The sequence below is a fragment of the Anabas testudineus genome, chromosome 5 (genome assembly GCF_900324465.2).
Source record: "Anabas testudineus chromosome 5, fAnaTes1.2, whole genome shotgun sequence".
Taxonomy (NCBI): domain Eukaryota; kingdom Metazoa; phylum Chordata; class Actinopteri; order Anabantiformes; family Anabantidae; genus Anabas; species Anabas testudineus.
In genome coordinates this window covers 8247939-8536296 of record NC_046614.1, presented here as the reverse complement: position 1 = coordinate 8536296, position 288358 = coordinate 8247939, and the positions used below count along the sequence as shown (strand labels likewise).

Below are 288358 nucleotides of genomic sequence, written 5' to 3'. Positions count from 1 at the left end.
AACCAACTGGCGAGCTTCAGCTGGTGAGGATGCTTGTGATTCACGCTTCTGGGGACATGCTCTCTACCCTCACACGCTCCTCCGTCTCCAGACACCAGGTGGTGTCACGGCAGTCTGCTGGAATGCAAATGTGTCCCCAGCAATGCTTCAACTGTTACAGTTTCCCAGTTTGTCACAGGATATGTTCATTACCCACAGCTTTGCGCCCAAAATTAGTGTCGGTACAAGATATCCCGGCTGTGTGATGAATCCATCCGCTTCCTGACTTGTCATTCGCTGTTCCAGATCGAAGGGTCTCCTTCCTTCCCTTTCCTCCCTCCTTTTATCCCCCATGTCCTTCACATCTCTATGCCTCTGGTCTTTATTTTTCATTACAAGAAATATTAGTCAACAAGGCTGTGCGCAGCAAGGGCCCAAACCACGACTCCAGAGGACGTCATATTACCCTTCCAGATGGTGCGCTAATGTTGCAGCGGATATCAAGGTGTTCCAACTCATCATAATAAGAGGGATCCATTGGCGTCAAGTGTCATTGAGTTATAACCTTGCACCAATACGTGGCATCTTAGCGGAGGAGAATCGGTGTAATGCTGTGGTAACCTTGTCATGAGGACAACTAAGTGACACATGTTGATAGATGGAACACGCTACATTTTTATCATTGCATGTTGTGCGTAGTCAGTAACTCCTAGGAGAGGTCAGGCACAATAATTACAGAGGAAGAGCTCTTATTATTCCTATGCTAGAGTTTCGCATTTGCATGTCAGGATTGAGGTCAATTCGCGTCTCAGTTGAGGAAAATTAAAGCAAATTTACAGCGTTTTTTTTTTTTAAGCAGACCCTCATGAGAGTGGAGCAGGGATTGTACTCTGTGTATGTGATCGTCTTACATATTTCTGATATTGGGCTGTGCTTAATGTTTGCACCCTCTGTGGATTAATGCCGACATGCCTCAGGTTTTCCGGAGGACTTCACCTTTGATGGCTGACAGACACCAAAGAAGACAAAGGACAAAGAGACAAAACGAACAAAACCTCTCCACAAAATAACAAAGTGCCCATCTCCTTTGCCTCCCGAACAGACACAGTAACATTTTATGCCATGCCACCCCTGTCATGTATTTATGATGAGTGTCGGGACAGTCTAGCGCCGTTATGAATGCAAAGCCAGTGCACAGACGTTTAGTCATGACAGAAGGACAGCCGCCCCGCCCTACAGTTGGAGAAGACAACAGCGTACTTCCCACTTTCACTTCCCCTTCTCCTACTCCCCCACAGTGGTAATGGTTTCTCTGACCTCTGTCTCCCCATTACTGTACGCTTCACCCAACATCAGCCGTCAGATGGCATCACTCATCAACACACATCAGACATCATGAACGCACCAGTGCCGCCTCCGTCGCCTGATGCCTGCCTCATCCGCTGGTGACAGCCAGTGTTTGTAGGATGATAGAGATGATGGGGACTGTGCTTGGGATGGCAATGATGACCCTGGTGATGACCTAATTAGCGGAGTGTTTGTCAAAACTGCACAAGAAAAGAGTTATGCAGTAGAAGAAGTGAAGACAGGGGAGAGGAGGTGAGGAGGAGAGGCAAATTCTTCTTAAACTCTTATTCACGATTAAGATGCTTTTTTTTTTTTTTTTTTGATAATTAGGAATGTGACTTTGAATTTTGGCCACAAGTCAAGGATCCCTTGCTTTCTCTGCTTGGCGTTACTTCTCCTTCTATTTGTTGTTTTTTCTCTGATGACCTAATAAGCTACAGTACTTACCCTGGCAAACCTATTGTTTGCTTTTTGTTCGGAAGCGGCACTGGTAAGGTTGTCTGTTGTCTGTAACGCTGCCAGCTTCATAGCACATGTTGACTCCATGGGACATTTGATTCATAGCCCAGCAGCCTTTCACACTGTGTCCATAAAGAATGCTTACATAGATATGACAAATCTCTGTTAAACAAGAACACAAGCTGTACAATCCCATGGTGCAACAGGAAAGTTGCGACTGGAAAGAACAGAAAGTCAGCAACAGTGTAAAGGGATTAATCTCAATATTAAAGTTTCCACTAATGTTAGAAATTCTTCTTCGATCTCCACTCCTGAGGCTCCTAAATGTTGACTATACAGAAATCAAATGTATTCATGATTTGTAAAACATCATTTTGTCGAACTTAAGTGAATCACACTACAATCTGGTTGCTATGCGCAGCTTGAGGGCTGACTGGTCGCAATGTATTGTTTGAATGGATGTTATACCAGCGATGGAAGCATGATAAAGGTTTATACAGTAGTTTGGAGAGATATGACTCCTATCCACTGCCATCCTATCAGAAAGATTCATGAACTACCATAAAGTCATTAGTCAGTCTCCTCACTTTGACTGTGTGTGGCAGTTCACGGGTGAAAACCAAGTGCAGAAAGAAAAAACTTTCCTTCTGTTCTTTTCTTCTTAATCAATATTACTTTCCCTCAGGTGAGGATTAATAAAAAGGTTTTCGTGATAGTCGTACAAATTCAATTTCAAATTGAATTGTTCTTCTCGCGGGCAGGTGCATTTTGTCACATGTTAACATTTTATCACTGATGCCATCTTGACAGTTTCCCTTGGCAATGCTCAGATGGTAGGTTATTAACACACGCTGAGAGGGAAGAAAATCCATATTCCACAACTTGTTGTTTGTCAGTTTGACAGTCGTCAGCATTAACAACATAGTCAGCCTGCAGGAAACGCAGCAATTACCTCTAGAGTCTCAATTAATAAGCTTTATGGAAACGTTATTATTACTGTTACAGAGCCTTATCAGACCTCGCCAGGCTTCTCGCTTCCCTCCCTCTTCAACAGACACTGAGAGTCGAGTGCACAATATATTTGTTTAAGGTTTTAAATGTAGTGTTTTGCATGGACTTTCTCCACGAAATGTGTGTTTGTGTGGCTGGTGGTGGGTGGGGTGTTTTCAGTGTAAAAGTGCTCATTAAAAATAAGTTTGGAAAGCAGAGAGTGAAGTAAAGAATGTAAGAAATGTTTCACTTACTTACTGCAAATGATAAGTCTAATGATATTCTGTATTTATATTATTGTCATCAAATCAGTGAACAAGATCAAAATCCACATTACAAATGCGAACGGGCGTTGTCCACTTACCTGATTCATCTGTGCTTTATGTAATTTACCTGTTAAATACAATCTGCTACAGAGTTCAGGTATGTAAGGAACCCATTACCTGTTTTAGTAAGAAGGTAACAAGTGAGATAAGTACCTTCAACCCCGGCTTTATCCAATCCCTCAAGATTAAAAGGTTTATTCTAGTGTCCATGAAAAAGCAGCGCGGTGTAAGCAAAGAAATTACACTATGACAACACAACTTAATGCTGGTGTTCTTAGGCCAAAAAATTATAACAATGATAGATAACAAATGACTAGTCAGCCAGTTGGCTCGGGCACCACCAGATTTATCTCCAAGGTCCTGAATTTCATGACATTACATCACAGCGTAGCATTCACCTCATGATTACATTGCGCTAAGCAAACAGACGAACAGTTGCTCAAAGGCAATTCTAGCCTGTCATGAAACCCCATTTTTCAAGCTATTTTTATAGTTATCAACATTTAAAAAGTCAAATCAAATGTTCCCCTCTGACCTGTACGAGGTGTAACAGATGATACAATCGACAGTGGTTATGTAACATCTTCTTAGAGCTTCAAGCACAAATACATGTATGTGTTAATCTGCCCCCCGGCACCTGGTGCACAAGCTTTTTCCTGTCTTTTATCAGCCGTCTTCTATCAGGTTGCCAGTCTGGCATAGTTCAGACCAGGCAAAATACCAGGTCTATAAAATGGTTTCCCCACATCTGCTGCTTCATATTTCTGGCTCACATTTGTGGGTCTGGAGCCAATGTCAGTGTCGACATCTGAAGACCGCAGGTCCCCCATCACCGTCCTCCAACCACAAGCTATCCTCCTCGCTGAAACAGGCCCCAGATGAAAATGGTGTAAGACTGTGAAAGAATCATGTTGACAGAATTCGGGACCCAGTTAAAGGTCTCACTTTTGACAAGACGAATCCTAGCCTCGGGCCTTCTTCTGCCTCTACATCCAATTCTGTCTCTCCTTCCCCTCCTTTCTTTCCACCCCTTCCCTCTCTTTTTCCTCCCTCTGTCTATCTCTGTCTCTCCCCTCTGTCTTTTGGAGCATAGGTACTGGCGAAATTTCAAGCTTCTTATTTATTTATCAACTCATTATGATTCCCCGTTGCAACTCAGCCCTGCAGAGGATTTTCCAGAGGAAGAGATGCCTAAAACAGCCCTTATCTGAAGGCTCCTTTATCCCCAAGTTCTTAGGAATTGTTTAACAGGATTATTACTGAGGTTACACAATCCATTATACATTCAGTTGGAAGAGGGAGAGTGATTTACATTGAGAATATTTTTTCTCCTGTCTACTTCATTTCTGACGTAATTGAGTGCAGAAATGACCTCCACTCAAAGCATTGCAGGATAAGCTTTGGTGAAACATTATAGAATTAATTTGACTTTTCTTTCAGCAGAAAAAAAAAAAAAAAAAAGAAGAAGAACAAGCGATGCGGACATAGTGTGCAAAGAGTGTGTCTGTTAGGATCTGCCTGTACATCTTAAGCTAGAAACAATATAGTATTAGCAGGTGAATTAATAACACTATCATATGTCTGTATTTATGTTGATTAATATGAAAATACAGTATATGACATGATCAGGTACCTAAATATAGAACAACATGGAAAACAGCATTAAAGAGATCCAGTGGTTCTATGATGCACAAGAGCGGTACTATCTTCAGGAATTAGTTCACTGTTAAACAAGTCAGGGAATAAGGCACGAGACAGGAAATAAACCAAACTGCTGACGAGCTGAAAAGGAGTGTGGGTTTGCAAGGTTTGTTGCCTAGTGATGCCCATGTAATTGCAACTAAAACTGACATAACTTAATGTGTTCTGGTATGAAATTAAATTTTCATATGTTACAGATATGAGCTTTCCAACTGTAGCCCAATTAACTAAGTTGATTGATGCTGAAGCACTTTTCAGCACAACTGATAACAAGAGAGAAGTAAGAAGAAGAAGACACACACAGGCATTATGCACAAAATAGCACGCAGGCCTTTCCAGCAGTTTGTACTGAGGCATGCGATGATATTTGAGACCGTGTGAGGGGACTCTCTGCAGTGGAAGAAGCTTCCCCCACCATGTGGTAAATGGTTTGTGACTGGTATTGAGTGATGCGCCCACTCTAGGATACCCAACGCTAATGTGCTCTGCACAGTGTTTCATGCTGCATAGCGACAGAGCACCTTTCAGAAAATGTCTTGTGTGTGCACAAGACTTTGCTCAGACACACATATATACACACACACACACACACACACCAACAAAAACAGTTTGAGAGAGTTTGTGTGATCTGGCTTCACACCGTGAGTTCTTAATAAAATAGCCACAGACTAAAGATGAGCTGCCTGTGTAATACATACAACATGCTTCCAGACTGGTGAATGGATAGAAAAAAGGGTATTTTAACCACAAACTAAAACAGCTTGGAAGGTTACTGAAGACGTTATGGCTTTCAAAAGCATAAACAACAGTAAGTAAGAGCACTGCTTTAATCTCGCCGTGCTGGATGACATATTTATAACTTGCTCTGAAGATGACACACTCAGGTGTTATTTTTACGAAGGATTTTGACTTTAGTGTGTCTATCAAAGGTTCCCAGTAGTCTGTGCTCTCACTTTCTTGTGTCTTTAGCTGCTGTTTGACTCCCATGACCTCACTTACATACAATAGAGCGGCATTATGCGATCAGTTATTTCTGGCAGGCCTCTGACAACTGTTTTCATCTTCATGCCCTCATATTGATGAGTTAATGTGCTCTTTTAGCTTTTCATTTGAGCCAGCTGCCTGGCAAGGTGAATCTCCCCCAGGCTTTAATGGCCTGCTGTACAGAAGAGAGTCAATCCTACCACAGACTCACAGATAAATCACGCAGAGAGAGAGGGAGAGATAGCGTGAGGGATGAGGGCGCATGTAGAGCAACTGACTGTGGGGCTGAGGGATGCAGATTGTTGTTCTGATCCACATTCGCTGCTTGTGTATTAATTGAGTAAAGTCATGAAGCCCACTCCTCAACTTTTGTTTTTTTTGTCATTTCATTAGCTAAAAGGAGAGAATGACAGATGTATGTGGAGAGAAACAAGATTGAAACTTGAGATGATGGCCACTTCATTTGGTAGAAAAATTGACTCTGACATCTTCATTTCCACTTTCAATGGCATGAAGACCCCCATCATATTTTTGACAAAATTAATCTACCTCTTTGAAACTGTCACTCAGCCCTGAAATGTTAGCAATGCCGTGTAATCTGACTGTCCTCTACTGCTGATTAATTTGATGGAGGTGTTGTGAGGGAATGGAAATACACAGGACTACTCAGTCCATCTAACTGTGTTTTTAAAGATGTCATCCCTGTCTTCTTATTTTCTCTCTCTCGCTCTCTCGTCTGTGTTTGACCAGAATGAAGTAAATTCCCACATAGACGCACTTGACAATTTTATCCTTGGAAAAAATGTAGTCCTCTGTTTCGAATGACCCTCCTTGATAGTGACACTCTGCTGTGTCTCATCAAATTAATTAACTGTCTGATGGATCATAAATCAGCCAACACATTAATGGGCTTCGTGTTTTCTGCTGATTCAAGCCTTTCTGCATAACATTGTAGAAAGTATATGGTACAAACGCTGCTTTGATCAGTTTGTCAGATCTGCAGTACTTCAGAATCGTGTTCATTTAAAATCTCCACAATCTGCATACTTTGGGATTTGGCAACGGTAAAGAGGGTGTGTGTGTGTGTGTGGGAGGGGGGGTTAAAGTTAGCATTAATAAACAGTCATATATGTAATAGGTAACAGTCATGTACTTTACGTAATAAGGTACACCTGTACAATCTAATGCAATCCGGTTCTGTGGCTGAACCATTTTACGAGGTTATCATTTCTCAGTTTGTTGTTAAAATTGTCATAAAGGTGATAATTCTACTACATGTTTATTATTGAGGTTTTAGTGGGTGGTACAGTCGTACAGGAGTGCATTATATTAAGAGGTGCTTCTATTGCACTTCAGCTCAACCCTCTTATACTACACATAGGAGTGTCTATTGAAACAGCACCTCTATTGTGAAATACAGCAGCAACCCTTTAGTAGCAGGTGAAATTGAAAGTGGCCGATGTACTGGACCTTTGTTGTCATTCAAACTACTTAAAAAGATGCATTTACGATTATGGAACCATCACGGTTTGGTTACAATAAGCCACATAAAGGATTAGTAAAAAAAAAAAGTACCTGGTTAGGTTTAGTACAAAAAGATTTCAGTTAAACTTACTAAATTTTTCTTAGTGTTACAGCCCTCATGGTAACAGACAGTGATAGATAATAAAATAAAAATACAAACTGCAGTATTTTATAGTAGAATTGAACCTTGGTCTCCCATGGGATAGTCTTATGTTTTTGTGACCCGATCATGCACCCCAACATCCTGCTAATGGAGCTGACTAGCAAGTGCATGCAATCCATGTGCACTGCATGTTCCCACTAACAGCTGTTAACAGCCATGAAGTTGTGTTATAAAATTTAAAAGCAGGGACATTTTTTTTAGGATTATTATTGTAAATAAGTGAAAATTAGCCAGTGTCTACTAATATCAGTGTATTTTATGATAAGGCTAAATAAACCTATCAGGCTGTTGTTTAAAACCCACATGGTGTTCTGTTCATGCAGTGTGTTAGAGACTACGTGATGTGGGAGACACTAACCTCTTGACAGCTTCTCTGGGAACACAGCTGTGAACCAAGCGCTTCATTGGTTTTTTAAGTGCTTCCATAACCAAATCCGTGGATTCTTAGCTAGTTCCATGAAAACCCAGGTTTGAAGGGAATCACTTGGTGCTCAGAGAGGTTTAAAGGTTTAAGTGTGCGTATGACATGTCATAATAAGTCAACATATCATTTCTAGACCATCATATTTATGGGAGAGCATAAAATGTGGGTGTTTATGCTCGACGTTTGCGCACATGCCACATACACGTGTAAGATTCAATCCCTTCACACACAGCAACAAGGAATTGCTGAAAGTGATGTCTTTTATTTTACAAATCTGTGAGTATAATCAGTGTTTATTGGCAATATTAATCATGGGTAAAAAAAACAGGCTGAATTCAATCATGTCACAAAAAATATTCATTAAAAGGTATCTGTGAAAACATCCTTCTTCATCAGCATGCTGTAATTTGAAGCAACTTTTCATGGTACCTGGACAAGAAATTCAGTAAAACCATTTTAAACCCATTGGACTTCTTTTGAAATATCTGGCTATGTTTTTTTGCTTCTGTTGAACCTGGTTAGAAAAGATTTTTCTATGCCTGTCCAAGACCATCCCAACTCACGGTCAATCAGATTTTCATGTAAAACATATTTTAAGCTCTTAAACTCGTGATTGTTCAGTTTTCCTTCTTCTTTTGTCTAAGATACTGGATACAGAATAATATTCTCATTGACTGTTTTGGCATGTTTTTATGCCTTTATTGCTACATCCAAGTATTCAAGGTGACTGTATAATTTCACCCAGCGACTAAGCATACTTTATTTTGTATCTTTATTAAAGTTGAAAAACAAAACACACTGCAAATAAAGTTCTTTAGATTAACAACACAGCAAAAAATAGAGCCAGCTGAATTTACATTACATAAAATTTAACACGCAAAACTGCATTTCAAATGACTTCTGCTAGCTGGTTACATGATCAACAACCACCTTGAAATCACAAGCTCCCAAACTTAGCTGTTCTTTTCCTCTGTAGACTCCCTCTAAATGCAATGCAAATTAATGGTGTGAGCACAACTGTACATTTGCTCTGTTCATTGAGTCCTTCAGTGCTTGCCTCGGGGGTTAGTATCTCAGTTGCTGATTCAACATCTTAATTCAGACTAAACAAACCCTTCAGCTGTAATGTAGCCATATTAAACTGAGCAATAGAGGCAATGCAGATGAGGAGGAGTGATTTGTGTGTTATGCTCGAACACTTGTGTGTGTGAATTGAACAAAGTCATAAATATGCCCCATGTGTTACTGCTGTGCTACTAATACAAACAGAAAAGTGATCATTAAAACATACTGAATCTCCTAATAGTTATTTTTCTCCAAAGAGAATCTAAAGGTCAGAATATGTATGAATATTCATCAGAAATTTGGAAGTGAGTCAGTCAGTGATCAGCCAAACCAGTGTCACGATGTGGTGATGTGATCTTGTAGTTTAATTTTAATGCTGCTTTGATCGACAGGTGTCTGAACAACAATAAACACAGTGTATCATAGCTGCTGAGCACAATGTTGTGTAGCTTCAAACATGTGAAACTGTCTGTGTCCACACCAGCACACCCTAACATTAAAAGCGACATTAAAAGGTAGTGTTCATGTCGTGGATGACTGGTGTATGTGTTAAACTAAAGTTAGCATGGGCATAGGCTATAGACAGGAGTCATGGGAGAAAAGTGTTGGTCTGGTACCAAGCTTTGTTGTTGCAGGTTTGCAAAACTGGACCCATGTGACAGATGAGAAAAATGCACAGACGTGGATGTGTACATTAAATTAATACTTGTAAATAACTCATTAGACATGCAAAACAAACTTTAGTGCTTTCAGATGGGGACTGTGATCGAGACTGTCTAACACTGCACTAGCCATCATTTTCTGTGTCATTGTAAGAGATACCAGGTGTCATTTTGGTGCCTGGGTTGGTCATCATGTATTAGGATGTTCGGCCATGAGGAATGTTTAAAGAACACATTTGATATCAGGGGTTTGATTTCCTGTATACAGAATCATTTCTGACGGATGAAAGAAAATCAAAAGCAAGGGCACATGCACACTGTCTTCAAATGTCAACACGTCTCCTTTAGTAGCTGAGCTACTAGAGGAGGCTACTGATCTCAAACAGATCAAAAAGTTTATCTGATGTGGAGTGCTGAAGAGAGTGATGAGCTGTTCAATATGCCACTTCTATTTTCACATGCAGAACCAGGTGAGGGAGGATCACTTATGACAAAGACACCCGGTTCTTGTATTTTCCAGCTATTTGGGGAAATGGCTGCAGTTGTATCTGTGTTATTGTATGTATTTTCTTTGTCCAATAAAAGAACTATGCCAAGTCTGAGACAAGGTATTAGTGGCTTCAAAGAAGTGCAGAAAGCATCAGAGAATTCATGAGAGACTAACAGGATCATGCCAACTCCACCTCCAGTGGGATGTTGTCTTAATCCTGGAGTGTTTTGGGAGCTAAGCCCAAAGTGTTGGCTCACAGAGACAATTCTTTCAGGCTCGATCTCATCAATTTCTCAGTGAAGGGTCCCCATCCAATGTTCTCCCCTTTTGTTGTGCTGTGACTTGTGTCATCTCCCAATTTATCGCACTGTGAGCGGGCAGTTTTTATCATGAAAGGTTTCTCTCCACCTCTTTCACTCTCCCTCTCCTGCTTCTCTCTGTTCTGCTCTGTTTGCTGCTGCTGAAGTCTTATGGCAAGATCACAGCATTGACACAATGTGGTCACAATTCACAAGACTGATTATCTTCCCCCCATTTATAATGTACTGAAACCTATTTCTGTCAACTCCCTCAACTAAACTTTGAGCTTGACAGATTTCTGTTAGAGCGCTCAGGTCCTGTTTGATAAAAAGTTAATAATATATGTAAACATGGAGTCAGTGGGAAATTTCTGCTGTATGAGTTTGTTTCAAAAATGTTTTTTTATTACACTTTACAAGAGAAAGTTGTTGTGTCTCATTGTTTTGCAACGGCAAATATTGAATGCACGAATCTAATTTACATGAAAGTATTTTAATGTAATACTGAACCATATTAAAGACTCAGGACCTCAAACAGAATCAGCAAACGATATAAAAAAATGTGCAACTTAACAACAAACAGACAACAACAAAATGCTTATTAACAGCGCTTTGAAGCTGCAGTCATGGATTACATTCTCCCCAACTGTGTGGTAATCAGTCACAGCCAAACAGCACCCCCATTCTGCAACCCCCACTTCATCCCCTCTTCCATACCCCATTTCCACCCACCCTAAAAGATAAAATAACTACCATCTTAAGACCACTCACGACTGATGAATATTCATAGCTTCCCGTTAATGGCCGTTTATATAATCAGCAGAGATGCGGCTGGAGATGGATCTGGGTTAATTATCAAGAGCAGTTTTAATTGCATTCTTCTTCACTACAATGATGTTAGCGAATTAGCAAGACTCGCTCTCTCTTTGTGTATATGTATGTGTATGTCTGAGCGAGACGGGGGAAGAGAGAAATGTGGGCGGCATACACTTGGGGACATCAGGCATCCCTGCCTGTTAACCCAGCTGATTTGGAGACTGGAACTCTGATTGTGTTTTTTTTTTTTTTTGCTGCTTCCAGAACTTCAGCGGATAAGAAGACAGAGCCAAGCTCAAGCGGGCCTAAAAGAGGTCTGCAGAGATGCCTGCTGAAGTGAAGATAGTGGAAAACATGCTCCTAATCCTTCCCAGGGTCTCACCCTCTTAACCCCTCCATTGTTCTGGAGGCTTCAGCATTTCCTTGTGAGCGCTGAAGTCCCTATTCTGGGATGCCAGGTCCACTTGTAATTGTTTGCAGTGATGAGGAGGGTTAGCCTGTGTGTCAAGAAATGTTTCTGCAATATTGGGATCCTCAGTTTTAGCGAGCATTTGATATTTTAGATATTCTAAATTGTACAGTACAGTTACACAAAAGACTGCAGACCTTTTTTACAGAGGTTGTGTGTTTGCTAATGTCCTTCCTCCAGTCATTGCTTAGCAATCACGTTTAGGAATGGCTGCTCTGTCAAGATTTAAATATTCCCACATACAAAAGAGGTATACAGTAAATACTGCTGGGGTTATAATACTATGTAGTTAGTTTGTAAGACAGTGTCTTAGAAGAAGAGAAGTCTGGATTAAACTGTTCTAGCATAAATGGCAAACATTAGTATGTTTGTACAGTATAGCTTAATACCTTCATTAATTATTATTTTAAGACATTAGAAATTAAAATTGTGTTCATTTTATCTTAAAGCCACGTCTTTGTTTGTACAGTAAACAAAAGATTTTGCTGTGCCATTCCAATACTTTTAGAAGGGACTGGATGTTAATCAAGCACAATGTCTAGTTTTCATCTTAAAACTCTTAATTGTGAAACATACTGTACTTTATCTCTATAATGAGGCCAATTATGTTTTCTACAACATGCAGCTTTAGCGTTTTAATGCAATATAACGTGTGTAGCAGTTGCTGTACAGCTTCGGGAGCAGTGTTGTGCATGAATGTGCTAAAAGAAATGCGATCATTGAACATGCTCATTTTATTTGTGAACGATGAACTGAAAGGATTATTTTGCCACTTAAACATGTGAGCGTGTTCATAGGCAGGGTGAACTCGAGTGGGAAAGGGCACTCGATGTGCATCCCTGCTCTCCCTCATCCTACATCGCTGTCAATGCTCACTAGATGTATATGTGGCCTTCAGGGACCACACGGAGCATAGGCCAGCTTCATTTCGGACTCCAGTGTTCTATAACAGTTACAGTAGCCACTATCCCTCCCCACCCTACTACTGTATATGAAACAAGTATCTCACAGAATTGACAGGGTGTGACAGAGAAATGAACGTGAATCAGTTCATTTTAATCTGTGCTAGCTGAACTTCGAGCTCTTGTTAAGCGTGAACTTCCACAACACTGCTCATGAGTCTTTTTTCGTGGTTTTGCTTTTAAACCTGTCGGCTGAAACGCCGATGGACCCCATGTTGGCTTGATTGGTGGCAACAGAAACAGCTACAGCTAAAAAAAAAATCAGGGAGCCACAGTCTAAGAAATGACCAAGCGTTTTGAGCGGTAAGCCTGTTGTCATTATCACGGTAAACTGTGCGTGCCGTGCAAAAAAAACAAAGCCTGACAGGTGTAGCGGCAAAAGCTAAGCAGACACATGCAACTATGAACGAAACTGTAATTTAAAGTGCATTTTACTTCAGCAGACTGACAAAAGAGGCTGCGTCTTCCATTGCAGCTCTCTGGACTATTACTCAAGTGTCTCATCCAGAAACATTGTCGGCCTCTGATGACAGAAATGTCAGGCTGTGATAAATAGGACCATTTTAGTTGGATGTGGAGAAGTATAAGCTCCTTCAAACAGGGATCAGGTGGTAAAGAGGATAAGGAGTGGCTAGGTTCAGGAAAAGTACCACAAACCATGGATTCTCCAGGCGCTCACATTTATGACAAGGGTGGTTTTCCCTCGTCTTTCTACGAAGATTTGCTGGCTCTTCCTCATGGGGCATCAATCACTGAGCCCCTTGTCGCCACAAACCATTCATGTAGCCTGCCCCGTGCCCTAAAAAAGAATGGCCTGTCATTTCTATGGTTAAATTCAATCCCATCCACTTGAACATGCACCGACAGGGACCCGTCGGGACGAGAGCGTCATTCATCACGCCTCAGCTGCTGTTGTTGCAGTGCATAGTGGTTTGCGTGTGTGCATGGCAGAAGCCCAGATTTGTCTTGGAGACGCCAGGGAAAGATGATGGGAGCACAACGTGATCGGCAAAGCAATAGAGCATTTAAGCTTGCATCAGACAGCGTGAGATTATGATTTTTCCCCTCTTCTTCTGTCTCCGTGAGGCAACAGCAAAGCACAGCTGTGGCTGTCTCGTCTTTTAGTCCCCCCCTCTGCCCCCACCACCAATTCTTATTCACCCCACTGAGCTTCAATATTGGCAATTTTAGGGTCACAATGGGTCCCAGTGGTAGGTAAAATGGATGAGAGGTCAGGCCTTACACCTGTAAATCCCTATGCATGTTCTCATTTCGCTGTAATTGTTTAAGACATCGATTGAGACTCAGATTCAAAGATGAGGTAACCAGTGGGTCTGTTTATGCAATTTTACTTTTCGGCCTCAGCCCAGTTTGAAGGAATGTGGGTAAAGGCTATAAGGTCTAAGCTACACCTACTGTACATCACATCTACAGTATGCTAACCCTTCTTTTCAATGTACTGTGCTGCAGCTCTCAGTATTCTGCAAACGCCAATAGGTTTTTTAGGTTTTCTTCAAGTAACATCTTTGTATTCAATTTTTTGTCAAAACTTCAGACACATATCTTTTGCAGGATTATATGTAAAGTTCAAGATCATTTCCCAAGTTTACACAAGTGTATTATAAAAGAACATCTCCGAATGTAACTGGGAGCCAATTATGGGAACAAAATGTGTCAGCAATGCAAATGTAGCTTACTGTCACACTCTTTCCTTCCAATCAACTGTGGTTTGATTTATGCCTAACGATTCTCAAAACAGTTGAGAAAATTCATAATTCGTCGTCCATGTCATGTTTTCAAAACAAAACAAAGTGAATGACATTGATAATGATGCTAATCGGCCCTCTCAGCTTAGGCCCATTGTTTTGTCTGCTGTTGTGTTTCCACCACAAGTCCATCTGAATACTCCTCTCCATCATCATCTTACTGACGAGTGTCTTGGTTGCTGCTGGCATTTAAAGTAATGCCAAGAGATGGAATCCATTCTGATTGTTGCTATTCGTTCAAAGGGTTTTTTTTTTCTTCTCCTGAGAGATTGCATAGTTGCAATGCTGCCCACAGTATGCAGCAATTCACTTGTCTGTTCTGGACCTTATTGGTCATGAGCTGGTGTGAGTGATAAACCACCATACACAGGAAGCATTTACCGATAAAGAGTTCAATAAACTAATTTCCTTCTCTTTTTGTTTACAAGTGTGAGTCTGCATGTATATTTATATATCCCAGCTAGAGCAATTGGATCCCAGTATGCAAGAAATACTTTGCCACTACCTTAAAAAACATGAAAGAATTTCTATCATATTATTATAACCTGTCTAAATTTCAGAGGAAAATAAATGAACACTTAAATTTCCTGTTAAGCACTTTGAACTTCTGAGATACTTCGTGATACTTCTCAAGAAGACGGTCAAGGCACTACAGGCTATGTGTAATGCTGACAGTCTCCAAGGCCCATCAGGTGCCTGCCATTCATCAGGGTAGCCTTAGTGTCCCCTCTGTCAGCTGAGTGGGGAATATTCCCTTTTGCTAAAGTGTTTGGCCCCTCAGGGGAAGCCAGGCACAAACAGTTATGCAGCTTTATTGGACTTATATATCTGTTTTATGTATTAGCGGGCACATAGCTGTGAAATATTTACATTATTCTAGACACAGGCGAGGAGAGTTCGCAAAGTGCCCGCAATCTAAAAACAATAAAGAGCAGTCTATCTCTTTATCGCTGCCATTTTATGAAATGACTTGAGGCAGGAGATGATTTTATTGCTGGAATGTGGAGAGTCCAGATCTTTTCTGCCTCTTCTCAGAGTCCTTGGCTGCTTTTATGAAGTGCATTTTAATACTGCAGCACTATAGAGGAACTGACTTTTTTAGGATGAGCAGGAGTGTCACATACTGTTCTGTTAATAAATCATTCACTGCTATAAGACCTTTTAAAATTTCTATTATATGGAATAGCCAGATTCCTCTTAGTAAGTTGAAATGATACCACCACAACTAAGTGACTCTTCCATACTCAGCGTTTAGTTTCTTCTTGTTTTAACGTGCTTTATGTGCTCATTTTAAAGTTAACAGGATAACTGCTTACTGTTACTTTTTGGCATTTCCAGTACCAGAACATGACAATACATTCAACTTAATTTCTTTCTTTATTGCTGTACTGTCATTCTACCGACTATAATTTCTTAAGGTATGTAAATAAATCACAGAAGCATTCTACTTTCAATAAATTGTTATTTTCTTGACAAGAGAAAAGAGAATTGAAAAATGAGCAGCAGCTAAAACTAATTTCTAATTAACACCTCATTCTTAAGACATGGTATACATCCTGCACCATAATGCACTTCCTGTTTGTGTGTGACCTTAAGAAGGGTTCATTCTGGTGTGACCCCTGAACAGCTTGGCCAGTCAGACGTACACATGCCTTCCTCTGAAGCAGCAGACAGACCTTCAAACAGCTGCGGCAACATGTTGCAGGGGCAGCTGGACAACACTAAGGTCATTTTGCACATGAGTGTCCCACATACATAACACACAAACTCATACACATACACACACCAAGCCAGGACACATGCAAATTGCTGTTCAGGAAAAAAACACACAAGAGCATTACAAGCGCCCTTTCTAATTCATTGTACTGAGTTTAACTGGATGACCAGATGAATGAAAGTTTACAGGCGGAAATACAAATTGCGAGGAGAGTAGACAGTCACACATTTGGATAGACAAGACAACTGCAAACCATTTACACATTCCACATTTTTCTCTTTGCTGTGTGCAATCATGTCAACTGAACCATGAGGAAACAGTTCAGTGTGTGAGCAAATCAAGAATCAATGTAATGATATGGCCCATTAAGTTATGAAATGAGGTTCTTCACAAATTGTTTTGCTTCTAGTAGATTTCTCCAAACAGGTCTTTCTGTAATGGGCTGTAAAGACAAACACCTCTATCAGCGAATCAACTTCGGGCTCAATGCTAGTTTCTACTTTTGCGTGTGTTGGACAAGGTATGTGATTAATCTTTCCTACAGCTCATGCACTTTGGTAGCTCTACAACCACATACTGTACAAGCTAGTGTGATTTAACATTCAATTCCAATGCCAGGTATTGACAAGTAATGACTTCACTGAAGTCATTAACCTACAAAATGCCATAAGGTCAGAATACTGTACATTCAATGACATATAAACCCCACATTGCATTTTAAAATGGCCATATTCACTTGCTGATATTAATTTCATCAACAGCGACTAAGGTAATGTGCTGTGACGGTTGTAATTATAAACATAAAATGGAATGCAACCACCCTATTATGACTGAAGACACTTGGAAATCAGTAAGCAATCATGTGTGCTTCTTGATGTATTTAAAACATTGTGTGGAAAGACCTTTTCAGGAAGGTGACAAGCACCTTATCACCACTCATCAAATTAAAACTTTGAACCTGAACAATATGATCAACATCGTTTAATACCAAATGAGAAAGAAGAAAAATCGCTCTAAACTAGTGAAACTGTAAGGTCAGTGATGTCATAATATCTACAGTACAGTAGGTGTGATAGGTTATGTGCATTACGGAAGCAACGTCTGGCTTTAAAATACGATATATTGTATTTGGGTTTTAAAACATTCACATGAGAATGAAATGCATGATACTATACAGTACATGAACATCTGTTTCTTGGTGAACTACAGGCTGTTTTGGAACCTGTTACAAGAAGAAGCCATGCGATACTTACGAAAAATTCTTGCATCTTTGCATTTCAAATCCTCGTGTTGAGAATAAGCCATAATTAAAGTTTTGCATCAGGATTCACTGAATGAGGTCAAACATGTTTTTTGTGTCGTTGTTGGCTTCCTGAGAGTCATAGGAGGGACTGACTGTACATAATTGCCACACACTTTGAGTTGTGCAAGAATCACGAGTATGCACTTTCTTTAAATGTGCAGATTGATTGTGACTGCGACATTCTAATAACCTATATTGTGGCAAATTACTATGGGTCAGTATGTAATTCATTTATTCTGAGGAACAGCTTCCATTTTTCCAACTTAGGAGTATGGAGCAAGTATGGAGATGACTGGCCTTTAGGTTAGTCCTTATAAGATTTGTAAAAATTATTCCATGCATTAAAGAAAGGAAAAGGTATGTGTAGCCATTCTCCAAACTCTCCATGACAAACATCAGTGAAACACACAAAACCCTCATTTACACATAGCCACCATTATTTAGTAAATCAGGACCATACTGTACTGTACAGCATTAGAATAGATGTTATTAGTAAAGATTAAATTAGTAACATTATATAACTACCACTATAACTATATTATATAACTGTGGAATCAGCGAAAAAGCAGTAGCCATTAATAAATGTGAATGTAAATAAGAAAACACTGGTGAACAACCTTTGTGAAAAGTGCATACACTTAGTGGGTTTTAAAAAGAAATTTCATCTTACGAATGGTCAGTGAATGAGGCCCAGTGTTTTTAGTCCTGGAGGTTAGTGGATATTTCCATTAAGTCCCAACGATTGCATGCTGAACTCAGTCCAGATACAAAAATACTGCCAGTGTTCACGACACCTCCCTTTACATTGATTGGAAATTAAGACCCACTGTCTAGAACATAAGTCTACATTACTAGGAGAATGAAAAAAGTACATGTCCATTAAGGGTTCACTTTAAGCCGCAATTCTCTCCCAGAGCTGTTACAGGGGGCTTAATAATAAGGTTAGCGGCTGTCATAATGCACCCCATGTGAATCACAGTTCATTAACACAGCTACGGCCTTACAAGAGTATAGGGGCTGGGAGGTGGTGCTGTATTGATTATAAATCCACCACGCTAATACACACGGAGACATGCACGATCACACACAGCTGCACACACACACACACACCAGCACACCCCAGAGCTGACCCATGTCAGCCTTGTATATTGTGGCCAGCGGTGATGATTCAGCACTTTCAGTGCAGCAGCAGAGTTGAGTTAAATGCAGGACAAGATGAAGGGAGGAGGAGAAGGGGGGTGGTGGTGAGGCAGGTGGGTGGTGGCACCCTGCCAACCCATCAGAGTGGTGTATGAGGGGTAGGTGGAAGGGTAAGAGTTGCAGAATGGGGGTCTGTGGTGATGTCATCTGATGCTCATGGTGATGGATAACCTTAGCGAGAGCAGAGGGTGCACGCACAAACACGTAAACACAGTCACGGGCGTTTCTACACAAACGTTTACAGTTGCAAAGGAAGGTGTTCACTCAGACAGACGTAGAGTGATATAATGCACGCACCAACCTGAATATTCAACACTTACGGTAACTCGTGCATGCTCACACACGCGCATGCTCAACAATGCAGCCCCACATACACACACACACACACACACATAGATGGAGGTATCCACCCACGTACAGGCACCGAGTTTTCTCTTGGCATTAAAGCGCTTCTTTGGCTCTGATGTCTTGTCACTTATCTTAAGCACTGGGAAGATGTGTGCCGCTGGGGGGAGGGTGAGGAAAGACAGCGAGATGACACACAAGCCAGCTCTATTCTGCTGACTGCTCAACTTTAGGCGTTTGCGAGTGGAGATTAACAATGACGGAATGTACTAACATCCATACAGAGTGAAACGTGATTCATTTTCATTTTGTTTTCACCATCCAGATTCAAAGCCATCTCAAGTTAAGTCTCATCTGACGAAGAGTCATCAGGCCTTTGATGTCAACATATACGTGTATAATATGATTATTCACGTTTTGTGCTTGTTTTACTCTGCACATCCAGTTTGTTTTACATATAGACTTTGAAATAAGGCCAATGATGATCACAGTCAGAACATAACTAAATGTTTTATCTAGTTTTACATCTCACATACAGTGCATAACAAATTGAGGGTAATTTGCAAGTTGACAGTGTTCAAAAGACTTTGCAGAAATCTGGTCTAATATGTTAATTTTAGTCTTTCTAAGCTGATTGATAAGCTTACATTAATCTGAAGATAGTGTACAGTATAGTATGATGGTTTGTGGCTTTGCGTCTGTCATCTGTGCTACTTGCATCTCTGCTGCCTGCACCTGTGCCCATTTACTTCCCTGCAAAACTGCCTCATTCCCCCCCATCTCAAATATTCATTTTCTCTCATTGGCTCCATTTCAAACCTGCGCACATGCGTGTGTTTGTTTTTTCCTTGAGTACTAGTTTGGTGCAGAGGTAGATGCTGTGTCTTCCTCTCTGCCTGTCTTTCTATCTCCCACCCTTTTCCTGTGTTTGTCACACTCTCTCACTCCCTCATGCACATTCATTTCCTCTCACTCCTTTGTCAACCGCCTCTTGCAAAGAGAGCAAATGTCTATTTTAAGTGATGTGCCATGCACCAGCCACCCCCACACAGACGGAGTAGTGAGGAGAAGACTGGCAGAACTCAAGCATGTTGCATGTAAGTATTTGTGTGTGTGGTGTGTGTAGTTTGCTGGGAAGAGCATGCTCCTTTATCCATACCACTACAAGACACAATCTGAGACAAAACCTTCAGCAATCAATCAAAAATATAAGTCATGTTGCCGCAATTTGCAATACTGCATTATATATTTAAAACCTGAATACTGAGGTTGTGAAATATACTTTAAAGCTACCAAGCACAGCCTCAACAGCTAATGGCGCCTCTTCTCTTTTTTTAATATATTTTTTTGTTTTGTTTATTGACATGTAACGGTTAGATATGTAATAATTCATAAAAAGTACATTTGTATAAATTTGATAATTGCAGATCAGAGATCTAAGTATGGCGTTACTTAAGATAACAATAATACAATACATCATATAGTGACGTTGGAGGCAAAATTATTAGTAAAGCTAGACAATAGCACTGTGTTAAAATAAAAAGGACAACCTCCTCATTGATTTCAATGTGGCAAAAAAATACTTGCACAAAAAAAACGAACCTGGCATGAATTCTAAATAAAACACAATGGACAGTAAATGCAACAATACAATATACTTTTTTATAATGTAAATGCACATTCCTCACAGATTGCTTTGTAATGTGTAAACGCTACTGAAACATATTTGCATACTCTGTGAAAACAACAGCGTCATAGTGACACTTTTTTTCATACGTATGGCAGACTGGTTAGCACTGCCGCCTCACAGGGTTAAATCAGCTAGCTGCCTTTCTGCGTGGAGCTTGCAATTTCTGCCTGCGCCTGAAGTCTGGTTTCTTCCCACAATTCAAATATGCGGTTCCATTAGGCCACGGATATACCCGCTGTTAACTTTGTGTTGCTTGATTGGGCGTGTCAGCCGTGTACATAATCAGATATTTATACTACACATACGTGAGATGCAATCCCATGCATAACTGGTGGGGCAGTACTGTTATAAACAATATATAAATGAATGCAGAACAGGACAGAACCATACAGTATCATCCTTTATTGTCAAAGCCAGCTGCCTACACTGCTTACAAAGTAACTTAGTCACTGATTCAGGTTATGTTGCTAGTAGCTGATGTAGAGATGACCTCATCATCTGTGGCTTTCTTTTGGAACATGGGCTTTCTACAGTCACAAATGGAGTTATGGAACGGTTTCCCATCTGCAGTACTGCAGCCTTTTCAATCTGGAACATTCATTATCAGTTCTCAAAACTTCTCAAATGCAATCTCTACCTTGTTGAATACATAGGAGACATTGATTGACCATTGATTTTAACATATTAATATCATCAGCGCATCGACACCCAGGCACCTGTGCAGATTATAATGGACGGTTTTACTCTGGACTCTTATCTGTAATGACCAAGTAAGACAACGAGGCGTTTAAGGTAACCTGTCTCCTTTGCAGTGAGACATTTCAGCAGTGTTACACATGCATATGTAATATTCAGACTTTTATCTGCAGCTGGTTGATGTGCATATGAGGAAAGCTACAGTATGTAAAATACCTGTGGATAGAATCCGTTTTCTACACTAATTTAAATGTGTGAACATCCAGTTTCTAGCCTGTACAAATGTGTGCTTTCAGCCTTTTTGTCCCTCGTCTCCCAAACATTTCACCTCATTCTGCTCCTTTCTCTGCCTCTCTCTCTCTCTCTCTCTCTCTCTCTCTCCCTCTCTCTGATAACTGAGTGTGAGATGACTCACGGGACAAGGCAAAGCGCCGGGCACACACAGCTCTCAGGTAATGAGAAATGATGTTGGTGTCAACGGCGGAATCGTCCAAATCATCCCTGAGCTGAGTTACATAATTCAAATATCATTCTTTTACTCCCTCTCCTCTTTTATCCGTTATCACTGCCTTGTCCTCTGGCACACTCTCCCTCGCTCACTCGCAGTTCAAACAGATTTGATTTTTATTCCTCTATGTTCCAGTGACATCGCTGCTCCTTAGAGAGGCGTGTGCTGGGATTGGAACGAGGATCACAGCAAGGCATGCTGGGAAAGGCCAGGAGGTAGAGAATCAAATATATATACATTAGGTCTATACCTATGTGTGTGTTGGTGTGTACCAGCTTTTATCTTTTCATTTCATCTTTTCTATCTTATCTGTTTGATGTTTGTGTTTTGTGTCTGGACTTGGACTAACATTAGGTGACATGATGACAGCATTCGAATTACAGGAGAGCCAGTGGGAGTTCAGCTAGCCCAAAGGAGATCTGAGCTAAAATACAAGTTTGGTTCATCTCCAAAGCGCATCCTTTAACCTTTCAAAAGCTAGGATGGGAGTGTTGCTTCTAACTTGACAGATACCTTGCTCAAAATATATAACAAGAAAACAATTCAGCATTGATCAGTGGCTAACGGTAGATAAGAAAAGTTATTTTATGTAAGTATTGCAACTAATACCACTTTGTACTTAGATGTGTTCTTTAGGGACTCATGGAGAGCCAGTTTCTGAACTAGTTTTTTGAACTTCCTGTAGCAAACTACAACAAAGTGTGTGGAGTAAAAAGGGACAATAACTACAACTGTCGTATATTTTTGGGCAATAGCACACAGTCTCTCTCTATTAGGGACAGCAAAGTTCCAATGAATGAGAGAAGAAAGAAATAAAATGCAATTTAGACCGAATATCCCACCATCGGTTATTTGAAATATGTGTTTTCTGGCATGTTTAGTGCCTTTTGCTTTAGTTGCTTTCGGTGATGCATGTAACACGATTGATTGGGACGTGCGTTTTGTTTTGTTTTTCATTCATTTTATCACACAGGCTTCTTTCATGTGTTTTTGTTTTGTGCACTTATGTTAATGCTGTGAGTGGAGTTGGTGTCAGAACAGCTGGAGCACTCCTCCGACAGTCCGTCAGCCTGTCTAATCTCAGCACTTACCTTAGCAGTGTTTTGTTGTAACAGATGTGTTTCCTTTAAAGCTCTAATACATTCAGTAGGCTACAATGCTATTGTATGCTATAGTGTGCTGATCATTATTATTTAAATGTAAAAAAATGTAAGTTTGTTGACTGTGCCATATTTGGATTTTTTTAATATATCATAGCTCACAACCTGCTTCCTTGTTTAATTTTTGTGCACCTGCACTTTGGGAAATGTTTGCATGTAGATTTGTTGTTAGATCAGCTCTTATGAAACAGGTGGCGGGCACATGACTGAGCATTCAGTTCAGTAGTGTCTTTCACCTTGTCAACACCTGTCATAGTAATTTTTCTGCATAATGAAGAATTAATTCTAAAATAAATTGATGAGGAAGTCAGGGGTGGGTCAAAGTTTTTAGAAGCTTTGTAATTCTCCTCGCAGCCTTATATAAAAATTCAAACTCTGCATGCTGAGCTCTCTCGTCCTATTTAAAGTTTGCAGGAGCAGTATGTACATAATTAAAAATAAGCACAAGAACACGAGTATTGTCCTTATGAAACAACATGGATTCATCTTTGTATATTTGTCAAAGTTGGAAAAAAGCTCCTGGTATATCTCTGGTAGATTAAATGCATAACGACATATTGAAATAATCCATAAAAGGGTCGTGTGTAAAAAAACTGCTGTTAGTAGTACAGCAAATACTAATAACATCTCTTCATGCAACAGTACCTCTGGTCTTGAGACTATAAAGGCTAGTTTGAGCTCCTGTGTCTTTAAGGCCTCCTTCCTCCCCATCCCACTTTCTTCTGATTGGCCAGCTTGTAGAACTTCTCCTATGGGTCGCACTAAGCCCAAAACAGTGGCCGTCAGCATCGCCACTATGTTTCTCTGGCCCTGGATGCTGTCTCAACAAACTTAACAGAAAGCTGCCTGATCTACATGAAAAAATTGGCTTAACAATAGCGTTATAACACTTTTTGGCAAGCCCAAAACTAGTGCCCCAAAATAACATGCAGTCAGCTAACAGTATTTCAGTTACTGTGTAACACAGAACAATTTCTAAAAATGCACTAGTTATCCAGCTAATTTATTATGAGGTGAAACAACAGTGCCTTGGCAGTAAATCTTACACATGCAACGATCTCTTTGATAGAAATAGGGTGTTGTGAAGTCAGTCCTAAAAAAAATCTAACAAACTTGAACTAAACTGCCTGTGAGCACTATTTGTGGTCAGCTGCGGGGAACAGAAATGGACTTCACCAGATTGTTTTTTTCGGAATGTGAATGGGAAAACTTTCCAGGCCTGAGCTGAGTCTGTATTGGCCAGATTGAGGTGAGATAGGGTGGAGAATATGAGAGGAGAGATGAAGTTGACCCCAACCTTTTCATTTCTATACCTGACTCCATTCCCCCGCCCGCCATTCTGTGCTCAGCCTAGCAGGCAGGCGCTTGCTTAGCTTGGAAAATATACCGTTAACTGGGAACATGGAGTCACTTCAGCTTCTATCTCTCTTTTTCACCCGCTTGTCTTCACTGTAATTTATTCTTTCCTCGTACTCACTGTCTGGAATACACTGTTTGCACTTCCTGTCTCTTTCCGCACATACAAGCTTACACACTTGTATTCATACACATGCATTCTCAGACATTTTTCATTTCTCTTCTCCTACTTTTCCACCTCACTCCCTCATTTTCTTTCCAGCAGGGGTTAAAATGTGGGATGTATTGGCACGTTTCCTTTCTTTACCCCACTATTTGTGAGGGGGATCGAGCAGAGTGTACAGACCTGCGAGAGTGTGTGTTGAGGCGCAAAGGACCCTCTGAGCTCGAAGCCTAGCCCTGTCCATCCAATGGAGAGCCCGGACAGTGTGATTTAGCCCTCCTGAAGCCTGGACAACTCTTGCTCACACACACCGACACTTTCCACAAGGCACAAAAAGTCCCACACATCCTCTCTCCTCTCTCAAGTCACCACAGTAGGCCACACTGAGGATGTGTCAGGGAGAAAAGGTGTGAAGGGGCAATTCTGTGGTTTGAAATCCTCAGGGCAAGGTCACCTTTGCCTGCAGAATAGATTCAAAGACTGAAGACGGTACAGGTTAAGACTGACTTCTGACAAACTGACTTCAAAACAGATTCAACTCCCTCCAGGGCAAACACATAAATTGATGCATGTATATGGGGCAACTGGCATGATTTTACACTTGCATGCATGATTTAGTGTGGTCGAGGGCTGAGTGATGGAGAGTGTCATAAGCATGAATCTATAAGCCACAGAGAGTTTGACTTGGATATTTCTGCATTTGTATGATTGCACTAACCTGAAGCCTAATATAATTCCAGGGGTGCTGTACAAATGTGTAGTTGAAAATTCAAGCTTATTTCATTCATTCAGAAATAATCTGTTTTGGATTGCAAATGAGTGTTGTTTTGCACTAGTTTTCTGTCATAAATGATTATCAGTGTTTGAGTAAACCTTAAGGCGAAACTAATTTTAATGAGCTTTTCTAAACTATCAAACTAAAATTAAACATTCAACACTTACAAACAGGAATTGCTAAAAGCAGGGTCAGTGGCGAGAGACAACAATCCATAACCCCCATGTTGAGGTCGATTCCAAAGGTAATCTTTCCATCAAATGTGCCTATCATCTAAATAATTAGTGGTGTTCATCAGATGTGGTACAATTTTCCGGCCTGTATTTCACATGACATCAACACACTAGTCACAAAGTATCTTCAAATTAAACGAACAGGATGTCCACAGTATGAGCAACCTTATTGTGTCCGGGGGGGGTTGGCATTGTGACACTACTGAGGCTCTAAACTCTTTGAATGACCAGGAGACTGGTCATTCAATCCACTCTATGTCCAATCTGCCTCTGAGGCATTAAGCAGGCAGAAACAATAAGGCTGACCTAACATACAGTTTACACTGGCTAATCTACATCTAGGCCTAGAGGTACACGGAGGGGCTTGATGCACCCTTACTGGTAATTTTGAGTTAACTGCCTCATAGACACGTCTCAGACAGTAATATAAGATTATTAAATTTGATAACAGGGCATAATAAAAGTGTGTGTTTGCAAGTAAGGCATTGTGAATAATAGCATTGATACTTGTTCCAAAGGTAAACAAGATGTACTGTATTTGAAGCCGTGCACGGACCAAAGAAGACTAGTGAGAGTGAAGGTAAAGAAGAGAAGGGTGGAAATAGAGAAAGGGGGAGGGGGAGTGTGACAAGCACCATAACGTCCTCTGAGATGCATTTGGACAGAGTGAGCATCTGTCAAAACAAGGCAGCCTCGACGGCCGCCTCACTAATGGCTATGGACGTGAGCGACAGGGGGGAGTAGAGAGATAGGGGGGTGGCACTTGCACATTCAAAGAGACACACAAGATTGCTGCTGTACACAAGCACACACACACATACACAAATAACACAGGCACACACACACACACACACATAACAGCCACAACTCTTTTTTTTTTCTTTGCTTGCAGCAGATCCCACCAATCATTTGATACGAAATTTCTACAAAGCCACACTGTAATAGCTATTGAACAACTTTTATGTTTGTGTGTGTGTGTGTGTGTGTGTGTGTGTGTTTGTGTGCATGTGTGCTTTTGCACTTGAGTATGTCAGTGTCTGCGTGCAAGCACAGTGTGTTTACCTTCCACCAGTGTTTTTGGTTGTCATAAACCTTCTACCATTTCTCAATGTGATGAACTGGGTGCTGTGTCAATCACTCATGTGAATTGTGTTTTTTCTTCTTTTTTTCAAGGCAATTTGGGAAGAGTTCTCTCTCTCTCTCTCTCTCTCTCTCTACAAGAAATAACCATGAGTAGTAATCCTTGGGTTTAAATCATGGTGCTGGAAAGAAATGTGACACTGCCTGGCAGTTATAACAATTACATTGCCCACACTAACAATATCATAACAACACCCTAAATTGCCTTAAATCAAATACACTCCCTCGTTTTACAATTAACAACTGCCCTGAATGTTTGATGCAAAATTAAGAAAATTAAATACCAGAAAATATAAAGTAATATTAGCCTTGTGTTTCCTATTTTCCCTCAGGTCTGTAGAGAAAGTATAAAGAAAAAAAAAAAAAACACTATAGTGTTACAGATCTTAACAGCCTTAGGCAACTACAACTGTGTACACAGTAGGAATCTGTGCAAAATGACAGAATACCATTACAGATGCAAACCGACTACGCTGAAAACTATTAATTAAATCTCTTGATCGTTATTGTTTATTTTTAAAAAAAAGCCAGTTTTGTTTGTTTGTTGCTTTGTTATCATAATATTCTCTAGTTTTTTTTAATGAGCCTTTCAGCCCAAAATTGCAGTTTCCTTTGTTGCTTAATTATGAGAGAATCCTTGAGACAAGCATGGAAATAAATGCATGATAGGCTGGAGAGTTGCTACCAAACAACTACAAATGACTACAAATATTAGTTACAGTGTGCAGAAAGGTAATGGTTCTTCAAAGTTCAAAGGGCACAATTTGATAAACACACATAAATATGTGTTTGAATAGACTGTATTCATGACATATTGTGCTAGACTTGTACAGTTTGATTGATTAGACCTTTGCTCTTTACCCAAAAACAGTCCGTCTTGGAAGTTAAAACATTAAAAATGCTTGAGGTTTATAGCAGTGTTTGAAGAACACACACAACAAACAGCGTGCAGAGTTGAATCCACACACGCCCCAAAAGAGTGAGAACTCATATTAAAATGTGTTGTGCAAATTTTTAAATCTTAAAAAGTAAAACAATCCAAAGTACAACAATGAAATGAAACTATTCATGCCTCCCTGCAGATGACAGTCACCCGATTATTGTGAACATGATATCTCGGAAAAGCCTTTAAGGAATTTCTTCAAATTTGGCACAAATGTCAACTTAGACTCCAACTCATGGATGAACTGATTAGATTTTGTGGTCAACAGTCATGATCACTGTGACCTTAAGTACGTGAAGTCGTATGCAACATTTAAAAAAAAAAAAAAATCATAATCATGGTCAAAAAAGGGACCTGCCTTAGGGAAGGGTCCTGAACTTTTGTTCCTGGGAAAGAAAAGTGCCAGGATCCTTCTGGTGGAACAGGCTTCTGCAGCCGAGCTCTTTAAATCATTCAGTGACACAGAGTGGCAAGTACAGGATGGTTCAGAGACAAAACGTGGAATATTTGCTGCTGCCAATGACTAAAATATAAAACGTTATTGAAAGTATGGTGCTTAGTTAGTTATAGTAATTTCATGTAGTCATAGTAATAGCCATAGTAATTGCTGCATTTTCATACTGATATTTCAGCAATCAAATAGACTGTATTGATCTGGTGTCAACATGAAGGTAGTTTGAAGAAACAGAAGTAGTTTGATTGGGATTGGCCGTGCCCAGAGTGAGGCGGTATGTGCAAAAACAGCTTTGCTGGGATAATGTGAAAAAGCCTTTAAAGCCAGAGCCTGAGTTGTTTGTTTTGAAATGCACATTTTTATCATTTAAGATGATCTTCCACCTAGTTCTGTGAGAGTTGTGTGCTAGATTTCATTGATTTGAAACAATGAGCAACAAAGGAATGAGCCAGTGAACAAACAAGCAAGTGCACCTGCTGTTCACACGCATACACTGTCCTGGTTAAGTCAAGAAAAAATGGATTTGATGTGACTGACAACCCTTGTTTTAAGCCCCTATAAGTTAAACACACAAGTTTTACCTCCTTTTCTGTCAGCGTGTGTGTCTCACACACACACACACACACATGCACATGCGTGCACACAAAGAGCATTGCATAGTGTGTTTTTGTTGGGATTTTGACAAACAACAACGGTGACCTTTAAGGGAGGCGAAGCAGCATGGCTGTGATCACAGGGAATGGAAACGGAGCCAGAGTGAAATGTCAACCGTCCCTGTGGTCTTAGCACTGACGCAAAACTGCCAGAAAAGGGAGAGAGAGAATATGTGTGTGTATGTGTGAGTATGTGTGAGTATGTGTGCGAGCGAGCGAGAGAGAGATGATGTGTGGCAACTTTGCAGGGGATTGTTTTGTGCATGTGTGTGGACATTTTTATGAAAGTGCATCCCTGTGCATGCGTGTGGCTGGAGAGAGTATTACCTGCGTTGTTATCTCACATTGTTTAGTGTGACTGATCACAGGAGACCATGTTTTACTATTAACATGCACCAGACCTTGGGTAAACATGGCTGGACCTCTCTGAATTCAATATCAGTGAGAGAACGTGGAAAACAAAATCAAATTCCTGCTTTACGTTCCCTGGCATTCAGCCTCTTTGCATGATTCACAATGTGAGAGTCACGGATGTCATGTGAGAGTCATGAAAATCCCACGATTGACATGGTGAAATGGTTCAAAACATCATAGGTAAGATGCATGTAAACACAAACTACTGATCAACTGCAAAACAAAAACTTTTAGTGATGTTAGACTTGAGCTGTGTAGAATTGTGACTCACTTCAGCAGGTGGATACAACAAAACAACACTTGGTCTTGCTGCTAGTACAGAATATTAATCCAAATAAATCATTTTCATGTTACAGAGTTGTGTTCGCTGTGTTATTCTACTCCGTGATACAAAGTCTGGACCTTGCTCTTGTGTACAGAAACCAGCTATAAAAGAAATTTTGGATTTTGAGATATCAAAGGAAGGTAGAGTTTTTCCCTCAAGTAATGGTTTCAAAAGCAGAAAGATACATTTTTAAATCCTTCCATTCAAGCTTCACTGACTGCTAAAAAAAAAACAGCCCAAAAATCAATATGTAGGCCTCTTGTGTTTTACAAGGAGGAAGCTCAGGGGAGAGCCCAATTTCTGACTTTTTCATGTAATGCCCATGGAACTGAGACATGAAATTGCAACAAGCAATATTGCAGTGGTCCATCGTGCGTTTGTATTTTTTAAAAGCTTTCAGCAGATGTTACAACCAGCCTGCTCCTTTGGTTTCTCATACTGTGTTCGTCAGGGGCCACACTGATCTTGACATTTAGGCTAAGTCTGGTTAGTGCCCTCTCACCCGCCAGGTGGAAAGGCATAGCTTGAGATAACCCTAATTATAATGCAAATAAAATGCAGGAGGTGCTCCGCAGAGGGGCTTTCAGGGCTACCTGGAAACCCCCGAAGGTGCTCTTAACCCAGGTTCCACTTAATGCACACCAGGGGATACCAGGTTCTCTGCAGTTTGGTAGGGCAGAGGGAGGCACAGCGTGTGTGGATCTGGCTCAGTTTGAAGTCAGGAGCCCATCTGTTGTAGCAGTATGGATACTGTAGAAAGCTGCCAGTGGATAGAAAGACAAGTGGGAGGGTGTTGCCTTGGGGACAATACTGTACACCCAGTGAAACATCAAGAGCTGTAACTAACCGACACAGAGAGAGAGAGAGCGAGAGAGAGAGAGAAACAAAGCGTGCTCTGCTTCCCACTGTGGGAGGCATACATTTAATCAAAGGAAATTAGATTGCAGACTTTGCTTGTGTATGCAGGGCCTATGGACCAGTAATCAGATTGTATCATACAGTATCACACATAGTACTGCATCATATTGCATTGTGGTGCATCATATTGAATCACATCATGTTATATCATGTTACTATATCACATTGCATTGCATTTAATTGCATCATTTATTTGTTTAGCCTTTTTTCATGCTATCCTATTGTTTCTACAGCAGTCTATCAGGACATGTGATATTACTGTACTGTGCTGCGGGTAGTCGCTGAGGCAGACTACAGAACAAACACATTTGCTGTTGAGATGTGTGTATTATATTATGTAAAAATGTGTTGTAAAGGACAGGAAGCAATATTTTTACCACAGTGGTAATGCCTGCCCGTGAGTCCTGCTGACTGCATAAATGCAAGTACAAGCAGTGTGCACTTCAAAGACAGGTGACCCGCAAGCAAAAGGTAAATGAAGATAGTTGAAATTGAGAAAAGAAAAACAGTGTGAACATGTGCTCGCATGGTGTTTAGTGTGTACGCTTACAAGAGTATTCGTCTGTGTGTGTGTGTGTGTGTCTGTGGGTGAATGAGTGAGTGAACTGCTGGGCCGTATTGGTATTTTGAAGCGTGATTGACAAGGAAGAAGTCTTTTAGGTGAGATTGTTAACAGAGTTGAGCCTGTTATCTGCTCCAGGCAGCCGTGAAAGGGGGACAGCTGATTCACAAGGAAGCTATTGAAAATTTCAAAGGTGTTGTCTGTCTGATTTGGGCCCAGGCCCACGTCACACTGAGCCAGCAAGCCGGGCTTCTCGCTGATCAATGTGCTTTCACGTTCTCCTTCCTTCGCTCTTTCTGTTCCTCTGCTGCTTATTTTCTGAATAAGTTCCTCTGTTCTCACATTTCTTCATGCGTTTTAAGCCTCTTTTTGTTTCTACTTTGCTAGCATCGCATTTTCTGTGATTTCTGTAATACAAATTGTGTCTCCTTCTCTGTACTGCGTTTCTCGCCGCGCTTACACCAAACATAAGTTAATCCACACAATTAAGCATATAGAGGCAACTAATCAAGCAAAACTTTTGCACAGGCGAGCCCAAAAGCAAATAAAGTTAGTTGATTTGCTTACACTGTACTTCCCATCCTTGTTTTAGCTGCATGAATATTTTATATCCTTTGTGTTTATGTTGCTTGTGAGCATTAGTTGAAAAGCCATCTCCACCCCATGAATTTCTTTGAATACTAAATACAGTTAACAGAGTGAAAACTCCATTCTCAGTGGCTGAATAGGATCTAAGAAATTTGACTGGAGGGGGCTGCAAACTCACACACCATGTAGAAATATGAAAATAATAGGCAAAAAAAAAAAACGCGTGTGTCTGTATAGCCTTGTCTGAGTCCGTCGGGTGAATGTGTGCGCAGTGAACTCTGTTTGACCTTGGTTTTGATTCACCAAACATTGCCAAGGGGATGCAATAAATTCAAGTGCATGAGTTTGTGTGTAAACGCTTGTGAGAATGCTTGTGTGGCAGCGTGTAAGGTTATCCATTGGCCAAGGCAAACGAAATATGACATCCAGACCAACATTCTGTCCACAGCAGTTCAACACATACGCCCCAAAAAAACACAGATGCTCACAGGCACACACACACACACACACACACACACATCTCACTACACACTCATAGATGTAATACTTTATAACACACAAACCGGTGTATAAGCTTTGAGCTGCGGGAAAGACCCCAAAGCCTGTGTGCTGGGCTCGTTGGGCCCTGCTTTAAGAGATGTGATTAACCAGTTCAGAGAGAGGTGAGGGTGGGGGGAGCAAAAGGGGGGGCTGCAGGGAATTGGTCCAATAGGAACATCACCCAAAAGAGTTTCTAGTTTTGTGATTCAGGTGGATTTTTTTTAACAGCAGCAGTTCTGGTTCAGGTAAAATGTAAACAACACAATTTATAAAACAAAAGGCAGCGGCATTAGTGGGACAAACCTGCAGTAGGTGGTTTTGGAGGCAAATTGTTGCACTTGAGTACATAACTCTAAATGAATCAGCTAAGTAAACACAGAGCAGCAGTGTGAGAAGGCCTACAGGTGCAGTGATTTGTTGAAGTGTCATCTCTCTTTTTCCCCTCTGAGTTCTTGCCTCCTTTCATTTCTCTCTTCATGTCAACTCACTTTGTGTCTCGCTTCCCACCTTCTTATTCGGTTCAAGCAGTACGAAACTCTCAAATACAATTTTCAATTGGCATGTAAAACATTATCAGACATCATGTAAATCATATACAGCACATGCTAATCACCTCTGTCAGTCTCTCTTCAAAGCTCAATCAATGACTGGGAGCTGTGAATAACTGAGGGAATCTTGCATATATTCATAGCATTGTAAGTGAAGGGTTTCAGGTCTGAAGGGACTGTATGAAAGTAAGTGGTGAAAGAGCTTATTCGGAGACCTTTATTCAAGAGCATGAAGGAAAACAAGCATAACTGTAAAACCTCTGGGTTCCATTAAAAGTACAGTATGTCTGCATCTTGGGAGCACACATTTCACCTTCTGTAAAGAACAAATGATTCACAATAGTGAAAGGACTAAACAAGGTCCTGCAGCTGAGAAGTAATGAAAGGATGGAAGTGAAAATAAAGACAGCGTTGTTGTTTTTTATCTACTTAAACTACAAGGTGAACTAATTATTAAAGTCTTTGATTGTGACCCCAGTGAGCCCAACATGTAAATACAGAGGAGCACCAGGACGTTTGGGTCTGTTTCAGCCTCTAAAATCACCAGTTTTCAATACTGGGTATTACACACCTTTGAAGCAACAAGGGTGCGGGAATTACAAATAGGAAACGCCTGTATGAAATGGAAATTAAACACTTTGTATCATTACTCTCCTTAATAGTTAAGCTGTCACGTACAGAAAGCGAATCATTTATTAATCAGTAAATAAATGTATAACAACCTGTATGTATGTTGTAGTGACAGCAGCAAATATATGAAATAACCTGTATATAAATGTTGTGAAACAACCTTAACCAAAGGTAGGCAGTGAGATACATACATAAAGGCGTTATTTATGTAAGCTAACACACTAAGAGGATAAAAAGCACTAGTCTAGTCTCTTTTCAGTCTCTTTGATATCAAAATATCTCCTTACCTAATGTGTAGCAAGGTCTGCCCAACACTGCTTCACAGCTTAGCCTTCACAACCATGACTGGTTCATTCAGCTTACAAGGCTATTGACTGTGAGAGGCTGGAGAAAAAGCAGGGTTAATCAAGGTTAGGATAATGCTAATAACATTTTGTAATATGTTGACTTTTAATTTATTGTAACAAATGAAATACGAGTGAAAAACCTGCACACAATAATGAAATGTACCATCCATCTTTTTGATTAGGTTGTTCTACGTTCAGTCACAGAGGCAACGTGTTGAGCAAAAAAAAAATACAAGCATCAATTTCCACAACTATTTCCTCCAGCTCTAAGTGCTACGATGTAACAGCCATTTGAAAATCCTTGTCTGGCCCTCGGTTGCAGTGCAATATTAACATGTGATCAGTGCCTGGATAATGCTATCTGGATAACGGATGTCATTATACAGATAACATAGCCACATACAGATCACAAATTAATACCCGGTGTACTGTAAATGGAGTTTTAATGTACTTTTCCTCTGCTCTGCTCAGCTTGTAGGCAACAAACCATGAAGGTACTAGAGGTGTTAGTCCAGGCTAACACACAGTGTCTGTATGGCCATCTGTAAAAGTCAGCAGCACACCACAACATTTCTTTAAAAAAATTAAAAAAAAAACAGCTCACACACTCACACAAAAAGAAATAATCCATACAACATAATGCATATTGTTTTTTCATTCAATGTAATTTTTCATCTGCGTTGGCCCAGATGTGACTGATTAAATAATGTGCAACATTACAACTATATCAAAATATCCCTCTGCTTCTTGCTGAAAAAGTCATGATTCAAAATCATCTGAGGGAGTTTTTCAGTTCATGACCATCTGGTCAGAGGTTGTGGTGCTGTTTGACCTGCTACTGCAGACAACATTTGAAATACTAAACAAATTTTTCATCTTATTTTTATATTATAACATATAATTATATGTAAATATAGGTAAAACAGAGGAGAATTTATCATCATTATCATTCATACGATTGTATTCCCCAAACTAGAACCATAGGGAGCAAGTTGAACATTTGTGAAACTGCCCTTTAAGTTCCACACACTATTGATTGGCGTGCACTCCTAACAAGTTAACATTAAATGGACTGCACTTACATAGTGCCTGAGAGCAGTGCAAAGCACTTTCCAGAGCACTCTATAATGCCTCGAATTCACCTGCACTCACTCACACCATTGGCACCGTAGGTGAACTGAGCTGAGAAAAGTTTTCCAGTTGGTTTGGAGTGAGCTGCCAGAGTCTCACTGTATTTCTGACTAAAGATTAAAAGGTGGCAACAGTGGCCGGACTTGTCCTTGGCTAGCAAGTGCATGCTGCTTCCTTTTCCTCTTTTACATCTATATAGAGAAACTAGAGTTGCAGAGAGAGAGAGTACATACAAATGTGGTGGATTGGTGTTTAACTTATTTATTTCTCACTGACTCGTAGAGATTAAAAATGGAACATAATGACTAATGACAATAAAGTGGCATGATTTTTGTGTTCTGCATCACGTTCTCAACGCTGCCTGGAAGCAGCATAATTATATATAAAAACAAGAAACATGATTGATTAGACATTGTTTCTCAGTGTCTTAACACATACAGCTACGACTATGTCTTTCCTCCCTCTCACTGGCAACTCATACAGTGGCACAATCGCTGCAATAAGCAATTTTCTCACTTTAGTGAAAATTCATCTGTTCTTTGATTGCTCCCCTACTACTTCACTCAGTGGCTGTCCAGGTGATTTGTTTTTTTATGTGATTCACAAACAAGCATAAAGTAATTGTTGGCAGAGGAACACTTCACTTTGCTTTTACTGGAGGGAAACTACAAAAATCTCTCTCAACAACCTTAAAGGAAATATTTTTCAGTTGAGCTAAACGTTTTTAGTAAACACTGGTCCACCTTTTCTAGCTCTATCATTCCTGATGTCAGGGCTGAGTCAGGTCAGTATATTATGATGACCTTTGCGAAACACTGTCGAAATTGCAAAAATATTAGCATCTCTCAATATTTAAAGTCAAGAATGGCTATGACTGCACTGAACTGTCTTTTGTTCCTCACACCACGTACTGTATACTTATTTTAAGAACCAGTCTTTTAGTTCCTTATTTAACCTCTCTGAAGAAAGTTGAACACTTTGTTGAGTGACTTTAAAGTCCTGTGTTGATTCTCGCTTTATGAGCGCTGATTTCCTCTGAGGCTTGGGATAGATGAAAACATCAAGGTGTGAAATAAATAACACATGATGGGAAGTGTGTAAATACAGCATTCTCTCGACCTCCCCACCCACATGCGCTCCCTGCACACACGAGCACGGCATGTCCCAGGGATGAAAGCGGTAACTGGCATCTGAGATAAGCAAATGCCTTTGAGCGGCATCCCTCATATCCAAGCCAATGCATTATTGATCATGACTTCTCATGGTATGGGGATTTTACCTTCGCTAGCAGATGCCCATGGGTGAGCATCATCAGATGAGCTACTGGTTGCATTTCATTTCTGTAAGTCGCTCCCTGCTTCCCCTCCGCTTTGACTTTTTTTTGTAATTGATCAAAGAATTACTGAATAGAGGAAGGTAATAGATGAGAGCATGTAGAGGCTTTACACATAAACTAATCCAGCTGCCTATAGATCCGTGATAAATATAGTATAGAGTGGGCGTTTTGGCTGGTAATCCATTGGCCAGATGCGTCGTAACATTGGTGGTGTAGGATTAAAGACCCACACATATTTTTGAGGTGAAAACAGTCCCAGTGGGCAAGCATAGCACTCATCATAAGTTAGACTCTAAGATTGTCTACAACTAAGATTTCTTTGCAAGTTACCTTTTCTTGTTTTGTTTGTTTTTACTTTTTACGAATCCTAAAAATCAACAGATAGTTTGGAAAATGTGCTGATTTGCTTTTTTTGCTCGTGTTTGTGAGATGGTTCACCCAGATTAACAGCACATAAAGGGTGGAGACAGCTGCGAGACAACCTCACGGTGACAACACGCATTTATACGTCTTCCTTTAATTTAAAAACGTAATGTTTAAAAGTCATTAATAAATCTGGCGGATCTTCACTGGTTAGTTTTTTCTGTTAACTGGCTCGTCCTTTTGCCTTTTAATTGCTGGCTTTGGATTGTGGTTAATTATCTTCAGTTCGCTTTCTCTTTCTCTCTCACTCTCTCACATACACACACACACACACAGCATACACAAATGTACTCCTGCTCTCTCCATTTCAGTGTGCACAGTTGAAAGTACTTCATTGCCATGGTCGTGCTAGGAAGGCTGAATTTGCCTATTCTCGTTAGCTTGGTTAAATAGTCCTGGCTATGCTTTAATTAGTGTGAAAAGATCAATGATGTATAAAGGAGAGAGAAGGTTTCAGGTTAACTCCTTACTGTCCATCCTGGCTCAGTATCTTTTTTAAATTAAAACTGAATGAACAACATGGGCTTTTTTTTTCGGCAACAATCATTTAAATTAGAGTCAGTAAGGTGTAAAATTATGGAAAACTACATGGACTCCGGTACTTGCTCGAATTTTAACTGAACTACAATACTGATCAATTTTTTTTCCCCAAACTTGAACATTTAAGGCTCAATCTTTTGAACGCCTGAAGGTAGCATTAGCGATAACTAGACAATGAATCATAGCTTTATGAATAGAGTCTAAATGCTGCTTTTCTGGGGTCTGGAGTTTAAGAGACACTAAAAGAAATGTAGCTGTGGTAAAGAATAGCTCATGATGCCTTTCACAGGACTAATGGTACCATTATAAAGAACTGACTAATTATAAGGAAAGAGCAGGGAAGTGAAAAAAAGAAAAATGAGACATTGAAGAAATGTGTCTGTGTGTGTGAGTGAGTTTGGGGCGAATGTATAATCAATGAAAATGGCATAAAAGTGATACAAATGATGTTAGTAATATCAGTACCTACCTGTCAAATACAGATGCCATTTAAAGGCCAATTCTTTGCATCACTAATGCAAGCGAAATCAATGAGTTGCATTGTAGCAATTTCCCCAGAACTGAGATGATCGATATTTGGATTGATGTAAAATGCTTTAAAGAATATTACCTAACCCCACAGGTGACGTAAACAATTAGATATTTACAAAAATAATGGGGTAAATGACGGATATTTGGTTCCGCTGACCTGAAGGCCTACTGTGTTACTACTACTACTAGTAGTAGTATTGTTGTTGCCCATAGAGGCACTATTTTTAAATGTTAGTAGAAATAGTTTTTAGTAGGGATCGTCATTGCTGTTCAACGAGTCTGGATCCCAGAAGCCTCTGTCAACACCAAGTTTTAGACAGGAACAAGTTGTATACTGTGTCTTTAAGCTTTAAAATCTTTAAGAATTATTACCTTTTAATGACATTACAGCAAAGTGACTCCTGATATGATAACTCCATTCAGACCTACCAAACAATGTCAGTGTTAGAAACAGATATAAGGAATGCTGCACAGAAAAAAGTCATATCCTCTCACTAGAAGGTGTGTACACACATACAGTCTCACTAAACCCATTCTTCCTCCTCAGAGTCTAATCACCACATCCTCATCTCCCACTTTCTGCTTACTCCCTCAATAACAGACTCCTCCTCTCCCCCTGTCTTATCCCCTCCTGTAGCCCTGCTCTCACTTCTGCGCTCTTATCTGGGCCAGAGTCCCCCCATCCCTCTAGCTTGTTGCTATATCTCCCTTCCAGTTGGGGTAATCCACTCCTCCCCATGTGTCTGACGCCTGCTCCACTCAGTGGGGCCCAGGATTATCCCCCCACAGCCCCCACGGACCAGTGCCACAGCTAAAGGGGAATCCAGCACACTCAGTGCTAAGGCTGGTTAGCTAGACCCCCACCCATCCATCGCAAAAGCAGTCGAAGTTGACGAACATGGTTGTTTGTGTGGGTTTTTCACTCTCTGGGTTTTTTGTGGGCGAGGGAAAAGGAGGGAAAAAGAGCGAGTGCACAAGTACACGCGCATCGATATGTCAGAGTATCTTCTATATGAGGTCTTGATTGATGAGAAGTGACACAGCTGTTTCAGATCAAATCCATCAACACTGTGGCTGCACATGGGGACTCCTGGAAATCAGCGAGTCAACCTCAGTGTAATAGGACCAAGGTCTCCAACCTGAATGAGCTGATCTGAAAACTTCCTCATTTGTTGTATCGTTTCAGAAAACTCTAGTTGCACCATTCAGTCACTCACAAAATAATTAATTACATTAATACTGACAGTGGGCAAAAAAAGGCCACTGTGTTATGATAATGTGCAATATTTCACATGATACATTATTCCTATGTTTATATATATATAAATGCTTCTGTACAATATAATCAGTAATTAAGTTCTAATTCAAACACATGGTAAGGATTTGTATATGGGGAATTACGCAGTTAGTGATTCAAATACATCATATAAGTTGTGTAAATATAACAAAATATACTGTATAATATACAGTGATCAGTACCGAATCATCAACACTGGACACTTCATGATTTGTTCCTGCTTGAGTATGATATCATCTCCTTTACTTCCAGTTTATCTACTGGGCTTGTGTCGTGGAGAAGCATTGTTTGTCACCAAGCTAATGTGGCTCTCGCATTGCAAAATGGCCCCTCCACCGCACAATTGCATTTTTATACAATGTCATTTTATGTAACCGCAAATGATGGTGCCATAAATTCAGCCTGAATGGTTGAGCTTGTGAATTATAGTAGTAATTATTATGTGAGTGTATAATGTTATGTGCATAACCATAGGTTCTGAAGTGAAAAGAGATGAAATAGTCCTTTGCTGGTGTAGTTTTAGCCTACAGGCTGTAGTAGATTCACAGTCCATTCTGGGCTATATCTGATTTCTAATCCATATATTCCACTTGCTGCCTTCTTATTCAACTCCGTCTCCCCAAGACACTTTCCCATCCAATTTTCTCTCTTTCTCTCCCATCCGCTCCTTCCTCCCACCTCTCGCTGTTCAGTTTAGATTCGGGGATGGAAAGCTTCATAAACAATTTTCTCCCCTTGCCGTAGAGCCACTTTTACCCAGGCACTGTGTGAATGCCATGCCAATTTCCTGAATCCATACTTCACCCCCCCCCCCCCACCGCCCCTCCTTCTTCCTTTCTCACTCCTCACTCCCTCTGTCCATCGAAACAATGTCCATGTCAAGACAATTTTACCAACTCTCTGCCACACACTCTAACTCGCTGTGTTTACCACTGAAGGGCTGGTGGCAGCAAAGCAATTTCCTCCTGATGCGGATGCTGTATCTCTCTTTTTCTCTCCCTCCCTCTCTCTCTCTCTCTCTCATTCACAGTCTCTCATGGCTCCTCTAGCCCCACAGACATCTGATCTCATAAGCGATATATCTGCTGTTATAGCCACTGGCACCTCCTTGCATCCGGCCACCAGTTCTGCCAGCACTAGTTATTTCTGCTGGGAGGTGGTGGAATCGTGACAGGCTCAGCAGCAAGGCAAACCCAGGGCCGCCAGCTCCGCGTTTTGGGCTCGATGTGTGTCGAGATTATCACCAAACCCGAGGGCTCTACCAGCGCCACTCTGCTTCTGCTCTCAATCGCGCTCAACATGTGGCCATCCCAGTTTCATAAGTCACATACATCTTCCTCGCCCCCACAACTCTAGTCCTAGTTACAGAAAAGAACAGCCTCAGTCACAACTTTATGACACTGTCCATCATGCCTGTGTGCTGTGTATATCCTCCCCAGGCAGACTCTGCCTTGTAGCTGCTATGTGCGCTTGGAATAGGTGGATGCAGGACATGATTTAACCCAGTAGAGATCAGAGAATATTAAAAAATAAAGACATTAGAAGCTACAGGCTCCCTGCGGTGCATGAAGGACTATAGCAGTACCATGAAAACACGTCAACATCAACTGTGGGGGAAGCACATATGTAAATTCACACAGTTTGTGCGGACACATATTTCTGCGTGTGGCTCTTAGGCCACTGAGGAAGGTTGCAGAGAGAGGAATAAAGACTTCATATATAATACTATACTCTCCAGGAGGGCATAGAGGAAAACACAACTATTAAAGAGGAAACAAAACAGTTAACTGTAAGTAACTAAGATTCAAATTCTTCATTATTAATGTGTGTGGTTGCTTTTACGGATGTAAACACGAGGAGGAAACAATCCCATCTCAGATTCAGTGTCCATGTTAGCGGCGTGTTTGCACAGCGAAGCTTGTGGTCTGCAAATGAGTTTCATCTCGCCTGACAGCTCCTGAGAATTCCTCACGCTTGGGTCACATGCATTTTCCTCAGGGCTATCCCGGGCGGCGGTGGGAAGTATTTGTGATTCATGCTCTAATCTCCCCCTTCACAGATGTCATATTGAAAACCGAATTGGACTCAAGCATATGTTGGTGCAGCTTTCTACCATGCATTCATCGTGGTAACTATTCATCTCACACAAACCCAGGTTTCATCACAGGGGGTATGGGGAATGTCAAACCTTCACAATAAATCATTAGCGATTGCAAAAACATTTAAAATGTCTTCCCCTTATTTATACCCCAGTATACTAATATTAAAATTAATTCAATGGGTGCTTAATGTGCCATAAATAATCCAGGAAGTCGAACAATCAACAGAATCGTATTGATCTTACTCAGGAAATAAGCTGAATTAAATAATGAATGCATTTATCTTTTAAAAGTGTGAGGTCAGTTTAAACCCGTGTTCTATTGATTTCAATGCCTATGGGATATTGCAGTGAAATACAGCATCACTTGATGGACTTAAGTGAAAGTTCAATCAGGAAGACTTCGTCCTTAAATCTTTCACACATACTCTTTCATTCTCTAATCAGTTAAGCTCCACTTGTCTTCATAAATTTCTCCGCTCTGCCCTTTGTCAGTCGGTTTAAAAATCATGCTGCAACTGCCTCTTGGTTTGTATCATCCAGTCAGCTTGAAACTGTCCACTCAGTCCTTTTTTACCTACACAGGAACCAATGCAAAGCAATTTCAGTGCACAATTTATTTTTCCACATCGGTTGCTTGTGTGCCCCGCTGTCTCTCTGAGGTGAACGTTCACCATTTGTATGTAAAAGTATCCACCGTAGTATATAAATCTGCTGCCAAGGCTCTTAGTTGGCTGCAAAGGTCTGCTAATGTTTCTTTAAGAAGGTGCTGTAAAGGAAATAAACACGCTCCATGCGTTCTGCTTCTGCTCCCAGCTACAGCAGGATGCCATTATTTGATTATTTCTCGCTGTCCATCTTCACTGGCTGTCACCAATTAGACCTGTAGCAACCCATTCGTCTTCGCAGGGCCATTCAGTTTTTGTTGCTTTACTCATTTCATATTTTCACTTAACAGCAATTTGTATAAAAACACAAACATCAATCATTATGAACCAATTCAAAGCCGGAGCACTTCTAGCATCCCTCCAAATCACTGGTGCTCTTTGAGTGGAAAATATCCAACTTGGAAAGGAAAAATAAAAGTGTGCCCCACATCCATGGGAGTCATGTAGTCATGGGGAGAGAGAGGTAGAGTGACATGTAACAAAGGTAACCCTAACCCAGCCACACTTGAACCAGAGGTGTTGTGGTTATATACCCACTAACCATTAGGCACCAGTGAGCTCTGCATTGGTGTATCTTTTAATGTGTTAGCTCATATTTAAGAAAGGCCTTTTTTTTTTTTTAACCACCCACTTGATTGTCTGGAATTAGATATTCAGTGCCACGCACCATCCATATATGTGGGCACATGCTTCACCTTTCTACGTTTGATAAATTATCGTCATTCGGTTTCATAGAAAACATAGAGGAGTACTACAGCTGATCAGCTTCCACCTCTGGCCTAAAATGAATGTATATCTTAAAGAGAAAAAAATATATTCATTTCAGTCATTCTAATATTTTACATCAGTCAACAAAAAAGAGCTAAATCCCTTTATGAATCACTCTGGCATCCTGCAGCAGTCAGTCATCAAACCTTTCTGATTTTTTTTTTTTTTTTTTTTTTGCTACAGATATGTCAAGCAATTACACCTCAGACACTGAGGCCTGATTCTCTGACAATGACATCAGGAATCAAGCATCTTGAATCAGACTGGAAACCCTGATCACGTGCTGCTACCTTAATCATCTCGGTAACTCACACTTCTCACGCCGACTGTCGGTGGTGGCTTCACTTCCTTTATCGGCCAGTTGGCAACGTGAGACCTTTATGTGGCGGCATTTCGTGTGACCGTTCTCATCTGGGTACGTTTGTCTGACGTTTTGTGTGTCTCTCTTTAAAGGCTTTCGCCAAGAACTGACTTCTGCAAAGGATGTGTCACCAAACAGGGCTGAACTGAATGTAGATTGTAATGATGCAGGTGGCTTTGAGCTCCTCATAGAACTTGCACATTTCACGATGTCATAATGAAAACATCCTATACTGTTGTTTTTATACTTTTATACTACACTTCTCTTAAGTTCTTCTGCTACTCTCCTTTCTATCATGAAAACCAGGGTCTAAAATTCAAGAGGTATCACCCATTCGGTTAATGTTAGTAAGTAAACTTAAAACATTCTGCTCTGTCTGGCTTATCCACAAGGGAGACAATCACCAATCACAGTCCCATTATTTGCTCCTTTATCTCACTGTCTCTGGCTTCTGACAAATATCCACTCACCACCATCAGCATCAAGGCTCCTTTTAGAAGCCGGGGCTCTGGTGATAACGAAAACACTGCTATTTTGCTTACTGATTATGGGATTCTTACCATGATTGTACTTTAGCCCCAAACAGAGGATACAAAAGCTTTTAGATATATGTTTGAAACTTTGAATTTATAGATACCTTGTCTTCTAGGACTGTTAAAACAGTAGAAGAAGAGTAATGGGGTAGTTTTATGTTGACATGTTAATGTTGCTGTTTATACTATGTATGTTTCCCTGGACTGTGATGCACAGCTTCCAGTCTTTTATTACTCAGAAGTGAGGTTACGTGGCTCCTTTTTCAGTATTTCATATAGCTCAGTACAAAATGAACAGTCAACATAAAATAACTTTGATTCGAGTGCATAGATTTTCTCATCAAAGAATGGTACTGAAACCCTTCTTGATTAAAATACTGAGAAATATAAAAAGTGCAAGCGTAATTCTTTCTGAGACAAATTTTTACAGACACAACTGTCAAATATAATTCATCATCAACCTCCTTTCAAAGAAGGCCTGTGCTTTAAGTGCAGGGTTGCAGAACAAAGTGGCCTTTTTTCTGCCACTTGCTCCGTGGCCTCACTCACTCAATGAGAACTTTCAGAAACTAATTACAGAGAAACCATCTTCATCACATTGCCATTATGGGGGGAGAGGGGACAGGCCTGCTGACTCCCTGAGCTCCTGCAGAGAGCAAGGCTCTGATACACTTAGCCGTAGCCCTGCTTTAATTGTGCAGAAAATGTGATTTGTGCCCCAGCTTCACTTTCTAGGAAAAGTGGTGTTCACAGTCGGGGGTGTTTCAGTCGCATGAATAGCTCTGCTATTCAACCACCCAGGGACGCGTGCGTGTGTGTGTGTGTGTGTGTGTGTGTGTGTGTGTGTGTGTGTGTGTGTGTGTGTATGTGTGTGTGTGCGTTCGCGCGCTTCCCTGCTTCTAGTTTGTGTGTTAGTGTGTGCTTCAAGTCATTTGCACATATTCTGTTTGTCCTTCATCAGTAAACAAGATTCCCACAATGTGATTACCCATTAAATGCCAAATAACAGTTGTGGGAAGAAAAAATCTTATCATCCGTTCAACACACATTTATTAACACAATGGTTTGTCTGATTATTAACTACAAGTAAAATGTAGAATATCATAAGCTATAGATGACTAGCATATAATAAATGCTCAAACTGTACATGTTCACATGTCGCACTTTATTTGAATATTTTTTTTCCACATCAGCTGATTGGAAACCACGAGATTATGAACGAATGAAGACTTCAAATGTAAAGGAAGGAGCTCACACATATGCACACACCGTCTGGAATGAGAGAGTTTTGGGGGGAAAGATTGAAAAAAGTCAGATGGAGAGACTGAGACGAGTGATAGGGGCTTTCAAACATCTTGAGGGAGACAGAAAGAGAATTGTAAAGTGCATAGAGGAGATGGGGAGAGAAGGAGGGAGAGACATATTGGCAGAAGATGAGAGGAGAGGAGCGGTGGGGCCGGGGTGAGGAAGAGGAGTGTAAGAGTGAAAGAGACTGATAGAGGAAAGGAAGAAATCCTTAACATACACCCCTCACCTGGATATGGTGCTTGTGAGCTTCGCTAAAAAACTGCTGATGTGACACGAAGAGCGAGAGCTAGCTTTTCAGCGCGGAGAAAAGTGCTTACTGGCTCTTCTTGTAAGGGAAAAAGGCTTGAGGTACACGCCTCACATATCCTCTTTGTTTGGAGACTTTGCAGTGGCCAGCACTTTCTATCTCCCCCCTATCTGTTCTCCCTTTTTTTTTCCATTTTCTTATTCATTCTGTTTGTTCTTCTTCTCCTCAACACTTTCCTGGGACACAGCTGCACTGCCTGGCAGACTACTTTTGCATCGATTTGTTCCTGAATAATGTCTGGCAGTTTGGCTTTGGCTAAAGTTTACTGTTGCTCTTTGTATTAAAAATGTTTGTGAAAATGTGACTATGGATGGTAATTGGTGGAAAGTTGTGTTTCGCTTTGAAAGGAGTGTTACATGAGCAGTTTAAGGTCCTACCACCGTTTATCCACACCCATTACTGGTATATGCTGTAATAGTTTGGGTCCTGAAAACAGAATTACATTTTTTATGTGGATAATTTAATCTTTTGCAAATATTTATGTATATCATCACTTTACATATTAAGTTTTAAACCAAACAAAAAATATTTCTTCAACATTCTTAACTACAGCTGTAACATACACCCACCATTCACCCCAGCCACCACCTTGGGACTCGATTTCCTGTAATAACAGTATTGCTCTTCAATCATTTTATATAATATGATTAGATTTGCTACAAAAATGTAATCACTCTTGCAGTTTAGTTATAAGGTAAGGTCAATTTTAGGAGACAGGACTACAGCATGTCAACAAGTACTGATTCTAGTGATCTGCTATTTAACTGGTAATGTTCAGTGTTTTGCTATTACATGGACTGTACATGTAAGCCTAGCTATAGCTGAGGCTAATAAAATGGCATCAGTTTTAATAATATTTTATTTTAAACTGAAGTTTTGCACAAGTTAACATTTTAATCTGGCGGATGCTAGAGACTGTTAAATGTTTACACGGTTAATGGTTTAGTGAAATTAGACGAGCCGTCAGGGGACATAAAATTCATCCTAACCTTACTGTACCATTCATTAATAATGAATAGGATTATCATAAATGCAAATAAGTTTTGATTCCAACCATGGCCGAGTCATTTCTGTGCTTCTCTCTGCCTTTAAATCCGGAGACTTAAAACAATTCACAACGTTTCAGTGGATTGAATGTTTGTTTGGTCACGAGGCACATTAATAGCCAGTGTGTAAGATAAAATGCAGGGGATTTATCCCATCTCAAGGTTTGTCTTTCCATCCCTAAACCCCTATGGTTTTGTAATCAGTCTTTCTAAACCATCTTAATCTCTTAATTCACTTGTATCACTCAAATGTGCAGCTCTTTCTTTCCACCAGCGGCACTTTGTAGCTTCTAATCCTCTAAACTGCGGGAGATTTTCTGACCAGCGCCAACCCCAGCACACATTAAGAGACATAACAAAAATATATGTTCATGAGGAGAGGATAACAGCTTTCACTAGAGGGGACATTAAACTGGCTTTGGGTCTTGTGGTCAGCAAATCTCCTGCAGAGATTCAGAGAGTATGTAATCCCATTGTTGTTGAGATCACCCGCAATGTCTCTGTGGAGATAATGGGTGATATTTTGTCATTAGCACTGATATAGTTTGTTGGCGATTACAAGAAAACACATGTTTTTTCCACTCTTTGACCTTGGAAATGTGTGAGGCTCAGTACAAGAAGTCCAGGAGTGTCAGAGAGTTCAGATGAATAAAATCCTGACCTTCTATAACAAGGTTACTCTGCAGCCTTAAGGAAAATCAATTAGCTTTGTGTCAACTTTAGCTGTTACATGTGCAGAGTTTGTAATGTGTTATCTGAGCACACTTACAGCCAGTGTATGAAAGGAAACACATCAATTATTTAGTTGACCTTAGTTTTGCTTAATACCGATCTCACTGATGTCTGTATACACTGTAGATTCCTTGGAAGACTGAACACTGACCTCAGGCTTTTTAGCTTCACTAGAATCTCTCTGTCGAGTTGTTTGGACATTCAAGATCCCCAAAAGGGTGACTCTTAATTATGTTGGTGATCCACTGACCCTACCTCTAGCACCACAGTGAGGCTGGCATTTATGGTTTTGAGTGAAACATCTACTACTTTATGGGATCCTGTTAAAGTCGGCATAGATATTCATAGCCCCCTCAAGTTGCATTATAATAACTTTGCTGATCCTCTGACTTTTCATCTGGCACGACCAACAAGTCAGGATTTATTCGTGAATTATGTTTGTTCATGACCTAATGCTAATGGTGTTCGCATATGTAATGTTTTCAGAAGAAGAACAGAGGCAGAGCAGAATAGGCAGGCAAACCCTTACATGAAATGGTTACCAGGTTAGCAGACGATAGCAGGCAAAATCAGGCAGATGCAAACGCAATGATCAGGTCCAGGTGAGCAGTAACAGTCCAAAAATGTGTAAGCGGGTTGATAGTGCAGATGGGAAAAAGGAGAGTAAGAGAAATAGGGCAAGTAAGGTGACTGTAGTGGTGGGAGAGCAGCGTTAAAATAACGCAAGGGGGTCTGAAATGATAGAGACAGTGACTACAAGTGAATAACATGACACATGGTTAGTGCCAGAGAATGCTGAAAAACTATGTAGTCTGGGTGTAATGCTAATTAGCATGCATATACACTAAAATAAAATGGCAAGCATCGTACTTTCTATACATGAACATGTTCATCATGTCACGGGGAGCATGTCAGCACACTGATGAACTCAAAGTGCCTTTGTGTCTAAGGACCACGGCGGACTATCACAGATCGTCTAATCTAACTAGTATTAGGCTAAAAAATGTGACTCCATATCTGTTTAATAATAATAAAATCTGTGCAAATAGACCTTTTTTTTTTATCAAATCGTCTCACATTGAGCGGGTCTAGTGTTTATTTGCAATAGTGAGGCATTGCTTTGTTTCCCACTCTTTTCTCTCCAACAAAAAAATGGCCACTGATGTCTCACCTCTGTGGGATCTGCTCTCTCTCTCTCTCTCTCTCTCTCTACCAAATAGCATCCTCCTTTTATCTAATGGAGAGGGAGAAAAAAAGAGAAAATGTTTCAATGCCTCTGTCTGACGGGCAAAATAAATTGCACTTACAAGATCCAAATTACATTGTTTAACCTCAAAATGATTGGCCCGGGCCTCTCTCCCAGGGCCTGATCAGCTAGGTGATGTATGGCTTTCGTTTACTCCAGCACTGCAAATCCCACAGTACTCTGCAGGCCCTAAGGGCAGAGCTGTGAGGGGCGGGATGTGCACACCGCGATGGAGTCAGAGGATGTTTAATGTTTTATAAGCCCTTTTTCTTGCACTCCAGTGTAATTTGGAAATATGAAGCTGCAAGTGTCGAAAGAGGAGATTATTAGCTGGTGCTAATCTCTCTTTCTCTCTCCGCCCTTGTTTACTGCAGCCCTCCTCCTCAACCCTCATCCTCAATCCCAAAAAGAATGAAAGACGAAAGAAAATGACAGTGAGGGGGCAGAAGAGGGAGATTGAGAGAGAGAGAGAGAGAGAGAGAGAGAGAGAGAACTGAAATTGGTCTTCTTGTTTGTTGTGCTGTGTTGTGTTGTGAGCATGTAATAAGGCTCAAAATGTCACTGGTTCAAACAGTCACCCTCAGGCAGTGTGGGATTGTGGGGATTTGTGTGGTGGGGATTTGTGTAGGGGCACGTGTGTTCGTTGATGAGATGTGCACATAATGTTAGAGGATTAGGACAGAAAAATCATGGAATTTGTCATATAGACGTCTTCTGTTTCATTGTGATCCAGTCAGATAAATGCTACTTGAATGACTTAATTGTCACATGATGGCTTTATTTTAGGTGGGAACTGTGAGAATGAACAATAAACAAAGTAGCAGTAACCAACAGCTGTCACTGGCCATCCATCTTCAGAGAAAAAGATGTTTAATTTATTTTTCTTTTCATTTCGTCCTTCCCTCCGAACCAAGACCCCTCCCCTGTCTCCTGGCCCAGTGGTGGTATCTTTTTGCATTGTAGGAGGCACCATCTGGAAGAGGGAAATATTAATGACAAACCCAGATCCCAGCATGTCTTGCTGTTCTAATCAGCCAGCTTTCGGTTCCACACTGCTCTGTGTTTCTGGGGAGCTGGGAGGGGCGTGGTTGGTGGGGAGGAGTGTGCATGCTTTTGTGTGTGTGTGTGTGTGTGTGTGTGTGTGTGTGTGTGTGGGAGTGTGCATGTGTGAGGGAAAAAGGATGGGGGTTGGTGGGCAGCGTGTGTGCTAAAGCACGATTGATGCTTTGTGTGGAGACTGAATACAAATGAAGGATTTGTCAAACTGCAATATTTGGGTCCCAATAGATTACCATACAGCACCAGGGTAATTATGCACACAGTTGATTGAATGGAGTCAAAACAGGGGGAATGTGTAAACTTGCGGCTGCTGCTGCGTTTGATTTCCATAGAAATGGAGGAGGTAACATGTGCACAGACGAATATATATATGCACCGTCGTGCATGCGCACACACAGGCCTGCGCAAATTAACACCTGAACGCCGCACACTCACACTAACAGGCAAACAGAGGTTGTGTAAAGGCACAATGAGATGCAGAGGCACGCATTAACATATGTTGCCGAGAACATACACACAAACAAAGCCACATTTTTTTAAAAAACAGACAGGTGTGACACAAATTAAAGTTGTAATTAAGAAATTACAATAGCTATTAGCAGTCCCATTCTTGAGCATACTCACACTTAGTGGAAAAAACCTTTACCTGTCCACCTGCATTATGCAGATAAGACTCATTGTTTTCAGTTGTTTTCTTTTTCATGACGGTAAAAGAAAAATGTGGATTTTGTGTCCTGACACAGTCTGTGTTTCCTGCTGCAAGAAGGTGCTGACCACCATAATATACAGTAAACAGGACATAAAAATAACACCAGAACAATGCAAATAGGTTGACGATTATTACCTGTGTGTCTAAGTGTTTATATCCCTCAAAGTAAAGATAAAAAAGAAAGAAATGATGGATTTTCCTCAATTTCCATTTATTTGTTCTTATATATTTTTGGAAAAATAACACTAAATTCCTAGATTTCCTGTTTTTTGTTTGTCTGTTTGGTTGGTTGGTTGTTTTAAAAAAAACAAACTACAACAACAAGCCTTGTGTGTGTGCCAGCCTCTCACACACACAATTTGTTCTGTACAGAACAAAAACCGTGAGGTTGTTGTGAGGAAAAGCTGGTGGGTGCACTGGAGGTCATGAGGTACTGTAGATAGGAGTGTGATTTATTCAGCCACCCCCCAGTTAGGGCTCAATCATTCCCTGTGGGAGAGCAATAGCCCATTCCATCTCTCTGTTTATTGTGTTCACACACATTTTGATTGTTTCCTTTTATCATTATTCCTGCAGAATTAAACACAGCATGAACTAAATGCTGCTGGCAGTTCTATTATGTATTATTGTCACATTGCAGCACACACTCACTATTTCTACAATCATCATAAAGGCTTGTGTTGTATTTTAATTTGGTCATTATGTTTTTTCCTCTGTGTTTTTTTTTTTCTAAGATTGAATTCATCAATATACTGCAATTTATAGTTTCATTTCAAGTGAATATGTGTAATGTGGAAATAGAGAAGTTATAAAAGAAAATTGCATGATGAAAAAAAAAAAAATCCTCTGGCTCATTTTAAATTATGTAAATTTCACTGACATTTGTTCTCTTTCAAATGTTTGTACTTCCAAAAACCCTCTCGTTACATCTTGGCCTTTTGCGGCACGTGCAATAATTTCAGGCTTCAGTGAAGTATAATGTAAGTATTGATCATGTAAAGGTATGCAGTGTGTAGGGAGGTTTAGGTCATGTCACGTTTCCTTTATTCAAAGTTTGAGATAATTCAGAAGTTGTATAATGCATTCAATTCTTATTCAAATGTCATACCACAGGTGATATTTTCCTCCAGAATGGCATTCCCTTCTGCCCATTCTCATTCCTGCCTAACAGATTCCCATTATGCACTTTCGACAAACTCAATTTTCAGCCTCGGCCATTTAAATGTCTGAAATGTTGAAAATAGCCTTCTTACCCTTTACACAAGACAGCCTCAAGACCGCCTTGTTTAAGAGATGTGGGAGGAAGAGAGTTGCCGCCTGCTTGACTCTAACGTAGCATCAGTTTAAGCTGTATTTACAACCATGATGTATTTAATCATAGTGTTGTTGAAACCTCACACACCAATATGACTGATCCTTTCTAATATCAACCAACTGACAACCAACAAACAGGAGGACGAAATAAAAAAAAGTGATATTAAACACATGAACTGGACACAAAAGCAAAAAAAAAAGAAGAGTTTGTTTTGAGGAAGCAGCTCAGAGCTCAGGTGCAGTGAAAAACTCCCACATTCACCTCCGCCATCGAGGAGGAGTTGATGGTGTCAGACAGCATCTCTGTCTTTCTGTGTCCTTGCTCTACAGAGGTTATCCTGTAGAATCAGATAAGGTGGTGGCAGTAAAGAATCACTTCTGTGGTCGCTGCGTCACCCACGTATGGTCTGTGCCACCTGTCCTGAGGGGATTGTGTGTGCGTGTGTGTGCGTGTGTGTGTGTGTGTGTGTGTGTGCATGTATGTGTGTGTGTGTGTTAGTGTCTCTACAACATCACCATGTGTGCATGTCAGTGTCTAAACGTATCGGTGCACCCATGTGTGTGTGGGTGTGTTGGTAAATATATCGAAGTGTGTGTGTCTCTGTGTGTGTTTGTAAATGGAGCAGGTGGCGGTGCTTGTATAGGAAATGTCTACACCAATCAACAGACACCCCCTCAACCTTGGGATCCAAGGTCCCGCCCAAACCTCAGTCACATTGTTTACAAAGTGAAAGAGACATACAGACAGAAGCTGTTATCCAGCCTTATTTACTCCCCCACTCAGCAACACACTCACTCCTCACGCCTAAAAAAAGCACAAGGGCTTTAAGCCCATAGATAATAACGCTGATTACTTCATTAACTAAACAAGTTTATGAAGAACACATTTGAAAAAGCTGGTTCTATAATGTTGTTATTGGAGCTCAAGAACAGAAAAAACATCATACATGTAATTCTGTCCTTCACTCCTGATGTTTTAATAGAGACTCAGCACAGCCACAGTAGACATTACACTTATCGGCACTCAGTTTTGTTTGTCAGGCTGCCTGCAGTACACACAGCCTCAACCCTCTTTGTGCTTCTTGGAGACTCTAGCAGCCTGAGAGGAAAATGTTCAGGGCCCAGGGCTGACGTTGAGTACCGAGGACAGCTCCAGAATCAGCACTCTGGACAGCGGTGTCAGACACGAGCAGCGGTGTCACATAAATTTTATGACGTGGTAAAGAAATGTTTGTGTGCCCGGGTTACACATGAGAATTCAGCCTCATGCAAGGTTTTTGAAAAAAGTCCCACTCGTGATTGGTGTGCAGCACATTGGACGTGGACTGTGCACATATTTGTGTTGCATACCGTGGAGATGATTCACTGGCTGCAGATAGGGTTATAGTTAAGGTGGTGTTATTAACAAACTGTCTGCTCAGCTCAGGATTTGCTGTGATGATGTTATTCAGCCTGACATAAAGACTCAGGTACAGTATGAGACTTGTTCTTATTGACAATGATAAGAAAGTAATTATTAATTACAGAAATGTTTTTTTCACGACTCGTGACTCTCCCATCCTGATTTTAGATTTGTTCCAGTGACTCAGACACCCGCTGTTTTTCCTGTCAATTTGTTGCAAGCCAGAGAAACAACTGACCCAATCAACACCTTCGCAGACAGGAAGTCAGTGATGCTATCAAGCTGTGTGAGAGCCAGACAGATCGCCGCTCCTCTCACAGGTCTCAGTTTAATCACTACTCTTAAACTAAGAAACATATTAACTGCATTTCACCCGTAAAACAATACAACCCAGGCTTGATCACCAGCTATTTCAAAATCCAAATGAAATACTATTAAAACAAAATAATCTCTGATGCTTTCTTTCCTCCTCCTTCCTCTCAGAGCAGTGTCAGAGCTGGTGGGAGTAAGCAAGAATAGAGAGGCACCACTGCTGACAGCATTTGTCAAACGGGTGATGTCTACGGGATTATGTAAAATACCTGCCTTCAAAATGCAGCAGCTGACCCGAAATTCAAACTGCAACTGAACTAAACTGAAATCGGTACTTTTACGTGGCAAGATGCATGTCCTGTAGGTGCAGAGCCAGTTGTTGATTTCAGTGATAAAACAAAGCATAAAAGCATGAAGCTTATGGTAATAAAAACAACATCTTTGATGAGAATGCCTGATTTAATCGATACACTTAGATACACATCACCGTCACCATGTGTTTTACATTTCAGTAGTCATACATCAAAGTTAACTTTTTGTTCGAAGTCCCAGATGCTATTATATATTAGATTCTGTCCTTTGAAGTGAAATGGGCTCTAAGACAGCTTTCTAGGTTTATAGAAAAAATAACAGTAAATTAGAATATTAGACTCAAGGAAGGATAAGTCACATGGTAACATCATGTTACATAATTTCTGATTCACAGTGGCAAGAAAATGTATGTGAACCTTTTGAATTTTTTTTGAAGAGTTTTAACAGATTTAATGTGTCCACAGTGATAACTCAAAACAAATTGTGATGGTTCATGTCTTTATTAAGAACAACCATAAAATCCTCATAATACCAGTGGGAAAAGTATGTGAACCCTTATGATCATTATTTGAGAAAAGCTAACTGGAGTCAGGTGCTATCATATCTGAAGTCTTGTTAATGAAATAAAAAAAAACATAAATCTACCTCATGGAGTGGTCAAGTTAGAGCCCATACCTCAACCCAATAGAGACACTGTAGAGAGGTACTTTTTCCACTTGACTTAGAGCAGATCACATTTTATGACAAATTAATTCAGAAAATGTTGAATTTCTAAAAGGTTCACATACGTTTTCTTTCCACCGTATCAACTGCCCTGGTTGATAGGTCTATTCATGCATACTGAACATGTACTGTGTTGCACCTATTTAAGCACGAATATATAAGAAATGAAAAACTACAACAGTGGATGGAAAGAGAATCCAAGATAAAAAGAAAAAAGTGCATATACCGTCTGAACTGTGCATCGTTCTGAAGTTGTGGCAGATGTTCTTTCTTTGTAAGCATGCAGAGCTGCACCTGTTAAGTGTTGAACTAGATTCAGGACTTGAATCTTTGGAAAACGAGCTGAGTTTGGTATGGGGGAAAAAAACTGAAAAATTTTTTGTGGGTGGCGGCCACAAAAGTGTAAGGCTGCAGGCGGTTGCCTTGCAGCATTAGTTTTTGATTTTGATAAGTATGGATGCGCTTGTTTGTCATGGTTTCTAAAAAAAAAAAAAAAAATCAATTTAAGGGATTTTGTCTGTTTACTTTTCGGGTTGATTTTCCTTGCAGCTGCATATTCTATTTTGGCCTCTCTGGCTCAGCTCCCATTTGAGATGTTTATCAGATGCTTTGCAGATGAGCATCTGTCGTCTCCACTATGTGTCTTGTCAAATCATTCAGTTTGCTCAAAAAAAAAAAAAACTCTAAGGGGAGAAATGTACCTGTGTAATGTAGAGCTCCTCTTCAGGCTTGTCAGTGAGCACAACATCAAAAAGTTAGCGAAGAAAAGAAGTTCTGCCACAGCCTCAAAGAGAAGCCCTCTGTGTGGGATTTCAATTAGGATCTTTTTTTCCTCCACCTTTGTTTCTTTAATAGAGGTCCTCGATTAATTTCAGAAAGGTTTTCTCCCGTTTTTTTTTTCACCGTGCTTCCTCATTTTCATTAAATGTCCCTGCTGGAGCCTGGCACGCTGTGTATTGGATTAACCAGTTAGGCAAGAGAGCGCGGAAACGTTGGTCGAAGTTTTATTACAACCCGTGTCTTTGAGATGCGGCGTAAATCAGCAGGTCAGGGGGTCAGCAGAACACATTAATTCATCGCTGTGAATCAAACTACGAGAGGAGCCTTGCCTCCAAGGATGTGTTTCATTGCCCCGCTCTCCCCACATGAAATAATATCTGACGTTCAACAAGGACCTTTAGAAATAGTTTACATATAGTTAACATGAAATTAATCTCAGCTGTAGCTTGAGTGACGTTCTCCACATTTCACGAACAGTGAACAAGAACACACTGTGTACCACAATCATTTTATTCAATTATTACATTTTATATAAAGTAATTCCCCACTCTGGATTCAGTCATAAACTTGATGGAGCACCAGGCACAGTCAAATGAATAGAAATACTATTTCATACAGTACTTTGACATATGTATTTCAAAACGATGTGCACTGAATAAGAATTCAAACTGAACCTCAAGAATCTGAAAAATGATACGAATAAAATAAAGATATCCAAATAAAACCAGAATCTCCATGTACATACTTTGCATTTATCAAGATTTACGTGACACAGCAATGCTTCATAACACAGTGGTGCACAGCCCAGTTCTGTGAGGAGGGATGAGTTCACTGGTTCATCTGTCTTTAGGTAATGGAAGGTCATTCCACCGGAGAAGCTTCATAACGGCATGTTTCATGTGAAGGTGAGCAGAAACAAAGGGATTATAGATTGTAGAGGAATTATAAATGTCTGATGTGTTATCTCAGCATGAATTTCATCCACTCTTTTCTGCATCTTACAGTAGATCCAACAATAAATCTTATACGTGTATTTTGAGTTAATGTTATTATATACTCCTTTAAAGAATAACATAAGCATTCATTATTGAAATATAATTTGTTCCATCAACTACAGTGTCAGATCATTCTGATCAAATCAGCCATGTCCTCGTCATTACTGGACATGTCACACCAACACTTGGTTCCAGCTGTTCGTTTTGTGCTTGTGCATATTTAGGTAAGTGTTCTGGCGAGGAGCTTTCCTTTTTCATCTTTAATTTTCCTCCCCACAGCAATAGCCCTCCACCTCCTCTTTTTCTTCTTTTCCCATTCAGAATATGTTGCGATGGAGAGGCGTAGCCAGAGCAAAAGAACACGCTGGCAAATGAGCACAGATGCAGACTATACTGTATGTATAAAAGCGATGATGACTGTTTGCTTGCATGTACAACAGCACAACACAAATGTGAGCACAATAACAACATTTCAGCATGCGTTTGCTTGATTTGCACAATAAGAGTGATGAAGAGAAAGAGAAACCAGGGTGCACTCACTCTGGTGCACGTTCACTCATATAATGGGTGCATGTGCCTCCGTGCGAACGCACAGAACACGCACGCAGGTGTGTTGGCCATGCAGCCTAATCACTTACTGCTACAGTTAGTCCAGAGCCCTCTCAGCAGACACCCCCTTTAGGCCTCCTCCACCAGCACCAGCTCTCCTCTGAGTACACACTTTAATTAATAATCAAGCTAATTGGATTGAGGTCCCCCATTGTGCAGCCAATGTGTGTGGCGTGTGTGTATGTGTGTGTGCATACAGTATGTATAACATGAGAAAATTTGGCTACATTAGCTAGTATGTGTGTGTGTGTGTGTGTTTGTGACAGGGAGAGGCAGCCTCCGTTTAGGTTCTGCTCTCCTTGTGCAAGCTAAAGATGATAGTAAAAGTTGATGATGCTCAAGAGGCGACTCCCATTTTATAGAAATGTCTTCCTCATAGGTTGTAAAACATGTACCTTTTGCTACCCTCCGCACTCCAAAGGTACAATAAAATGATAAAGTAGCACATTTGTTGCATTTACTGCATTAACGCTCGAGGTAAAACTATGTTTCACCGGGAAAAGTGATTTGATTTTGAAGGCTGGATGTTTAATCTCTCTGATAAGGTTGGCACGGCTGTAAATAAGTTCGAGAAATTGAGAGGAACCAATTTATGAGCTTATATTAGTTATACATTTTAAAGTGTGAAATTTTATGCTGTTCCCCCTTATGTCAGATGATGCATTGTATTTTTTGTGAACAAATTGCCGCTGGTGACAAAAGCAAACATATGTCAACGCACCCTTGGGATATTCTCTCCTCTCGGTCTGTGAAGCCACACTGCAGGGTTTGTGTTTAGTTACTTTATGCCATCCTACTCAGAGAGGACTGCTGAGAATTTCACCTCACTCATTCTCATTCTCTCCCTCTCATTTCACATCTCTCGACTCCCTGTACTCTTACTTCTTCAGTTCTTCATCTCCCTCCCTTCCTCTCTCTTCTTGCCCCACCAGTTCGTCCCCGCCTGACCAGCCTCCCTCTCCCCATTGCACCTCGTCTCCATCCTCTATTCCTCCTCCCTCTCCCTCTCTCTCTCTCTCTCTCATTCTCGCCATGGACGTTTGGCAGAGGAGGCGGTTGGTGCTGCAGGCCAGTTCTTTATATTAGATGTCAGGCCTCAGATAGAGACTCAGGCCTGTGGGTAAACACTTTGACAGCTTCTACAGAGGATATTTTGTCTGTGAAATGGAGTCTGCATTACTCCAGGTAAAAAAAAAAAGACAGAAAAAGAGACAGAGAGGCAGAGGAGTCCCACTTTTTCACAATAGCTCTGTTCCTCCAGTGTAAGGGATTGTATTTGTTTAAAATTGGAGGACAAACTCATTTGTGTCATAATTTGTTCTGACAGCCTAGTGTTTCCACTCATTACACTAAATCATCATGCTAGTTTAGCAGGACTTGAAATCACTTGCAGATAATTAGTGGATTTACACAAATGCTAAGTTCTTCTATTCAGCAATTCAAATGAATCAATTTAAATAAAACAAGCAGTAGCAAAAAAAAAAAAAAGATAAAGATTTTTTGCACGTTACTGGATGTCATCAAATTCAAATTGCAGATTGCATGAGATAGTTTTGCACTATGGGTTAACAGCAGCAAACGCCTCTACACCAGAGAAAAAAATACGGTGGTCTTATACTACTACATCTTCTCTCCTTATGATGGCATGAAAAATTATGAGTACAAAATGTGTGTACAGGCACTGTATGTGTGTGCCTCGCTCTCTGTGGTTGTGTGTATGTGTGCGACACTAGGAGAGGACGCACAGCAAGATATCTCGGGTGCATGAATTTCAGCACGGCAAATTAAATTTGAATGCAAATGCAGCGGTATTTCTTGACAGTCGGTGATAAAAACCCTATTATGTTTAATGATATGCTTTGTGAATGTGGTTGAGCAGAGAGTGGTCTGCAACTCAGGGGGACATCTTCAAAAGTCTGTCTACCCTCTTGCCGGTGGCTTTGAACAACAGAGGTGCACATACTGTATGTGTGTGCACAATTTCGTATGTGATTGCCTTTGAGTCAGCAAGGTTTGCAGTATAGCAACTTTTCTCATAATGGAGCGACACCTAAAGGCTAAAGCTCATCCACAAGCATGAACTCCTTAAAAGACTTTTTGATAGCTCAGCTGGCATTGTGTCCTTCACATGCTTTCATGTCTTGTTTTGTTTTTTGTTGTTTGTTTTTTTTTTGCTTAGTTTTTTTTTAGGTTTCCATGGTGCTCTCTGTGCTTTCATAGAGAATGGTCATTCGCATCATTCACATATTTCATGCTTGCTAAAAAATGTTGCACTGAAACATTTCCTTGAATTCATGAATAGAGGTGTTTGTAAATCCCGGAAGATGTGATGGGGTATGAACAGCAGGGGTTATACTGTATGATGTAGCTTTCCAGCAAAGGCTGTTTAGTTTTTCTCTGCCTCCTTTGGCACTCTGGTGTATTTGCAGTGTGGGTGTGTTGCCTATGTGTGCATCTAAAATATGAGCTGGTCGTCTTAATGAAGGAGTGAGTGTTTAGTGACCTGTCCATTCACAGCCTATTGATTTGGCTTGATGTCTCTGTAAACGGCCGAGCACTTTGTGGAGATGCATAGCAGGCTGGATCATAAAAACAGACGCATCAGTCTTCGTACAAACAAACTCGTTATGTCGCCACATGGCTGCACACAGGCACCCAGTCCATTTCTTAAAACCACTCCAATGATTCCTAAAGTCCAACCGAAACTGTAGTTAAAAGCAGTGACAGTGTACAAAAGATTTATGTTGTGTCATGCTGAAAAACCTGAAGCTGCCTTGGTTCGTTCATTTAGTTTTTTAAGGCCTTCTTGAGTTCATTCTTCCTTTTAAATTTCACTTTGAGCCTCAGTTACAGCAAAAAGACTAATAGGGTATTTGCTGGCTAAAACTATTGGAAAGCGCTTAATGTAAAATATCTATGATACGTGTTTAGCTGCTAAACAGAAAGAAAAATAAAGTAGTAACTAGTGAGTATTTCTGTTTAAATACGAGTCTGCATTCTAACAGGTCGTGGCTACATGATTATAATGCTGTTGTAATGTTTAGCTGACTACTATATGTTAACTACCACTGGCTAATCAGAGAGGAAGAACACAGGAGAAATTAAGTGTTAACAGAAATCTACAAGCACAATGAATATCAGAATATCAGTTAAATGCTTATATGTATCCACTGGAAACCATGATGAGGATTGATTTAAAAAAAGTATGTGTGTGTATATACATAAAATAGAATCCAACTGGAAGTTTGTTGAAATATTACCATCTAGACCAAACACTGGACCCACTGGCCGTCCAACAGTCAGAAATTGTCCAGAGCCATTTTACAGGCTGGCTAAAATTACACTCAGCATCAAAGTCTGTAATGACCATTATAATGTACGTTATTTTACATTTATGACACCAAGAAGAAAGCAGTAAATTACAGGAAAGGTAAGAATGGTTTATTAAGATGTATGTTTTGCTGCTTCCATTGCAGCTTTGTCCTGTGGTGGGGCTCAGGGGTTGGCTGCAGCCAGGTGGAATAAGAACAAACAAGCTGTCAGAAGAAATCACATCTCTCAGACTGTGGACATGTGAATGCACCAACATATCTCTCCATCACTGCCCCAGAGCCAGTAGCCAGTGTCTGGGGGCCCCCCAGGGCCACATCAGAGACTGAGAGGAAGGTTTGGCACAGATGAAGGCTGTTGTCTTTTATGCTTCACGAGAGCAGAGCTTATCTTGGAATTAATCAACCAGCATGTGCACAGCTATGAGATATTTGTCTTCAAATGTATATAAAAAAAATAAACAAAGCCGACATCTGGACAGTAGCTTCATCCCAAAAATAGAAAATTCTTTAATGATCAGTGCCAGCGACCAGGGTCAGAGGCACTGGTTATTGGCTGTGAACAACTGTGTTCTCAAGTGAGAGTGCCAGTTAGACACACATTAAAAAAGTTAGCAACAATGAGAAGAACCTATGAATGGATCTCTTAAATACCTGTCTCTGGATCGTTTCAGTTCATTATTTAATTTTTTTTATTACAATTGAGTTTACTAACAAACAAGGAAAAAGTTTGGGGGAGGTCTGCAGGGAGGTTTAAAAAAAAAAACTGAATAGAATAAATCTGCTTTCCCGCTAAATCCATCTAGAAATGTTTGTCCCTCAAAACCTGTTTAACAGCACAAAAAAAAAAAGTCTTTTTAGTTTTAATCCTCTCCTTTTGAATGACAGGATTACTTTTTGTGGCGAGAAAACATTTGAGATAAGTATCACTATCTCTTCTTCCATCACTTCAACTGCAGGTTATTGAATATCCCAGTGGAGGGGAAAAACTAATTACGAAACGTGTCTGGCTAAGAGAGTTATCTGAGAGATAGCCCGCAGTGCAGCCATGTTTTAGCCCTTTTGTTTTTTTGTTGTGCAAACTAATTAGTTTTTCTCTTTTTTTAATGGAGAAATGCTCAGCTGCTCCCCAAACTAGTAATGACCTTCCATCGGAATTATGACACCGGCAGATGTAAAGCTTTTGATTAAGCCCATTTACATGGAGCCCGCACTAGTTGAGACGTTCAGCTCTGATGCTCAGGATTATAAGTCCCATTCTGTTTTGCCGTAGGTGGAGTGCCTTTCCAAATTGCTTTCATTATGAATTCTAAATCTTTCCCTAAACTTTGATGAAACCTTGAGATGGCAGATTTACTTAGGTTTACATTGTTTCAGAGCACTTTCTTGCAAACTTTGCCGAGAAGCTATCACTTGCACATGTGCGTTTGTTTGCTAGTTATTATTACAAACTACTTCAAACATAAGCTCTCTATTTAAAGGCTGAAATTGACTTGGCTGAAATTGTGCGAATGTACTGAATAAGTTCAGTATTTTGGTCCCTAACATTGGGATAAAACAATACAATTAGCCGCTCTAGCGGATGGCTGCCCAAATCCCTGAAATGTGTTCCACTAATAGACTCTGTTATTAATGCAAGTCTAAAACTCATGTTGGTCATTTTGTGTGTATATGTCAAATATACAGCTGTGGCCAACAGTATAGTAGCATGATGTCAGACGTTAAGAGTTAGAAGTGAAAAAAATTGTGGTTAATTGTGGGTATCCATCAGCGCCGATCTACGGAGTGAACGGACATTAATAAAAATTCATGGCTCTCATTTTCTGTGGTAGCTCAAAACCTCCTGCCCTATAAGCTACTGAGGAAAAAAAATGGAAAGGGAAGGTACAGGGGATGTCAGTGAAGAAAGCAGGAGGAGTAAAAAGAGCATTCTTTCTCTAAGAGCCACAGGACATCACCCCGGGGACTTATCTCCTGTGCCCGTGTTGCCGATCCATTAATGGCTGGCATCATAACTCTCTGTGCGGAGGCTGTTTGGTGCGGCTTCTGTCACAGGTTCATCATTACGCTGATAGCTTAACACTCAGCAAGGAAACAAAGTAGACTCTCGCTGGTGTAGATCAATCCTCTGACGCCAGGAGAAACCCTGAGAGTACATCCACAGCACTATTACAGTACATCCCACTTTAGGAATCCAAGAGGCTACATGTACTGTATATAAAGCTGTTCAGTGTGGTAAACTGTAGCACTAATAAAGTACCTTAATCAATACTGCTGAGTTCTCATGACTAATTGATGACACACAATGCAGTTTTCCAAAATTTAAACGATCCAGTTGAACAGCTGGTGTGATTTGACTAAATACTGATCTTTATTAGGATATGAACAGATAATCCACTCTACAGCATCCAATTTGTAGCAGCAGTGTTATTAGTTTCATTGGTTTTGTTCCTTTTTTAGTCAGCTGTGTGATAGATCCTCTGGACAAACCTTCACATGTTCACTGAGCATTGTCAAACACAAGTTTTCCCGACTTTTAAACGACTTCCCTTGGGCAGCACTGAAGAACGAGTATAAGACAGAGAAACTTGGCTTTAAAGTCAAATTTGAATATTCCATGCTGAAAAACGCATTTCGCACATACAAATTTGAAGATCCACAGTTCTGCTGTAGTTGGGGGGTGAGTTCAGAGTCGGTTAAAGCTGTACGCTCAATGCAGTGTGTCTAGGTCATGATTCCCCTGGTGAGCGTTGCTTTTATAAAAATAACTTGATGATGATTTGAGATGTGACTCGCTAGTGAAGGATTAGGGAAGGGGTGCCACTGCAGGTAGGCACATGTCAACATCTCATTTAACATGACTGTGAAAAGCTAAAGGGGTATGGGACTCCCCACTGCTCATTAACATAGATGAACCCAGTTTGATAGTGTAGTCACATTCCACTTACTACTTCGCTCTACTCTGCCTTGCAGTACATGTGCTCATGCACATACAGCTATATATGCACACAATACACTTTGGTTTGTTTGGTTTTTTTTTTTTTTTTTTTTGGCATCAGCATCATCTGGGGACACACTGGAGACAGCACAATGTGCAGGAGTTAGTTGCCTATGCACTTTGGGATGAGGCTTTTCAGTAGCTATCACATTTGGCTTAAAAGGTACTGCTATTAGTGCCCTGTTCTCAGCAGGGTCAGTACCCTTACAATGGTTTCCCTCTGTACTTATAAAGATTGCAATGGTTGTGTGATCTGTTGTGGGAGTATAGGAAGACCTGGACCCTCTCAGAGGACAAGACCCGCTATGAGATGGAGGTAACGAAATGCAATTAGACACGTGCTCTACCATCTGTAGGTCTGGGATAGAGCTCATATATGGTGACCAGAATGATGGCGTGCATACTGATTCTGTTTCAGGGCAGCAGGGAAGTAAAATAAGACTAGGCACATCTGTACTGTTCTGGTCTGTAAATCACTTGTTAGAGAGCCTAGAGACTATTCATGTTGTCAATGAAGCTTGTAGGGGAGAAAGGCAGCAGAGAGAGAGTTTCTGTCGCAAATCTCATCCTCTTCTGACACCTGTCATCATTCACTTTTTTACAGAAGAAGAGCAGTTTCATTCTGTGGAGCCAAGAAGAAAATAGTATTGAATAACCCCCTTGGTGAAATATTTTTTTGAAGAACTTCAGGTGGTGTGATAAATTAGGTAGCCCTGCAGATCAATAGCGCCTTCTCTCTTCATAGCTGGGATTTGTCAAATTCGGGGCAAGAGACAAGTCCATTAAGTTCATCACACTGACTGACTGGTAATTTGAAGATAAGGAAAAACAATATGAAGACTGGAGTGGGTGTGTGCACGCCTGGGCACACGTGTGCGTGTGTAACCCTGGCTATTATTTATATTCTATCAGTTCTAATGCTGCTTCAGAGTTAGCTCATCAAATGCAGTTCTTATTGAAGCAGTCTTCAGATTCTTGGCTATTTCCAGTCTTTTGGCTTTTCTCTTTTTAAAATCACTTACTGCAAAATTGAAAAGCAGGAAACTTAGGCTACAAAGGAATAAAAACCCTGTAAATTAACAGCAAGATAAATTATTGTTATGCAAAATAGACATAGAATAATTGCTGTGATGAAACTTACTGAAGTTATTTAATTTCCAGATAGATGAAAGATTAATGTTTATCTAAATATGTATATCTATGTATATGATATGCACCATTGCATCTGTTTGACGTCATGTTTTTGTGTCACCTGAATCCAGAATTTTCTTTTTAGCTCTGTTTTAGTCTCCACAGACTCATCTAGTGGATGCTTCACTATGTTCACCAGTTAATCACTAACATTGTCTGTGTGGTGTATAGTGTTGAGCAGGCAGTGTACAGTGCTGTACTGTACTGCCTGATGACAAACGTGCTCGTAAAATATCAAGTACGGGCGTTCATACATATGAAACACTCACACACATACGTTTATGTGAAACACTCACACACATACACATGAAATCTCAGTGTCTCTGAATTCAAAACCACTCCAAAGCCAAGAAAAATAATATCCTCTCTCTTCTTTAGGAAACGAAGAAGAGTTAGTTTCCATTAGTTGTTAGTTTAACATTTGCAGAAGGATTTTATTAAGGTTTTATTTATTTACTTTTTGAAATCAGGCATTTTATAATCAAATCAAGACGTTTGGTCACACAGCTCATAGAGCTAGAAAGAAGTAAAACTGGCCCAGTTCTGTTTATATTAAATAATATTTTTGTTGTTATTATTTTATCATTTAGGAGGTAATAAGTATAGGTGCAATTAAGAACCATTAGCTACAATACTTTACAGAGGTTGTTTTGAGAATATTTACAGTGTGCTGGAGACAAAAGAGAAAGATTCATCACGACTACTGCAAAATGGACAAATAAAAAAAGTCTGCTGAACTTTTCACGTTATCGTCATCATTGTTTTGCCTTTTATCAGACACTTCCGCACAGTAAATTCAGATCTCAGCAGGCAGGCAAAACTCAACATAACATTATTTGTTTCACTGGAGGGAAGAAATTCAGTCAGTGGATGCATTGATTCAATCAATCCATTTTCTCTTTTCTTCTCAAATTGATTGATCGACAGATGACAAAGTCCATTTATAGTAAAATTCCCCTGGGATATACTCAGATTTCACATATACGTATAGAAGCATTTCACAGTGTTTCGTACTGTATGTATGACGCTAATGTTTCATAATCAATTAAATAAATAATATTTTTCATAAATAATCATTCATAATGTTTCACATCAGTGAGTACAGGCATGTATGCTGCTTTTATATGTCGTAAAGAAAGCCCATAATATGCTTATTTTATATACATGTCATCATTTGATAACAGCCTGTTCTGCAACATATCCATTCAAACGTCTGTTTCAGCTGTTCAACCCATATACAATCATGATTTTCTTTATATTGAAGCTAGATTAACGCAATTTAGCTGACCATTTTAGCCAGTTGTTGAGCTGTGGCTACACACAAGGCTTAACGTCAGCAGCACAGGACAGTAGATTTAAATTGATTAAACTACTAGTATATTTGTTACATATTGGTGTGACATGAGCACATCAAAAATGTGGCAGACTGCTTTTTGATTTTAATAGTTGATAATATCTAGGTTCTTAGAACTATTGCTGTCAGTACAACATTGATAGAAGCTGGTATATTTGCTGCGTATTGTCTAATTTCCACTCAATAATGTGTCCTGCACTGCTGTGGCTTGAAAGGGGTGTAATATTAAATACTAAATAAACAGAAAAACTCCAAAATAAATACTATGGCACGATGCATAAGCTCATTTCCAAGTTCTGTTTAATAACAATACAAAGCTTTTCTGTTTTATTAAGCAAACACTGTACTTTTGGATTCTTCCTGAATCTTTCTGTTTGTATTTCTAACTTGGGGAAGGTCAATATGGCCACACAGTAATGTCAAGTGCAAGCTCCTTACAGGAATAATACTGAAACTTGTAACAAATTGTACCAGCTATACAGTACAGCAGTCCCGAGGAGCACTGTATTCTGAGCTGCATGTTTTAAACTGTGTGTTCTCATCAAGTATTCATGAACTCAGTTCAGTTTAATGCTGGAAAATTGAAGGAGAAACACCATAACAGTGATGCACAATTAAGGAGTGGAATCTTAGCCGTATTAAATCCTAATATAAATGCATGCCACTTGATTATGTAACATATACAAACATTAGCCTTGAATACACAATGTATACAGTAATGTTTTGATCATTATCTAAAGGAAACTGCAACCCCAATTCCAAAAAAGTTAAGACGCTGCTTAAAATCTACATAAAAACAGATTGCAATGATTTGCAGTTCTCATAAAGCCATATTTTATTCACAGTAGATTCACAGACATAGTTTTTTGCATGATAGAGTTTCAACATGCACTTGTGGATGGTACGACGACCTGTGCTCACAGAAAGTAAAGTATCCCTGAGCCCACGCAGTGATGTTCTTCACCGAGTCATGTCTGTTTTTAATGCAGCACCGTCTGATGGACCAAAGGTCACAGGAATCCAGAGCTGTGTTCCGGCGTTGTCCCTTGCACATAGAGATTTCTCCAGGATGATATTCATACTGTATTTATTTATTAACCTGATTATTAACCTTAAATGTTCTTCCAGCTCTTCCTTGCTGTCCGGTTATACCATTTGTGTCCTCTGCCCCCCTTTTTGATACCTGTTGCTGCCATCAGTTTCTTGAAATGGTACATTTTCTCATTTTAAACATTTAAAATGTTTCCTATGTTCTGTTATGAATAACACATCGGTTGCAATGTGGATATTCTGTTTTTATATACATTTTTCAGAGCAACCCAACTATTTTGTAACTGACCAAATCACCAAATTCCTAGGTTCGTATACCTCCATCATGTTGTCAAGTTGTCCTATAGAGTATATGTGACACACAAACTCACCTGAAACAATGGCTTCCTGTCAGTTGCTCTTACATAGGCTCCATTGTAACAGTCCAGCTCTTGGCATGCTAATGTCTTGGAGTCTTAATTAAAATGTCAAGGTGGCGTGATGTCCCATTAAGGCTCCCCTCCCCTCCTCGTGCCTTTTCTGCTTCTGATCCTCCCCAGGGACCTATTAAGCCCAGGCCAAAATGATTGAAGTTCAAAGAGGTGAGCCCGAAGGTTGGATGCTCACCGCTTTGCGCTTCTCTGTCGTCCCAGCATCCTCCAACCCTGACCTTTAGCAAGACAGCCGTCCCCGCTAATGTGCTCGCATATGTAATGAGAGAGGGCTTTAGACTCAGACCTCCCTGTCAGCCGTGTAGGCGATAATGCCACCCTCCTCCCCCAACCCGCCTTCATCCGCCTTCCCTCTGACTACACAAAAAAAGGCAAAGTAATTTGTTAAACCTTCCTGTCCCTCTTTGTTGAACGATCCTTTGGCACTTTGCATCATTTTGATTCACCTTTTCTGCTTCTTCTCTCTCCACTGCTCGAGCTGTCCTCTTTTCTTTACCTGTTTTGTCTCTCCCTATCTTCCTGCTTCCAAGGAAAGGTTATTGGAAAGGACAGGGTAGTGCCTGCTTTTCATAACAGCCTCCCGTGGCTGTCACAGAGTGGCAGCACCATTCTAATGAGCCTTTCTCACATACAAATGATATGGAGCTTCAACCACATAAATCAGATTGTGAGACAGCGTCAGTAATATTTATGTTGTTAAAATGAGCACACCAAAGAAGATGCCATCGAGCAATTTGGTCAGAAATGAGAAGCGCTCCGTTCACTGCCCAGGTGGAGCCATTCCACAACAGTCCAGAGTGAGATGTAATGTGGTTAAATATGTCTTCGCTGTCTTTTGTAATGCAAGTGATATAATTAATGCTCCAAATTCATAACAGCAGCGGGATGCAGCTACTGAACTTGTGTCTGTGTATGAGTAACCTTTTTCTCAAGAACTAGTAAAGCAGGCCAAAGTGGGTGTGTGAATGATTGCTGTTCTTGTGCACAAGACTGCAGAGACACACTTCATTCAACAGACTGTTGATCGCATGACTTCTCGTACCTCCAACCTAATCTCCACCACGGTGACCACACTCGCACAATCTTCACTTGTTACACATCTGAAACCTTTCGGTTCTCCCAGCGACCTTCCCTCTTGACCTCCCCGGAGACAATTATGCCCCACCCAACAGCTCCCTTCACCCCCACTTCTTAATGGCTGTGGGTGGGATGGGGTCAAGGTAATCACTGGGCCATGAATATTTGTATCCACTCACTTCATCAGTGTGAGATTACCAACAGGGAAATCAATGAGCAGTTCCCTAATGAAGGATCTACACTTGTGCCCAATGGGCCTGTTAGTTTTTATCTTGTCTCCTAATATGGTATCAATGAGGTCCCCAGATACTGTGGCTCATGTATCATACAGTATGTGGCACTGGTGTATAAATGTGCATAGTCATGAAGCAATGAAAGCGGGCGAGCTGCTCTCAAACTGCACAGAATGTGCCAACTTTCATCATGTTCAGGTTGTTTAAATCCTACATTAGACTACACATCAAGCAGCAGGGTTACTTTCATTAGCAGTCAAGCTGAACAAGCTTCCCCACTGAATGGGCTATCTTGCAATCATGTTGTAAAATAACTATGTAGCATGTCAATAAAAATAATATTTCTGACAATATTATGGAATAACATCAGTGTTTTGTGCTGGTACGAGTTACATTTGTTCAAATGAGCTCTGTGGAAATAACCCAATAAACAATGACACTTTGTTACTGAACTCTGTTGTAAACCCTAAAGAATTTGTGGGTTTTTCAGGGTTGTGCATAATAAATATCTCGTAAACAAAGGCTATACAAAAATAAAGCGACAGAAAGTTGCAGAGATTGGGCCCTCGAGCCAGCACTGTGTATAAATTAGGGTGGTTTTACATTTATAGAGTTTAAGCTGACCTCGATCTGTACAGCCTACAGTCACACAGCACAAGCGTACTGCATATCATGCACATATGTGCACATATACACTGTGGGAGCACAAAAAAAATACGGCTGGACAGAACTACACATTCATGTAGTCTCTCTCAGGTGCCCAACACACACACATTCAGATACATACGCAAACATTCAGAACTGCTTGGCCGTCGGTCTGCTGCGCTCCAGCGACCCTATCTTATTAAAGGCTGTCAGCATAGCTAGCACTATCATAAGCTTTTTATTATTGACTCGGAAAATATGATAATTTGAAAATCACAGGCCGCCTCCTAAAGACTCCACCGTCACTTTCAATTTTAACTGCTCTCCCTTCTTTTAATGGGAATGATGAGATAGCAGGAACTTCACAAGCTTCATGAGTTACACACCTTCTCCCCCAGTATATTAAATTATTTATTTATTTGTGTGTTTTTTTTAATTAGTACATTATAATTGAGGTCTGTCACCTATTGCACCTTCAAAGAAAGCTAAAACAAATTTAATTAAAAGTGGTATCTCCTTTCACAGGTAAAATTGAATTATGTTTGAAGTAGGAGAGATTGCCAGCTGACAATATGTTTTCTTTATTAAATCAGCTCCTTTACGTTCTGTGTTTCTTTCCATAGCAACAGGTAAAGTAAACCCAATGTATACTTGTCTCTCACACCCACTGCAGCACTGACTGTAATGATACGTTCATTTTGTGCCACTGAGCATCAGAAACTAGACATGCAGTGCATTGCATTTCGCAAATTAAAGCAGTTTCCAGAGAAGCAGTTAGTTTACAGACAGCAAGTTTAAAGTTAAAAGTACATCGACCGAGATCCTAACTCTCATCCGTCCACATTTTTTTTCACTTCTTCTCCTATCACCTCTTGTCTCCCTGTGCCTCTAAGGGTCCTCAGCATTATGGGATTACCTCCCTATCTATTCTTTGCATTCCCAGAGGCACGCCGTGTGATCCATAATTCAACAGTGTGCCTATTTCTGGCCAAACTAGAGTTTGAACTGTCCCATAATCTCCATCTGGCACTTGGTGGCTTAATCGGAGTAAACACTGTTCCTTCAATATTTTATTGACACTCCGTCTTGATAAGACATAATTGGCATTTCTAATCTGAAGTGAAGAAACGAGTGGTGTGCCACACAGGTGGTCAGTCCGAAGACCTGGAGAGCGAGTGGGTAGGGAGAGATGGACCAGTATGCAGTGGAGTAATCCTTCTTATAGAGAACCGTCTTGTGTTAATGGAGGCCCTGCTCCCTCCTGGAAGCAAGAAGAAGCCAGTTCTGAGCTGTGGTCTAAGAGAGCACTCTGGCTCCGTGATTGCGGCCATGTAATCCTCTCCATCTGAAGAGGCTCGGTCTGGAGAAGCTATTCCAAGAACAATGCTGAAGGACAAGAACGATTCAGGGAAAACTCCCAAAAGCAATAAGTGATCGCTTTTGTCAATCTTAAACAAAGTCTGGTTACTGCAGCTCATTAGCACTCTGGTAATGCTTAACGATATTCTGATTATTTCAATCATTAATGAAGTACGTCTTGTTATCATAGAACTTGTGTCACGTGGTCTGTGTTTAGTGTTTCTTCTGAACTGAGAGGAAAGACATCTTAATCAAAAAACAGCCATGAATTCATCTCTTTAATAAATTGAATTACTGAATTGTAGCTGCATTTGCTTCTATTTTCTATTATGTGGGCCGAGGGACAAAGATATTACAAATAGCACCTTAAATGCTGCCACGCTCGCTCAGCCAGTGATGCGATTTCGAAGGTGGCTCTCCAGCATTTCTCCCTCTTCCCCCGCCTCTTTCCCTTTGATCTTGCCTGTTATTGTAATTTTCGCAATCCTTGTTTCATGGGGGTGGCTTCATGGCCTCTCGCCCATTTTTCCAGGCTTTTCAAGGCGGACTCATTGCAGGAGCATTTCCTAAAACTTCTGAACTGTCAAAAACCTTTAAAGAATGAGTGGACTGATATTCTGTTAACAATCCACACACCTGCATACAATTTCACACCGACTTAAACAAGAGAATGGGTTACTGGGAGAGGAGAGCATCCGACAGATACATATCCATGCACATTTTGCATTGAAAACAGATTCCATTAGGGCAAAGGTATTTCTGTCTGGGGCAGATCTTGTGAAAGTGAGAAAGATGGAAAAATGGCCAAGGCGAGCAAGCAGAGAGCTAATGGATCAAAATTACCCTCGTCACAAAGTTTGGACGAGAGCTGACAAAATTGCATTTTTTTTTTCACTAAACCCCTTTCTCTCCAATCCCTCCCTTCCCCTCCTCTCATAGCCCGCATCTCAATATGAAACGTAGACAGAGAAATCCATCTGTAACGCAGGCATTGTCAGCGACTCGCAATTTACACCCATCCTTCTCTGCAGCTGTTCCTGTGCTTGATGGCGTGATAAATTAATCTTTTTCCGTGCCACTGCGTCAATTCTTTTAAAAGAATACATTAAGACACGTTAGAGACATTTCTTTTCCCGAAGTAAACATTTTTTTTCTATCTCCCCTCTCAGTCACCATGACAAATCATATTCTCAGATGAAGAGAGGGAAAGCAGGGAGAAAGCGGGGAGAAGTGAGAGAGGGACGGGGAATGGGGAGAAGAGAGAGATTTTTGGGGAGCTGAAGTGCAGAGCTGCAGACTCAGTCAAAGCGTGTGATTTAGAAATTCGTCAACATTTCCTGAGGGCGAATATAGTGGTCATAGCTGATCAAGCATAATGTCTGACATTCATTCTCATTGCCAGAGATGACAGAATGAGCAGCACTCAGGCTGATTCCCTCGGCAGTCCAACCTACAAAAATCAACAGGCAACTGTCATTTGTCTCTGTTTGTCTCCGGAGCGCCACAAATTGTCCATCAACTACAGCACGCATCTCACCGGAATTTATATTGTACCTCCCAACCTCATACATTTTTACTGTCATAAACATCTGAATTCCCCCAGCTGTTTCTTAAAGATACCACCAGCAAGCTAAGACTCTTGTCGCAGATTCTCAAATGACTATTAGCTGAAATGTCTTTTACAAAGACAGATACAGAACCGCAGAACGCATTTGATTTTTTCTATTATGATTAATTCTGATGTTATTGTCATACTCGCAGCATTTGCTGTCTTAATAAATTATACAATATTCTCACATGCATACTTTGCATTTTACAATGTGCATGGCATACACGTGTTTTGTTATTTATTTTACCAGTGCCTGTGTAAGTTGAATTCATTAGCACATAAATTAATTCTGAGGGTTTAACAGTGAACTACAGAGTGTTACCTTTCAAGAGACACCAGGCACCTATACTTAATCCTCAAAAGGAGGAACTACTGGCTATGTTTGGAACAGAAAACTAAGAAAAAAATGTCTGAAAGCAATGGCTAGACAGGCCATTAGTATTAGTATTTATTCTTATATTACATTATAGATACTTAAAAATTATTCAAAGCATAGTTTGGATCATTATGGCGCGACTACAGCATTAAAGTTCACTTTACAGTTCAAGAACTGTAGGTGAGTTATTCACCACATTTTGAAGGTATCTCAGAAGGATTCACTTCACTTATTATTTCAGTTAGGTAAACCCTTGAATTAACTTCCTTCAACACCATCAAATCTTCACCTAGCGAAGGCGCACCCCAGAGTTGGACTAACCAGGATCCACTTGGCTTTTAGCACAGCCAGAGAGAGGCTTTAAATGAGAGAGCACACAGATGCACCTGGAGATAGATGAGAGGAAAATCAAGGTCCTCCAGGGACACTGAGACCTCCAACTCCCCACAGAGCAACAGCCCCTGCTGGGCAAATGGATCACTCAGCCTCAGGTTCTCTCTAAACACCTTAGACCACTTAGAAGAGAAAAAAGGGCACCTGAGAGTATAATAAATCTGCCTTAGGGAAGATTTATATTTACACAGGGACAGGTTGTGAAAGTATGGCTTTCTCTTAAAGAGTGCAAAGAAAATGCATACGCCCACACAATGCCAGATGTATAAGAACACAACAGTACAAAATTCAAATGCATAATAGAAGTTAGAAGTAGTGTAGTGTTGAAATAATGTAGGTTAGTGTCTGTGGCCAGTCAGCATGAAGGAATGAACTGTTAGCGAATCATAACGAACAGGAAAAAACAGCTTATTGTCATGTGTTTATATACAGTTAGGTCGACAAACAATGGAATGAAGATACTTTTTTTATGAGATTGGTTCTCAAAAACCCATTAAGTGTTCCCTTTCAGTGAGCAGAGATTATAGCCCATACGCTTCAAAATTCATCCTGATATTTGTTATCACTAATCAGGTTATCAGTTAACACCAGTGGCACAGTTCCATTGGCAGCCAGACATGCTCATGTCATTACACTGCCTCCACCATGTTGGACAGATGATGCTCTGTGCTTTAGATCATGATCCGATCCTTTCCTTCTCCATCTTTTTCCCCCATCATTCTGGTACAAGTTCATCCTGGATTCAGACCACAGAATCTTGTTTTTGAGCATCACCAGTGTTTTGCTGTATTTCTGATTCAGGTTCATGTTGTTTTTTCAGCCTAATGATGTCTCACTTACATAAACACCTTTTTGGATATTGTTGATGTTGTGAGTTTCAGTGAACAGCTACAATATGCTAAGGTAACCCTAAGAACCACCTCCAGACCTTATATCTGCTTCATTAGTCATGGAGTAACAAAAAATCAGGGCAAACTTGACCATGAGTGTCAGCCAATTATTCCATTATTTATGAGCCAACAATGAAATGGCTGTAATTTCTAAATGGTTAAAGCCATACTTACTTAAAGTCTTAACTTGAGCAAATTCAGTGTGGTGGTGTACAGAGGACAAAACCCGTTTGTTCCATTACTTATGGACCTAGCTGTATTTACTTTAACTATGTATGTATCACGTATTTATCTAAGGCTCCAAAATTTAAATATATTTCAGCATATTTTCTACAAGAATTAAATCAGCTGTCAGTGTCGCCTCCCGCCTACTGAAACGTGTTGAAACTGTTTCACACGCTGAAGATACATTTATAACTCTTCATTTTAAAGGTGAACCGGGCACATCCACATCACGTTTTCCTATTGCATCACTGAGACTACACAGATTGTCAGTCCCTCCTGTATCACCCTGTACTATTTTCAGCTTTTTATCCCGAGATCTTAAGCCCCTCTCACCTTAGATGCTCCGGTTATGAGAAACAATTTCCTGTGTGCCGGTTCCCATGGAGACTTGTTGAAGACCACGATGCAGGTGTGAGACTAGCAGTGAGGAGAAGAGAACGAGTTGAAATCTGCAATATCTCAGATGGTTTGCTAAGCCAGGTGAAATACACAGCTCATCATAAACCACCGAAGAAATGCACAGTGTTTACCGTTTCTGTGTCAGATCATTAAAAGGTGACATTGTTATAAAAGACGTGTTGACTACAAGATATTCCTAGTCATGTTCATGAACTTTGCGAGGTCAGACAACTTGCCTGGGACATTAGGGGGAGCAGAATTTGCCAGAATTTCAGCGTGCAGAGTATAGTGGAAGGCTCCTGTTGTGACCAAATTAAAGGATCTTCTTTTGTTTGACAAACTCCACAGGGGAGATCAAGCGTAGGCAGAAATCCTTTTTGCCACTGTTTCTAAGATTTCTCTCATTTTTTTCCCGCGGAAGAAAGGATGTGAGGCACTGTCAAGATGAGCCCCCTGCAAAGAAGCAATTAAAAACTCGGCCTTGTGAAGGTCTCTCCACAGTACAACCAGAAAAAAAAAAAAAAAAAAAACAGCCTAGTGGTTGGGTGAAATGGAAAATGAAAAGCTTCTATCAGTTGTTTGATAACAGTAGTTTGTTACGAGTTTACCAAAACAGCAGGCATTTGCAAAAAAAAGACTCACACATGCTTGTCAGTGATAAAAATGCATAACACCAAGCTGAAATGCATTCCTCAGTGAAGAGACACGCAAAAAGGAGACTTCAAAAAAAAAAAAACATAAAAATAGCTTTGATACTTTAAGCATAAGACTTTTCTACAGACAGGAAGTATAAAGCAAACAGTGAGAAGCGACCTCAGATTATAATCCTTTTACACCTTCTAGCAACAATTTGGGTCAAAGTGTCCCTAAACGTACACATGCTACTACATCGAATGCTGATTGTGCTCTGCCAAATGTGGTTATAAGGCCTGTTGCAGTCGATTCTGTACTACTGATGCAATCCGGGGCAAGGTTTGCTTGCATTACATTTCGGTTTGTCAGCTTCTTTCTTTGTGTAATTGTGGTGCCAATCACGACGGGGTCTGTTTGGGAACATGTCGAACATTTTATGATAACGATGCTAAATTGTTGTCGTGGTGAATTAGCATTATGGAGCAGTCTGTGCATAGGGTGACATAAGAGAAACTTGTCTTCGCGTGCCGCTGCCAGTTGGCGTCAAGAAATGGGGTTTTGAGACACAGAGGAAGAGTGTGGGATGGAAAGAGGATGAGAGAGATTTTCAGGGGAGAGGGGGCATGATTATCGCAGCACTATGACTTCAGATGGATGAGGATTCATAAAGGCAGACACAAGAGAGAGAGAGAGCCAGAGAGAGAGAGAGAGAGAGAGAGACAGAGAATGAGACAAGGCTGCTGTATAAGCACTGTGAACACACAAAAAAGCTGAAGGAAAAATCGGAACAAGAAAAGATTCTGATGAAGAAATTAAAAATGCATCGCTGAGTTGAAAGAATGCAGACATTACACATACATAGTGTCTGTTCTGCAGTGTGTGTGTGTGTGTGTGTGTCTGTGTATGTGTATGTGTGTACCCACATTCAGGTTTAAACTGTTTTCATGTTAATGTAAGACTTGAGTTTGGATTTAAAGGTATGTTTAGGTTTAGTAAATGATTAAGATTATGCTTAAAAGAAACTACTTGCACTCTGCTTCGCGGCTGCCTTTTCGTATCCTACACACTCCCTGAGAAATGAAGGCATCTGGGAGTTGTGGGATGGAAACAGCAGTTTTGATTATTGAACTCCTACAATACCATCTTAAAAGAAACTCCTAATAGAGCTTGTCCTCCTCAGACTGTCTGTGATATTGCCGTTGCTATTTTCTCTGCCATGATCTCAAAATCAACAATATTGTCATTTTCTCGATTGTTGCCGTGACTTTCGGCCAGCGATGATTGGGCACTCGTCTGCCCTCTAGCTGAGATACTCCAATCCTCCAGAGGCAAACAAAATATGCATCGATTATGAAAACTGTGATGGTGGCATCGCAGCTACTGCACACGCATTAGAAAAAACAAGTAAAAAACTAGGCTATCAGAGACTTTGACCTCAGAGAACGAGCTGTGATAGAGAGGGGGGACATAGGATTGTTTAAATATGGGGATCACAGCGTGCACCGTCTTCAGAGGCAATCAGGACATTGCAAATGTGAAACATTATAGAGGTAATTGTATGAAGAATGAAGAAAAGGTGGCAGCTGTGGACCTACAGTAAATATCTGGTTCTTATTCTGATCCTACCATATGTTGTTCTATTCCTCAATTGTCACAGTTTGTCTTATTTTCAGTCAACTGCATATTATTAGTCTTTCGTAGTTCTTTTTAAAATGTTTTAATGATAATTTAATGACAGTATCTCCACTGTGTCTGTGCAGAGTTTCCTGGTGGCAGCCTGTGGATGCACTGGGGGCACGTTCTACTTTGGACATGAGTGGTGTGTTTTGGTTTTATAGTTGTAATATACCAGATCTAACTCGGTGTATCACACCGTGTTGCCTCATTTCCTCCCATCATTGCTGATTTTTTTCGGCAGGACCAGCAGATAAAATTATCCTGTTATTTATCAAATCATTATAACTGCATGGACAGTACCCGTTGCTTCAGTTCAGGCTGCTGTATTCATTTAAGAGTGACTGCAGCTGCACGCTGCTCTGAGACATCGGAGTAGAAGGCCCAGTAAAATAATCCCCATCTATAGCACCACGGCTAACATTAGCAAGCTGCAAATATTGCTATTATAAAACATTGCAATTTACACACGTGAGACCTTGTGACTGTCTGAAAAACTGAATTTGGTTCACTTTTCATTTTTTAATTTCTTATTGTAATTGACAGCGCGCACCGTGACAACCATGTGTGCATCTATTTCCATTCATTATAACAGAGTGAGTTTTATATGGGAACACTTACATGAAGCCATGCACACAGGCTCCTATTTCTCGACTTATTGCAGCATGCAGCCTATGCCTCTCCCTCTGCCTACTTTCTTGCCATTCTTCTCTGTTCTACACTATAATTTCCTATCAATTCTCAGCTCAGTCCAACACACTATATCATATGCCTCAAAGCAAATGCTACAGAAAGGGGAACAAAATTCACATTACTTTTTTGCGTTCCACATGTCAGGTCATTAATGGATGGTGAGTAGAAGTGAAAAGCAGGAGCATTTTCATCTTTGCTTTTTCTGTCTCTTTTACACTCGGCAAGGAAGCACATGTAAATTGGCTACGAAAGGAAAGGTAGAAAACAATTATGGGAGCGACGCGCCTGAGAGAAATGAGTCTATTGCTTGACCTGTAATGAAGTGGAAAGTTGACAAGGCAGCTTTGTGCGACTCACAGATTTGAATGCAAGGAAATGACTCTTCTGTACTGTCAACCAACAGGAAAAGATTGCCAATTATAAGTGCTGGCCTTCTACTGGTGCCTAGCCGGCATACTGATGGGCAAGAATGGACATGAATATTCAGTGGATATGAATATTAATGCTCAACGTTTTATAATAAAGTCGCAAACAAGACCTTAACAAACTATTAGTTAATGATTCATCATAGCACAAATATATGAAAATGTGCATCTTCAATATGACGGGAGGTAAAAGAAAGAAACAAAGAATTCATGTACGTGCTTTCACACACACACTGTTAATGCATTTCTTACACACGTGTAATGGTTGTACAAACATGTAACCAGTAACAACAACATTTATTATTAAGAATTATAACATTAAAGCACAAACACTTAAGGATCATGGTGGTTTATCACAGGGCTGTATTGCATATTAGTTTTACATGAACTTTTAGTTTATTGGCAGACACTTTTATCCAAAGTAAGGTACAAAACAAGCAAATATCTTAGGTAGGTGTACCCAATAAACTGAAAGCTGAGTGCATATGCTCGGCTTAAGAGGAATCGTACTGAAACAAGTCAGCTCAGCCCTTTTATTCATCACCATGAGAAGAATCAGTGACGCAGTGTCTATTACACGATTGTAGCAAATTGATTCCTGCATTTATCAAACGTAATATCTGGCAAGCGGATGACCATTCCTCCAGCGGTCACTAACTCAGAATGGTCTGATGAAATGATCCAGGTGGCTTTAAAACTCCGGTTCAAGTATACCTCGCACCGTATCCATCCTTGTTAACAGAGCTGCTGAATATCTCTGAGTCACGCACAGCTGGTGCTACTGCAGCTCTTGGGATCCAGTGCTTGCCAGATTCAACATGAGGTCCCTTTTATTTGCCAGACAATCTTCCCCGTGGAACTCAGATTAAATATCAATTAATAAAACCCAGGTAGGTTCCTAAAGATTGTGTTTATTTGCGTGGAAATATGTGCATCGCTTGAATGTTTTTTGTTTTTTTTTTTTGTCATGGGTTGTGCACAGCCTGAAACTGTGTGCTCAGCTGGTTCTGTGTTTCTGGAAGGAAGGGATGTATGTGTGACTGTATTTGTGTTTGTGTGAATGTGTAGGTGCGTATGTTGGGGGTGGGCAGCCTTTGTGCTGTGCCGCTGTGTGTATCCAATTCCGGTGTATTTAACGAGATATCTCACTTCCTCCTTTTTTTTTTTATCTTGATTCCATTTCTTGCCAGAACTCAGGGGAGTAAAATTCATTCACACTCATTTTTCCTTTTTCCCATTTCTCTTTACTCTGCTGTGCACAAATTGTTACTCAGCCTTTTCTGTGCAGCCGGGAACGTTCCTCAGCAAGTGATTGTCATTCAGTTTCAAATTAGCTTGGGCTGATCTACCATGCAATAAAATCTCAACATGCTGGACAGAATGACACGCTATTCAGCATGATTGTAATAGCCTGAAGTCGAGCAGGATGTGTTGTCACTGTCATGCTGGTTGTACAGCACATTATGTGTCATCAGAAAAGTTCCGGCATACCGCCTCGCACGCCGACAGCGTGGTTGTTCTTCGCACTACTATTTTTACATATTCACAAATATTTTGAATTCTTTTTGCGTTGGTTTCTGCTTCGACATACGTGCTCGCCCTTGTTGTACGTAGAGACCGTACAGTGTGTGTCTGGGTGTTTCTGTGCTGCTGTGCATGTGTCACAGTCTGTCTATATGAGTGACTGACTGACAAAAGGCCCCCAGAGGATGGAGGCATGACAATCGCTCACCCTTCCAGTGTCATTCAGCATAGTACAGGAGCCATTAACTTTTAAAGCCAGGCCTCTCTAACAGCAGGCCCCATGCCGTTTGGCCTCCCCTCTGGAACACTTTAAATGGTCATGACGGACAGGAGTCAGACCATTGTGTCTCTTCAGGGTTGGGAGGTGGAGCACTATGCCCCTGTCCCACACCGTGGCACTGTTGGCACTGTTGGCACCTGGCTCTCACTGTGTATGTGTGTGTGTGTAAAGTCTGTTGGACACTGAGGTCGAGAGAATGCATCTTGATTGACAAGTCTCATCAGGGATCACTTAATGGCACCACCACCTACCAATTAGAAGTCATCAAGGTCCCCAATTGAAAGTGGCTAATAAATAATGTATAGCCACAGTAATACCACATAATCTGGATATCAGAAAGTCAAAGGTGGATGCATTATTAATGGGGCCAAATTGGACTTTAATAACTGTTCCACTGAATCCCACACCGCAGCAGAATTCACTTATGTTAATATGCCTTTATTATTAATGGGCATCCATTTTGTAAAATGTTAACTGACTGGGGTGCTCCAGAGGCAGTTGCCAAGATTGACGAGCAACGCATCAGGGGAGGAAAAGGTGGGGGTGGCGGGGGCTTGCTTATTTATTTATTCACCTACCTGTAGCACGTCAGCCCACATCATTTTGTCAATAATTCCCTGGTAAAGCCATTAGGCACGATCACAGAGGCCCAATTAACTCTGCAATGTGTGAGATGACAATCGTACATCATTAGCCCTATAATGGCATGCAGTGCCACAGCCTCTTTAAAAACAAACATCAAGGCTATTACCGGGAATATATGCCGTCGTCAACGTTGCCGCTCCAACTATTCTGACTTGTGCTCAAATGCTCCGGTGGAGATGTGCACGTCAAGTGTTATGGGACATTACGCCAAATGTGTTTCAATGAACTACTGTGGCTTTTTCAGATTGAATGCATCTTCATCAAGGCATATGTATGATGGTCATGTATGTGGCATCTGCTTGTGATTGCAGCATGGAACAAATGAAGACATATACTGCTTTGGTGGTTATATATATATATATGTATATATATAAATATATCAAGTATGTTGTTTAAAACAAAAAACCTGCACATTTGGAAAGTAGCAAGAGCAATACAAAATGTCAGAAAAGCTGCTCTGTGACCCTGATTTAAATTCACCCATTCCTCGCCTCAGTGGGAGCTCACTGCGACTTCTGAGACAATTTGGTGGAGGCATCTCTGAGGGGAACCGATAGACTAGCTAATATGTTCTCTTATGGTATTTGCATAATGTCTATGGTGCATCGCCAGAGAGCTGTTCTGCTCCAGTTCCCCCTTGTAATATATCTGGCAGCACTTCTAAAATGCAGTTGTCGCTGGCACTGGCTTACAAATCAGACGGTGAAGCCCCATCCAGAATATCAAACGAAACACGGTTTCAAAATATTTGTTTACCATCTGCTTTTGGATTATGTCCTGCACAAATCAACTTGATGAGATTGACTCTTGTTTTTTTTGTTTTTTTTTCTGCTACACAAGTCCAGGATTTTTTCTTTAGCCTTGTCAAAGGTATTAAACTTGGAAGAAAGACGCTGCTGTTGACAGGAGAGCATACAGTCTTTCAGTTTTGTTGGCACAGCAAATCAGCATCCTCTTAAAAGCTTCTCTGCCCCAGAGTTATAGAAATGTCTGTCCTCTAAATTGGTGGCAGAGGTGGGATCCATCTGTATCACTTCTGCATGAATCATATTGTGAATGCTTGTCAGTCTGGAGCTTGTCCTAGTTAGCATTTTTGAAGTTCCATCACACAAATGTCATTGTGATAACTGACCTGACCCCCTCAGTGTCTGTATTTAATGCATTATAGTCCATCAATGAGGGCCACGGGATATATTTCAATGCATATGCAGTCCAGTCTGTTTACATCCCAAGTTTGGCTCTTCTCAACTCACCACTTTCATGCATATGTAAGAAAAGAAAACTCTTATGCATGATTCATATCCTCATGCTTGTATGAGAGTAAAAATCCAGGACACCCGGAAATGTCTGACCTAAACTCAATGCAAACAACCAAAAAGACTAAGTGCTTAGAAAAAGTTCCGAATAAGAAGAAACAGTTGAGGTGCGTCCTTATTAGTGCTTTCAGTGAAAGAAAATGACACGCGATGTTTCTTGTTTTGTTTCTTCTGTGTTTTTCAGTCATCAAAAAAACATAGCAATTCTCTAGACATAGAACTACAGTATACTCTTATCTGTATGAAGACACCAGCGGATGATTAGGATGAAATAGACATATTCAGTGTACTCTCCTAACAGCCTCAAAATATTGCATATATAGAGCGTGACATTCATCCGTGCTCGAAAAAGAAAGGTCACAAAGGATTGCAAGAAAAGTCAGAGACTGATTAGGGACACTGCTCTCCTATCACGGATAATTTGCTGTTTTTCCACAACCTGCTGCCCTGTTGCACTTCGAAACCCTAAAATCTTGTGTAGTAACAACTAATGTTTGTTCGGGTTGATGAACTGCCAGTATCGATGAAATAATTGACGTAACACTCAGTCTCCTCCTCTGTCACTCCCTCCTCATTAGTCATCTTGCCTCAGTGCTCAGTTGACTTTGCTTTCCCTGTCAGTGGAGGCATCTAATCGACTAAAGCGGGTGTTTTCTGCCTCAGTAACAGAAATTTGCAAGGGTGTGTGGAGACGGTGGGGAAGCACTGGAATTAAATGTACTGCAGGAGGATGGCGTGCAAAGGCTGGCTCGTATAAGAAGATCCTGTTTTCCAACTTCCTGACATTCAGTCAATATATTGACAGCATTTGTCACTACAGCACAGCTTTTGGCGTCAGTAGTGAGATGCCATCCAAACCCAGGCTGACCTGTCATGCTTCGATTCACTGTTGCACTTGCTCTTTGCAGGTGAAAATTGATGGGTGCTCGTGGATGTATAATGAGTCAGGGTGTCACTACAGTGACATTAATGAGAAAGATGAGGGCATAATGACTGCTTTTTAGTCCAATTAAAGGTAAAGTTTATTCACACTAGTCAGGAAACCTGTACTACAAAAAAACATCAACTTATAAACTGGGTAGATTTATGTTATGATAGCAGCTTGATTGACAACTAATTCTCACGTTAGCGCATCCAAAAAGGGTTCAGATAAATAAAACACCAATGTAAAGATTCAAAGATCTTAAATATCAAAAGTAACTAAAGTAGTTAAAATTTTGTAGAAGTCCTGTATGTGATATTGTTTCTACTTTTCACATAATGTATTTTCTGATCCCTGCAATAACCAGTCACAATGGCTGTTAAACACAACTCAGAACCACATTTAGTGATTGAAATGCCACTTAGAATAATGCATATCCGTCACAGCTAAACAACGCAGTTTGGAACAATTTCTTTCCTGCACCGGCTGACTTTGTTCAGATAGAGAGCAGCAAAAGAGCTGCATAACTGCAGTGAAATAATGGGGCTGTTAGGGTTTCATATGTGTGTGGTGGATAATGAGCCACTAAATAACTCCATCTATATCATCTGCTGTCAAACAGTAAAACACTGGTAATTGAATCACAGACAGCACAATGGAAATGCAGAGATTTTACAAAACGAAACTTGCAAAGTTATGCTTAAAAGAGGAGACGAAAGCTGTAAAATGGCCTCCGTGATGACTTTCACGTGAGCTCTTGAATTGCTTCTTTTGTTGTTGGTGCCTCTGCACGGCACCCTATGAAATCCTAACCAAAGCTCCTAAAAATGAACGCGGCGAGAGGTTAGAAATGTCAAACGCTCCCCCTTTCCTTACGTCCCTTGGTATTCCGTCGCTGTCTCACAACTCCGTTTTTCCTCGCCTCTTTTGTGCCTGTGCTCTTCCCCCCTTTCACTGGAGGGAGAGGGAGTGGTGCCAGCAATGTCACGGCTGGAGAAAGCTTATCCTGGGTAGAGGGGTCTGTGTATAGAGTCAATCAGAGCTGTACAAACCCTTGATTGCCATTGACATTTACCGGGGGCCCATTTCCAATTAATCTTCAAGGGCCTCCACCTCTTGAAGCCTGATTACGATTTCCCCCCCGACAAACTGGCTAATTTGTAATTGGCCATGTGTCTGGCAGAGGAGGCTCTGCTTTATCACTGCTAGATTGAGACGTGGGGAAAAAGGAGATGGATGGGGAAAGGATCCTTACCCTGTCCTTAAATTACATTACACACATACACAGCATAAAACATTACTAAACTATTTCATATTGACTCACACAAACAAATAATTTGATTCATGTTCTTTGTTTCTAGAACACGGTGAAGGTTTGTGCAGCCTGTGTGTTCCTTACAGCCCATCTATGTCACTGACCCCAGGACAGATCCATAGAGGGGGAGGACATGGTTGAGTGCATTTTTATCTGGCACAGAGTAAAAGCATGATATTTTCTACATACTGTACTATATGCTGGCCTCTACGCCCTGCACAAGAAGAGAAATAGAGAATAAAGGAGACAGTAGATAAAGTGTATCTTCACATCTTCAATATGTACACTGCTTGTAAGAGAACAACAAATAAAACAAAGATATAGTCAAAGTAAAGAGTTGCACTACAACAGAAGTTTCTAACTAAAAACACAATACAGCCAGACAAACAAGGCTGATACTACATATATAACCAATATCTGCAACCGACAAACAGATATTTTCCAACGTTACGTGTGTTAGAAGTGTTATTTTACTGATTTGTACATCGTGCACTATTTTAGTATTTGTTGGTTTTGGTCTATGAAGTATGTGTCTGCATTCTTTTCACACTGTCAACTGTGTGTCCTAACTTTATTTATAAATTCGCTCTATACTCTGTCATAAGCACGAAGATGTTTTCTGTGTCACGTACTGTCAAAACTTTAAAAGAATACATTTGCAACGTGGTGTGAGGAAACATGGTGGCACGGTGGCACAATCTGGAAAAACAGCTGATCAGTTTATCGTCGACATGTGACCCCAATTTGTCAAATTCAAATTTACCTGCTTGCCAACAATAAGCCCTACGAATGTAGCCAGAAATATATTTTCCAGAGATGAGAAAAGATGCCATGCGAGATTTAAATGTCGCATTTCGTTCGTGACACCCCTGTACTGTACGCCTAGATGCTCCAACTTTGTGCACAGTTGCGTCTGCGGCTTCAGGGGATGTGTCCTGTTTTGTAGCTGTGCGGCACGGCTAGTGAGGGGGGGGAATGCTGCATGTTATTTAGACCCTCACATATAGAGAGTAGATCATATCCCGCTGTGAACACAGACTCATACATACACATGCGCCACCTGCATGCTGAGAGATTCTTATTTAGACTGCAAAGACGCATGATTGTTCGCAGTGGCACACAAACAGTACAACTGAAGGAGACAGAGAGAGCGAGCGAGCAGAGTGTATATGGGTGTATGTGTACATTTGGTTTCACCAGGCTCTTTTTGGATTCCAATAGATCTGCCTCCGACTTCATGGATATTATTTTGTAAACATTCCCACACACAGAGCGCCATCATTATCAAAGATGCAGTGTGTTCGCACCCCGCGCCTCTCTCTGTGTAGTCGCTTGCTTTCCATCTTTCTGTGTGGCTGCTTTTCTCTCCTCTTTCTCTCTCTGCTTGTTAGACACACTCACAAAAGCATCTATTTTGAAATAAAAAAGCGATAAAGGAACATTGTGTCCCTCAGTCATCTGTAGACAGTATCACTCAGAGATACTGAGCTTGCACATAAACACCTTTTCTTTTTTTTTCAGGGCTTATTTTTTTATTCTGACTTTGATTCTTTCTTTTTTTTTTTTTTTTTTGCTGTCTTCCTTCTTTCGGTCTCACCACTGCTGCTGGATCACAGAGGGAGAGGGAGGACAGTAGTGGAAGTGGGATTCCCAGACTGCCCATTCACCCAGCCCAGCCCCTGCACCGGCTTGATAACGCTGTCCCCGTCTCCCCCTTTCCCCCACAGCCACCTCCCCCTGCTCCTCCCGCTGCCCCAGGCTGCTGTGCTCTGCAGACCGGTGCCCATGGCAAAGCCACCCAGGAATCTTATCTCCTGGCCAGGCTCATTCCTGGTCCTGCCTGTCTGCCTGCCTGCTACTGTGCATGCCCTCTGTGTGTGTCTGTGTGTGTGTGTGTATGTTTGTGCATGTGTGCTTTCCACCTCCCCACTTGCAACAATGCCTTTCTCGCTTTCTTTCTGCCTGTTTGTCTGCAAGTCTGTCCATCTGGAAGTTCACAGTCTGTCCTGAATTTCTGTCCATCTGTCCCGTCACGTGTCGACTGGGGGCCCGACCTGGTCATGTACAGCAGCCTCAGTGTGTCCTAATGTGTGCCTGTCCGACAGCCGGTTTTTCAACATGCCCGGCTGAAACACCGTGGCTGTCTGGATGTCTTTCTGTCTGTCTGTCTCTCTGTCTTTATTGTTGTGTGTCTGTCTCTATCGCTGTCTGTCTGCCCCTGTGTCTTTCTACATGTTTTTCTACCTGTCATCTTACTGTGCATGCTCGGTTGTCTCTCTATCTGCCAGTCTGTTTTCCTGTCCATATCTACCAGCTTGTGTATCAAGTGTTCTACCAGTCACATCACTGTCCGTCTGTCTGTCTTTTTTTCTGCACTGTCTGCCTGGAGTGTCTGTTTTCCTTTCTCTGCCTGTCAGCTTATGTTCTCTCAATATGCCTGTAGATTTCTTTGTCTCCCTTATTAGATTTATATTAATAAGCCACATTACCAGAAGACCTCTGCTTGACAGATACAGGGAGATAAATATATAATGCAACACCTACAGGTGTATAGAATTTCAAGTAAAGTTAAGTTTAAAGTTGCTATAGTCTGTATTTTTTAGATTAACAATGATTCAAATGACTACTGTAATTTGAAAAGTGACAAATACACAGAAACGAACCACTAGGCTCCGTAGCTCTGCTCTACCAAGCTTTATAGCATCTTTTATCATTGCTTTATGATCCAGACCATTTTCAGATGTATTTCTCAGCACTGCTGATGCAGTTTTTCGACTGAACAGATGTTTGACAAGGCCACTGTACATTACCTGTAGACAAAGTTAGCAGGTAACTAGTGATCATAATGTTGTGTAGCACTTACTATCTGAAGAGACAGATATTTGATTTGATTTGATTTGATTTGATTTGATTGGGACCAGAACAGAACAGAAGTGTGACTATTGATCTTATTCCTCAGATGAACCCAAACATGGATGAATGGATGGTGCTGTCACTCATGTCGGTGGGATCAACCCTGTCTCCTACAAATTGCCTTTCCATTCAACTAAACTGCAACCACAAATATGTTTTATGGTCAGTGGGGCGGCAGTGGATCAGTTGGTAAAGCACTCATCAATGAACCTCGGGGTCAGGGTTCCTTCTGGCCACATGTCAAGGTGTCCTTGATCAAGACACCCAAATCCCATAGTAGTGCCATCAACTATGTGCAGCTGTCCAACAACAATCTATAATAAAAATAAAGTATGTCATAATTATTTATTGTCATTATTATTATTTGATAGAGGGACAAAGTCATTACATCGTATCTGGGATTGTCCTGGTTCCACTGGTGTCAGCAACTCGGAGCAACCATTGAGGTTCTTTATCCTCAATGGTTGGTTTCTGTGGCTTTCTGTATATATTCTAAGACAAATATCCAACAACTACAGAACATGCTGTATTGTTTTAACCATAGTTTTAAATATGCACGTTGAACACCACAACAAACCTAAATATTGAACAAACAGTGATATTAAGTCATTTTTCAACAAAACAACCTTAACAGACCAAGTACTGCATTATACACCATGCAACATTAAAAGGGATGCATTCCATCATATAGGCTGTTTTGTTATTAGTGATGGGATTTTGAAAAACATTTTCTTCCTTCAGTTTCACATCTGGATTTTTGCTAGATTTAATTTCATAGATCATGAGCACTAGTTCTTAATTTTGGCAAATGCCAAGTTGCAAATACATTGAGACTAAACAAACAGTTTACTGAACCAAAAACCTTCCTTTATCTCTGCTCTTTGAGATACTATTGTTGTTGTGAGTTTTTTGTAGTTACATAGGAACAGATTTTGAGGATTTCAGTGGATGAAACATTTTGTTCACACACGTTTGCAATATAAAATGTATGAAGTAATAATACGTCAGTATCACTGCTTCAACAAATTAGTAATACAGACCTAAAAAATAAAAGATTATAGATATATAAGAATATATTTTCGCCATTCCTATGTCAAATCTACTGAGCCCCCTAAGGGTCATGGGGAACATTTAATGGCTGCAGGTGTATGTGCAGTGGCAGCGTATTAACTTAACCTGACTGGACATACTGCACCACTGTAGCTAGATGGATACAGTTCATTAACAGAGTCTATAACTGGCTCTGCCGGAGCTAAGAGACAGGCAGTAGCTGGGATTGCAACTGGGATGGTGCTGTACATTGTGACTGTAGCCATGCCTGTGCTTCAGTTATTATGATTCTTATTGTACACATTAGCTCATGATGGTTGAACACCATGAATCACTCAGTAGAGGTAGACAGAACGGCAGAGCACCTGCTGCTACAGTGAATGTATACTGTCAATTGCAGGGGGTGCTGGAGCCGATCTCAGCTGTGACTGGGTGGGTGCAGCCTGGATAGGTTACTGCAGATTGCAGAACTGTTATGCAGATACCTAAATAATGTCTATAGATCAAACTGATGAATCAATTCTGTCTAATGTAAACAGTATATCAAGTCAGGTTATGTATGAATTCATGCACTGCTACTGTGGATGTGCAGTGTCACACAGCTATATAATTCAGAGCAACACAAAACTAGTTCAGAAAATAAACACCACCATGACCCTCAGGGGGCTCCATACAAATCCCATGAAAAGACCAAAATCAACAATGTGCCCCTTTTTCATTGTGCCTTTTCCCAGCTGCCTTAATCCTGTCTGCAGCACCTGACCCCAAGTCCACTTGCTCTTAGTAAAAATAAACTGTAAAACAATAGCATGTAAATAAATGGTTAGATGAAAAGAGGCTATTTAACTTTAGAAAGTAGCTGGGCGCTGTAGGTTTTAGCAAATGTTGGCAGGTGTAAATAGCTTTGTTGTGGACTATTTTCAGCTGTGGATTGATACAGAGAGTATTAGGTCCTTCAGTGAGTTTTATGGCGCCATGATAGAATTAACTAACTAGAATAAACTCCAACAATAAACTAGCGCCTGTGATGAGGGTGATGTAGGAACATGTCAGTAAGTGGCTCCTTAATGTGTTTTAATATTTTTGCAACAATAGAAGCCAGTGTTTGTCACAAGCTTTATTGACTCTGGCTACAGACAGTAGGCAGGACTTAGTAGACTCAATTCATTGTTGGTTTAGGCTTTTCACTAAATTTGTTGGCAAGATCAACACCAGCCTTATTTTCAAAGTGCTAAAGTAGTTTCCTGGGACAAATCAGATCTTTTGTGCTTCTGCCTGCTTGGCTGTGTGCAACAAAGTAAACCAGCAGTGACGAGGGTGGATTTCTTTGTGTGACTTTCATGCTGCACAATATGTGTACATCAACCATTATTCAATTACATCAGACAACAGAACGGAAGGCGTTCATTACCTTGAAACTCCTGGATATGACAAGAAAAACAGCTAGAGAGAGAGATAAATGCCCCAGAGCAGTCATCGTCTCAACAATTGACATGAGTAATAATCAACGTCTCCACCGACACGCCATTCAAATCTCCTCCCATCGACATCTTTGATATTGCTCAAGGCATTGTTCATTTGTTGTTCCACGCGTCCGTCATGGTACAACTAGCCCCCGACACCTCACATCCACCCACCCCTACAGAGTAACACGCACGCATACACTTCTCATTCTTCCCTGTCTGTGGCTGAAATGACTATCGACGTTTGGGTTTGGATTTAAAATGTGTTGAAACAGAGGAAGGTGGCAGGAGCAGTGGTGGTGGTGGTGGTGGTGGTGGTGGTGGTGGGGATTAGTCTGGACATAAAACAGCTCTACCCTAGGAGGGCAGTGAGTAGGGCCATTTCACAGAGGGTAGTCTCGGATATTATGTTCATTCCCTTTCTTTGTAATTTTATTAATAGGGAGAACATTAATCCTCGCTCAGCCTGAGACCAGACGTCTGTAGTAGAGCAATTTTTTGTTGGTGGGTTACAAGGATTTGTTGTTCATACTGAGAGCCGGCTAGTTTTCTAGATTTTTTTTTTTCTCTGCCACGTTGACGTCACCTTCTTTGTCTTTGTGTTTGTGGTCCTGCTGGAGGACTGTGTGTTCCCCAAAAACACAAGAAATCAGGGGGAAGGATGGGGATCAAGTGTGTCCGTCTTTACTGGGTCTTTAGGTATGTTTACCTCCCTGCGATAGAGGTCAATCATATTATTTCTCAATCACAAACAGTGACCCACGCTGCCTGTGTTTTCTTGGTTTCACTTCATTTAGTAAGGATAATAGAGATTGATGTAAATATTCCATATGACATATCATCAGTCAGCTAATGATGTTCTGTTGATTGCCACATTAGTGCGACTAATTCTACCTTCACATGAAGAATTACAGCAAACATGATGTTAAAATTGGAAGTCTAATGAAAATGTGTAGCTTCTTTGTTTTGGTCATGCTCATTTGGGTCATTCTTGTTACAGTGAAAATGAGGCTGCTCATTCTAAAGTCAAATGAAATTTAACATCAATAAATCATTACCATGTTAATTTTGATCACCATAAATCACCATAAACAAGCAAGTCTATCTGTGAGGAAAGTGGCGACGCGATCATTAAAGCAGAGCAGCCGAACGCTTCAGCTTCAGCAACGTCACTGACGTTAAAGCTACAATATACGATGTTTCTAAAATATTTTTCCAGAGATTTTTCATGGTATCACTAGATTAAAGGTGCAAAATGCGACTTAAGTTAGTGCTACGACGCTTCAAATCAGTCCACTTTACTCCGTCCATCACTCCCTCCCCCTGCTCTGCTGTCCTCTGTTAAGACCTGTCACACCCTGTCTATTGCCTCAAGTAGTCACCATTATGAAATTAAAATAAATGAAAATGCTTCATAACTTATTAATCAATCAGAAATATTGACCTTTTCTGATTGGTTTATAGGGAAAGCCTCGCTCATAAATGTTTAGAAGCCAATAGCTTTCCTGCCAGTGCTGTTCAATGATCAAACCTTTGGCAGCTCCGCTCCACATTAATATTTAGGGTTTTGTAGCACATTTATATTAAAAATATTATATTATATATTATTATAAAATATGTTTTTAAAAAAGGTTATACACTTTCAGATTTCCTGTAGGTGTCATTTTACTCCCACATTGTGCAGAAATGCATGTTAAATTTTTACCAATATCAACATCCAGGATGTCCTACGCTGCTATATGGCAATTCTACACAAAGGCACACATTCAGTTATTAAACTGATGTTTGCAATGAGCTGTGTTCCACTGTTAAACTGTTTACCAGTCAAAACTCATCTAAACTCTTCTCTGTTGACTAAATTAAATGAAGCTTGCTTGCACTCATTAATTTAGTAAATTGATGCAGTGATACAATCACATAATCCTAGAACAGTTCCACTGGTTGACAAATGATATTATTGGGGTTGATTTTGTTCTTTCACCTCCTATGAAAACACAATACATTCATTTACACTATTTCCTATTTGAAGACAATGACACATTCAACATCAGCTTGTTTGATATGTCATTTTTTATACAGAAAGGCTTCTTCTTGGACAAAGCAAACATTCCCCGGAAACACTTCCACATCTGTATCCATTTGATTCAAGCTTCCTTTTTTTTGCTGGATAGAAATTAATGGTAGTGAAAGCATCAATTCCACAACATGCCTCAGAGACATCTGGTTCCCTGCAGGCTTTTTGTCAGAGCTGCACTTCCAGGCAGGTGCATTCCCTTTGTGTTTGAGACAAGGGAGCAGAGTAATGCCGTGTAGAGGAGATCGATCCGCACTGGGAAGTGTTGTCTCTGCCTGTGCATGACATGAGGTTCTAACATAAAGGGAGAGGTCACCCAGCTAGAGTGAGGCCACACCTGTGACCATTAAGCATGCGTGCGTGTTTGTTTTGGAGCACATATACATACAGACATTTATACAAACGTATGCCAACACTCAAATAGAACGATTTCAGATGCTGCTCAAATTTACCAAAGTTAGTTTTAAAAATAACAGTTCAGTTCAGTTTTTTAATAAAATCAACAATACGTGTCTCTGTGTGTGTGTGTCTGTGCATTTGTGTAGGATGAAGTTTCCTTGGAAACCTCTCCTTGCAACACTTAAGTAATGAGGTCTAGGTGGGTAATTAACAACAACAGCACATACAGTAGTATTTTTCTTTCTTTAAGCACTGGGGCATGTACGAACGGAATAACACAATATTTTCCTTTTGGCCTGTGACTATTTACAGTGTATCTATCATTCTTTACAGTTTTTGAAATGTTTTTTTGTTTTTTGTTTTTATTTTACTCCACTAGCAGCTCCCAAATCACGTCGTGTCTGATCATGTACAAAAATATGATTTCAGGAAGTGGAGTTAGTGTAGTCAATGCAACCAGTATAAAATGTATTAATACGTTTTTCTTGTCTGCCACATGAGTAAGTTGGAAAGGAAGATAGTGTGAAGACAACACTGAACCTAGCTCTTGTGATGTGTCTTTCCCTCTGGGCTTACTATATCCAGATTAAGGGAGAGTTCACAGATAGGCGACAGGCTCCAGCACCCATATCCAATCAGACGGTTCCCTCAGGGGAACCATGTGGTGCACACATATGTGGCCACAGCCTCACAGCATGGCACCACGGTGTCCTCCAGGAGTCCTCCAACGAGGATCACGGGAAGCTGTGAGCACGAGTGCAGCTCTTCGAGAGAACGCCTGGCTGATGTATTTGAAGATTAAGCAATGAATTTGTGAACACTGCCAAAATATGTCATGGTTTACATTATGTTCTCGCTGCAGCGTGAGCGCGGAGACAAGGGGAATGTACTTGTGCTGCCGTCTGCCTTTTTCGAAGTCTGCCCAGTCTTCAAGGCTCTTCTTCCTTCTTCTGCTGAAAAGCTTTTCTGAAAGTCTATTTGTAACACTGCTTACTTCTTTCCCGCTCCCTTTATCCGACAACACAATGTGGGTGCCGTATCCATGTCTGTGTGGATTGTAATGAATCCGTGCTTCTGTGTGTGTGTGTCTGTGTGAAAATGCTTTATGTGGACCACATGTGTGTAGCACTACCAGCTGAAGAATGAGTCATAGTTTCTCGATCAAAAGGAGACACAAGCTGTATAATGTGCATCCACCTTCTGACTAAGATATTTAGGAACTAAGCCACCTCTTTTTCTCTCTCTTTCGTTCTCTTGTCCATTGTTAAAATTTCTCCACTGTGCCTTCGTACATACTTACACATAGTTTTTCAAGATTTTCTTGACTGCATTACATTTTATGTAACAACCTCACACAATGACTTTGGGCCCTAGAAAACCAAATAACCCAGTAGCACTCCCAGATCCATCACGCTTGATCCGCGTATCAATGAATCACACTATGCTACCATTTTCCTCTCATCTTCCTTCCTGCCCCCTACAGAACCAGAGCAAAGCCGCAGCTTATATTTTCACTGACAAAGGAGGTGACAGTGAAAGGAAAGTGAAAAGGCTATAATAAATGCTAAGGGAGAGGTACAAGGAAGGGAGTGCAGCATTTGAAAACGGTAACCTTTTTCAGATGCTGATTTAGTATTCATTATTAATGACCTTTCCCTACCTGAGCGAAGCTGTTGCCAGGAAGCCCCTTTGTGTTTGTGTCTGCCAGACGCTGGAGGCAGATGCTGCGGCCTTGTTGGTGGATGCATTTATACACTTTGTGCATGTGTCTTTAGCGCAAATACCATTTAATTTATCGCATCCCGAGCTAAAAAAAAATGTATACAAACACAGTGGGAAAGATGTGACGCCTCAGAGCGGCGTGCTAGACACAAATTGGTGCTCAGACAGGTAAGGTAGCGTTCTGCTATTTACATTGTCTGTCTCTAACACGCAGGAGAGAAGACAGGCAGAGCAGGAAACAAGCCGAGAGAGGAAGACAGGCAGTCTTCCCTGCTCTCCTCTCAGTCATCTTGCATTTACCGCTTTCTATCTCATCAAAAAGCATTCTCATGCTAATTGAACTTAAAGAGCAACCATGCGTGCAGCGCGGTGTGGGTTTTTGCCACCGTGGATGTGCATGCCCGTCTGTGTGTGTGTGTGTGTGTGTGTGTGTGTGCGCGCGCGCGCCTGCGAGCGCGAACAATCACCTCAAATGTGCTCATTCAGGCTCGATATTCTATTCACTGTGCCTACACAGTGACAATCATTCCTACACTGTGAAAGACATAGTCCTAAGCACATTCAAACTTCACTGGCTGGCAGTACAGTAAAACTGGTCTATCTATCTATCGCTCCACCTGTCTGTTTATCTAGCAATCCCTTCCATCATTCTGTCATCCCTTTGTCTGTCTGCCTCCATTCATCTGTCATTATCAGACAAAAAATGTAACACATACTTCCTCTCCCTAGCCGATAAGACTCCACACATCACTCAGGAGCAAACCACAGGAGCCTTGGAAAGACACACATGCACCAAACTCTGCAAGGACTCACCTCAATTACACCATTATTTCTTTTGTTGTCGTCTTTCTGTCTAAGCCTTGAAACATATTTCTGTGCTGCCTCTTTTTGTCTATCCAAATGCCAAATTATTATATTGCAATCACAGGCTCTTCTCCGTGCCAGGGATTTAACTGCACCGTCAATATTCACTATCACTTCCCCTTAGCAGCTATAATTAGACTGCTTACTGGTATTGGGATGGTATTGTGAAGAACTTCAGCCAAACCGAAGTCTCGCAGCCAACTGTGCGGAACGAGGGTTTGTTTTGCCGCCATCGAGCAATTCATGTGTCCGTAGACTTGCCAGAACCTGTAGTTCATTAATCTAAAGTGGCTTTATTACAAAAAAGCATTCTTAAGGAGCTCTATGGAGTCAGAGAGGGCACCCCCTCATTGTGAATACTGTGTACTCTGAAACTCATACATACAGTTCTCATGTAGTCAGACATAGATGAAACAACTATCTATCACGCATGGACAATGCTACAGAGGTTTTTGTAAGAGTTTATTCACTGCTTCTCGTTCCTTACAACCTACAACTTCTGTCAAGATAATGGGAAGTCATTTTGTAGCTTTTGGCTGTTTTTTGCTCAGCAATCCACGCTCCTCATAAAAAACGCACCGTAACAAGTCACAGCGTCTAAACGTTCCCCTGAGTGGCAATTTCCACACCACACAAAATACGTTTTGAAATAAAGTAACTAAGCAGACAGTATCACATGCAACTGCAGTCCAGTCGGTGACTCATTCAGCACGACAGCCACAACAAAGTATGACGTGACTGGGTGAATGGGTGAAAAACCTCCTCAGAGGTTTCCTAGCAACTGATTTAGACGTTACCGGAGTGGATTTAGAAGGAGAGTGACAACATCTACATTGAGTGTGTAGAACAGGATTTTGTTTGTTTGTTTGTTTGTTTGTTGGTTAAAAAGCGTTGAACATGTAGACTTCAACTAGCTCCCAACACGGGGAACTAGTAGTAGTGGTGCTGTTGAACTAGGTATTTTAAACAATTTTTTCCAAAGGTAACAGGTTGAAATCAACTAGGATTATGACATCTGTTATATTCACTGTGAATGCTGTTGAGCATTCACAGTATTGTTTTCCTAATCTTTATCACTGTGAATGCTGTTGAGCATTCACAGTATTGTTATCGTAATCTTTATTATTATATATTATATATTATTCTTCCGTACGTTTTTCGGCGCGTAACTACTCCTTCATACTTTGAGCTACAGAAACCGTTCAGGTATCAAAATGTTCAGCTTTTTAAGGAGAAGTGTGCTTCCATTCAGAATTTTTATAACTTTTATACTTTTTAAAATATTTAACTTTTAATAACTATTTTTTATAATGGATTCCTATGGGAGAGTCTCTTCAGCAACTCTTCAACTTCTTCTTCTTTCAGCTTTAACTACTCCTTCATACTTTCAGCTACATAAATCATTCAGGTATCAAAATGTTCAGCTATTTCTGCTCTTTTAATCTTCCATTCAGTTTTTTAATATCTTTTATAGTTTTTCCATAATTACAGTTTTTGTGACTTGATGTTTTTGTCTGATTTTGGACTTTATAATGGGAGTGAATGATGGAACGTTGGTGCAGCTAGAGTGGGTGACGTCACAGCTTAGAGTGGAGAGGCCGATTTTTTAAAACCCAAATCTTTCTCAATAAACTGTCAGCACGGCCGCAATTTTCACTCTTTCTAAATAATTTCTTCACAGAAACGTAGTTAAACTTGTCCTGATTCTGATAAGATATTTATCTCAGCTCTGAGACAAATCGTTTTTTCTCTGTGAGCCTCAGAGTGACGGGAGTCCCCCTCCGCTCTCCCATTAGCGCCAATGTTAAATTCGGTCTGAGATTCTGTCCGACAAGCTGAAGAGTCCACTTGGATCTCTCGCTCCTGTCACCACAATTTTCAGTCCTCAAACATAAAATTCACACTAGTGGTTCATTAAAGTCTTGGCTCTCACGTAGTTAACTTTTTATGACGATACCTATCGTAGTTTTGCTGTAAAAAGCCTGTTTGTAAGGGCTCCAAATCAGTTTTCACCTTAGTAAAAATCTTGGCAGTTGAAGTTTCCCGCCTCTCCCCTACAGTCTCCGTGGCAACGGCTGTGTCGGGTCACGTGATCAGGGCTGTTTATAAATCAGCGTCAGACACTTGTACAGGCTCGTGTGTAGTTAGCCTGTTTATGCTAGCGTCTCTTTGCTAACCTGCTTCAGTTTCTTATACTTTCAGCTCTTTTTAACAAAAACTGTAACTATTCTTTTAACTTTTTAACTATTTTAGATAAATTCAGCTATGTTGTATCAACTTCAGCAAATCTATTTCAGCTTTTTTAACTAAACATTTAACTTTACCTTTAACTGTTTAGATAAATTCAGCTATGTTTTAATAACTTCAACAAATTTATTTCAGCTTTTTTAACTAAACATTTAACTTTAACTTTAACTGTTTAGATAAATTCAGCTATGTTTTAATAACTTCAACAAATCTATTTCAGCTATTTTTAACTAAACACTTTAACTATTATTTTAATTTTTATATTTTAGATAAATTCAGCTGTTTTATCAACTTTAATCTATTTCAGCTTTTTTAAGTTAACATTCAGCTGTTTTATCTTCTTCTTCATATGTTTATCTGTTAAAACACTTCCTGTTTCTCTTCATCAACTTTCAGCAGTTCTTCATGAATCGATTCAGCGTTTCAGCATTCACAGTGCATTTTCTTCAGGAAATGCTTTATCTAGTTATCACTGTGAATGCTGTTGAGCATTCACAGTATTGTTTTCCTAATCTTTATTATTATTATTATTATTATTATTATTCTTCCGTACGTTTTTCGGCGCGTAACTAGTCCTTCATACTTTGAGCTACAGAAACCGTTCAGGTATCAAAATGTTCAGCTTTTTAAGGAGAAGTGTGCTTCCATTCAGAATTTTTATAACTTTTATACTTTTTAAAATATTTAACTTTTAATAACTATTTTTTATAATGGATTCCTATGGGAGAGTCTCTTCAGCAACTCTTCAACTTCTTCTTCTTTCAGCTTTAACTACTTCAGCATACTTTCAGCTACAGAAATCATTCAGGTATCAAAATGTTCAGCTATTTCAGCTCTTTTAATCTTCCATTCAGTTTTTTAATATCTTTTATAGTTTTTTCATAATTACAGTTTTTGTGACTTGATGTTTTTGTCTGATTTTGGACTTTATAATGGGAGTGAATGATGGAACGTTGGTGCAGCTAGAGTGGATGACGTCACAGCTTAGAGTGGAGAGGCCGATTTTTGTGAACCGAAATCTTTCTCAATAAACTGTCAGCACGGCCGCAATTTTCACTCTTTCTAAATAATTTCTTCATAGAAACGTAGATAAACTTGTCCTGATTCTAATAAGCTATTTGTGAAAGCTGTGAGACAAATCGTTTTTTCTCTGTGAGCCTCAGAGTGACGGGAGTCCCCCTCTGCTCTCCCATTAGCGCCAATGTTAAATTCGGTCTGAGATTCTGTTTGACAAGCTGAACGGTGCACTTGGATCTCTCGCTCTTGTGACCACAATTTTCAGTCCTCAAACATAAAATTCACACTAGTGGTTCATTAAAGTCTTGGCTCTCACATCTTTCACTTTTTATGACGATACCTATCGTAGTTTTGCTGTAAAAAGCCTGTTTGTAAGGGCTCCAAATCAGTTTTCACGAGTGAAAATCTTGGCAGTTGAAGTTTCCCGCCTCTCCCCTACAGTCTCCGTGGCAACGGCTGTGTCGGGTCACGTGATCAGGGCTGTTTATAAATAAGCGTGTGTAGTTAGCCTGTTTATGCTAGCGTCTCTTTGCTAACTTGCTTCGGTTTCTTCTACTTTCAGCTCTTATTAACTAAACTGTTTAACTATTCTTTTAACTTTTATATTTTAGATAAATTCAGCTATGTTTTATCAACTTTAGCAAATTTATTTCAGCTTTTTTTAACTAAACATTTAACTTTACCTTTAACTGTTTACATAAATTCAGCTATGTTTTATTACCTTCAACAAATTAATTTCAGCTTTTTAAAGTTAACATTCAGCTGTTTTATCTTCTTCTTCATATGTTTATCTCTGTTAAAACACTTCCTGTTTCTCTTCATCAACTTTCAGCAGTTCTTCATGAATCGATTCAGCGTTTCAGCATTCACAGTGCATTTTCTTCAGGAAATGCTTTATCTAGTCACTGTGAATGCTGTTGAGCATTCACAGTATTGTTTTCCTAATCTTTATTATATATTATATATTATATATTATTCTTCCGTACGTTTTTTGGACTCTAACTACTCCTTCATACTTTGAGCTACAGAAACCGTTCAGGTATCAAAATGTTCAGCTTTTTAAGGAGAAGTGTGCTTCCATTCAGAATTTTTATAACTTTTATACTTTTTAAAATATTTAACTTTTAATAACTATTTTTTATAATGGATTCCTATGGGAGAGTCTCTTCAGCAACTCTTCAACTTCTTCTTCTTTCAGCTTTAACTACTTCAGCATACTTTCAGCTACAGAAATCATTCAGGTATCAAAATGTTCAGCTATTTCTGCTTTTTTAATCTTCCATTCAGTTTTTTAATATCTTTTATAGTTTTTTCATAATTTCAGTTTTTGTGACTTGATGTTTTTGGCTGATTTTGGACTTTATAATGGGAGTGAATGATGGAACGTTGGTGCAGCTAGAGTGGATGACGTCACAGCTTAGAGTGGAGAGGCCGATTTTTGTAAACCGAAATCTTTGTCAATAAACTGTCAGCACGGCCGCAATTTTCACTCTATCTGAATAATTTCTTCACAGAAACGTAGGTAAACTTGTCCTGATTCTGATAAGCTATTTGTGAAAGCTGAGAGACAAATCGTTTTTTCTCTGTGAGCCTCAGAGTGACGGGAGTCCCCCTCAGCTCTCTCATTAGCTCCAATGTTAAATTCGGTCTGAGATTCTGTCGGACAAGCTGAAGGGTGCACTTGGATCTCTCGCTCCTGTGACCACAATTTTCAGTCCTCAAACATAAAATTCACACTAGTGGTTCATTAAAGTCTTGGCTCTCACGTAGTTAACTTTTTATGACGATACCTATCGTAGTTTTGCTGAAAAAAGCCTGTTTGTAAGGGCTCCAAATCAGTTTTCACCAGTGAAAATCTTGGCAGTTGAAGTTTCCCGCCTCTCCCCTACAGTCTCCCTGGCAACGGCTGTGTCGGGTCACGTGATCAGGGCTGTTTATAAATCAGCGTCAGGCACTTGTACAGGCTCGTGTGTAGTTAGCATGTTTATGCTAGCGGCTCTTTGCTAACCTGCTTCAGTTTCTTCTACTTTCAGCTCTTTTTAACAAAAACTGTAACTATTCTTTTAACTTTTTAACTATTTTAGATACATTCAGCTATGTTTAATTAACTTTAGCAAATCGTTTTCAGCTGTTTTAAGTTAACATTCAGCTGTTTCAGCTTCTTCTTCATATGTTTAGCTTTGTTAAAACACTTCCTGTTTCTCTTCAGCTAATTTCAGCAGCGTTTTAAAACGTTTCAGCCTTTATCTAAATTACTGTTTAAATTAATTCAGCTATGTTTTATCAACTTTAGCAAATTTATTTCAGCTTTTTTAACTAAAAATTTAACTTTACCTTTAACTGTTTAGATAAATTCAACTATGTTTTATTATCTTCAGCAAATCTATTTCAGCTTTTTTAACTAAACATTTAACTTTACCTTTAACTGTTTAGATAAATTCAGCTATGTTTTATTAACTTCAACAAATCTATTTCAGCTTTTTAAAGTTAACAGTCAGCTGTTTTATCTTCTTCTTCATATGTTTATCTCTGTTAAAACACTTCCTGTTTCTCTTCATCAACTTTCAGCAGTTCTTCATGAATCGATTCAGCGTTTCAGCATTCACAGTGCATTTTCTTCAGGAAATGCTTTATCTAGTTATTATCACTGTGAATGCTGTTGAGCATTCACAGTATTGTTTTCCTAATCTTTATTATTATTATATATTATATATTATATATTATATATTATTCTTCCGTACGTTTTTCGACGCTTAACTACTTCAGCATACTTTGAGCTACAGAAACCGTTCAGGTATCAAAATGTTCAGCTTTTTAAGGAGAAGTGTGCTTCCATTCAGAATTTTTATAACTTTTATACTTTTTAAAATATTTAACTTTTAATAACTATTTTTTATAATGGATTCCTATGGGAGAGTCTCTTCAGCAACTCTTCAACTTCCTCTTCTTTCAGCTTTAACTACTTCAGCATACTTTCAGCTACAGGAATCATTCAGGTATCAAAATGTTCAGCTACTTCAGCTCTTTTAATCTTCCATTCAGTTTTTTAATATCTTTTATAGTTTTTCCATAATTTCAGTTTTTGTGACTTGATGTTTTTGGCTGATTTTGGACTTTATAATGGGAGTGAATGATGGAACGTTGGTGCAGCTAGAGTGGATGACGTCACAGCTTAGAGTGGAGAGGCCGATTTTTTAAAACCAAAATCTTTGTCAATAAACTGTCAGCACGGCCGCAATTTTCACTCTATCGGAATAATTTCTTCACAGAAACGTAGATAAACTTGTCCTGATTCTGATAAGATATTTATCTAAGCTCTGAGACAAATCGTTTTTTCTCTGTGAGCCTCAGAGTGACGGGAGTCCCCCTCCGCTCTCCCATTAGCGCCAATGTTAAATTCGGTCTGAGATTCTGTCCGACAAGCTGAAGGATCCACTTGGATCTCTCGCTCCTGTGACCACAATTTTCAGTCCTCAAACATAAAATTCACACTAGTGGTTCATTAAAGTCTTGGCTCTCACGTAGTTCACTTTCTATGACGATATCTGTCGTGGTTTTGCTGAAAAAAGCCTGTTTGTAAGGGCTCCAAATCAGTTTTCACGAGTGAAAATCTTGGCAGTTGAAGTTTCCCGCCTCTCCCCTACAGTCTCCGTGGCAACGGCTGTGTCGGGTCACGTGATCAGGGCTGTTTATAAATCAGCGTCAGGCTCGTGTGTAGTTAGCCTGTTTATGCTAGCGGCTCTTTGCTAACCTGCTTCAGTTTCTTCTACTTTCAGCTTTTTTTAACAAAAACTGTAACTATTCTTTTAACTTTTTAACTATTTTAGATAAATTCAGCTATGTTTTATCAACTTTAGCAAATCGTTTTCAGCTTTTTTTAAATTAACATTCAGCTGTTTTAGCTTCTTCTTCATATGTTTAGCTCTGTTAAAACACTTCCTGTTTCTTTTCTGCTAATTTCAGCAGCGTTTTAAAACGTTTCAGCCTTTATCTAAATTACTGTTTAAACAAATTCAGCTATGTTTTATTAACTTCAACAAATCGTTTTCAGCTTTTTTAACTAAACATTTAACTTTAAATTTAAATGTTTAGATACATTCAGCTATGTTTGATCAACTTTAGCAAATTTATTTCAGCTTTTTTAACTAAACATTTAACTTTACTTTTAACTGTTTAAATAAATTCAGCTATGTTTTATCAACTTTAGCAAATTTATTTCAGCTTTTTTAACTAAACATTTAACTTTACCTTTAACTGTTTAGATAAATTCAGCTGTTTTATCAACTTTAGCAAATTTATTTCAGCTTTTTAAGTTAACATTCAGCTGTTTTATCTTCTTCTTCATATGTTTATCTCTGTTAAAACACTTCCTGTTTCTCTTCATCAACTTTCAGCAGTTCTTCATGAATCGATTCAGCGTTTCAGCATTCACAGTGCATTTTCTTCAGGAAATGCTTTATCTAGTTATTATTATTATTCTTCCGTACGTTTTTCGGCGCGTAACTACTCCTTCATACTTTGAGCTACAGAAACCGTTCAGGTATCAAAATGTTCAGCTTTTTAAGGAGAAGTGTGCTTCCATTCAGAATTTTTATAACTTTTATACTTTTTAAAATATTTAACTTTTAATAACTATTTTTTATAATGGATTCCTATGGGAGAGTCTCTTCGGCAACTCTTCAACTTCTTCTTCTTTCAGCTTTAACTACTTCAGCATACTTTCAGCTACAGAAATCATTCAGGTATCAAAATGTTCAGCTATTTCTGCTCTTTTAATCTTCCATTCAGTTTTTTAATATATTTTATAGTTTTTCCATAATTACAGTTTTTGTGACTTGATGTTTTTGTCTGATTTTGGACTTTATAATGGGAGTGAATGATGGAACGTTGGTGCAGCTAGAGTGGATGACGTCACAGCTTAGAGTGGAGAGGCCGATTTTTTAAAACCAAAATCCTTCTCGATAAACTGTCAGCACGGCCGCAATTTTCACTCTATCTGAATAATTTCTTCACAACAATGTAGGAATACTTCTCTTGATTCTGATAAACTATTTATCTAAGCTCTGAGACAAATCGTTTTTTCTCTGTGAGCCTCAGAGTGACGGGAGTCCCCCTCAGCTCTCCCATTAGCGCCAATGTTAAATTCGGTCTGAGATTCTGTCCGACAAGCTGAAGGTTGCACTTGGATCTCTCGCTCCTGTGACCACAATTTTCAGTCCTCAAACATAAAATTCACACTAGTGGTTCATTAAAGTCTTGGCTCTCACGTAGTTAACTTTTTATGACGATACCTGTCGTAGTTTTGCTGAAAAAAGCCTGTTTGTAAGGGCTCCAAATCAGTTTTCACGAGTGAAAATCTTGGCAGTTGAAGTTTCCCGCCTCTCCCCTACAGTCTCCGTGGCAACGGCTGTGTCGGGTCACGTGATCAGGGCTGTTTATAAATTAGCGTGTGTAGTTAGCATGTTTATGCTAGCGTCTCTTTGCTAACCTGCTTCAGTTTCTTCTACTTTCAGCTCTTTTTAACAAAAACTGTAACTATTCTTTTAACTTTTTAACTATTTTAGATAAATTCAGCTATGTTTTATCAACTTTAGCAAATCGTTTTCAGCTTTTTTTAAGTTAACATTCAGCTGTTTTATCTTCTTCTTCATATGTTTATCTCTGTTAAAACACTTCCTGTTTCTCTTCATTAACTTTCAGCAGTTCTTCATGAATCGATTCAGCGTTTCAGCATTCACAGTGCATTTTCTTCAGGAAATGCTTTATCTAGTTTGATTTTATTTTCCTTCAACAGCCAATGCAGAATGCTGACATCATGTTTTAACACATTTAAGCTTTTTACCATTCAGCAAATTTACAGATTAAGACATTAAGCTAGTTAAACAGTGTTGGCTAATTGTTTTCATGAACTGTTTGCCAAATATGTCTAGAATTTTTGATACTGATTTGGTTCTGTATGATTTTTTTTTTTATTAATTTTTTAGCTTTTCTCAATGGACTTCAATCAGCCTCTTAGAGCTATTTAAGGTGAACACATGAATTACATGACCCACTATTATTTTTCACCCGTCAGTGTCTCAGATCTGGACATTAAGCCTTAAACTGCCTGTAATTTCAAGTAAAGTGTTGCCAAGAAAGTCAGTAAAAGGTGAACTATTATTGTCCATTTCTCCTCCCACATTGGACAAAGGCTCAGCAGAGTGTAATGTAACTTATCTGTAAACTAATCAATGTATTGCTTTTGATTTTGAATGGTCCTCACAACTCCAAAGAACTTGAGGGTTAAGACTTTTATGGTTAAAGGCCACTTTATGTTTAGATTAGAGTTAAGGTACTGGGTGTGGTGAGGTATTTACTTGTGATGGTAACATATAGGGGATTTGGTAATGCATGGTGAGAAGTGTCTCCACAACTACAGAAAGACCAGTGAGCATGTGAGATCATTCCTGCTATTAAATAAAATATTAGCTTGACAAGACCGACGGAATTTCTGGGCTCCACGAACAAAGATAAGCTCGTATTTGTTTTTGCTTGTTGGTTTGTTCACTTATCTGGCAGCCTTCACAAATCTAAAAATATAATGTACACATACACATGGATGAGCACATACACAGACTGCTCAGACACACATTCAGACACGCTTCCACACACATGTGATGACACATACACTACCCCTCATCCGCACTGGAGACATTTTTTGCCCAGGGGTATACCAGAGAACCAGGTGTTATCACACTCCCCAGTGAGTCCTACTTCCTTCCCTTGAGCAATTAATGACACATTGGAGTCAGAAACTCTAGCCCCAAAATGGCTGCCCATCTGGAAAGAGGTGTCACATCACCTTGACAACCAGGTCAAGACTTCACAGTATCATCAGTGTGCACCAACAAAGCCAGAGGTCAGAGTTCACCTCACCTGTTGGCTTCTCTGTGAAATTGATCTGTTGTAGTGGAAATAGGATTTTGGTGCTGCATGATTCAGCCAGCAGCCACACACTGGAGACATGCTCTGTGTTAAATGATTGACTTGATGACTTACAACCTTGGACACAACAATACAATTTTATAGTTCGCAAAGACACTACAGCAGCATTAGGTAAAATATCTGTCGTGTTTCCGATTGCGAGAGCGAGTGTGTGGGCGCGTCTCTGTGCCTAAAGCTGTATTTATGCACTGTGTGCACAGTGCACGCGAGGGTATGTGTGATTCTGTCAAGAAGCTGGTGTTTGTCGAGTGGCTTGTGTTTTTTGGGGCAGCGAGTCAGTCAAGGAGAGGAGCTGTCACCATGGCTGATCTGTGCAGCCAGAATTCGGCACAAACAGAGACGCCCACCCATGTCAAATGTCACAGCACTAATCTCTTTCCAATGCAGCCCAGGTATAACTGCAGGGGCGAGAGACAGACACACCTCATTGCTCCCCAGAATGAGTTCACCAGAAGACTCTGCAATTTACAAATCCACAGGCTTTATTTTTATAAAATCCAAACTTGTGATGATGTTTTTTTTTTTTTTTTTTAGTTGGCTGTTTGCTTGTTTTGGGAATGTTGGGCAGCACGTGTGTTATGCAGCAATTTATGTTTCTTACAAATAAAAGGGCGATGTATTTATGGTATTACCCCGCACTGCAACCCTATTTTAACCTGCTTGAACTTACTATAATGTGTGTAGCAATCCTTAGTACACACATTTACCACAGTAAGCGTGTACTATTTTCTAAAGTATGATTACTGTGTGTATTAAGCTAAACAAAGGCTGGTAGACATGTTTAGTCCATAGCTCCCCTGGAAGGATATTTTGCTAATTATTTTAATAGTTCTAATGCATTACTGAATAAATTTGTTGCTTTGTTTGTTTTTGCCCTAGGGGAGGTAATACGCCGCATCTCATTCCAGTGTCAACAAATTTCCACTGTAAGACTATTTATTCCACACATGACCCAATAAAATGCTTTTTTTTTTTTCTTTGTGAAATTAAGAAACATTTCGTCTTCCAATCACCAGCTATGTTTGCATGACTCTCTGCACATGTAATAGCACATATACTAGATGAGAAACTTTGGCTGTAATAAATATAATTTCACACGTGATGAATCACTTAAATAAAATGCCACACTGATGCTGTGTATGCAAAAATAAATAAAAAATACTGATTACATTTTTTAAGATGGCAAGCACACATTTTCTTCCCTTGGCACATCCCCTTCAGTTTCCAACAAACGGGTGCTAATCAAGTTAAAGAGGTCCTCCCTGCCCTCCTCGTCCCTCTAAACTTTCTCAGCTTTTAGTCATGCACCTGCCATTTCCTCATTCCTTTGCGCTCTTCCACCTAAATTACTGGGAGGTGATATACAGCCTGAGTGTCCCAAGGCTACAGGAGATTTAGAACTTTGTCCCATATGAAGGAGAGGTGAGAAAAGACATTACTATGCAGAATAGGCAATACTGAAAACGCCAGAGCTCTTTATGGCGCCCCATGCAGATTATCAATCTATTTGTGTAACTTGGCTACCTAGGATTTAATTTCCCTCTTCATTTATTTGCCTTGCTGCAACCGTTTACAGAGCTGAAACGGAAAATTGGAGCTATCATGAGCGAGGGAGCAATATTCCAAGGGCAAAATAGGCTTCTTCTGCTGTAAGGTTCATTTGAGGGCCAGAGAATGAAGTGACCTTGTTTTTCATTAGCCCAGTGAAATATTTTAAGAAAAGCAGTGGGTTGACATATGGTCATCTACACCTTGAACCCAGAGTGCTCTCATTGGACCTGCGTTTTATATTTAAGTGTTCTGGAGAACTTCCACTGGTCTGTTGCCTTTTAAAGGAGCAACATATGTCAGCACGGGCCTGTTTTGAATTCAGCACCATGGACAGGGTCACATGTCTGTCAGTATTCCTGCTCACATGCTGCTGTTTTGTAACTGTGGACTTCTCTGCAGCTCTCTGCAGACTTCACAGAGACGGGGAATAAAGATGAACATTGTCTGACAGACCGAGTGCTTTGACTATTGCTCTCGTCGCGCCTGTGCAGTGGGCCTAAATGATGTACGAGAGCCACACAGTCATCTTTGAGTATACCCAAGCGCACCGAAGTAAGTAGCGATTGGGGAGCGGAGAGAACACACAGTTACACGTCCTGCTCGTTAATTGCGTGTTATTATTATCAGTCCGATGGGCTCAGTCACCGAAGCCATTTCACTCCTGGCGACACTGAAAACCCTTCCTAGTGGCTCACAGGTAGACGAGCCAGACCGTGAGGGAACCATCGCCCGCGCCATACCTTACATAATCATTACGGCGGGATCCACTGAACACAATTACAATGATTTGTAACGCTCCCGTTTCACCCTTGTATTAAAAATATTGCTGGAGCTAAGTCAGGCGTGAGCGCAGAGGCAAAGGCTGCCGTGGTGAATGGAGTGTGGCCCCGAGGGGAAAGCTTGGAGAGCGGAGCGCGGTGTCATGCCAAAGAAAGCCAAGTCCTCCCGCCCCGCTGGGGGCCCGGTCATGCCGTGAGAACGGGATGACATTACCGGGCCATTTAGCTGTCGGAGGAGCAGAAAGAGGTGAGAGAGACGCCGAGTGTGTCGCTTTTGTTATTTAATGCTTGGCTAATGTCTAGGCAGATTGTGTGTGTGTGTGTGTGTGTGTGTGTGTGTGGTGGTGGGGGGGTGCCTTGTAGCCAGAAATGAAAACAAATAGGTCAACATTATGAGTTGTGGATGTCGTTGCCTCGCTGTGAATGAGGCCTGTGGTCTGCACCGGTTACGCACAAGCATCACTTCAGCACTGCACATGACACCCCGAATCACATCTAGGGGGTTGTACTGGTGCTTTCGATTTGTCATGCATGTGCAGCAGAAGCCTGGGATATTGCAGAGACGAACCACAAGAGAAAGCAGAGTAGGTGCCATAAGTTATTTAAAATCTATTCTCCCCAGCGTGAGTTTATATTTGCTGACTGCTATAAATGACATTCATCAAGCTGGATGGACGGAGTGTGCAGGATTATCAGCACTCTGATCATTAACACATCGCCCAGGTCATGGTGGCTGTCCTTTGGGAGCAGAGAAAACACGGACTGATTCACCAACAATCTCAACTTAGACGCCATGCTGGTGTGCAGGCTACAACAAATCCCACCTGAAACGGATTATTTCACTAAATCCCTTTTGAATGAATGAATGTCTCTCCGTTTGCACCTCCTCCAGGTGACTCCACTCAGCGCTGAGGCGTAGCCTCGCAGATCTGGGTCTAAACAGGCTCCTGTCTGGTGCTCATTGCCACATAAAGACCGATAAAGACATGCTGCCAAAATGCAAATACGTCAAATCTCGGAGAACAGGACCTCCTTTTTATTTTTCTATCTATATAATGGGGAAACCAGCAGTTTCATTTTCCCGTCGCCATATGGGTCAGTCACAGAGGTAAACGTGTTTTCTTTAATTGATGTGCGGGCTAAGTGCTTCAGACCTTCCCCCTCTGAGTGGTATTTAATACCAACACCTAACTCAGTCAAACTAAGATTTTCATAAATCAAGGACTGCTAAAGTAATCAGACTGGCCCTTCTCTTTTTGATTTAAAACTGATTGATGACTATAGGCCTACAGTAAGCTCAAAATTAATTTGATGCGGAATGAATATTGGATGTCCTTCCAAATGAAAAAGAAATAGCTTTTCGACTGTTTCAGGTGCTCTGCATTTACAGTTGAAACCGTGATGCCCCTGAACTTTTTGATCCTCACGTCCCTGACGTGTCTTTTTTGTTTTGTTTTGTTTTGTTTTTTGTTTTTTTGGCCTTCTTTAACCACCTACACAAACCTAAAAGGCTTCCTATTTTCGTGCATCCTTTCAATTTGTGTGATCTTTTTTTTATTTTTTTTCTTCCATGCGCCCCCTCTCTACGCCACTCGGCGGTGCTCACAGACTTCCCCTTTCTGGAAATCAAAATCATCTAATCCACATAACTTTGGAGATGGCAGTGGAAGGTAATAATACGCCGTCACACCGCTGTAAAACTTGTGTTTGTTGTTTTAAACAACAGTGATCAGTCGGAGCTTTCAGAGGAAAATCCTCCGCCGGTGTTTCCAAGTTTCGCCTGTGGAATCAGCATTTCAGCACCACGGAGCTGTCCACGGTCCAGGAGCGAGGAGAGGAGGCAGCGGCTGCTGATGCTGCTGCTGCCATGGAGAGTGAGGAAAGCTGTGAGATGATGTGAAATGTGATTTAAACACAAAGCCAAACCTCCCGACAGCGAAATCCACTTTGTTTTAGAAAAAACAAAAACACACCCCATCTACAGCGGAAGTTGGCTTCTCCGTCAGTTCAAACATGTCAGGTGTTTATTGGCACTGAGGCTGTTTCACGGCTTATTACAATTAATAGGAACAGTGTGCACGTCGGTCACAAAGCAATAAATTCTTCGTGAGTTCGTGAATGTGTAGTTATTTGCACAGGGTTGGAGCACAAAGGACCGTATTCTCTATATTTCTCTATTTATAGACCCTCTCCCCTCGGTGGAATGTACCACTCGGTCCTCGAATAAGAAAAGGGGGGACAGCAAACGCTGGGTTTGACTTGTGCCGAGCTCTTCGTTGTCCCGCTTTATTCAAACCCACCCACTGTTCTATGGGAGATTGGGCCGGCCCTGTCCGTTTAAACCGAGAAGACACCCATACCGACTTCTCAATGCAAAAAAATAAAAGGGTGCCAAGAAGCTGGGACGAGGGAACGTGGGTGTAAATAGACAGTGAACGCTCTTGGTCTCTCTCTCTCTCTCCCTCTCACTCTCTTCTCTCTCTCCCTCCCCTTCTCTGTCTCTCTCTTTCCCTCTGTCTCTCTTTTATGAAATCAATGAACGAGTTATTGGTTAGGACATAAATATAAGGAATCAAAGCCTTCACCGGGACCAACGGCACTGCGCGCTTTTGATATGCGTCTTCGCCAAACGCTACATGTGTTTTCACATCAGTGTAAATATTGGCTTTGATAGGACGAGAGCGGAATCAGCTCTGGCACGGCTTGGTCTCGGAACCAAATTTTGACCAAGACTTCCTCCACCAGCCCTTTTTTTTTTTTTTTTTTTTTTTTTTTTTTCTAACGTAAAACGAGACTCCACCATCACCATCACCATCCGCTTCGGTTGTGCCCATCCTAACTCAGTGGCCGGTCCTAAGATGGCAACTTTAACCAACGGGCAGGTGGACGCCACGGTGCACGGTGTCGGTGTGGTCTCCGCCAGCACGAACGGGCTCGTGAACGGATTAAGCCACAGCCACAGTCCGGCGGGCTGCCCGGCCACCATCCCCATGAAGGACCACGATGCCATCAAACTCTTCATCGGTCAGATCCCCCGCAACCTGGACGAGAAAGACCTGCGGCCCCTCTTCGAGGAGTTCGGCAAGATCTACGAGCTCACTGTGCTCAAGGACCGCTTCACGGGCATGCACAAAGGTGGGTTATGCCCAGATTCCGCGAGACAACTCCAGCTCGGCTTGTTTTTTTGTTTTTTGTTTTTGTCAGTGTGTGATTTCTGTCACACCTTGTTGAGAGTGAGGATACAAAACCAAGCAGGATGCGATGAGTAGAAACTGCACGACTGTTGGCAAATTGTGCCATTTTTTTTGTAGTGTTGAAGCCCGAATGGCATCCTGCGTGTTGTTGTCAGTATTTCTGGCACCAAAAAAACAAAAAACAAAAAAAAAAAGGGGGGGGGGGGGATTTTGTTTATATAGAGTTGTCACTCGGATCTCAAATTCAGTGGTTCGTTTTCTACCTTAGTGAGCAAACAGATCCAAGCATGAGAGTGTCACGAATCGGGAGTCACGACGGCATGAATTGATGTGGGGTTATATTAGGAGGAGCAATGTTCCTGTTTGGGCAGCGTGCACGGGAGGGTTCACACGCGCATCCATGTTCGGGCTGATTGTAAACGTGCTTTCATTCAGCACAGCGCTCAAATCCAGGCCGGTAACCTCACGTTTTCACGTTGCAATAGCGGAGAGGTTGTGTTTGATCGCCCGCAGCAGCGTGCACGTTGTGTTGCCCGTAACTCTCTCAGTGTGTGTGTGTGTGTGTGTGTGTGTGTGTGTGGAGGGTGGTGGATGGGGTGTGGGTTGGAGGGTGAAACAGGCTATGAATATATTGTACTTTTGAGGAGCCTTTAAGCTTTTTATAGATGATCAGACTGCACAAGAAAATAGAAAACAAAAAATGTTTTGTGTATTTTCTATTTGAAAATATATCAATACTGATTTTAACACCATAGTTTGAACCGTGTTCTGTCTCTTTTTGAACTTTTCCTAGAGCTGATCTATTTGTCTCACTAACCATGCCAGTGAATTATCCTAAACTTCTGGCCTTCCGCTGTAATATGAACGAGCAGCCTTGTGCTTGTGGTGCAACATGAATGATGCTGCTTTAAGTCTGTATGTTATTTTCTACTCTCAAGGGGAGGGTCATTCTCTGCGAAGCACTATCTAATGAGAGGTCACTAATTGATCTGCTATACCTACAGGACATCACCCAGGGGAGCACAGTACATTGAGAATGAGTTATCTCTTTTTGGAACCCCCCCCCCCTTCTCCTTTAAAGCCCCCACATCTCCATGTAAATGATGTGTGACATGTACCATGTGTCAGGAAATGATTATGATACACAAATAATTCCAGAGGGTGGAGGTTGTCTGTAAGCATGGAGGGAAACCAAAGAGGTGGAGAAGAAAAGGAGTGGGGGGGGGGTGGGTACCTTTTATTAATAGCCCAGCTGTAGTAGCGACTCCCTCATGGACGGTTAATCACCAGTGGCCCCAGAACTATAGGCACGTCTCACCAGCTGACTCTAAGAACTGTCTCCTCACCGCAATATACGGCCCTGCTTCCTGGGCTGGGCCCCCGCTTTCATTAGCAAGCCCCCGCTGCGCTCATATTTTAACTAGCTGGAGGCACTAGCTGCTCCCCGGCTCAGCGGCACACTGGCTCACTGCAAGCTGTTTGAAGGGCCGCGGTCCCTCCACAGACTACTAACACCTTCCTGAGGTTTCCACAGAAGATTCCCAAATCAGCCGTAAAAGACAGCACGTCCCACAAATAAAAGGCAAAGTGACTGACTGTGCACGCTGCCGTCACACTGGGTTTATTGAGGAATGCACAGCCTAACATGAATCAGGTAGATTAAGCTATCACAGCGAGAGTTTAAGACAAGAGTAAACACACTCACAAAGAAATACACTAATATTTGGAAGATAAATAATTAATGCTCGGTATTTCTGTGTCTTGTTAAATGAAAGTAATTGAAATCTATCTTACCTGCTCCTGATGATGGCACCGGCTCAGGATTTTCTATTTAACTTCTGGCGTAAAGCAGCTGCGAACACTGAACTCAGCAGTTTCCTTTTGGTGGTACACTTTGTACCAACAGGTTGCAGTCTCTCACCACTCTTCCATCTCCCCTGACCATCAGCTACTTCATGCCGCCTGCGTTTTTCAGAGTCCTTCTGTTAGAGCAGACAGAGTCAAACCTAAAGCATCATGACCCTTTGAGGTGTGAAATGCTCCAGTGGAGTGAAGTGCATAGAGCTGCCCACTAGAAAACACCTAATATGTTTCTTCTCCTCTATCTTTTCTCCTCTTCATTAACTCTGCTCAACTCCCTTCATTCTTAGCTTTCCTTGTTTCTCCCTTTATCTTTTCTTTATGTACTAGCACTTGACATGTTGTCTGCTCGGTGATGGTGCATCATGTTCTGTAAAGCCTCACCTTGAACTGGAGGCTGGAAATTATCATTTGCCACTTCCTTTACTGTTTTGTTCTACCTCTGCTTTTTCAAATAGCACATTCTTGGCAACTGTCATCACTAACAATGTAATGGCTCATCTGGGGATGCTGCTCCATTCATTTAACTTTACCCAAAGAGACAAGGAAAAAAAAAAGTATGGCTTTCGGTGTGATAATACAGAGCCTATTCTGCAGCAGCAGGTAATAAAAGGCCCTCATCCTCTTCTGCTGTACATCAACAAGCCTGAAGAAAGGTTTCGCTATGGTAATACTACCTCTGAAGAAAGAGACCGCTTTTATAGCCATTGTCAGCGTGCCTGTGATACTATTGCCATAACCCTCCCCATAATGACTCCATGTATCACTAGTAATCTAGTCTTTAGGTTTCTGTCCCCGTGGAATGGGGGGTTGGAGGGAACGCGGAGGAGGGGAGCACGGGACGGTGGTCTGCAGAGCCTGGGAGTGGGTGCAGGGACACCAGTGGAGGGCTACATTCTCCCAATGATTTTATTTCTCTCCTCTCTGCGACCGAGCCATGCTAATAGAGGCCATTTATAATGGTCACCGGCTGCTGCTGCTGCTGCTTCCAAGCACAACGGGGCTAAGAGGCATGGCTAGCACAAAGAGCCAGCCCTTTTTCTTTCTTTTCTCTCTCTGGCAGTACAGCCTGGGAGGTGGTGATCTATGCAAAACAAGGTGTGGATGTGATTGCTAGCACTGTTCATCAGCTTGAATTTATGTAATAATCACAGGGCCAGTTGGGATGTGAAAATATGGGGAAGACATTTAATAGCAGATGGTTTTTATCTTCAGACAGTATTGTGCCAAACTTCTATTGTCCAGATCTTTGTTTCTTCTTAAGAAAATCTAACTGCAAGGGTCACCGCATTTGTTTCACTGCTGTTGGTGGTAATTTAATGTGGGTAATATATTTGTCCTTGGCCAAACTAAATACATTAACAACAGCTCTCGCAATAGGCTCAGACAGGTTAAGTAGTTACAAAGCCAGAGAGTTGCTCAAAGTCAAAGCTGGTCTTGAAACTTCCTTTACATTTGGGTCAAATAGTCCGTTTTGACGTGGCAAGTGGGTCCAACGTCCACTGCTCAGATCACCAGCTTTCAAAAGGTCCTCTTCAGTTAGAGAGGACACCATCAAAATCACTGTGTTGAAAGATCTGCTGCCATTATTGATAATTCCTTGGCTGTTAAACTGTTTCATGATTTCATACCAATAGTACTAGAATAGGATTATATGATCGTATAAGGTTTAATTAGTTTGAAATCAAACAAGTGGAGATACAGTGTAACGACCAATAGTAATCTTGTTTAAATTTACCCATACTGCAGATGGGCTTATGTTACAGATGGGTGCTATAATCTGCGCAGGTCATAAAGGGAGTTATGGTTCCCTCTGAATGCCTATGGTTTTGATATTTCAGCTCTTTTATCTGAATATGTCAGAGAAGCAGTGTCACAACAGATCATCGAGCTTATCGTGTTCGGTGAAGCCAGGAAGTCATTCATGATGCCAAAAACATGAAACACTCATGCTGCGTTTTATTGCAGGCAATTAGGTGTTACAGGTTGCCATTAGAGAAGCTACGTCTGCAAACAAAGAAAAGGATAAAACCAAATTTGGCTTTGAACAAGGAGAGAAAGGAGTGCGGGTGTGTTTTTTTTTTTTTTTTTTTTTTTTTCGTCCTGCAGGTCTGAGTTAATGCAGCATGCGTTCCGGCCGAAAAATTTCACTCCCGTTGCATCATCCTCTCTGTGGGATCTTTCTCTCTCTCCTCCTCTCGCACTTGGTTTGGGATCAGTGTGTGTGTGTGTGTGTGCATCCACGAGTGAGTGTGTGTTTATGTGCTCCTCCTCTCCTCCCTGGCCCAGAATCCTCCATTCAGCTCAGCTCAGAATGCGCGCTCAGGCCCCACATTGTGCCCTGTTTTCTGGGAAGACGCATCGCAATCGATTTTGAGTGTTTTGTCAGGGAGGAAAGGCAACATGTGTCACAGAGGAGGTCACGTCTTACCAAAGAGCACTCGACCACACCGGCGCCACGCTGCACCCGCCACCTCGGCCCTGGCAGAGCCCAGAACTGCCAGGCAACAAGAGGGAAACAAGGGGCGGTGCCAGAACAGAGAGTACAGTGATCCTAATTTGTCAGGATCGTTGTCAAGGCAGCACTGCCTATATTGTCCATTACTATTGGAGGGGGCTGTCAGGCGGGGGCAGGCTGATGGCCGAGCAGGGAGCCAGTTAGTCACAGTAAGAGATGACCGTACCAAACCTAAGGAAGCAGTGTTCATGGAGCTCCTGCAGGGATTAGCATGCTAACAGCAGGTTCGGAGTCACGAGGGCTGTCAGGGTGGTGGAGTCCTCCGGCTCCTCTGACCTCAGCTGTCCTCTCATTAAAACCTTCACATACACACAGCAAGAGTTAATGTAAAGGGATGGCTGTATCTAACCATTCATCTCACTTCTTATAGGCTGGCTGAAACTAGCTGACACTCAATTAGAAAGCTCTCAGAACTGAAAAGTTTGGCTCACATACACACACACACATGATATCATAACTGGGTCTCAGTATTTCAGTACACTTACAATTATCCATGATATTACTTGAAAAACAATCAGTGAATCAGATATTTAGTATATGTACAGTGATAAAACCTTTCTGTGTTCATGGCTAAACTCCTCGGCTGATGGCCCAGAGCTGGGTTGAAACAAAATGTTCCCCAAAGGTTTCCTCAACATTTGACTTTTTGTTTTCCAGAAAGAGAAACTAAACAACTTGCACTGGTCCCCCCCCCCCACCTTTCTTTTATTCCTTAAGTCTTGTTTTTCTGTTGCTATGTTCATTGCCCCGGTGTACCATTTTATTCAGAGTAAGAAAAAAAACCCTTTTTTGACAAATGTTCCTCAGAGAGGTAAATAATTTCTGTTTTCAAGGCCCTTACATCATCTAAGCATTATTGTGCTTTGTGTTAAATTTTTAAAAAGTTGACGCTTTGGGCCTCTTCAATCTTTTAGCTACCCTTAATACCACTTCCACGTTGCCCTGCCTCAAATACCGGTGGGTAGCTCTGCAGACGGTGAATGCAATAGTTTTGAAATGTTGGAAAGTCTTACATGTTGTTTTTTGAGTTTTACTTTTGTTCCACTCATGGTTGCAATTATGCAAGTCTGTATTCCTAATAATAGAGCATCCTGTAGGGAAGAACCATGCTTTTTTTCTCTCTCTCTCTCTCTCTTTTTGTTCACAATATGAATAAGCTTGAAGCATAATAAACACAGCACATACTAATGTAGTTTTACCTACATTACTTCCATATCAAGATCTGATACAGTGAACTACATGTGAATTGCACCGGTCTGTCATTTAATTTCTATTTTGCTGATTATATTTCTGCATCACTTTTCATGTGTGGTTTTTCCATTCGAAAGGCTATTTCTTTGTTCAGTAGTCAGACGATTATGAATCTCCTCTATGTGCGAACTTGGAAACTGATGTTTTGCTTTCTGGATTAGAGCTGTTGGCTGCTTTTATCAAGCTTTGCACAGTCAGGAGGAATTATGATAGGGAATACTGTAATTTCTATGCCCAATACATGTGTGTATGCAGTAAATGTGTGTGTGTGTGTGTGTGTGTGTGTGTGTGTGTGTTTATACATTATATGTATATGTTGTATATACATTTTCTCTGTATATATCTATGTATATATGTATCTCTATGTATATATCTCTGTATATTTGTCACATGTGCTCATTGTTATGTGTGTAAGTGCTGGATACACACGTGTGTGTATATAACGTTCCTGGCTACCTGCATAAATTGGTTATTTCTGGTTAATTTCACAGCATTTATTGGACTCAGGTCTGGACTCGGACTTTGCCACTCCAAAAGGATCTTTTGTAGTGTATTCTGTATGTTATTTATTTCAATGTTTAAGGTCATTGTCTTGCTGTATCACCCAGCTTCCTCTGAGCCTGAACTTCAGCTTCCCTCCATAATGTCAAATGGTCCAGGACCAGAGGCATCAAAGCAACCCCATGTCCACTGTACTTCACTGCTCTAATGATGTTTTTATGTTGGTATATTTTTTACAACGTTCATAGTGTTGCGTGTTCTTCCCAAACAATTCTACTTTTGTTCCATCTGTCCACGATACATTTTCCTAGTAGTGTTGTAGACTGTCAAGGTTTCAGGTGTGCTGTCACATTTTGTTTGGACAGCAAGTGCTTCCTTCATGGTGTCCTGCAATAGATACCATGCTAGTGATTAACACGTGGTTGTTACTAAGCTCCAGTGAATCCCCTCCAGTCTGTAGTGTGTTACTCTATGGTTCTTTTTCACCTCATTGAGCATTCTGCGTTGTGCCTTTAAAGTGATCTTGGCTGGCGGCCCACTTTTACGGACAGCAGCCACAGCACCAAATCATCTCCATTTGTAGACAATATGTCAAACTGTGGCCTGATGACTGTCTAAACTCCTTGAGATCATGCAGGAACCCTTTCCAGCTTCATGCAAATCATCAACTTTGAATCATAGGTCTCTCTTTATGTAAGGCATGGCTCACATTAGCTGATGCTGCTTGTGAATGGCGCACTGACACTGTTTCAGTGTTTTTCTGGGTCAAGGTAGTTCCAAACCGCACCGTCATTCTCGTTTGATTGATTGCACTCCAGGTTTGCTAACACCTGACTTCACTTTAGACATTTAGGGACATCAGAAGCATATTACTCCATCACTCTGTATGTTTAATGGGTGTGTTCAATAAATACCTGAAATATGACTACAGATAAAGCAACACTTCACATAAACTTTTAACGTTTAATAGAATTAGTTATATTTTAGACTCAAACCTGAGTTGAATCTTCAAGATGCACAAGAAAACAGGTCCAGCTGCAGCCCTCTGCTGCAGTGGCTTTCAATGAGGAAATAGCAGCATGACACAGCAGCAATTTGAAAAATAGAACCAAAGTTAGTCACCGCTAAAAGTGGCAGTAGCCAGCATTCATTATTCATTTAGATATTATACATAGGTATTATCAGTCTAATATATTTCTTCTCCTGTGTCATCTAATTCTTGGATCATTCTCAATGTCAAGTTCTGAATAAGCAAATATTTGTTAATACTATATTAACTTATCCTCCGCTACTAATGCCTGTATTTTCGAAAACCTTTTTTTGGCCGACACAAAGTTGGCTAATGTAGATCTACAAAAATAAGACTTATGGTTCATTCAAAACGGAACCGATGTGAAATTTCAACCAAATTGCTAAACATAACTTGAAGTGGCATATCTGGGCCTGCCTGCTGTGATCCTCTAAAGCAGGATTACATGAGTCGTGTGCTTTTGTCTCGGACAGAAAGCATGTCAAAGACTGTTGAGCATGTGTGACTTGTCGGGCCAGACGTATATTTAGCCTTTCCTATATGCATCCAGACAATCTCCTGCACTGTGCCATGACTGTCAGCTTTGAGTGTCCCCTGATTCATTTCACTTCCTTCCCATCTTCCTTCATGCTTATTTCATGTCCCCCCAATTAAAAATGCACCACGTTGACTTGTAAAAGGAAAGTGGGAATGGAGGTTAGGGTTTTTCAAAGATCCCTCTCAATTATTCAAAGCCAAGTTTGATTCAGAAAATGGAGGAGGATTAATCAGCCATTCTGCAGTTTTCAACGGGATGAATTTCAAAATGTTTGTTCGGTATTAAGTTTGACAAATTTTGATTCTCTGAGTCAGCATCTCGTGTTGTTTCTTTTGAAGCGATGTGAGACGTATATCTGAAATTAGTGTCTCAGTTCGGAGAATCTCTGTAATTGTTTCTTTTTACGTTTATGAAATACAGTTAGTTTAGTTTGTTTTTTCAAATTTAGCGCTGCCACAGGCTCCGTATCGTTCCATTTTCATGCTCCTGAAACTGTGCAGATGAGTGCATTTTGCTATCAGATGTTACCATTCAAATCATACTCGCATCACATTGAGAGAAAGTACATCAAGGCTTTATCCTATCCTGCTGGTTGGAGAGCAGATAGACCAAAACATATTGCTGCAGAGGGAGATGGTGCAAGAGTGCGTAAAACGACAAAGAGCTCAAGACAGAGAGCGAGCAAGAGGGAGAGAGAGAAGGAGAGATGTTGAAACACAGATGATGTAAGAGAATGCGTGAAAAGAGGCGAGGGAGATCCATGGAAGAGAGTTCGGGTGGGGGGTTGCACACAAAGACAGAGAGAGAATATCAAGAGGCAGAGAGATATAAAAGCAAGGGAGCACAGATTGTACAGAGAGAGAGGGGTGCAGACTAAATATGGAGGCACAGAGAGACTGTTCAATGACAGGTACAGAGCAAGCAAAAGAAACAGAGAAGGGGCTGAAAAGAAAACACTGAAAGGCAGGAAAGGAAAACGACAGACATAGAGAGAAGTAGAAAGAGTGAGGGAGTCCCAGAGACAGATGTCGCCCTCACTGGCCCCGGCAGATTGATAGCTTCTGGCCCAGTTCCATGCCAGGCTCTGACCCCTGCATCCTCTGCTGTAATTTATAGGCTGCGTTTTGCCAGATTTAAGCGCTACTCTGTGGCCATCATGGCCGGAGAAGGAAGAATGACCTTCCACGGATAGGAGCAGAATTAGACCCCTGCAATTCCCAGCCACCTTGAGGGTAAAGCAAGTGCCCCCCATATTAGCGGGTTCTCTGACGAGTAAGTGGGACGGGTCTTACTGTATACGCTCACTCACAATTTTTTGTCTTGGTTTGAAACGAAATAGAAATTTGCTATCATCAACCACCAGACCACCACATTTTCTGATGAGCTATTCAAGGACTATAATGTATGCTGGCACACCAGTCAACCACTAACTAACTACTGACCCTTGTTAGATCAACTCAGTGTCACTGAGAGCCATGACTTCTATCCTTCATTTTAAACATTGCCTAGTGCAGTTTGTCTGCCATCTGATGCACAACATGCACGTACGTCCCCCCTTTGTCTCAGTGTTTCATCTAATAACAACTGTTATCAATGGGTTATTTCAGTCACATACTAATAACTAACTGCTGTTCAAGATTTTATTTATTCAGCTTTTCAGAATCGAGATTTTTTGGTGATTGTTTCGAGTCTGGTGACTAACCCTGCAGAGTGTGCAGCTATTGGTGCCTTTTAAGCTCCTTCGCTCAGAGGATTTGCCTGGTTGCTCATTGCATGATTAGCCAGTGCCTTCATAAATCAGGTTCTAATTTTGTGCAGATTGTGGGTCTAAATTAAATGAAAATGGGACAGCACAAGTTTTCACTGTGGTTTGTTGTAAAGCAAATATAGCCCTTTGTGAGTCTGAAGTGTGCCCTCTAGTTGACTAACTTGGCGGGCTAGCCGGTGGGCTCAGCTGGTTTGTGCTTGGCCATTCAGAGCGCTACCCCAGTGCACAAATCAGCCCAGGGAATGATCTGGACAGAAAGCCTTCAACAAATTATTACAGATTTGCAATTTAATGGCTTCTGAGATCTCTCCCAGCCCCACACAAGTTCCCAATGAGACAGAGCCTATTAGTTTGGTCCTTTAATCACAGAACAGGAGATGGGAATCCTGGCCAACCTATACATACTCCACTTGACTTGGTGTGGAATGATTTCATGGGGCTTACAGATAGAGACAGAGGAGTATGCGAGTGCGCACTGGCGTGTGCGTGAGTGTGTGAGCACCGGTTAGTTGATAAGCTTTGCTTTCCCCAGAGCAACAGCAGTATGCGTGTGTATGTGTGTAGGACAGAGAAAAAAGAGAGAGAAAAGGACACGTTCCTCTATGGATCGTTCATCAATACCGTGAGCACGCACACGGCAGAAGCAATTAATTTGGCATAGGCTCTACCAAAGCTAACAAAAGTCCATTATGCAAACAACATAAACAGAAAACTAGTTTCCAATGTTATGTTCCAAAAATATTTTAATTAAAACGGTCTTAAATTAAGTTAAAATTGAAAATGAAAAGGTTTGTAGTGTTCACATCTTCAATATTGTCTTTTGAAACTAATAACCCACCAAAGAAAGAACATAACAAAAAGGAATTAATTTACTGTCCCTTCACTGTCTGTTTAGCTTAGTTTATATTCAAAAGCTCTACTGTAACAATTATTGTGCTTTGGAGTCCAGGTGACACTTGATACACTGATACACATCAGCGAACAGACCTGTTGTATAAAAAAATAAACACAATCTTATTTGAGCCTGTAAGTATATTTTAACGTTTTTGTGTAATTTAATATCCTGCAAATTAATTTAGTTCAGTTAGGTGCCCATGGTTTGGTACATTCTGGATGTACAAGAGTCTTTTATACGGACAGAAAGAATACATTTTAGATAATGATATAACTTGTGTGATACTATTTGCTACAGACAAATGACCGCCTTTTCACAGGGTGTTTAACCAAATCTTTTCCCATAGCTATAGTTGCCCTGATTAATGTGCCATCGATGCAAAATGTAAAAACTATCACTCCAATCTGCCTTTCAATGTCCCAATTTGTCCGAGAGGAAGGCAAGCTTTCTAAATGAGCTGGATAAAAGAGACTGCCAAGGGGGATGAATATATATAATTATCTGTGGCTGGAACGCTAACAAAGGGACTTTGAAAATCAACTTTGTGTGCCAAAGGCTTCATTAGTGTGACGACAACAAAAATGTCCCCTCAACCTGCAGTTGGAAAGACGCAGGTATCTGTAAAGCTTTTAATACACGCAGCCTTGTGGAGCCCGACCACTATCTCTTTGGGATTAGAAGCTACTTAATGTGCAAATGTTGATATGCGAATGTGTTAATGTTATGTTAGTGAATTATTAGGTGAATTAAGAAATGGCTCGCTGCTGTTTTGTTGGTCTTACGCATTGACACGTTAGAAAGGATGGATAACTGTTTACTTTGCATATGGAAATCCCCGAATGTCTTTCACATGTCATTCCTATAGGGCCTAGTGGTCCATGTTAGCTTTGCAAACATCTTAATTGTGTTAAATGGAGAAAAAAAAAAGGGAGGGGGGGGGGGGGGGGGATTAAAAGCCATTAATGTGTGTTGTGTGAGGCTATGCTATTCCCGGGACAGTGCTTTTGTTCACTTTGGCATAGCAGACAAGAGCGTTTCACCTTGAAACTCAATGCACACCAGAAACATTGTCATTGTGTCTACAGAAAACGCTGCTGTCTTTCGCACTCACTGTTTTATACACTGTCAGACTTGCTTTGCTCTTCTGTGCATTCCTTTTTGTGATCGGCTCTCTCAATCCTTCTTGCTCTCCTCGTACGTCTCTCCCATTTTTCCTCTGTCTCTATTGCTTTTCTCTTTGTAGCACCGTTTCTCTCCATCGCTCTCTCTCTCTCTCTCTCTCTCTTTTTCTGTCTGTCTGTCTAAGCGTCAGATAAGCTCACTGGGGGAGACTTTAGAGGACTCTCCATCTGTGTATAAATAGCTCTGGATGAATTATTGAGGGACCTGGGGTTGCTAATAATCCCGCAGGACCCATCTGACAATGACACAGAAGATGGAGGGAAAACAATTACGCAGGATTTCTCCTTCAGAAGAGTGGGAATGGGGGTGGGGGGGACTCAGCGGCCTCTGGGAGCCTCCTCGCGGGGCCCAGCATCTTGGCTAATAAACCCAATTAAGTCTCCGGAATCAATCGGAGCCCTGGGGGCGTCCTCTCTCTTCCTTCCCCGGACGGCATGCAACAACAGGAAGTGTAACGATTCATGTTCCCCCTTCTGCATTTGGATTGTCCTCTCATTTCCATCTTCTAGGTTGGCAAGGCGGACGAGACAGGACAGGATGTCCGCCGAGACAGGATAATAGGACAGGGAGAGGAAAGGAGACGAGAGGCGAGTGGAGAAGAGAGGAGAGGAGAGGTGCTCAGAGGAATATTAATGGGAGTGTTATCCTGTAAGTGTTTTTTCCAGGGGGACGAGACATGGGACCACTCCCATGACAGAATTAAAGCACTTTGTCTCCTTAGTGATCTATGATTCATCTGTGGACGGATGTTTGATTAATCGGCTTTCCCTCACTGTTGACACAACATGCTCCTTACATCTGTCTATCTATGTGAGCTGGTCTTATTGTGCTGATATTAACTTTGAATGTATGACGGCAGCTTTTTATTTGGTTACGAGTATGGACAGAGCAACAAAAACTGCCAGAGAATCATTTTTCAAAAGTCCTAATTAAAGCTACAATATGTAACTTAGCTTAGCACTAGCATCGGGACTCGCAATCAATAGTTTCTGCCCACCCAGCCCACCCTCTCCCTTCTCTGCCCTGCCACACTCTGCTATACACATGACTTCCTGTGTTGGTACTGAACACTGACGTTGGACATCATGAGAGCCAATAAACTTTCTAGGGATGCTGGGCTGGTACATTCTGCCTTTAAAGACAGACAGCCAAAGATGAGAGCAACCCAAATCACTGAAGAGATGAAAGAAGACTTAAAGCGTGGTGTAGTGTGCTTTTCTGGGGAGAGTTCAGTGTCCCACGATGGTCTAAACTCTGTTTCAGAGGTTTTTTCCAGTCTGCCAAGTATAAAATTCCCAAATGAAACACAGACCAGTTGTAATTTGGGGATGTAAACAGTCTTAAAAAGTCCATCTGTTATCTGCCATACATTGTTGTATTAGTCTGCCTCAGTACATTTCCCAGAGTGTCTGACCCAGTATGTACCTGTGCAGACTTTGGGTTCAGCTTAGAAGTCATTCCACGTTTAATAATGCATATCATGAAAAGCTAAATTTGGGTCTCCCAAAACATTTCCTGACAAAATGGCTGAGGTGGAAAGAAAGTGAGGTGATTTCATCTGCCTGCATATTGGGGGCAGCTCAATATATTTTCAGCCTGTGAGTGTGTTTGAGTGTGTTTGCCATCAGGGGAGCTTTTAAAAAGGTGTTAGTTTGTGGGCGTGTTCGAGCGTTAATGCTGCACGTGGAGCACTCCGTGTGAGTCCAGAAAGGGATTCATTTTCTTTGTGTCGTCAAAGTTCAAGCGTCACGCGTATGTGTGTGGGTGTACTGTGAAGGGGTGAAGGGGCGGGAGGGGTAGAGCGTTTGGGGGGGGGGGGGGGGGTTGGGGGTTGACACTGTCCTAATGATGCATTTTCTACTCCATTTATTCAGTGGCTCTGCTCTCCAGTAAATCCTTCACATGCAACACATTAAAGCTGGCCCTTTTTCCTCCTTCGCCAATCGATTAGCACAGCTTAGAGATGGCCACTCGGGGAAGCAGGGAAAGAGATGGGACTTGTTATCTACAGGGACTCACACAACACACACATACACACACACACACACACAACAGTGAGTGCCACTTGGAGGTTTTCATTGTTTCTTGCATATTTAGATGTCATAAAAGAAATCTTTTTTGTAATGACCCATTGATGGCAACAACTTATCAGCTGTTGTAATGTGAGGATGTGAGAAAACTTACAGAGTGAATGCGTTAGCTATTAATACCTGTAATCTCTGGATTACTGCATGCATTTTAATAATGAGGTTGCTCATGTACAACTCTCTTGCTCTTCACATCTTTTTTCTGTTTATTTTGAAGGATTTTTGTTTTATCCTTTTTGCTTTTTTTTGTATAGCCTTCAAAATTTACTACAGTCAGCAGATTTATGACTTTGATATCTCTGAAATACATGTACTCTTATGAAAACAAATACGGTGATTTTATTTTATTCCTACATTAGTTGTCCACATCATTTTGGGGGAACCTAGAAGCAATCCATTCAGATTATTTTTTAGTACGATGCTGAAAAGTACCATTCAAACCCTCAGAGCGCATTCATTTAGCGTAATGATATCACAATATTTGCGGGGAAATTCCAAGTTGTTTGTTTTTACTTAACACAGGATCTAGTATAATAACCTTTATTTCACAATCGTTCACAACTTCATCTTGGTGAGAGATTTTCTTTTACAACTGCAGCCACTGCACTTTAAAGAATGTGCTTTTAAAAAAATCGCAGCAGGTGTAGAGTAGCGTTGTCCCTTTGAGTTTCATCTGTCACTTGGTTATTAACTTTTGCTCTGTATTTTCTTGCTCTGCGGTTCCCTCGGTGGTTTTCGTAGTACTTGTTTTATATTACAGATTCTTCTTGTTCCCCTGAAGACAGAGATCTGCATATAGTTGCCTATAAGAGAGCTGGGACTGCTATTACACTCCATTATAAATGAATTCACCTCCTCTTTCATAATACTGCCCCTTAGTTCTGCCTCACTCTGCTGAAATAATATTATACTCAAGACCGGCATTCATTAGTGCCTGAAACAGCTCCTGAATTTTTAAGGCCTGTTTTACACAATGAAAAAAAAAAAAAAAAGAAGCTTGATGTGGTCTCTGAACAGTAATTGACATTTTTCTGTTTTTCACTTGTTCACTCACAGAGCACACATATTATGAGCTTCAGAGTGCTTTTCTTATTTAATCAAGGTTTACAGCAACAAATTAAAGATTCTAAGATGATACAGGGAGAAAGTTGGACTGTTCCTGGAGACCTTGGCCGTGTCCCCTAAAATAGCTTCTATCCTCTGTCTCTTTTTTCCATGGTGAGTAATGATCTGAAAGGTCAGCAAAGGTGAAGGGGATATGAGCGACTGCCGCTCACTTTATTGAATTACTATTCCTCACAGAACCAAACGTGTAGGGGGCTTGTCTGTGTGATTTTCTTTTTTTACTTCGATACCACTGTCAGTGGGACGTGTTTAACTCAGAGACGTCTGTGATTTCAGTTAATCCAAAACATTTCAGTATAAATATGAGTAGTGGCACTTACTGACTGACTCTTACTGATTTTAGGATGGTTTGAATTAGTTGGGAACCAAAAGGTAACAATCCCGTGGCTCACTTTGAGCATCACAGTTACAGTTATCATTCCTGAATCAGAAGCTCTCTTAATGTAACACTTATTAGTATTCTTCTTTCATGCTCAGTACTACTCATTTTCACCATATGACTATAAGACAGAGGCTTTATGTGCGATTTCTTTGAACACAAAAAGTCAAGAATTTTCCTCTTTACTTTGACCCAGTTCAAAAGCCTAAGTACTCACAAAAATCCAGTCAGAACGTTCTTGTCTTAAGGTCAATCTTTTAAAAAGAAGAGAAAAAACATTCTTCTGTTTATTGAGCAAAGGCTGTCCTTGGTCAGCCCTTTCAGGCGGAGATAAGTGCTAACAGAACTGAGGTAAAGGGAGACGTGGAGATTTCTATTGACTGACTGAAATTGGACAGCCTCAAACAAAGTTTCATGCCAAAGTTTTTCAAGGCAGAGTTCCAGGGCTATGCAACGTGAAGCTTGAGCTGCACTTTGGATAAAGCTTTTTAATGCTATTGACTCTTTTTAGGCTCTAACCAAGATGTTCTGAAATATTTAAATGATCACTGGGACTTTCTACCCGTCCGCGGCTGGGAATAAAAGGAAAGAGTGAGAGGAGGGAACTTTTTATGTCAGCCTTTTACAATCCCTGAATTAGTAGGCACAAGATAATTAGAGAACTGCATGCAATAACATTGTCCGAGTCTGATTTGTTGAGTTGCACAGCACCAAATGGTTGGCAGGCAAAGTTGGTGAGAACATGGCTGCTTTAAAGTCAAGATAGGTCCCACAGTGGTGAGTGAAGAGGAGACAAAGAGCATACTGAATGTTTCAGGTGGACAGAAAAACAAATCCAAATAAATACTAATGTTGCTCTGTATCATCTGCTTGCTAACACATTAGCCACCTAAAAGTGATAATGTGTTAATCAAATTTAGAGTTAGATGGTCCTATGAATTACTCTGCCAGTCAGTACATTACATTACATGAAGATGTCAGAGAAAAAAAAAAGATGAAAAAAAAAGAGCGTGGCCAAGCAAGAGAGCGCACAGGAGTAAATAAAGTTTAATAATGCTGAATACAAGATTTCAGCTGCTCAACAGTCTGTGGCTACCGTTGTCCTGATTTTCCTTATTCGGCATACATTTTGACTGGGAGACAGATCTGAGCTGCAGGCAGGCCGGTCAAGCACATGCAGTATGTTACTATGAAGCCATGCTGTTGTAGCATGTGCACTATGAGGCCCGCTGAAAATATCCACTGACTTCCCAACGTTGCCTTGATGGCAGCATATGTCTCTCTAAAATCCTAATATACAGTGCACTTGTGATAGTACCTTCACACATATGCAATTCACCCATGCTGTGAGCACTGATGCATCCTCATACCATCACAGATGCTGGCTTTTTCTGATGACAGCCTGGATGATCTTATAATCTGTTCATCTTTCACATAAACAAGCAGAAACGTGGACACATCTGACCACAGATCAGGTTTCCACCGTCTTTCAGTCCATCTGACATGAGCTAGAGCACAGAGAAGTTGGTGGTGTTTCTGTACAGATTTGGTATTACTTTTGATATGACTTCTTCCTCGTGTAACACGGTTTCAGGTCGCATTTCTGGATGCATATATTCATCACATTCATTTTTTTTGGCCTTATTTTACCCCAATCCCAACGTCTTGAGCGTGTTGCAGGCATCAAACTCTCATTAAGTTTGTCAGTAAAAGCTCTGACAAGCCTCTTTGTGTTTTTGTCACATCGATAAAGTTCGAGCGAGTTGACATAGATTGACATTTAAAATTTTTAAAGAGTTCGTAGTTGCTTATAAGCCCTATTTCACCGCAACGTTATGAAAACTGTTTAGGTCAAAAACACAGCACATAAGAAGCCAATTTGATTCAACAATATCATTTTATCAAGGCTTTCAAATGTATTGATCCTGACTCTTGATAGATGTAAAAAGATGAAAGACAGAGCTTCCCAGGAGTCAACTTGTTGAAGAATCTACATGTTGCAAAGACAGCCCATCAAGTCAAGGTTTCCCGCAGTTAACAAGGTCAAACCTCTATGTGGTCCAACACAGCTGTCGTTTAAATGAGACCTGGTGACAGCTGGTGGACTTCACCACTGAACACTCATGTCTTTTCTTCTTGCTCCCACCAGTAAGTATTCATAGTCTCCACCATTCCCTTGCCGCTTTCTTTCATCTTGTCTCCTTTTTCTTCCCTATATTCCTCTCTCTTCCTCGCTGTCTCTCGCTCTCTTTCTGTTTCTCCCTCTCTCTCGGTGGGTGTGTGTCCCTTTAGGGTGTCTGCAGCGGTTGAGATAAGAAGCGAGTGTAGGACACAGGGGGATGGTGTTCACAGAAGCTAGGTGATCTTATCTACTCTCTCTCTCTCCCTCTCTCTCCAAGCATCCCTCACTGTTCTGCCTTTCCTTCCTGCTGTTCTCCTCCCCCTCTTTCTTTTTGCTCCCTGGCCTTTATTTCTCTCTTTGCTCTCTCTCTCTCTCTCTCTGTCTGTCTTCTCCTCTTTCTCACACACACTCACTTTTTCTCAGATCCCCTCTGCGCTGCTGTTGATTTGAATTTGAAGTGATGGGAAACCAAATTGGCAGCATTGACAGCAGAAACAAACAGCTTATCTCTCTCTCCTGGGCCAATATGGGTCTTAGTCAGATACTAGAGCTGCTGCCAGCATCTGACTTGTGACAATGATGATAAATTGAACGTTTGTTGACTGTCACTTTTCGTGTGTGTGAGAGAGAGAGCAAGAGAGCGAGATCATGTGTGCAAGCGGGTTTAGCCCCTCCATGCATATGTGAATACACTCAGTGGTAGAACATACAGTAACTAAATAGAAATTGAAATAGAATAGTAACGGTGCTTGCACCTCAGAACTGACGTAATTGTATGATAAACTATACTTCTGTTTTTACTACATTTGAAATAGAAATATTGCACTTTTTACGCAGCTACAAATATTTGCTTGGCTTTGGTTTAAGATATTAAAATATACAGAACATAGTAAATATAAAGAATTTTTTTTTCATTGATCAAAATATTGTCGGACGGCTCAGCGAAAATTTGGTAAAACCATACATGTGTCTCTCAAAGCTAAGTTAAGCTAAGCTCACAGCTGGATCAGTAGTTTCTTAATTGCTCGACAGAGCTGCAGTGAGCAACGCAGATAAAGTAAGGAGTAAAGCATTGCTGTATTACATTTGTTGATGAGTAATATGTAAAGTAATGTAATTACTTTTCTGTTAATCATGTCTGATAAATAATTTCTATAACTTGCACAACACAGGTCTTAAGTTTCCAGTGTCTGTCTTGTCTATGTGAGTATGATCTTTTTCTAATAGTACCTGTAAAGGCTATGACTGCCTAAACATAACTATATATTTTTAGTTGCTAGGGTGAATACATTGTGAAATGCCTCCTCGTTAAGTTAGTAGAAAAACAGCTAGAACATGTAAATCAGGTGCCATTATGTTTCTTTTGGAAATACTTGCAAATTACTTGCATATACACAAATGTCAGGTTGAACACTGGGTAGAACTGAGAAGTACTAGAGCTGTAAAATCACTGTGAACCAAACTATTTTTACCTTGTGCCATTCAGTATTTGGTACTTGGTATTGATACGTCCCTGAATATACCCGGAGCAGTGGGTGACTATGCTCCAAACATGTGAGCGAGTGTCATGAGCGTGAATCAGTGGCTCTGTCTGTGTGCGTTTCCTGAGGGACTGCGCCAACGTGTAGCGTTAACACGACAGGCCCGGAGAGGACGATGAGGTAGCCACGCTGTCAGCAGGCAGCTCCCACTTCGCCTAACGAGAGAGAGGCTCGTTAATTACAAAACACCAACATCAGGACAACCCTGGGTTAAAGACACGGAGCAGAGAGGGTGGGAGGCGTGCAACTTCTACATACAGTACACGGTGCCATCGCCAGCGATAAACAGTTAGTGTGTGGAAAGAACAAAGCACAACTATATTGTAAAGGGGGTGGGGTTCTTTTTTAATTTTTAGGGGGAGGGGTCTATGATGTTCATCGCTCAGCTCTTGATCTTCTGAGAACAAACTGTGGTTTCTTATTCTCTTTGTGCTTGTGTTAGTTGCATGGCAGCAGGGAAGAGCTTGTCAGTGTCTGTGCTGTACGTAGACTTCACGGCCAAAGGCAGAGATTTATTGTCGAGTTCATGTCTACTTCATCGTTCACCTATTCAAACGCCTCAAATGTTTGTATTTTTGTCATTATGGAATCTACGAGACTAATTGTCCCATGCGGATGTTTTTCATTTCGCTGAATTTAATTGAATTTAATTTAAATGAATACTTTATTACATAGTTAATTTTCTGTTGAGTCTGCATCGGAGTAAAAAGGCACATATACAGTTTGAGGAAAAAATTGGCTTGAAATTGAATCGTGTCACTGCAGCCTATTGTGGAATTGTCTTTGTAAGTGTTTTATTAAACTGTCAAACACATGAATCATTAGCCTTGATCTGCAGATTGACAGTTTGTCAGCTCTCTGACAGTGGTGTGTGCCTCACTGTCAGCAGGTGGCGGCGAGGGAACTGCTTACACGTTCCCCGCGGCTTCCTCTTCTTCCTTGCTTACTGCGTCTCCAACTTCCTTCCACCCCCACATGTCAGCCCAGGTGCTAGCAAAACCGAGGATTGTGGGTAGCCTTGGAACATATGGAGTAGAGAGACAGAGAAATGAAGGGTGGAGGGAAGGGAGAGGAGAGGAGAGGAGAGAGAGAGAGAGAGAGAAAAGCTGTCAGGGAAATGTCTATCCCTGTCACAGCAGCCAGAAGAGTGCGATGGACGAATGGATAACTGCTATTTCAGACTGCCAGTCAGAAAGCTCAGTCAAGATTAGATGTGTTCTGTGGGCAGAGTGGCTCTCACGCGACAGAATGCACAAATCATTGCATGTCCAAATCTCCGTTTTTGGTCCCACTCTCATTTCTTTTCCTGTATACGCATGGATTACGTTTGTGTACATAGAAATGTTCCGTTTGTTCAGTCTCTGAAATGCTGCTTATTGTGCACAAAAGCACACAGGTACACACACACACACACACACACACACACACACACACACAAACACAGACAGAGACGAGCAAATTTCCAGTGCGACCATGTAGACAGAGTTTCAGAGCAGTAGCTGCAGGCTTGCTCCATGTGTTTCTGTCTATGTATATGATGATGATGATGATGTGTGTGTGTGTGTGTGTGTGTGTGTGTGTGTGTGTTTTTGACTATTCGGTGATGATCGGTGCAGCCCCCTCCCACGGCTTCCTCTCCTTCTCTATCCCCAGTTTACAAAACATTATTATCTCTCTCTCTCTCTCTCTCTTGCTGTATTTCAGGCTGTGCCTTTCTCACCTACTGTGCCAGAGAGTCGGCCCTGAAAGCCCAGAATGCATTGCACGAGCAGAAGACCCTGCCAGGGGTAAGTCATACATGAGAGAACGCCATGTCGACCCAGAAGCAACAATCTTTTGGCTTCACTCTGACACACGCGCCGCTACACAGATGCTCATTTTTTACATGTGATGCCTTGTATGTATTTCAAATGAAAGGAGACTCACAATCTTTGCCATGCTTGTCATGTACCGTTTATCACTGGCTGTACACCAGACATGAGCGCAGCCCTTCTTTCTCTTAAATATCCCTCCTCTTTCTCTGGCGCTCTTAAATATCCCTCCTCTTTCTCTGGCGCTCGCCCCCCCCCCCCCCCCCCCCTTTCGCTGCCTCCCTCTCTCTTCACTTGACAGTCACAAACACAAACCCATAGGGAGAAACCACACAGAGCATCACATCATAGGCATACTATTTATAGTCCTTCCTCCAGTTTGTGTAAATGAGTGTGTGCCTTTGTGTGTGTGTGTGTCAGCACATGCATCGTTGTGTGTGGGCAAGTGTGTGAGAGACAGACAGAAAAGGGATGAAAAGCGGGTGGGTGGGTGGATGTAGGCTATTTGTAAATTTATGTGCACGCTCTGCATTATGCCCTGGACTGGCAACAACATGAGTGTGAGTCATGAATGTACATCACGACAGCACATCTTCACGACAGATGGATGTTACCACTCGCATGTACGCTGCAGCTGGAAGCAACGCGTGTCTCGTTTTAATGCTCAGCACCTATTCATGCACGCTGGAACGAGGGAGTTTTGACACTGTCACACAGATATAGAGATATAGATAGATATTCATTTGTTAGCGTGTCTCCATGTGGGTATGAGGAGTAATTGCATCGTGAGCATTTTCTTTAGAGTACCCATGATTTAATAATCACATGTTTGTGTGTGTGTGAGAGAGAGCGAGTATGTGTGTACAAGTGTGTCACTGTATAAATGCACACGCACTTGCCTTTCATTGCACTGCACATGCTTGCACACACATTCAACATGCAGCACGCGCACGCCCGCGCCCGCGCACGCACGCATATGCGGACGTTAGGAAGTTTTGATGCGTCTCTGTCAGCCCTGGCTCAGTTTGCTCTGTTCGTTTTTAATGACGCCTCCAGGGAAGCTGACAGTCGCCGTGTTGAGCGCACAGCCTTTGATGTGAGTGATTATGACATCACAGACGTGCAGCCGAGAAGAGCGGAGGAGTGGGGATCCGTGCTCTCAGTTTTTTTTTTTTTTTTTTCACTTGCCAGTGGCATATTATTGAGAAAAAAAAGAGGGAGAGATAGAGAAACACACACACACACACACACACACACACACACACGGAGTGCGAGAGAGAGAGAGAGAGAGAGAGAGAGAGAGAAAGAGAGGAGGAGAGATTAAATATTTGGCCAAAACCAGAATGCGATTTTGTGTTCTCACAAACTGTGCTGACGTTTGATGTTTTTGCCTTTGTTGCGATTGTTTGACACAGACCAGAATATACAGGCGCTATACCAACCTTTTTAAGCATTCTGTCTTTACATCTTAGACGGTATTTGGCTTCACGCTCTACATGGTAATGCATCAACAGCAAATACATTTAATCAGTCACTTGCAATCAACACTGTTTTAGAAGGAAATGCTCATTAGCAATGCCTTTGCAAGTGGACAACAGTCTCAGGTTTACGTTTGATCGATGGTGAGCGTTAAGTAAACAAAGGTAATACCATAGGACAGACCTAGATGCTCAGCAAACCCTGAAGTGGAGCATTCAGAGCGACAGACCAGGAGACTGTCTTTTGTTGCTGCTGGAGGAAAAGCCAGCAAAACAGAATAAATGAGTTCATTAGAAACAGAGCGAGGACTTGGCCCTGGGAAAGGCAGCGGGACGTTTTATGGCGCACGACTACACCCACTTTCCTCCGTTTCTCCATTTTTTTTCACCTGCCTTCTTCTCTCTGCCCTTCCATACTCCATCAATCCCCCACTCACAGGTCAACACAATGAAAACCCTGGAAATGAAATCTTTTTTTTTTCTTTTTTTTTCCTCCCTTAAAGCCTCTTTCCCCTTCACTTCGCATCCTGATGCGCTTTTTATCGTCAAAGTTGCTCCACAACCTTTACATTTAAAAAAGTTTTCTTTCGCTGCCAGGTGAGCCGAGAGAAGAGGGGATTTTGGCTTCCTAGTGGAAATGCCCTGTAAGCATGGCTGTAGGCTCTTGGTGTAGCTCACACAAAGTACTAACGGCTGCCTTGTGCGCGTGCAACTGAGCGAGCGTGCGGTGTCAAGAGAGACTCTGGGTAAACAAGCGACAAGCAAAACGCACTGATGTTAAAGTGACACTGACATTGAACTACTTGTGATGGATGACAAATTGTTTTCACATCCCTCATTTCATTAGAACAGTAGAAAGTCCAGGTACACAGAATTATGATGATGGAGAATAAGTTGCTGCTAACATAATTAAATCAACTGAACTGACACAGAAAACTGTGCTGCTGCATTGTTTGACAACAAAAACGTGGAGGATGTATGTTTGAACAATGAACCAACACAATGCAAACAAAGACCACAAGAGTCTCTGGAACCAGGTATAGAAGATTGAACACGACTTCTCAGCACAGGTCCAGGAGCCTACAGGGGTTTGGGACCTGATAAGCCTGAGTCATTAGTAGGAAAGACTGAAAAATAATGGATGTCCAAATCATGTGTTTTTTTTTATCTAAATCCAACTCCTTTATTACAGGCTATCAAGTTAATTCAATATTATTATATTGTTTCCAACATAATACACCTGCACCATGGATATTTTGCAGCTACAATAAACCCATTAACATTTGTAAAGCAAATTGGCAGCAAAATAGCTACGTGCAAAAAAGAAAAGAGGGGAGCTTTGATGGTTTCCTACCATATTAGTCTTAATAATATCCTAATAATGCCCTGTAGTATTTTGGATAATTGTTCTGGAAATGGTTTTGTTTTCTTGCCTGAGCAAAATCCTGATGTTCAGGTGCAGTTTTAACCAACAACAAGAGAGTTGTGATAAATATACAAAGTTTCACACAAAGAAATATAACTATCATAAATTATTTTCTGGCTTTTTCATCAACTTTTCATAAGAACAACGTGAAAAACACAGTCAATAAAACGCAGAATATCACCAGTGAAATAAGTACTCCTCCTTCGAAGTACACAGTTATAGAGCTGATAAATGGAGGGGTGTTTTTTTTTTTTTTTTTTTTGGAAAAAGTGACGGAAGGCAGGTCTAAAATGGGGCGCGTCCCAAACGTCGGGCCCTGGCTGCCATATTTGTGATCCTGTGCTCCAGTTTCAGAGTCGTACTACAGCAAGGGGCATTAAAAAGCTTCTATTGATTCTGGCAAAAGTCCTCATGAGTGGGAGGATGTGTTTTGTGTGCTCACATGTGTGTGTGTGTGTGGTTGTGTGTGCACGTGTGGGTCACAGGGTGGAGTTGCAGAGCTCGAGTACATGGTACAAATACCCAGCAGCAAATCTACCATCACACACACAAATCTCTCTCTATATATATATACATATATATATGTACAGATATAAAAACAGATCTGGCATCCATTCAAACACTGTGCACAGTAGGAGCATGCTCTCCTGAAATACTTAGAACTGTGTTCCAAGTTAGAAAATAATACATACGTACATACGCGCACACACACACAAAGGTACACACCAGCGATATTCAGAATGCATACACTCACACTCCCAACACTTCTCTTGTAACAGCAATATAACACTCCTCGTAAACACTCCCATTCAACAACATGATACTCTGATAGTCATAGAAAGAGAAAGAGGGAGAAAGTAAAAGAGAGAAGGAGCAACAGCGAGTGAGAGGGAGGGAGGGAGAGAGAGGGAGAGAGAAATACGGCGTCGATTGACTCGCACTGTAATAGTGAGCCAGATGAGAAAATATAGAACACTGTGAATCAATGCGTCATTTCAGAGCGCTTTCTCGCACACACACACACACACACAAACACACACACACACACACACACACGCACATGCACGCACAGTAATAGAGCACATATACACAAAGACTTTTCATCCCAGGGACAAACAAACTACAAAGACGGGAAAGCAAATGAATGTTAGGAGGGAGGAAAGAGGAAGAGGTTGGTCAAGGCGAGTTGGAGGCGGCAGGAGTGGGAGGAGTGTTAAAATCGAGGCGCCTCCATACTGACTGATTTGTGCCTGTTTCTTTTTGCACTCCCCCCCCCCCCCCCAACCCCCTTCTCTCAGTTGAGATAATGCCAGGGCAAGAAATCCATGGCATTGATTGGCTCCTGCGACCCAGTTTCATGGCAGCTTTTTCTCAATAAGTCGCCCTCATTGGTCGATAACTGCCAGGCTCCCCAGGTGAAGTGGGTGTATGGAGAGGGAGGTTTGGTGGTGCTCAGTTTTGATTTGTTTCCCCTAAGCGTGCACAAGTACAGTAGTTCACTCCTTCTTGTAGATTTAGATTAGTGGTGCAGTGTGCAGGAGGCATGCCTGCACGTCCACATGAATAATGCTGCAGGCCCCGGAGCTAAAACACCCCCTCCCTCTCCCCAAGCCATCACCTCATCAACTATCCTAATCACCCTTATCCAAAAGAAAACCGTTTGCCACGTAATGCGCTCCAATTAATGAATCTACAGTCATTGACAGGACGCCGGAGTGATGCTGAAGCAAGTTTTAACGGCACAGCATCAATATAGACACTTCACAAAAACACAGATTTTTCTGAAATCATAGATCTAATGAGCGGCTTAACACTAGAGACTAACAGGCACCGTCAGTAGTGAGCTCAACACAAGAGCAAACAGCATCCACTGTCCAAAACGGAGCAAAGCTTTTAAGAGAGGCAGTATGTAGCCTGAATCTGGCAGGTCATAAGGCTGCAATAAAAATTTAAATGAGTCTCCGCAACAGACAGTAGCAGCAGAAAGACCTTGTAGAAGTAGCGTTTGTAATAAATTCTTGAGTTAAACACAGATTCCACAGTTTATTGACAAACTTCTTATAGTTCATTTAATATATTAACTTGTCTCTTGTAAAAGCTTTGGAAAGAATGCTTGGGTTTTGTTGGATTAAATATATACAGCATATCAAGTCATGTCCGCTTTTGGACTGCAGCTTCTCATGGGTCATGTTTTAGATGATGGTGTGGAAGGATTTCACTGTTCAGCACAGAGCCCTGACCTCAACTCCATAAATGGGACGACGTCCAACGCTGAGTGACATTGTTAACCAAAATCAGTGACCTTCATCACTAGGAAATACCTGCAGCTCCAACCTCTGAAGTCTTCCCACAAGAGTGGACACTGTCAGATTACTTAATGCCCATGCTTTGGGGTTCATTGATTGATTGATGTCTTGCACCACATGTCTCTCAACAACTTCTTCAATCACATTTCATGAGCGGCACCGCAAAAGCCTTTGATGCTCAACATATGCATGCAGTGTTCAGATGTCCACAGACCTTTTGCCAGATCTTATGATTGTGTTTAAAACCCTTTAAGGACTAAAACATGAATGGAAATCATTACAAGCCTACCCACCATCTTTTGTCATCTCATTGTGCTCTAGGCCTGATGTTACAACCTCCCATTGCCAAGTGGAGTTTGAACAGATTGTACAAACGAGAGACATTCATCTGTCTGGAGGCAGCAGTTCACTTTAGTCCAGTAATCCAGCTAATTTCAGAAGTGGCACAAGCCACCCGCCGGGCCGATAGATTGATGATCCAAAATTACTGTACAGACCTTCATACTATAGGGCCATATTGCATAGCGTGCAATATCAGAGCAGTAACCCAGTTTCTGATGTTAATCTCGTTCAAATAGGAGAGCTTGGAGTTGTGGCCAGGACTCCCCAGAGTAATTATTCCTAAAAAATATATATATAAAAATGTATTTATATGTCCCAGTATCATTCTCCATTGGGAAAGTGCACAAGTCATGATGTATTAACGCTTATTATAATTTCAAATAACACAATAATGTTTTTGTGCTACTTACAAAGACGATGAAGTCCTCAGTCAGCATCCCCCAAACAAGTGTTATATTCTCTCCAATCAATGGATTAAACTGTGTGGGCAATTCAACGGCCAGTAAATTCCATTACTGCTTGATCCTAATGTATTCTGTTTGCACTCAAAGCATGTCCCACCCTACTTCAGAAACTTCACAGAGCCCATAGATTCAGGGAAGACAAGCTGTTGTCAGTCTGAAATCTTAATATTATGTGTCTTCATCCTCAGCAGTCGGCTCTACTGAGCATTTACAAGTGTTCATGTCAAAACTGACACTTACGGACTCTTCCATGTAGTCACCACAATGGAAAGTGGCAATGAAAAAGGAAACGTTCAGGCACAGTTTATTCAGTTTTAGAGAAAGAAATGTCTCCCGTGTGTCCACATTATTGCCGCTATAAGAGCTAAGAAATCATACATCCAGCTATCACATGACTGGGGCTGTTTAAGAAACCCCCAAAGCGCAGCACCTGCTTGTTGATATAAACCCAGCAGTGGCGACAACTGCTTCTGGAGAGGGCACAGACGCATGGACTGTTGCAGCCAGAGCTATATCTTTAAAGAACTCTTTAACAGCATCCAAACCAGTGCGCGCCTGGTTTGAGCCCTGGCCATGTGTAGAGTTCACGGATTTAAGTATCTCCATAAGCTGGCTGCGATAGCCGGTCTGTCATTCTGCCTTTGTCATAGTTTTACCTCCTGCTGCTGCTGTTGCTGCCGCTGTATTGAGTCTGCCTCACTCTCGCTGCTTTGAAATATCCTGCTGGCTCAGGGTCTTTTTTTCTTTCTGAATAGTTGTATACCGCTATGTCTCCTTGTCTTTTTTTGATGCTCTTAAGCCTCCGCACACATACAGTAAGTGCAGTGTTGTTTGGCCTTTTTATTGAAGTCTGTTCACTTAATTTACCATGCACATTAAATGTACAGAGAATAGATCACTAAAACAATAAAATGCAATAAATCAGTCACACCGACAATATAATCTATCTATTACAGTGGTGTTTTATTGATCGTTGGAGGATATTATGGTCCACACTGTATACCTTTTCTTTCTGTCATGCATTAGTGCAGCTTGACTACTCTGCCCTACTCCCATGTCTCTTACTCAGTAGTCTGTGCCAGATAGGGAAGAGACTTTAAAACACAAGAACACATTTTCATTCAGTGATTTCACATTTTCCCCAAGGTTTACAAGCCTCTTGCAGATTGTATTCTGCAGTATAAAGTCCACCATACTCTGCATTTTATAATCAAATCTCAGTCTATTAGTCTGTATTCGCTCTTTTCATAAATCTAATGTGTCCAGGTTTTCAGGAAACAGACTCACTTGGACAAATTCTAAACCCCATTTCCAGAAAAAATCTTTTTCTAAAGTGCAACTGCAACGGCTGCAGCGGCAAACTGTGTTAAGTAACAACAGTTAATCGTGGCACCGTGAGGGCTTGAGGATCCTGCACATTCAACAGTGGTTTTCCTCTATTGGCCTTTATGCACTGAGGTTTCCTGAGGTTCTTTTCTAAGTTTGTCCACAATGTTTTAATCTGTAAATGTTAAAAGATAAATTGTCTTTGCAATTTTGCATTGAAAAAATTTGTTTTAAAGTGTCTGGTGACACAATGTTTGTCACAAAGTGATGATCCATGACCCACCTTTACTTTCCACAAAGGCATTACATGATTATTTTATGAACCTTTCTGCCTTATTGTGCCCCTGTCCCAACTTTTTTTGGGTTTGTTCCAGACATGAAACTGTAACACTTCTTTGTATTTTCATCAGATAAGTGGCAAATCACAGATTTTAGTTTCTATTGCCTTTTAGAAAAAAACCCAAGTTTTCTGTTGATAGAGTTTGTAGTTAATTATACGACCTTTTCACATCAGTAACTTCTAAATGATAAAATGAGAAGTCTCTTTAAGATGCTTTAATGAAGTAATGTATTTTAGGCATCACTTGTTTTCCAAAATGGCTCTATACAACTTGGAATGAAACTGTTCAAGTGTTTCAAAATGTATGTTATGGTAGCTTCCTAGGTGACATATTGCTCCATTGTTATCAGTATTTTAAAGTGTTACTTTGGTGTTAAGGTAGATAACAAATAAATTATTTTACAACGACTGCAGAGAAAAAAAAAATCACAACTCTAGTTCGAACAAGAGCTTTTATAATGAGAACAACTAAAAGAAAAATTATGGTGTCAGTTCAAAGCACAGGGCAATTATCATGCAATGCTTGCATTGCTGTTTTCTCTGTCTTCTTTCATCATAACCACAATGGCAGAACCTATAAGGAATGTATAAGTGATTATAGAAGAGCTAACAGTGTAGCAAATTGGGAATGTATAGGGAATGATTAGAAGACAGGGAGACGAAGCAGGTTATAGGTAGTCATTGATTTTGCTGCTGGCATTGACTACAGCACTGAACATTTTTAAAACTACAACCTAGTGGAGAGCCACACTGCAATATTAATGTTGTTTTTCTACTTCTGAAAGTTCTTATAAATCAGAAACTAACCAAACAGTTTTCATAAAGGAGTTTTACTCCTCTGTAAATACCATTCTAATGCTCAATGTAATGTGCCAAGAAAAACCTAAACCCATTTTATTCTATGACCTTCACCACCTCACCTTCACTACAGTCGCTGGAATATATAATAAAGCAATTTCAATTTCTTCGTTTGGCCCCATATCATCCGATATGTTCGACAGACTGGGAAGCAGAGCTTGGAAATCTTATTCCAGACCCCGCTGTAGCAGCTGGCGAGCTGGTGGCCGGCAGATGTGATAATGACACGACGCACCAGCTGAGGCGGGATTTCGGACCGCGTCTCCGGCAGCTTTTAATAATTGATGGCAGCCGAGGCCCCGGATTGGCCAGTAATTGCATTACAGGTCACTTCTCAATAGCAATTTGTGAAAGTTGTGGTGATGTTTGCTGGGTGGCGATCAATAGCCAGTGTGCAGAAATGTAGTCTCCCCGTCCCCCACCCCCAGTCTCTCTTGCTCTTATGTTTTCTGTCTTTCTGTTTGTATGAAGGCAAGAAGGCAATTTCAACCAGGATTCAAATAGTGGCTTCAGCATGTCACTGTGAGTGCCTGCGACCCACAGCTGGATTCTGTCTCTGGCACAGGAAGATGACGTCCCCATTCTTAATTCCACTTACAAATTTCTGACTGACGAGTCAATGAGCACAACACCACATCTGAACGGAGAAAGAGCTGATTCATCACTTATGTCGTACACATTTTAAATCCTGCATTAAAAAGCTGTGGTTTCACATTTATTTGGAAGATATGTTTAGATTTAACAGAAAATTATTAGGCAAAGAGGAACAATTTGCATGAAGAGAAACGTAGGATTTACTGCTTTTGGAACTTTGTCCATTCAACAAAATAAAAGTCAGCATATCACCTTTTTTTTTTTTTACCTTTTTCTAATATCCTCCTACTACTACTACTCTCCCTTTTAAAAAAAAACATACGGCACATGTGGCTGAAGCATAAGTGAGTGAAAGACAGCCTTTAAATAGTACAAGAGCTAAAATCCTGCCACATCACAATGCGCACAGTGCTTCACTTCCCAGTATAGTACAGACTGAGTCCTGTGCCCCCTCTGGCTCTCCGGCTGCACTCATTCTCATGGAAGTTATTTACTGTTTTAGCCACAGACTCCCTCCCTGACACACACACACACACTTATATTCCTTTTCTTTTTTTCTTGCTCACACAGTTGATATCTCACCCACTTTGACATGTAAACTTTCGATGTGCCATCTCACTGCATCTGGTCTCTCTCTCTCTCTCTCTCTCTCTCTCTCTCTCTGTCTGCCTGTCTCTCGTTCTCCCCGTCTCCTTCTCTCTTTTCCTCTCCCTGCTCCCCTCGCTGTGGCATGGAGAGGAGGAGAGCAGAGAAGAGTGGAAGAGACATTAGATTTTGCATGCTCTAAATACAGCCTCTACGTGTGTGGGGCACTGTCATCAAAGGAGAGAAGGGACAGGGAACGGTTCAGTTCTTGTGACTGAGTGTGCATTAATTCGAGCAAACATCAAAGATGCTCCCTCATCCATCTCTCTGTCTTTTCTCTTCTTCTCTTTTTACTTACCTAATCCTCCTTTTAGCATCATTCTGTCTGCACGGCCTTTTTTTTTTTTTCTTTCTTTCTTTTTTGTTTTTGTCATTATGCTCAGCCTTTGCTTGCCTGCCTGTTTTGATGTGTCTCACCTCTCTTGCATGTGCTTGGTGGGGTGTGACAGCATTGAGAAGTCACCAAAGAGGTAAATGATGATAGGCCATCCATCATGCTTTATGGACTCTGTATGGTGCTGCCGTGGAGAGTGGCGGCACTGTGCTGTAACTCAGAACACTCTGTCCCTCCATATAACCCTAACGGGGGCTCTGCAACTTGCCTCGACTCTGCTGGGGGAGTGTTTATGTGTATGAGAAACAGGAAGAGTGTTGGTCTGACTCATCCACTTAAGTGTTTCTGTGTGTGTGTGTGTGTGTGTGTGTTTGTTATTGTGTGTGTGTGTGTGGATGAGGGGGGAAACAGGAAAGAGTGTTTGTCCACACTGCCAGACTGTGTGCAACAAGCCTTCATTATGGCCTGATGTGCCACTGCTGGGAGCATCAACTCTGACCAACAGACCTAAAACATATTGTAGTGTGAGAGGCGAAGAAAGACTTCGAGTTTCTGTGCATGTGCATCCTGCATGTGAGAAGTGATGTGAAATGTGGTGAAGTGTCTTTCTAAACAATCCCAGTTTGGGGTGGATTATACGCAGAACTGACAAAACACAGACCCAAGTTTGAGTCCAGTGTCGGATCGATTGCTTCAGGCGAGAAAAGCACTTTGTTAAGGGCTGGAGAAAGGTTACACTGAATTAAAACACTTTAACACAGCCAAGCCACAGTCTTTTTCCTAACCTTAACCAATGTCTGCGAGTGCATAAAGCAGCAACATAAAAAAGTTTGTAGAAACATGATCTAGTTGCATTTGTGTAAGCCACAAATTCACATTTGTGACTGCAATTTGGTTGTATAGAAATATAATTTTTAGGAGACTGATTGTTCCTAAGACAGGTTTGTATTTAGTTACAGGTTGCTGTAATAATTAGTCCTCTTCGGGCCCTGAAGTGATCCCTTAACCTGTACATTTGTACTAGGTGGCATCACTTGAGGCATAAAGGCCTCAGTTCCTAGTGAGTAGGAGGTCGAGCTGTTTCCGAAACACACACGAGGCCCCTCTCTTAAGAAACACTGGTACCTAACACCTACAGTCTAAGGACGTTGGCTGTTTGGGACAAGCTACAAAAAACAACAGCAGCGATCAAATGTGCACAATAAACAAAAAGTGAAAAGTTGCTTTTGAAACAAGGGGAAACCCACAGGGTTTGTGGAGTTTATCTGAAGCTAATATGCAGTGTTAGCAGTCTGAGTTAGCAAAATCAAGTGGGTTTCTTCTACATAAACAGTCTTTGAAGTACAATATTCCCTGTTTTTGTTTTTCCCCAGATATAAATTCCTTGCTGAGGGATACTTTCTGGGCACATGTAGGTTTGATTCCACAACAACAAACCGAGCTACCAGGACTTTATTTTGCTAACTCAGACCACTAACGCTCTGTGGTAACTTGAAAGGAACAAGGATGGTGGATTCTGTTCACTTGTTTCTTAAAGTGTAGTCGCATCCAGAAGGGACCAGGAACTTGCTGAGCGCAGGGGCGTCACGGGAGAACTGTTGTAGATCTGAACCTCTCCTTTAATAAAGTGCACTAACGTTATTTAAACAGCGACAGTAGTGCCGGCTTGCTTGCAACCATGTAAAATCTTCTCTTAGAGCCTCTCTTGCAACCTTTTCCCTTCCTATCCATCTCTCCTCTCTCTCTGTCCTCCCTCTGGTGAACCCTTTCACACTTTTCTTTTGTCACCTTTCCACATGGAAGAACAATTGCTCTGACAGGGTTCACTCTGTCTCTCTCTCTCGCTCTCTCTCCACCCACCTCCCCCCACACCGCCTTCCCCTTCGCTACCACTCTCTTAGATCCGGAGGGAATCACACCGTCTGAACCAAATGTGCCACAAACATGTCAAATAATGTTTGTTTTCCGCCTCCTTTGCGTGCCTCGTTTCCAGAGCGCGCGCGCACGCGCGTGCGTGTGTGTGTTTTAACTCGGGATACATATTTGACAAAGAGCTGTGACATTCAGCGCACTCGCACATCAACAGAATAAAATTTTTGCAGCGTCATTACTGAAATAGGAATCTGCAGAGGTGGTGGTGGTGGTGGTGGGGGGGGGGGGAAGAGTGGCGACCAGACTGATTCACAAGGTGTGTGTGATAGTAAGGTTTGTATGTTCAGACAGCTTATTAGCATATTTGTGACGACTATAAGTAAACAACCTTTCCATTGAGGCTCCCAAGAAACTTGGAATAAAGGATATTTTGCTGAAAACAAAAGGTGTTTAAGGGACTGAACAGCTGTGTTCTTGCCACCAAAAAACTGTAACAGAATTCCACAGAGGAACAAACTCTCTACTCCAGAAAATGAAGCACCGACTCCAGCTCCATTTCACTGAGGACATTATTTGTCTGCTGAATAACCAGTACTTATTAGAGACCGGCTCAGAGACAGGCTCCATATGTCACCTAGCTCAGTAAAGTGTTACTTATTCCAGTGGATTTGATGGAAGAGTTGGAGTCCCATTGGTAAATCTAAAACTGATTGGGATCGGGTATCTTGTACACTCAATCAAGCTATTTAACACATCTGAACTAGTGGGTTCCAGTTCTTAGTTATCGTTCTTGTTTGTTTTTAACTACAGTAATGCAGCTGCTTTGATCAACCAGTAAATCCTAGAGGTACAGAGAATATGGCCTTCCAAAGGCAGTACAGCCAAGGGCTCTTATCTGAGTATTGCGGATAACTAATCAATGTTGGACAGGACAAAAGGAGGGAAAGACAAAGAACAGGACTAAAGAAACTATGCGCAAGAAGGGCAGGTAGAAGGGTAGGTCTTTCGAGGAGCAATGTAACTCACCTCTGGCAATCGCACACTGTAAGTACACCTCTAAAACTCATCCCAGACTTTGGCAAGACATGGCACCCTGCACTAGCATCCTTTATGAATGTCACACCCCGTAAGAGGAAAATGATTACGTTGCAAAGAAGACAGGGGGGGCAGAACAGGAGGGGGTGGGAGAAAGAAAGAAGAAAAATCACTTTGATGGATTATGCCCCTCCTGGGACAACCTTGTAACATTTTTGGACAGGAGTCTAACCCGCCCAGATTCTCCGTTACAGTGAAGATCCTCTTCTTTTTTTTTTTTTTTTTTCTTGCGTCTCCTTTTGTCGTCTCAGACACACGCCGGCTGTGACAACTGCACCAGTGGTGTGAATGATACCGCGTCCAGCAAATAATAACTACCAGTTATTAGGAGAGGAGACGTGGCTTCTACCACACGTGCCGTCTTTAAGGTGGGGGAGCTTTTTAATTGCATTTGCCAAATAAATGACGGCCAAAAATGCATGGACCCAGGCTTCTCAGTGGAGTGTTAGTGCTTGGTGGCAAACAGCAAAAACTTCAGGGCAAATGGCACTCCCTGCACACAGATGGTGCCGCCTGTTCACGAGCAGCGTCTGTTGTTGATCGGAGCGTTAAGGGCACCTGTGAAATTAAACAGACAAATGAATTCCCCACCAGTTGCAAAACAGAATATTAGCATTTTATGAAAGATGGCTAAATCGAGGCGCGCATTAACTGCTTTTTAATGCTAAAGGGCACAGCATTTGGAGGTAGTTAGTCAGATGTTTGGGCGTGTAAAGTTACTCAAGGAAGCAAAGATAGGGTTGTAGTTGTGGTGCATTCTCAGCTGGATGTTGGAGATGTGGTGCTTGTGCAGTTTTGTTAGCCCTTAAGCACATGTAGACCTAATTAACAATCATGTTCCACAGCAAGGTTGTCTTTGGCAAGGATCCAGTCCAACCAATAATTCATTTACAGAACAGTAACACATCTTCCCTGGCAGTAAAGGACTTCGACATGGCTTTTACAGGAACACTTAGTGGTAAGCTACTTAGCGTATATTTTCTCCTTTAATGTGCGCCACAAACAGCGCTCTATGTACGCTAATAATTAAAATGTAAATGGCCTTTTAAACTTCTATTTGGTAAGACTAAGTATGTGATTTTTAGAACACATTGCTTTTGTGTCCGTCCACTACATTTCCCAGTGATCCCTTTGAAACTATGTCTGACTCGACTGACAGCAGCTCCCCCAATCTACTAGTATTGACACTAGTGAGACAAACACAAAAGACTAACCATGTCTACAGAGGCACAATAATATCTAACACAGGGTGATGAGCCTTAAACACATACAATACACCAACGCCTCCTATCAAACTAAAGATGTCTGCAGCTTAGCAAGTTTGCCACTGGACCTACTGCACACCAGTACTTGGCAACACATCCAAATAACTGCATCTCAATCTAGGCACTCGTCCAAAATAATAATATAAGTCAATCTAGACTGCAGCTAATAAATGGCAGTTCAGTCAGTTCACGAGGAAAATATCTGCATCACTCAGCCACCATCATAGCTTTTCTTTTTTCATCTGGAAACGCAATGCTGATGTTGCCTCTTCCTCAAACTCAAAGACAGCTGCTTTTCCATTTAAGCATGTTTGCTTCCCTCTGAGCGAAATAATGTTTTTTTATACTTTAAGTGTGGGTTTCTGCAGATGGCACTCTGTTCTTTATCCACTCAGCCTTGGTGAATGTCTCTGCTCATACCAGCCACACAGTACTTGTACTTTCATTTGTGCCATCACCGAGGATTTCTTCCAGGAAATAGCTCAGCTGCAAAATCCTGCAAACGCTGTCTGTTACTGTCTGTCATTTGAGTGAGAATGCATCGCATAGATCATTCACAGATGTGTTTTCTTCATCGCCTCCTCTGCATTAATGTACGTAGTTAAGTAACAGTAAGTAAAAACAGAACTGATGATGGAGGAGCAAATGATTTATTAATTGAAAATCCTCATTTTACTCCCAACGTACGGGCCGTGAATCAATAGTGATTTAATAGTGAGTTATAGGTGTGTGTATATGCATACAGCATACTGGTCAGTTTGAGCACACTATGATTCTGGTGTGTTTACTCAATGGGTGCTGAGTCAACACTAATGACGCAGCATTTTCTTTTCTTTCTTTTTCTACTCCCTCACTGTCTGTTTCTCGCTGCCTCTTTGGGATTTCTCTGTTATTTTTCTCCTCTTGATCTCATTACTTCATTACTTAAGGGCTGTATTCATTAAAGTTTAAAAGTACAATGCACTCCAAAGTTGCTTGCAGTGAACAACACGGGCGCTGTCTCGGGCTGCTCACTCCCCGCATCTCCCCGTCTTCACTCCTTCATGTCTTTGTGGTTATCGGTTTTTCGGTGCCATGCCGAGGATCTGGTAGTGCTACATTCTTTCATTTGCCGTGCCTTTCTTGCACCAGTGAGGCAGACCAGTGAGAAAATCTGCAAATCTGCCGACACCCGTGCAAGCATGAGAGCTGCAGCTCGTTCTACCAGAGCTCCGATGTTGAGAGTGGAAGTTGACTTGTGACGACAGCGTTCCTATTCTTTAATTAAGCTTTGAGAAAGTTGTTTTCATTTCCCTCTGCGGGAGCTGTACTGACGATGTATTTTATATGTGGGAGTAAATGTTTTGGCTCTTTGATTGTTGTTCTCTGTTTTTCATACCTTGGGCTTTAGCAAAGAATCATTTTACCCCTCAAACAGCAAAACTTGACTCATCAAATGTGGAAGGTTTTAGATGATCTTACATAACGTAGCCCAGAGAGCAAAAACATGGTAAATAAATCTCTGCAAATGGAGGCTGACAGAGAAGCTGAGTGGGAAAATTTCATACATCTTTCTTTTACATTAAAAATTACATAAATTCCTTGAAAACAATATTAGTATGCATTATTATTTCTTTTTCTATTTTGTGCATTTGTCATAAATCATTTTCTGAAAATAAAAGTAACACTAGATTCACACAGAGTATCTGTTTTCTGAAGTCTTAACAACTGCTTGACAACTGATACTTACCTTATTCCAATTAAATCCAGAGACTAGTTGGCCTGTGTGTGTGTGTGTGTGTGTGTGTGTGTGTGTGTGTGTGTGCGTTTTTAATTTCTCTATCCAACTCTTTCAGCCCTTCTCAAATCTGCGGGAACTGTTCTGTCCAATTATGTGGCATCAACTGTCAGCGCTCGGAGAACAGATAGACACGCATGTATCTTGTTATTAATCATTGGACGTCATCTTTGGGCAACACAAAATGTGTGTGGTGATGAATTATTGATATGATCCTGGAGATAACAGTTGCGCTCTAATTGCATGCCATCATTACCAGGTTGAAACCAGTCTCCATGTCCCCTTAATGTGATTACACATTCATAATTGTGCTGTTATTAGCCTAGTGTATTATTCACAACAACAAAGTCCACTAATTGGCATGAGTCCTCTGCATGTTGCCGTTCATTCTCTTTAATAAACGTGTGCTTGGGTTTTTTTACACATCACTCAAATATGCTCCGTGGACGATTTTGACTTGTGAATATTAAAAGCCACATTATGGGGGTACTTGGATTGTTCACCGATGTGTGTAAATGAGTGGTGATACTTGTCAACTCTCCCGAACAGAAGCAGTGTTGTCATAGTTGGTCTTAGGTTTTGGTAGTTCGTATCTGAATGTTTCAAAAGCAATGTGTAATGTAGCAGTGTAATTTGGGGGGCACACTGGGCATGCCCGGTGTGTGCTATAGGTTCAGTGGCGATTGGCCCTAGCAAGACTTTACATTGCAGTCTCATTCCCCTCTCTCTTTCTGTCATGAAATGAGGCTGCAGATATGCAGATATCTTTCTAGGTGCCAGTTCACTACTTTGGTGTCTCTGGAGCAGGTACTTCACAGTCTCATGGGAACATCTTTGCTATTATTTTCATATATTATAGTAATACCACAGCCCCTCGATATTCCCCACTTGTTAATTCCTTTTTGTCTCCATCAGACCTCATGTTTTTTTTTTTTCTTCTAAAGATGTCCTCCTGTTCAGCCCTCTTACCTCACTCTGAACCCCCTCCAGCTCCTCTGTCTATCTCCATCTCTCCCTCTCTCTCTCTCTCTCTCTCTCTCTGGCTCACTAACCACCCACCCTTCCACCCTCTTTGCCATATCTTCCCACCTTTCCCTCAGCCTCCCCCTCTAACACTCCATCACCAGCTTCTTATCTGCTTCTCTCTCTGCATTTGCATCACCCTCACTTTTCTCACTCTCCCTTCCTCTAACTCTTTGCCAACATGGACTCAATTTCTCCTCTCTCTCTCTCTCTCTCTCTCTCTCTCTCTCTCCACTCCGTGCGAGTCTCTCTCTGCATCCCTCTGAGGCATGTTTAATTAAGCGCAGGGCTATGTGTCAGAGAGAGAGGGAGAGAAGGGGAGAGAACTAATGCTTTCTGGAGCACCAGGCTAGACTAGGCAGGGTCTCCTCCTCCTCCTCCTCCTCTTCTCCTCTCCTCCCATTTTGTCTTCTCCACCTCCGCCTCCCTCTCTCCTTTTGGCCTGGGCCAGCCGTAATTACCCTGCTCGTTAGCAGAGGGAAGGTAGCGTGGGGAAGGAGGAGCCAACAGGGGAGTGAAGGAGGACAAGAGAAGAGAAACAAAGGAGCATGGGAGTGTAGGTGAGAAGACAGGAAGCACACCTAAGATTGTCCTTTAGGGCTGTGAAATGATGCTCATTGAAGGCTGCTGATAAATGACATTTAGTTGACTTGTGATGAGCCGCATCACTACACATAATGTGTAGTTGAGTTTCTGCTATGGTTAACTCCAAACTTGAATATTTTCCTATTTATATTATAACATATGTCAATGGGGCCTTGAATGAGACATTCTTGCTTTTAACAGAACCCAGAAATCTTAGCTTTACTTCGCTGTCAGAAGTCTTCAGGGTGTGTGGTGTTGGCCAGATATGATCCAGCTATGATCTGCCCTCTGTTGGATAAAGGTTTTATTCTGCAAGTCATGTGGACAACAACCTTCATGTCACAGCTGTTTGTCGACATGCTGTTAAAAGACTAAAGACAAGTGACTTCATTATCATATTATGCTATATTTTCACATGCCTGACTTAAGCCCACAGCGCAGATTCCTGGCTGGCTTCAGGTATATAGATGCACAGTTCTTACAAGTGTACTCTGATTTTTCGTCCAGGCAAAGTTCCAAGAGAGCAGGTTTATCTAGCCCACATGTTGGGAGCTCTTTGGCTGTTTGGCCTCATGCGTGCAGATTGCAGATGATTCATTTTTTTTTTGCTTTCTTTTAGAAAAAAAGATTAAGACATTACAATGTCCACCTTGTCAGGTGCTCATTGCTCATTGAGGGGCCATGGCAAAAAAGTTGTCAAATTTGAAATATATGTTCAAATTTGCTCAAAGTAAACTGATGATGAAGTAGGGAAGTCTTGTAATATACTTCTCTTTTGACTGGGGAACAGGACGCTTCCTTATTTTTTGACTGCTGCCCTTTCTTATTTCTTTCCCCTTATCCATGAATTACCATGCATGTATCATCGCATGTCAGCCTCAGCTTTCTGTGCACCTTTTTCTCCTCTGTGTACTTTCCGCCTGTTCCCCTTTCTGTGCCCTGTGCAGTTTCTGTATTCTTTATTAAAATTTCCTGATTCAAATTAATCTCGTAGTAATGGAAAATAAAATAACATTCAGCTCATGTCAGTTCTCAATCCTCTGCAGAGGCAAACAAAGTCTATTTCATTCCTCTATTTGTGCACAGAATGTTTTATTCCTAAGCTACACTTTAGTTGACCTCTTTGATGTAGGGGAACGTTTTGAGCAACAGGGATTTGCTTTCAAAGAAATCTTATCCATATGTAAAGATATTAACTTAACTGTCTCATTAACTGCACATAATAAGTGGTGACTCCTCACTAATTGTGTGTGTGTGTGTGTGTGTGTGTGTATGGGTCTTGTCTTGTCCTATAGCAATTGCACATGACATTCTCACACACTTCAAAAATTAAATGGGATTAATCAAGTCAGTTGCACATCATTTAAAAATTTAAATTCTAGGGTGGGTGTTGCTTTGGTAGCTAAAATTTGTGGACTTGTAGAGCGAGGCACTGTTTCAAAACTACTTTTAAGACCTTTGTTTGTGCTCAAATGGGGAACATTCCTAAATAATATTTACCATGAAGTAATTCAACAAGCGTGGTCAGACTACATTATTCCAGCGCTTGAGTAATGGTTGGTCCCAGAGCCTCCCAGAACTACCAAATATAGCGTGGTTTGCTGTGCGCATTATACTTATCACTGAGGAACTGGAGGTGATACGCTACATACACTATTCATAGCAGAAAAGACAGCTTATGTGGGGACATCATTAGAGCTCCAATAATGTTTTCTCCCCTAACATGACAGAACCACCCAGCAGATTAATCCCGTCATGTGTCATAGCTGTCAACACTCAAAGGCAATTGAAAAAACGTAACATCATACTACAGACTGGCTGACTGACTACAGCCGAGTCCTTTCTGTATCAAGCTAAGCAGATCCATCAAGCCTTGTCTATCACCTTCATTTATGACCCGGTTAAGATTTCGAGACAGTGAAGTATAGCACTTGTATGCAGATGACCTAACTCTATGCAAAAGTATGTATAAGGAAAGGAAATCAGTGGTTACCCTCATCTTTTGAAGCAGACTCTCAAAAAAACAAATGTTTTAAGGAAGCTGGAAGTTCAGTCATGGCAACATGGACGTCCTTGTTAGGTTGAAACGTTTCGCTACTCATCCAAGTAGCTTCTTTAGTGTTTCAAGGAAGGTTTTGTGGTGTGTGCCCACAAGCAGTGCAGGTTGCTGCTGTTACAGTCTATGAGGTGATGCACACTCATGACTGCCACATGTCCCTTTAAAATGCATATATATGAGTCCACATGTGTCAGCAATTGCAGTGTTTGTGTTTGTTTCTTAACCATGTAATAAAAATGCACCTTGGTTTATAGCTGAAAAAAAAAAAAGAAAATACAAAACCATTTGCAAATCCAGCAGAATACATATCCAACCACTATGTTTTATTACTGTGACCCTGTCCTAAATGCATATGCAATAGCAGAGAGGTCCAATTTACAGATTCAATGCAAGGTGGGCTTCGAATGACAAGCAAACCACTCTTCCAGTCCAGTGAGCTTGTTTGATAAATAACATGCATGTCTCCAGGCACTGAATTCATCTAAAACAAGGTGGAAAGGCTTAGTCTGTTTATCAGTCAACAGCGAGTCCTGAATGGTGATTTCTGACAGGCATTTACCCTTCGAAACCCATCACAAAAGTTGACTGATATTTAAACTTTGGCTGTCTAAACCAAGCAGAAATAATTGTTTCACATCAGTGCCATGACCCTGTGTGGGCAAACTAGATAGCACCGCATTAATGTGTTGAAATAGCTTGTGTGAGAGAGAGAAACAAAAGCTCATGAGTTCAGGAGTGTGTCTTTTTTTCTGGTTCCTTCAGTTCATTTAAAGAGTTCAATATAATCAGCCCAGAAATGTTATTATTGGATTAATTTAAGGTGCTATGGCTGTTGAGTGGTAAAAAAAATAAAAAGTAACAACCATAACTACTGTGGTACCAATAATAATTTTGATTTTAAATATACTAGTTATACACTGAATATAACAATTCTTACCAAACGGAAGCGATTGTACCTAATAAATGAATGAGATTTTATATTTACCTAATGATACTGAATCCAAATTCTATGATCTGCTGTCAACAGACTTTAATTTGTAACTAATATTGTCTTTTGATGGAACATTGATGGGTTTTGGATGGAAAGAATCGAAATCATCATTTGCGTAAAGCTATGAAAATGTAATCTGCAGCTTTTGAGGTTTAACAGAAAAGCAACAAAAAGAAAACTAGGGAGCATGAAGATTGGACTCTGGAGCAATGGAAGGAGTTCATGTGGTCTGATGAGTCCAGATTTACCCTTTTCCAGAGTGATGGGCGCATCAGGGTAAGAAGAGAGGCGGGTGAAGTGATGCACCCATCATGTCTAGTGCCCACTGTACAAGCATGTGGGGGCAGTGCTATGATCTGGGGTTGCTGCAGTTGGTCAGGTCTAGGTTCAGTAAGGTTTTGTGTCCAAAGAATGAGATCAGCTGACTACCTGAATATACTGAATGACCAGGTTATTACATCAGTGGATTTTTCTTTCCTGATGGCCCAAACATATTCCAAGATGACAATGCCGGGATTCATTGGGCTCAAATGGTAAAAGAGTGGTTCAGGGAGCATGACACATCATTTTTAACACATGGATTGGCCACCACAGAGTCCAGACCTTAACCCCATTGAGAATCTTTGGGATGTGCTGGAGAAGACTTTGTTCAGTGGTCTGACTCTCACATCATCAATCAAATCTTGGCAAAAAATTAGCAAATGAAATATTAGAGTGTGTGACTTTTTATGGACGGGCAGTGTATTATGTAGTGTACTTAATAGGATTATACTAGTACTTGTATCACTGTGCTCTGTGCGATTAACCTTTCCTCTCCAGGTTTTCAGTAATAAAAAGTGCAAAGTGGGCATCCCTCAGCAAACGCAACTCAGTGTTGCAGTGTTTTCAGTCATTCTGACTTTAATTAGAGACATTTGGCCACAGTCTTCGTACATCAACAGATCATCTCATTCATAAACTGAGTAAGTTGGCAGGGGTTGAAAGGGTGACATCCAAGACTCAATCGAACTCTTTAACCCCTGTGAGTAGACAGATTTTGCTCAACACACCCTCTCAGGCAAACAAAATACTGTAGAAACATACACCAGTGACAAAACAAACACCTTAACAATAAAACAGAGTACTCACACTAAATAAACTATTATTGATTGTTCTTAGTCTCAGATTTCACCAGAAAAGATACTCACAAATGTTTGTGTACTATGTATATTCCCTATCCTTAATTTCAGTGATCCTAAACCTAACCATATTTTAATCAAAGTGTTAAGTGGTAATAAAAACAGGAATTGAGAATTTAGCCTAAATGGACCGTGTTATAGAGTTAGGTCTCACTCAATCAACAGAGTTTGAGCTGTTTAAAAGATAAAATGGCTGTTCTTGTTGTGCACTCTACAAAGTCATGTATCCAGTCAGTTCCTGGCTATGCCATTTCAGGCGAGTGGCAGGCTTTCACCATGTAGACTCTGCCTTTATCAAATTTGACTCAGGCCCTCTTCAGGTTTGTAATTGCATTTGCCTGATGCTGTCTATTTAAGAATAGAAAGGCTCCAGCCCCTGTAGCCTTCCTCTACAGTACCTGATTTCCCAACTGCCTCCAGGGGAAGAATACTAACATCAGCCCTAGGATAAAAAGTTGTCATGACAACAGGGAGGCAACCGGTGAGGGGTAAATGGAAAAACCTACTGTGGTCTTCTTGTCTCTCTGTGACATTGCACTTTCTCTCCTGGTGGATTTCTTCTTTTTTTGCTATTCACAGTACTTTAACGTCTGCGAGGCAGTTCACTTTGGCTCATTTCTTTGCATCGTTTGTTCTGTGATTTACAAAAAAAAAAAGCGGCAAATGTTTTTTTTGCGCTTAGTCTCCCTGGGAGGGGGAATTGAAGGGCTGTCGAACAGGGACTCGTATTTCATCCTGTCCATAATTTATGGAGAGAGCAGGTTTAGAAAGGGACATTAGGCTAACATGGCGGAATGCTTGTCATAAGCATCCCTCTCGAGTCATAAGCAACCGGAGGGTGTACAAATCGATGGTGACACATGTTTCTGTTAGTTACACAGTGCACTTGATGCCATTTTGTCATCTTAAGCATTTGCACATACGGACCCATTAAGTGTCATTATGTGTCAGTGATACTTTGTGGCAATGTCCAGCGATTTCTCAAGGCCTGTGCGGGGTTGTTATGGCTTCCTGCTAGGATGCTAACAGTTACAGCTGAAAATGACTTAGCAGATCTTGAAAAAGCTCTACTACTCATGGTCCGAACTTGACCTCCACTTCTCTGCTCTGTTTTAGTGCGACAGCAAGCTTTCCTGGCATGGGACAGTGACATCCTTCTGAACTGGGAGTTGCACCAGCCGGGGGTTGTACATCATAAAGCACAACCTGTCTGCTAATCACAAATTACAGCGAGCCTCTCCTCCAATGAGCTCGTGATCCAGCTCTCTCCACAGAGAAGCCAGGGCCAAGGCGAATAATACCAGCTCCTGCCAAGTCCACACCACTCCCCACTACAAGGTGCTTATAAATCGGCATCCTTGCAGATAGGTCAAGGTTTTGATGTGGTCATGACCTTAGTTCATAAATCTGAATGATGTAGGGGCCCTGGTTAAAAGGCTGCTGGATCAACTCTCAGATGGGACATCCCTCCCTCGCTTCCTGCCTCTTTCTCTCCTTCTTTAACTCTCTCCTCTTGCTTCTCTCCCAAGCTCATGGCCCTTTTTCAGTCCCTGCTGCAGTCTTGAGTCCCCGGAGCCTTTATAACAGGCAGCGAGAGAGAGAGAGAGAGAGAGAGAGAGAGAGAGAGAGAGAGAGATGGCGAGGGGGTGAAACAGGCAATCAATAAATCAATATGTTTTGCGCCACTAAGCTAGGGTAAGCTCACTTTCTCAAAGCTGCGCGTGCATATATGCGCACACACACACACACACACTCACTTCCCATCCCAGTAAATTTCTTTCAACACACACACACAAACAAACAAATGGAGGCCCAGGACAGAATGTCCCTTGCCAAAAGACATTTTGTTGTTTTAGAGACTTTCTTTTTTTCTCATTCTATTTCCTGTTTTGGATCATTAAGTCATTGATTTTTGTTTCATCGGGTAAGTGGTGGTGGGGACCCCCTGGGAGCCAGCAGAAAACCTCAACAGAGTGGCCCCAGTAGGAGTTTCTCTAGTTGTGACAGGTTGCTCCCAAAGGCCACTGGGCCCTCTTAACTCTGCAGGGGTGAAACTATCGCTGAAATCAGTCATCCTGCCTCACTCCTCCATAAGAGTATTTACTTGGATATCTAAAGATTTCTACTTGCTAAATGTCTTTGCAACCACTGGATGTACAACTTGTGCATTTTGCTATAGATTGGGATTCTGGTCCTCGCAGAAAATCTTGGAAGTGTACAAATGGTCAGTTCTCTTCATGGATTTTAAAGGATGTAAAAAGTTGGCTAGAGCATCTACTTTCCTATCACTATGTCCAATATTTTTAGGTCCGTGGGGGTGGTGAGGGTAGAGGAGAGAGCTGGAGAGATACAGTGAGATACAGTAGCAACCCTGGCAGACCAAGATTCAGTTGGCCAACAGCCAGGGAGATATTACAGTCAGATATATAGTAACACAGATGGATGTACTCAGCCTAAAGAGGCTGACATATTGGCCAGCACTGTCATAAGAATGACATAATACCTATCCTGACAGGTAATGAAAATAAAGGCTGCTCCACCGCAGAGTTGCATAAGTGCTTTAACTTTAGCTCATACGGCATAAAACATTACCCCTGACATATGGGATATCCCAAGGGAAGTTTTTGGAATGGCTAGATGTTAAAGGTGGAGGTCTGACAATTGGAAGCGGTACCCCACCTGCTGTAGATGTAACTCTTGATATCAGCACTCACAACCAAAGCATCCAGTGGTCTCCACTGCTTAGCTCTTTGATATAGAGATATTATTCTGCATTTCATTAAAATGCATCTCAGTGATCTGCACTGAATCGATCTCACTTCACTCCCTCAGAAAATGCAGTAATACACATGCAGGCTGACAACATTCCTTCGCAAAAAAATAGCCTTATGTCTCATATAACAATCAATTACTGGTTATATGAATGGTGCAAGCTACTGACAGATCTTTTTAATCACAAAGGGAATCACAAATAAAAAAGATGAAAAAAATCACTTTCTATTCAGTAGGTAACTGTATCTGAATTTAAAATCAGATTGGCCAACCCTAAGGTGGTTGAATTGCACTTGTATGTGGTTAAGCTAAGTCTGGACAAACTCCAAGTTCATTTGAAACATTTATTGGCAGATGTAAAGGGGGTCTGTGTCCCCCAAGATGAGATAAATGTGGAAGGAAATACAGTGTTTTGGCACCATTCCCGCAAAGTGCATCAGAGTATCACACTGAAATTAATACCAAGGGAGCGTGGCATGTGAGCAGAAGCTCCTCTGTTCGAACGCACAAAGCTGGTGTTACTGTGCAGTGGGGGAACCGTTAAATAACGGACATTTTAACATGAGATTGTGTAATTTGGAGAGAAGAAATAGCACCCTTGCAAAATCCTATGCACATGTAGATTTTGATGCTATAGTCTCATTTGGTGTGGCATGACAAGCAGCAACACCGAAGTCGAGTGACATGCTCAAAACGTAGTGCAAAGACCACTTTGCCCCAGTGGTTTGACTGCACAATAAGTGTAAGACAATAAATGCTATCAAACTAGACAAACTAGGCAAATAAAAAAAATAATACAATTTTTCCCGCCATTTTCCTCCCCACTTCGTTTACGTCCTCTCCACGCTTCTTCCTGTCTCAGTCTCTCTCTTTGATCGAAAAGAGGCAGCTGGAGATACTTTACAGGTGCAATTTGAAAGGAACTTTTCCTCCATTAATAATGAAATTGTATTCCCCTCTCCTCCCTCCTCTCTCCTTCCTCCCCTGGAATGAACTTACTGCTGCACTGTTGGCGCTACTTAAAACTCTCTTTCACACTTAGTTTCTCAACTCCCTTCCGCTTATCCTTAGGTAAACCGTCGCTTTTGCAGGAGGACAGAAAAAGGAGGGGGCTGACGAAACACATTGAAGAGAAGAAAGACAAACATAGAAACAAAGGCGTGCATTGTAAATTACAATCAAGTAAAAAAATATATATATTGTTATCGCAGTTCAATTTCTTTTTCAATGCTACATCCTTTTCACGGTCTGTCTTCCTTTTCAGTCTCCTCTAGGCTTTTTCTTATGTGTGGCATTGCAGAGCAAGCAAGCTTTTGACATTATCACAGGGCACTGAATATCCGAAGCCATCAGTGTGAGTATAGGAATGAATGAGAGTAATAAAAGACAAAGATGAGAGACAGGTTGACATTTTGGCTGTGGGCGTCCTTGACGTTTGACAAAGACGAAAGCTTCTTGCCCGCGTATGTGTTGTTGCTGACACTGTGCGTGTGTGCACGCTCTCTGTGTGTAGGCAGGCTGGTACAGTACATTTAAACATCAGCGCCAGCATGTGCGTATCTGCATTCAATCACGTGCGTGTGCATATTTTTCGATTCTCAAGTGTGTGGGAGTGAGAGAACATTCACATCGCCCACCTGGGCTCTAGCTGGGAGCCAGTAGAGCAGTCTTACTGAAAAACTCCCTGTTGTTTCTTTGGCGGAGCCTAACAGGCAGATTTTACTGTATCGCTTCCTTCTTACTCCTCCTCCTCCTCCTCTCTTAACTCCTCTCTTCTCTTTTCTCCCTCGATCTTCTCTGTTCCTCTGTTCCCAACACTCGTCACTTTCTCTTTCCGTTCTCACTTTCTGCCTTTTCTATATTTAATCACCCGGGGAGTGTGGCATTGGTGATTATTTGATGGAAATATGCAGCCAAGAAAAGGAGTATGACTGTGTACGTATATGAGAAAAAGAGAAAGGAGCTGGTCTCGCATCTGTCTGTCTAGATCATTTCAGGGAAGGGCAGAGTTTGGAGAGAGAGCAGAGGAGGAGGCCTTGCAGGGTTTTAGTTGGACACTAAAGACATGGACATCCCTCCCTCTCACACTCTCACACTCTGTGTTTGCATCATTCTCAGCCTTTCCTTACATCCTTCCTGCCTTTCCCTCTTTCCTTATTCATTCTATTATGAGCACTATTATGTGTCACCTGCAGCGGTGCCAGTGCCAGTTTGACACAATTCAATGCCAGGTGAATAACTTTGCAACATGACTTGGGTTATACTACTGTTTCTGCTGTATTCTTATATTATAAAATGCAGTACTGTCTTCTGGATAAGCCTTAAAACTCAAAACCGCAGCTACAACAACACAGCTGTAATTTAATACAGTGCTGTTCTCAGTATGAATGTGTGGTGAAAACAAAATGACATCCAGGTAAGATGAAGCACCTGAACATAAGGAGAAATTGATCTGCAACCCAACAAAACCAACATCAAACATCTGTCGTGAAAAAATGTTAGGAAGCTCTTTTTTGCTCTCTCGCTGAAATGTGAATCAGAAGATCAACACCAGTCTGTCGGTCTGGCAAATATGCATCTCCAACCAGCAGATGGATAGCTTAGCTTAGCAAAAAGACTGGATAATAGGGAGAAAGCTAGCCTGACTGTCTGGAGGTCATAAAATCTAAGTACCAGCTCTTTTAAAGCTCACCTGTCAGTTTGTATTAAAGAACAAAATGTAAAACGGCAAGTTGAGGCTTTCACAGAGTCTGAGGTGCCGAACTGCAGGGACTTCCTACAGTTTCCACTGGTTGCCACTAACTGGATAAGAGTAGTTATTTTCTATAATTTTACAATTTTCAACAATTCCCATCACAAAAAAAATGTCCTTAGTATTTTTTTTTTTAAAGGGAGCTCCAAATTGTCAAGATAACCATCGATTCTAACTTGAGTGGCTGTAAACGTGATGGTCCCCCTGACCCTTGTATTTTGGTATTGAAGAAGCTACTTGGATGAGTAGTGAAACGTTTCAACCTAACAAGAAGGACGTCCAGTCGCCGTGACTCAACCCAACTTGCAGATAACTTCAGCTGGGTGACCGAGAATCTTCAGCGACAGTGAAGAATCATGTCACTCATCGCAGCAGTGTGTCTGACGGATGTTTTCTTAATGCGTTTGGCACAGGCGAAAAAGCTATGAATATACTAAAAATATAGAAAATGACCAGCCTATTCCTTTAAATGACGATTTACAGCTCCCAATTTAAAATAAGGAACAATAAGTTTTCTTAACCGTCCTGCATGTTTAAACCTCAGGCAGGTGTTTTCTGTTTCATCCTCTGTGGAGACCATTATCACAAGCAAAGACAAAAGCAAAAAGATGCATTTTCACATTTAACCGCCTTAATGCGGACAAACCTCCATCTGTTTTAACTGTAATGCAGCTTTGTAGCTTCTCATTTTTGCTTTTATTTTTTTCTATAACCATGTCTCTCTCTGCCTTTTTCCAATACAAGAGCAGGCTTGTGACTGACAGCTCATTACAACACCATCTCCTCACTCCCAAACCTCATGAGACACAGAGTGTGCTTGTGTGCACACACAAAAGAGCGTGCGGATGTGCACATTTGTGTGAATATTTAAACACAAGAGTTGTTGCCATTTCCTTGCCAAGTGCATTAATAGCGCATTTGCCCCATGCTGCTATTTGTATCTGTATTTACATTTGCATATGCTGTAAGGTATGTTTCATATGCACAGGCCTTTCAAGTCAGCTCTCACTCTTTTCTTCCCCTGCGCACATATTCACACATACACATACAGTACACCTAGTCCAGTAATATGCAGCTCATGAATATCCCCACAGTAATTATGGAAAACCCACTCATCGTCTCTGTACCTCAGCGATGGCTGGAGAAGAGGACAAAAGTTGCAGGAGGATAGAAGTGAAAGCAACCCGCCTGGTTCAGAATATGACAGCTTTTGAACTTGTTTTTCTTTATTTTCCTTTTTTTTTTTTATTCATTAGATAAGTAAAAAGCAAAACCCCAGTGATGGTACGCCAGTACCAGCCATGATTTATGTTCACCTCTGGAAATAGAAAAGTAGAATTTATAGCTTTCTCGTCTGGCCTAATCTTCACTATATGCTGCAAAGCCCAGGCAATGCAGTAAGCTTAGAGGGAGAGAGAGGCTGAAAATTGTCCTCGACACTTTTTCTACTTGGCTTTTTTTATCTCTCTCTCTCTCTCTCTCTCTCTCTTCCTCTCACTAACTAACCAGCTCCATCACATTTTGTCCTTGTCGTTTTGTTGTTGTTTTTTTCTTCTCTTTTTTTTTTGTTAAGCTTACATACACAGGAGCACCCATCCAAACACACACGCTAAGGTGCGCGCGCACCGTTTGAAAGCTTCTAATCACACACACACACACACACGCAGGTGAACTACACACGCACACACACACACACACGCAGACGCTCGCACATAAACTGAGAGCTGCTCAGCCCCTCAGCAACACCTTCACTTCACTCTCACACCAATTTTCTCACACTTTTTCATTCTCCGTGTCTTCTCCTCTTTCTTTCTCTCGCTGCCTCACTCCGCACCTCCACCCTCAGCCGCCTCCACATATAGATCCTTTCTTTTTTTAGTCAAAGCTTATAGTCCCCGTGGCAACATCAGAGTTGTTGATTGCCAAGGTGCTGTACGTCTAATTATGTAACTATCACAAGGGGTTGTGTTGTTTGTGTGTCTGTGTGTGTGTGTATTTGTGTGCTTTGCAGCCTATTTGTTTCTCACTCTGGCATTGTCCTCCATTAGCAGTGCCTCTTTTTGTGATGAATCAAGCTGCGGTGTGATAATCAATCTGTGTTCAGGGCTTAGAAAAGATTTTCAGAGTCAGAAGTGATGTTTTGTATCAAGCAACATACCAAAATGTATGTAATACTTGACCCAGTTTATGTCCTGTATGCTGTTCAGTAGGGTTATGCATGCATCTGTGTGTGCATCTCATTTGCACATGAGATTTAAGGGAGTGAGAGTGCAATTTATATAGTGCATATAAGTGCATGTCACAGGCCATAGAGTGAAGCTATAACAGTTTTTGGCAGGGCAAAATCATTTCAGGGTGCAGGTGATGTGCTTCTTCCATCCAGTTACTGTGTGACAAGAGAATCCTCAATCGTCAATTCCCATTCAAACATTTGCAGGAAGCGTAAATCCTGTCTACTCTAATGCCACATCGATTCTTATTCAGGTAGAGCATTAAAAAGATGGACAAAAATGTGGGGGGGAAACACTGTTTTATGCAATAACTTTGCGTGAAAAAATAGTTTTCACACTCAAATTCATTCCTGTAGAGGAGAAGAGGAGACAAAAAAATAATAAGATGTGGAATAAGAATAGAAAGGAAAACAGAAAGAGCGCTACATTTGCGTTTTTAACCTCTCATTCAAAACTGCTCGAACGCCGTCCCACTACTGCAAGCGTTCAGGCTGCTTGCCAGTGAGAGAAGAAGAAAACAGGAGGAGATAAAAAAAAAAGAGGTGGGCTGGTGTGAAATGGATCAAACAATGGATGTGAGAAAAGCATTGCTGTTCTCAACCAACTGCAGGCAAAAGAGAAAAGGAGTGGAGGAGGAGTGGGGGTGTGTGATAACTTGCAGCTTTTAAAATGTCTGTGTTTTGTAACTAGCTTTTTGACAACAGGTCTTCAGAAAGTTGGAGAAGCTACTTTTTAGAGCTAGTTAGTGTGCAAAAGTGTAGTGTTAAGGGTAATCAGAAAGAAACAGCAGGATGAATCTGCAGATGAAAGGTTACAGTAAGTTGGGCTTTGTGATTATTTTACTTACGAAGGTCACGAATGAGCTTCCTCATCCAAGGTTGCATCAGATTTGGACGTGTGCATGTCTGTCATTGTCTGTTTCCGAGTTCTGTGAGCGCATGAAGAGGTGTGTGAAAGCCATGTGGATGAAGGAATCAGCAGTGATCAGAGAGGGTGGAGCAGAGAGCCTCGCATCCCTTTGTGATCTCTGCATTTCCTTTTCATCCGCCGTTGTGGACGCACAGTGATCTCGGTCGACGTCGGCTGGGACAGCTGCATCACGGAGCGCACATCAGCAGCAGCATATAGAAACAGGTACAGGACGATGGCGACTGTGTTGCTCATCCTCAAGGTTGCTCTGGTAAAGATTTTAGGGACATGATAAAGAAAACACTTCAGGATATGTGTGTCGTGAGGTCATAACTTGCAACCTCGGCTGTTCAAATCCTTCAATTCCATAGCTTGCACATTTAAATCCACTGTAAAAGTAAATGAGTGCGTAACAGGTCCTTAAAAACATTTGCATTAAAGCAGGCTTTGGTGCAGTATTTCATCATCTGGCAACATTGGGAATATAAGGAAATACTGATGAATGAGGGCCAGGGCCATAATGTACGCTGCAGTCGCGTTGTTGTTCTTCTAGCCACATCAGTGCTGGGGCGTAACATCCAAAGAAAGCACAGTGTGTGCCAATCCATAATTCATCAGTATGACTTTTTTTTTTCCCTCAGTATTTACAGTGTTTTACGCCTGTCCACACAAGCCGACTGCAGCATGCCACTCAATCCCAGCCCAAACAACTGGGGCCAGGTCATCCTGTTGTCAGAAAATACTCATGCTCATCCTTGATCTGACGCGAAACAGATCGCCCATCTCCGTTTGTCTGTTACGATGAGGAGGGATAAAGGAAAAGATAACAAAGCAACAGGAAAGAGTGTGGGATGTTTTGCTTTATAGTCCTTTTGACCCTCACACGCAGACACTGATCTCTCCACAATCACAACGTGTTTCGCTTTAGCATGAAAAGGAAAGTTTACTGTTTGGCCATATGTCAGGATGAAGAACTTGGGGGGATAGAAAAGAGGAAAGATACATTAAATGAAAATTATACCTGAGGGAAAAGCACATGGGATCCGATCGTTCATCACCTGTCAATCATGTATCAACGCTGCAGCAGACTCACCTAAAAGTTGGACATCGCATTGGATTCTGAGCATTTTATGGATGATAGCAGTTGATGTTCGCTGGCTTCATCATGAAAACGACAAATGGCTGTTTGTCTGTTAACCTAAAATGTTGGCTTTAACGTTCCTTTAGCTTTTTCTGTTTGCCAGTAAGCGCAGGCCTTAGTGGCTCATGGGTCCAAGCATGTCAACACCATAAGATCAAATATATTTCAAACCCAATAAAGAAAAAAGAGCTTCTCCACTATCTTAATTTAGCTGTCACTAAAATAGAAACGTATTTTTAACTGCCATGTCTTATTCAGTGGTGCTGAATAGGACATGAGCTAGCATGTCGTTAACAAATTAAAAATTCCAAAACTAAATGTTACATAAAAAAAAAAGCAACTCCTTCTCTCGAACTGTCTGCAAAAGCCACTCGCTGGCTGGAAAAAAAAAAAAAAACATTTTGTTGCCGCGATCAGCAAAAAAAGATCACCGCGTATGAGCTGAGGTGTTGCTATTTGACTGAGTGACCTGAATTTCGCTCCCAATGAACACACCGTGTGCCATGGGGAAAATAACTTTCATCCCTCGCACAAGCTGATTCCAGCTGCATTAGTCACATTACAGCACCTCTCTCTGCGGCCGATGGGGGGGAAATGGTGGTGCAAGGCTGCGAGCTGCCTTATTTTTTTGCAACAGATGTTGTGAAATACTACTTCTGTGACTCTGCGAGGTGGCAAAAGTCAATGACATAAAACATTTTACATGTTTACATGTTCTGCAGCAGCTCGGACGGAAATGCATAAGGTATTCTACGGGAGTGAATTAATGTAAAATCACTGGGTTTAAAACAGGTTGTCCTCTTTGTGAGCAGGAATGAATTCTATTACATACCTGCTAAATGTTGTTGGCCTTGTTTTTTTGTTTGTTTGTTCAGCTAATCTTGTCGCTGCATGTTTTTTTGGTTTTTTTTTCACTCTTCATACGAGGGCTCAGCTTTCCAAAAGCGTTTCAGGGTTATAACCATATTTGTTCAGCTAATGTTGCCATTGGCATGTTTCCATCCCAAGATGAGTGTTGTGCATGCTGAGAGACTTTGGAAGGCAGATCCAGGTCAAGTGCCAGTGGTTCATTTGACAGTATGAATACAGGCATTTGGTTACATTTATATCCTGCGGTACTGCTCGAGCAGAGAATTTCGACATCTGCAGCAGCTCCCGTTCAGACACTTGATATCAGATACAGCGCACATAGGATATCAGTAAATGGTGTATATGTATGAACAGAGAGCACACACTCAACATCTCAACATACAAATGGGACAGAGACAGAATGAAAGCGAATGGAAATGGAAAAAAGGGGCCATCAGCAGCAGAATGTAAAACAGAGCAGGTTTTGACAATAGTAGAGGAGGAATATTATGAAGGCAGCCTTCCCTGCTTCCCTGGGAGAGTTTCATGGAGTGCTTTCTCACTGTGATAATGAAATGACCTGGCCTGCACTGCTCCACTCCCTCTCCCTCTCTCCCCCTCTCTGAAAAACACATCTGCCAGACGAGGGTGAAAATGAGAAAATCCTACCTCCTCTCCCGAGTTTCGTAAAGCATACTTTCAATATTCTTCTTCACAGACAATGATGGGAGTGTGGGTGACTGTGTTCTCCCCTGTCCTTGTGAGTGCTGTGTATTACTGTGGCTGTGTGTGTGTGTGTGTGTGTGTGTGTGTGTTGTGCACGTATCGGCGCGCATGCTCTGTTGGAGGCTTGCTCTTGCACAGTGTTGAGCAACTAGTAATAAACCGCATTTTAAGCACATTTGACATAACGGGGTGCTACACAGAGACACGGTGGACAGGAATCCCATAGAGTTGTCACTGTAACATTGTTTTTGTAACTTAATTTTTGTGGTTTGCACTCAGTGAAATCAATATAGTAAGCAGCAAAACTCAGATCAAGGACTTCAATTTTGCCCCATTTGAAGAATAGAATCCAATAAGGCAAACCATAGTTCCACACTGTTTTGGGCCTTGCTAGACATCCAGGCCGTACTAGACTTGATTCAGAAGAATGACTCACCAGTTTGGTACGGCACAGACTGCATGCAGACCATGTATTCCCTCAGCTTCTAGTTAGCAGGGAATCTATGGCAGCACTGAGGCAGAGCACTGTCATTGACTTACATAATCAACAGAGGAGTGTAGCGAGAGAGTGTGTGTGTGTGTGTGTGTGTATGCGTGCACCCTCGTGCCTTTGTGTAGCCGCAGTTCTTTTTGAGCCTTCGATTATGTGGTACACCAAGGCCACTCTAACACAAGGCTGCTGAGGTGGACGTTCGGCAACAATGAAGCTTAGCCTGTGCGCGTGTGTGTGTGTGAGTGTGTGTGTGTGTGAGTGTATGTGTGTGTGTGTGTGTGAGAGAGTATACGTGTGCAGCCGCTGGTGTTTTTAAAGGCATATGCACGGCTGAATAGGCGGCCACATTTACAAGGCTGGGAAGAAAAAGTACAGGTATTAGGTGTGCATGCTGAGAGATGAGCCAATTTACTGCACATGTTGACTCACAAGGATACATTTACATATCTATTGTGTGCGCGTGTGCTTATTTGTATCCCATTGTATATTTTCATGCATGCTTGAATGCATAGACCTATTTGTGATTCTGCGTGTTTGGTTGTGTAATCTCACCTACTCGGGCGTGTGCACACGTGTTTCCATATGTATGTATGTATGTATGTATGTATGTGTGCAGCGCAGTGCTTTTTGGGTAAATGTAGAAGGCATTTTATTTCCATCCTGGCATTAGGCTATAAAGAGCCTGTTGTAATTTCTAGCTATTGTATTGTTTCTGCTGCTCAATACTGCCATCTGGCTTTGACTAACACCACCACAGACATCCTAGGGGAGCTATCCCAGCTAGTCAGCGTCCGGTTTTAACAACTGTTTTGGGATCAGTTGTCCAGTGGGCTGGTGCTAACTCAACCTATTATGAGCAGGATGATAAAACTGACCTTGAAGCAGTTTATGGGCCTTGGATAATGGATGCCACAGATAGAGAGCCCATGAAACTGCACTCAGCTCTCAGTGACAAAAGAAAATAATTGTTTAACCGCTTAATATTATTTTGAACCGTATCTAAAAATGTATGAGCAGACATTTCGCATGCTGCTGTTCAACTAGCAGTGACAAATTAAGGCATTCACTGATTAATCAGCGAAATTAGTTCAGTGGATTCAACATTTTAATAATGAATATTAAAACTAAGTCAAATAAACATTTGCCTCATAAGTGAAAATAATAGAGAAGAATTGTGAAATAATAGTTGAATAATATGAAAACTATCATTGGAGGGCAGAAAAGGGGGAATGGTATTATGATTTTATTTTTGCTGGGAGAACAGGGGAAGCTCCATTATCTTTTTTCTCATCTTATTTCAGCCTTCCCTTGTAAGGTTTGTTCCAATACATAAAAAGGCGACATGTCACTATTATAGAGGGGTGTTTTGGTATACATGCAGGACGGCATCATTACTACAACATTGTCTTGATTTGATTTTAAATGGGACTTTTAACTCTTTAACTTTTAAGGAGTTAAACGTCAAAAAGTTCAGTACCAATGTGCTCACAAATAATTTGGACACAGTCCCTCACAACTCTGGGCAGAGTGAGTATCCTTAGATGGTCAGTGCTGCTTTATACCATGCAGGTTAAGACTGGCGCTTGCATACAAAACTGGTGGAGGTAGAACACAATTAGGTCAGATTGAGGCCACACCATTTGTATGGGTCACGGTAAAAGTGCTCATATGTATGCAGGCTTATAGGACCCCTGGGAGCACTGGGCTGACCTTGTCCTATACTCTGATCTATGTCCTCATCTCCCCCTATGTCCTCCTTTCCTCATTCCTCCCCGCCTCTCCTCTTCTCAAGCACTCCCCTCCTCTTTTTACAGTATGTTACTGTTTTTAATTAGTTGATTTTCTTTCTCACCCCTCCCGCTTTCATCTGCCTCATCACCACTACTCCTCTTTTTTTATTCACATCATTTCTCTTTTTCACTTTTACACATTTTTAACTCCTTTTTTCAACTCCCCATTTTCCTTTTTCCGTTCCTGTTCTTTTTTTTCCATATCAACAGCCAGTTTGATAAATAATGCATCACAGCACATTAAAAACATTAGTCGGGTTCTTTTGGCTGTCAAAGTGAGGGAGGAGACGAGAGAGGGGGAGGAATGGGTAACTCCATTTTAAATAAATGTTATGGAGAGCGATGTGATTTAATATTAGCAGCAGAAAAGCGCCAGAAAGGGGTGAAGGTCCGAGCATTAATTGTGTTTGCATCGTGACACGGTGCCCTTGTGTTCAAAGGTTTTTGTCTTTGGTGAATCATCTGAAAGCTCACAGATTCATTAAGATGATGACTGTATCAGCAAACTCAAAGGAAAAAAAAAAAGATATTGCGTAAAACACTGATGCTGCATCACACAAAACCTTGACCTTTCCCTCCTCCCCTTTCATCCCGAGCTTTCTCCTCTCCTCTCTACCCCCCCTCACCCGCCCCATTCCTCCTGGCAGCATGGCAATTGGCATTATTAAAAATTGATTGGCGGCGAGCGTTTAGCAGGGTGGCGAGGCGGAGAGGGAAGGTTTGACAGGCAGGAGTGTAATGAAAGAAGGGCCTCAGTGGACACACTGTGGAAAGGTCTCACTGGGGGACAGACTGTATGTGTGAGCGTGTGCGTGTGTGTGTGTGTGTGTGCACTTGTATGTACAAACCTGTGTGCAAGGCGAAGAGGAGAGTGTGCAAGAATATTTTGTAGCGAGGCTCTGGAATTGGAAAATTTGCACAAGATGCTGTGTTTATACTATATGCATGTGGTGATTTTACTCTGTGTGTGTGTGTGTGTGTGTGTGTGTGTGTGTGTGTGTGTGTGTGTGTGTGTGTGTGTGTGTGCATAAATTCACAACTAAATTTATACACACAAAGTCCAAATTATGAGAGGCTCCAAAAGCAGCTACAGAGATGATACACACTCGTAGTAGCTCAGTTACCTCCCCACCATCCTCCCTCCATCCCTATCGTTCCCTCCATCCCTCTGCTTATCCCTGTTTCCATCCCTTCTCTCTTCTTTCATCTCAGATCAAATAATAATTCCAACCAATATTCCCAACCAGCTATTGCACCAGTGCCTATAAGTGCTACAGCTTTTGCACTTTAACCGCAACTTGGCTGAATGATTGTGAAAAGGTTATTTTAGAGGGGGGGGAGGAGGAAAAAGACTTGTGTCACTATGTGAGTACATGATGCTAACTCCTTTCTTTGTCTCTTGTTTTCTTCTTTTTCTTTCATCTGTCTTCTCTTTGCTTCTCTTTCTGTCTCTGACACAGATGAACAGGCCGATCCAGGTGAAGCCAGCAGACAGTGAGAGCCGAGGAGGTACTGTATTCCCTTCTTTATACCTTTCCTCCTTTGTAACCGGCCTACAAACGTGCTGCCTGTGCGTATCAGCCTCACCATTATCTGTCCCATTAGACGATGCCCTCTACCTCGACACAGGCTGACAGCACGGCCTGGCCGGACCCTCCAGAAATCAGAACACATTATGTAAACAGCGCTCTTGCAGGTCGGCACGGCCTCTAGCTCCTTTCTTGGAGTTTCATCATATGCACTGATGCATGTACATGCACACAAAAACACACGTGTCTTGTCTCGCTTGAGGGGAAAGCAGGTCACTTAGTTTTGTCAAACAAGCTATCGGCAACAAAACACATCCATTCTGACTAACGTCATAAGTTTGTATCAAGCAGCCATTCAAATGACAGGTCAGTGTGAGTGGAAGTTGAGTCTGGCATTTTGTGTGTGAAGTGCCGTATTGACAGCTAAGACGGCTTAAAGCACATTTTCTATGTCTAGACATGCAGTGACCTGCTCCTGACATCAATCAATGGACTGCACAAGGGAAGATTGATGTAGTTTGACCATTTTTGGCTGGAGTCTTTCAAACTTTGCAGTTGTTAATATAATTGGCACCAGAGAGATTCTTCCACCACAAGAAAGAGGAGAAGAAAGAGAGAGAGAGAGAGAGAGAGAGAGAGAGAAAAGAAGAAATAGAGCATGCAAGGAGTTGAAGGTTGATAAGCAGGGAGAGGCAGAAGGACTGCGAGAGAGGTGTTAGTCTGTGAAGAAGAAAAAAAAGATTTAAGGAAAGGAAGGGAGACGGTGTGACATCCTCTTCTATTTAGTTTGGTGGTGCTCTGAGTATGATTGATGGAGCGGGAGGGAACAGAGGCAGCGCCAAGCGTGAGGAAGCAAAGTGAGGGCAATGCAGGACGTCCATACCCCTGTCTGTATGTCCTCAGTCCACCTCTATCTCTCTCATTGTCCAGGAGCTTATATCTGTGTGTTTTTCTTTGTCCTCCTCTAGCCATTAGAATTTCTTTTCTGCAAACAAAGAAGCATAAATTCTGTAAAAAGATCCCAAATAAAAAATATTGATTATTCGCAGTAAAATGTACTTAAATTTCTTTTTTTGCAAGAAGTAATAAATAAAAATCTGAAAGATGTTGATCAATGTGGTAGAAAAAAGGGGAACGAATTAAGGAATTCATTTTGCTTTGTTTGTTATTTTGTTCATTATTTCTTTTTATTGTGCATAAAATAATTGACAATTCGCCGTCTTTTGGCTTCCAACAACTAATTAAATTAAACCATCTGAGAGGTTGAATAGGAAAATCTACTATTGTATCTAACTATAGTACTAAACTAACGCATGCAGTGAAGTTTAAAGTATGCCTACCCCTGAAATGTAGTGAACCTGTAGTGAGGAGATGTGTAAAGCAGAATAATATGGTAAAACTCAAGTAAGGTTCTCCAATACTGCACTTTAGTGGAGTACATTGGTAAATGTACCTGTCTAATCAATAATGTTAGGGAGGAAGAAATGCTGTCAAAGGTGCGACTGATAACGCTATAATGATAGTGAATGGTAATGTTAAAAATGCAGCAAACGATATGAGATAATAAAAATAGAAATTCATATTTTTATGAGTATTCCAGTAGAGGGAAAGCACGGAGAGTAATTATGATATGCTGTCTGTGTGTGTGTGTGTGTGTGTGTGTGTGTGCGTGCGTGCGAGAGAGAGAGAGAAAGATAGAAAGAGATCTTTACATCGTTGTTGAGACTCAGGCTTTATATTGATTTGCTCTCTAGCTGAATATGAGTGTGTGTTAACAGTCCTTTCCCAAAGGAAGATGTAGTGTTTATTGGTGTCTTCCCAGGGGAACTGTAGGGTCTGGCCACCAATGAGGTGTGGACCGTGAATGCGTATGTGTGAAGACGACAGAGCAAACATTTCAAGATTTGTGTGTGTGTGTGTGTGTGTGTGTGTGTGTGGGTTTGTGTGTCTCCTCCGCCCCTGATGTGCACACCACTCTTGTAAACATTCTCCCCCCCCTCGTGCAAGGCCAGAGCGCAGATTAGTCTTGTTGACTCGGCAAGGACACCCTGTCAGGCGCAGGCGGTGGGGTACGGACCCAAAGCACGCACGCACGCACACTCACACTCACACACACACACACACACACACATTTACCCACACGTACACACGCGTTAATTTGCACAGCACATTCCGAGGCAATTGCAGCGAGGCTCATTAATTTCCAAACATATACATCCATTTCCACAAAGTTCAGATTCTGTGTAACGTAAAAACAGACGGCCCTGCACACCGACACATCTGCTGCTGTTGGGCACTAACACACTTTCACCGTCTGCCTCACAATTCCCCTCAAACAGTGATTCAATCACACGTTCACATGCTGACACTAATGAACTGATGCTGGACTTCAGTTTGCCTGGTTCATTAACATCCATACATGTAGAATTAGTTATAAACTCCTCCAATTCTGTTTTTAATGCAAATGATAAATATAAAACACTGATTGCTTTGTGCAAAAGAGAAGCTGCTATTTAGTTCACATTTGAGAAATAGACCAATAGATGTAATAAATCAAGCGCTGTGTGATCATAGGTTCCTTACATGAGCATGTTTCACCTCATTTACAGACGTGAGCGTTTTATTTTGAAAGTGTCTTATCTGTACTTTTCATTGGCCGTTGAGAGAAATATGTAAATAGCTTCCAGTCTAACAACATCTTGCACTCTCCTCTGGTGGATTCAACAGATATACAGTGCAAACTACTTGTTACTTCTGTATAAATATATTTATTTTTACCAGTTACACTCGCTGCCTCATTATTGTGCAACAGGCAGTAGAATCGCATCTGAAATGCAAAAGAGCAAAAATGCAAAACACACTGTGCACATAGACTGGTGCAGCGGTGAAATTACACGAGTGGCGACATAGCTGCCATAAAAATAATAAAATGAGCCTCTTTTCATTTTCTGTGTCCTATGAACAGTTTGACACAGAACGAGCTTCATTGACAATTGCTAACTGTAAAGTGTGGCCGGAAACAGAGAGACAATTGATTCATACTGCTTGTTTTGGCATGGCTCTATTACAGGCACATAGTTCAGATGGTGTAGCAAGACGCTACAGATGTCCTCGGATAATTGAATAACCATAACATTCACTCACTGTACTCTGAGTATCATATTAGGCTCAAATGTAAAAAGTGGAGCTACGATTGTACAAACTACAACTGTCAAACAGGCTGGAAGTAACGTTTGGTTGATTGAATTAATAATATGTTTTGTCACAAAGGGGATTAGACACACGCTTCGAAACATACATTTACAACTAGACTGTATTGCTGCCATCGGGCCGATTTTACCCTGCTGTGTCACGAACATCTGTGGCCAGACAACACGTTGAGGGCATTGTGCCAACAGTGTTCCCTAAGGACAAAAGTAGCCTTAATCACAAACTAATCTTCGACTGCAAGAGCCCAAGTAACTCCATTTCAAATTGCACTGTACCTCACATGTTGTTCGAGCAACCACCTCTAAATATGAGGCAGTCGCTGAACTTCTATTTCTGACCATATACGTACTTTATCTGCCCAGCATCAATCAGCAGATGAAGACACTGAATGTGTTCTAGCATAAATAAATTGGTGAATAAGATGTCATTTTACTTTATTTCCACTATGAACATTTCTCTACTATCACAAAACTTCTCCCTGGACGTTTTTTTTTCCGATCTAAGTAAAGCCGAGCAAAACACTGCCGTTTCACTGAACCTTAGGTTTCGTTATGTAGAATATCAAAAGGCAACTCTGATCCTCTGATCGTGACCTATTCCTTTTCCTTTCAGAAGACAGAAAGCTCTTTGTGGGCATGCTCAACAAGCAACAGTCTGAAGATGATGTGCGGCGCCTTTTCGAGTCCTTCGGCAGCATTGAGGAATGCACCATCCTCAGAGGTCCCGACGGAAACAGCAAAGGTGAGTTTATAGCTGTTTATGACTTTGAGCCAGCAGACTTTTTCACAGGCTACTGCACAGAAATGATTTGGCCTTTCAAAGTTGGTGACTTTGCAAAGTTCTCCTTAAACACTCCACGTTGAGTGATGTCAAAACGGGCTATTTCACAATCATCACAGAAGTGGTTACATAATAATACTGTAGATTCTGTAAATTTCAACACTAAATGCCATCGGAAAGCTCTGCGAACCAAGATGACAGATATAAACCACCTCTTTCCAGCTCTTTACAGATGAACCCCATTAACCTTATGAGTCAATCTACAAGGCTCTGATAAAGGGAGAAAAAACGAAGTCAACCTTATTAACCATCGGGCTTCATGTCACGCCAGAAAAATGTCCTTTGAAAATGTTGTCAGAGCGCTACACAAGTTCACTGCATAAAGTTCATCAGTGGGCTTAGCAGCCAATCAATGAGGCCCGATGATAACTAAGCCTGATGATTACAGTGGGCTTGATCACGCTGATTCCTCCGTGAAGCTCCATTAAGAAGGCCTCATCAGCCAGCTTACTCGGCTAAGTGGGCTTTAGCTCAATAATTACTGGGAACTTGATCATTCAAATTCATCAGTGGGACTTGTCAATAGTGAGGGACACTAGAATACTGTGGCATTTTAAGCCCCATCAGAGGATCCCAAAGTTGTTAATGGTGTCAGAGTGGCATGTTCAGCCTGCTTACTGGGCATTGATGAAACACTGATACAATCCTCCTTAGCAAAGCGGTTTTGTTTACTAAATGTATGTTAAAGGAGAGTTATTCTGCATGGGGAAAAACTGAATATTTTAAATGTTTGGAGTGTTTTTTTTTTTTTTTTGTTCTTATTGTCTCTTTTTCTCTTTGCTCATTTTAGGCTGTGCATTTGTAAAATACTCGTCTCATGCTGAAGCTCAGGCAGCCATCAGTGCACTACACGGCAGCCAGACAATGCCTGTGAGTACACCATAACTGTGTGTCAGAGCATGTAGATTTATGTGCGAGAGGTGAGTCGCACAGAGAGAAATGAGTCACATAGCACCAAATTACCTTCTTAAAGTTAAGTTATACTTTATTAATCCCAGTGAGGAAATTCGTCCTTTGCATATGACCTATGGTTACTTATTTCGGAGCAGCGGGCACCGGCTACAGCTCGGAGGCCATTACTTTGGCGGGAGGTGTAAAAGAGGACGTGTATGTGTGTGTAATCGCAGATGCCAGCTTATGTCGTGTGTCTTTCAGTACACACTAACATGTTCTGCCCGGCTCGTGTTTCTGTGTATATGTGTGTGTGGGTGGATGGGTGGGTGCACAGGGTGCCTCATCCAGTCTGGTGGTAAAGTTCGCCGACACGGATAAGGAGCGCACCATCCGCCGCATGCAGCAGATGGCTGGTCAGATGGGCATCTTCAACCCTATGGCCCTGCAGTTTGGAGCCTATGGAGCCTACGCTCAGGCAAGACGCCCCGCAAAACGCCTTCTTTATCCACAGTTATTTATTCAGTGAACCATGAAGATTAAATGAAGGGTTAAGATTATATTTAGTATTGATTTGGAACAAAATGACACGTTTGCTTCTTCCTTAACTCAGTAACCACTAAATCTCCCTGCTCTGTCGTGTAATTATTGTCAACCCTCCTTACAATCCCCTTCTTGTGGCTGTGCAGGTGCAGCAGCAGGCAGCACTGATGGCATCTGTAGGCCAGGGAGGCTACCTCAGTCCAATGGCTGCCTTTGCTGCTGCCCAGATGCAGCACATGGCGACCATCAATGGCCTCCCAGGAGCACCGCTGACCCCCACATCAGGTAACAAAGGTTAAGGGTTTGATCTCTATGCATCTGTTAGACTGCACACACACTGTGGAGCCAATTGTTGATTCGTTTTTAAACGGCATAACATACATTTGTAGAATGCATTTTCCTACTTTGCATGCAGCCATATCATTTTGGTGCTGTACAACAATGTAATCTTCAAAAAATCTGCCATTACGATTTTCTCTTGGATGTCATGTAAAGAAATCTATTTTAAAAGGTCGTGATATTTAACCTGCTGATTTCCTAAGGGTCGTCACATTTTTAACTTTTTCATCAGCAGTTCAAATTTTAAATAACATTACTCTCCTATTAACTACAAAGAGGTTGATTATTCTGGTACCTGATCGAGCACACTATAGTGTGCAAATTTACAAATGTTAACATTGCTCTAACTGCATCAGACGATTCCACTCACTGATTTAAAGCTGCTTATACAAATTTTGGGAAGGAAGATAACGGAAGCACTGTCGAGCCATCCCTTTCACTGCGCTCTGCCCAGCCCATCAGGTATTGGTCTTATGAAATTAAATTAATAAAAATACTAATAAACTTACCAGTCAAGCAAAAATAATTGACCTTCTCTGATTGGTTAAAAGGCCGCACCTCCCTCCAAAATCCTTAGAAGGGACTGTCTCTGCACTGCTGCCAGACTGTTCAGTGAGTCTGGGTCACAGGCTCCTTTCACAGTGCTTCTCCACACTGAGATATCTTTTGGAGCATAGTACTTGTATCACACAGATCTGATGTTTATATCCAGTTTTCAAATGAATAAGTTGCATTTCTGGTTGGTGTGTGTGTAGCTTACCGTTTGGATCGAACTAAAATATTCAAAAACAAGCTACATACTGTTGATTTAAAATATCCTATTGAAAGCACAAAATCTAATATGGAATATTTTAAATACTGGCAGAATCAGGTCTTTATTGTAGTATTGCAGCTGAAGTAATGGTGACTAAAGGGGAGCAGATGAGCTTATGGGCATAATGTTAGCATGCATAGATGCAAAAGGCATGAAAGCAGTGATTGATTCCAATATTAATTTCTGAATGTTCTTTAGTGAAAACATTATCTCCACTTTGTTTACAAGTGAATAGATGTCTTCGTATAAGGTTTTCTTTGAGTTATTCAAATTCTGCAGACACTGTGTAATTTTCATTATTTTGAGATGTCGTCGTTTATTTTAAATGTGCGTTTTAAATAATAATAGTTTTATTTGGAATTTAGAAGAAATATTGTCAGCGGTTCACAAAAAACAAAACCAAGCTGTTCCTTTCACCAAACCTGAGAAACTGAGAAACTATTTTGCAGTTGTCTCTTATTTTTTTCCAGAGCTGAACATAATTGGCACTCATTTGATATAATCATGAAAATATTCACCGTTCTCACACAACATGTCTTAGATTTAGATCTAATGGCTATTGTGTCACTGTAAAGGCCATAGTGTGATAAGAAATCAGCCCTGACATTTAGTGTCTTCACCAGCCCACTGGACCGGCCCCTCTGACATTTCCAAGAGTTACTAGGTGGCCAGTCAAAGTAAAACGTCTCTATAATCTCGAGGGGAAAAATATAGTGGAATGCTTACATGTTGTTGTTTCTCTTTTTTTTTGTGTGTGTGTCTGCCCCTTGGACGCAGGTGGCAGTACTCCTCCTGGCATCAGTGCCCCCACAGTAACCAGCATCCCCTCCCCTATTAGTGTGAATGGTTTTACTGGCATGCCACCCCCCCAGGCAAATGGGCAGCCCCCTGCAGAAGCTGTCTTCACCAATGGGATCCATCATTACCCTGGTAGGTCCCATCAACTCAGGGGAACATATGCAAAGACAAAAAAATTCTTATGAATACAATTATTTTTTAGAATAATGCAGTATACATCATAAATACACTGTTTGGTATGTAACACCATAACTTTGTGCAAATGAAGCTTGAATACACACAGTCATTATAACGGGAAAGTGTGCGCCCCGCCAGCTTATAAGCCTGAATAGCCCTGAAGCATGTTCAGGAGGCCGAGGCCAGATGAACATAACCGACAGACAGCGAGCATGTCAAAAAGATGAGTGTTTGGCAAAGGTACTTATGGGTTGCCGGAGCCTAAGTATGCGCTTGTGTCATGAGCCGTGGCTAGTACCTTGTTGGTTCTGTTTGTGAAGAGGTGGGAGAAGAATCTGTCTTTATTTTTTACACTCTTGTCTCCTCAGTGCTGCAGGAGGTGGTTTTTAGGGAGGACTCGGAGAAAAACGGCTTGGGCGTGGCCCCGCGAAGTTGTTTTGGGGTCCAGGGTGGCTGCTTCCTCTCCTCTCTCTCTGAAGGTAGTGCCCACATTCTCTTCACCCATGACCCAAGACACCACCCGATCCTCCTCATTTACCTTCCCCTAGTCACCCCCCCCCCCCCCCCCCCCCCCCCCCCCTCCTCATCAAAAATATTCATGGGCTCAAATAAGGGCCAAAATGTTTTAAGCTTGTAAAAAAATGTTAAGAAATGATTTCAAAGCCTGGGGTTGTATCTCTAAATGTGTAAGACAAATTAAACTTTGTGAATGCATAGAAAAGATTTCAAGTAGTAGTAGGAGTGGATAAAACTGTGTTTCTGAGCAGTAATTCATACCAGTCTCACACGCTTTAACATCTGGGTGACACTGAATTGTTTAAGCTACAGGTGCAGCTACATTTTGACCCAGATTTTACACTTTTTGCTTTGCATCTAATATATTTTTTATTTCTACAAATGACATTATGCTTAAACAGATTAACTAAAACGCACCGCAAAACAGAGAAAGATTTGGAATTCAGTTCCTCACACTGAAAGTGAGCTGGCACCACGCTGCTCGGCGCTCTAACCTTTCTGTTTTTCTTTTCCTGCCTGTTCTTTTCTCCATCACCCCTCCTTCCATCCCTCTTCTCTCTTACTCTTGTTATATATTACTTTTGCCTTTTGCCCTCTCCTTCATCTACATTCTGCCTCACCTCTCTCTATCTCTCCACACACACACACACACACACACCTCCATCCATCCATGCTCCTCTCCACCACCACCTCCTTCTGCTTCTTCTCTCTGCATCTCTGTTGGAGCAGCTCAAAGTCCCACTGCAGCTGATCCTCTCCAGCAGGCTTACACAGGAGTCCAGCAGTATGCAGGTCTGTCTATCACAGCAGCACTGATCTGTGTGTGCGCGAGTGGGTGAATGTGTGTGTGTGTGTGTGTTTGTGTGTGTGTGTTTGTATGGCTATCATTGTGAGGACCAGCATGAATTTTCCAACACTGGACTGAGTACATTTTAGCTGGTTCTCACAATAAGGATAGTGTTTAAAGAGCAAATTAGGTTGTGTTTAGAGTTAGGGTCAAGTTTAGGGCGAGGCAGTTAGTTGTGATGGTTTATAGTTAGGGTAAGACGGTACATGTGATAAATTAAAAATTGAAACAGAGTAGATTAGAATGGCCTACATAACAGTAGAGGGCTAGGGAATGCATTATGTCAATGAGTGTCCTCACACTATCTGCCATACTAGAATGTTAGTGTGTGTGTGTGTGTATGGGGGGGGGGGGGGGGGTATGACAGAGAGAAATGAAGTGGAAAGATAAAGATTTTCCTTTGTTTGAATTTGAATGTTGATCCTGTAACATTAAGTGCTTCAGCCTCACTACAACAGTTTATTCTCTCGGCTGTGTTCAGGGTGTGTGTGTGTGTATTTGTAAGCAGCATGTACTCTATTGTCTGTTATCTGATCGATTGCCTGCTGTGCCCCTGCATATATCACATTGTTTGTATGTATCCGAGTAGTGTGTGTGTGTGTGTGTGTGTGTGTGTGTGTGTGTGTGTGTGTGTGTAGCCATGACTGTTATCTGATCTGCGCTGTGTGTGTGTGTCTTAGCAGCCTACCCCGCTGCATACGGCCAGATCAGCCAAGCCTTCCCCCACCCTCCACCCATCATTCCACAGCAGCAACGAGAAGGTAACACACACACACACCCCTAAAAATGTATACATGTTGCAAACATTCAATCACATTTACTTCTCCATTCATCTTTTATCTAGACTTGAAATAAACAGCAACTTCTGAGAGTATTCAGGAAATTCACAGACCTCACTTTGCCTTCAGTGCATGGCCTCTTTCACCTCCTCTTTCAGTAACATCTATCTACAGCAAGCTCAATTAAAAGCAAAATATTTAGCATGCCAGCACAAAAAAAAAAAAAGGATTTCAGTGTGGATTGATTAGACAGGACTGAAAAGTTGGAAGTGCTAATTTTAACCTTTTAAAAATAGTCCAATAAAGGAAAGGGGGAAAAAGAATATTTAGATATTATTATAGTTTTGATATAGCGGTTATCCTAGTTGGCTGTAGGGTAATTAACTTTACTGACACTTTTAAGCATTTCAGACTGAGCTGTAAACCTGTTCATGAACTCAGTGACCCACAGGAAGAGGACACTCATGCTTGGGAGCTTAGTGCCCTCTTGTGGAAAGTAGACAAAATAAAGCGAATCCTTTAACAGCCGTGGCATCAAAGAGGTTACCATTTAAGCATTTCGTAGTCCTTTGATCAGAGATACCTGAAGTTAATACTAAACCTGTGAGTTTTCCATTACAGGTCAAACTGTCCAACCCCAAATTACTTTCAGCTAATGGCTGCATGCTGAGATAAACTGCTCTGCACATTTCTGTAGGCATTATCTGTGAAACCATCCTTTAATATTTTCTTTCTTTAATTACAACATCTCCCTCCTCTGGTCAGCCTTTTACAAGTCCCTCTCTCCTTGTCTCTCACTCTTTGACCTTTGCCCTTTATCTCTGTTTTCTCCTTCTCTCTCTCTCTCTCTCTCTCTCTCTCGCTGTTTTCATGTGCAGGACCAGAGGGTTGCAACCTGTTCATCTACCACCTCCCTCAGGAGTTTGGGGATGGAGAGCTGATGCAGATGTTCCTGCCTTTCGGTAATGTCATCTCCTCCAAAGTGTTTGTGGATCGGGCGACAAACCAAAGTAAATGCTTTGGTGGGTAAAAATGAACAAAACCAAAAGATTATTGGTTATTTATTATATATTATTCTTTTTTACTAATCACCTTCTTTACCACAGTCAACACCCCCTTTCCTAACCTCTCAACACCACTTCTTTAAAAAAAAAAAAACAGTGGAGAATTTCTGGTTGTTACGATAAGAAAGGATATTGAGAATGTAGATTTTTTATTAATCTTCAACGCTTTGGAAGCTCAGATTTCTTATTTTGACAAATACGTCAGTGATATATATGATTGTAATGTCACTGATTTTAATGATAGTAAAATGTCTGTTGTTTTAGTTCTATATTTGGACATACAGTACACAATAATACACATTCTGACTGTCTTTACTGTAAGAATATACCAGATGCTAAAGCATGAAAAAATGCAGCATTGTTGTCTCGCTTCAAATCACCGGCAGCCCAATTTATCTGAACGTACAATTATGTTGCAAATTATAAATTGATTGTGGAGAACACGTCAGGTGCAGGCCATTTGCAAAGTAGCGTTTGCCTCCTAATACAACACAACATTCATTTCGTATTATTCACACAGCAAATTTGAAATGCAAGTTTTAATTTGTGATTTGATGCTTTTTCCCTTCCAAGCTGAGATAGCACAAAAATAGCACAACCATGTTGAAGTTTTAAATCCCATTACCAAGCTCATGTTGTGATTTCTGTGGCATGCTCTATGTTTGTAATGTGATCCCATCGTTGCTGTCATATTGTTGTTACACAGACATACATAAATGCTGGATTTTAGTTTAGTACTAACATTAAATGTACTAATTAATATTAGTTATTATTTGTTTTTAATTGTAAAGTACATGTAAAAGACATCACATCCTCATTACCTATTCTTCTGTAACCCCAGACTGCACTTGCTTCTTCATCTAACCTTTTTCCTGTTTCTCTCTCTTTTGGCCTCCCCCCCAGGGTTTGTGAGCTTCGACAACCCAGGTAGTGCCCAAGCTGCCATCCAATCAATGAACGGCTTCCAGATTGGCATGAAAAGACTCAAAGTACAGCTGAAGAGGCCAAAGGACGCCAACCGCCCCTACTAGCCCCTGCCCCGGCCAGCCGCCGCCATCATTGCGGCAGGGGCAGCCGTCGCACACAGGGAAAGACAGGTCAGACATGGAGTTCGACTCGTGTGGAAATATTTGTTGTCACTTTAGTTTGAGAGGTGATTAACTGAACCAATGCAATATTATATTGACAAATGCTCAAATGGCAAACCCATTTATGGCACTGCCTGATGCAGTTTCCGTAACCTTTTATAAATGTCATAAAACATTTGCAGATGCCTAATAACTAGCTGATCATCTGCAAAGCGCTCGTAAAGAATAGTGATGAAGATTTACTCGTGTATCTGTAAATGTTAATTCCACCCATGTCACTATGACTCATTATTGTATATGATCTACTGAATTGACTGTCTGAGCGTCTTGCTAACTGGTACCAGTACCTCAATTGCCATTAGACATGTTCTGTATATTGTAAGTCAAACTCAACACACAATGTGCAAAAAACAGCCAATCTCAAATCATGTATCAAAAACATATAGATACTGTATCTTTCCTTTCCTGTCAGTTTCAAGCAATCCAAGCTGGACCACATTTACTTATATGTGGTCTTCCTGTATTTGTAGAACAGCTTTACAGTAAGTGACCCTGTACGTTACCCTGTAGGTAAAAGATAATTGGTAAATGGTTCAGTGTTGCACAGGGAAGGAATTGCTTCCGAGAGAGGCATTTATTACCCCTCAGGCGGGTAATTGTGCCGTTCCTCTTTGTCTCCTTCCTTCATCTGTATGATGGAGAGTTTGGGCTGTGTCGTTCATTCACCACTGATGACTTCATTCAAGGGCAACTTATCACCCACTCACAAACTAACTGAACCATACCAGACGGTGTCCCAAGGCATATCACTGCAGGAAGAATAGTGCAATCTCATATGAATGTGTCACAAAATGTGTTGCACCATTCCTTTTGATGTATCAAAACATTTTCCACAGAAAGTTGAAAAAAGCCTGGGACCGACAGTTATTAGTATTTGAAACAGCATCTGATAAACAGGTGTATTTCTGTTTTTGTACTTCCATTCCCAGTTTTGGTTTCATTATATCCAAATATAATAATAAAGTATTATGAAGGTTATCAGACAAATAGGTCCATATTCAGACAGAAGGCTGGAGGCTGCTGCTTATCTTCTACTGACACAAGATGGTGTCTTATGACTAAAATTCAGTCATCATTTCAAAAACAAGACTAAATAGTTTGGTTTAAACTTAAGAAATAAAGCTTTTGTAAAACTACTGTTGTAATATACAGTGGCAAGGAAAAGTGTGCAAACCTTTTGGAATTTTGTGGTTTTCTACATTAATTTGTCATAAAATTTTATCTGGTCTTTATCTAAGTCAAGATTATTAACAAATACAATGTGCCTAAAATTATAACACAAAAAAATCTGATCTTTCGTGTTTTTATTGAGAACAACTATAAAAGCCTCACAGTGCTAGTGGAAAAACTGTGTGACTTAATTGGTCATTGAGGTCAGCCAGTCATTAAGTCCAAACAGGTGCTTCCTGTAGCTGTGCATCAGACCTGCACATTGTTCAGGAGGAATTTTAGTCCATTCTTCCTGAGGAACGTCTTTAGCTCTGTCATATTCTTTGGACATCTCGTGTTTGTGGCTCTCCTCAAGTCGTTCCATAGCATCTCTTTTGTGTTGGGGTCTGGGCTCTGACTTGGCTACTCCAAAAGGCAGATTTTGTTTTTCTGAAGCCATTTTGTTGATTGTTGTGGGTCATTGTATTGTTGCATCACCCAACTTCTAGACCTCATGAACACAGATGTTAGCCAGTTCCAATGATGCATTCAAATCTTTGTCTGTTACTTGGGGTTATTTCTATACCTCATTAATGAGTGCCTGTTGTGCTCTTGGGGTCATTTTGACTGGCCACCCACTTCTTGGTAGAGTAGCCACAGTTCCTACTGGATCCAATCTACTGGATTAGGGGCACTTAAAACTTAAAAACACTGGCACTAAGGTGAAAGTTAGAGGATCACCAGGCATTGCGTTGATTTATTGGGATTCATTAAGATTCATCACTTGGGAATTACAAATGTACAAATGCGCAATATTTGAAAAGTCAGTGGATTTCCAGAGTCAATATGATTTATGCTTCATCCAACAGAGGACAATCCAGCCAATAGCTAGATACAGTTCCCTGCAAAAGTAGTGGAATGACAACACTAATTTGTTTGTTTTGACTGTATGTAGAAGACATTTGGGTTTAGGATCAAATTAGTATTTAAGATGAATGTTCCCAAATTTCAGTTTTAATCTGATGCTATGCACACATCGATATGTTAAACAACACTGACGCTAGCCGCTTTTGTTTCAGATTACCCAAATTTTGAGTGAACAAAAGTATTGTAACATGTAAGTGACCTTATACCAGTCCTAATAACTAGCTCTAAATAACCACTAAAATAACTACTCTTGGTTTGAGCCTTGGGTTTTACCTGTGAGGGCTGTATGTGTTGTTAAAAAAGGAATCAATCAACAAGAAAACCAGAGAGGTGTCTATGGAGGAGGGCAAGCCATTTTGAAAAGGTGTACAGGAACATTTTGTTTGCCATTTTAAAGAGAAATGCAGCAAATCTAGGGAAGGAGCTCCATCATGCAGCAGAACAATGATCCAAAACGCGCCACCGACTCCACATAAGACTTTATCAGAGTGATAAGGTGAAACGTTTAACAGTGGCTACGTCAAACACCACACCCAAACTTAAATAAACATGCATTTCACCTAGAAGAGGGAAGTAAGGAAAGAAACGTAGGCTGCAGGAAAAACCTATTCTAGTGTAGAAACCAACAGTTTGCTGATGTCAGTAAGTAATGGGCTTGATATGGCAAAGTAGGTATTTGAAACCACGTTACGTTGAATTGATTTTAATTTACTTTAAATTTTTTTTAAATACTTTTGGTCGCCCCAAACTTGGGTAATCAAAAGTGGTATTTTCTGTGTTAAATAAATTAGACTTGTCATTCCAATACTTTTGAAGGGGACTGTATACCAGTCTGGTCCAAGGATGTGAGCCAACACACCGTCTGGCACATCAACACTGCCATCCCTGGAGCCACGTCCCTAGCATGTCTAAAAATGTTTAGCTCCCTAAAGTCTTAGGCTTTACAACATTTGAATGTTCACAGAACACAAAGCTTCATTTTGTTTTATTGTCCTTCTCATTATTTGACTATTTTGACTATGTCTGTTTCTCCTGTACTTTTCAGGTTTTGTTGAGCTGAATCATATGTTGACTTCTTGCTACCCGCCACTGAGTGCAAACTCAACATCTGGACCACCGAGGCTGCTTAAGAAACACAGGAGAGAGAGAGAGAAAGAGAGAGAGAGTGATGACAGAGTCAAGGACACCTCCTCTTTTGGATGTACTAAAACTTTGGAACTCAGAGAGCATTTGTACCAGCCTGGTTAGCCCCAGGACCTTTTCTTCTGCACACATATACACACCTCTTCCCCCACAAAACCCTGCTTGAATGACAGCTACCTTTTCTGGACCACAAAAACTTTTACTTGAACAATGAGGGAAAAAAAGTAAAAGAAACTATATCAAATCTTCTCACAATGACCAACCCCACTGAACTCTTAACGGGAATATGGATGTCAAAAGTCCAACAAGAACAAAACAAACCTTTTAATAAACTCAATAGAGGATTGCCGTAGGAGATCTTTCTGTAAGATGATTTGAGTTTGGGGCAATTTGACTTTTGAAGACCAATTCATAAGACTTGAAAAAAAAAAGGGACAAACTCTTGGAGAGAGCACTTAAGTAGGGAATGTGATGTTTTCAGGACACAAATTTGGGATGGCCATCTTTAGCTCGGAGTGCCTGTCCGTTTCCAGGGGATACCGTTGCCAAGGAGAGCCATAGCAACGGTCTCCAGGGAGTCTTACCTGTCATTCCTTAGTTGTTTTAGGGACCAAAAGACCAAACATTTTTATTGCTGAGGACTTGTAGCTCTAATACACTCGGACCACTGCATCTCTTTCAGTCAGTGTTAACTGGTTGAGGAGTTGCACTTAAAAGAAGTGTACATTTCGAATATATACAACACATGTATATATACATATATATTGCTGATATGCTTTTTGAATACAGGCAAAACTATTTCAGATGACCAAATGGGGTCTCTCACTTCGCTAGTTTACACTTACTCAAAATGTTTATTTTTTTCTCTTCTCATTTTGTCTTGGGAGGGATGGCGAGTGCATGGGAGGGGCTGCTCCGTATCACAGCCTTATCTTTTTTAACTTGACATCCTAACCTCATAGATAGAATAACATCAGAAACGTTTGAGATATATGAACTTGTTTATATTTGCAGTACATATATATGTATAACAAGCATTCAAGCAAATGTATTCATATATACAGTATATATGGATAAATAGATATTAATCACAAACAAATATATGTATTTATATGCACATATTTTATATATGTGTGTCTGTATATAGAACGGCTACTGACTACGTTGAGCTGTAATTTTTTGTAGATTTTAGCGGGAGTTTGAAATATTGCTCTGCTTGAGAAGAATCGCAAATGTGGCAGCTCCCTAAACTGCAGGCATTCCTATCTCTGATTAACTATATGCTGACACACAATATATTGCTAAAAGATACATGTGTGAGGATACACATATGGTGTAAATATTATCTGAAAATGCAAAAAGCCACATCTCAGTAGCAGGCTTTAAGAGAATCAGGCTAAGTGATTTTAGAGGAAAAGGACAATTATCTTCGACTCTATTCCAAACATATCTTTTGAGCTTACACACACACACAACACACACGCACACACACGCTGACACACACAAACTTCTCTTTGAAACTTGAACCAAAATGAAAACGTCTCACAACCCTTGCTCCTTTTTGCATTCAGTAAAGTGCATGTAGCGTATGGGCTGTCACCATGTCAAGGTGTGCCTTGTCACCTGCAGAATCTGCCATCAAGCACTGTGCTCTCAGAAAACAAAGAAAAAAAAAAACTAAACACACACTACTGCAAGCAGCCAACGCGCTATTATGATGTCAAAACTACAGCCAGATCCATATCACTTTCTCAGTCGCGTAGAGAGCTTCAGTGCATGTCCAATATAACAAACCGTCCAACCACTGTTGGTCCATCATTGTCTTTGGAAAAAAAATGCATTTAGAACAAGTGTATACTCATGCGATTACTCTTTAGATAATAGCGGGCATTAGGTACTGACTATCAAAGCTGTGTGCAGGGCACCTGTGACTACGTTCCACTGGTTGGAGTCAAAACTAGTATTCTAGGTCTAGTGGACCTGGCGTTATGTTTCAATGGTTACAAAGGTGATGTAATATTGATGATTATGTTATAATTAGAGTGCTGGCTTCCTTTTCAACAGAATAAGAGAGTGAGGGTTTTATGTGCTTTCCCATCCAGCAGCTAATGTGTGGATCTCTGCTGCTAATACTTGACATGAAGCATATCCTTTAGAAGATGTTATATTGCCTTATGTTATATGTCATCATACAGTTAAATATAAGCATAATGAAACTGTAAAATGAAGCAATAACTGCGACGAGCCATTTATCCATTACAACTGCTGTATCACAGAGGCTGGTTTCATATTGCTTTAGCGTACAGTTTCTCATAACCGTCTACAAAAATGGCATGAATGGCAAACTATACATGTCGGCAAAAGGTCAACAGACTTGGACTTATTGAACCCTGCGTTCAACACATATTCAGATGGTGGAGATTACTCAATGAATATTTATATATATGAATATTTATAAGGCTATATGACACTTTGGAAGACAGTGCTTCCTGTTAGGTGCTGTTACTGGTTTTCCTATAAACTGCTCATTATGGCATGTCCCTAGTGTCTGTGTCTAACCTTTTTAGCAGATTGAATAATTTAACATTTACCTTCCGAATCCAGTGAGCCACTAGCCACAATTGCATCCCAGGATATGTCTGTTTGTGTGTGCCACATAACAATGACCTGAGCATGGCATATAGAGCAAACCAGATGACCATCATGATCGTTTTTTGCCCTGACCATATCCATAGTGGGGTAGTACAAAATGTCCTGTACATCTACCTGAGCTGTCATTGAGCTAACAATAACAACTAAAGCTAAATGTCACATGTCTGGTATCCCTGATCGCCACACTGTGTGCCCTCTGACTGCCCGCCGCTGCTCTGAGGAAATTGAAAAAGGTGTTGACACAGTCTGTGCTTTTCTAATGGTTTGTTTGAGCAATCACTCATGTCTTTCACTGAGCCCATGTTTCCGTGTCGACTGAAATAAGGAAGGGGAAGCAGCAACAACCACAGGAACTAGAATGCCAAGCACTTCATCTTCATTTGCTCCAACTTAACGCTGCAAGTTTACATGAGAAAAGTAAAACAAAGTATAGTGGTTCAAAAACAAGAAACAGAGCAGAAGTTTGAATATAAATATAAATATATAAATATATATAAATATATACATAAATGATGAATATACTGTAAATTGTTTCCTTTTTTGCTCTGTTTTTCTCTGTACATAGGTTTGCATATTTTATAGGACTTTTACTTCTATCTACAAGGACTGGATAAAGTACTTTAAATACTCAAAAAAAAAAATATATGAATGAAAACATGATAATGCTCATTAAAACCAGGTACAAAAAAATGTCACTAGGATACGGTACAAACTGTAGGACCTGACCAAGGCATTTATCCAGAATACAGTCAGGGAGAGCATTGACCTCAGTTTAGAGCTTAGACACACATTGACCTATTTTATAAAAAATATTCCTTTGATGGCTTCTATTCATTTATCTGTTTAGATATTTATTTATAAGTCATGTCTGAGATGATATGCATGCTTTCATGGCATTATTTTTCTATGAGTTGGTATGTGACCAAATAGTTTTTATAAGACATGCATGGGCCACTGGTGTGGTCCACAGATGATCATTGTTCCTGTCTGCAGGACCATGCCTTCAGCACTTCTTTGATGACGGAGAAAAATGCTCCTATTGACCAAGTGATGTCAAAGACAGATCTCAACCATTTATTTTTATTTATTTATAGGTTAATTTATTTATTTATTTATTTGTGTTAACAAATTTATTTATTTGTGCTGTTTGATCCAAGATCTGAGCTCTATTATTGCCACTGACCAGTTTACTTGTAAGTGCTACTCTGTATCACTACATCCCGTTACCACTTTAGATACTGGCAAAAGCCAAATTTAAACAACTTACAAGACTGATTTTACATTTTTCAACTATTTAAAAGAATGCAGTGCAATACTAAAGCCTTATGTATATTTGTAATTATTCATTCATATTGTTCTAGTCTAAAATAGTTTAGTTTTAACATTAATACTGTAATGACAACTGGAACATTTCTCTTTGGTACTGACTACCATTTACCTCCATTCTCAAACATTTTAACAAAGTCAAAATAATTCCAAATTAAACACTCCCTCTCTCTCAAACCAACTGTTCAATCAGATACATATTTACAGCAAAAGACCCTGAGGTCATTATAAGTTGCTAATTTGTAATGAGCTAATGTCTGGTTTACTGTTTATCCCTTATTAACTGCATGCATAAAAGGCCAGTTTTGTGTTTAAAACTTTGTTTCCCTGCTCCTATGTTTTGCTCCTCCTGCTTTGTATTGTTTGACAGAGCTCTGATCTTGTTCAACTGATCTCTTCTACCAAGAGCAAAATTCAATGAAAACTGCACTATCTCATCAAAAAGAAACACAATTGCAATCATTTTTCAGTACGTTATCAGTGGTTTTATTTCTAAAGCTCAGTAGTGTTGATAGAATTGCATTTTACTTCATATGGTTTTCAAAGTATTCTGGAAATCTATTTCCCAATTTCAGCACATACAGTATGGAGGGTGGGGAAATGAATGTTGCATATTAAGCTTTGCCAGGTTCTTGATGAGCTAAGCTTCCGATTGGGCAGTGCGCTTTAAGCTCCCGCCCCCATCTCTCCAGACTGCACCATTCTCTGGTCCCCTGGACTCTTTTTTTGTAATTTTAAATGAATGATGCGTCTCAGCTTAGCCCAATAATAAAGCACAGTCTAGAATAAAGTGTCCTGTGTCGTGTCTTATTTTCTAACAATTGATAATTTATCAACACAAGATTAGCTGAATATTAAGTTATTGTAGTACGTAGATAGGACTTGGAACAACTGACTATTTGAAGTACCTGTTGTAAATGACTTAAGTTATATAATTTATATAATTGTATAATTCAGATACACAATGTACTGTATATGTACAACTGCGTATCATGATGTTCAGGTAACATTTATGCGGTGAATATATACATTTTAAACTACAAGCATAACCAACACTGAATAAATAACTTTATTTGTGTTTAAAAAAAAAATCACAATATAACAAGGGTACAATCTACAGTATCATGATCAACAGTGATCTGATTTGAGAATGTCTTTACAAAACTAAATTTAAAAATTAGAAAGTTAAGACCAAACAGAACTGAATTTCAAGTGAACCGATTATTTTCTTTCTTCTTTGTCAGCAAATGAAGAATATGTCCTCCAGTATTTGGCTTTCCTCCAGGTCCTGCTGGGTACTCTGAGGACAAGGTCCAGCAGGAGTTAGCAGGGTTCTGCCGCCTGATTTGAGGGTAGCGAGGGCTGGCCTACGTTGTTTCATTTTGGCCCTTTGAGTGGACAGCTCGCTTTGCATGGGTGCAGACGCAGGACTTAACATATCCAATAACTCAACCAAAGAAAAGTCCAACCTGGAAAAACAAGTAAAACTCTGGAAGTATTTTTAAATGAATTTGGTTTATTTATCTCGAATATGACTTCAGTTTATTTTAAAGGCTAAATTGACACAGGTTACACTTTTGACACAGAACCTAGTAGAGCTCCAAAAACAAGCAATGTTGTAAATGAGTATCCTCATAGTTTGCATTTAGACTTTTCCAATGTGTGACTTTAAAGTTAAGCAGAGTAGCTGTCAGGCAAGGAAGCAATACCAGACATGCACAAGGCTTATTTCAAAGCTCATAATAAAGTATTTGTTATTCACCTTTCACTTGTTAACACAGACATTATGAAAGCAAATCTCTCTTGTGTTAACAAAATCTTGTTGAAGTGCGTACTGAACCTTAACAAGCAGTGTTAACAAGTCAAAACCACTGGGGCGTCCTGGCAGAAAAACACAGTTTCTTGCAGGTGCGGGAGAAAAAGACTGAGAGAAGCTGGTGCTGTCTCCCGTGGAATAGAAATGAGAGAATGTGCAGTGAAATAAATAAACCAAAACGGGGGAGATTAAGCTAATAGAGATTCAATCCCTCAGTCTGGCTGGCTTGATAAATTATTCAGTGTATACACAGTCGAACGACGGCCATTCCAGATACAAAACATGAATTCTTTAAAGCACGCTCTACTGATGTTGCCAACATAATTCTCTGCTCGTTTAAAGCTGCATCGATTTGCATCACGCTGCTCCATACACAGCTCTCCCAGGTAAGGGCGATCTTTGGCGTGTACTTGATATGCATGTGGGTGGTCAGCAGACAGATACACCAGTGAAACTTTCTATCAGGACAGATTTGTGTTCTACGGAACGTAAATATAAACCTTGATATGTCATTTTTTCACAACTTAAAGTAAGCAGCACATATCAGTAGTTTTAAAAGGCTATATTTTTCCCTAGCAGTATGAACTAATGCATTCACATGTGTCAGTGTGAGGGAAAAAAGTGAATGAGTGTTAAGTTGGCTGAGGAATGATAACTGATAAAAAAAAAAAAGAGAGTGAAGCTCAAGTAAGTAAATCTGTCTTCCTAATTTGGTCTCCTGCCTGTCAACAGCAAAGGAGAAAGAGTGAAGGAGAGACAGCATGAGCGAGAAAGAGAATGTGTGTGTCTGCTTGCAAGAGAGAGACTGGAAGCATTTGTGGATGGAGAGGAAGGTAGAAAAGGAATATGGGGGAGGGACTTTGGCTGGGTTCCTTCTCGCGAAATGTGAGAATTTGCATTTTTATTTGTTGATTTATTTAACAGACAGGGCTCTCAAACAGCCATCCATCAACAAACGACATGTTGGTAATGAATAATGCATCACTTACCGGCGGTCACAATCTATAACAAGGGGAGTGCGGGGGGTAGGGGTACAGTTTGGGCAGGAATGGGGGTGTTGGTGGCACTGAGATTACATGAGAGCTAGAGAGAATGCCAATAGATTTTCAGAGGGGTATACAGTGCAACAAAGAACTTAATTTCTTGGCTCTAGCTTGTGTGAGGTAAAGTTGTAAATGGCTGCTTGATAGTAATATCCCCCAAGGGATTCCCAGCAAATCTATTTTACTACTACATCCATACATGAATGGACAACAGTAGCAGGAACACAAGTTTCTGTCACTGTAAAAAAAATGCTTTGGGCCTGAATGTTGGGTCATTGTGAGAGCATTTAGAGATTTTGCATAGTACTGTTAAATACTTCAGTCTTTTATGCCCATCACTAAAACAGTAAGAAGCCTAGGGAGTGACTATAGATGCTAATTCTGACAGTCTTTTTCAATAATACTACACTGGCTCTTCAATGACAAAATTAAAATGTCATTAAACTAAATTGTGTCTAGTCTTTGTAAAAAAAAATTTAAATGGTCTTAATGTACTCTTCTAAGTGCAATAAAGCCTTTGGGCATCATTCTTCCAGTGCACCAATACTGTATGTCTCTACTAGCACACTCCACAAAACCACCACATTTTCCACTCATAAATTTTGTTGCTTATTTAGCTCTTCTCGTTCATTAATAATAGCCGTATCACCACAGACCCCCCTTTTCATTTGCAGTCCAAACAGTAAGATTAAAAAAAAACTATAATGGGCACCACATATATCCTGCATGTCAATTTCCCAACCAATCAATAGCAGGCGGGCAATGGCAGGAAGGATGGAGATGAGATGGGCGGGGTGCGCTGGAACTGTCTCATTACTAGCAACCTCAGGATTCATGAAAGGATTAAGAAGTTCACTTACTGTTAACCCGAGCTTCATTCTGCAATTTACACATTAAGATTGAATTTGTTAAGATTAGATGGTCACGAAGGGCATGTTGTTGCCAAGTGGAAGAGAAGAGCTCAGGTAAGGTGTCAAATCATACAATAGGATGCACTTTTCTTAAGTAAAAGAAAGCTGCTTTATATTATATACGTTATCAGCCTACTTCAAGTGTTTGTGTATGGCCTCTTATAGACCAACAGCAGTTTGGGTTTTTTATTATTATTATTATTATTATTATTATTACATTTTTGTTATTTAATGGAAGCAGTAGATACCGTTGAAAGACTGAAAGTAATTACAATAATATGTTATTGTAATTGCACTGGCACTGGTGACTTATGCTTCAATTTTCAACACAAGACTTACATTTATTACATGTAAAATGCATATAAATGAAAAAAAAATCCCTCACATCATTGCATTGCTCTAGTCAAGTCGAGGTGCTGTTATAAAGTCTTTGATTACTTTTATAAACAAACTAATTGAACTAAAAGCATATGTTTAATTTGTTGCGACTAATTTAGTTTATCATCAAGTTTAGCTATTTTCTTTCACTGATTTTTGGACACCTGCAAGAAAAAATACATATGTCTAATCCAAGTCAATGGATTACCAAAGGATTAAAACTATTTAAAGACATGCACACGAAAAGACATGTTGCAAATAAACCACAAAAGGCATCTAAGAGGCAGATTTCCTCATTACTGGTCATGTAGCTAGTGTAGCTGGAATCCAACTATTTTAATAAGCTTTGGAGGTGTAAATGGATGGTAATAAGATCTGATACCCTAGGTCCCCTGCTGAAATTAATGGGCATCTGTCAGAGCTCACAGCTCAACTTGGACCACGCACTGATTCGTTTAGGAGTTACTCATTGGAAGTTGTAAACTCTGAGCTGTTTGAAGAATTATGGCTAAGGAATAGGAAATCAAGACAAGGAAGGGGAAAGTTGTCTTACACAGATTGTATCTCTGATCAGAAACTACTTTTGCAATAGGAAATGTTATGTTGCATAGAAGAACATTCTGATATTCCACAGCAAGCAAGTCCTCACACAGGGGGATTCAAATGCACGTGTAATTAGACAGCAGGTTAATTATATTTCCATGTAAAGAGTGAAAGAAAAAAGGCAATGAATGCCATTTGCTTTTCAGGAAAGTCTAATGCTTGCACCCAGTGATTCATTCCTGCCTTTCTTCACATTTCGATTTCTATCCATCTCAACCTGCTCTAACTTTGCTCACTTCCAATTTCTCACTTTATCCAGTGCTCTCACCCCTCACCCCACCCTCAAACATGCTTTCAACATCTCTACTTCACTCTTGCTTTCTCTGTCTCATTACTGTGGCAGAGAGAGAAGGGAGGGCAATGTGTGCATCCAGACGTCTGTTCAATTACACCTGCTGCAGGGTTCCTGCTAAGCCGACTAATGGAACGCAGCATGTCTCCTGACAGGCTGGCCACAGTGCTAGCTAGCCCAGTAAAAAGCTTCATTTAGCTTCTCACAGCTCGAAAAGTTAGCTAGACTAAGAAAAATCATCATTTAGCCTGTAAGACTGCAGCAACTGCAAGTCAGAATAATGTCAAGATTCGAACTACACACTTGTCTTATTTTTATGTGTTGAAATGTTTGTATGTACAGAAAAAAAGAGGAAATACATTAATTCCTTTAACCCTTTCCACACTAGCAATTCCGATAAGGGTATCAACAGCATTGGTTATGGTTGTGCAAATCACAGTCACCAATTGGTTATGTTTGTACAACGTGTTTAAGCTTTTCAGAAAAAAGGTCTTTTACGATTATTCTGGGAACTACTACTGATTAAACTTTAGTATGTGTTTTTAGGTGGAATTTAAAAAAATATAACCTAGGGCTTCACTGGTTGAGAAGAGTTTATTGAAACCATTACTAGATTAGAGCATGGTTCAGTGTGCTATAATCCTATTGTTTATCTGGAATAATAAATAGTGTCTTAATGCTTTACTGTATTATATACTCAAATACAATCAAAATACATGCACTTTATTAGGCACACCTGTACAATCTAATACATTCCCATACAGCAGCTCTGCCATGATTTGTAATTTTACAAGGTTATTATTTCATTTAAAATGAATGTATTTTAATAAATGTATTTTAAATGGCCATCTACATAAATGTAAGCCATTATTATGAGTAAATTTCCTATTATTATTATTGCGCACCAGTATAACTTCAACAACCACTATGACCTCAATCATAAACATATATTAGAATTATTGCATTTCTGACCTTTTTCACAAAAACTGAGAAACTATAACTTGAGATTGCGTACCTAAAAAAGTGCCTATTAAGTGTATATGGTAAATGCTTAACTGATGTTAAATATAAGCTGTTATTTCATAATTCATCATAGAACCTACTATACACAAGGGATGAAAAGGTTACTGGTTTTACATTCGACCATGGTATAATTTCCAAATTTGAATTAAAACCATGGTAGATGAGGATAAAGATGTATGTTAGTAGATGTTAGATGTTAGTATTAAAGATTTTAAAGCATTTTGCATCTTAGAGTTCTGAACCAGAACTAGAGAAACAGAACTAAACTTCCTTTACACATTTCAATTGTTACTCTTTGGTTATGCAATAACTTGAATCCATTTCAGTCAGTCATCATTTAACAAAATGTAAAGATTTATATGAAATAATGCAAAAAAAAAAAAAAAAAAGAAAGAAAATGCTTTACTACTTTTCAATGAAGATGTGTTACCTGGCATCTGGGGTCTTCTGGATTGTAGAAAGTGAGGTAGGCTTACTCAGGCTTGCAGGGGACTTAGCAGGAGATGTAGCCATGTCCCTCCTGGACTGCTCTAAGGCTTCTGTTATTGAGAAATGCAAGACAGGAGTGTTAGTTAGTTTCTATTAGTTGCAAAAGCACCAAGGCTGCAAAGAGCAGAAAGACAGATTAATAACCCTGATGATATTTTTATTTAAAAATAAAATACCGAAATGCTGTTAAAAATCAGACACTTAAGTGAAATATGTTTTGACTTCATATGTTTTCTCTATGTAGGTCATTAAGTACATAATTCTAATTAACTGTAAATACAAGATTTCAACTCACCATGTGTTTGGACATCATCATCTCGAGGACCAGGCACAGAGTGTAAGCATTTATCATGCAAGTGCTGTTCTGTAGGATGTATCTCTGCATCTTTATGCACACTGCAGAATACAGACATAATATATTAGGTTGGCTGTCATGTGTGTGACTTTAGTATAAGTTTATCCACGAATATTCAGGCTATACATATGTGTATATTTCATAAAAGGTGTGTGAGAGAGAGCACAAGAGTATCTGCTTAAAGTAGCTGCAGAATGAATTCTACTCATCTACTCAGTTTACCTGGAGGGTAAATCTCGGTGGGAGGGACCCTCCGGCTGTGGATCTCCAGTCCTAGTGTTTGAATTGCTGAGCTCAGCTTGAGTAGCTTGTTGAAACCTAACAAGAATATAAAAGAAGAATAAAAAGAAAAAAGGGCAGGTTGCAATGACAGTGAAAAAGTCAAAGGGAACAGAACAATAGACATAATTTGGATTCATAGTATATTTGACAAGCGGTAACTACTATCTAGTGACCAACTACAGGAACTACAATTTGTATCCTGAAATATTAGCTAGCAGTGCGCCAGGTAAAACACAATTCTCTTTGGCTTGCACTTTTCTACCTGCTGTAATCAAGATGCGTCTGATGTAACTGCTGGTTCTGTCTGTTGAGCCTCTCTTCCTGCTCAATCAGTCGTGCCTGCAGCCTCTCTCTCTCCATCTCCAACTGCATCTTCTGCAACAACAACTGATGCCTCTTCTCTTCCCAGTCTTCATGACCCAGCAGAGGTCTGGTCAAGGTTTGCTCGGTCATGGCATTGACACTCTGTTGCCTGCATGTAGATATGTGTTTTGTTTGCCTAATATCCTACATTTGTTTTGTTTGTTATGATAAAATCCACAGTTTGAAACTACAGGAATGTAAAGTATTCATGTGGAATAATATTTCAGAATTGTTGCTACTGTACCTTTCACATTCGCATTTGTTAAAGGTGTCATGATGGCCATTTTCTAGATGAGAGCTATTGACACTTCTCCACTGCTGTGTTCCGTAGACACTGTTTTGACCACTGCCTTGGCATCGCTCACATCTGTGGCAGGACTCTGAATACAGCTCCCTACACTCCCTTTTGTGACTCCTATGCTGTTTGGTCTGCCCATGGGTTGAACTCAACACACTAGCAGAGGAAAGAGAGACAGCGTTGCTGCAGGTTTGTACAGCTCCTTTTCCTCCATCAGCGCTCCTAGGCACTTGAGGCTGTTTTGCTTGAGTAGCAGCAAGCCCGAGGTATGAACCATCAAAGAGTGATCCGTTAGTTCTTCTAATAGATGTTCTGCTGGGGACTTCCTCACTACTAAGCACCTGGACAGAGAACATAGTGGAAAATTAAAGCATTTTGGTGAATTCAAGAATTTTTAGCAGTATTTGAGCCAAACATTTCAAATGACTGCCCCATAAAACCCTGATTCACACTGTAGTTTACCAATACCTAAAATGGGGGAATTTTGCAACCTAATTTGCTATAATGTGTGGTGCGGTAAAAGCTTTCACCATGAGCTTGAAGGAGCTGTTTTAGATGAGCTAAAATATCACAGTACCTTTAAGTTTCCCATCTATTTTCTATCATTTTATATTCAATAACTACAGTGACTGTGTTCGGTCCTAGGCACTCTTAAAATATGGGTGATATACAAATGCCCTGATACGGTGCTTCTTCTGCTGTGTGGCTTATAAAAAAAATTGTTAGCATAGGACTGGGCTTTATAGCAGCACTAATGCAAATCATCCTTCAAAACTATAAACTGGACTATGGCCACAAGATTATGAAGACAATTTTCAACTAAGCATAATTGCCACGTAAGCCAAGGTCAGGAACATTATGAGATAAACATAAGGAGGAAAGCCCATCTTATACTTGACTGGAGAAGAGACTGTGACTAATTTGCTGAAGGTCAGAGAGCAGGCAAACAAACATTATTCAGAGCCACTACAGGACAATGAGGTTGGCCAAGTCATCTATTCTTACAGAGGCTGAAGTCAGAGAGGTGTCTTCACTTCTTAAGTGTCACCTTGAGGGACTTTTCACTATGTTGCAGTCATGTTGAACCAGTGACTGAGCTGGACTTCAGCAGTGATTTGTTATTCATTATGGCACTTAGCCATGACGCATGTTTCTGCTGGATAGTATTGTTCCTCAGTTTCTGACGGGATTTTCTCCAATTGTGGCTGGAGGATGACCATAATTTGTACTGTGCATAAACTGAATTTGAACTTACTACAACATAAGTTAGAGCAGATCAGTAAATGTATGTATGTACTACACACCTTGCTATGGGCTGGCGCCTGACTAAGCTGGGCAATGGACTGGTTGAGCTTTGCCTGTTGTTGAGAAAGGTATTGTTGGTAAAGCCCAAGAAGCTCCTGGCACTCTTTGTACTGTTGCTGCAGACCTGCAGGACCAAGGGTTAAGCAACTAACAAATCAAGAACAGCAAACACAATGGGACAAAACCTTTGGCTTGTAACAATAAATCTCTTAGAAAATGTGTGGCTGAAAGAGATAAAGGCTTGACTATTTTTTACCAAAGAGGAAAAAATTATACTAAGCTTTGCTTAGATGACTTCTCAAAGTGAAATCATTAACTATGTGCTTAATAACCATTTTGAAAAATAAATCACTCTCTTGCAACCAAAATTGAAAAAAGATACAAGAAACTAGATTTAGATGTGCAATCTGAATTAAACCTTTGTTTCTGCTATCAATTATACATTGGACCAGAAAAGCAGAGTGAACAGGAAAGTTGAAAACAGGGAGAGAGAAGAAGCCAGCAAAATCAAAGTTGTTGTTGTGGCAGAGAGCTTTCACCATCTGGGTCGGGCCAAGCTGTGTTGAGCTGAGCTGGGCAGTGCCGTGCCAGGCTATCTGCCAGACAGAGAGCTGGCAGACGCAAGAAAACTAATCTGGAGCACAACTACTGCTGCGCCTCAGGAGCCCACTAATGACAGTGGTAACACCACACCACACCAGCACATACAAAGATAATGAGCATGAGAATGGAGAGACTACACACAGACATATTCAATAATCAACCTTGGTCTGACTCTCACTTTCTTTTTAGTACGCATACACATACACACACACACATACACACACACAAACGCACACACACACACACACAAACGCACACACAGAGTGAGACATGAGAGCACAAATTCCCCACCTTCCCCACGCTTTACACAGAGCACACACAAACACTACAATAAAGCAAGTGGTACACACACTCCTACCCAAGCTGACCATAAAGTGTGTTCCTTCAGGCCATATCTTTTTATGATGGTGGCCCTGCTCCCCCAGCTGATGAGTTTCTCAGCATCAGTTTGAAAAAAAAGCGCCCCCATTTTAAGAGGAAATCAAAGTTCAAAGTAGAGTCTTATTGAAGGAATAGTTGGCGGAACACTCCATAAGAAAACACTTTGGTTGTTAGAAGACTTCAATCAGGCTGTGGAAATGAAACAGAGGGAAAGAGAAGAGAGCGGGAGCGACTGTGAATTGAGGACTAGACACCAGAAAAATGCAATGCGGCTGCTTCCATAAACACTAGGAAAATGTGAGGAAACATTTTGATTGAACTCTTGAATCTAACTAAGGCTCCCTTGCACTGATAATGTCCACAGAAGTAGTTCTATATGGAAAGCTTATGGCCATCAGAAGGACATCACATCATGTAAACCTGAGCTGGGAGGTCTGTTTATGCAGCATGAATAAGGGTCTTTTAGGGGAGATACTGAATATGTGTATACAGCTATACCTCACCTCAATCCAAGACTTGTGTTGTGTTGTTTCCAAAAACATCTATAATGCTCAAATTTCACCAGATTCACATAAAGTACAATTTCTACACGGTTCCTCAGGCCTCAAGCAAATATCTCTCAGATGACACAAATATACAGTAAAGCAAACTGCAATACAAACCGATAGATTGCAGACCACACACAAAACAAACGGTGCTGTTTGACTACAATATTATAGTGCCACAGTGCACTTATTAACATGTTAACATAAATAAAGTTAACACGTTAATAAGTTAACAGGTTGATGACATGGAACAACACCTTTCTGCCTATCGCCACATTAAACATGCTTTCTCCACAGCCTTGGATGTCAGCCAATGGGGGCCAAGCATTCAACACCCTAGTTTACATCAGAGCTGCAAAGTGCCAACAATGACTTACTCCTCCCCCATGCTCCAAAAATACTCAGAATCAAGGGCTTGGGTTGAAGAGGCTTCAGACAGGGCCTGTCAAAATGATTCACTTCCCTGTCAGACCGAGGCTCAAATAAAATAATGAAATCCACTTCAAGGTGGAACAAATTTGCACAGGAGGGGGGGAATATTTCAAAGCCTGCTTTAGCACACTGTGCCAAACAGATTGAGCCTGAGTGCGAATGTGAGGGAAACGGGGGTGGAGACTGATATGTATGAATGTGAGTGTAAGGAAGCAGTGATGAGGAATTAATAGAAGAAGACAGTTTACATAACTGTTTCAGTATTACTGAGTGCACGTCACACGATAAACTAATAACGCAACATAAGCCAGCAATTGTTTTGAAAACGGCTTTAAAATTTCAAGAGCAATAGAAAACTATTTTATCAAACACATTCTCTGCCATCTTCACCGTTATAATCACAACAAAAAAGTTTTTTTGTGACTAAGCTAAGCAAAGCTGCATCAACAAGACAAAATGTTTGTACAAATGTTTTGTCTCTTGACTTTGTCAACTTCACAACTTTACCATAAACAAACCCAACAGTTCACTTAATGTGATTCTGACTATTTTAGCAAACACTGCAATGCATTTATCATTTAATTTTTAAACTTGTGATTGGTTAAATTGTATTTGATTATAAATCAATAAAGCAACAAAGCCAATTCAGATAAAATATAAAGTTTACACTATGGCAAAAATTCAAATAATGACATTTGTTTTCAAAGCTAAACTTGAGTTTGAATTTAAAAAAAAACTGTTAAGACTATAGCATTTAGTAGCCAATAGGTAATACTTCAATAAAAACAACTCCACTAGAGCACACCTTACACAGCACCTGATTTCATCCACAACATAGCTGGAATAAATGGTAAGATACATAGCACCAGAGCATGACAGCAGACAGAAAGTTGCAACCTTCTGATGTATGCTTATCAGAAAAAGCACACTTGATAGAACCAGATTTCCATATTGTAAATGTCATCCATCCAAAACCTGGGAGGGTAAAAATGGATTTAGCTATAGCAATCCTCTATCACAACATGTAGCATTTTTCAATGACATATCCTAACAGGGCAGTTATTCCCCTCTTTTCATGGCCTTAGGATTCCCTCCGATTGTTTCCAATGCAATAGAGGGCATTAGCTGTAGCACCTGCTGTGATTTTCTCTGGATACAGCATGTACAACAGTACACTGTGTTAGTAACGCCACCTTGACTTCTGTCCATGCAAACATGCCTTGAAGTACAAAAGGCATCCTCCCTTTCTGAAACACAAATTCAATCCTCTGTCCCAGTCAGTTCCAAATGTCAGCTGAACACCCAAATATCAAGGGTGTTTTTCCCTCTCTTCCTAGGTGGCTTGGGGCTAAGGTATAGCCCTACATTTTTTACACCCCTGACAGCACTGAATCTTGGTTAGATAAGATAAGCTGAGACATAATGGAATTAAACTTAACAAGACTTTCATTCAATGTGTTTGCCTTTGGTGTCTCCTTAACCTTTTAGAGAAGTGCCAGAACCTTCTGCCTGAGAAGAGCCTTCATGACTCTTGCACACACTTTAAAAGACTACGTTATGCCCCCTGAGGTGCTTGGATCCCAATGCTTTTTCCTCTCAAATACCATTTTAATGGAGTTTAGAAGTTTGGTGTAAATGCCAAGTCTCCAAGCCAAAGTGCTTTTAATTGAGTTGCGCTTTCCTAATTTTCCCCGCCGCCGTTGCCAATCGTGCAATTTACCAGTTGGGTCAATTACTCTTCATGTTTCGCAGTGTTTTTAACCTAAATTGACTGCTGGCCATACTCTGGTTTGACCTGAGTGGAATTGTTATACAGACGGTATGAGGATTATGGGGTTCAATTAACAGCAGACTATTGCTGTAACTCCAGCGTTCAACTCATCCACAACAACAAGAATCAGATGATGACTCGTGATCTCATTCTGTAAGGATAAAATTAGAGATATTCAACAGTTAATGCTCAACATTCAGGGAGGGTTGCAAAAACATATGGTGAACGCTGTAGTGTTCACAGTAAATAGCTAAATTCATCTTTGGAAGATAAGATGATTTAGATGGTTTGGGGCCATGGTTCCAACCATGAAATTGATTCTGTACAACAATGGATTAGCTACAAACACTAGCAAAACACAACTGCAGCAGGCATCAAGTAATTTAAATGCATCTGCTCTATTTCTGTTCCTTTTGTACCGAGTTAAAGGATCTTGGCTAAAGACTGTACATGGCCTTACCTAAGACTACACTGCCCCCTGTCGACATCCTTTGGAGTAGCACATGCAAAGAAGTTACCTTAATACCATTAAAGATTGTTGCCATCCTGTTGCACCTTTTTGTAACATCTGTACTGGTTAAAAAATATATATTTCTAGCAGGACATTTTTTAAAGAACGACACTACTTCATCTCTGCTACAGGACCATCATTCCACTTTGAAAACAAAGTGCCAAATGCATATTTTCATGCAATTGTAGAATACATTATAGAAGATGCTTTGCACTGATAGAACCATCACATCCTAAAAATCTGGTGAAAATTAACTTCATTAGCTGTAGCAATATGTAAAATACAGAATACCATACAGCAATCTACACACTATGAACTACATTTTACAATATTAAACATAGCTATACTATATGTAGGCTCTGAGGATTACTCTGAGACAACTAGTGATTTCATCCCTATGAAACAACAGAACTGCACTCATTCACTACTCTTACTTTGGACCAGTAATGCAATTTTAATAGCAGATTGAATGCACGGACCTTCCACAAAAAAATACATTAAATGAACTCTGATAAACTGCAACTGTTTTTTGTGTTAATTAATGTAATTAATTAAATTCCGTGTTTTTTTAGTTTTTTTTAAAAGGATACTCTCCCGCTCCTGTGCTATTATTACGTTTTGTTCTTCCAGTTGTTGAATCTTGTGTTCAAACCTTTCCTGTTCATCTTTGAGACGCTGCATTGACTCTTCTTTCTCCTCACTCACCCTGATCAACAGGAAATAAAACACAGTCATTGAGGATAATGGTAATAGTAATCTACCACTGAAACAAATGAAAAATAAAAATAAATTAAACACGTTCAATCAGGTGCCACTTTAAAATTGTCTCATTCACACATGCATATTAACAGCCGCACTGCCTCAGAGCTCATAGTCTTATACTGCTGCGTACCTGGCTAGTTCTTCGATGAGATTTGCAATTCTGCGCTTATCTTCAGCACAGAGGTCCTTCAGACAAACCTGGCTCCTGGCTCTGTTGGCCTCAGAGAGCACCTGTGCAAAGAAGATTAGCAAGTAAAAGAATATATCAACAGGGGCTAATAATGAAATTCTGTCAGCCTCAATAGATTCGTCCTTGCTTTTGGTACATATTCAAAACATATACAGCATATTCCCTCCAAAATCTAAGGATAGAAAAAACCACACTGTACAAAATAAAGGTTTACCTGTGACAGAGGAAGAAAACTGTCCAGGGCTGGGGAGATTTTGTGATCTGTAGCAGCAGTAGTATCGTGATGGGCTGACACTTTTCTTTTGGAAAATGACTGTGAGCGACCGGGTTGGATGTGGTCCTGTGTCTTGCTGGCTTTCTTTGGTGTGGCCTCATTCTTGTAGTCAGTACTACGTCTGCTGCGCATCTTGATACCTCTTTTAGTGGATAAACTGCTGCTGCCTGGCATCAAATCTCCGTCCACTCCTGAGACAGTTTTTTTGGTAAAGGAGAGGACGTTATATGGACATGAGACGTACCAAGTTCTTACGGACTGTGTTCAGAAATGTTTCCAGATTATGAGAGACTCACCAGGAACAAATGCCAATGGCTGTTCCTCATCTGACACTGGAACAAGGCAAAGAGAAGAAAGGCCCTCAGTGTTTCCCTGTTACTGCTAGTGAAATATCATTTTAAAAAGTTGCTAGCATACATCGGCTACTGTAGCGTTGTTCTGCTGTAGCTAACCTCTTATGAAACACAACAGGGATGATTGTAAATGACAGCAAACAGAACACATGTCCTAGTGCGTTTCAATATAGACTTTTGTATTATTATTTAACGTAACGTTAACTTTTAAGGAGAATGGCCGTCTCGCTTCCTCAGAAATAACTTTTCAGCGTTGGCACTTCACTAAACTAAAGTGAGGCCTCTTCGAAATGTTTCACACCTCCCAATACAATATACAGAAATGGGCACTGGACAAGAAAGTTAACGTCGCCCTCTAAAAGATGAAAATACCTCCATTCATCCAAAAAATCCCCGAATTTCCGACTCTTGTTTTCGCTGCCGCCATGTTGAATCAACCGCCACCACTCCCAGGGAACCAAGCGTTGCTAAGGAATTGTAGTCCCGCCTATTGGCTGCAGTAGACGAGCCGATTGGCTAAGCTCCAGAAACTCGACTTTCTATTGGTCTAAATCTGTGTCCATTGTGCGTCGAGACGCCGTAGCTCTCACTTCCGCTGCGTGTCGATGCGTTTGGAGCTCGGTGCATGATGCAGGACAGAGAGCTGCAGGTGATGCAGACGGGCTGTTGTACAAAGTTGTCCTTGCACTGCTCGAAATGGAAGAGTTAAAGGATAGCTTAGCGTTTAAAGGGGTTGCTGAGAGGCTGACGCTTGGCATTACCCGAATACTCGGTGTGTATTTCCGTTTGTATATGTTTCTTACAATGACACTAGCAAATCGTGTAATTGATCGGGCTAGCTAGCAAAGAGGCTGGTCTGGTGGTGCCACTAAATGTCCTTTAATGTCCCTGTTGTGCTAGAAAACATGCCCGGTGTGGTCGATGTGCGTTTTGCGGAGAGAGAGCCTGCAGAGAAGAGGAACCTGTTATCATGGGAACAGGTGAATACATAAACCTTAAAGGTGTTCAAATCTAGATAGATTATCTGTTGCATGTATAGCTAATGAGCTGCGTCTTTCCTCAGAAAAATACTTGTATTTTACCAGAAGACCTGCGAGATTTCTATCTGACAACTGATGGATTTACACTGACCTGGAGTGTTAAACTAGACAGTAAGCAACCTCATGACTGATGTCCTGTCAGTGTTCATTTATTCAAATCAAAGGACACTATCAAGATAACATCCTAGCTTAGAATATAATTTCATTAAAGATAGCACACTTGTGTCTTTCAGATGAGTGCGTTCCCTTAGGATATATGATGATCAACAGTGTGGCCAGGCTGTGCCCACTGCTCCAACCAGTATCCCTTTTCTCTCTTCCTAATGCACCATCGCTGGCTGACCTGGACTGGGAGGAGAACAGCTCAGAAAGTGGTACAGTTCACCTGTCAGAGCCTCGTGTGGGCCTAACTCAACAATTACAGCATGCCAAGTTGGATTAAGTCTGTTTACTTGTGCTCAGTTGTGCTGAAAGCAGGCTAATGAATGAAGCGTTGATTGGAATGTAAATATTTATTCAGGACTCATTAATGCTATCTGCCAGGGTCGGAGCATGCTCCTGCAGCACCCCATTTTGATTCACGGAGCCGCATCTTCGAGCTGGATTCGTGTGGTGGGAACGGCAAAGTGTGCCTAGTCTACAAAAACTGCACTGCAGGTATTTAGTTCAGTCAATTTTTAGGTTATGATCAAATGATTAACCCATTATATTATCATGTGCATTGTGTTTTAAAGGTGTTGTAGCCCAGCAGAGTGAAATTTGGTTCCTCGATCGCTCTCTGTGCTGGCATTTTCTGACAGCAACCTTCACCTCCTACTACCGACTGATGATAACCCACCTCGGTCTGCCCGAGTGGCAGTATGCCTTCACCCCATATGGTCCCAGCCCACAGGCCAAGGTAGCAAGAGTCCCGATTGTTCCTTTAGAGATAATGTACTGTACTGTGATTTAAATTGCAAATGGCAGTCTTGCTCTGAAACCTTCAACTGCTTCAGTAGAACACTGCTGCAGCTATAATTCAACATAATCTTTTTTTTGACCTTTACATTTCTTTTTCCACACTTCACCAAAGAACGTGTAGTTACGATTTATCAAATTGTGTTGTAGGCTTTTGTAATATTAACAACACTTAAGGCCATTGCAGGTGTAGAAAATGTATTTAATTAATTATTTTCCCTTTACAAGATACCACTTTGACGATTTTACACAAGACGACACAACACAAAGCATATACATGTTTTGCCTCAGCTTAAATATAAAAATTGCAGATAACTCCAAGTCCCCTCATCATCACAGCCTCATCAAGTACTTTTAGACCTATGCACTGAATTCCTGAGATGTAGAATTTCATAACTCGCCTGGAAGTAATAATTATATAATAATAATTATAAATTCTATGTAGCGCCCCTACTGTTAAATTCATTTTGGAATTTGGTCTGCATAACTATATACATTATTTTAAACTCTCTATATCTTGTTCCCTCTTTAGCAGTGGGCATCCCTCTATCAGCCCTTGACTGTGAGCTGTGAGCTCAGCCTGGCTGATCCTGCAGGAGATTCTTATCTCAACAAGCTGGACCCTATAAAGGCCTTTAAAGGCAAAGCCAAGGTATCCGCCCCCAAGAAGAAGCAGTCAGCACAGACCAGCTTAGGAAACTCTGCCAAGAGCCAAGGCAGTGCAGGAAGACAAAGTGGGGCAAAACGGTGAAGAGATTCCCCTCTGAGTAAAGACAAAGAAGGAAAAATGTTTCTAACTTTGCTTATGATTAGGTATTTAAAGTAGTTTTATTTACCTTTCACTGCTGAGTGTTAGTGGTGGTAAACAAGGCTTTCTGAATCAGCCAGCTACATCAGCAATAGATTCATTAGTCACAGTCACTTTTAACATAGAGTTCACTAGTGACACCTCCTGGTAAAACAGTTTTAAGCAGCCAGTTTACAAAAAGTAAGACTTTTGCGGTTTGTAAATCTAGTTGTTATAACTAAGTTTGGTTTCATTTGGTTTGTATATATTTCAATTTTAAATGTATTATTTTAAAATAATGTAAAATAATAAAAGAGGTTTGAAAATGGGTATATACTGTAAATCTGTGACTGTAAAATTTAAAGAAAGGGGAAGAAAATAATACTGGGTAGGTAATAAACATGCTTGTACAGCTGGAGCCTATTTACACTTTACTTTAAATTAAAAAAAAAAAAAAACAGCGATTTCACAGAAAATGATCACGATTCAATATAAAAGATACAAGCCACAATGTGAAGTCTGTGTTCAGCCTCAGAGCTTTTACATGCTTATAATAAATCAGTATTAATAATAATATACACAATAATAATAAATCAAGATACACTTTTGGGCTCTTTGCCACTGTGCGCTGGATTGTTGGAAAGATGATTATCTTGGGCTGTGCTGTTGCTCTTTCAAGCTGCGAAGCGCTAACACCTACTGTTTGGAATTTATTTTAGAGAAGGCATGTTTGTTAAAGTGCAATATTCGGTTGATTTCTTTCTGTGCACTGTAAACCCCAAGCTTACGTAAGTGTTCCTCTGTTGCCTCGATAATATAAAGATAACATAAACATAAAAGCCATGAATGTGCTTTGTTTTTTTTCATGATGGCTGTTTTTAGATGCTATAATTAGTATTATTATTAATTAGTATGGATAGGAGCAATGAGCCACAGAGCTTGTCTACGTCTAAACTTTAAGCTTTTTACCATTACTATAACTGCCACAGAATATCCACATACATTTACACAACCTTTACATGCTACTTTGTTATTTGTCTCACACACATACATTTCCAGATGAGATGTATTTTTGTTTCTCCAGAGGCGTATTCTCCTCTTGTAACTCCTCCACCAGTTGTCCACCCTGTCCAGAGACAGGTTGATGGTGCATTTCCACAAAGACCTTGTATATCCCAGCACCTAACACTCCTCCAATCGGGGGAGCAACTAGAGGCACCCACCACCACCCATTTCCAGACCTGCATGAAAAAGACACACAAATAGATCAGATAGATTACTATGTGAAACTATGTGTTAATTCATCTTTAACAGAGCTGTTTCATCCTTTAGTGACCCTAAGTTAAAGTGACCCTGGCTAAAAACCAAATAAATCTTGTGTACCTGAACACATCAGCTCCCCAGCCTGCTATGGCAGTGAAGACCCTGGGTGCGATGTCTCTGGTGGGGTTGATAGCATAGCCACTGTTGCTACCAAGAGAAATGCCAATTAGCAGCACCAGGAGACCCACTGCAAGAGGCTCGCTGCCAGCTGCAGCCGGTTTGTTCCTTTGGTCGGACAGAGCCATCAGACACAGCAGAAGCATTGCAGTGCCACATACCTGTTATATATATATATATACACACACACTCACGTAAACATTACATAGAAACACACCAAGATAACAATACAGCAAAAAAAATATATGCTGATGCTATTGATTTGTATCAGCAAACTTAATCCAGTTTCATAACTACCTGGTCAAAGAACCCAGCCAACAAAGAGAGGTATGGTGCAGGATATGTGGCAAAGATACCGGCTGTGGCCTTAACACCAGTCACAGTCAGGTTTCCGCCACAGTAATCATGGATGGCTTCTGCATACAGTAAATATTATTGGTGTTTTACATACAGGTAACAATACAGCAAAGACCTGAGCAAGAAAAACTAACTATACAATAAGTTAAGACAGTACAGATGTCTAGCATCTAGTAGTGTGCCCTCACCATAGTAGACGGCATAAATCGTCCCTGCTGCCAAAAATGATCCCAATAGCTGCGCAAAAACATAAACGGGCAACATCTTCCATGCAAGGCGACCGTATGTACACATTGTGAACGACACAGCTGCATTCATGTGAGCCCCTGATGGAACAAAGAAAGCATGAGAACAACTGTATGTCAGCTTCACAAAGACTGGGATGACTTGTAAGGATGCTTGAATGTGGGGTTCGCAGAACTCGTACCTGAGACTTTCCCTCCGACATGCACCCCCATAGCAACACCCAGCGCAAAACCCAGATTTATGCTGAGGTACTGTCCAAATGCTCCCTCACCTGTCACTACCTGGGCCACGGACCCCAAGCCAAACACCTACAGGCACAGAGAGAACCAACAACACACTGGAGGTCACAGATGAGGATTACAGTGAAGTGGAAACTGAATGAATTTAGGGAAAGCAATGCAATGGACATTCGCTAAACATGTTTTATTGTGCCACCTACGTGACTGAGTCAGTCAGCGTGCTAGTGTTTAACTGAGGAGTGAGTGTTTTGTTTAAAAGAGAAGTCTTAAAAAGAGAAACTACAGCTTTTTTTTTTTTTTTTTTTTTTTTTTTTAACTTTTAGCTCCACGAAAGAGGCTGTGGTCACTCCGAAAAAGACTGACCCACACAAAAACTGCAGTTAGTCACTCAGGAAACAGGAAAAGTCTGGTTCCTGCTACTAAAGTCATGTATATTAGGTTAAGGTTTAGATCTTCATATAAAACATACAATGCCTGTTTGTGTGCTCTCTTGTGTGCTTCTCTACAACATGTGTTTCCTCCATGTGTCTGCATGTATAGTTCATCCCGGGTTCTATCGAAACAGCTGACAGATAACACGTGACTTTTGCAACCGTCTCCATGCGGCCCACTGCCTGACCTCTGGTAACACTAGATGTCACCCACTTGGACCTACCAATCACCACCCAGGACCCCTGCCATGTGACTGTGAGACACGCTCACGTTTGTGCAAGAGAGGGCACGTTATCAGGGTCGGGAGCATGGGCATTAATAATTAATGACATATGGTCGTCCTAGATAGGTATGTTGCTATGTGGGGGGAAGCTCGTAAATAACATGTGAAGTTCAAAATGGTATATTAATACAACACATGCTGTCAAAATAACAGAGCTGTGGACGTATGTTATGGTGAATTCTCTCTTACCATCATGACATATGTGCAAAGGGATTCAGCAAGTCCGACACGCACAAATTCATTCTTTAGCCAAACTTTGGGTTGAGTTACGTTGACTCCTTTTTGCTGAGAGACCCCAAGTTCCACAGACTGCACATAGTCCCTCATGTCTTCTTCTTCTTCTTCTCTTCCTTTCAGTTGTTTGTTTTTGTTGAGCTTCTTTTCTAATTTACCAAACTAAAAGATCAAGTTCGGGCTCCCTTAAAGAACTGTCCACACACACACACACACACACAAGTCTGGTTCTGGCTATTTACAACCTCCCGCCTGACTTCTCTTCTCCACTCAATTTCTCTTCTTGTGTGTATCTCTCTCTCTCTCTCTCTCTCTTTCTCTCTCTCTCTCTCATACATACCACATGGGATTAGTCCTCTTTTTATAACCTTGACCCAACCCCCCCTCCTCCAGGATATGCTGAAACACAGACACATCCTCCAATGGCTTTGCATTATCTGATGGTACTTGAGCAGGAAAGGAAAAGGTCAAAAAATGAACCTAATGTGCAAAACAGAAATATTTACTGACCCTGTAACTGACATAAAGTGCTAAGACACTGTGGTAGATTTAACAGAAATGGATATAAACAGCACTGTTAAACTCTATTTTATGATAATAATAATAATAATAATAAGAGTCAGTGTAACCTTTGCTGTCAGACTGTGTGAAGATAGGCCTGTGGTGAACAGTACTTAAATAAAAAAGTGATATGCAGAGACGGGATAACTGACCTTGTGCTCATGACAGTTTGGTATTAGACTTGGGGTGGGGTAAGTGAGTGAGTCTTTTCAGAATAAATGTGTGCACACTTGGAAATGAATCACTACAAACCTGACCCACCCAAACTCTTGAGTGGATTGTCTTGATATGTTATTTATTTTATATTTTATTAGGATGAATTGTAATCACACTGATGATCACGTGACTTAACTGCACTAACAGCATTCCTGTCAGATCTGCGCTGTGCTGTATCTTGTGATTTGCTCTATTTAGCTAATATAAGCATGTAATGATGGTGAGCACAGTATAACACATTATAGCCTACGTGATAAACATCAGCATGCTGACATAAAGTGGTGCCTTAAAGCAGAGTTGTGCCTAAACTCAGTGTCTGATAAACTGATAAGCTTAACGTCCATGCCTTTTTTTATTATTATTATTTCTTGCTCTTTCTGGCTTTCTTGCACTGTGAACTGGTGGTGACCACATGCTCTTACACTCCGTGTGCAGCGGTGACGTAGCAGCATCACCTGACACGTGGTTGAAGCAGCTTCCCCAGACGTCCCACAGAGAACAAGGAGGAGAACGTATTGCCCCTACACAGGATCTTTTGTAGCGTAAATCTTGAACTAAAGGTTTATTCAAAGTTCAGATGAGGAATACCTGAAATACACTTGTAATGACTATGTAACATAAACCGACCAACAATACATTTCTTTATTTTTCTCTGTTGACTGTTACACAGACAAACATCATCAGACCCAATTCATATGATCTGGTCTTTTTAAATGTAAATATGTGCTTCGAGGCACAAATTAAGCATTTTTGTTTCTTCTGTAATAATGCACACACACACTTCATAGTTTAAACTAAAACAAAATATAAAAAGAATAGGCTAATAATAATAATAAGCCCATTTTTCCTGACTTCCACTCAATTTCAGATCACACTGTTAGTAATCTTTTCCTTCTTGGGGACAAAAATGTGCACAACAGTTGTTTCAGAACAAAACTTTCACCCTGAAAACCCAGATCTGGTAAGTACAGAGTCAGCAAAGATAATGTAAACTTCCTGTATCTGCAAGTGATGGATTACCTTTCCTGTTCCTACCAACTTTTAATATTGGGAACTGTATGTTGGTAAAGTATTTTCTGGATTCTGAATGTCCAGAAGACTAAACGGCTGTCAGTAAGTAATGTAAGTTTTTTCCTGATTTCACTGCGATCTCAGATCTTTAAATACTACATTAAATATTATTTCTGTTAGTTCCTCTTTATTTGATTAAATCTGTTTTGACCGATTATTATTTCAAATAGATTTTCTTTTTTTAATTTTGGTTTAAAGGGTCTCTGGATTTATTAAAAGTGTGACTCTTCTCTTTTCAACTTTTTGTATTTGTCATCCGGCACAAAGTAAACTGGCGTCGTCTGGGCCTCTAGGTTTCAAAATGAAAGCAGTAAGTGGACTATGACACTATAGTAAACATTATCTGGAAGTTGAGTTATGGCAACTGAACATCTTAGTCATGACTCAACCTCCAGATAACCCCGAGATAACCTCATCACCGAGAATCTTCACCGACTTGATTGCATTAACTTTATAATAAACTACTGGCTCACATTATTTAGTATCTGTGAAACTGCAGCTTAAACAATTGAAATACATTTAGGGAATTGACTAGACAGCCCAATAGTATTTTTGAGTGTACAAAACAGCCACAAACATCCAAGCAAAGCCAAACTGTACAGAAATAGACCAAAGCAGCCTCCAGCGCTCCCTGTAGGTCTAGTCCTCCACATGACAGTCACTATCTGGCTAAATATTGAGCTGGCATTTGTTTTGATTGAGAGGAATGTTTGTGTTTGACTGTTAGAAATACGGGTTCAGGAAATTGCAACCAGATGTAAGCTGCTCATATTTCAAGCAGCTCACTGAGAAGCACAGCCCCTCTGTCCCAGCAGCTCACAGGACTGCGTCAAAGGACCGAAAAAAAAAACCAGAAACAGCAGGTGTTAGAGGACCTTTGGGCACACCTACTGGGGCACGCTGGCCAGCCTCTCTCGGACTTGTCTCTCAGTTGCTGGTGGCAGACGCTCAGGTCAGGCGGCGAAATGAGTTGGATGGGGTTTCTCTGCCACCCGGTGTGGGCAGTTTCCACGGCGCTGCTGGCGGTCGTGGTGCGCCTGCAGCGCAGAGGTCGCTGGGATCCACAAGCCTCCGACGTGCAGCTCAAGGGGAAGACTGCTATAGTGACTGGAGCCAACACAGGTAGGGCACATTGAACCTGCTCGCATGAAGGCATGCACACCTCAGTGCTGTTGAATGTGGCAACGCTGCGGACCTGTGAATGGCTGATCTTTATCCTTTAGCGCGTTTAGATGTAATAACTTGTGACCAAGCAAAGTAAACAGAGCCACAGCATAATATGACAACTTTCCTATCTGTTAATGTCACATTTTCTTGACTCTGGAGTGCTGTTTCCTGATAAGCAAGAGGGAGGATGGTAAAAAAAAAAAAAAAGTGACCAAAACCTACACCTACACCTACAGGATGTAATCCAAAAAGGAGGCAGACATCAGTGGACAATAACATTTAATAACCACAATCATAAACCACACTAGTAATAATAATTTCAAAGAAGGGGGAACTTGCTCCTGAAACATACATTAAGTGTATGTGATCATCTAGACTAACACAAAGTCTGACTTTACTGCTGTACGTCCCGAACATCTTCACTCATACATTCACTCAGTTCAAGTGCTCACTGCTGTTATTATATAAAGTAACTAAGTTCATTTCCTCATGTACATTCAAATACAGTACATGTGTACTGTATTTGAATGCAACAGCAACATAAATGAATGAATTTTTTTACAAGAGTTATTTAACCGTTTTATCAAAGTCTTGGAGATTCAAACACTGGGAACTAGTTGTACAGGTGCTGTTGAACCAGGTGTTTTTTTTGGTTCCAGTGTAAAATTGTTGTTTTTTGTAGCTGAGTCCTCTTCTGGATAAATGAATCACATGACCCATCATTTTTGACCCCTCTCTGTTGCAACTCCTCTATCTCTAGGGCTCTGACTCTAACTACAATATGCTGGTTATGTTAATGATTCCTTTACACGTTAAAGTGTCAACACACTGTGATACAAAGTTCTCTGTTAAGTAGTCCTATCACCTGGATTCACATGTTACAACACAGGACATGAAAACAGGTGTCATTGAATTATGCGTTGGTTTAAAGACATTATTAGTCTCCATCACTTTAAGTTTCAGTAGTTGGCAGTAGTGGAGCAAGTGTTAATTACAATATATCCTGCAGAACAGTTTGTGAATCACACGCCCAAATACATTTACTTAAGTTCAGTGTTGTATTTTTCTGATATGATGTTTTTATGTCTACTCTAGAGAGAGTAACTACTCTTTTACCATAATTAGTCTATATATTAACAACAGCCATTTGCTCTGGCCTCATGTATGAAAACATTCATTTTTTTACCTTTGGTATAATGTTAACCTGGTCGGGTTTTAACATAGTTCAAAGTGCTTTACGGGTGAATTTCTAAAAGCAAGGGGTATGGGAAAAAGGTGGAAGAACAGAAGCACACAAAAATCAAGCATAGCACAGATAAGCACACGGAGAGTGGTCCTCAGTGAGGATGAGGAGCATTAAGCCACATTTGCTCTGGTTTGGCTCACGTTAAGAGTGGATATGAACAATCTGGAGTTTAGCAAGTTCAGTTTAGCAACAGTTAAACTTTCCCACTGTCATGGCCTCTTACTGTAAAGAGCATACTAAGAGAGACAGAATTTCAGATTGCCTTGTCATCCAGAGAGGGATATTAACAGCTGCTCCACTTCGTCCTTTGTTTTTCTGCTTTATAAACACAGGAAGAGCCATGATTCCTCAGAAATGCACACTTGAATGTTTGAGCACTACTATAATACACACTGAATCATCTAGATTATGTTCCACAAACTGGATTTATTCACCCACACTACAAAAGAAAACCACACACACATACACACATCTCCTCCTCCATGCTTCACAGTGGGAACCGCGCATTCAGGAACTGGCCAAGTATTCACCATGCTTAACTTTTTCCACATTTAGTTATGTCACCACCTTGATTCAAAATGGATTACGTTTATTATGCTCCTCAAAATTCAACACAAAATAGCCCATAATGTGAAAGTGAAAGAAGTTTGTTTTAAATCTTTAAATTTAATAAAAATAAAAAATGAAATAAAGAAATCGCATGTACACAGGCATTCATGATCTTTGCTCAATGCTTTGTTGAAGTTGTTTGTTTTAAAGATGTTTCTGAAGACACATTCTGTGCATTTCTGATATAACCAGTTTGTCCTGTTTCCTGCTTGATGAGAAAGCTGCACCACTCTTGCCGTATATCACAACAAACGCATGGCTTTACGTGCACAAGCAGAGCGAGCAGTTTGCCTCTTTGTACTTGATTTTAGGAGGAAGTCATATTTTGTCATGTTGCTGCCTTTCAGTCAGAGGCCCTTAGATTTTGCTTGTGATTACACTTATTACTGGGGTTATATAATGACAAGACTGGGATTGTTAAGATTGGTTGACCTTCTCTGGCTGAGAGACATAATATCTACACTTATTTACCCACAAAGTCCTTGTTCGACCTTTTATCTCATGTTTACTCCGCTCGAACACTGACCCACTCTTATAACTTCCAATAACTTACACTAGCTGGAGCTTCGGTACCAGCACTGCTTTAGGAATGGCTGCTTGAATCTTGTGGAACAATTTAAAGTTAAGTTAACAGCGTCCAAATTAAGTGATTTGATTCCTCTGAGTAAAACGTACGGGGCAAACATGCAAATTCCACAAAGAGGTCTGCCACTTCAAACTGGGATGTTCTTGGCTGTTCAAGGTTTTCTTCAACATCATGGACGGAATAATCAGAATAAGTCACCTGTTGGTTGCAGTCCGACACTTTTCTAAACAAGTAGTGAAAACTCATTTTTACTCTCTCCTCATTTAGGCATCGGGAAGTTCATTGCCTTGGACTTTGCACGCCGAGGGGCCCGTGTTATCTTGGCCTGTCGAAGTGAGGCCCGGGGGACAGGAGCACTTCAAGAAATCAGGGAGAAGTCCGGGAACTCTGACGTCCACCTGCGTCTGGTGGACCTGTCTTCTCTGGACTCTGTCAGGGAATTTGCTAAGCGGATCCTGGAGGAGGAGAAAGCTCTCCACATCCTCGTCAACAATGCCGGAGTATCAGGTGATACGTACGCCCGTGCACAGCAGAAAAGGACTCTTTTGTTGAGAGTTAACCCCGTTTTGGGCTTTGGGCTTTGTACTCACTCGTAAACTCCCAACATTGGCTGAAGTAAAACAATAAATGAAATCATTGTGAAAGAAAATTAACAACATCCAGTCAGCTTTTCCCCATCTGTTGCACATCTGGAAGTCAGAACAAGACATACCTCCAACTTCAATGAGTCTCTGACCAAAAAAAGGAAAAAAGTAAATTGCTGGGCGCACAGACACTCAACACTGCTTTTTGGAAAAGGAAAGGAAAGTTTCCTCTATAGCAACAGCTGAAAACATACAACTGAGCACAGGCTGAGCAGTGTATCCAGTGTATTTTGTGGTTATTTGTGTGGGTCTCCAGTGACTAAGTGCGTCAATGTCCTCATATATGACAAAACCTGTGTGTGTCCCTGTGTGTTTGTGAAATGACACAATGGTTAAAGAATGCACCATGTCAGTGAAGTGTTTGTTTTTTATACATATTTCTGTGTACAAATCGCACTTTTCAAACTATTCTACCATCAGGTTTACCCAGGCAAATAACCGAAGATGGTTTTGACGTTTGTTTTGCCACCAACCACCTGGGGCCATTCCTTCTTACCAACTTGCTGCTGGGTAAGACCGAGGAGTAACTTGTTGAACTCAGCAAGTATATCATATATCGTATATTGTATGTTGTGGAGATGATTCTAGCTGCCATGACACACTAACAGCAAGGCTGTCATATCTTCTCTCTCCTCGTCTCTGTTTCATTTCAGACCTAATGAAGCGCTCATCTCCAGCACGTATTGTCACAGTCAGTTCAGTCAATCATAAGAAGGGTCGCGTCGACTTCGCTCATTTTCATGGAGAGAACCTCACTTATTACATGGATCATGTCTACAACCACACCAAGTTGCACAATACCATCTGTACCAATGAGCTAGCACGCCGACTACAAGGGACAGGTATGATGAAATCAGCACCTTAATATTTTTGTGTCTGTTTAGATGAATATGCACACGGCTATGCAACCAGAAATGTTGATCAGGAAATCCTTTTATTTTATTTTTTTAGATTATTTTGCATCATATTAAAAGACCAGCAGTAAGAAAAATGTGCGCCCGCTGTTTGCTCACCGTTTCTCTCCGTCCTCTTCATGTTATGTGTGTCTTTGTGTGCTTATATACATGTAGGGGTCACTGCAAACTCTGTCCACCCTGGTATTGTCATGACAGAAGTGATGAGACACTATCCGCTTGTCATTCGTTGTCTTTTCAAGCTAATTGGATTTTTCTTTTTCAAGGTAAGTGAATGTTTGCATCTTATTGTCATGTTGCCGGATTTGCAACCATTTTGGTGTAGCATCCAATCTCTAAATGAATTACTAACCAAATCAATTGACTGTAAGGTAAATAACTAAAAACAAACAAGCTGCATGAACAAAACCAAACTGCAAAGGGTGACGAATGTGTGTGCAGAGAGCACAGCGGGTCATGTTGCACTTGGAAGTCGTTGTGTAAACTGTGGAGGAATTTAGTACAACTGCGTTTTGGGAAACAGTTCAACTGTTTTCTCAACCGTGCCGCACATGCTTGTTAGATGTAATAATATAATAATCATGAATACTTAATAACTAAGCACAGACACACACAAACAGCTGTACTCTCACAAAACCACCTTTCCTCCCTGTCAGTCTCCAGAAGAGGGTGCAGTCAGTCCGATCTACTGCGCTGTAGCGGAGGAAACAGAAGGAATAACTGGCAAGTATTTTGACAGCGACTGCTCCCTGGCTCTTCCTGCTCCTTTAGCTCGAGACACTGCCCTCGCAGTCAAGGACTTTGAGATCTGCGAGAGGCTAACGTCAAAGCTGTGAAACAAGCATCAGGGCAAACGGAGGCTTGATAAAAGAAAAAGGGGTCAAATTCCAGCCTCACCTTAGTGCTCTCGTCGAACGGAGGAATTCGGACGCAGTGTGAAGAGCTGATTTTAATTCGCAGTGACATGAACTGGCTTTTTTTTTTTTTAAGGTAAAACACAAACGAATCATGTATTGAATATTTGTATTATAATTTATATCATCATTTTAATGTGCATTCTTGCTGTTGGCTTTTTAAAACATAATACATAACATACATTGTTATTATATTACCTGATTATCACCTCTCCATCTATTCCATCTATTAGAAAATAAATTTCCTAAATGTTGTCTTTCTTGCACAAGTCCCATTTGGATCAATTACATAATATTACAAAGTCATTTTAATGACAGGAGTGACATTACCTGAGTAATCATTATTCATACAAATGGGGATTGATCAAAGAGAGATAATGGCAGAGATGCCTACCATGAGGCTATGCCAAGGAAATTACAACAGTAAATACAATCACTTGCCTTTATTGACTGATTCATTAAAACCTAATAAAACATTTGAGCATCCAGCGCTTTGTGAAGATTTTATCCAGCATCCACCCGCCCGTGCCTGGGGTCTCACTATTTGGCTGCAGAGAGAGAAAGTGGGAGGACAGTATGGTGGTTTTGAATCAAGGCACTGTCACTTGAAAGATGTGTTTACCAATCATGTTTCTATCAAAGCAGAAGACGCGAGGTCATAATGTGGCTTTTCTAACAAATGCCTGATCATTACTACCTTTCTGACGCTCATCCACTATTTCCCGGACGATCTTCTCGAGCACCGGAGTCACACGATCCAGCTGTTTGGGTGAAAGATGGACGGCTCTCTCCTCTGTTTTATCCTGGTCACAAACACAAGAAACCTTAATGGATTATATTTGATGACACAGTTGGTAATAATGGGGTTGAGAGAGAGAGTTTGTGTGTGTGTGTGTGTGTGTGTGTGTGTGTGTGTGTGTGTGTGTGCGCTCACAGGATTTCCACCACGTTCCACCCGTTGGACGCTACCCTCTTGAAACGGAAACTCCTCCAATAGAGGCTCCATTTCCTTTCTTCCCTCGCGCTCCTGCAGAAGGCCACACGATTACAATAACTGTTTAATCTGGAAATTACGTTCTAACATAAATGAATTAATCATTAAGACTATAACGTTTTCACAAAGTCCTTGTTTTGTCAAAATAACATTCCCAGACCAAAAACAATGTTCAATTCACTATCACAACTGTAAAGTTTGTAAAGGCATTTTTGCTTAAATATGCTTTGACAAATCAATTAATCAACTGGTCTTTAAGCTCTATTTGCTACACACAGTGACAGTAATTATAATAATAATTGTTCAGTCTACAGAACTAAAGAATAATATAATCTAACAAAACCTTAATGACAGCCTGGTAACATTGAAACTGAAAATACATGATGCTCTATTAAATTAGTATAAAGTATAAGACTGTATGTAACTAACTAATGGTTTCATTTTTCTGATTCATTTGTTTTCTTCAGTGATATCATAAAACTGAAAAAAATCTAATCAAAAATCAACACATCAGAGAAGCTGGAATCAGGGAAAATGACAATGACAACAAGATGATTAGTAAAATAGTTCAGTACTACTGTGACTGCACATTGCCCAATTAAACACACAGTGTTTACCTTCATCAGCATCATTTCCTTTGGGCTGAAGAAGGTGATGTGTCCCTCTGACCTCTCAGCTAGCAGTGCCATCAGGCACACCACCACCACCACGCAACCAGCCACTGATCCATGCACTGTCATTCTGCTCTGTCCTGGACATGGACACATACACACGGGAATAAAGACACAACAGTACAGGTCATAACATAGGAGTGTGTGTGAGAAACAATGAAGGAGAAGGACAGAGAGAGGGAGAAGTTGACAAATAGATAGTAGATATGGATAGAGCGAGGCGGGAGGAGGTGAGGATTGCAGCATGGATGTAACAAACAACAAACTGCTCCACTGAGACGAGAGATAAGGGGTCAGAGTCACAAGAGCTGAGACGGCTCCGTGCAAAAACATGAGAAAATAAAGACTCAACATCAACGGGCAGAAAGACGGAAAGAAAGAAGCAAGAGAGGGTGATGGAAAGCCTGAGAGACAGAAGCAGAGGAAGTCATGTGTTACTCACGTGATGTGTCAGCCTTGGCTTATTGTGCTTTAGAGTGAGCAGAGCTCCACCTGTCTGAGCGCCTGTGTGTCCGAGTCAGCCTTTTTATCAAGCCCTGTGCTTATCGCGGAGCTTTTTACTGTCCTCCCTCACATCCGCTCCTCAACAGGCTACTTCAAGCACTCTTCTCCATGTTCCTGGAAACACAAGCGTTACTCTGCAATCTGGCTTTTTATCACATCACACACAGCAGTGAGCTGACCATGCGTGGTAGTATCACACATGTTCTACTTATTCAGTCTTCAAACAGCTAAGTAGGAGGATAAAACTCCTTCATAACTCATTTTAAAATATTCTGCTGCTATGAAGCGAAGTTTCATTATTGTGTGATAAATGTGCTGGACATCATTTATGTGTGTGTGTGTGTGTGTGTGTGTGTGTGTGTACCATGCAGGAGACAACGTGTCTAAAGGGGTCCACCATAAATTCTCTTCTCTGCACTAATGTCCAGCACATTTATGAGCTTCCTGTAATTTACATGTGTGCACACAGACCGACGTGCATCCATCCCTTGGAAACTGCACAACACAAAAGAATTCGTTGATGCTTTTTCCTAAATGAGTCATTCCTAGTATTTCATGCCAATTGAGCTCAGTACCACTGAACAAACACGACTCTCTGTTATGTGTAAAATAGAAACTGGGCTATCATTATTTCCAATCGGGGAGGGGGGGGGGGGCACTGGCAAGGAAGCCCATTGAGGCTAGTCACGTAGCAAGTGTTTCACTTACCGTACACTAATTAGCTCTCTTGATGTTGATCTGTGATGTTGAACTTGCACCGAGGGGTTTTTGGGGGACAGCGGCGGTGCACTGTACACTTCTGGGAGGTTTAACTGGGTTTCTAATTGCCATAGAAAAGTGGAGTGATTTGAGTTGCAGCTTTCCCCTTTTCACATTTTCTTTGGAGGGCCTGGATGTGTGAAGTGTAGTGTTTTGACCTGAAAGGGTGAAATGCCTTTTAGGACTGCAGGTTCTCATGGTGAATAGCCTATGAGCTGCATGTACCACTATCATACTGATGCAAGTCAGTGTGTAGTATTAGTTTGAAGAAATTACAGTAACTTTTCCAAAGATATTCAATAAAATAAACTTATACAAACAACTGTGACCCTGGGATGGAAATCGAATACTTGCACTGATGATGCCATTAAATGTCCCTTTGTTGACATGGTCCAGGGTCAATCAGCTGGTTCAAGGGAGTTGACCCTGAGTGCTGCATCCCTTTGGTATGGTAAAAAAAAAAAAAAAAATCACTACATTGTTGGTTTTGATCTTTTCGTGGTACCTGAAACTATATTGAACAGTAGTTCAACTACTTCATTTTATTTAAGCACCAGGACTTTTTCTACTCTGCGTCCAGCAGGTGGATCTCTCTCTGCGAGATCTCGCGGTGTCTGGCTGGTATCGCGGTGTTTGGGTCATGTGGCAGTCTGCTGAAACGTGTGAGCGCCGTCTTTTCTGTCGAGGAGCAGGTTCAGAGCGGACACGCTCTGTGTGCTGCTGCAGAGATTTGCTAATCATGGTAAGACAAGTGATACTGGGTGAAAAGAGATAGTTTGTAGCCGTCGGGGTTTAGAGTATGATGCTCTTTACTAACGCTTTAAGAATAGAAGTAGTTATTTAATGTGATTATTGCTGTTGTCCTGCATTTCAGTAAGAGTTTAGCAGTTAGCCACCCATGTGGCTAACATTAGCAGGAATATAACTTTAAACGTGTTGAACCGTCAATACAGAGAGTAAAGGGAGTTCTTGTAGTAGTCGAAACCATGCAAGTAAAGCTTAGTGACTTTGTGCCACTAGTTGTTGCACTTGAGTTCACCTTTACATTTGTTACGTATGAAAGTTCATAAATTAGCTCGCTAGCTAGCATCAGCTAGCTTCATGGCTCCGTCTGCACAGGCCCAGGTCAACACGTGGGTTCATCACGTCGACAACGTGGCCGTGTTCAAAAGTTGTTGCAATGAAATGGGACACTTTTGAGTAACTAATAATATTGTAGTTTGTTGTAGTTTATAAACGTGTCGTAAGCTATGATGCTATTATAATATGAAAGAGGACCACGTGGAGACTGGGAGCTGTTGTGCTGCTCTTCAGGCACAAAGTGTTTCAGTGTCTCTTCCGGTGACCCTGTCTATAAAGTCTGATTCATTTATTTAACCTCCTTTAGGTGCTGTTGCACGTGTTGTTCGAGCATGCGGCAGGCTACGCGCTGTTCGCCGTCAAAGAGGTGGAGGAGATCGGCATGCTGCTGCCTCAGGTCGGTGTCTTCACATCTCTGCTGGTTTGTACTGTCACAGACGGGGGAAGTGTAACTGAGTGAGTGTTCGTGTGTGTGTGTGTGTGTTTCAGGTCGAGGAGAGCGTCCTGAGCATCGGGAAGTTCAACAGCATGGTTAGCCTGGCTGCTTTCTTCCCCTTCAAGTCGGCCCAGGCCGCCCTGGAGAACATGAATGCCATCTCCGAAGGTGAGTGGGTTTTCTGTTATGAGACAGTTGACGTGTCCTCAGTTGTGATGATGTTTAATAATCTGTCAATCCACTGAGTTACTGTGCTGACAGCTTAATGTTGATACTGAACATCTGAGGATGCATAATGAGGATGGATTTGAATCTGCAAATCAAAAGGTTTGTTATTCCAATACGGCCCATATTCACATGCACCCAGTGACCTGTTTCCAGTATGCTGTACTTTAAAGATTTGCATACAAAAATTCAGTAGGTACAATTGTCAGATGTGTCACAATGCACACCTGTGATCAGTGTGTACAAACGGTTGTCTCTTTCTCGGTTTTCAGGTGTGGTCCATGCTGATCTGAAGTTGTTCCTTGAGACAAACCTGCCTCGCTCTGGGAAGAAAAAAGCTGTGTTGGGGGTTTCAGATGCCAAAATAGGAGCAGCTTTACAAGAGGAATTTAGCATTTCTATCCAGACTGGTGGTGTGGTGGCTGAAATAGGCAGAGGTGAGAAGTTTTAACGTTTGACCATTTCTAAGTCTGAAGCACGATTTCAGAACTTCAGGAAATGTGGCCTGTTGTGATGTGATCTTATAACCCTGAAATCAATGAAGGTTCATACTGAAAATCTGAACAGCCCCTGGTCGCATGCTCCTCTGCTACTGCTCCAGTTCTCTCCAACAAGCCATTTTTGTGTCTTCTGTCCTGCCAGGTGTGCGTTTGCACTTCCATTCCCTGGTGAAAGGTCTCACTGCACAGGCTGCCTCCAAGGCACAGCTGGGTCTCGGCCACAGCTACTCGAGAGCTAAGGTGAAGTTCAACGTCAACAGGGCCGACAACATGATCATCCAGTCTATTGCTCTGTTGGATCAGCTGGACAAAGACATAAACACCTTCTCCATGCGTGTCCGGTACGATTCCTCATCACAACACTAAAACACAATTTGTATCTGCTGGTAGAAGAATGTTTCATGTGCCGTTAAACTAAACCACTGCAGACTGTGGTTTTACTGTGCTCAGCTGTTGACTTTGAGCTTCCTGTGTTGCATGGCAGTGTTCTGGGAGTTTAGGTGACAACTGTAGAAGAAGAAAAAAAAAAAGTTTTGATAATGTAGTTCTTAAACCGGATGTTTGTTTTGATGTATAATTTGTCCAAATCCTCCTAATGCTTACCACAGACAGTGCACCCTAGAGTGCTGGCTGTATAGAAACAGGAGGGACATTAACCTCTCAACACATCTGCTCATCCAGTTGTTGTCTGGTGGGGCAATGCTGTTGGGTGATACATCAATTGCAATTGACTCAGATGTGCAGTCATTCCTTTAGTATGCCCACGTATTTGTGTTCCTAGATTGGGACGTGATTTTAACTATCTGTTCTGGCTTCAGTGAATGGTATGGCTACCACTTCCCAGAGCTGATCAAAATAGTGTCAGAAAACTCTATGTACTGCCGCGTGGCTCAGCTCATCGGAAACAGGAAGGAGTTGAGCGAGGAGAGTCTGGAAAGCCTGGAGGAGGTGGTGATGGACAGTGCCAAAGCTCAAGCCATCCTCGAGGCATCACGCTCCTCCATGGGTTAGCACAACATGTTTTTTGGGTTTTAATATATTATTGTAAGTCTTGAATTGCGTCAGTCAGGTGCCCCTTTTTTGCCCACCCTGGACCAATAATTGTCCTTGGTGCCTAACACAGGGGGGCAGAGTATTTCTCTCATAAACCTGTAGTGATGGTACAAATCCTCACTGCGGATCCTGTCGGGAGAAACAAGCACACATTACATCTGAGATCGACAGTGTCACTTTTTGAAAGTTGTAGCATCACCCCATGTACTAATCAGTCTGTGGGTAATACAGCAATGTCTCCTCCTGTTTTCCAGGTATGGACATCTCTCCCATCGACCTGATCAACATTGAGAGGTTCTCCAATCGTGTAGTGTCTCTGGCCGCCTATCGGCTGGAGCTGCAGGAATACCTGCGGTCAAAGATGAGCCAAGTGGCTCCAAACCTGGCAGCATTGATTGGAGAAGTGGTGAGTAGAAGCTTTACAATACGCATGGGACCGATGATGTCATACCAAAATCTGTCAATCCACTGAACCTGTGTGATGAACCATATCTGGTGCTGATGGTCCCCTAATTGTGTGCATGGCGTACAACAAGATGTAACTGTACTTAAACAGACATCTCCTAGAGAAACTGACGGTACTGTTGTTTTCAGGTGGGAGCTCGTCTGATCTCCCATGCCGGCAGTTTAACCAACCTGGCAAAGTACCCAGCCTCCACAGTCCAGATCCTGGGAGCAGAGAAGGCCCTGTTCAGGTACTGGGGCACCCCCTCCCTGCTGGGGAAACAAGTGGCTGCAGTGATGGCAGGGCTGGGCTGGAGCAGAGCTGGGTGACCGGAGGACGTGTCTCCTCTGGAGTGATCCCACTCGCCCTAATGCACCGCCACAGTCTGAGCAGCCACTCGCAGTGCTGAGGTAGCAAATTGGAATAGCAACTTAAAACCGTTGTCTTAATTCTTAAAGTTTGAGTGGTGGTAAATTGTGAAGACAATGTGATGCTATTAGATTACACTCTTCTAAGGAAAATCCCTTTGTTGAATGATTAAAAATTCAATGCGCATGTTGTTCAAACACTGTTTATCTTGTACGTGAAAGAAGCTGTATTCTCACACAGAGCTCTAAAGACTCGGGGCAACACCCCCAAGTATGGCCTCATCTTTCACTCGACTTTTATTGGACGCGCCGCTGCCAAGAACAAAGGCCGCATCTCCAGATATCTGGCAAACAAGTGCACAATTGCCTCACGTATCGACTGTTTCTCTGGTGAGTGAGAAGATCTGTGGTTCATTTCTTATCTTGAACTTGTTACAATTGCTGTGATGCTTCTATTTTTCGTCAACAGTATTCATCCCTCGGGTTGATGTTGAGAATGCATTTCCTGAGCAATGTCACGTGTCTATTCAGAGACGCGTTAAACCAGCTGTGCTCCTCGGCCGGCACTGATTGTGTCGTTTACTTTCTTACAGAGTTGCCCACAAGTGTGTTTGGTGACAAGTTGCGCGAACAGGTGGAAGAGCGTCTGTCTTTCTACGAGACGGGTGAATTGCCACGAAAAAATGTGGACGTCATGAAGGAGGCTGTGAAAGAGGTGAGCTTGGTTTATCTGTATTTTTTCCATGTGGACAAACTGATCAGCACAAAAAATGTTTTGTGAAACTTGTTTCCTCTGTGAATGATGACAAGTCTTTCCCTGACCTCACTGTGAGGGTAAAAACTGATTTAATGAGCCTGACACAGCAATAGTAACTCCCTAGAACAGCCTGATGGTCTCTATTTCATTTAAATATGTATTTTTTCTTCTTCCTCGTCTTAGGCGACTGATGTTGCCGCAGAGATCAAGCGGAAACTGGAGAAGAAGGAAAAGAAACGCAAGAAGCGTGAAAAGAAGTTGCTGGAAGCTAATGGTGAAGCCAGCGGTGACGCTGAGGTAAACCTTTTCTTTTAGTTTCGGTTCACGCATGTTTTGATTTGAGATTTGACCCACGTATGTGGTCCTGTCTCAGTGTACGACATGCCAGATCAGCATGACTCCGAACCATTGGCTGGTCCTAAACAGTGGACTTGATCACTGAAGCGAGTCAGACACTGAAGTTAATTAAGGTCCAGCTACGAATAACAGATCCTTTAAAGTCAAGATCAGGACTTGATTTAACTGTATTGTCTCTTGCTTCTTTGAAGGTGGAGAATGGAGAAGCTGAGACCACCGTAGTCAAGAAGAAAAAGAAGAAACAAGCGGCTGAGGAGATGGAGGTCCAAGAAGAGGAGGCCCCTGCTGCGGAGAACGGAGCAGAAGAAACGTCAAAGAAGAAAAAGAAACGAAAGTCTGATGTTGAGGAAGCAGCTGCAGCAGAGAATCAAGTTGAAGAAACAGATACTCCGGCCAAAAAGAAAAAGAAACAAAAGACTGAAACTGTGGAGACAGAGGCAGCAGAAGAGGCAGAAACGCCTGTGACGGAGAAGAAAAAGAAAAAAAAGAAGAGAGAAAACGCAGACTAGAGAAAGAGACTTTATTTTTGTGTACAGTTTTTTATTTTACTCTTTAACTGAAGCTAGTTTATTTCTATCTCACGTTTGTGTATGCAGCTTTATGTTGTACTGTCCTGCAACATCAAAGCACAAAGGAATGCTTAACTGTGCCTTGAGGTTAATTCATTCTACTTGTACTCCTGTAAATAAATTCTATCAATGAAAGTGGTTTGTCAGGTAAATCTGTTACTGACTGTACGATGCTGCCTCCTGGTGAGGCTGTGTTCTTACTATAGCAGCTCTACTTCTGAATGCACTGGGGTTTAGAGAACACAGGATGTTGGACCACATTTTTTTAAAGGGGAGGAAAGCTGACAGTGCTGTGCTCGCAAGATATTTGCTACAAACCACAGCGCTGTAACTGCTGTTTGGGTTCAACAGGTTTATGTGCTTAAGGTACTAGTGTCTCAAATTAAAACATCAAAGGTTGAGTTGAGCAATGATTGTTCTGCCTTACTATCGTCAGTTATATATTCTATTTACTCATTTGGCAGACGCTCTTATCCAAAGCAACTTACAAGTGAGGTGCAGGGTAAGTGTAAGGACCCCTGCTGGAGGTTGGTAGGGCAGTCAGGATTTGAACCCTAGTCTCTCTTGCTCTTCAAGTTGGTTTTCATTGCTTTGTTTTTTTGGTTTAGTGAGAAATGGTATCTTCATTTCATTTTCTAAACTAAATGTATCCCCTTCAGATCAGAAGGGGACACATTTAGTCAGTTATTTCTGAACAATTTCTCTCTAGCATCACACTAAAACCACCTACACAGGTTTCAATTGCTACTTGTGCCTCAACGTTCACAACTCGAGTTCATTGCCCTTAAGAATTGGTACATTGTGTATTTAGGTAAAAACCTGAAGGTGCTGACGGTCATCCTGCCTTAAAGTAGCAAAATTACATCCACCCATCATTATGGATGAGTTTCATATGCATGTGAAGGAAACAACAATGAGGTGTGGAAATTGATGCACATCTAAACAAACTGGTTATAATTTTTTAATTTGGACAACAAGGATTAAACCAATGTTAAAATGACATCAAATCCAAGGCCTGGCTGGTCAAACCAACCAACTAGTAAGAGAGGAATGAGAGACAGATGGGGGAAGAAAAGAAAGAAAAATCCAACTTAAGTCACCCTCAATATAAGGAGATTCACAGATGTGGGAGACCCAAAGTTACAAAAACATTTCTTCTAAAATAAAAAAAGGCCTTTGCCATGAAAATGATGTGTAGAATCTATATACATCATTCTCAGTTCATGTATGCATACAAAAAAATCCACATCACAAGATGCTTGTGTTCAAGTATATTCACCAACTTCATCTCCATGATTTAGAATTCTTATCTTTCCACAGTTTTTTTGAAATAAAAAGTCCTTCAAAATAAAAAAACTAAATGCAGAAAACCACATTTTATGTCCTACCAATACATATATACTGTATAAATACATACATAAATATATTTTACATACAACAGCCATAAATTTGAAAAGGGGATATACAGAGTAAAGGGGAGGGAGGTGGTAGTGTGTGTTTTAGCTTGTGTTGTAAAATGGTTTGTCCCTCTATGATCTTGTCAGTCAAATATGCAGGTGTGGTGCTGTGTGTTTGTGTCTGTCCATGCGCGCACACACATACACACACCCACACGCACACAATCGTAGATGTAGCCACTTCAGTTGGCCCAATAAGGGGAGCTGCCATAGCTCGACTTGTTGACTTGGCTCTTCTGCTGCAGGCTGCTAGACTGGCCACGCTGGCTAGGACCACCCTGAACGTGGAAAGTGAAAACACTTTAATGGCGCGACGCCTTCAACTACTGATACTGTAGGTACGTCAATACCTGTGTGACTCTGAGAAATCTCTCAAAATAAACAGTTACCTGTCCATCCTGAGCTAGATGATGGTGCAGCAGCTGCGAGTGTGGTTGCTGGTGAGGCAGGATGTGGAGGAATGGGGCCGGTGCATAGCCTCCAGGTGCTGCTCCAGGGTTCAGAGGCCCTGGACCCCCCAGCGCTGATGGCAGGCTAAAGGGAGGAGGGGTCCCCGTATGGAAACCTTGCTTATCAAAAGACTGCACACAGAGGACAAAAAACAAACTGATTATTAATAGAAAAATGAACCATACAGCAAGAGTTTGGCATAGGAGAGGTCGGAGTTTAATAAAGAGCTTCAACACTTACCTGGGTCTTGTTGTAAACACTTCCACTGATGTCTGGTACACCCGAGTTACTGGACGTCACCGATACACCTGGCAGAAGGACGATTTTAATTGCACTACTTCCAAAAACCAGATTATACTATTAGAAACACAGTGCTCTTTCCTTACCTTTCCCAGGCCCAGTAGCAGCAGATTTGGCTTGTGCCTGTGAGGAGGAGTTGTAGCCTTTACTGTAGTCCACTCCTGCTGGGCCCGCCGTCAGCTCCTCATACCCTGGAAAATAAAACATCAATGATTACACAAGCTCCGTTTGACTTTTTTTTAATAAACTGAAAATTTGTGAGTGTGGGCACTAACCTGAGCTGAAGGTGTGCTGGCCATAACCGCTGGGCTGCTGCTGTGTCTGCTGCTGGAAGGGGCTAGCCGTGGGGTTTCCTAGGCCGAGGCCCATACTGTGCTGCTTGGCTGAGGCTGGTCCTGGGCCCCCTGGAGGAACAAACATGGTGGGGCCATACTGGAAGGCAGCAGCATTGGGCACGGCGCCGGGCACTCCGGGATAGTAAGGCAGGCCCGTGTAGCTGTAACCTGGAGGCAGAAAGGCCTGCTGACTGTTGTGGTGCTGCGGCTGGCCCTGGGGCTGGGGCTGAGCCTGAGGAGGCTGAGGCTGGGCCTGGTTCTGTCCTTGGCTCTGGCCCTGGGGAGGCTGTGGTGCTGCCAGGCTTGTGGGAGGTGCTGGGGAGGTGGAGTCGTTCCTGCCAAACTTCGTGACTTCACCTGTCCAACAGGGTAGACCCATGTGAGAACAAACACTAGGTCTTAGGATTTAAGATAAGGTCAACCAAGAGCGCAGGGGTTTTACCTGAGTAAGGATTGTTGGCTAGGTTTCCGTCTCTGCCAGAGAGAGTCGCTGTGGGGCCAGGGAATGTGATTCCATAGTAATCCTGCAAAGAGGGCTAAAGGAAGAGGAGACAATAAGGAGAAAAGCCACACAGCAAATAACCTGAGTAACAACGATCCTGACTAGAATACTGTGTCTCACCATTGGCAGTCTGGACTGGAGCATATGAAGATCCTCATAGCCATAGATCTGCTATGAAACACAAACAAACGGCACTGTCAGTGACACAGACTACAAAAGAGATCAAAAAACAAAAGTATACACAGCCCTTTTTCAGTTCTTCACGTCTTTGTAAAAATGCTCATCAGTGCTTCGGATCACTGACAAAATGAGTTCAGATTAAGGGTCAAATAGTCGACTGTTGAACACTACGTCTAGATCCTGAAGAGCCACTTACTGGGTATGCTGGCAGCAGCCCCCCTGGGCCCATGATATACTGGTTGGGCAGTAGAGGAGGCACTCCCTGCGATAGATTAGGTGGAGCTTTACCTGTTAACACAACAAACACAACCACCGTTGTTATGTACCTGATACTGATGTGAGTAAATAGCTCAGGCAGGTCAGGTGTTGGCGATTTACCATCCCTCCTGAATTTTAGTATTTGAACTGCATCATTAAAACTGACAACAACCCTTCATGCGCTAACATTCCTAGTGTTGAGGCATGTGTACCAGTGGAGGAGGAGAGCAACGGTGTGGCCCTTGGTGCAGAGAGGTTGGACGTGGCAGTAGCTCCATTGGAGCCAAGTCCCAGCGCTGCGCTGGTGGCAGAGCTGGCAGCAGAGTGAAGTCCACTTGTGCCAGTGATACCGCCGACTGTGCTGCTCATGTTACTGCCCATGTTGGGCATGTTGGCCAGGTGGCCGATGCTGCTGCTACTGTTGCTGCTGTTGTGGGTCGGGTGCAGTGCTGTGGGCTGCGATGACGTGTAGGTGCCAGAGGAGGGCGCAAGAGAGCTCACACTGCTGCTGTCAACACTAGTGTACTGAGAACAGAGAAAGGACAGAGTTAACATTTAATGAGTCCAACCATATTTTTTAGTTGTAATCTGGCAGTACAAGCACGCTCTGCGGATCTGGGATCTTCAACATGTAAGACACCCAGCTAACATGGGTCCATTCCTTCATATTTTACCAGCATCAGTAATGTTTAAACTCACTGTGTGTGAGCTTTGAGAGATTAGAGTAAATCTCATAAACATTAACATTAAACACAACATTAGGCTTGGCTAAGTAGATATACTGAAAATAGTTATTTCCTTTCCCTGTATGAACATGGTAATATACACTTACTAGCCACTTTATTAAATTTCACCTGGTTTTGTTGGTACAGTTGTACTAGAGTGCATTGTAAAAGTAGAAATCATAGCAATGATGGTGTATTGGATTGCATTGGACTGTAAAGGTATACCTAATAAAATATCCAGTCAGTGTATAATTGAGTGCTGTTGATGCTGAAACTGTGCACACAGTTTGAGCATTACATACACAGTGAAAAGCTGCTTGCATTTCACTTACAGTGAGAGAGCTGGAGCCCAGAGCTGAAACTGAGGAATGACTGCTGACATGGCTGTAGAGTGAATGGAGAGAGCAAAGAGGGACAATCACCTAGTAGTAATCACAACATTTTAGCTGTTTATAGTTTTCATTTTACATTTTATTCATACATTTCTTTCTCTTAATTAGTACATTAGATATCAGGGATTTATTTTGGTTAATAGTTTAACATTCAGAATATCAGCAGGTGACAGTCTGCATTCTACTACCTACCTGCTGAGTGAGTTGAGCTGGCTGGCTGAGGGCAGGTCCTGTGCCAGGCTGGAGAGTGTGGTGGAGCTGTGTGCAGGCAGTGCTGAAGATAAGTGGGAGGGGGGTGCTGGGGCACCATTGGTGCTGATGTTCAGAGGAGACTCTGGTTTCGGTGTAGAGGACGCCGACGAAGCTGAGAAGAAGGGGAAAATGTCTGATAATTAACTCAAAATGGTCTATAATAAGGAAGATGGATGTAATAAGTAAATCAGTAGCAGGTATCTTACTGTCCAGAGCGGCAGAGCTTCTGACACCATTCAGACCATTCTGGTGATAAGTAAACAAAAAAACTAAGCATTTGCATACATTACAGATCATAACCACTATCTATGAACACGTGTTATGAGCAAGACGGGTCAATTCAAGCCTATAGGATAACCACTATGTTTGAGAATTTCTGTCCTAATCTGACAACCAGACTTCCCAAATATGGCAAGCTGTCTTTGAGGGGAATTAACTTTTCCCAACATGGAGCTGACTAAAGGGAGGCGTTTTATACAAAACCCAATCACCTGGATTTCTGTGTCAAGTTTTTTTATACAACACAATAACAAAAAAGCTGAAACAGTGAGTTTGAGTCACCTACAAAGGACAGGACCCCTACCTGGCTTTTGGTTATTTATACTCACCATGACTGGCCCTGTTGCCTCTTTGCTCTGGGAAAAGGCTAGCCGTGTGTGAGAGGGCATGGTCCCATCATAACTTCCCCCCACTGTGGAGAAAGGGGAGGAGGAGGGTACAGAGCAAGAGGTGGTCGTGGAAGTGGTCGAAGAAGAGGCGGGGGGATTGGTGGAGCTGGCAGTCCCTAATGAAGAGGAGGTGAGGCTGGGCAATGCCACCGAGGAGGAGTGATATACTGGCTCTGATGAGGAAAGAGGCAGGGGCAGGGTGACAGCGAGAGGGCTGCCCAGCGATTCACTGAAAAGTAAGAGCAAAGAGAGGGGAATAAGATGAGTTCAGTCCAAATGAGTAACTGTTGAGTAAATGTTTAATACAGTGAAAAAGAATGATTTAGTATACAGGTACATCCTTTACAAACGTGCAGCAGAGGGGTTATATGATGGTCTGTAGTGATTCAGAATTAAGCTCTTCAAATGTACAAACGTCTTAATTATGTGTAATAACATTTAGTAAAGAGATGTAACAAGTCGGTCTGCAGTGACAGTACCTGAGCGGTTTGGAATAGAGGCTTGTCTGGCTCTGTGTCCCTGGTCCTGGTGCAGGTGGTGCTGGGGCTGGCGTTGACTCCCTGGACACTGTACTCACACAATTGTCCACAACTCCAAACTCTGGCAGTGCAGACTCTGAACCAAAGTCTAGAGCTCCAAACTGGAGATTTAGACCAGGGACGTCAGCCGAGCCTGGCATTTCCACTGCTGTAGAGGGGATCTGGAAGGAAGGAGAGATCAGACAGGCACCATGATGTTGAGCTCTCTCAAAAGTATTGTTTTGATGTTAAAAAAATAAATAACATAAAAATTTGTCCCAATTCCCCAAAGCCAACTTCCACAACAGCTGTAATGCATGCATTTTACACTGCAAAGAAAGATGCAGAATCTCAGTAATGCTGATTTTAACAATCAAAAGTCACAAGCCGCTGTACATGCTTTAAATGAAGTGCCACTCTGCACGTTCATCCATTCCTTACCTTAGATGTGGGAGGTATCCTTCGTTTCTGGCCTTTGAGCTGTGCCCGCTGCTGCTGCGGTGTACTGCTGCCCTGAGGGTCCAGCCCTGCACTGTGGACAGGAGGTTTAGCACCAGCAGCACTCATCACTGGGCCTGTCTGTGTGGGCGCGCTGGTGTGCTGGGGAGCAGGTGAGGCTGAAGCAGGGGGCGCTTGCTGTTGTGATAGAGGACTTTGCTGACGTGCCAGAGGTAAGGAGGGGCCGGTGTGCCTCTGAACCAGCTGGCTCAGCACGAGAGAAGGCTCTGGCTGCAGGCCAAATTCACCTGCAGAGACAAACACATAAGGAAACAGGCGCACACAGGGTTTATAACAGGCGACACCTATTAAAGACACAACGGAAACACACTGTTTGGTAAGCAAAAAAGTGAGTGTAAACATTCTCATTTGAAGACTTACGACTGAACTGTGAGGACAGTGAGGTGGTGTTGGACTCGGGACCCTTCATGTCCCAGCTAGAGGAGGAGAGAGGAGGTACAGGTGCTCCCAGGCCAGGCAGTCGGCCAGCAGTGGTGTTGTTTCCTTGGGTGCTGGCAGGTGGAGCAGCCTGGGATGAGGGAAGCTGACCCAAGCCAGGACCCTTCAACTGCTCCAGTATTTGAGCTCCAGCACTGGGCTGAGGCCTTTTGGCTTGGCCCAAGTCCCCAAAACCAGTTCCTACAAATGATGACTGGCACAAACAGGGAGAGTAATCATCAAACTTTGTTTCTATGTATGAATCTATTCATGTGACACATAAAGGACTACGTAACAGTTTTTACCAATGCAGCATGTGCATAGCTTGTGCTGCCAGTGGCATTACGGGTTGGGGGCAGCTGCTGTTGATGCTGTGGTGGCTGATGGTGGTGGGAATTGGTGAAAACCAGACTCTGGGAGGAAGATGAGGAAGGTGGTTCTCTTCCTCCAACCACAGGCTTCTGCAGCAGGGAGGCGAGGTCCAGACTATCACAAGAACAATCAGCAAAGACAATTAGAAATGCTCGCAGTATACCAAGACAAAATGTGCTGATGTCGAAGTCGTATGTGAAAACACACATTTGCAAAACAAACATTTTCCTGCATAAAATTGCTGGTGATTTTTGTGAAATTAAATGATGCTGTAACAGAACAGAGCACGTGTACAGTTTTACATTATAAATGAGGCAGCTGCATACCTTTGCCCAGGTGTAATGTGGTTCTCAGGAGCAGGTGCACATGAGGAGGTGAACACTTTGGTCTCTGAGAGCTGCAGGAACATGCAAAGATACAAGAGGTAGAACTGGTTTCAATACACACCGAAGCATTTTGTTGTGACTAACAAGCTTCTCCTGTGGCTTGTGCTACCCTTGTGTGTGTCAACTCACACTAACATCCTCACTCCAGTCCTCAGCTGCCCAGTCTTCCAAGGTGTTCCTCCAGGCAACTAGAGAACAGCCAATGTGCCACAAGGTCAAATACATTGAAAGAGGTAAGTAAACAAAATGCAGTATGTCTGGAGCTTACATCAATTTGCATAAATCATCACTCTCACAGTTCTGTGCAGCGAGCACACACACCTGCCTATGAACGCTCAAGGCCACATGTCTACTGGAGCCTACCTGTCCCATCTGTGCTGTTGTTGTTGGCCACCGTGTCCCACACCTCAGTCTGCGTTGTCCCTGAACCAGCCTCTGAAGTATAGTCTGCAGGATTGAATGTCCTGATGAAGATTCAAAGACAGGAACACTGAGTTATGCTCACATAAACAAAAAGGAGAGGAATTTGAAATCACATTTTGTCAATGATTTTCCTAAAGATAGTTTGGGTTAAATGTAGGATGACTGTTTGCTTTTTGGCCCTTTGGATTTCTGGTGTTTGTGTAGAGAAATCAATAATCTTATAAATAGTAATTGTGACTAAAGACTCCAAACTATTCAGTTGCAAGCATAAAGCTACAGGGTGAATACAACAAAGTCAGTTTCAAATGCATCAATTTCACTGAGAAACTGAAACTATTTTTTCTTTCCCCTCCATGATAATCACTATGGTAGTATTTAATTTACACCTAAAATTATGTGAAAACCACTGTGAACATGAGCGCTTGTGTGTCTGTTTTGCTGCCATCATACCCCATGCCCTGGGCTGAGAACCGGTTCCCTGCTGGTGCTCTGCCTCTGCCTCGACCTCCAGATCCTGCGTAACATTCACAGAAAGGTCAAAAACATTTTCTCCAAGTTCCTGCTATACTGACAAAGTTTTAATGTTCTTTATGCTAACCTCTGCCGCCTTTAACCCTCCGACCTCGATCTGAACCTTTGTCCACTGGTGTCACCTCAACGCCATTCTCCTCCAGACGTGCTGCTTGTGTAAAAACACACATGCATACAAATGTGAAACTATCAGTTACAGCACTCGATATTTACACAAGAGAGAAGAGACAGACCCTGAGCTAGATGTGAAGTAATGTGAAGGATATGACTTGACACCATACCCTGTCGGCTGCGACTGGCCCCCTTGCCCTTGCGGTTGGCAGCTGGACGGCCCTTGCTGGCTTCTCTCTCTCCTTTCTTCTCCCTGTTCTCCTTGTTCTCCTTACTTTCTGATGGACCCTCCTTCACCAGCGGTTTCTTCTTCCCTACCGTCTCCCATGAGGTCTGAACACAAAACAGGAACGACAGAATACAGACAGGGTTAAATCAATTAACAAAACAGTTTCCAGGTTATTGAAATAAAAGCACAAACTAAATTGTTTATTTCTCACTGCACATACCAGCAGAAGCAATGCAGGCAGTGCAGCTTAAATTTTCATACTGCCTCTTTTTTAGTGACATTTCAGTTATAGTACCCTCTGGCATGCTGCTGCTGTTCCAGACACTATAGCCAAAACTACTAACGACTATTTTGCTAACTTATATACTAAAATGTGTGATTTGCTGCTAAATTTTGTGAAAACCAGTTTTGTTTGTTACTTAAAGATATTAATTGAAATAAATGCATTTTGTGATTAAATTGGAGATTAAAGGCATAAATGTCTATAAAACACTAACTATAGTCACTTCAAATATTGGATTAATTACCTATTTTTATGACATAACAACATACTCTGTAACCATTCCTCTTGTCCATGACAGTTTAAATCTTGAAGAGTAAAGTACAAGCAGATGTAATCAGAGGGTTGCAGTATATACCATAATAACAGACATGTAAACGGAAAAAAACAACTATTTGCTATTTCTGTAGTTCCACGAAACCAAAACAACAACATGAGTGGTTGGCCGGCTGCCCTGCCTTACAGCTTCTCCTCCTCACCATCTGTGCCCACTGGTATTCTTCAGAAATGTTAAGACACTCACAGCACACAGACAGAGCACCACCCAAGTGTTTAACAGACATTTGGTAGCCTGTTTGACTTTGCTGCCTGAGCAGATGAGGGGAAACAAAGTGTACACTGTGCATTCATGCCAATATTGCCTGATGCTAGAAAAAAGCTAACTGCTAAACCGTAAGTATGGCAAAGGGCAGCTCAAAACATTTACTGAATTTTATCAACTGTGGGGTTTCTTTCCAGCAGCAACTCTTAAATGTGAAAAGATGCACTTTTTATATTAACTAAGAATAACATGTGCAAAAACATGTTTGACCAACTGTCTACATAGGATGTGTTCCAGCCACATTTTTCATCTGTCTTACATACATAAGACAGATCAGCTCTAAGCTTTGCTTTAACAGAAGCAGCTGTCTTCACAAGCCACACAATGGTTCATATTTCACTTTACATTCTATTTAAAAGCAACCACAGTGTCTGTATGAGGCACTGGCAGAAAAGATAGATACCATGCAGTATTCCACCTGGGCACATCCTTTACAAGGACTGATGGTGCTTTCATTACACAGCCACTGTAGTACAACAGTTAAAAAAAATATGTAAGGTAGCAGGTTTGGATAAATTGATGCTCTGTTTCCATAAATGTAATAAACTGTTTTGAGTGTATGGGAAACAAAATATTAACTGTCTAGATGGTGATTCTGGCCTCTCTACTAAATCCTAAACATGTGTGCAGTTGTGCACTGTCCACCAGTAAACTGATCAAAGGCCCTATGCATCTGCTCAGGAGATTTTAATTATACTGGCTAATTACACTACTGAGTAAAGTAATGTAATGCGACTTTTGTGAAGTCACCAGATTTCATGTACAAAGATTAATCAAGGTGTTAGCATTCCAGTCTTAACAGGATAATCCACACTCAAAGTCAGCGGGAGGTAAGGAAAACAGTTCCACCAAGAAGTCTAATCAAGAGAAAGCACCAGTGTGGATAGACTGTGTGTATGTGATCCTTGAATTTTGTGGTTTTCTGGTTTTATGACATTAATTTGTCATAAAACGCTATCTCAGCTTCATCTAAGTCAAGAGTATTAGAAAATATGATGCGCCTAAAATAACAACACAAACACATTTTTGACAACCATTAAACCTCAAAATGCTCATGGAAAAAGTATGTCAACCCTTGAAATAATGACTTCAAAAAAGCTAACTGGGGTCAGGTGCTAGCAAATCTGGAGTATTGTTAAGAATTTTTTTATATTTGTATGAGTGGATTACAGCTTCTTTAACAAACAAAAACAACTCAAATCTTTTGAGTTTGCTCTGCACAAGAAGAATGTGTTTATGTGAGACATGCCTCACCAAAAGGAGCTTTCAGAGGATCTATGGTGAAGAATTGATAATTTGCATAAAGCTGAAAAAGGTTAAGTGATTTCAAAGACTGTAGAAATTCACCAGCCTACAGTTTGGCAAACAATCGACAAATGGAGACACTTTGGAACTGTGGCTACTCTACCAAGAAGTTGGTGACCAGTCAAAATGACCCCAAGAACACAACAAGAATTCATTAATGAGGTAAAGAAACAACCCCAAGTGACGGCCAAAGATTTAAAAGGCATTATTAGAACTGGCTAACATCCATGTTCATGGGTCTACAGTAAGTAAAACATTGAACTAGCAGGGTGGCAGGACAGCACAAAGAAAGCTGCTACTTACTTAAATGTTTTGTGGACTGATGAAACTAAGATTAAACACACATTACTACATCTGGCATAAAAAGGTCACTGCATATCGCTATTATAACATCATCCCAATCGAAAAGTATGGTGGAAGAAACATTATGATTTGTGCCTGCTTTGCCGCATCAGAGCCTGGCCAGCTTGCAGTGATTGAGAGAAAGATAAATTCCCAAGTGTATCAAAAGGTTCTTCAGGATAATGTGAGAATGTCTGTACACAAGTCAGAGCCCAGACCTATCTGGGCTCTGACTTGTGTTTTTCTGAAGCCATTCTGTTGATTGTTTTGGGTCATTGTCCTGTTGCATCACCCAACCTCTACAGAGATTCAGCTGATGTACAGACATTCTCACATTATCCTGAAGAACCTTTTGATATCAACCCAGTAGATATGCTGTGGAAAGACTTGAAGAGAGCCACACACGAGACGTCCAAAGAATATGACAGAGCTAAAGCTGTTCTGCAGTAAGAATGGACTAAAATTCCTCCTGAACAACTTGCAGGTCTGATCCACAGCTACAGAAGGTGACAGGTTGAGGTTGTTGCTGCCGGTGGTGGAGGTACAACCAGTAATTAAATAGTTAATCCGCAAAAGGCTATATTTTTTGATAGGCCACCTGGTTTGATTGTAAAGTTTAGTAACTTGCAAAGTAGTCTTAAATATCAACATGCAAAAGAACTGATATTTATGCCCTATCGGCCAACGCTATATTTACCATGTCTGAGGTGCTCTCCAGGAGGAAGTTAATGGCTCTGCTAACATCCTCGTTGCAGTCGTGGAGTGCTACCATGCACTCATCCTGATTCTTCCCAGTCACCTCTATCAGCTGCAAAAAAGAACCAACACTCATTAGAAATGTCAAATAGTCACCAAAGGTGTGCCACTGACAAATGCACCAGATATGCGCAGCATGAGAGTACAAGTCATGGCATTACATCAAATATGTCAAATATGCTCTTTTCATTTTCAGTTGTGGGGGAACTTGACACCTCACAGTGACTCAGTCTAACAGCCAGACAATGAGCCTTATATTGCTTTACAAAGTGTTCCGCACCTGGTTAACTTTATCCTCAAAGTCAGCATCATTCTTGTCATAGATCATCTGGGCAAGCCGGATCTGCTCAGCAGTAGCCTACAACAAAGATATAATGACACAACTGGGTATGAATGAGTTTATTAGCTAGAATTTCATAATCTAAAATCACTGACATTGAAGAAATTTTCCCTCTGTTCTTATAATTTGCATGTGGCTGCAAACAAAACACTTGCACTGTGGTATTGTTGGGAAGGGTATTTAGGCACCCACAGGTGTTTTCAGATAACATTTCTGTAGCTAGGAAGAACGTGTTTTCACAATGGTTTTTGGTGTTCATGAGGTGAAGCCAGCTCACCTGTATCTGTTTCTGTGGTTGTGATGTGTGAGTGACAGCAGGCAGCGGTTTTTCCCGAGGGCCCCGGGCCTTATCGCCGCCCAGCGAGCTCATCATATACAGTATATACAAAACTCTGTATGTACAAAATAGAAAAATCTGCAAAGGAAAACAGGAAAAACAGAAAGATGAGTGAAATCTGCCAACAGCTCTTAAATCCACAGATTATATATGATTTTAGAAAGTTTCACCTGTGCAAGTACATAAAAAGTAAGTTTGCATTTAATACTCGAGGTATGTGTCATGAGCATAGCTAAGCCTTATTGCACAATCATGAATACTGCCCTTATGGAGGCTGTAAGACACCCAGTTGGCCTGGTGATGCAACAGCTTTGATGAAAATCTAGGTCAAGGAAGGAGATAGACCCAGTGTCCTTTCACAAACAGCATTACACTATAGGAAGGAGTACAAATACTAAAGGCACTCACCCGACACCACTCGTGTTGCTCAACAACTTAAAGCAGGATTATACTGTATATTCAAACATTTTCAAAATACTAAGACACCGCAGCAAAATACTGAACTATTCTGTGCATCTGAAAGGTGACACCTGTAAAACGTGTTCCTTGGTGCTAATTGGACTTGATGAGGCACTAATAATTTCCTGAGGCAAATATTAAACAAACAAGAACTATATCTGTATGTATACATATATAAAACACTTTGTAATGCTAATGATCCTGTATCTGAATGCGTATTGCGAAATGCTGGTGTCCATTGCCAGCATAATAACTACCAAAATCCCCACTGACCCATTTGTTGTAAGTAAGAGAACAATAGCAATCCAGCTCAGAGCCCGAGTGACGGTGGCAACTGCACTGCTGCCATTGGCTGCTGGACGGAACAAAGCTAAAGGACGAAGAGATTTCAAATGTAATTTCACTGATATATATTGAAAGCTCTCATAATAGCTGACAAATGTACCACAGCAGTTGCACTTTGTGTTTATCAAACCAAATATTGACATATTATTATGAGTCTGAACGTCCACGGTCCACGGTTGGACACAAACAATAACAAAAACAATCATTCAGTAACTCTGTACGGCTCAGTTGTTCCTCGCATTGATTTGGGGAGACGGACATGTCAAATTATTCGTGTTTACGTAACTTGCATTTACAAGTATGTGGTTACAGTGAACTGACAACTGTTTATTTTAGTTTGTAGAGATGTGAAGCAAACGGAGCGTTGTTTTGAAGCAAAGCTAGCGTTAGCCTGGAGCTATATGTTCCTTATTATCTTCACGGTGCATACGGATCAACTCGCTCACTCTTGACGTGAACTTATACATATATATATATCTTACAAAAACAAAAAAACGGATTTCCGCAGCGTCGTTTTCGATTCGGCAATGACCGACTTATCGTTAGTACTATGGTTGCTACGGTCCCCTTTGTCCTCGCTAGCATGTAGTTAGCTACCAACATGCTAACGCTGACAAACGATGTAACGCTAGTTAGCTAGTGGGCATGAAGCTAGCTAACACTGCTACTGAGTTGAAAATCTCTTTGGGTTGTCCAAGTGTTGCGCGTATAAACAGAGCCAGACAGTTATGTACCTTTAGAGGCAGTTACATCAGCCGGCTCCCTGACATCTAAACAGCCGGCTAACCAGCTAACAACAAAGCGGTGTCAGGTCTCCAGAAAAAGGCCTCGTAGCGCAGCACAATCCCGTCCCGACATTGCTCGCCGGGAAATAAGACAACAGAAAAAAAAAAATTGCGAAAGACACCCCGCACAACCTCGTGTAAGCACAACTGCGAAGGCGGCGCCCAACTATTTAACGCGAAAACGCTCTTATGTGTCGGGTTTTGAACGCGGTGGGAAACAGAAAGTGAACTTGAAAAAGCTGAGAAAATTGTGTGTTTTTTATTACCTGCTAACGCGCTTCAGTCGGCCAACAGCAGACGGGGTGGTCACGTGACGTGCGCTGCCGCGGTCGCTCCTCTCTCCGGCTCTGAAACTTCTCAACATTCAGCCTCGCTGAAAACACTTCGCAGCCAGGACTCGGCTCGTAGAGCTCCATCTAAACGCCACTTTCTATCATCTGCTGTGCTTATTGGAGGTGCAAACAGCTGCAGGATGCCTACAGTGTACAGTGCCTTCTGTCCTGAGCGATCCATCTGGTTGCACCAATAAAGCAACATCCAATTCACAAGCGATGTCGTGTAACTGAATTCAAGTGTGAACTGATGCCAAGCACATATAAACCATTACATCAATATACGTTTTATTTTTATTATTTAATTGTTTTAAAGATTTAATAGTTGTTGTTTTTTTTCCCCAGATGTTTATATCTTACAATATCCTCAGATTCAGTCATTTGTAAAAACATTCATGAGGTGTATATATATAAAAAAAAAAAAAATAACAGGGCATCACCAAATAGACAGATCAATCCACACACTTCCTCACACATATACATAAAAATGTATACATATACACATTTATATAAAACACACTTAAAAAGTGTTGGTTATTTGTTAAATTCGTGGTCGTAATTGGGGTTGTTCTTTTCACGCTGTCATTATCATGAAAACTGGAGACAAGTTCCATGTAGAAAAGGAAAACTATGATCGCCTGCGGCAGTCTTTCACAGAAAGACTCGAGAAAGGCAAAAATGTAACTCAAGCCTACCCTGCCTCTACCAAGGACAAGAGCAGCGCCACTCACTCCTTAATACAAAAAGGGGGGGAAATAACAAACAAACAAAAAAATCTCAAAATGTTCTCCTTACACCTTTTTGCTGGAGAAGATCCAAGTGAGGTACTAGAGATCTTATCTCCTCAGTTCTTGTAGGGAAATCCAAGAATATTGTGGAGGAGGGGGATACACTCCGGTAATCAAAGACTATCTATCAATCGTCGCATGTGATATTTAACTTGCTAACAAAACTTACACTCTAGTTTAAATTCTCCACCCCCTCTCTCGAGAAATGTTACAGATGAGGATTTGATCAGTTTATGGACAATACCTCTGAAAACATTCCATTGAAAGACAGTAGGAACATAAGCAAAAGGCAAAAGGACAATATTCCCTCAAGAAGAAGCAGATATAGACAGCCCGACCAACTGAATTAAGGGGACATAGACGGGGAAATAAATACAGTTAAAGCAAAATGGATATCAGCAGGGACGTGCCTGTCAAATCACACAGTCAGAAAAAATAAAACAAGCATTCGTTGGGAATAACTCCTAGCAGAACAACACTGCATTTAGCAATCTTAATCTTTCTGCTTTACATCATCTCAGTTTGAAACATATGCACACAAAGTCCCATTTTGATTTGCTTCTTCGTTTTCCCTCCAAAGGAAGAAGAGAGAAGTTTTTTTTTTGTGATTGCTGTGGAACAAAATGGGATGTTCCAGACCAGTAAACCTTATCTATCAAACATCAAGCTGCACTCCAGTTCAGTCCTTCAAAATAATCTGTCTCTTCGGTCCTCCATCCTCTCTCCTTCTCTTTTTTTATTGCTGTCCATTTCAGTGGGAGAATGAACTTGTTTTGGAGAGAATTCCACAAGCATTACACAAATACACTGTCATTTATCACAGAGGAAGCAGCGGTAAACACTATCCTTACATACAAAAACAAGCCAGCACATGACCAAAACCTAGTTCCTGCAGGTTGGATGTAAATGTTTTAAATGATGAGAACGTATATAATTTTATTATTAATGTTTTCCCAAAACTCTTCTGTGTTTCTCAGTGGCAGACTTATCTTGAAAATTACTGGTTAATCATTTGTACATTTTTATATATAAAAAAAAACATAGCTGAGGTTGAAATGAAAAAATATTAGAAGAGAAAGGACAGTGTCAGTGTAATAGTGGACACAAAGATACATAAGAACAATATTTAAAGTCGTGATACGCTGAGGGCAAGATCATGCTCCTGAGTCCACGTGTGAGCAAAACAGTGACAATTAAATGAGCAGGAGGGTACCAAAGACAGTGACGTCACAACAGAATTGAGGGGTGAGAGGAACGGAGGAACAGGTTAAGTAAAAATCTGCATGAGGATGTAGTGATGAAGGAGACAACGAGGCTAACTCCACAGTCCTGCGTAGTTTCCGTGCAGGCCAGAACAGAGAGGTCCACCTGCTACAAACAGCTTGGTGCCGGAGTCATCGTAGCAGTGGGTGTACACTGCGTTAGGGAAGGAATTAATGTCGGAGAAGTAACTCCTCCACGTCTCATCATGATTCTGTAAGCAAACATGGAGAGTTGAGGCACAGCAAAGAGAGAGGAAAGGAAAGATTATGACAAGTAATGTAGAAGTGAAATGCTAATACGTAAAGTATGTTCTATAACCACTCTAAGCTGAGTGCCTCAGAGATTTTCTGAAAAATAGATAACGTACCAGCCAGCCTTTCCCTGTAGTGAGCTTGAGGATGCCATCTCCTGGGCACTTGCGGTAACCTCCAGCTGGATTCAAAGGGTTCTCCAGGAATCTGTGAGCCCGGATGTCGTAGAAGAGAAGGGAACCTTGGCCGGTGCCCACCGTCACAATGTGCTCATAGAAACTCACTGAACGGATCCCTGCACAAACAGGCGGTTATCTTAATGTGCCCATATTATGCTTAATTTAAGGTTTATATTTAATTCGCCACTAATTCACAATGGTATAATTTTCACATTAAAGTGCAAATAAATATTATTATGCCTCTTTATGCAACAAGTTCAACTCGAAAGGCCCTTTTGTGCTCCTGTGTCTTTAAGCCCGCCTGCCCCCTTTCCTACTTTGTTCTGATTGGCCAGCTTGGGAAAGTTTTCCAGTGGGCTACCAGTACTGTCCTTTAGGAACAACCTAGCTGAAACTCATGCCAGGTTGTGAAAACAGCTGGAAGTGAAGTGCCATGAACAAATAGAAACTTGCTGGCCTTTAACTAAATTGATTGTTGTTTTATGATTGGCTTTTTGTGAAAAGCAAACAGAGTTACAAAAATCACTGTCTGCAAGATATACTGTACCTACCTCTGCATAAACACTAGAACTAGCACTATCCGTGAGCAGAGTAATGGCAGCTAACCTGAGGGTGAGTGGGATGGTACTTAGATGTAGGAGCCTAAAACAGATGGCCAATTATAGACTTCCACACTGCTTAATGTCAACTAGTGCAGTGTTTTGAAAAAAAGCTCTTGAGAAGATAGCAAAGATGGCCAGACACACTTTTACTTCAAGCTTTGGGCCCACCACTATGTGTAACATAGACAGCCAACTTCCCAAAAGTATTAAGTAAAGTAGATATTTAACATCAGAAGACAAAAAGCATAATATGATCCTTCTTACTTACCACTTCCTCTCTCTCTGGAATTAACAGACTTGATATTTGTTGTAGGCTGACGTGGATCCAGAAAAGAGACGTGGGCCTGAGAACCCACAGCGTACACCGACCAGTCCTGTCCATATGCCAAGCACACGTTCTCCTTGCAGTGAGGCAGCTTGGTGGACAGTATCTAGAGGGAAACGTCATAAAATCTTAGTTTTTAACACAACTATATGTATTACATTTCCAAATATAACATTATCAGAAGAACATTTACTATTTGACTGGCAGCTGATTTGAAATAGAATTGAAATGTTATAAGACAAATGAAATGCAATTTGCAGGTAGGTGTGGTGAAACACAATGACATTATGCTTATTAGTCAAGCTAAGTACCGTATTTTACCTTGCACAAGTTGTGCTCAGCTTTCCAGAGGTGGAAATAACCATCAAGGGATACAGCACCAAGTTCCTAGAAAGGGGAAAACAACGTGGGAAGACAAAACATAAATGAATTAAGCTAAGGAGATGAGAACCCAGAAACAGTAGGGGGCACCAGTCAACTTTTTGAGTTTTGCTAATTAACCTTAATGTTTTAATTACTCAACAGTTAACTATGTACATACTGAGTAGATTTGAAACGAATTGATACAACTCCATATAGACAGTTTATTTCCCCACCAATCGTGGATGTTGTATGATGTTAAATAGCACCCAACACTGGGAATGTCTAACTAATACAAATCTGTATTAAAGATATCTGCAGTTACATTTTGACTTCCTCGTTGACTTGTACAACTAAAAGATAAAAGATACTAATCTACAGTTCTGTTATGCTGAAATGCAAATTCCAGATATCTTCAATTAGATTCTGACTAGTTATAGTAGTTAAAGTTATGGTTAGAATGTGTTTAATCTAGCACATTTATAGATATGTTTTGTTTGAAATTCATCAAAAATATCTGAAAATGTAGTTATGGCTAATATTAAGTAAAATCATTTGTTTAAGTTTGAGTGACTATCCATTAATACATTTCAGATATTATATTTGCATTTTTTACTAGTGAAAACGAGTTGTCAAAACTATAATTAAAGATATATACAGTTGCTTTCTGACTAATAAGCATTTAAGACATCCATAGACTACATGCAATCTACTTTTTGACATGACACAGTGGAGACCACATTGCGACATTACCCAGACTTTGTACTAGGGGGCTCACAGGATAGAGCCTGACAAACCTCTGGGCCGTCTGACTTGAGGTCATAGTGTGTGGTGGAGTGGTACTGCTTAACCCTAGCATGATTGAATTTCAGTGGTAGCCCCCATCTTTAGCACTTATATTCAGATTGAAGTGTGTGGAAGAGGAGAGCTCTTTTCCCATGTGCAAATTGAATGTACACCATGTGTGCATTACGGCCAGACGGCAACCTGTATAGGCCATCAAGATCATCCTGTAACCCTAACCCTAACCAGGTAGAGCATTAAGCCATGTGTGAGCTGTTGCTCACTGCTATAGTGCACTGTGCACAATGTAGTGACATAGCTTCTGTATGTTATTACATTATGTCTGCTACCATAAAAAGGTGATAACGCCAGTAGGAGTAACTTTAACTTGCTGTATAATACATTTGAAATCAAATGGGTTTCTTACACAATAAATAAATAATTATAATACTATATTTATATTATAATATACATCAAACATCAGTTGTTAATTTACAATACAGATAATTTGTTTGCAAGGCTGTACACGTGAATCCCCCTTTTGGAAGTCCCTCCCACCTGCTACCACAGTTTGACCCCTTACTATCGCAGCTCCTCAATCTTTCCAGCTCAAGGATGTAATAAACAGTTCCCTGCACAACTGATAAGCAAGACTTACAAGAACCCCATGACAGAGAGAACCCAATTACATGCTTTCCAAACAGATGTGTAAGCTTACGTTATGGTTGTTGTTGAAGGCCAGAGCACGGACTTTACAGTTGTACGGGTTGGTGTATTCCTTTGGGATATCCTTGAGAGCGCGGTGGGAGATGTGGGCGTACGAGGGTACTGCCTCCTCATTCTGACTCCTTTGAGCCTGGCTCATTACTTCCTCTGTCACTTCCCACAGACCCATGGAGCCATCTCTGGACCCTATGAACAGAAAAACAATAAGCAGCAAGAAAGAAGTGTGAATGAGCGCGTTCCTTCTTTTTTTATTAAAAGTTAAATTTAACTTGATTATTTAGTTTTAATTTATTTTTCTCAAAACACAGAGTTTCTAAATAAAAGTATCTAAGTGTAGGTTTTCTGGTACGTTTGAGTTGAGAAATATCTATGTATTTTCATGGATAAACAAGCGATTAGATAGTTTTTGTACATTATATCACAATATTGTCCACAATAATGGCAATATGACGATTTTCACCAAATCATGCAGCATTAATTCAATCTTTGCTTAGGCAGACAACTTACCAGAAACTGCCATGTTGTCACTGATCCATGCTATAGAGAATATCCAGTCATTGTGGCCATCCTGAAAAACAAATGACTACTATGTAAAGGCAAAACAAATATTCATGCATGACCTAAACTTTATGTGATTCTGCTTGACAACACCCGATGCGCTCATGTTTAACATGCTGCCTGAAGTGATCTGGAGCAACCATAGCTTTGCTTTGATTTAAACATAGCAGCAACCTTTAACTTGTGACGCAAACTGTAACTGTGTGTCTGTATACCAAACATATACAAATTACCCACATCTCCAACACAAACTGGATCCAGTGTGGGCAGCTGGTAGATGGCCAGGCTGTTGGGGTTGTCTCCTCCGGTGGCGAGTAGTGTTCTGGAGGGGTTCAGTTCAATGGCATGGATTCCACAGCCCTGCTGATCCATCCGGGAACGAGAGGCTCCTGTAGGGTGGTAATGCCGGCCCGCCATCACCGCACCCACCACTCCGGAGACTCCACTATGACACTCCCTGTCCTTCAGCATGGGAATGCGTGTTATCTGACCTGTCTGGACATCAGCTACAAAAAGCTGCAGGTAAATGTAGGAAAAGACATTTTGTTACTTCTGGTCAGAACTACAAAAGAAGGATGTTGGTGTTTATGTCTAGTAATGTGAATAAAGGGCTGGGCTGGTAATATTCATCACACAAGGACTCTGTATGGTAGAAAGCTCAACATGGTTCTTTCCTGGAAATGCTAGTGAATGACTACTAGTAAAAGACCAAAGCAACAGTAGATGCATACAACTGTGGGCACCTACTGGATTGTGGATTTTTAACTTTCTTAAGGCCTTTAGGCCTTATCTTAACATAACTTTTTAACAAGATCTGAAGTAAACTGAGCTCCTTCACTTAAGGCAGGCATCCACAAGGATACATCACCACTTGACCTCAGACCATCAGACTAGATTGCATTGAAAGAATCCTAGGGTCATCCACTTAAACTGTCTAAAAATGTAACTTCACATAGCAATTCTGTCACAAATAATACATCATGTGGCCCCTCAAAAATATGTTATGCTTAAACAGCAGGTCAGTAACACAATGGCATCTCACCGTGTTGCACTTGGTCCCACACACCACCTGCCGGTGGTTGAGCCACTGTGACGCAAACACCTTGTTGAGCCGCCCCAGAGAGAACTCCCTTTCCTTAAGGATGCCAGGTAGTCTGCCGGCTGCAAAGCCTCGCAGGCTCCGCTGGAACCGCAACTCATGCTGCTGTTGAGGCCTGAACTCCCGCCCCCGGAGGGCACATACCACCGAGTGCCGACTGCACCACCACTGCTGGGCATGACGTGACGAACAAGAAACACGGCTTCGCTTGTGTGGCGGCTGACACCAACCCAGCTGAAAAAGAGGGAAAGAGGTCAGTGGTCTAAAAAAAGCACGAGACTTTTGTCCAGTCCAAGTGACTGACATCCAAAAGTGGAGAAGTTACCCAGTAGTTTAGTTAATTAATGATGTAAACATGAAACATTTAATTTTTCAAAGCTTAAAATAATATAATCTAACATTTTTACTCAAATTGTGATATCACAGCCTCTATGTGTTGAGTCATACCCAACCTCTTCCTGCTGCAGACACACTGTTCTCTGGTAGATATTAAAGAGCCTTAGAGAATCATGGGAGTATTATAGCAGACCATACACAGACACTTCATCAGGTTGGGTTAACATAGGCCTAGGGTACATAATAGGAATTTATGTAATACATCATCTCCCTTTTTTTTCCCTACTTTTTAAAATAGCTGTCTATGATGCAGGTGCAGACTACACCTACTGATGTGAGACAGTCATGAGATCCCCAGAAAGCCTATTCTAGGTACTGTCTCCATTGTCGCTGGTCAGGAGCACAGCAAAGTGCACCCGTGTATCAGCTGAATCTTTACAAGGCTGTGTGTGTACAAAACGTATTGCTCTTTTATGAGAAGATAAAAATAAAACTGCATTTTATTACCAGTTCACAGTGCCGCTTTTAAAAACACCATCCTAGATGATTCTGTTCGTTTTTATCAAAATGCTAAAATGCTTTTCTCAATGAATCTTCACAAATGGAAGATGTATGAAAGAAACTGCCAGGACAGTCAGTGTTTTAATCAAATCAAGATGTCACAAGACTCATGACCATCACTAGATCAGTTCATAGCTGCTAAAACAACAGTTAGTGCACAGGAGATTGGAATAATTGAGTGGTACCTGAAGAACTACAGCATTGTCCACAACTATTAGCTAATCGTAGTGTCATCTTTAAGCAAGAAACTCAGGATTATAGAGAAATATTTGTTGTGGCTTCATATTAAGCAATCAATTTATGGCCATTATTTGAAAAATTGGCTTCACTGTTTATTCCCAATCTATGTTGTGCAACACTCCTGGATTTGCGATGCTATGTGTTGTTGTAGTGATGACAGATGTGACAGCATGGCAGCAATGTAGTAACCTTCCCATCTGCCATGTGATGTTAATCTAATTATAGACTGAATTTTTGGTTCTGTTTAGACAGATGTAGATATGTTCTACTAGAGTGGGATGGTGGCTCCGAGACACAGATAAAACAATTTATACATTATACAACAAACAGTGACACTGCCAACCAGTTTCTGGTTGATGTCAAAGCATGATCTGTGGTGTTACAGCTGGGGTAAAGTCAGGCTGTATCGACCAGATCTTCGAGGTGATTAACAATGCCCATTTTCATTACCTGAAGCTGAACTGTACGGTTAGCCTCAATATAAGTTATAGCGAGCTGTCAACGTTACAGCCATCGTTAACGTTAGCTAGCTTGGTAAATGCTATAGCTTTAGTCACTTTTAAGCAAACTCAATTTTAGGCGATGCAGAAGACACTTCTAGCTAGATGGCGACTAGAAGGTCACAAGGACCCCATACTGATCAAGGGACTGTCGATAATATATAACTACAACAAAGGGTTATTTAACCAGCCATGATCACAATTGGAGAATAGCCCTAATAAGATAAGGTATGTAGCCATTCAGCTAACGTTAGCTAATGTATTGATAACGGACTACGGTTGGCTAATGTCGTGCTAACATTAGCAGACATTGACTTTCAAATAGAAATACACCATCTTTTTTAACATTGTTATAACTGGGTGGACGTGTCCGGCTTGTCAACACACTGTTCTTGTTAATCTGTTAAAATGCCACCAGCATGCTGCCTCTGACACAGCTGATACCAGCTAAATCAGGCTAGCCTAGTGCTAGTTAGCATGCTAATATAACTGACTAACGTTAGCTGGCCAGCTAGCTAGCTAATATGGATCCGCACCGGTTTCCGCCTACCTGTTGTTGGTCCTTGGGCTCTCCTGCCTTCCTTTTCCTGCTAACTGTTTTTCTCGCCATAATCTGACACACACAGTTCCCTCACCCACATGGAGGGTAGAAGTGACGCTGGACACTGGATCATATAATGTCGATATGCTATTTAGTTCCTTGGCCCTCACTGGCAACGTCCGACGACGAAGAAGGGCGATCACATACGGCACAGGGTGGTTAATCGCTGGCTAAGATTATCGGTAAATTACCAGCATTAGCTTGCCCTCTGCGCTGCCCCAAAGTATGCTACACTTAGGACTTACAACCTATTTAGTTTCCAGTGTTTGCTCACTCTTTTTCTCTGCCAAGTCGCGTCAGCAACAGCAAAAGCATTGAGCAGCGCGCAGCCGCACTCAAATTAAACATCAACAAAAACAAGGTCGTACGTGAACGCGAACGTAGTGCGTGCGCGCCCACACGACCTTCGTGAGCTCATTGATCAGGTGACTCTGTATTCTCTGACGCTCCGAAGAGACATGAATTCAGTTTAGTTCAGTCTAAATACATCTACACTTGATGGTAAATTATTATTTTAAAAACAAAGAATTTCTGGCAATGTATAATTACTACAAACTAAAATGATCAAGGCTGTGTACTCATGTAGTTTTGTTTAATGATCGAGTCAAACTATTTAATTGAGCTGTCCTGTCTGTTATTACTGTCATCTTCATCTATCATCTCAGTATTCTTTTTAATAATTGTTACTGTCAACAGTGAGAGTTTAGTGGCCTCAAAAAATGAATTATACTCAACACACAGACTAGCCATCTGCACATATGTAATCTCAATATAAAGAAATCATATATCTCTATATTATAGATTCTTTTCGCAGTGTGTTTATTAGATTGTTCTGAAGACTGTTATGTGCATTAGCACAAAGAGATAAGTGATGTGGAGGTCTGAAATGACACAGAGGAACCACTGCTGTGTAGCAACATAACTTAATCTTTTATCACACATTACACGACTTATCATCCTTTTGGTGTATTTACCATTGTGAACTCAGGCAGGTCAAATATGACCTCTATTCTGTTGCATGTTTGTGTTTTTTTTCCTGCTGACTCCACCACACAGCTGGATATTTCCAGTTGCCACTGACAGTATTCTGGATGGACAATTATTCCTATTGTTGCTATAGCCACATTGTTGCCTATATCTGCCTACTGGACAGAAAATGCATTGGCTGAACAAGAGAGAAAACAATGCAAAGGGTAATTGTTTTTTCGCAATAGCCTAATTTAACAAATGTAATCAGGTGTGATCATAATTGAGATACTGACCATTTTTAAAGAAGCTGTCAGAGGAGAGGCAACTGGGAACTATCTTGCTTGATGCGTGGTTAACAAAAGCATATTTTAGCTGCACAGATCACAGAAACTGGTCCATTGATATAATATTTCATTTGACAGAGAGTGTGAGGCAGCAACTTTATTTTAAAGCTACAGTATGTTTACAGATGGACAGTACTGATAGTTCACTGAACATTTACACAAGCACACAAACAGTGAACTGTTAGGAGATGAACATGTTAGGAATGCAGATTTATGCAAAATCTGGTGAGAGAGACTTGCTTGCTCTTGTCTTTGGCTCTTTGTGTACAGTTGCACTACTGTTCTGTTCAATTTGGGGTTGATATTCCTCTTGTGACCATATCCAAGTAGGTTTGCTGCACCCTGGTACCTTACAATAACGTTTGCAGCTGTAGTCACAGGAACATCAAGCTGCTTGGAGATCGTCTTATAGCCTTTTACTTTTAACATGCGTCTATTTTGTTTCTGATTTCCTCAAACAACTTTCTCCTTGACCTTCAAATAAAAAAACAGTTTATTTTTGTGGTGCATAAGTATTCTGCCTACATCCTACATAACTTTTATCAGGTGCTTGTGTTCTCCTGTCTTACTTTAACCTGCTTTTCTTCTTATCATAATCTGTCACACACGGATCCCTCACTCATATGGAGAGTAAAAATGATGCTGTGCATTGGATCATAGGCTACCTCATCAACCGCCCACTGACATTGTGGTCTGTCGACAGGTGTCCCACAGAGGACAGTTCTGTCTCCATTCCTCTTCACCCTGTACACCTCAGACTTCAGGTACAAATCAGACTCCTACCACCTCAAGTTCTCTGATGACTCTGCAGTTGTAGGATGTATTCAGGGTGGAGATGTCACTGGGTACCAGAGAGTGCTGAACAGTTTTGTGGATTGGTGTGGACTAAACCATCTTCAACTGAACATCAGTAAAACAAAGGAGCTAGTGATGGACTTCTGGGAGTCCTGTCACCTGTCTCTCTATGCGGTGGAAGGAGATCGTATCTGAGTAGAAATGTTTTTGGACAACAAACTGGACTGGACTAAGAACTCAGGTCCTTCAACGTATGCAGCGACACAATGCGGATGTTCTATGAGTCTGTGGTTTCAGTTCTATGCTGTGGTCTGCTGGGGCTGCAAAAATGAAGGTAGCAGACACTAAACAAACTGATCAAACTGATCAGGAGGGCTGGCTCTGTTCTGGGGGTGGAGCTGGACCCTCTACATGTTGTAGCTGAGAGGAGGATGCTGTCCAAACTCCTCTCAATCCTGGACAGTCCCTCCCACCTATTACACAGTGTGCTGGCTGGGCCGAGGCTCCTCTGTCCAGCCGTTCAGCCAGAGACTGATCAACAATAAGAGCTTAACAGAACGTCACAGGAGATCCTTTTTACTGGTGGCCATGAAACTTTACAATCCCTCCCCTGTCTGTAAGGGGAAGGGGAACTGACAATTTCATTGTCATTACACCTTAGACTATAATTATTGACCCATTTTTACTCATCTCACATATTCTGTAAATATATTGAGTTATGTATTGAGGTTATTTTATATATATATTGGGTTTTCCGTATTGAGGTTGTGGTTCCCTTTATTTCTGTCTGTAACAAGAAAAAACAATTTACTTGTATATACAGGTCAAATTAGATCTCTCTTATGGATGGAGAAACTCTGCTCTACTGTTTTCATCCAAACTTATGCAGCTGTCAAAGGAGAGGCAAACGGACATTAACTTTCTTTTATAATTATGGTTAAATGCTGTTAAAAACATATCTGAATCATGCATGACAATGATACTACTAGTACTGTCTGCAGTAAATGTCTGTATTTCCATCAAACTATAAAAAAGATATATTTGTCTGTTTGGATTTCTGGAACACAAACAAAGTACTCTGAACAAAACATTATAGAAATATCTGCCATCTTCACTCTTTTAGACATGTGTAGCGTGTTAATCTAGAGGTCCACTCACAAGAAATATAAAAAAAAGATACTCCTGGCCTTCTCCCAAATACAGTAAATCAACATATGGGCAAATGTTTTTGGTATGTGGTAACAAAATGTTTTACTTTACATTTAAGATAAAATTCATTCTTATTATATTATACACGAGGGGAAAAAGTCAACACCCTAAATCATATCTGATTAAATCTTGTGTTTCCGTTAAATCCAATAACACAGAGCAGGCTTATAATGACCATGTATCTATTGTGCAGTTCCTAAAAACAGAAAACAATTAAACTGATTCTTTAAACTGACATGGAAAAGTCCCAAATTAACAGAACAATACACATGAACAAATAGAGCTAGAGGGCAGCACACCAGAGCAGACCTCTCATACCCTCCACAATCTACTAGGACTGCACTGGAAGATGGCAGCTCAGTTGATTCCAGGATTTCAGACTGGTCTAGTTGTGATGCACTCACTGTCACCAGCTTCCCATTTGGTCCTGCAGCTTTGCCTGCAGTCTGGTAAACACTTCCAAGTCCTTCACATCACATAGGCATCAGCATGTCACAGCCCAGTTCTTCCACTTTCTTATTCCCAGCTCAGTCTTTCTTCCAGAAATAACCGGGAAACAAGGGACCAACAAACCATCTGTTGCATTTGTGGGTAAAGCCTGGTGCTGGGATACAGAGGGAGGAGGTTAAGGACAGGTCTGGCTCTGGAGGATGTGTCTGAACTCTTCTTATGCTCTAAGGTTTTAACTCCAGATTGTCAGAGGAGTGCTAGGCTGGGTTTGGATGGGTCCAAGGCTATGTGTTGGCAGTGAAGAAAGGATGACATTATGACACAGTCGCATCAGGTTGAGTTTCAGCACTGGTGCTGGAAGGTCCTGGCTCTTTGGCAAATTTCAGACGCACTACAAAGTTTTTTTTGCAGCGTAGTGCTTTCCTCTGGGGTCTCTTCACTTGGAAACCGTAGCTGTTCAACGTTTTGTGTATGGTGGATTCGTGAACACAGATGTTAACCCGTTTCAATGACTCCTTTAAGCTTTTAGCTGTAACTCCAGGGTTCTTCTTCACCTCACTCAGGATTCTGCGATGTGCCTTTAGAGTCATCTTGGCTGGGCGCCCACTTCTGGGGAGAGTGGCCACTGTACCAAAGAGTTTCCATTTATAGACAATTTGTCTAACTGTGGACTGGTGAATATCTAAACTCTTTGAGATTGCTCTGTAACCCTTTCCAGCTTTGTGCAAATCAACCACTCTCGATCGTAGGTCTTCTGAGATCTCTTTATTGCGAGGCATGGCTCACATCAGCAGCTGCTTCTCACGAATGGCACAACTCAAAACTGTTTTTATGAGTTCAAGTCTAACACACACCTCCAATGTGGTTTCAATTATTGGACCCCTCGTTTCCGAATTCCTGACTCAAATTAGCTTTTATTAAACACAACAGCTCTACCTTTTCTAATGCTTTAAATGCTGCATTAAAAAAAAAAAAAAAGACAACACAAATCAGGGAATATCATTAACTTTATAAAACTGCTTCTGACATATCGTGCAGCAGCTAAATCTGACTAGCTAGTTAGTTAGCATGCTAACATATCCAATCGGCCAATGCTAGCTAAAACTGTGTCCGGCTAACTGTTCCAAACACTTTTCTGCTTTTGTCGCCACAGTCGGACACACAGTCTCCTCATCCACATGGAGGTTAGAAGTGATGCCGGACACTGGATCATAAAAAGTCGATATGTTATTCTGTTCCTTGGCCTCAGTGACAACGTCCGACGACGGAAAATATGCGATCACATTTAAAGGAAGGTGGACAATCACCGAATTTGACTACCCGTAAATTCCTAGCGCTGTTTTGCTTTCCACACCTCTAAACAGGTCGTCCAGCTTATTCCGTTTCCACAGGACTTCTCCTCTCTTTCCTCCTCAGATGTTTCAGTGATGGCGAAAAGCGCAGTGTCAACAAAAGCACGGTCGTGCGTGAACGCGAACGTCGTGCGTGCTCGTCCACACGACCACATGACTCTGGCTTCTTCTCAGCTATCTGTTGATCAGATCAAAACAACCCTCACTTCCAGCTTCTCTTTTTTAAACCACTCACTCGTTTCCAGTCTGCAAACAAAAGTCCATGACAGTTAAAAGCTTCGGCTTTTTAGGTTAATATACAGTGCCTATAAAAAAGTTGGCTTTTATCTGCCATCTTCACCCGTTTAGACATATGTAGCGTGGAAATCCAGAGGTCCATTCACACCAAGTATAAAAATAAAGATACTCCTGGCCTTCTCCCAAACAAATAAAATAAATTAACATATGAGTAAATGTTTTTAGTACATTATTTTACTTTACATTTAAGATAAAATGAATTCTCATTATATTACACAAGGAAAAAAGTCAACAACCCAAATCATATCTGATTAAATCTTGTGTTTCCGTTAAATCCAATAACACAGAGCAGACTTATAATGAACATGTATCTATTGTGCAGTTCCTAAAAACAGAAAACAAAGAAACTGTTTCTTTAAACTGACATGGAAAAGTCCCAAATTAACAGAACAATACACATGAACAAATAGAGCTAGAGGGCAGCACACCAGAACAGAGAGGGCACTTCTTGACAGTCAAGTCCTCTGTCTGGTGACTGGCTTTTTTTTTTTCTTCCTAACTTTGAATGTTAGTTGGTTCAGTTTGAAGAGAGCCTCCTCATTGAGGCCTCTCATACCCTCCACAATCTACTAGGACTGCACTGGAAGACGGCAGCTCAGTTGATTTCAGGAGTTCAGACTGGTCTTGTTGTGATGCACTCACTGTCACCAGCTTCCCATTTGGTCTGGTAAACACTTCCAAGTCATAGCACATCACATAGGCATCAGCATGTCACAGCCCAGTTCTTCCACTTTCTTATTCCCAGCTCAGTCTTTCTTCCAGTTTTTGAAATAACCTAGCAGTAACAATCCTTGAGTCCATATCCAAAGAACCCCTTCACTCTAGAGACACTTCGTCAGACAGGACAAGGGACCAACAAACCATCTGTTGCATTTGTGGGTAAAGCCTGGTGCTGGGATACAGAGGGAGGAGGTTAAGGACAGGTCTGGCTCTGGAGGATGTGTCTGAGCTCTTCTTATGCTCTAAGGTTTTAACTCCAGATTGTCAGAAGAGTGCTAGGCTGGGTTTGGATGGGTCCAAGGCTATGTGTTGGCAGTGAAGAAAGGACGACATTATGACACAGTCGCATCAGGTTGAGTTTCAGCACTGGTGCTGGAAGGTCCTGGCTCTTTGGCAAATTTCAGACGCACTACAAAGTTTTTTTTGCAGCGTAGTGCTTTCCTCTGGGGTCTCTTCACTTGGAAACCGTAGCTGTTCAACGTTTTGTGTATGGTGGATTCGTGAACACAGATGTTAACCCGTTTCAATGACTCCTTTAAGCTTTTAGCTGTAACTCCAGGGTTCTTCTTCACCTCACTCAGGATTCTGCGATGTGCCTTTAGAGTCATCTTGGCTGGGCGCCCACTTCTGGGGAGAGTGGCCACTGTACCAAAGAGTTTCCATTTATAGACAATTTGTCTAACTGTGGACTGGTGAATATCTAAACTCTTTGAGATTGCTCTGTAACCCTTTCCAGCTTTGTGCAAATCAACCACTCTCGATCGTAGGTCTTCTGAGATCTCTTTATTGCGAGGCATGGCTCACATCAGCAGCTGCTTCTCACGAATGGCACAACTCAAAACTGTTTTTATGAGTTCAAGTCTAACACACACCTCCAATGTGGTTTCAATTAATGGACAGCTTTTCCACCAGCACTTCTAATGCTTTAAAGGCCGCGTTAAAAAAAAAACAGAGATGCAACACAAATCAAGGAATACCATCAATTTAATGAAACTGCTTCTGACATATCGTGCAGCAGCTGAATCTGACTAGCTAGTTAGTTAGTTAGTTAGCATGCTAACATATCCAATCGGCTAACCGTTCAAAACACTTTTCTGCTTTTCTCGCCAGTGTCACACACTGTCCCCTCACCCGCATGGAGGTTAGAAGTGATGCCGGACACTGGATCATAAAATGTCGATGTGTTATTCAGGTCGTCCAGCTTATTCCGTTTCCACAGGACTTCTCCTCTCTTTCCTCCTCAGATGTTTCAGTGATGGCGAAAAGCGCAGCGTCAACAAAAGCACGGTCGTGCGTGAGCGCGAACGTCGTGCGTGCTCGTTCACACGATCACATGACTCTGGCTTCTTCTCAGCTATCTGTTGAGCGTTATTCTCTATTATTTGATAAGCTTATACACAGAAATGTAACCTTTATGCTTATATCTTTATTTAGAATTTAAGGAAAAACGTAAAAATAAAAAAAAAACTGCTCTCTCCATGAATGTAGCTTTATTACTATTACAGTTTAAAGCGCTATTTAACTGAAGCCATATACTGTCTGATATTAATGTCACATGTATTCACGTGTTTTCAAATGCCTTTTTTTGTAATCTCCAGCTAAAGGTAAGAAATCACAAATCAACATTATAGATTCTCTGGATGGCAGGTGCGTTGATGGCCATTATATGCATGAGCACAAAGACATGGATCATGTTGAATTGGCCAGTAGGATTGTACTTAATCTGTTAACACATATTATGTGACTTTCTGATCTTCTTAGAATATTTATCCTGCTAAGCTCAGACGCATCCAGTATAATCTCTATTCTGTTGCATATCTGCGTTTCTTCCTGCTGCCTAGGCCTCGCTGCTGGGTGTCATCAGTTGCTAATGACAATACCTGCAAGGAAGACTATGGCTGCTGTTGCTGCCTATGTCTGTCTGCTGAATAAGAAAAGCAGCAGGAGAATTACACTTCCTCACCAGCTTCATGTAACATATTTAATCTGTTGTGACCATACCTAAGAGGAATACCAATATAATTTAAGCTCAAAAATCACCAGTCAACACCACTGAAAATATGTGTACATTTAATCATGGATTTTCAAAGTAATTCAAGAGGAAAGTGAACATTTTGTAAATTACGTTTGTAGGAGCTTGGGAAAGAACACACTGTTCACTCACCTTTTATTATAAAAGTAAGATCAGCTGCGACATTAAATGCACCTCGTGGTTTTAATGTTGTGGCAGACAGTGGTCAGCACATGAAAAATGCAATGCTGGTCATGATCGACATGCATTAGAGGACGCAGTGCATATCTGCTTGCTGCATATGGGGCTGCGTTACCCATATTGACCCGTGTCCACCACAAAATTAAATCCATCAAGTGGATTTAATATTGTGGCTGATTGTTGTATTTCAATGTTAATTAGATTGATCTGAGCTCCATGTTTTATTATTTGGTGGCTTAAAAGTGGACCAGATGTATAAAACCTTATACTTGATCCCATATGTAATGAAAACCCTGTTGCACTTTATCCACACACACCTCAAAGATCACAGCAGACATGGGAGATAGGATTGATGGAGCGCATCCAGGACCTGTTCTATATTCATCCTGTCAGAGGAGAGGCAAATGGAAATCTACTTGCTTGAGGCATGATTACCAAAACCATACTTGATTATGTACAGTGGCAAGAAAAAGTATGTGAACCCTTTGGGATTACGTGGAGTTTTGCATGAATTGGTCATTAAATGTGCTCTGATCTTCATCTAAGTCACAACAATAGAAAAACACAGTCTGCTTAAAATAATACTACACAAACATTATATGTTTTCATGTTTTTATTAAACATAACATGTAAACATTCACAGTGCAGGGTAGAAAAAGTATGTGAACCCCCAATCACTTCTCCAAGAGCTAATTGGAGCAAGGAGTGAGCCAACCTTGAGTCCAATCAGTGTGATGATATTGGGTGTGTTGCTGAAAGCTGTCCTGCCCTTTAAAAACACACACCAGTGTTGGGTTTTGGGACGCAGAAAAGAGCTCTCAGAAGACCTACGATCAAGAATTGTTGACTTGCATGAAGCTGGAAAGGGTTACAAAAGTATCTCCAAAAGCCTTGATTTTCACGTGTCCATGGTAAGACAGACTGTCTACAAATGGAGAAAGTTCAGCACTGTTGCTACTCTCCCTAGGCGTGGTAGGAAACATTAAATAAGAATGGAGTACATGGAAGGACACCACGGAGGAAGCCATTGCTGTTCAAAAAAATATTGCAGCACATTTGAGGTTTGCAAAAGAGCACCTGGATGTTCTGCAGCACTACTGGCAAAATATTCTGTGGACAGATGAAACCAAAATTGAGTTGTTTGGAAAAAACACACAACACTACGTGTGAAGGGAAAAAAAAACCTCATCCCCACTGTAAAACATGGCGGAGGGAGCATCATGGTTTGGGGCTGCTTTGCTGCCTCAGGGCCTGGACGGATTGTTGTCATTGATGGAAAAATTAATTCCAGAGTTTATCAAGACATCATGCAGGAAAACGGAAGACCATCTGTCCGCCAACTGAAGCTCCGCAGAGGATGGGTGATGCAACAGGACAATGACCCAAAGCATACAAGTCAACAAAAGAATGGCTTTAACAGAACAAAATACACCTTCTGGAGTGGCCCAGTCAGAGTCCTGACCTCAAACCGATTGAAATGCTGTGGCATGACCTTAAGAGAGTGATTCACACCAACATCCCAAGAATATTGCTACACTATAACAGTTTTGTGAAGAGGAGTGGTCCAAAATTACCCCAGATCGTTGTGCAGGTCTGATCTGCAACTACAAAGGTTCACATACTTTTTCCACCCTGCACTGTGAATGTTTACATGTTGTGTTCAATAAAAACATGAAAACATATGTTTGTGTAGTATTATTTTAAGCAGACTGTGTTTTTCTATTATTGTGACTTATCAGAGCACATTTTATGACAAATTAATGCAGAAAACCATGAAATTCCAAAAGGTTCACAAAGTTTTTCTTGCCACCGTTTAAAGACAATAATGCCACTTTGTCTGTAAGGTAAGTGTAAGTGTCCACAGTAAATCAAGAAGGCAATTAAAAAACAGAACTAGGTGAGAACTTCTCTAGGCCAATCACAATATTAGCCACACACCAGAGTGACAATGCTGGCTGAAGTGTGGATACACCATCTAACATGGCACCCTGCTCACATTAGCATCCAGAGGATTATGAATGAATGAAAGTAAATATATTCTATTAAACAAGTGAAGTGATGTTGCCTTTGTGACGTTCCTTCACAAAGGATACATTTGTCAAACCTGGGGTACTTCTAAAATTGATTGGTAGTTAGGAATTTTCTCTTTGGATTTGGGGAACACAGAGAAAGAACTTGTTCTGTCCCATTTGAAACATTTTAAGATCTTAATCTGTCGTGCCTCTCACACTTCCCATCAGTACCACAGAGCGAAACACTGTTGAAACATCTGCCATCTTCACTCTTAGCACAACTTAGCAGGCATTTGTTTTAGACATATGTAGCTTGGAAATCAGGAGACAAACTATAAATATAAATAATTCTGCTGGCCTTCTTTTAAACAAGTGCAGGTAATCAACATGGTATGTGGAAAAAGCCTTTAACTTTACATTTAAGATTGTGGAGATCAGAACAAAATTTAAATTAATTTTTATTATACAGTACTGTACAAAAGTCTTAAGCAACTGTTAGATTAGTATTTTTTTACCAATGCTAAAATGGCCATTAATATGTATTTCTCAGTTTTTTTTATTACAAATCCTAGAAACACAAAAAATGGTTTCTTGGCTGCTAATCAGAATACTGACCATTACTGATTAAGGATCAACACAACATCCAGATTAATCTACCAGATGCTCAGCCAGGTTCTTGTTGGACGTCTTTCAGTCTCTCTTCTCAAGACACTGAGAAACTTCTCATCATATTTGGACATGTCTCCTACTCTACATTCAATATTTGTCATTTTAGCCAACAGAAGGCAGTTTCTTCCCCTAATATTTTGTGTTTTTAATACTGTGTACACATCATGTTTACTAGTTGTATTTGAATAGACTACGAAATAAATATATATTGTCATAAGAGCATTGACAAAAGACTTTTGCACAATACTATATATTACACACAAGTGGGAAAAAAGTAAACAAGTAAGGAAACCAAATCATATCTGATTAGATTTTGTGTTTGCATGAAATCCAATAACAGAGAATAATTGATAGAAATTACTGAAATCAAGATTTTCCTAGTTACAGCCACATTTCCCAAAAGGTTGGAATACCATTCTCTCTATTCCAACAATTATTTGAGGCTCAAAGTGCCAGTCAACAGTCACAGAATATGAAATGTCTATATTGCACCGTGATGTGGCGGCAAAAACAACCCTCACTTCCATCTTCTCTCTCTCTCTTTTTTTAAACCACTCACTCTTTTCCAGTCTGCAAACAAAAGTCCATGACAGTTAAAAGCCTTGGTTTTGTAAATTAACATATCTTACATTATATCAAACTCTTTATTTTTAAGTCAAAGTGTCAGTGTACTATTTTAAATAAGTAGAGAATTATGAAACATGTGCCTGTGCATTATTTGACACATCAGTGCCAGTGGGTTATGGGATATTTCTTGATATTTCCTACAAAAGAACTTTCCCCATCTCCCCCCACTCCTTTAGCAGGCTATTCCAGTGCAGGTCAAAGAGTGTACTGGGGCAGTAGTATCTCTTATATTCTGACTTATAATGACCAAATATCTATTGTGCAGTTCCTAAAAAACAGAAAACAAAGAAACTGATTCTTTAAACTGACATGGAAAAGTGCCCAAATTAACAGAAAAACAGACATGAACAACATGAGTGAAAGCACAAAGTAGAACAGAGCTAGAGGGCAGCACACCAGAGCAGAGAGGGCACTTCTTGAGAGTCAAGTCCTCTGTCTGGTGACTGGCTTTTTTTTCTTCCTAACTTTGAATGTTAGTTGGTTCAGTTTGAAGAGAGCCTCCTCATTGAGGCCCTTTCATACCCTCCACAATCTACTAGGACTGCACTGGAAGATGGCAGCTCAGTTGATTTCAGGAGTTCAGACTGGTCTTGTTGTGATGCACTCACTGTCACCAGCTTCCCATTTGGTCCTGCAGCTTTGCCTGCAGTCTGGTAAACACTTCCAAGTCATAGCACATCACATAGGCATCAACATGTCACAGCCCAGTTCTTTCATTTTCTCCTTCCCGGCTCAGCCATTATTCACATTCTTGAATAACCTAGCAGTACCAAATCCTGGAACCAAACCCCAGGATTTCTTTGAAAAATAAATACCACTATGAACTACTGTTACACTTTGAACCCCTCCGATAGGCACACAGTCTTTATGAAGTGCTGAGACAACACATTTTAGCACAGAGAGAAATACAACCGTCTCCCAGCTGTCCCCTTCACAGCCAAGGCAAGAGCAGGGCATGGTGCGATAGTGTAGGCAGAAGGAAAAGGGGCCGTAATGGATGGTAGCGTGAGGCAAGCCCTGGGCTGGGCTTTGGTTGGATAGTTAGCTTGGCTCAGCTAGCTGTAGCACGAGCCATCAGGTCCTCTAGAGCCTTGTCCTGATCGTTGTTGTGAACCAGCAGCACTTCTTTAATGGCGTCCCGCTCAAATCCCATTTCACCAAATCTTGACATCAGTTCAAGGAACTGTAAGGCCTGGGAACAATGAAGAAAATGTCAAGTAGTAAACATTAAATACCTATAAATGTAATCCGTACATTTTCCTAAATTATATTATTATTATGTAGATGTCCTGCTGATATTTCAAAGACATATACATATAAACACAATGAATGTCTTGAGATGTACAGTCCCCTCTAAAAGTAACAAACTGTGAGGCCACTTCATATGTATTTGCTATACAGTACAATGTATAGTAGAGGTAAATACCAGGAAATGAAAAGCTGACACTCATTTCAATCTTTTAAACTCAAACCATAATGTCTTCTGCATACAGCAAACACACTCAGTTGGTCTTGCTGTTTTGTTAATTTTGGAGGTAATTATGCTTTTATTTAACAGCGAACTGTACAAACCTTTTCCTCTGAGCATTGGTACATCTCTAAACATTCCTCCACTGCACTTGCATCAAAACCCCGCTCACACAGGCGTCCAGATAAAATAAGGTAATCCAGAACCTTGAACAAATGACAATATCATCACATTAATTACGCTTAAAGTGCGTAGCAAAAGACCAAGATTAAGATAAAATAGGATTATGATGTGGACTGAAATTATGTTTAAAGTTTTGTAATGTTTATTTATTGCCTTCTTTATACTACATGTAGCTTACGCCTGATAAGTTTTGAACTAGCCCAATGCTAGTTCATCATTTAAAAGCTGGTGCAAATAAAATTTGATGTACTTTATCCATAGAACCAATTATATTTTGCGTTTATTTATCCTCTCATCTGCTGCTGTAGCAATCATAATTATGTGATGATGATCATACATGGTCACATGAGCACTTGTTTAGCATTAGCTAAAGAAACTGGTCTATTGATATAACCTTTGATACAACAGACAGTGTGTGGCAGCAACTTTATTTTAAGGCTAAATTCACAGATGTACTGCATTGATAATTCACTCGGCATTCATGCAAGCACATAAACAAACTGTTAAGAATTTGAGACAATGAATATGTTAGGAATCCAGATTTGCGTGCATTGGGGTGAGGGGAAGTCGCACCTGCTCAACGTTCTGCCCTTGTTTCTGCATCGCCCGTAGGACACCCTCATAAGAGTAGCCCATGCCTACCAGCGTTTCCACACACTGACGCTCGCTAGGGTTCAGACTGAGCAGGGCTCCACCACATGGCAGAGTAGCAGATCCTGACGCTGGGTTGACCTAGTGAAAAAACATGAATGAACATCAATAATGTTCTGAGGTTTCTAACCATCTTGTTATCTCTGCACTGCTGTACACACAAATAGTACATACAGTGGGTCATACACACTGATCAGCCACAATTTTAAATCCAACTGTTTTATGTGGTGTAGGATATATGATGATATACATCATATGACAATGGAAGAATGTCTAGCATTGCATTGTAGACTATCGTTCACTGGAGATCACTCTTTATGTCCTCTTTATGTCATTTGGATGCATGTTTTCCCACACAGTAAGGATAAAGGCAGGCAGGACAATCATCATTACACAAGGTTATTCCAAACAGGAAGTGGACTCTGACCAGCCAAGACAAAACTAGAAAGTCATACCTAAAGGTGGGGATGTGATTTGGGTTTGAAAAGTCTGTCACAAACCAGAAAACTGCAATTTGGTCATCATGCTGCATACCACTAACCTCTTTTACCATCAATGTAACAGATGAGAACCACAAAAGTACAGTCAAGTACTGAAAACAAATCCCAAATTTAGAAGTTGCAAAATGCTTTTGACCACAGCACAATCATGAAAATGAAAGAAGATTGCTGTTGCAGCTTACACAGATCCAATTCCAATACACAGTCAAAAGACAGAGGTAAGCAAGTTGGTTCAAATACTGCATATGTGTTGTCATATGGATATAAAATTTAATCGGGATATGATAATTCTGCTCATATCGTGTGTTGCAAAGCCACAGACTAATGTGGCTCCTGTCCACCAAAACATTAATGTCGCTAGGCGGATTTAATGTGTGGCTGATCTGATGTGTGTATTTATTACTATACTTACTGGGTTTGGTGTGCCACTCTTGGTGTGGCTGGGTGGCTCAGGTGAAACAATAATATGCGTCTTGGGTACGGTTGGTGGACTGCCATTCGGTAGACTGTGCCGAGGAGCAGGGATGGGTGCAGGATACGGTACTGGCTTTGTATCCCCAGAATCAGTGAGCTTGGGAAACGTCAGAGAGCGGATATTACATGGTCGGTCATCTGTGTCAAACCCTGCTCTCCCAGGATGCCCAACTCTTTCCGTATCCAGCAAGGCAACCAACCCATTAGGTTTGTGGATGAAACCTGGTTTGGCTGAAAGGCTACTGTTGGTACTGGATTGAGATGAGCTGTTTCCATGTGACGCTGAACTCTGCGTGACCTCTGGTGGGGATACAGAGGGAGGAGGCTGTGGTTGGGGCTGGCTCTGGAGGATGTTCCTGAGCTCTTCCTTATCGTCCAAGGTTTTGAGCTCCAGCTTGTCAAAGGGGTCCTCTTCCCGCTCAAAGTCAGCAAGATTGAGACTGCTGGGCTGAGGTGTGCTAGGCTGAGTTTTCCTGGGGCCAAGGCTTGGGGCAGGCAATGGAGTGAGAATGGCATTATGGCTCAGTCCCACAAGGACAGGGTTCAACGCAGGTGGTGGAAGGTCCTGGTCCTCTGCAGCAGGATGGGGTTTCTTACCTCCACCACTATCAATGTCCTGGGCCTGAGCTAAACACTCCCTGCTCTCTGCTTCCTGTTTGGCCCCTGCCGCTACAGCTCTGGCCTCTGCTGCTCTGGCTTTGGACAGTTCAGCCCCCCAGCGCACACTTCGCCTCTCCAGGGAAAAGTCATACTGTTGAGATTGCAGTAAAAGGAAAAGTGATGGTGATGAGAACGGATGGCATAGTGTAACAGAGAAAATGAAAGTAATTGGAGTCTAACAGTCACAAGATCTTACAATTCAATCAACACCTTACAACATGCAAAAGGACCTTTAAAAGATAATCACTAACACAAATTCAAATGTGGACATTGCTGTACTTTGTAAACATTACAGATACCTTTATGCAGGTATGCACAACACAAGCAACTAAAACCAGCTACAACACAGTGAACTCTTTACTAGGTCTTTTTTTTTAGTATGTTTATTTGGAAGTATTTCAGGTCACTACAACTTAAACAAAATAAACAAATGAATTCAATTTCCACAAATTAAGCATATCCATATACCAGACTAACCTGTGTCTCAAGCAAAGAGCTACAGTCTGGCACGCAGAAACCAACAGGCAAACCCACTTTAGCTGGGCAGCGAAATTTTTCATTGATCTTAAAGGGAACGTCATCAAGGTAGCTGATGGGTCCTGTGTGCAAAACAAAAATACACACACACACACACACAAAGAAATGCAAGTTACAAGGATAGACACTGGAACTACAGGCGCCAGTAGAGTTTATCTAAACTTCAATCACAACTCAAAGCATGAGTGCAGTCAAACTGTGAAACAAAGTATTAAAAAAAGGTTGTCACCATTGTTGTATGCATCTGAGCCAGACTTCCTCGCAGCCATTTAGAGACTCTGAAAACAGGCATGAGTAAAGTTAGTCATTTGACCAAGTGTTGATAACTATAATCACCAAGAAAATGCACAGTATCCATTTACACTGCTGACAGGAGTAAAGTAAAATGCTATATGTTAAATAATAACTGAATGAAATGCTCACTGATAAACTCATTGCATTGCTATTATCTCCAACACCAATGAAAATTAAGACCTAGTTCAAAATAAATGGATGGCTGGCGAAGAAATCTGTGTGTCTTTTAGACGACACGTTACCAACACATTAGCTATATGCAAATGATAATGAAATGGCAAAAAGCTTGAAACTGCTTTTCCTTTAGACATAGCTTCAGTTATTCTTACAGCTTAACGTTTTTAAAAGACCAATAAAGGCTTCATTAATCATCATAGTCCATCTGAATATATGAAACATGATCTCAAACAATAGTACAGAGCACATTTGTTTCTTTGTTAATAATACTAATGAGTAGCAATACATAATACTCTGCAGTCTGGTGGATATCATGAGCACTGGTCAGAATAGGCCCCATGTTCTCCAAAGTAGTGATGGGCAACACAATTTACAACTTTAAACACATTTGTGTACGGATGCATCCTACAGGCTGGTTTCTGGTACTACACTGACTTGGGAGTACACGTTCATTAGCCACACTTTCGAGTTTAATATTCATACTTGATACTAAAAGCAAACCCTGTCTGATCAGGAGGTGTCATCCCATCACATTTCTTAGCTGTTAAAAAAGTTTACAGCTTTTACTTTCGTTGGTACCTTGTAGTTATCTAGTACTTTATAGTACTACAATACGTCCAGCCCAAATTGTAGCTGTACTCCGTAGCTATTTAACAACAAACCAGTCCAATGTTTACAGTGAAGTTGAATACAGTTCGCATTCATTTTCCAAATACCAGAGGCTAACCACAATCCAGGAAAACACGCCGCCGAGGTAACGCTAGTTGGGTTAGCCAACTTAACGTTACTGTTTATGACTAAACAACAGCGAAAGAACTGGTTAAATTAAGCGTCCTTTATTGAAAATTCACACTGAGATAGAAATTCTGACGGCTTTCATGTCACGTATGGCTAGTAATACTGCTGGTAGCAACAATGAAGTGCGATGTATTCATTTGCTAGCATGACTTAAGTTGTTAATTAGCAACAAGCTATGCTACTGGTATTTTCGTAGCTCGACGCGCTAACAGCGAACACATAGTTATGACAGTTTAGCTAATAAGTCAACATAGCAGGTACGATAGTAGTTGGTACAAACAAAATATTAAGGTAGAATAAATTAATTGGTTGACAATCACCACTAGCCGCTGGCTGTTTTTCAGGAAAACCCTGCCAGTCATGCGAACACGGTTAGCTTTGCCAGTGGCCTGTCTGTAACGTTATGTGGCAGGACAGGACAGACTGCTGTCTGTGCTGCCACCGCCCCTAAAATAAAACTGAAGCCCCACGTAAACACACTCTTGTCACCTGTATTCGCTCCGTTTTGTCCTTTCGAAATCCAAACAAAGTCTTGTCGATGTGGCTACCCCAATATAAACTCTTCTCTGAATGAGTTTTATTTATACTGAAATCTCTTCCCTGTTTCGGCGTACGACGCCATCTTGATTTGTCAAGCTCCCCTCCTCTGGTTCCTGTCTGACGTCACTCACCTACATTACGTCAGAACATCGCAACGTAACAAAAAGTGGTTTTCACTTGCAACATGAGTTATTGTGATTTTAGGAGCACACCAAGATGTATTCTTCACTTTCCAGGACTGTTAAATACGGAGGAATGAAGAAACAGAGACAAAGCTTTAATAAAGGTGTGGAATGAAACACGGAGCAGGTGATGATACTAAAATGTAACATAAGTAAATAACATTCAAAATAACCCTGATGAATTACACTAACACTAACAACCTCAAAACAGCAAAATAATGCAAAGGCGACCTGTCAATAATTTTATTTCCTAGATTGAAAATCCCTAAAAGAGTTTTACTGGTAACATTTTAATAATATTTCTGAAAGTTTAAAACACTGCCTCTGTATATGTGATGACCGTTGTGATGGCTGAAATGTATTCTGATGTTGTAGTTATTCCCAGAGCTCTAGTGGGATCTGAGTAGAAATCCTGAGGTGGAATTCATCAGCTTTTCATTACAAACCATCGACATAGGGAGCAGATGTCAGAAAGGTTAACACAACAAACAATAAAAATATAAATCACCAATAAATAAAATGTATTATGCCTTTATGGTGTCTTGAAACATAGGTTCATTAAATATATTGAATATAATTCTGTTTTTAGGGTTGTAGTTTCAGAAAAGATATTCATTGTGTTAATGTGTTGATTGTTTTTTTTTCGCATCGAGTGCGCGCACGTCACGTTAGGGTCGTACGTGCTTGACGTTCTACAGACACGCGCAATGATAGCCGGAAGCATCGATGGGAGGAAAATAAAAATCGATTAAATCCACTGTATTTCGCGAGTGTAAACCTCTCGCTTACTGTTCATTTTGCGAGCATAGGGTTTCTTTTTTCAGCCTTCTCCACTGCCACAGTACCGGAGGAGACGGTAGAGGACAGAAAAGCGGCCCTGAACGAAGTTGCTCGGTAGGGGTTTAGCTGACGTGTGGAGAAGTTGAGACTACCGGAGACCAGATAAACAAACATAAACAAGCAGGCATCAGCTGAGCGCCTGTCCGAACCGAACCAGCGGCACGGGGAGATGTCAGGCAGAGCGAGAGCCCACTTTTGAGCCCGACAATGATCCACAGGGGACCGTAACCCACACTGAAACTAGCTCCATGTCAACTGTCAACACTGACACACAAAGAATTTGGGAAACACAACACGAGGACGAGCCATAGGCTTCAGCAGAGACCCACTGCTTCTGTCACATAAGACATAGCCAGGCTAGCATGGACAACCAATGAGTGTACCGTCCAGTTTTCAGCTGTAAGGAAACCAACACATATCACAGTGCGAGGAGACGGAGGTAAACACTTTTTGTCAACTTTGCTTTTTTCAGATAAAGGGCCTGCGCACTAAAGCACTGACCTGAGCTAACTTGGCAGGCCACATATCCTTCATGTGTCTGAATTCTTCATGTATTGTTCAGTTTAGCAACAGGGCTGTTGTTTATTCCGGTTTGCGTGCTTCTTTTGTCTTGGTGTTTTCTAGAAACACTAATGTCAATACAAAAAAACACAAACAGGCAGAAAAGCTGACTGAGTGTAGGTGATTGCTGCTTAGTCAACTGTCATCATTAAGATGAAAAATACTTACAGTCTAAACAGAGTCCTGATAATGTTGTTAACTCTCCTCTACCCTTCAGTGATCTGTGGACACTAGTGTCAAAAGTGGGATTAACATGGCCCACCAGGCAACCCCTAGTTCCCAGAAGGCCCTGATGATGGAGCTGAAGTCTCTGCAGGAGCAGCCGGTGGAGGGCTTCCGCATCACTTTGGTGGAGGAGTCTGACCTCTACAACTGGGAAGTGGCCATCTTTGGGCCTCCAAACACCTTGTATGAGGGAGGCTACTTTAAGGTGAGTTAGAACTTTTTACTGTTAAGTTATGATATTAGAAAAGTTAAAACTAAAGCACAGTGTGCACATAACAAGATGTATTTCTAAAGCTAATTTAGCTCTAACAGCTGCAGATTATATTATATAAGATAGTGTGAATGTTATAATATTAACTGTTGAACTATAGCACTGTTGATGTTACACTTTAATTTGTTGATGCACCAAACTACAATACATTGAGAGGACTTATTTTGTCCTAACTATTTAAATACATGAGGGGCACAGAATATTAGAAAAAAAAACGGAATATAATACAGTCCACTACTCCTTCTGCAATTATGACCTCAGTGCAGGTAGTAAAATCTATATTTGGCTAATGACTCTGTGAAAGAGTCAAAAAAAAAAAAAGAACATTATAGGCTTTTCCTTATGGTAGAATTTATAGTAAAAACTGTTATATTGGATTGCAGTAGATTGTCCAGGTGTACTTAATGCATGTAATAAAAAGCTTTTAAAAATAATGCTACGATTATAGCTTGGAAACAAGGAGCTAGTTTACTGACTCTGACTCTGTTTGAACCCAAATGTTTAACCAAGTAAAGTGCTATTGTCATTTTTGCTCCCATATAATTCACTAATTTATCTGTCTCAGGTGTTTGAGATTTTTGTAATCAATAACTCCTTTTTCTGCAGTCTTTGATTCCTTTTCTTTTTTTATTCTGAGTCTGTCTCCCCTGTCCCTCTATTCTCCGTGTCCAGTCTGCTCCCCCCTCACTGTATGATGGTTGTGCTTCAGATGGCTATTTTTAGCTATGAGACCAATTTAAATGGCACCTCAGCCCAGAGAAAAAGTAAGAGTAAGAGAGAAGGGCATGACGAGTCTCATCTTCTTTTTCCTTCATGTTACTTATTTATTGAATGCATTGTAAGAGCCTACATTCAAGTTGGGACAGTTCAGATGACGCTGTAGCCTTACTGGAATGTCAAAATAATCCAGAGCAGGTGTTGTAGCCGGACATTTCTGGTTTTATTATTGTTTTGTTTTTTATTTTTGCCTTTAGGTTGGCATCCTCTTGTTATCTGTTGTCAGTTTTAATTTTTTTATAGCCCTAAAAACAAGTTTGTTTAAGAGAGGTTATATAATCTGTACAGCCTATGAATTGTATCCTTACACCCTTGGGTCAGATAAGTGGGGAAAGACAGACTTTCAATAGATGCCACTAGTGATTAAGGTTGAGTAAAGCTCAACCTGGACATGTTTCCAATCTGGTAACTGTATAACTGAATAACAAATTTATAGAGACAAGCACACACATTAGCAATTTAGAGATTCCTCTTACACTAACCAGTGAGCCTTTAAAAGTCACACTGTAACCAAGGACCTTTCGCCTTTGAAGTAAATAACTTCTGAAGCAGAAAGAAAAGGTTTGACTGTCAAACTTTGGCACATTTAATGAAATATTCTTGAAAGTGATTGACTGGTGTAACTACAGTATGTTCCTTTGCTTCTGTGGTTGACTTGCATAGCTTCTGTTTAGCTGTGGGTTAAAGAACATATCATGCATCGTCATGCATTTTGGGACAAGATGTTTTGGTATGTGTTTATATCATCTGTCAGAAGATAACTAATGCCACAGTGTCATGACATTTGTGTTTATGTCCCAAGGCTGCAGTCGTGTAGTGACTGGTTGCAAAGTAATGATAGTCCTATCTAAGTGGCAACAGTTCAGTGAGAGCTCAGTGGTGTTACACACACCCAGGCTTACAGGCCTTTCACCTAGATAATTGCGAAATACTTTGGAAAGAAAAGACAGAACCAGAAGCACCGAATGTTATGTCATATTATGTCTTAACTCTATTAGACTAGGGATTATTAATAATAAATTGGGATTACAGTATGTTTGTAGGCATGGTTGAATTCATGATATAGTTCTGTTGTGATCTGTTTGAAATGAAAGGATACAGGAAGTCATTTCGCTGTTGAATACTGTTTATGAATCAACTTGTAAAGCTAGAAAGGTCAGTTCAAGAGAGAGCCAGAATCCAATTTGTAAGCTCACACAGTCTTTCATTAGCCGTGTTTAAAATAAAGTTAATAGCAAACTGCAAGTCACTGCTCTTCAATCCAGTTTCCCTTCATTTTTGTTTGGAAAAGCACAGAGGAAGAATTAGGTTTATCCCTCCTGCGGCAAATATGAATTGCACTGTTTAGACATTTAATTTAATTGATAGATTTTATTTTTTTACATTCCACATGTGCTACACCAACCTCCAAAGCATTAGCTCACGTCTCTCACGCTCAAACCTGCAGGCTTGAAGGACTCTTGAAGGGCTGTTTATAAAAGTGTTTGAACTCTCAACTGTTTGTTCGTTCAGGCTCACATCAAGTTTCCAGTGGACTACCCGTACTCCCCACCAACCTTCCGCTTCCTCACCAAAATGTGGCACCCCAACATTTACGAGGTGAGTAATTGTCATTAAACAGTTTCACACAGTTTTTTTGTGACTGCCAGATGATGGATGGCATCTATGTAACAGATGAGGTACACTGCATATTTTTCTCTTTCCAGAACGGAGATGTGTGCATCTCCATCCTCCACCCTCCTGTCGATGACCCCCAGAGTGGGGAGCTGCCCTCTGAAAGGTGGAACCCCACGCAGAACGTTAGGTAACGTCTACCATGCAAACTATCTGGACCGACGTTTTATGGCTTTGTTATTGTCAGGACAGTGGGAATATTCCTTTAAACACTAGTTTATAAGTAGATTATACTTAATTTTAAAATCATAGCAAATGATAATTCAGCAGTTTCTGAATAGCAAATGAAGGAACAGTGTAAATTAACAGTTCCTCCATTCTTTGTTCCCTCCTTTGTTCTGTGTTACATCTGAAGAACAAGACACCACTGCAGGGTAGATTTCAGAATTTATTTGAAATTTAGTCTGTCAGCAAAATATGTTTTCTCCAGGAGAAGAGAGAAAGTGCTGAGTCTGTATTTGAAAACCTGAGTAGATTGGGTGTAGCCTGTACAGTAATTGAGCTGAATGGAAGAAATAGGTGAGGTAGAGCCTCTGTCTCAGCCGGGGTGGAGCACAGTGAGAGTTTCAAAAAGCCTCTATAGAGCTCTTCTTTGACGCAATCTGATATTGAAGTGTCCTCCTTTTCTGTCTGTGGGTTTATGTGTTGTTGTGTCATGACTAGGACTATCCTGCTTAGTGTGATCTCTCTGCTCAATGAGCCCAACACCTTCTCTCCAGCCAATGTGGACGCCTCGGTCATGTTTCGCAAATGGAGGGACAGCAAAGGAAAGGACAAGGAGTATGCAGAGATCATTAGGTAATACACATATTTAATACTTAAAGACAATCTCTCACACCTAGTAGTTTGCCACTACTCAGACAGTTGACTTAGAAATAGCCAGAAACACTTGTGATTTTATTCTTTTTGGTCGACAGGAAGCAGGTTTTGTCTACAGCGGCAGAGGCTGAGCGCGACGGTGTCAAGGTGCCGACCACATTGGCGGAGTACTGCGTTCAGACTAGAGTTCCGTCCCAGGACAGCAGTTCAGACCTTCTCTATGACGACCTTTATGACGATGACATGGAGGAGGAGGACGAGGAGGAAGACGAAAGTGAGATGGAGTCTGTGGGTGAAGCTGGGGGGATCAGCACCGTGGAGGACAGCGAGATATCCACCAGACATTACGACAACCAGGATGACTCTGGCAACGAGGACTCATGATGATCTGGATGCTAACTACTGCCAACTCCTCCACCAACCTCCTTCTTTTATTATGTGTTCTGTTACAATTTTCTGCGTGTGTGCGTGTGTGTGTGTTTGTGTGTGTGTCTGTGTGGGCACATACAGTGGGGTCAAAAGTCTACTGCCAAAAAACTTTTCATCATTTATTAAACTAAAAGCAGCAATCGGTCAACTAATATTTCTTGAACACTTACTACGCGTGTTTTCAGCAAAAGTTTGTTGGTACTGTTTTCAGTGAGAGTTAGATTGTGCGTTTCCACCGTTTGCCTTAATTGCAACTTGCACTCTGTCCGGCATCAAAACATTTTTGCAGAGTTACAGAATTGTTGCGGTACTGTTTGAGAGCAAGTGGTTCTGATGGTGTGTTAACGTTTCGAGTTTTTAAATGTTCTCACTCAGGAGGTTCAGGACGCCTCTTCTTCCTCACTACTTCAAACTGACTCCAGGTGAGGCGAAACATCCTCACACCTGAATATTTCCATCACAGTGTTTTCAGTTCCCCGTTTTTGTCTTTGTCTTTCATGCAGACCACTTCTTCACACACTGTACTGTAACTTGTTTGGTAGCAACTATGAAGTTGAAATGTTTTCATTTGTAAACAAGCATTTCAACAATGAAATTTCAGTATTGTCCACGCCAACAGACTAAAGAAGGCTCTTTTTTTGTAACTACTACAGTTGGATAATCTGTTAACTGTAGTTTTGTCAGCTGAAGTACGATTCTCATTGTGTCTTTGGCTTTGCATCTTGGATGTAGATGCAGTTGTGTTTCATAAGTATTTTGGCTTTACACCATGGTGCTTTAGTTCTGTCTTCTCCTTGTTTAGGGGAAAATAACTTGAAATGTGTTAAAATCTTGCCAGCCTTTTTATTATTCTTTTTTTCATGACCAGGTATTACCAGTAGTGACATTAACATTTACTCAGTTATTAAAAAGCCCTTATAATTAACACTTTATAGCGATATTGTTTAGGAAAAATATCATTTCCAAACATTTCTCAAAGATAAATGTATTTTTTTAATCAGTTCCAAAAAGTATGTTTTCAGGAAAACATCCTCTTAAACATCTTAGTTTTTGATAAATGATGAAAACAAACTGTCTTTGTGGTGGTCTCTTGAACCCCACTGTAGCAGCCTGGCTCTTCGTCTGGCTTGTCCTTGTCAGATTGTGTGGCTTTGTGTTAAAAGGATTGTCTCTATCCACCGTGTCTTTTCTTTTATGTACTCCTTTTATTCAGTCAGTCAAAAGTGTGTCCTCTCTGACTTATCCCTTGTACTTCCTGGGATGACTCAGACACTCTGGCTAATGGACTCTTTGCTGTGAGGCTCATTAACCAGTCAACCAGCTTGTCTTGTCACTGTCCATCAGGGTGTCCTGTGGCAGAATATCTTTGTCCCTCTCACGCCTGTTTGTTTCACTAATGCAGTCATCTTCAACCTTGCAAGCATGGGCTCTGCCTCTGACTCCACTTTCTTGGATTCCTTTTCAGTACGTCAAAACTGCACCTTTGTGATCCCTCAAAATGGCATTGCTTATTTGCAGGTGAAAAAGGTTAAGGCCTTTTTCACAGTCGCCTCCTACACCTCTCTCTGCCTCTCAAACCTCAGGGCCTCAATAGACTTTCGCTGAATGAGAAAAAACAAAGAAAGAGAACTTAATATACAAACTTCTCCTCACCTCCACTTCTTTTTCTTACTTTCTGCATCACTGGGTGTTATTAGAAGGCAGAGGGTGAAAGTCTCCACTCCCACCACCAGCGTGTTTTTATGTGCGTGAGTGTTGCTAGGGTCCTTTTAAGTTGTTGTCTTCTTGGTAGGCTATAGTCAAATTTTAAAAAAAATTCAAAATACACCTATAGAGATTGTCTCCTCAAGGCAATGCACTTATTATGGTGCAATCGATGTGAAAATGTTTTGCGTTGTGACTAAATTTTGTGCTTAAATGCGACTTGATGTGAAAATTTGGACGTTGTTACTGTGCAACACCACATTCTGAGTCTGTTTATTGATGAGGACAAAATCAACATGCATCTTAGACGAACATTTACATTTGAATGAATATGACACTGATTGCCTGTTACCTGTGTGTGTGTGTGTGTGTGTGTGTGTGTGTGTGTGTGTGTGTGTGTGTGTGTGTGTGTGTGTGTGTATTTACTATTCATCTGTTGACTATGATGTCAGGGTTTTCTTGTTCCTGTTTCTGTGGAATCAGTGCAGACTTCAGTCATGTGGATAAGTTTGCCCAAATGACCTTTTGGACTTTGTGCAGTTGGGAAAACATAGAGTGTGTTTGCATTGTGTTCTGGTGTTTTGGGAGGCCTGAATTGGCTCAGGATTTGACTGATTTGAGAAAAAAAAAAACACCATCTGAGTATTGAACTTTTGGACACACTGAACAGCATAATGTGACTAATATTACTTGCACGACATCAAGTAAACCACGCATTTTAACTCTGTATTATGGTTGTGGATATGAACCTGTTGCTCTGGTCAACACAGTGGTGGAGCAGTGGGACAAAGCTTTGATTGAAATGGATAGATTTTTATGCCAAGGAAACCAAGTACAGCCCGAAACTGTTCGTTTTAAAGACTTCCGTGCACTCCAAAGGAGTAAAACATTTTCTCCTGGCCCCGTGCTTTTGAGATTCACAAAGACTGGATTCTGTTGAGAACGGAGAGGAAATCCACTCCTGGACAAGATCTGTAGTGGATGTGAAACTAAGACTCAAGAGGAAGTGGATAGATGCCCGAGATTGTAAACTTTTCTTGATGTGGTCCCCATTCTTTCCAATTCCTCACCATATAGAGAAGTAAAATAATAGTAACAGTCCCAGTTTCAAGTGTCCCTGCTAAAGGAACTGTTTGACATTTGGAGAAATACACTTATTTCCTTTGTGGTGGATGAGAAAATTAATTAAACTCTGTTAAGCTAAGGCCAGCAGGAGGTTAGATTGGATTGGCAAAGACTGAAAAGAGCAGTCCTGGCTGTATCGAATAGCAACAAAATGCAATGATCTTACAATGTCACACCTACAAGTCTAGCGAAGTGTAAGATTAAACAAACAACCGGCTGCTGGCTTTAGATTTCAATTTAACAGATATCAGAGTTGTATCAAGCTTCTCATCTTACTGTAAGTAAACAAATAAATATATTTCACAAATGGTTGGACTGTTCTGACAATTCAGTTCAACATTAAACTATAGGCAACAGTCAGTTAGCTTTTTCTTTACAGGTTTTGCCTCCCATCATAAGTTTTCAAATCGGAATCTGTATTTTTGTTTCTGTTAGGCCAAAGTCTAGGTGTAGTGTAACCTTTATGATAGAAATTTGATGATCAATCCAGCGCTCTTCAATACTAGAATCCTCCACATTTGTACTTAAATGTATGCCTTGTTTTTATAATGAGTTCAGGTGGAGAGAAGCTAAGGAGACATGTGGAGGGAGTAGAGCCATCGTCCATGGGCGACGAGGACAATTCCCAGACTCAACCTAAGAAATGACTCATTAAAAAAAAAAAAAAAAAAAAGGCTGCAGATTTTAAGATGTTATTTCATACACATTGTTATGTACAAATAACTCAATGGAAGCATTTAGTTCATTTAATCTTCGTGTGTAAGCATGTGTGTGCACAGGCGTGTGTATTTTTTTTTTTATTTTTCTTTCAAGGTGTGGGCCAATTCTGTGACATCCTCCTGAGGCCTTCACGCGGTCACACACTCAGTAGACGGACCTGTCCACACAGCGTGTTCACATCTATTTACGTTAATGCTGTCCTTGTTGGTTTCTTCGATTTGATTACATTTTTTTCCCCCTCTCATTGTTTTGTGAGGATGCAAATGTCACTGATAAAGTTTCTATTGTAAAGACATTACATTGTTGGGTTTGTTTGCCATGTAGCTTTTTTTTTTTTTTTTTAACCTCTAATCATAGAAAAGAGAAAACCCAGAGAGTTGGTTTTTGGGGTTAAACTAGGAGCGATATTCACATGGAGCCATATACAGTAGTTATTGTGGATAAGTTGGAAACTCATTCAAAATAAAACAGTATGTCACTGAAAGCTCCTGAAAGGTTTTCAACTTATTTTGCAATTTTCTTTTACCCGTGGCCACTACAGGGTGTTGATTACTAGTGTGAGAGTATATTTATTATCTTCTGGGTTCGGCTCACCCAAAAATACATAAAGGTCTGAATGTTACTAGTTGTGCATAGTTTGGGATTGTCCAGTTGTCCATGTCTGTCTCCAGTCATTTACAAAAGACTGAAAGGATTGAATGCAAAAAAACCCCAAAACAAAAACGTGTTAACAGTGTGAACATTGAGTCTGGAAAGTTGGGATCCACTACAAATGAAATTCATGTATTGAGTTTATTAACCACTAGTTTAATATTAAATTAAACCGAAAATATCTATACATGGGATATTAGTGGTAAAGGAAGAGATGTTTCATACTTTTGGTGAAATTACATTTTGTCCATCAAGGTTATGGTCAAAATTTGCACCCTTATTAAAACCTTTTTCTGATAGTGAAGGGATAGAGATGGTGTTCGTATACCTTAAAATAAGATCACAACGTATCGTAGTTTCACTTTACTGTTTATTAATGAAAAGAATTACCACCAATTCAGAGCAAAGTGTTTCCTTTTATCAGCAAGAGAGTAGCATTTATGTTTTACTAAGTACACTTGATTACTGCTTCAATCATACCCTGACAATTTCGAGAGCCATATTTCACTATATTATTGTAACGTCTCATGAAAGTTAAATGATGGAGGTCATGCTTTTCCACATTCCCTGCTGATTTTAAGATTCCCTAAAATAGCCAGAAGAAAAAGGCCATTAATCGAAGTGAGTGCTTTTTATTCTGCTTTACGAGTTGAAGACGCACGTTTGTTACTTTAATTACTTTTAGTTCATCCATTAATCTGAAGTCATTAATGTGATCCTGCAGGGAGAGAGATGAACACGTACCTGTGTACACTGGCACTGGCTGTGCCACACCGCACAGCCTAAGTGCCACCACCTAAGCTTGAGGCTTAATGTTGCTCTTAAATTTCACTTGTTTTAACGTAAGTACTATGAGCTCTGCGTCCAGGTTTTGAAGTTTATACTGTATTCATAAAGAATAACCTGATTTCAATGCACTGTCAGATTGTTGTCCAATATGAGGATTAGTTTGGATTTGCCAAAAATTTGTAGAAAAAAATATTTTATCCTAAATATCAGTAAACCATTACTCAAACATCTCATATCAAAAAGATAAAGGGATTATAGTATTTCAGATGATGCTATTGTTTTCTGTAGTTGTTTACTTAAATAGCTTGACTATAGACATATCTGTGATGATGAGGTCTACCATAAGAAAAATTAAAATAATGTTTACCAGCTTTTAGTTTTTGGTCAGGAAGTTCAACATGGAATATTTCTCCCATCTCACTTCTCATTCTCTCTTCTCATCCCTGTTATTTTCCTACTTTTCCACATCTGTATACTCCAGTCACTTTGTTTTCCCCATGTTCTGAGTATTCCTTTTATTCATTTGTGACATTCAAGCTTCAAGATTCAAGATTCAAAAAAACTTTATTATTCCCAGAGGGAAATTGTTTATTGTTAATTGTTTTTTCTAAGATCTTTCAGTCCTTCTCCCCACAGGATAATTCAGGTGTTTCAACTAAAAGATTCCATCTTTCATCTGCTGCCTTTACTCCACCACCAGACTGTGGAGGATTCTACTTCAATGCATCACGAATCACTGGGGTCTACTTGTCGGTTGTTGTTGTTTGTTGCTCAGTAAACGTATTCACTCAAACTGAACTCAAGTGTCATCCCAGGTGCTACTACAGCACTTACAGTTTTGAAGCTATGGTAGCAATTGTACAGCATTGTGAAAACATGTTGTTTCTGTCCCCACCATGTGGTAGCAGCTAACGCTTATTTTACCATTGGTTTCGGATACTGGTATCTCTATATTGTCAAATTGCATCTAGAAATGTCTAAAGCATCTAAAAGTAGGACACAATCTGTATTCACTTTGGCTAAATTTGATTTAAACTACAGATAAATTAAACAGCATGCTAGTTATTGAAACAGTATTAACACATAAAACATATCTCTTCTTTTACTGACTTCTACCTGAACTCTAGTGATAAGAGGTCCCTGTTCACTTCCTGCTCCTTTAGTTCTTCTGCTGTCAATGTTGAGAGTAGAAATACTAAAAAACTAAAGCAAACTAAAACACATGCTCAGACCATGTGTTTTAGTTTATTTTGATTTAAATAATCAGTTTTGTATTTGATCTCATTATACATGACCGAGATTCACAGAGAGAGAGATAATCATGTTTGTGAGCAATAACTCAGATCAAAGCAGTATTTCTAGATGCTGATGCCGAAATGAGGTAAGGCCCCACATGCCAGTTGAGTTATTTGTCTTCATCTCATCATCCCACTCTGCACAAATTCTTTCACATCACTGCTTGTCCTGTTGAGCCTGTACGTGTCTATGTGCTGCTCTCAGTGTCTCCTGCATGTCTTCGTGCTGGGCCAGAGTGCAGGCCTCCTCCAGCTTGGCCCAGCGGTAGTCCTGGTGCTCATTAGACAAAGTCACTGCTGTCCCTGGGTCTCTCAGCTCTGCCAGCCGGTACAGCACCTCCTTGGGTTTACCTCGCACCTCATAGTGCAGCTCATGAATGAAGCCGTCTATCACCCGCAGGTGTTCCGCCCCCAGCCCGGCCTCCTCCTTGGTCTCTCTCAGAGCCGTGGTGAGGTCGTCCTCACCTGGGTCCACGTGACCTGATGGTAGTGAAGAGATAAGTAAGACAAATGGTATCTGAAGGTGCACAACGCTACACAGATATATTCATGCACTTTTTTTGAACTTGTAGACACCTTTGGGTGGGGTCCAGTGATGTTTCCCATAAGAGGTTTGCAGGAGAAGGAACTCGATTTTGTCAGGTGGAGGAAAACAGCCCACAAGACGTCGAAAGACTATAAACCCACAAGCTCGCAGTGCCATCTCCCTGTTAAATACAAATATGAACACAAGTGGGTGCTGCATTAGACATCTTTAATTGAAATGTAAACTCCCATTCAACAGAGAGACATACTAGACAATAATACCAGCTGCTATTGAATCCAACAGGCAACACTTACTGAGTACATTGAGCTTTACAGATCAATTTCAGCTCATGTTATAGGACTAAAAAAATCCAAGTCTCAACCTGGCAGTATGTATCAATACTATATTCAATAATATAAGCACTTTAAATCACTGTATATCTAACATTAGCTATCTGTCACACAGTACGTGATGCAGTGAGCCGAGTCGTCTCTGCATGTTAGCTTAGCGTCTCTGCTTGTTTCTATAACAAACACTGTCTAAACTCAACATGCGGTAGTTTCTATTCTTTCTGTGGGCAGTTTTAGAGAACATGTTCTCTGCTTCACTTTTCAAATACATATTCATTTAGCTACTTCTGTTCATGACAGGCAGGAACCTACCGTTGACTCACTGTGATCGCTGCCCAGCCCAGCTCAGCGGTGTACCGACAAATAGTTCCGCTTTCGCTCTGGAGACTGACAACAAAGGTTCCGCTTTCCAGACCTGCTACAGTCTATTAGTACACTCAACACTCAAGTACATGTCTAAAAAATACTTCACTCCAAGTACAAGTAACGCCTCAAATTCTTCATTCACGTTACTAAGTACACGCTTCTTTCACTAAGAGGAAAAAGGTTAAATCAACATGAATGTGTGGTCCAGATTTGTTCCACATGTGCCCCCTAAATAAGGTTTCTGCAGAAGTCTAAATTGCTCAGGCCTTGTTCACTATATTCATGTGCAGATTCAAGGAGAGAACCACCTCGCAGACCTTATTTGAGAGAATTTCATTTAAAAAGAGCATTCATTTCATTTCCTCTATGCAGAAAATCTTCTTTTAGTTCCATCCATTTTCTTCCGCTTATCCGGGGCCGGGTCGCGGGGGGAGCAGCTTTAGCAGAGATGCCCAGACTTCCCTCTCCCTAGACACCTCCTCCAGCTCTTCCGGGGGGACACCGAGGCGTTCCCAGGCCAGCCGAGAGACATAGTCCCTCCAGCGTGTCCTGGGTCTTCCCCGGGGCCTCCTCCCGGTGGGACAGGACCGGAAAACCTCCCCTACGAGGCGTCCCGGGGGCATCCGAAACAGATGCCCAAGCCACCTCAACTGGCCCCTCTCGATGCAGAGGAGCAGCGGCTCTACTCCGAGCTCCTCCCGGGTGACTGAGCTCCTCACCCTATCTCTAAGGGTGCGCCCAGCCACTCTGCGGAGGAAACTCATTTCGGCCGCTTGTATCCGCGACCTTGTCCTTTCGGTCATGACCCAAAGCTCATGACCATAGGTGAGGGTAGGAACGTAGACTGACCGGTAAATCGAGAGCTTTGCCTTTCGGCTCAGCTCCTTTTTCACCACGACGGACCGGTACACCGACCGCATTACTGCTGCCGATGCACCAATCCGTCTGTCAATCTCACGCTCCCTATTTCCCTCACTCGTGAACAAGACCCCAAGATACTTAAACTCCTCCACTTGAGGGAGGATCTCCCCCCCAACCTGGAGGGTGCAAGCCACCTTTTTCCGGTTGAGAACCATGGCCTCGGACTTGGAGGTGCTGATTCTCATCCCAGCCCCTTCACACTCGGCTGCAAACCGCCCCAGTGCCTGCTGGAGGTCCCGGTCTGATGAAGCCAACAGGACAACATCATCTGCAAAAAGCAGAGATGAAATCCTGTGATTCCCAAACCGGATTCCCTCCGACCCCTGGCTGCGCCTAGAAATCCTGTCCATAAAGGTAATGAACAGGATCGGTGACAAAGGGCAGCCCTGTCGGAGTCCAACATGCACCGGGAACAAGTCTGACTTACTACCGGCAATGCGAACCAAGCTCCTACTCCGGTCATACAAGGACCGAATGGCCCTTAACAAAGGGTCCCGAATCCCGTATTCCCGGAGTACCCCCCACAGGATGCCACGAGGGACACGGTCAAACGCCTTCTCCAAGTCTACAAAACACATGTAGACTGGATGGGCGAACTCCCATGAACCCTCGAGCACCCTAGCGAGAGTATGGAGCTGGTCCAGTGTTCCACGGCCAGGACGAAAACCGCATTGTTCCTCCTGGATCCGAGGTTCGACTAGCGGCCTAACTCTCCTCTCCAGCACTCTGGAATAGACTTTCCCAGGGAGGCTGAGGAGTGTGATCCCCCTATAGTTGGAACACACCCTCCGGTCCCCCTTTTTAAAAAGAGGAACCACCACCCCGGTCTGCCAGTCCAGAGGTACTGTCCCCGATCTCCACGCGATGCTGCAAAGGCGTGTCAGCCAAGACAGCCCTACAACATCCAGAGACTTAAGGTACTCGGGGCGAATTTCATCCACCCCTGGTGCCTTGCCACCGAGGAGCTTACTGACTACCTCGGTGACTTCAACCAGGGAAATGGACGAATCAACCTCCGAGTCCCCAGCCTCTGCTTCCTCAACAGAAGCCGTGTCAACGGGGTTGAGGAGATCCTCAAAGTATTCCTTCCACCGTCCTACAACGTCCCCAGTCGAAGTCAGCAACTCCCCACCTCCACTGTAAACAGTGTTGGCGGGAAACTGCTTTCCCCTTCTGAGGCGCCGGACGGTTTGCCAGAATTTCCTTGAGGCAGACCGATAGTCCTCCTCCATGGCCTCGCCGAACTTTTCCCAGGTCCGAGTTTTTGCCTCTGCGACCGCGCGGGCTGCGGCACGTTTGGCCTGCCGATACCCATCAGCTGCATCAGGAGTCCCACAGGCCAACCAGGCCTGATAAGACTCCTTCTTCAGCTTGACGGCTTCCCTTACTTCCGGTGTCCACCACCGGGTTCGGGGATTGCCGCCACGACAGGCACCAGAGACCCTACGGCCACAGCTCCGAACAGCCGCATTGACAATGGAGGTGGAAAACATGGTCCACTCGGACTCAATGTCTCCAGACTCCCTCGGGACCTGATTGTAGCTCTCCCGGAGGTGGGAGTTGAAGACCTCTCTGACAGAGGGTTCCACCAGACGTTCCCAACAGACCCTCACAATACGTTTGGGTCTGCCAGGTCTATCCCGCTCCCTCCTCCGCCATCGGATCCAACTTACCACCAGGTGGTGATCAGTTGACAGCTCAGCCCCTCTCTTCACCCGAGTGTCCAAGACATATGGTCGGAGGTCAGATGACACAACCACAAAGTCGATCATAGACCTCCGACCTAGGGTGTCCTGGTGCCACGTGCACTGATGGACACCCTTATGCTTGAACATGGTGTTCGTTATGGACAAGCTGTGACTAGCACAGAAGTCCAATAACAAAACACCACTCGGGTTCAGATCAGGGAGGCCGTTCCTCCCAATCACGCCCCTCCAGGTATCACTGTCATTGCCCACGTGGGCGTTGACAGTTAGTTAGTAGTAACAATTAAAACACAACAGTGAAGCTGTGTGAAAAGAGAAAATAGCTATTGTGAACTGTGAATTGTGTTATTACAGGGACTTGGTATGGAACAAAAACAACAGCTGTAAAGAGACAGGAGACAGTGGTTCAACATTGAAACCTTTTAAATACCTATATTATATATTGAGAATTGTACTTGACTGCTTTGTTGTTAATAGTTAATAAGACTGTAATTATTCACACATACTTCTTCCAAATTCCTTCAAAATAAAAGCATCAATCTGATTTACTTGCTTTAATAGCTAAATTAAATATCAATATTCGATATATCGAGATTTCTGCTTCTGACTGGTTAATTGTGGTTAGTTAATAAGATTGTTTGACAGTTTAATAAAATATTTCTACTTCCTCCAAATCCTTTCAGGTTTAGTGGCTACACTGCTTCACATTAATGTCCTCTACACAGACTGAGTGTCAGACAGCCGTGGAGGCTACATGTGGTGTTTGTCATGTCTTCACAGGAAATCCGGATTTTTAAATTAAGTCTCAATTTAGTAACACAAGATTACTTTTGGTCTCTATACAATAATGTATTTATTTTAATAAAGTTATTTATAGTAAACTTGCAACCTTCAAAATAATGGTCTCCTTTAATAACAGTCCTGTTTTCACAATAACAGCTATCATACCTAAAATTTAAAAGGAAATGCTTAAAGTGGTTTGATTATTCAAAGTATTAGCACCAGGACTTAAATGGCAGTATATGACAGTGTGCAGTACGCTAAAGTTTCAAACTAAAAACATACATGTCAAAATTTCTCCTTCTGTCATTTATGGTCTACATCTTGTTTTTCACTGGTTTATGTATCTTTTATTTCAACTTCTTTTTTCCCCTCTTTTTCTGCCTTATACTTTTAGCCTCACCTTTGTCCATCTGTTTTATTTTTTGTCAACTTTTTCTTATGGTCAACTTTTAATATTTGAGAACTTTTTTCAGTTTGTCAACTTTTTCCTTTTGTCAACTTTTCCTCTTTACCGACTTTTCTTTGTGATGTTCTTTTAGATAATAACTGCGAGAACTTGTCATTGCAGTATCTAAGCTCTCCCACGTAATTTCTTCAGAAATTGCTTTCTGTAGTATTATTTGTAATAATATAACAGTAAGACATTAAACTGTAGATTACATAATGTACAACGTTTTATATTTGTTAGATTATATTATCATTGGTCATTAATATTACTGTCAGTGTTAATAATATAATTAAATGGTAGGGGCTCTACAATTGAATCTTTACTGTGGCAAATTGTATTTCATATGTATGTATTATTTCATTAAGTAATTTGCATGTTTTGTATGCATAATGTAGTAAATATAGCTGCACTGCTTATACACTGTAAAGTAAAAAGTATATTTAACTTTAAAATGTAATGATGTACAACTATAAATAGCAGATAATGAAAACAACTAGTAATCTATTAAATAATATATAGGCTAAATATATATATTTTGGAACAAGTACTTGCTGGAAAACTCTCCCACTATCAGGTTAAGCAGGTAGTTTTATAAGAAATTCTTTATAATGTAATAGCTGCTGTGCCTGTGGGAGCCAGATAAGGAATGTAGCCAGTGTAGATAGGACCAACTGAAGACAGCTTGCATCTGATGATAATAGAGACAGGGTCCCATCATCATGCAACACTGAGCTGTCAGGAGTTCAGTTATTCAGCTTGACGGAGGAGACGGTGCTGCTGATTTTTCAAGGTAAATCCTAAAATAGGAGTAAAATGTGTTTTGTTGCTTTCACGCATAACCAAAAATGTATAGGGAGAGGGAGAGACAGACAGATAGTGAGGAAGCATAAACATAACTACAGTTTTTGAAAGAATCATTCAAAGTTAGCCTGCAGTCATGGGCTCCTTTGAAAAAAAAATATTACTTCACTGACATAAATAATGATTTTGCTGTTCTGTGGCTTCTTATCATGTAACTGTGGTTTAGCCTGAGGCTTCCACACATGTGACTTTTGATGCTACTACTACTGTGCTTACTCAGCCTGCACTGAAGTGCTCATTTTTCCACTCCACTGTACATGACTCATACTTGGGGTCAGGTTACCAAGCATCTAGATACTTTTTGGTAGATACTGGCACAGAGATTCTACAAGGAGTGTGAGTCTGAAGTTGAGTTGTTGTTGAGTAAAAAGATGACAGCTGAATTTGGGTTTTATGTCACACTCTGGTGTCACTTTTTGTAGGTCACGTAGTCACAGAATGCTTAAAATGCTAGTGGAAATTTAGGGAATTATCAATATAGTTTATACTACAGAAAAATCTGTCCAAATCAATCTTTGATAGCTCTTTTTGTATGTTTGTGTGTTTGTTTATAACAATTCATGACTCTGTTGGTTTGGGGTAGTACAGCTCATCAATGCCATGACCAAGACATGTCCTTGCTTGAAGCTGAATATTCTGAAGGTGTTGTTGACTTAAATTAGGCTGACAAATGCATTGTGATGTGCCAACACAGCGTGATTGTTTAAATGCTACATTGTGATATTTCAAGCTTGCCTTTGAAACATGGGGGATCAAGAGCAGCCCACTGGGGGGACTCATTTTGTCGGGAAGAAGGACGAACTGATTAAAGCAAAGCGCACTCTTAGAACACTGGAGGGTCGGGACATACTGATCATCTACAATCAGGAAGCCTTCTATGCTATGGATGCTTACTGTTATCGTGAGTACAGCTTCTCACGCTTCGAGTTTCACTCAAAATCTGATAATACACTGCATGATAATAATATGTAATCAATCAAATGTGCTCTTGACAAATGCCTTCCTTCACTGAACCACTTTAAAAATAAGCTGCATCTAATAGAGACCCTGCCAGAGGCCATTTAATACCAGGGTGCCCTACACTTTACACATGTAGTGTAGCAATAGTTTTACATATTGCCTTCAATGTGAGTCCAGTCAGCAAAACATTAGCGTGCTGTGTCCTCATTGCTTATTCTGCAATACACTGATCTCCCACCTTCTCCACAGATGCTGGGGGAATACTGGAGAATGGAGACATCGAGGTGAGATTTACGCTTGACTTAACAGATGAGAGGCCACTTTTTGTCTGAGTCAGAAGAAAGAAGCCAACTTGCCATTTAAGTTAATGTATAAGATTGTCATTTTGGTTATGATAATATTCTGCACTTATCCCACACTGAGTTGTTAACCTACTTTCTTTCACACACCCACACATAAATATACAGGAAATTGATGGCAAGATGTGCATAATTTGTCCAAAGCACAAGTACAAGATCTCGCTAGCCAAGGGGGAGGGCCTGTACAGGGGCACCGACCGCAGACAAGACCCGCCGGTGACCAAGTGGTACTCCAAGGGTGTGAAGCAACGAACCCACATAGTCACAGAGACTGATGGGGACATCTATGTGAAGCTATCTGAGGAGTTGTGCTGGATTGACTCTGATTACTTCCAGGGAGAAAAGGGGAAACTGGAAAGAGCCAAATATGAGGAGGATTCACCTTGATAGTAGATGGATGTGGGTGGCATCTCCATATTGCCTACTCTAATCTTGCTGCATAGAGAGTATGTCAGATTTTTCCTTATTTTTTAATGGCTTTGTAAGAATTTAGAATATTAAATTTCTTTATCTACAGCCTGCTAGTTATTTACAAATTATTCAAATGTTTTCCTCATGTATTACACGTGTGGACTTTCACTTAATAATAATAAAAAAAATGTATGGATGAATGGATTGATTTATGGTTCTCTGTTCCTAAAGTGGGCAGTGGCAAAAAAATGTGTGCACACAACTGGTGCTTCCCTGTGTGTTTCAATATTTCTCATGTATTATGCATACACCGAATGAATCGATATGATAAAGAGGTTTATGGCAATCAATAAAGCCCTAAAGTGGAAAATCATTCATGTAAAATATTAAGATCATACCACAAAAGTGACCACTTTATTTTGTAGCATTCATGTTTGTTGACATCAGAAAGTGTATATCAGGTCACAGGCTGTATAAAGTCAAACATTTGCTTGACCCTATGCAGCTTAAAAGAATAAGAAAAAAACTAAACTAAACAAAAAAACAACCTTGTTAAAGACATTGAACAAATCCCTGAGGTTGTAAAAAGGTGTGTTGACAGCAGCTTCAGACAGGTGCTGAAGCTGGCACCAGTCCTGACTGGTCCTGACGTGTAACGTGTAACAATAACTTTTGCATAAGCTTTCTATATACATAGTATGCAGAAGATTATGGTTTTATCATTTCTTAACCATTTGATGTAAAGGGGCAAGACAGCCTGTCACATTCAGATTCTTTTTCTTTTTTGTTTCTGTGCACAAACAGTGACACTGCCCTAGATCTGCAAATGCCATAGGCTGATAACACAAATGCTGTGGGGTATGATGCTCCTCTGTGCATGAATGATGTTGGTCTCTGGAGGCCTGCAGCAACATCACAACACAGTGTAAGGGCCTTGGCCTACGTGACGTTTGGAATACAATCACGCAATACACAGGCCCCAGGTCACATGAAACAAGGAGCTGAGTTTGTAGAGATTAAAATGGAAATATGTAGTCAAGATGGGAATCTTGATTCAAGGCAGGGACAATTATGAGCAGGTGCAGGTGGTCATTTGTAGTAGGTCAAGTGGAGAAGCTGAGGAACAGACGGTCTGGGGAAACTGCTTAGCATAGTGTGTCTTTTTCCAGAAGGAGAGGTATATGCAGGGCATGTAAGCAGCATGTCTTTAGTATTGTAGTGTTCATTAAAACCGAAAGCTTCTCTGCTGTTTTTTATGTTTTGCATTATTCATGATGATTGTGAATGACACAAGAGGCTCTGGTTAAACCTTTAAGACTCCTGCTATTCCTCCTCTCAAAAAACTGTGGGAGCCCTAGAGTTTAACCAGGAGAATGGACTATACCAAGTGTTGTTAAATGTCTTGCTAGGAAACAGATCTCCCACGCTTCGCTCATTATGATGTTACCACTATCATTTACAGTGCTTGTACCGCTGGGCAGATCATTTATGTCTGCTCATGTGGGCCATTAAAGTCCGTCCCTATTGCATTTAACACAGAAGGTGAAAAGTAGAGAAGACAACACTGTTTGAGTGACAACAGTGTCTGAGTAACAACAGTGTCTGGGTGACAACAGTGTCTGAGTAACAACAGTGTCTGAGTGACAACAGTGTCTGAGTGACAACAGTGTCTGAGTGACAACAGTGTCTGAGTAACAACAGTGTCTGGGTGACAACAGTGTCTGAGTGACAACAGTGTCTGAGTAACAACAGTGTCTGAGTGACAACAGTGTCTGAGTGACAGTGTCTGAGTAACAACAGTGTCTGAGTAACAACAGTGTCTGAGTATCAACAGTGTCTGAGTGACAACAGTGTCTGAATATCAACAGTGTCTGAGTAACAACAGTGTCTGAGTATCAACAGTGTCTGAGTGACAGTGTCTGAGTAACAACAGTGTCTGAGTAACAACACTGTCTGAGTATCAACAGTGTCTGAGTGACAACCGTGTCCTGAGTATCAAAGTGTCTGAAGTACAACAGTGTCTGAGTATCAACAGTGTCTGGGTGACAACAGTGTCTGAGTAACAACAGTGTCTGAGTAACAACAGTGTCTGAGTAACAACAGTGTCTGAGTATCAACAGTGTCTGGGTGACAACAGTGTCTGAGTATCAACAGTGTCTGAGTAACAACAGTGTCTGAGTATCAACAGTGTCTGAGTGACAACAGTGTCTGAGTATCAACAGTGTCTGAGTATCAACAGTGTCTGAGTGACAACAGTGTCTGAGTATCAACAGTGTCTGGGTGACAACAGTGTCTGAGTGACAGTGTCTGGGTGACAACAGTGTCTGAGTATCAACAGTGGAGAGAAGGGGGGGGGGGGGGGGGGGGGGGGGGGGGGGGGGGGGGGGGGGGGGGGGGGGGGGGGGGTGGGGGGGGGGGGGGGGGGGGGGGGGGGGGGGGGTGGGGGTGTGGGGGGGGGTAGGGGGGGGGTGCCATGGGGTTGTGGGTAAAGGGCAGGTGGTGTTTGGGTGTAGAGGAGGGGGAAGGGATGGGGGAGGGGAAGGGTGGTTGTGGGAGGGGGGGGGGGGGGGGGGGGGGGGGGGGGGATGGGGGGGGGGGGGGGGGGCGTG

The 288358-nt window shown here is 41.1% G+C and overlaps 13 protein-coding genes, 1 long non-coding RNA gene and 2 other non-coding genes across 25 annotated transcripts in view; 8 read left to right on the top strand and 8 right to left on the bottom strand.

The window, feature by feature from the left end:
* Positions 1–109030: 109030 nt before the first annotated feature.
* celf4 (CUGBP, Elav-like family member 4) lies at positions 109031–183144 on the top strand. The gene is made up of 14 exons (XM_026347463.1): positions 109031–109358; positions 129919–130001; positions 167107–167155; positions 170998–171126; positions 172016–172095; positions 172454–172594; positions 172806–172944; positions 174590–174742; positions 175156–175266; positions 176033–176095; positions 176831–176911; positions 177808–177951; positions 178897–179090; positions 182263–183144. The coding sequence occupies exons 1-13, from the start codon at positions 109082–109084 to the stop codon at positions 179022–179024; spliced, it is 1578 nt and encodes a 525-aa protein (XP_026203248.1). The 5' UTR covers positions 109031–109081; the 3' UTR covers positions 179025–179090; positions 182263–183144.
* Positions 183145–187420: 4276 nt separating this feature from the next.
* kiaa1328 (KIAA1328 ortholog) lies at positions 187421–201795 on the bottom strand. The gene is made up of 12 exons (XM_026347462.1): positions 201691–201795; positions 201262–201297; positions 200906–201156; positions 200632–200732; positions 200330–200445; positions 195496–195620; positions 194138–194532; positions 193793–194002; positions 193471–193566; positions 193189–193289; positions 192835–192943; positions 187421–187807 (listed from the first exon to the last, which is right to left on the bottom strand). The coding sequence occupies exons 1-12, from the start codon at positions 201743–201745 to the stop codon at positions 187579–187581; spliced, it is 1824 nt and encodes a 607-aa protein (XP_026203247.1). The 5' UTR covers positions 201746–201795; the 3' UTR covers positions 187421–187578.
* A 129-nt stretch (positions 201796–201924) lies between these two features.
* Positions 201925–204934, top strand: tpgs2 (tubulin polyglutamylase complex subunit 2). Its single transcript, XM_026349276.1, has 7 exons — positions 201925–202090; positions 202219–202298; positions 202382–202469; positions 202592–202732; positions 202902–203015; positions 203093–203256; positions 203848–204934. The coding sequence occupies exons 1-7, from the start codon at positions 202015–202017 to the stop codon at positions 204064–204066; spliced, it is 882 nt and encodes a 293-aa protein (XP_026205061.1). The 5' UTR covers positions 201925–202014; the 3' UTR covers positions 204067–204934.
* Positions 204935–205082: 148 nt separating this feature from the next.
* Positions 205083–207653, bottom strand: aqp7 (aquaporin 7). Of its 2 annotated transcripts, XM_026349274.1 has the most exons (6): positions 207289–207653; positions 206327–206453; positions 206088–206225; positions 205840–205958; positions 205486–205703; positions 205083–205343 (listed from the first exon to the last, which is right to left on the bottom strand). In XM_026349274.1, exons 1-6 carry the CDS (start codon positions 207424–207426, stop codon positions 205142–205144), a joined length of 942 nt encoding a protein of 313 aa, XP_026205059.1. In that variant the 5' UTR covers positions 207427–207653; the 3' UTR covers positions 205083–205141. The 2 variants fall into 2 exon arrangements, with proteins under 2 accessions (XP_026205059.1, XP_026205060.1); XM_026349275.1 differs by lacking the exon at positions 206327–206453 and having other exon boundaries at positions 207289–207375.
* A 2323-nt stretch (positions 207654–209976) lies between these two features.
* Positions 209977–215749, top strand: zgc:64106 (uncharacterized protein LOC393348 homolog). The gene is made up of 6 exons (XM_026349645.1): positions 209977–210303; positions 213057–213296; positions 213854–213943; positions 214087–214275; positions 214504–214613; positions 215004–215749. Exons 1-6 carry the CDS (start codon positions 210147–210149, stop codon positions 215181–215183), a joined length of 966 nt encoding a protein of 321 aa, XP_026205430.1. The 5' UTR covers positions 209977–210146; the 3' UTR covers positions 215184–215749.
* On the bottom strand, positions 215428–217590 carry mlnl (motilin-like). Of its 2 annotated transcripts, XM_026349647.1 has the most exons (5): positions 217369–217590; positions 216873–217006; positions 216196–216288; positions 215959–216064; positions 215428–215809 (listed from the first exon to the last, which is right to left on the bottom strand). In XM_026349647.1, exons 2-5 carry the CDS (start codon positions 216993–216995, stop codon positions 215802–215804), a joined length of 330 nt encoding a protein of 109 aa, XP_026205432.1. In that variant the 5' UTR covers positions 216996–217006; positions 217369–217590; the 3' UTR covers positions 215428–215801. The 2 variants fall into 2 exon arrangements, with proteins under 2 accessions (XP_026205432.1, XP_026205431.1); XM_026349646.1 differs by lacking the exon at positions 217369–217590 and having other exon boundaries at positions 216873–217342.
* Positions 217591–218828: 1238 nt separating this feature from the next.
* Positions 218829–224114, top strand: nop56 (NOP56 ribonucleoprotein homolog). The gene is made up of 12 exons (XM_026349523.1): positions 218829–218931; positions 219577–219666; positions 219759–219873; positions 220203–220367; positions 220573–220771; positions 221249–221436; positions 221738–221889; positions 222078–222178; positions 222538–222686; positions 222890–223011; positions 223237–223350; positions 223602–224114. Exons 1-12 carry the CDS (start codon positions 218830–218832, stop codon positions 223917–223919), a joined length of 1815 nt encoding a protein of 604 aa, XP_026205308.1. The 5' UTR covers position 218829; the 3' UTR covers positions 223920–224114.
* LOC113155547 lies at positions 221500–221630 on the top strand. Its single transcript, XR_003298155.1, has one exon. It is a non-coding gene; the product is annotated as a small nucleolar RNA SNORA26 (small nucleolar RNA).
* LOC113155554 lies at positions 223091–223158 on the top strand. Its single transcript, XR_003298162.1, has one exon. It is a non-coding gene; the product is annotated as a small nucleolar RNA SNORD57 (small nucleolar RNA).
* Positions 224115–224927: 813 nt separating the features above from the next.
* On the bottom strand, positions 224928–238904 carry ubap2a (ubiquitin associated protein 2a). Of its 3 annotated transcripts, none has more exons than XM_026348287.1 (27): positions 238821–238904; positions 236906–237043; positions 236569–236646; positions 236230–236340; positions 232946–233108; positions 232732–232812; positions 232584–232647; positions 232074–232174; positions 231840–231898; positions 231651–231721; positions 231258–231438; positions 230896–231166; positions 230458–230762; positions 229978–230198; positions 229439–229727; positions 229037–229076; positions 228771–228942; positions 228519–228570; positions 227674–227986; positions 227400–227491; positions 227144–227194; positions 226964–227057; positions 226462–226878; positions 226273–226377; positions 226127–226194; positions 225826–226017; positions 224928–225714 (listed from the first exon to the last, which is right to left on the bottom strand). In XM_026348287.1, exons 2-27 carry the CDS (start codon positions 236999–237001, stop codon positions 225619–225621), a joined length of 3783 nt encoding a protein of 1260 aa, XP_026204072.1. In that variant the 5' UTR covers positions 237002–237043; positions 238821–238904; the 3' UTR covers positions 224928–225618. The 3 variants fall into 3 exon arrangements, with proteins under 3 accessions (XP_026204072.1, XP_026204073.1, XP_026204071.1); XM_026348288.1 differs by lacking the exon at positions 238821–238904 and adding an exon at positions 238504–238805; XM_026348286.1 differs by lacking the exon at positions 238821–238904 and having other exon boundaries at positions 236906–238805.
* A 253-nt stretch (positions 238905–239157) lies between these two features.
* On the bottom strand, positions 239158–248422 carry dcaf12 (DDB1 and CUL4 associated factor 12). The gene is made up of 9 exons (XM_026349384.1): positions 248008–248422; positions 245764–246054; positions 244959–245237; positions 244671–244731; positions 244156–244349; positions 242616–242681; positions 242238–242400; positions 241305–241483; positions 239158–241148 (listed from the first exon to the last, which is right to left on the bottom strand). The coding sequence occupies exons 1-9, from the start codon at positions 248065–248067 to the stop codon at positions 240990–240992; spliced, it is 1452 nt and encodes a 483-aa protein (XP_026205169.1). The 5' UTR covers positions 248068–248422; the 3' UTR covers positions 239158–240989.
* Positions 248423–251076: 2654 nt separating this feature from the next.
* LOC113154162 lies at positions 251077–255399 on the bottom strand. Its single transcript, XR_003298008.1, has 2 exons — positions 255067–255399; positions 251077–252679 (listed from the first exon to the last, which is right to left on the bottom strand). It is a non-coding gene; the product is annotated as an uncharacterized LOC113154162 (long non-coding RNA).
* A 4290-nt stretch (positions 255400–259689) lies between these two features.
* ubap1 (ubiquitin associated protein 1) lies at positions 259690–266091 on the bottom strand. Its single transcript, XM_026348197.1, has 7 exons — positions 265946–266091; positions 264417–264465; positions 264128–264249; positions 262929–263741; positions 261939–262097; positions 261287–261388; positions 259690–260906 (listed from the first exon to the last, which is right to left on the bottom strand). The coding sequence occupies exons 2-7, from the start codon at positions 264454–264456 to the stop codon at positions 260766–260768; spliced, it is 1377 nt and encodes a 458-aa protein (XP_026203982.1). The 5' UTR covers positions 264457–264465; positions 265946–266091; the 3' UTR covers positions 259690–260765.
* Positions 266092–266201: 110 nt separating this feature from the next.
* ube2r2 (ubiquitin-conjugating enzyme E2R 2) lies at positions 266202–275618 on the top strand. 2 transcript variants are annotated; one of them, XM_026347603.1, is made up of 6 exons: positions 266202–266305; positions 267797–268009; positions 270365–270451; positions 270559–270656; positions 271190–271324; positions 271444–275618. In XM_026347603.1, the coding sequence occupies exons 2-6, from the start codon at positions 267833–267835 to the stop codon at positions 271727–271729; spliced, it is 783 nt and encodes a 260-aa protein (XP_026203388.1). In that variant the 5' UTR covers positions 266202–266305; positions 267797–267832; the 3' UTR covers positions 271730–275618. The 2 variants fall into 2 exon arrangements, with proteins under 2 accessions (XP_026203388.1, XP_026203386.1); XM_026347601.1 differs by lacking the exon at positions 266202–266305 and adding an exon at positions 266859–267457.
* Positions 275619–275648: 30 nt separating this feature from the next.
* The window catches only part of nudt2 (nudix (nucleoside diphosphate linked moiety X)-type motif 2), a 14902-nt gene continuing 2192 nt past the window's right edge, over positions 275649–288358 (bottom strand). For 2 of the 4 annotated variants that reach the window (XM_026347607.1, XM_026347608.1), the window contains exons 2-3: positions 278635–278765; positions 275649–278538 (exon numbers count right to left, since the gene is read on the bottom strand). In XM_026347607.1, the coding sequence (XP_026203392.1) occupies positions 278216–278538; positions 278635–278761 (450 nt within the window). In that variant the 5' untranslated portion in view covers positions 278762–278765 and the 3' untranslated portion in view covers positions 275649–278215. Of the gene's footprint in view, positions 278539–278634; positions 278766–279246; positions 279663–288358 lie in introns of those variants that run through there. The other 2 variants (XM_026347606.1, XM_026347609.1) reach the window with 2 other exon arrangements.
* rfesd (Rieske (Fe-S) domain containing) lies at positions 283809–286226 on the top strand. Of its 2 annotated transcripts, XM_026347604.1 has the most exons (4): positions 283809–283948; positions 284750–284920; positions 285229–285263; positions 285447–286223. In XM_026347604.1, exons 2-4 carry the CDS (start codon positions 284764–284766, stop codon positions 285723–285725), a joined length of 471 nt encoding a protein of 156 aa, XP_026203389.1. In that variant the 5' UTR covers positions 283809–283948; positions 284750–284763; the 3' UTR covers positions 285726–286223. The 2 variants fall into 2 exon arrangements, with proteins under 2 accessions (XP_026203389.1, XP_026203390.1); XM_026347605.1 differs by lacking the exon at positions 283809–283948 and having other exon boundaries at positions 283964–284920; positions 285447–286226.

What these genes read in the sequence shown, in the direction of transcription:
- celf4 (XM_026347463.1), top strand. Translation starts at nt 109,082, where the DNA reads ATGGCAACTTTAACCAACGGGCAGGTGGACGCCACGGTGCACGGTGTC. An exon ending in TCCCGACGGAAACAGCAAAG is followed by an intron (nt 171,127 to 172,015) that starts GTGAGTTTATAG and finishes TGCTCATTTTAG; the next exon opens with GCTGTGCATTTGTAAAATAC. An exon ending in CCTATGGAGCCTACGCTCAG is followed by an intron (nt 172,595 to 172,805) that starts GCAAGACGCCCC and finishes GTGGCTGTGCAG; the next exon opens with GTGCAGCAGCAGGCAGCACT.
- kiaa1328 (XM_026347462.1), bottom strand. Translation starts at nt 201,745, where the DNA reads ATGGCGGCAGCGAAAACAAGAGTCGGAAATTCGGGGATTTTTTGGATG. An exon ending in GTTTTCTTCCTCTGTCACAG is followed by an intron (nt 200,733 to 200,905) that starts GTAAACCTTTAT and finishes TTCTTTGCACAG; the next exon opens with GTGCTCTCTGAGGCCAACAG. An exon ending in AGGCGCCAGCCCATAGCAAG is followed by an intron (nt 194,533 to 195,495) that starts GTGTGTAGTACA and finishes TTCTCTGTCCAG; the next exon opens with GTGCTTAGTAGTGAGGAAGT.
- tpgs2 (XM_026349276.1), top strand. Translation starts at nt 202,015, where the DNA reads ATGGAAGAGTTAAAGGATAGCTTAGCGTTTAAAGGGGTTGCTGAGAGG. An exon ending in TGGCATTACCCGAATACTCG is followed by an intron (nt 202,091 to 202,218) that starts GTGTGTATTTCC and finishes CTGTTGTGCTAG; the next exon opens with AAAACATGCCCGGTGTGGTC. An exon ending in GTCCCAGCCCACAGGCCAAG is followed by an intron (nt 203,257 to 203,847) that starts GTAGCAAGAGTC and finishes TTCCCTCTTTAG; the next exon opens with CAGTGGGCATCCCTCTATCA.
- aqp7 (XM_026349274.1), bottom strand. Translation starts at nt 207,426, where the DNA reads ATGAGGGACTATGTGCAGTCTGTGGAACTTGGGGTCTCTCAGCAAAAA. An exon ending in TTTGCACATATGTCATGATG is followed by an intron (nt 206,454 to 207,288) that starts GTAAGAGAGAAT and finishes CTGTGCCTGTAG; the next exon opens with GTGTTTGGCTTGGGGTCCGT. An exon ending in GATTTATGCCGTCTACTATG is followed by an intron (nt 205,959 to 206,087) that starts GTGAGGGCACAC and finishes TACTGTATGCAG; the next exon opens with AAGCCATCCATGATTACTGT.
- zgc:64106 (XM_026349645.1), top strand. Translation starts at nt 210,147, where the DNA reads ATGAGTTGGATGGGGTTTCTCTGCCACCCGGTGTGGGCAGTTTCCACG. An exon ending in AGTGACTGGAGCCAACACAG is followed by an intron (nt 210,304 to 213,056) that starts GTAGGGCACATT and finishes CTCCTCATTTAG; the next exon opens with GCATCGGGAAGTTCATTGCC. An exon ending in ACGCCGACTACAAGGGACAG is followed by an intron (nt 214,276 to 214,503) that starts GTATGATGAAAT and finishes ATATACATGTAG; the next exon opens with GGGTCACTGCAAACTCTGTC.
- mlnl (XM_026349646.1), bottom strand. Translation starts at nt 217,280, where the DNA reads ATGTTGAGTCTTTATTTTCTCATGTTTTTGCACGGAGCCGTCTCAGCT. An exon ending in AGGAAATGATGCTGATGAAG is followed by an intron (nt 216,289 to 216,872) that starts GTAAACACTGTG and finishes GGCCTTCTGCAG; the next exon opens with GAGCGCGAGGGAAGAAAGGA. An exon ending in TGGAACGTGGTGGAAATCCT is followed by an intron (nt 216,065 to 216,195) that starts GTGAGCGCACAC and finishes GTTTGTGACCAG; the next exon opens with GATAAAACAGAGGAGAGAGC.
- nop56 (XM_026349523.1), top strand. Translation starts at nt 218,830, where the DNA reads ATGTGGCAGTCTGCTGAAACGTGTGAGCGCCGTCTTTTCTGTCGAGGA. An exon ending in GGTGGCTGAAATAGGCAGAG is followed by an intron (nt 220,368 to 220,572) that starts GTGAGAAGTTTT and finishes CTGTCCTGCCAG; the next exon opens with GTGTGCGTTTGCACTTCCAT. An exon ending in TGAAGGAGGCTGTGAAAGAG is followed by an intron (nt 223,012 to 223,236) that starts GTGAGCTTGGTT and finishes TCCTCGTCTTAG; the next exon opens with GCGACTGATGTTGCCGCAGA.
- ubap2a (XM_026348287.1), bottom strand. Translation starts at nt 237,001, where the DNA reads ATGATGAGCTCGCTGGGCGGCGATAAGGCCCGGGGCCCTCGGGAAAAA. An exon ending in AACCACAGAAACAGATACAG is followed by an intron (nt 236,647 to 236,905) that starts GTGAGCTGGCTT and finishes TCTTTGTTGTAG; the next exon opens with GCTACTGCTGAGCAGATCCG. An exon ending in ACTGGAGTGAGGATGTTAGT is followed by an intron (nt 231,722 to 231,839) that starts GTGAGTTGACAC and finishes ATGTTCCTGCAG; the next exon opens with CTCTCAGAGACCAAAGTGTT.
- dcaf12 (XM_026349384.1), bottom strand. Translation starts at nt 248,067, where the DNA reads ATGGCGAGAAAAACAGTTAGCAGGAAAAGGAAGGCAGGAGAGCCCAAG. An exon ending in CCTTCAACAACAACCATAAC is followed by an intron (nt 242,682 to 244,155) that starts GTAAGCTTACAC and finishes TCCCCTTTCTAG; the next exon opens with GAACTTGGTGCTGTATCCCT. An exon ending in TTCCAGAGAGAGAGGAAGTG is followed by an intron (nt 241,484 to 242,237) that starts GTAAGTAAGAAG and finishes CTGTTTGTGCAG; the next exon opens with GGATCCGTTCAGTGAGTTTC.
- ubap1 (XM_026348197.1), bottom strand. Translation starts at nt 264,456, where the DNA reads ATGGCTGCGAGGAAGTCTGGCTCAGATGCATACAACAATG. An exon ending in GCTCTTTGCTTGAGACACAG is followed by an intron (nt 263,742 to 264,127) that starts GTTAGTCTGGTA and finishes CAATCTCAACAG; the next exon opens with TATGACTTTTCCCTGGAGAG. An exon ending in AAGGGCAGAACGTTGAGCAG is followed by an intron (nt 261,389 to 261,938) that starts GTGCGACTTCCC and finishes CATTTGTTCAAG; the next exon opens with GTTCTGGATTACCTTATTTT.
- ube2r2 (XM_026347603.1), top strand. Translation starts at nt 267,833, where the DNA reads ATGGCCCACCAGGCAACCCCTAGTTCCCAGAAGGCCCTGATGATGGAG. An exon ending in AACCCCACGCAGAACGTTAG is followed by an intron (nt 270,657 to 271,189) that starts GTAACGTCTACC and finishes TGTCATGACTAG; the next exon opens with GACTATCCTGCTTAGTGTGA. An exon ending in GAGTATGCAGAGATCATTAG is followed by an intron (nt 271,325 to 271,443) that starts GTAATACACATA and finishes TTTGGTCGACAG; the next exon opens with GAAGCAGGTTTTGTCTACAG.
- rfesd (XM_026347605.1), top strand. Translation starts at nt 284,764, where the DNA reads ATGGGGGATCAAGAGCAGCCCACTGGGGGGACTCATTTTGTCGGGAAG. An exon ending in TATGGATGCTTACTGTTATC is followed by an intron (nt 284,921 to 285,228) that starts GTGAGTACAGCT and finishes CCTTCTCCACAG; the next exon opens with ATGCTGGGGGAATACTGGAG. An exon ending in TGGAGAATGGAGACATCGAG is followed by an intron (nt 285,264 to 285,446) that starts GTGAGATTTACG and finishes ATAAATATACAG; the next exon opens with GAAATTGATGGCAAGATGTG.